At 32.2% G+C, this 243,793-nt stretch overlaps 17 protein-coding genes across 31 annotated transcripts; 7 read left to right on the plus strand and 10 right to left on the minus strand.

The window, feature by feature from the left end:
* Positions 1–77,743: 77,743 nt before the first annotated feature.
* Positions 77,744–122,630, minus strand: LOC130898790 (homeotic protein empty spiracles-like). Its single transcript, XM_057808305.1, has 3 exons — positions 121,739–122,630; positions 94,765–94,937; positions 77,744–80,754 (listed from the first exon to the last, which is right to left on the minus strand). Exons 1-3 carry the CDS (start codon positions 122,328–122,330, stop codon positions 80,536–80,538), a joined length of 984 nt encoding a protein of 327 aa, XP_057664288.1. The 5' UTR covers positions 122,331–122,630; the 3' UTR covers positions 77,744–80,535.
* A 10,239-nt stretch (positions 122,631–132,869) lies between these two features.
* LOC130898587 (coiled-coil domain-containing protein 113) lies at positions 132,870–136,305 on the minus strand. Its single transcript, XM_057807990.1, has 6 exons — positions 135,990–136,305; positions 135,738–135,900; positions 135,363–135,681; positions 135,108–135,309; positions 133,170–133,399; positions 132,870–133,120 (listed from the first exon to the last, which is right to left on the minus strand). Exons 1-6 carry the CDS (start codon positions 136,203–136,205, stop codon positions 132,913–132,915), a joined length of 1,338 nt encoding a protein of 445 aa, XP_057663973.1. The 5' UTR covers positions 136,206–136,305; the 3' UTR covers positions 132,870–132,912.
* A 13,679-nt stretch (positions 136,306–149,984) lies between these two features.
* On the plus strand, positions 149,985–154,538 carry LOC130898934 (fumarylacetoacetate hydrolase domain-containing protein 2). Of its 2 annotated transcripts, XM_057808546.1 has the most exons (5): positions 149,985–150,060; positions 150,508–150,693; positions 152,381–152,597; positions 152,649–152,977; positions 154,246–154,538. In XM_057808546.1, the coding sequence occupies exons 2-5, from the start codon at positions 150,527–150,529 to the stop codon at positions 154,394–154,396; spliced, it is 864 nt and encodes a 287-aa protein (XP_057664529.1). In that variant the 5' UTR covers positions 149,985–150,060; positions 150,508–150,526; the 3' UTR covers positions 154,397–154,538. The 2 variants fall into 2 exon arrangements, with proteins under 2 accessions (XP_057664529.1, XP_057664528.1); XM_057808545.1 differs by lacking the exon at positions 149,985–150,060 and having other exon boundaries at positions 150,179–150,693.
* Positions 154,539–156,084: 1,546 nt separating this feature from the next.
* Positions 156,085–156,844, minus strand: LOC130898935 (39S ribosomal protein L35, mitochondrial). The gene is made up of 2 exons (XM_057808547.1): positions 156,390–156,844; positions 156,085–156,334 (listed from the first exon to the last, which is right to left on the minus strand). The coding sequence occupies exons 1-2, from the start codon at positions 156,719–156,721 to the stop codon at positions 156,115–156,117; spliced, it is 552 nt and encodes a 183-aa protein (XP_057664530.1). The 5' UTR covers positions 156,722–156,844; the 3' UTR covers positions 156,085–156,114.
* Positions 156,644–163,004, plus strand: LOC130898933 (MICOS complex subunit Mic60). 4 transcript variants are annotated; one of them, XM_057808542.1, is made up of 11 exons: positions 156,644–156,835; positions 157,433–157,593; positions 157,846–158,039; positions 158,098–158,294; positions 158,424–158,543; positions 158,611–158,926; positions 158,980–159,421; positions 159,477–159,705; positions 160,459–160,617; positions 160,686–160,977; positions 162,615–163,004. In XM_057808542.1, exons 2-11 carry the CDS (start codon positions 157,552–157,554, stop codon positions 162,790–162,792), a joined length of 2,169 nt encoding a protein of 722 aa, XP_057664525.1. In that variant the 5' UTR covers positions 156,644–156,835; positions 157,433–157,551; the 3' UTR covers positions 162,793–163,004. The 4 variants fall into 4 exon arrangements, with proteins under 4 accessions (XP_057664525.1, XP_057664527.1, XP_057664524.1 ...); XM_057808544.1 differs by lacking the exon at positions 158,424–158,543 and having other exon boundaries at positions 156,794–156,835; XM_057808541.1 differs by lacking the exon at positions 156,644–156,835 and having other exon boundaries at positions 157,266–157,593.
* Positions 163,005–163,695: 691 nt separating this feature from the next.
* Positions 163,696–172,914, minus strand: LOC130898932 (uncharacterized). Of its 3 annotated transcripts, XM_057808538.1 has the most exons (9): positions 171,573–172,914; positions 168,065–170,626; positions 165,991–166,563; positions 164,853–165,034; positions 164,601–164,800; positions 164,328–164,547; positions 164,122–164,272; positions 163,923–164,068; positions 163,696–163,865 (listed from the first exon to the last, which is right to left on the minus strand). In XM_057808538.1, exons 1-9 carry the CDS (start codon positions 172,648–172,650, stop codon positions 163,791–163,793), a joined length of 5,187 nt encoding a protein of 1,728 aa, XP_057664521.1. In that variant the 5' UTR covers positions 172,651–172,914; the 3' UTR covers positions 163,696–163,790. The 3 variants fall into 3 exon arrangements, 2 of the variants coding, with proteins under 2 accessions (XP_057664521.1, XP_057664522.1); XM_057808539.1 differs by lacking the exon at positions 165,991–166,563; XR_009059947.1 differs by lacking the exons at positions 163,696–163,865; positions 163,923–164,068; positions 164,122–164,272; positions 164,328–164,547 and adding an exon at positions 165,089–165,180 and having other exon boundaries at positions 164,700–164,800.
* Positions 172,915–173,144: 230 nt separating this feature from the next.
* Positions 173,145–173,877, plus strand: LOC130898611 (uncharacterized). Its single transcript, XM_057808024.1, has 3 exons — positions 173,145–173,333; positions 173,391–173,472; positions 173,560–173,877. The coding sequence occupies exons 1-3, from the start codon at positions 173,237–173,239 to the stop codon at positions 173,792–173,794; spliced, it is 414 nt and encodes a 137-aa protein (XP_057664007.1). The 5' UTR covers positions 173,145–173,236; the 3' UTR covers positions 173,795–173,877.
* A 399-nt stretch (positions 173,878–174,276) lies between these two features.
* LOC130898584 (uncharacterized) lies at positions 174,277–176,730 on the minus strand. 2 transcript variants are annotated; one of them, XM_057807981.1, is made up of 4 exons: positions 176,480–176,730; positions 175,444–175,713; positions 175,202–175,365; positions 174,277–174,507 (listed from the first exon to the last, which is right to left on the minus strand). In XM_057807981.1, exons 1-4 carry the CDS (start codon positions 176,695–176,697, stop codon positions 174,344–174,346), a joined length of 816 nt encoding a protein of 271 aa, XP_057663964.1. In that variant the 5' UTR covers positions 176,698–176,730; the 3' UTR covers positions 174,277–174,343. The 2 variants fall into 2 exon arrangements, with proteins under 2 accessions (XP_057663964.1, XP_057663965.1); XM_057807982.1 differs by lacking the exon at positions 175,444–175,713 and having other exon boundaries at positions 176,480–176,719.
* A 621-nt stretch (positions 176,731–177,351) lies between these two features.
* LOC130898576 (uncharacterized) lies at positions 177,352–179,899 on the minus strand. Its single transcript, XM_057807970.1, has 3 exons — positions 179,648–179,899; positions 179,347–179,595; positions 177,352–177,441 (listed from the first exon to the last, which is right to left on the minus strand). Exons 1-3 carry the CDS (start codon positions 179,793–179,795, stop codon positions 177,425–177,427), a joined length of 414 nt encoding a protein of 137 aa, XP_057663953.1. The 5' UTR covers positions 179,796–179,899; the 3' UTR covers positions 177,352–177,424.
* A 2,878-nt stretch (positions 179,900–182,777) lies between these two features.
* On the minus strand, positions 182,778–185,676 carry LOC130898544 (uncharacterized). 2 transcript variants are annotated; one of them, XM_057807926.1, is made up of 5 exons: positions 185,381–185,676; positions 185,209–185,322; positions 183,313–183,403; positions 182,979–183,242; positions 182,778–182,907 (listed from the first exon to the last, which is right to left on the minus strand). In XM_057807926.1, exons 1-5 carry the CDS (start codon positions 185,528–185,530, stop codon positions 182,885–182,887), a joined length of 642 nt encoding a protein of 213 aa, XP_057663909.1. In that variant the 5' UTR covers positions 185,531–185,676; the 3' UTR covers positions 182,778–182,884. The 2 variants fall into 2 exon arrangements, with proteins under 2 accessions (XP_057663909.1, XP_057663907.1); XM_057807924.1 differs by having other exon boundaries at positions 183,307–183,403.
* A 61-nt stretch (positions 185,677–185,737) lies between these two features.
* On the plus strand, positions 185,738–186,684 carry LOC130898545 (uncharacterized). Its single transcript, XM_057807927.1, has 3 exons — positions 185,738–186,071; positions 186,135–186,344; positions 186,411–186,684. The coding sequence occupies exons 1-3, from the start codon at positions 185,881–185,883 to the stop codon at positions 186,601–186,603; spliced, it is 594 nt and encodes a 197-aa protein (XP_057663910.1). The 5' UTR covers positions 185,738–185,880; the 3' UTR covers positions 186,604–186,684.
* Positions 186,685–188,086: 1,402 nt separating this feature from the next.
* LOC130898895 (uncharacterized) lies at positions 188,087–207,552 on the minus strand. The gene is made up of 10 exons (XM_057808487.1): positions 205,730–207,552; positions 197,830–197,884; positions 194,363–194,928; positions 193,883–194,083; positions 190,173–190,233; positions 189,989–190,114; positions 189,806–189,939; positions 189,548–189,749; positions 188,380–188,558; positions 188,087–188,323 (listed from the first exon to the last, which is right to left on the minus strand). Exons 1-10 carry the CDS (start codon positions 207,453–207,455, stop codon positions 188,145–188,147), a joined length of 3,429 nt encoding a protein of 1,142 aa, XP_057664470.1. The 5' UTR covers positions 207,456–207,552; the 3' UTR covers positions 188,087–188,144.
* On the plus strand, positions 195,875–205,677 carry LOC130898768 (alpha-L-fucosidase). Of its 2 annotated transcripts, none has more exons than XM_057808273.1 (8): positions 195,875–196,166; positions 200,742–200,880; positions 200,942–201,048; positions 201,104–201,237; positions 203,299–203,524; positions 203,582–203,722; positions 203,785–204,092; positions 205,531–205,677. In XM_057808273.1, the coding sequence occupies exons 1-8, from the start codon at positions 195,974–195,976 to the stop codon at positions 205,642–205,644; spliced, it is 1,362 nt and encodes a 453-aa protein (XP_057664256.1). In that variant the 5' UTR covers positions 195,875–195,973; the 3' UTR covers positions 205,645–205,677. The 2 variants fall into 2 exon arrangements, with proteins under 2 accessions (XP_057664256.1, XP_057664255.1); XM_057808272.1 differs by lacking the exon at positions 195,875–196,166 and adding an exon at positions 198,020–198,319.
* A 722-nt stretch (positions 207,553–208,274) lies between the features above and the next one.
* On the plus strand, positions 208,275–210,191 carry LOC130898769 (macro domain-containing protein CT2219-like). The gene is made up of 4 exons (XM_057808274.1): positions 208,275–208,613; positions 208,662–208,830; positions 208,939–209,234; positions 210,079–210,191. Exons 1-3 carry the CDS (start codon positions 208,284–208,286, stop codon positions 209,232–209,234), a joined length of 795 nt encoding a protein of 264 aa, XP_057664257.1. The 5' UTR covers positions 208,275–208,283; the 3' UTR covers positions 210,079–210,191.
* On the minus strand, positions 210,176–222,535 carry LOC130898766 (chromodomain-helicase-DNA-binding protein Mi-2 homolog). 4 transcript variants are annotated; one of them, XM_057808268.1, is made up of 26 exons: positions 222,337–222,535; positions 221,797–221,876; positions 221,458–221,583; positions 221,255–221,399; positions 221,050–221,195; positions 220,803–220,976; positions 220,583–220,741; positions 220,338–220,524; positions 220,074–220,283; positions 219,719–220,017; positions 218,987–219,135; positions 218,583–218,927; positions 216,715–217,052; positions 215,301–215,524; positions 214,633–215,249; positions 214,379–214,574; positions 214,085–214,313; positions 213,725–214,023; positions 212,752–212,906; positions 212,362–212,694; positions 211,998–212,301; positions 211,620–211,943; positions 211,256–211,567; positions 211,003–211,197; positions 210,777–210,948; positions 210,176–210,517 (listed from the first exon to the last, which is right to left on the minus strand). In XM_057808268.1, the coding sequence occupies exons 1-26, from the start codon at positions 222,371–222,373 to the stop codon at positions 210,381–210,383; spliced, it is 5,892 nt and encodes a 1,963-aa protein (XP_057664251.1). In that variant the 5' UTR covers positions 222,374–222,535; the 3' UTR covers positions 210,176–210,380. The 4 variants fall into 4 exon arrangements, with proteins under 4 accessions (XP_057664251.1, XP_057664254.1, XP_057664252.1 ...); XM_057808271.1 differs by having other exon boundaries at positions 210,783–210,948; positions 211,256–211,564; positions 222,337–222,518; XM_057808269.1 differs by having other exon boundaries at positions 211,256–211,564; positions 222,337–222,518.
* A 146-nt stretch (positions 222,536–222,681) lies between these two features.
* On the plus strand, positions 222,682–229,622 carry LOC130898771 (nardilysin). Of its 3 annotated transcripts, none has more exons than XM_057808278.1 (4): positions 222,682–224,245; positions 224,418–225,188; positions 225,246–226,165; positions 228,447–229,622. In XM_057808278.1, exons 1-4 carry the CDS (start codon positions 223,789–223,791, stop codon positions 229,533–229,535), a joined length of 3,237 nt encoding a protein of 1,078 aa, XP_057664261.1. In that variant the 5' UTR covers positions 222,682–223,788; the 3' UTR covers positions 229,536–229,622. The 3 variants fall into 3 exon arrangements, with proteins under 3 accessions (XP_057664261.1, XP_057664260.1, XP_057664262.1); XM_057808277.1 differs by having other exon boundaries at positions 223,250–224,245; positions 224,436–225,188; XM_057808279.1 differs by having other exon boundaries at positions 223,253–224,245; positions 225,120–225,188.
* Positions 229,623–231,454: 1,832 nt separating this feature from the next.
* On the minus strand, positions 231,455–241,482 carry LOC130898770 (trafficking protein particle complex subunit 11). The gene is given in 14 exon segments (XM_057808275.1): positions 231,455–231,749; positions 232,368–232,562; positions 233,314–233,527; positions 233,645–233,802; positions 234,719–235,086; positions 236,887–237,211; positions 238,675–238,858; positions 238,912–239,114; positions 239,195–239,402; positions 239,467–239,600; positions 239,671–239,841; positions 240,154–240,295; positions 240,347–240,577; positions 240,639–241,482. Coding segments are annotated over 14 exon segments (3,342 nt in total). The 5' UTR covers positions 241,385–241,482; the 3' UTR covers positions 231,455–231,686.
* Positions 241,483–243,793: the final 2,311 nt, after the last annotated feature.

The raw sequence follows: 243,793 nt of genomic DNA on the forward strand, positions 1-243,793 counted from the left end.
AAACTGCGCAAAGTGCGTCCGATTATCTACGATAAAAGAAAAGAAAATCAGGTAATGTGTGGTGGAAGGATTGGCTTCTTAAAAGAAAGTCATATTATATATACCGCGATGAGATAAGTCCTCATGAAAGATTGTCTGTAGGTTTTTAGCTCCAGGTTAAGGTACAGGATGATCTTTATTTTCCTTATTCCGCAAGCAAACTTCATTTTCATACCACTGAATAAATTCTTCCAATAACTCACCCTACAATCTTCTAGCAACATGTTTTAACGTGCACGGACGCAGAAAATCCGGTTTTTGTACATACGCTCGATAAAACTGCGTAAATGAACTGTGTAGTTCGTTTGCGCAGTTTTATCGTTGCCGTGTAGACCGGCCATTAGACTCCTACCAAGATATTTGAATCTTTTACAAAATTCTTCGTTGTTTGAACGGTGCTTCGGTCCTTTAGATCCGTTAGTATGTTTATTTATATATTTAGTATCTGTAACTAACCACAATCTCCCATACTATAAACTCAGACAAATGAAATATAAATACGAGTAAATTGGCCCATTAGCGATGTTATTTATTATAGTGTTTGACTCGTAGAAGGCATTTAATTTTTAGAAGCGAAGAAAAGTTAATATTTAGTACGTCTTGTGCTTAATTCATTGTTGTTGAAACATAAATCATAAAAATTAATTTTCTTAATTAAAAATTCATTACACGCATGAGAAAAAAATACCGGACAGTTTCGGCTGCGTTAAAATTTCAAATAATCTCCTAATAAATGTCAATTTATTCCGAATAATACACATGTTATTAAAATGACAGTTTTTCGAAATTTATTTGTCGTTTATTTCGTTACGAAAAAAAAAATGGTGAGTCACTAGTATATGCGTATGAACAATTTGCATATAAATATTTATCGACAAATCGTAATTTCTGTTTGACGTTCATATTCATATTCAAATCATTCACCGGATATTAATTCCAACATTACAAGGAACTATAAAACGCTTAATCCCAATTGAAATGCACGGTAAGCACTTACGATACCAGCTACTTCGATGTTTAAACATTCAAATATTCTCAGCTTATAAGAAAACAAAGATTTTTTTATTGATATTAATTCCTAACCTAGCAAAAACTTCCAAATTAATGGGAAGTAAATGAAAAAGTTAATTATTTATTACTATATAAAACGTTTTTTTATTCGAAGTGAATGGGAAAGCTTCACCTGCCAACCAGTTCTAGCAGGAGTTAGCGTGTAGGTATGCATGTAGAAAATCATATATTCTGCGACCCAAAAGATCTGTGGTGTCCCTTTTTCTTGCTGCGATACTCTGGAGCTCAGAGTTTACAGCTGATCCGTTAATCCCACTCCTTTAAAAAAGTCCTAAATGAGGAATGGCTCTAACTAACAAAAATCTTCTTCTCCAATTTGGTGTAGCGCCCTGGAGCTCCATAGTGTTGTACACTTCGATAGAATGTGTGGATAGAAGTTTCGTCCTCTGTGCTACAAAATCTGCACGCCGCATTATCTGCTTATTCCAGCGTCTTAAGGTGTCTATTGAGACGATAGTTCCTCTCTAGATTGAGCTGAATAAATTTCTGCTTGGTAATTCTTAATGTGTTGCCCAGGCTTCTAGGCTTGTACGCTTCTACTCCAGTTCTATCTGCTGCTTTAGATCCGCCCGTGTACCATTTAATTGATCCCACTCACTTCTACAGCTTAGTATTGAGGTAAACTCTTTCCCAAAACTAAACTTTCCCGTTACATTATCCTGAATCAAGTCCCAGGTTTGTTTATTATTTAGAAACGGTGTTTCTTTGGTGATTTCGTCTCTGAATATTGATGTGATGTTTTTTTGCCACGCTTTCCAGCACCACTAGTGTGCAACTAGCAGCTGCGGGCCTGCGGAAACCGCCGTCAAGCAGAGAGAGGCATTAGCTAATTTGCTTTTTCTTCTTAATTCCTTCCCCGTGTCCCTCAATCGTGACTGGTTGATTCGAGCTTTAGGATAACAAGTTTTACTTCGTCATCGTCGACGCTTTGTGTGTCAGTTGTGATACATTCTACATCGCAGGTCCCGAAGGACTTTTGTGGTGAAGCTTGTCGTTGTTTTCCATTTATCTTCAGGGCTAAGGATTGTCTTGACCAAGGTCTCAGCTGTGATATTTTGATCCAGCGTGGTCTCCAGCTCATGTCTCAAATCTTGGACAATGAAAAAAAGACATGTTCCATATCTTTGTGTTGGGAAAGATAATTTGAACAGTGTAATAGATCATTCGTTTATCATTCTAAGCTTATATTTTAGTGAGAATAACATAAAATAAATCGATTTTCATAAACTATACTTACTTGAACCTTTTTATCTTTTCAGGCGTAAAGTTTGGTTGCTTGTATTCCAAACACTGATTCCTTAAATCAATAAGGACTGTATTTGACTGATATTTTAGATTATTAGAAGTATAAAGGGTTGTAATATTCGGCTGGTTCGTCTTTACAATTACCCTGATCGTAAGGGAATTTTGTATTTGTTGGAACTGAAGTATTACTTGGAATCGTTTTCTCATAGCTGTTTCTAGTCTTTTGGTTTATCTACAGCCATCTTATTCATTGTTTTCCTCAATAGTTTTTCTTCGCTCCAGCTCCTTAACGGTCTTACTTCCTTCATTTATCTTCTGTATCATGATATGGTCAAATCATTTTATATCCCCTTTCTCAATTATATTTTTCTGTTGTTTCTAAGTTCAAATTTTTTCGTTATACCTTTTTTTGTTGTATCTTGAATCTATTCTCTTCAAAAATCTCATTTATTAACACAGTATTTGGTTTTTTTATATCTTCGTAAGTATCCATGTTCCCATGCCAAGATATATTCCTAGTTTTATTAGTTTTGGTTTGAAACTTTGTTTTAATTGCGTTCCTTCAACCACCTCGTTTATCTCTTATTCCTGTCTTCTATCTTGAGTTAGTGTGAGTAGTATTCTTCAGGATTCATAGGTTTAGAAGAATCAGCAGGAATGAAATAACCAATGACCTGGTTTAGAAGCTACTCGTCCGCTAACAGGACTCGAATCTTACTTGAGGATTTAGAATCATCTTAAGCAGAGGACAAAGGAAGAAAAGAAGCATGGCTTTCGAAACGTTAAAATCTTCATAAATTGGGATCGATCTTTCTGAATAAGCTGTTAAGTAGGAAGAAGGCAACGATTCCAGTTTCCAATTCTGAAAATGGATTATGAAATACGATAAACAAGTACTTCAAATTTTTTAGTAACAACTATAATCTGTTATGTGTTTATATTCATCGTTGTCTGTAGTATTAATAACAATTTAGATGTATGGGAGACATTTTCCGAGAACTGTTCACATCGTACCGAAACTAAATAATAGTCCAAACATAAAACACTCGTTAAAGTTAACTGCCTATTTAAACCTTAACTGAAATTAATATCTATAGAAATATACAGGTAAGATAATTTGTAACGAAACGTCAGGACCCCCACGGACGAAGTTGAAAGCCCGAATTGTCATATGTCAAGTTCCATCTCACCCATTTTCTTAGAATACATTCAATAGGTATCGATATCCAATAGAACTATTCTAGTATAATGAGCTTGTAGTAACATAAATAAAGAAATCAGGCGGCTGAGTTCACACCAAATTCGAAAATAAGTAACTACAGCGCCAGCTGACTTCATCACTTTTGTTGTTGTAGAAATGGGTTTTATGCTTTTTTATATACAATGGTTCATATAAGTGTGGCTATTTTCTAGAGTACCTTCGGCACAATAACACAATGTAGCTACCTATTCAGCCGATACAATTTTATGAATGTTATTGATTAGATTTTAAGGACTTTTTTTTGAAATATAACAATTTGGGAGAAGCTTAATTAATACATCACGATTAAACCTTTTTTTTATTTAGAAAACCTTCCTATCATCGTGATCTAATCATTATCACGATCAATGAACAATTTCTATTCTAAATTACTATAAGTGTCTTTATACTAACTTAGTAGACGCTCCATCAATTATTATAACTAAAATTTTTATTATCTACATCAACACTAATATGTAAAATTCGGTTCTTGCTCTGCTATTCCACTATGCACTTGGATAACTAACTCAAAAGGCTTCGTCCTCTTCAGACTTCTCTCTAGGTTCATGTTGTCGAGGAGTTGGACTGCCTCGATGTTCACATGTTTCAAGAGGCATTGTTTATGTCTATTTGCGAATTTAGTGGATACCTGCCTTGTCGTGTCTATCTCCAGCTCATTTATTTTGATCATTGGATTATTCGAGTGTTGTTTTCTTTGGCACATCCCAATAGTTGAATCCCGTTGGTTCATACCGGTTTCAGAATAGCTGTGAGGTCCAAAAACATGGTGATAGTATGGTTTTCTAATTAAGGGATGTCCCTGGTGTATAAGAGGTAAAGGACCGGTCCAAGAACGCTACCTTGTGGTACACCCGCGTTGATATCCTTCAAGTCTGAGTAAGCATCTTCTTGAAGGCTCGTACTTGACATAGGAGCTACATAACTTTGTCAAATACCTAAGCCAGTCATTTTTTTATCTAGTGATATTTCTATGACATCGGTTATCCTGTGTACTAGGTCTATGGTGGAGTGGTTGGTGGTAGAGGTATTAGTTTTCTTTCTTCGAGTATAGGACTTTTTAGTAGTATTTTCTCGAATAGCTTTGATATCATTACGATTAAAAATAATGAATTATTTTGTAAACTGATATAAATATTGATAAACGTTTCTCAAACCAAAAAATTGGTAATTAAAGGTCAGTTGGTCTTATTGGTCAGCGTTAGAAAGTTTTTGAAGTTTTTTAAGGTCATTGACTGTTATTTTGACCGGAAACTACAACTTCGACTATGGAAAAGCTTGATAAGTTCTCGGTAACGTTTTGAGTGAAGAAAATGGAAAAACATACATAAATGACTATGTATTCAAAAAGTGTACAATGAAAGAATTTACAGAGGGTAATAGAATATTGAAGAATGTACAAGTACGAGTATGGTCCCAGAAATACCCAGCCTGACCTAGAGATGGCGGTAGGTGCTTGAAAAATACCACTGTATTAGAAAGTACACAATCTAAACAGTATATGTTACAAATTTGTAGACGCCATGCTGTTTAGTACGAGTTTGATAAGCCCAGAATACATTTGAATGGTCAAAAAATCACATTCGCTCCAAAATGTTTCCTCAAATTTATATTCCATAGAGGAAATCTATCCAAACTGTACTCCGTAAGAGGTTTTGGGTTTCTTCTCGAAAATCAGCTCGCTGTACATTACCCAGGACGACTTCTCCATGGTAAGTATCTTACTATGGAGAGGTCGTCCATCCTCCAATGTTTTTAATGCTTCCAAAAGTTATAAATAAACATATTAGGTTACGTTTCTTCGAGGAAGAGTAGATTTACCATTCAATTTGTTCAAAAAAACAAATTTTTTGCTTCTGAAGAGGTGTTGGATTTCTTCTCGAAATTCAGCTCGCTATACATTACCCAGGACGACTTCTCCATGGAGAGGTCGTCCATCCTCCAATGTTTTTAATGCTTCCAAAAGTTGTAAATAAACATATTAGGTTACGTTTCTTCGAGGAAGAGTAGATTTACCATTCAATTTGTTCAAAAAACTAATTTCTTGCTCCTAAAGAGGTGTTGGGTTTCTTCTCGAAAATCAGCTCGCTATACATAACCCAGGACGACTTCTCCATGGTAAGTATCTTACTATGGAGAGGTCGTCCATCCTCCAATGTTTTTAATGCTTCTAAAAGTTATAAATAAACATATTAGGTTACGTTTCTTCGAGGAAGAGTAGATTTACCATTCAATTTGTTCAAAAAACTAATTTCTTGCTCCTAAAGAGGTGTTGGGTTTCTTCTCGAAAATCAGCTCGCTATACATTACCCAGGACGACTTCTCCATGGTAAGTATCTTACTATGGAGAGGTCGTCCATCCTCCAATGTTTTTAATGCTTCCAAAAGTTATAAATAAACATATTAGGTTACGTTTCTTCGAGGAAGAGTAGATTTACCATTCAATTTGTTCAAAAAACTAATTTCTTGCTCCTAAAGAGGTGTTGGGTTCCTTCTCGAAAATCAGCTCGCTATACATTACCCAGGACGACTTCTCCATGGTAAGTATCTTACTATGGAGAGGTCGTCCATCCTCCAATGTTTTTAATGCTTCCAAAAGTTGTAAATAAACATATTAGGTTACGTTTCTTCGAGGAAGAGTAGATTTATCATTCAATTTGTTCAAAAAACTAATTTCTTGCTCCTAAAGAGGTGTTGGGTTTCTTCTCGAAAATCAGCTCGCTATACATTACCCAGGACGACTTCTCCATGGTAAGTATCTTACTATGGAGAGGTCGTCCATCCTCCAATGTTTTTAATGCTTCTAAAAGTTATAAATAAACATATTAGGTTACGTTTCTTCGAGGAAGAGTAGATTTACCATTCAATTTGTTCAAAAAACTAATTTCTTGCTCCTAAAGAGGTGTTGGGTTTCTTCTCGAAAATCAGCTCGCTATACATTACCCAGGACGACTTCTCAATGGTAAGTATCTTACTATGGAGAGGTCGTCCATCCTCCAATGTTTTTAATGCTTCTAAAAGTTATAAATAAACATATTAGGTTACGTTTCTTCGAGGAAGACTAGATTTACCATTCAATTTGTTCTAAAAAACAAATTTTTTACTACCATCGACCTATTTTATATTCGATCCCTGTCTCTGCTTTGATTTTATAATATATATTCGTACTACGTTTTTCTCTCATGAGTTATTCATATCCTTAAGGCATCTTCACTGTAATTTGTAACGTTTTGTGGTTAACGATACACTCATTTTTATTATTTTGTTGATAATGACCTTTGAAATGTGTGTTGGAAGGAGAAAGTCTAGACAAACGTGCTATACGACGTCCACACTTCCTACTGTAGGAGATTCTAAGAAATGTCACACCCACTAATAATCATTCCTACATATTTAAAGGACATACTTTCAAATAGTACGTTGAAAAAACGCCTTGTTCATTAAATCATTTGATAAAGAGGAGGTACTACATACAACACCTGCCACATTTATATTTGGAATGCGTTGAAACTAGATTTCTGATCATTCATAAGAATTTTTTCATAAGTCTCAACTGTTTTCTGTATTACTTAAATTATATAGTAAATATTTATGTCGATTTTGAGACACGGGAAATTTGATTGAATGTTATTTATTATATTAATGTTTAACGCACGTACGATTAGTTAGCCACGTATCACCTTAATGGACATAACAATTGATGGATTTTATGTGCAGGATTGTTGTAATATAATTACGGAATAAACATAATGAAAAGTAACTTCATTTAAATGTCTGTCACTAATCGAACTGTCTCGTAATTTCACACACCACACACTTTTGAAAGTTGGTACTTCATAAACGTCAAATGGATTTGACAATGGCAGCGCCATCTGTGTGTATAAGTCACACGACTTATTGAGTGATGTAATATGTAATAAATATTTTAGAATAATACAGAAAAACAACATATTTATAATTTATATTAACTCCGCCACTGATCCCATCCAAATCATCAGTTCTCTCAACAACACGTAAGATTAAAACCAAACTACAAATTACGTGGTATCTCGTTAAAAAGAATAGGCCCAAATTATGGGGCATCTGCTAAAAGAACCATAAGAAGCTTAACTTTAGGTAATAAAATCGTTGCTAGCTGCTTGTTATAACAGGTTTTATGGTAATTAATTTGTGGTTTGGTCTTTTTGTGGACCGATTAGTGAACATACAGAACCTGATAATGATATTAGTTAAGGTGGTTATGATGAATACCAACAGTATCCGAATTTAAACACTGACACTGTGAAAAACGTTATTTTTTTACCACCGATGCCGATATTTATTTATATTATATTAAAACTGAATTATCGTCATCTCGCAGACGAGGTTTTATTAATTGAAAATAAATTGATGTCGGTTAATGTCGGCGGAAATGAATTCTTTTGAATAGTAATTGAAATGTTTGCTTTTTGCTTTTTCACATTGGCAGCATTGCCCTACTAGGGGTTATAAGTAAAGACCAAAACCAAGACCAATTCAGTCTTCCATATGTGGTTCTGGTCTGGCATCCAGTTTTAGCTTTGTTCTTGGTCTTGTACCAAAACTCTTGCACTTTTTTAGTGTATTTCCAGGTTTAAGGAGCAAGGAATCGAGGATTGTTGGTACAAATTCTTCTTCTTCCTCTACAATCCACATATATTTGCGATCATTTCTGATAATATGGAGCATTTTGTGAATCTTATTAACAAAGTTAGAATTCTTAAACAAGTTTTTGATTATCATGAATGAGCTCCTTGTTTTTTCTATCCGTCACTTGATCTCTATGTCTGATGACATACAAAAGTTCCCAGATAGTTAAACTTTGTTAGACACTCAATCTCTTCGTTGGTTCTATATTCTGGAACTCATTCAATTTGCGGGTGAGTGATTACGAGGAATTTTGCCTTTTTATGATGGTATTGATTCCCATTAGCCGGCTGTGAATTCCAGTTATGTCCAAGAGCCTTTGGAGGTCATTATATTATTTGCCATCAGGACTGTGTCATCGGAATTAGTTTAAATATTACGAATTCTAAAAAATAAAACGTTCAAAAATGTTGCAAATGCAAAAAAAATGTTTTATTTGGGATAATTCTAAATTTTGTCCCTAAAATTAAAAGCTCTATTTGAAATCATGCTTTTTCTGCATGACCAAGACCATTACTAAAGTTTTTACTACACTATCCTGTGAATCGTCGTGAAGGAAACTGGAAGATGTTCAAACTGTTTCCAAACAAACATCTCGAAGTTTCTGCCCTTTTTTTGTCAACTCATAGGCTGTGAAGTAACTACGGAATACGGAAAATACTTCTCTACATAATCACCTTGACGATTAAGGCGTTTGTTATATCTGTTAAGAAGCTTCACAATAACCTCCTTGGAGTAAAAAATGTCTCATCACATGTCACAATTGATTTCAGAAAATCTCCTCCATTAGAATTCTAATGATCAAAATACTCCAAAGCTGCACCGTTTCAGCGAGTTCTGTGGTTGTCAGTCAACATCTTTGGGACCCAGCGAATGTTAATTTTTCTGTAGCGAAACTGTTCAGTAACGATATAGTAAATAATATGTAATTACCTAACCATTTGGTCAACTAGCTGAACAATGTCTTCTGCAATCTGATAGAACGTTCGAACTCAGCCATCTACTAAACATACAATTCCCCTGCTCTATATCCTGGCTTTCATACTGTGCGATTGGAAGCTGAGAAAAAAACGAAATTCGTACCAAGAGACTTCAACAAACTGTCAGTTCTATTGAGGGTATTCTCCTTGCAAGCAAATCTGTTTTGCATGATTATTTATGTATTGATAAACTCGAGAAGGTTTCTGTGCGATTGGAGGCTGAGAAAAAAACGAAATTCGTACCAAGAGATTTCAACAAACTGTCAGTTCTATTGAGGGTATTCTCCTTGCAAGCAAATCTGTTTTGCATGATTATTTATGTATTGATAAACTCGAGAAGGTTTCTGTGCGATTGGAGGCTGAGAAAAAAACGAAATTCGTACCAAGAGATTTCAACAAACTGTCAGTTCCATTGGAGGTATCGAATCTGTTTTACATCATTATGTAGGTACTAATAAACTCGAGAAGGTTTCCGATTGTAATAGACAAAAAGCATGTGGAAGAGTTTGAACCAATAGCCAAAGGAACAGAAAGTTGGTAAGCATGAGGTAAGAATTTATCTAAATAATAGTAATATGTGGGTGATTCCGTTCTAACTGTGATTTTTTGTATTCAAAATTTCAAGATTTTAAAATTTAACTTTTCTAACTTTTTTATGCATATTATTCATCTATTTTACTGTAAAAATAAAACTCTAAGAGGAATTTACTACAACTTCAAAGTATCACGAGCAAGACACAAATGTCGGATTTTGAGTTCCACGGTACTGACTCATTTATCCACGGTACTGACATGGTAACTTAAGATATTAAACAACAAGTGCATCAATTTTCCTCAGTTTGATCATTAGAATTTATAAGGTAATTAGTTTAAATCATTTGCTACGACAAAAAAAATTAATAATTTATCGGTAAATTCTAGGAATGGACATGACACGGTACTGACATTCAAGTGATGTAGTATAAGTTTTCTTTAAGTGGCAAGTTATATTGTATAAAAATAATGTTTAAATATCTTAAGAATTATTCAATTAACACAAAATTTTTATTAATTGATTATTAATTAATGACTAGTACAAAAAAACAATACAGGACATTGAATATCACAGTTAGAACGGAATCACCCATGTATTTATATGGGTAATTTGTCTGATGTAAATAATTATTTTAAGCACCATTCATGGTTATAACCTTTCCGAGATGTTAATTAGTAATAATCAGGGTTCCCCATTAAATATGTTTGCGTACGTCTCTGGAACCGCCCATAGACAAAGATGCATCATTTGAGTGGATTAAGTTGTCCTTTTTCGTATTTAATGCCGTATTTAGAAACGTGATTTATTACAAGAGTTTAGTATTTCTTTTGTAATTTTGAATAGTTATAATAAATTGATTATGGGTAGGAGTAATCTCCATAGATTCCCTCACATTTGACTTATTAAAAACATACGTCGAGGTATTTAATTTTAATTATATACTGTCGTTAAATTACTGTAATAAAATATATATATTATCATACCGAAACATAAAATTTATTGTGAGAATAACTATTTTTGATAGTTTGGAGAAGAAAATAAATGTCATAGATATGGGATATGTAAGGGATCTATTAATATTGATTTATAGTAAGCGTTTGACTATGGCAAATAGATATTTATATCATCTCAGCAACGAAAATTCAATGTTCAATTCTATTCTATTTATATATAAAATGTATTGCATTTAAGATGAATATCAACTGTCTCACAACTAGTTATCTGTCTTTTTTGTAATCATTTGCTTTTGTTCAGATCCTTTTATAAAATACTTTAATCTGTATAAAGTTTTTTATTCATATTTCGGAGAAGTTTTGCTCTCCATGAGTGGTGTTTGATATTTTTCTGTTATCAAATCAAAATTCCCGACAACAAATAAACGCTATAACTAATATTCCAAAGTTGAAAAATAATTTAACTTTCTTATTTGTTTTTATTTAATTTATATCGTTAATGTGAATAGTATAAACATATTGTAATGTTTTTCGTATTTATTTACTATTCTTGGTGTGAATTAATAAACACTGTCTCTTAATTTCTCAATTTATACACTATACAATACACTTAACTTATAATAATTTACTTAAAAATATCATTCAAATAATTTCTTCGACCACTTTTATTAATTCGTCTATTTAAAACTAACTAAATGCGTTCACACAAACCATTTATATACTTAAATAAAATTCTATGACGTTGTAGACCAAAAAGAAACAAAACAAATAAATAAATAGAAATTATTTAAAAGAAATACTGTAAATAAACTCCCTTCTATAATAAAAAGTTCTTAAAGGCGCGTTCACCATATAAAAAAACAGAGGAAAAGCGCCGCGCAAATTCATCGAACTTTATGGTATCTGGACAGGGTCGGTTTAAGGACCCATTTAGCGAATTTGTTCATAATAATATTTAATAAAACTCTTTTGATAAAAATATTGATATACTGGATGGAAAAGTTCAAAATTAATATCAGTCTATTACTGGAGAACTGATTTTTTGCGGGGTGAACTAACTAAATTGAAATTACACTTTACGAACTGATTTATATTAAGAGCGTTAGTAAATTAACACTCATGTAATGCAGATAGCAAAAAACTCGACTAAGGCAGTGAAATTGCAGCAGAAACTCTTGCTTTAGACTTCATTTGATTCGTAATCGGAGCTGTCTTCCAAATTCTGTTATCGAGTAAATCGGTCTTCAGTCTCATTTGCACAATTTTCCAGTACACACAGTATCCATCTTTACATTTTCTTTTTGGTTCATTTTAGCAATTTGTAATAGTTCAGATCTTGAGAGGTTTTCATTAAACTTAACATTTCTGGTTTCTAATCAAACGATTCTATATTTTTTTGACGAATGAATTCGCTTTGTAAATATTTTGTGGTGGTAATCTGAAGACGATGGTTTAGAGGAAAACACTAAACTGTCATTTTATTATTCTTTTTTTAACGTAATTCGTTATAATTGTTATAAAGTCACACAAAGATACTTGGACTAGGGATCCACGGGAGATTCGATAAAAAATGGGATTCCACAATCGATGAAAATTTATATGATTTCGATAATGTAGAACTAAAATATTAGCTTGACTTTTCCTATCAATACAGGAAGATAATATTTTGAGAAACTCGGCGACTGTTACTTCTTAAAACTTGCTTATTCCATATTCAGTACAACGGTTATCGAACGGGGCTTGTTTGTCAACATTTTATATACTTTTTCCTTCAGTTTAAGAGTTTCTGGAAAGTGAAGATTCTGATTTAAAAGAAAACCAAAGCAGATGACAGATTTGTTCGGAAAATTTTATGACTTCAACTTACAATTATAGGACAACCTCAGTTTAATAAAAACAAAAGAGTGTAATTTTCTTTCTTTCTCGGTAAATTGAAATTTATGAAGGAACATATTGGTCAGTGCGAATTTACAGTTTCCAAATTTGTCGCAGATAAAATGCCTCGATGAAAATATTCAAACTTACGTTCAACATTTAATTGACCTGCATGATAATTTCAAAATCAGATTTGAAGATATTCTATCGATGGAAATACCATCCTGAATCATAAATCCATTTGATCATACTTAAGTGGAGCTTGGCACTAATGAGTGACTCAATCCGACTATTGATAATTTGCTGTCATCCCTTGATTATATTATTTTTTGTACTTACAATTGTAGAAGTGGTATTACGTTATGTAATAATTAATATATTTGATTAAATAGCTACCACACATATTTCACATTTCGTTCCAATATTCCGACTGGGAATTTTCTAAAGCAAATTTGAGAGAATCGATTGATTTATATACTGTGAGTTATTGTAGATTTCAACAAAGTAAAGTTGAAAGAAATCATTTTGTCGATCAATTCCAACGTTTTTTTTTTTCGAAAACTGTTAATTCGTCGTTGAAACTCAGCCACAACAAGTTTCCGTACTTGGTAACCAATGTTTTACACTGCAGAAGTCTAACAATCTTTTGTATGTAAGCATTTTTATATTTTAATTCGAATTTGGCGCTCTAGAAAGGGAATTTTGAGAGGTTAGGTTAGTAACACTGATCGAGACTTGGATCAGACAGATGTGAACACAATAAAAATGAAGATCATTTTGAAAAAGTTTTTTTTGAGTTTATTCTGGCCATCCAAGAAAGAAGTTTACATGTAGAACCAGGGAGTATCAGAAAGTTACTGACGATTACTAAAAACTTTCCTTTTTCAAGGACCTCGGCAATACAGTACAATAGGATGCTTTAGCAAAAAAAATGTTATTACATACCTGAATAAAAGATTAAAGTTTTGAAAATATGTTGATAGATGTCATAACTTGATTTTCTATGAAAAAAAATTACATAGCTTAAATATTTATAATCCAATGAAAATAAAATTATCATCAAAATGGTGGAGTATTCGATCAGGATGAAGATTATTATCGACATAGAAAACTCGATTCTATTCTATATGATGAATTTATATTCGATTTATTTCAATTAACGAAACTATAGAGACTAAAATGCGACAAACTGTATAGAAATTCCAGCTGAAAAACCAATCTTATAGAATTTATTTCGTATAAATTCAAAAGGTGGATTTTCAAGTGGTAGTTTAACCATTGAAATCGGCTTGAGAAAGTTAAAATGTTCAACAATAGGTCACTTGATGTGGATTAAATAAACATTTAGAGTATTCTGATAAACCCAAAAAGAGTACTTGACTTCAAATACGCTGATCTGTACCGAAACCCTATTTCTATTGTGCTACGGGGTAGAATATAATTGAATCTTTCGCTAGGATGGTCATTTGATGGGATTTTGATAAAAACAGTAGCGGGGTGTTGAAAGCAACTCAAATTTGTTGATTTTATAATAATATAAGTTTGAATTTTATCCATAAATAATAAATGTACATAAAAATCTAACTAATGGTAATGAAAACGATCGAATTTGTTCAATTTTAGACTATTTGATCTAAAAAATAAAATTGACAAATCTGTATAGTCGTACACCACTGGTACCCAGGTGCCAGAAATCGATTTAATTTATTTTTTGACGCTTCCAGACCACCCACGTGAAATGCTTGTTTTGCGGATGATCCTGTAGGAATTTCTAGTACCTCTTCAATGTCATTTCACAGCTGATTAACCTCGTTTCCAAAAGTGCTTATAGATACTCTATTTGCTATATGCTCAAAAGAATGTTACAAGATAAGGCGGAATTTTTTTTCACAATTTTTTCACACAAAATGGTCGGTTTAATGTTTAATAATGAAGTAGATACGAAAAATAAAAATAATGGTATAAGTTTTAGTCTCAAAGATTATTTAGTATCTTTTCAGTTATAAGGTGATTTTTAATTCAAAGTTCATTTAAAAGTATTTGAGACATAATTGCCTTCATCATCATCGGCCACCCTTTTACAATCGAGTGGTATCTGCCATGTGGAAATTAATCTTGAACTTCTGTAGTTTGTAATGCGTTGATAGCTGATTCCACAGATCTACACTTCTCCTAAAGAAATGAGTCCCGATAAATTGAAGTCTGCAGGTGAACTCGATGCTCATGAACCACGTCTGCCTGTTGAGTACGTCTTGCAAAAACTGCTCTAGGCGATATTATGTTCAATAGCTCGGAAGAGCATCTCCCATAGTAGTTTCGATAGAGATCTTTCTCCTATGCTCTAAACTGTTCAAGTTTCTGGTCAACTCTGGATAGCTTATAAGTCGAGCATCTTCTGGGCTCCGAATATTGCAACAATATTCTAAATATGAACGAGTCTGAGCCTTGTAGAGCATTACATGCTGTTGCGGTGTATATAGTTTTGTGGTCTCCAAGTTTATGTAAATCTGCTTTGGCTAAATCGACAACGTGACTATGTCAAGACATATTGCTTCCAACCTCGACACCCAACAGGTGAATTTGCGGTGATGGTGATACTTTATGTCCAAACAGGAGCAAATCCTGAGCTGCAGTGCCAGTTTTTTTGGTAACATACCACCCTAGGTCTTTGCTGCATTAAACGCAATCAAATCGCTTCCAACTCATTCTAGAATGTTTACAAGATCGGTATTGATGATGTCCATCGATAGAGACCTGGATAGATCGGGCTTTGAGAAAGCTACCAAGTCAGTTGATAAGTCAGGAAGACAAACCGTACGATCAAAATTTATATAGAAGGTTAACGTGCCGAAGCCTCTTTCAAGAATAGAAAGTAAGTAGTTCATTTCTCTCCGATCCTTAACGTTGTAAGGACCTCCGAAACTCTAAACGAAATAAAATTTTCACCTTATGCATAATTCCAACAATAATTTATCATAAGGATACTATGCAGTTTGAAATATTTACAAAATACAAGGTGGCGCGAAAAGAACGCTTGAAATTCAAACTAGTATAATTTGTTTAATTTTGATTACATACAAAATGGATTCACATGAATACAATGTTTGGATTATCCAATTTACGACTTTGTTCATTGGAGCCTAGTGGAGCGGCGAAGACTTTGAATAACCGACGCCCTAAATCTCTCAACATTTGGTGGAGTTCGTACCTTGGGGGACGACCAGACGACTTCTGCTTCATAACTGTTACAGATTTCGTGGAATATTGAACTCTGGGTGGAAAAGCCTTTCAACAGTTGTAGCGAACAGTAACGAAAACGCGATGCGCCGCGCTCCCCATTGCTACTAAAATTGGACGCCCTAACCAGAAAAAACAAAGTCCCCGTAGTTACTATCCCAGTAAGATTTATATTCAAATTTCGTGAAATCACAACTTATTCCAGTAAATAGCCGGTGAACGGTTGTAACAGATTAATTACGTTTGAGGTTATGTTCAATAGCGAAAACGCGATGCGCCGCGCTCCCCATTGCTACTTAAATTGGACGCCCTAACCTACAAAACAACCAGAAAAAACAAAGTCCCTGTAGTTACTATTCCAGTAAGATTTATATCCAAATTTTATAAAATAATTCCAGTAAATTATCTGAGAAAATTACTCAAATTTGAATTTACAGATATTTTGTTTAACAAAATGGTGATTTTACTAAAGTTTTTTTCTGTTTAAATATTTCTTGATTTATTTTTTTCTTTTTGGACACATAAACGTTCAAGTTTTCTTTCTTTGTACGTTAAAAATTTTATGCCTTTCTGGCGCTTCACAACAATTTCAAAAAATTTATGAGAAGGCGTTCACGTTAGACATATTTCAACATAATTTTAATAGCCCAAAAGTCAAAGATGCTCGTAGTCCAGACCCATAATATATGGTTTCTTTTTAATGGTCCTATATAATAAACAGCCATTTAGGCCGGTTTTCACTAAAATGGTTATTAAACAGAATATATAGTCTATTAAAGGCATTTATTAACGATTATTTTTACAGCTTTAATTCCGAGTTTTGGGTTTTTTATGGTCTTCAAAACAACGTTTTAACTAGTATCTTTTGTGAAATATCAATTATAGCTAGAGCTCGTTGAAGAGGAAATATTTTGAATTTATAATTTGGAAAACATATCAATTAATTTAAAAAAAAAAGACAACAACACATTTCTACAACGAAGGAATTAATAAACAAAGCATTGACACCGAAAAGAGAGTTGATTTTACATTTATCGATATGGACAAGGCGTCTGATCGGCGAATAAAACAAATAAATGTCCGAGGATGGTCCAACAAAAATTTTGGAAAAAAATATATCTATTTTTCAGTATAATCTCCTAATAATCATTAACGGCCGACAACATCTCTTCATTGTTAATAAATCTTTGACCATCGAGCTATTTTTTCAAGTCTAGGATCAGAAAATAGTCCTAGGGGGCTAAATCTGGCAAATAGGGTACATAAGGTAGCAATTCAAACTTTAATTCATTGATTTTGGTAATTGGAATAACGGATGTTAGAGCAGGTGCATTGTCTTGATGAAACAACTTTCTTCTTAGCTAAATGCGGTCGTTTTTGCTTGATTTCTTCGCTCAAACGTTTTAATAAGTTCACATAATACTCACCGTTGATAGTTTTTCCTTTTTCAGGATAGTCAATTAAAAATATCCCACGCCCATTCCAAAAAAGAGGACATCATGACTTTGCCAGCAGATGGAACGGTCTTTCACTTTTTTGGAACCAGCTCCTTCCTCTTCAGTCCATTGTTTCTTCCAGGAAACATCTTTTATTCATTTGTGAGCAAACGTGGCAACCATCTTGCACACATCTTTCTCATATCCAAATTCTGAGTTAATATTGGATGTATCGCACTTTTTGAATTACCTATTATGTCTGTTAGCTCGCGCAATTTCAGTCGACGATCATCCAGTACCGCTTTGTGGATTTCCTTCAACATTTCTTGATCTCTAGGTCGGACCAAGTACTCCTGGGAACATCCTCGTAGTGCAATAGCTAGGAGTTGAACTAGAACAAAGTATATATAGTCTAGTCAATGGATTGATAAATGAGAAGAGTCAAGGAAAACCAAAATGGGTGCTAAATCAGTAAAAAAGTAAAATATAAGCAACAGAAATGAGATATTTGATAAAATTAGGAACGAGCTACAAGTAATACAGTCAGCGAAATCGTTGAAAGAAGTCAGTTGAACTAGTGGGAATATTAAAGATAATCAGCAATTCTAGATAATTAGAAAAATTTTGGTAAGGCAAAGACCAAAAAGGAACACCAAAAGAAATTTGGGACGAAAAGTTTTGAAGAAGAAAATACTAAGATAGGACGAAAATTATATACAAGTTATCAAATATTGTAAAAGTAAATTATTTTATGGTAGAATATTGTGAATGAAGTTTACACTAGGCAGAGATATAAAATTTTCATTTCCAATCTTTATTTTTTGAGTTTTAGCCCCGCTTGATGAATTACTAATCTCTAACATAATAATATTGATATTTCTTGGAAAAAAGGCACAATTTGATGTTTCTTGAGAAGAAGAATTATAAAGGTACTTCAGTATTTTTTCTGGTTAAACCCACACGCTTCCAACTGATTGTCTGTTCCCTAGCTTTCTGCTTAATATCCCCTGAGTAATAGATCGAGCTTTCAATAACAATATAAGAATTTTCATGCTTTAAAATCTCAAGAGAGGCTTCTCAAGGGTAAAATATGTTTTTAAACATTCCAAAATTTAACAAAAAAGAAAAATAAATACAAATATGTGTTTTTAATGGCATTGATTTACCGACATTACAAGATGGATGTCTGTAGCCTCTCGGAATACACAGGTAGGTATCACAATATATCAACTATTATGGAAAAAAATTCCAATTTACAAGTTATTTATCATAATCAGAGATACTTTCGAGATATATGGCACACTTCTGGATGTTTCGCGATAAATAATTATAGTTCAATTTCAAGAAACGTTATTTAATAAATATTACATTAATCAAAATCATAACTACCAAAATAATTGTAGGATTGAGGTGAAATTTTAGAGATATCTTAAGGAACGTTGAATGTACTTGGGAAAAAATCAGGACTTTTCTGGGTCACACAGTATTGGAAATATAGGGCACCAAACATGTTCGATTATTGATGTAAAACGTATGCATGTTCAAAAAATCATAACTACCAAAATAATTGTGGAATTGAAGTGAAATTTTAGAAATGTGTTAATGAAGGTTAGATGTATGTGGGAAAAAATCTGGAGTTTCATGGGTCATACAGTATTGGAAATACATGGCACCAAACATGTTCGATTATTGATGTAAAACATATGCATGTTCAAAAAATCATAACTACCAAAATAATTGTTGGATTGAGGTGAAATTTTAGAGATATCTTAAGAAACGTTGAATGTACTTGGGAAAAAATCAGGACTTCTTTGGGTCACACGGTATTGGAAATATAGGGCACCAAACATGTTCGATTATTGATGTAAAACGTATGCATGTTCAAAAAATCATAACTACCAAAATAATTGTGGAATTGAAGTGAAATTTTGAAAATGTGTTAATGAAGGTTAGATGTACGTAGGAAAAAATCTGGAGTTTCATGGATCATACAATATTGGGAATACAGGGCACCAAACATGTTCGATCATTGATGTAAAACATATGCATGTTCAAAAAATCATAACTACCAAAATAATTGTGGAATTGAAGTGAAATTTTAGAAATGTGTTAATGAAGGTTAGTTGTACGTGGGACAGAATCTGGACTTTCATGGATCATACAATATTGGGAATACAGGGCACCAAACATGTTCGATTATTGATGTAAAACATATGCATGTTCAAAAAATCATAACTACCAAAATAATTGTTGGATTGAGGTGAAATTTTAGAGATATCTTAAGGAACGTTGAATGTACTTGGGAAAAAATCAGGACTTTTTTGGGTCACACAGTATTGAAAATATAGGGCACCAAACATGTTCGATTATTGATGTAAAACGTATGCATGTTCAAAAAATCATAACTACCAAAATAATTGTGGAATTGAAGTGAAATTTTAGAAATGTGTTAATGAAGGTTAGATGTACGTGGGACAGAATCTGGACTTTCATGGATCATACAATATTGGGAATACAGGGCACCAAACATGTTCGATTATTGATGTAAAACATATGCATGTTCAAAAAATCATAACTACCAAAATAATTGTTGGATTGAGGTGAAATTTTAGAGATATCTTAAGGAACGTTGAATGTACTTGGGAAAAAATCAGGACTTTTTTGGGTCACACAGTATTGAAAATATAGGGCACCAAACATGTTCGATTATTGATGTAAAACGTATGCATGTTCAAAAAATCATAACTACCAAAATAATTGTGGAATTGAAGTGAAATTTTAGAAATGTGTTAATGAAGGTTAGATGTACGTGGGACAGAATCTGGACTTTCATGGATCATACAATATTGGGAATACAGGGCACCAAACATGTTCGATTATTGATGTAAAACATATGCATGTTCAAAAAATCATAACTATCAAAATAATTGTTGGATTGAGGTGAAATTTTAGAGATATCTTAAGGAACATTGAATGTACTTGGGAAAAAATCAGGACTTCTTTGGGTCACACAGAATTGGAAATATAGGGCACCAAACATGTTCGATTATTGATGTAAAACGTATGCATGTTCAAAAAATCATAACTACCAAAATAATTGTGGAATTGAAGTGAAATTTTAGAAATGTGTTAATGAAGGTTAGGTGTACGTGGGAAAAAATCTGGAGTTTCATGGATCATACAATATTGGGAATACAGGGCACCAAACATGTTCGATTATTGATGTAAAACATATGCATGTTCAAAAAATCATAACTACCAAAATAATTGTTGGATTGAGGGAAAATTTTAGAGATATCTTAAGGAACGTTGAATGTACTTGAGAAAAAATCAGGACTTTTTTGGGTCACACGGTATTGGAAATATAGGGCACCAAACATGTTCGATTATTGATGTAAAACGTATGCATGTTCAAAAAATCATAACTACCAAAATAATTGTGGAATTGAAGTGAAATTTGGAAAATGTGTTAATGAAGGTTAGATGTACGTAGGAAAAAATCTGGAGTTTCATGGATCATACAATATTGGGAATACAGGGCACCAAACATGTTCGATCATTGATGTAAAACATATGCATGTTCAAAAAATCATAACTACCAAAATAATTGTGGAATTGAAGTGAAATTTTAGAAATGTGTTAATGAAGGTTAGATGTACGTGGGACAGAATCTGGACTTTCATGGATCATACAATATTGGGAATACAGGGCACCAAACATGTTCGATTATTGATGTAAAACATATGCATGTTCAAAAAATCATAACTACCAAAATAATTGTGGAATTGAAGTGAAATTTTAGAAATGTGTTAATGAAGGTTAGATGTACGTGGGACAGAATCTGGACTTTCATGGATCATACAATATTGGGAATACAGGGCACCAAACATGTTCGATTATTGATGTAAAACATATGCATGTTCAAAAAATCATAACTACCAAAATAATTGTTGGATTGAGGTGAAATTTTAGAGATATCTTAAGGAACGTTGAATGTACTTGGGAAAAAATCAGGACTTCTTTGGGTCACACAGTATTGGAAATATAGGGCACCAAACATGTTCGATTATTGATGTAAAACGTATGCATGTTCAAAAAATCATAACTACCAAAATGATTGTGGAATTGAAGTGAAATTTTAGAAATGTGTTAATGAAGGTTAGATGTACGTGGGAAAAAATCTGGAGTTTCATGGATCATACAATATTGGGAATACAGGGCACCAAACATGTTCGATCATTGATGTAAAACATATGCATGTTCAAAAATTATATTGCAAAGCTGTGTAAGTTCATTTACAGTATTGGGATTAATAGTCCAGGCAATTTAGGAAACATCACTCAGTTTTCCACATATGTTTATGAGTGTATCGAATTTTAAGGCAATATTAATTAGTTCCAGAGATAAACGAAAATAACTATGACTATTGTTGTTTCTAGATAAACAATTATAAAGGAGTTTAGTTATTCTCATTGAGCTTTGTAATTGTGCAAAAGCTGAAGTTTGTGCTGATGTTTTGATGAGTAGATTTTATTATTTTATGTAGAAAGTCGACGCTCATTTATAAAAAAATGGAATTTTGCAATCAAGGGAATTTTGTTTTGAAATCCTCTTAGTTGCAAAATGAAATCTTGCGCGGATACATTTAAAAAAAGAAAATTTGAGTTTCGTTAAAAACCACGGAGATACAGACCAGGAAAGTGAAAAATACAAACGCTGCGTTTTACATACATGTTTGTGATCAATTAGGTTTTCAGCTATGTAAGTCGATTCCTCTCGTGGCGAGGTATTAAATTGAAAAAAAATCATCCTTTTATCACAATTAGTCCACGAAAAATGTACGGCTAAACATGCGCGGTCGAATTGAACGCTCGCCGCCTCGCCCGATCAAGGAAAATCGAGTACTTCGCTGTCTTTCGTTAATTTTTGTTTTCAGGTAGGGATTTTCACGAGATACGTAATTTTGTATTTAATGATAGTACTGTAAATAAAAAAGTCTGCGGTATTTTTTTTCGCCAACTCGCTAAATTTGTTGTATAGTTAATTTCTCACTTTCCCAGTTTGTATCTGCGATTTTTCAGCGAAAGTCAAATTTTCCCTTTTTAAATGAAAGCTATTTTTATGCAATTTCAATGTACGTAACAAAAAGTTATGAAAAAAAGAAAGAGATTTCATTTTGTAACTAAGGGGATTTCGAAAAAAAATTCCCTTGATTGCAAAATTCCATTTTTTTATGAATAAACGTCGAATTTCTACATAAAATAATAAAATCTATTCATCAAAACATCAGCACAAACTCCAACTTTTGAACACGCCATTTTTCGATAATTCAGAATATTTTGGCACAATTACAAAAGTCAATGACAATAATTATTTTCGTTTATCTCTTGAACTAATTAATATTTTTCAACATGCAATGTCTACTTTTGTATGTTTTTTTATGACAAGTAAAAAAGGATTCAACTTTTTTTATGTAAAGTCACCAGCATCGGAGCTGTAAGCAAAAAATGAGAAAAAACTAAGCAAAATGATAATTTTTGGGTTATCTCGCCTGGACTATAAGCAATGCTAACGCGGAAACCAAAAACGGTAACAGATTTCTGCGAATCATTGTAACACGAAATAGTACATCTACAACATTCGATAAACTATCGAAAAGATCTAGCATAGAAGAAATATCAACTTCAACGGGTTCATTTTCACCCATAGTTCAATTTAGAATTTCCAATTCCAAATCTGTTTTATAAGGAAGAAGAAAATCTGCCTTTAACTTAGCAACATAACAATAATTTGATTATTGAGATACCAAAGCATAACCTCGAAATAATTCACAGGATTGTAAAAATAATTCTTCACCAGAAATACTTCTAGAAAGTGTAAGTACTTCAACTTTTTCCAAGAACCTATGAAAAGCCTTTACCAGATAAACAAATATTTGTTTGTTAATCTGCCCCCCTTTTCTTATTGGTGGTTTTAAAGTAGATAAATTATTTGAAAGAATCTATTTTCGACTTGTGTATCAGTTTCATCTTGTCAAAATTTATCTGGTGTATTCGCAATGAGTGTCGTGTCAACTTAACTAACCTCAAAAAGTTCCCAACGATTAATTCTCGATTTTATTAAATCAATTTTCGTCTATACCATTAACAACGACCTTCCACAGAATGCCAATTGAATAATCCGAGTAGGATCATAAAAATAAATAATAAATACCATATTCAAAGCTCATTTTGAGCAAAATCGTGTCTGTCATATTATTAATACAAAAACCATCAACATACTCATCACAATAATTCGATGAGCCACTAAAATCATTAATCAAACATGTCCGCCATATTTGAGTAAACAAAATCCGTGATAATTCGTTTAAGTAAAATTTCTGTATGGACAAAGCCTATTACATATTAACAAGGTATTCTTGTGTCTATTAACATTAAAGCTGTCAAAAAAGACACCATATAATTGGTTAGCTGAAGCTTCAGGTAATAAACAACTTCTCTGTCTGTATCCCTAGGCCTAAGCACCATCCTTTATAGTCCGTGAGCACGGTTCTTATTTTAAAATTGAATCAACAGCAGATATGCTCTCTACAGAAACGTTACACATTTCGAGGTTATGTTTTTGACGTCATCTACTTTCTCAATTGTATTTATTAAATTTATTTAAATTTTAGTTTCTTTTCTTGCTATAACTTTATATTTTTTATTGTTTTCATGATATCATTGATATTTTGTATATTAGTTATTTTTTTTTAATAATTAAGTAAATTTACAATAAAAACGAGGTTATTTTTTTAAAGAAAGAACAATTCATAAACATTTTTTGTATCTTTATACAATCTTATTACAGTTGTGTCAACTTTTTCATAGATAAACAAACGAAATAGTTATTTTTGTAACAAATGTGTGAAATAGCCTGCGGTTCATGCGTCGAAAAAAGTCCTTTACACACGAATTGCATATAATATTTTTTCTATTAGCGAAAATTTTATCAACATACTTGTTTAATGGTAAGTTTCTTTTATAGAATATATTATATATTTTACATACAACAGTGTTTACATGAAGTGTTCGTCAGCTATATTATGAGCGGTTTTTTATTGGGAACGTGTCAAGAAGACACCAAAGTGGACTAACTTTAATATATTTTCCGAGCTTTCGAATAGTTATGTATTCATCGTCTGGGAAATAATTAATTAAGATTTCCCGTGATTTTTGATATTGTTAGTGCTTGTAAACATTTTAAACTCAAAAAATTCAAAATTCAATATACAAATTGACGTTGATAGAAATATTATTATAATTATTACAAGATAAGTAGAAAAATAAATCAGCGCGACTTGAACCTGGGACCTCATACTCTAGCCACTACACTAAAGAGACATTAATAATACGTTTTTAACGAACTACTGCTTTCTTAGTGTGTAAAGTGGAGTTTCCCAGATTTTAAACAAAAAATACTATAATAAACATGTAAAAACATTTATTTCATACTTCTCTATCAAGTATTGTATGCAATTTGAATACTGAATTTTGAATTCTATGAGTTTAAAATTTTTACAAGCACTAACAATATCAAAAATAACCGGAAATCTTAATTATTTCCCAGACGTTGAATACATAACTATCCGAAAACTCGGAAAATATATTAAAGTTAGTCCACTTTGGTGTTTCCTTGCCACGTTCCCAATAAAAAACCGCTTATAATATATATTATAAATAAATAATTATTACTAGATAAGTAGAAAAATAAATCAGCGCGATATGAACTTGGGACCTCATTTGAGCCTCGTACTCTAGCCACTACACTAAAGAGACTTTAATAATACGTTTTTTAACTCACTACTGCTTTTTTACGCACTAGTGCGTAAAGTGAAGTTTCCCACATTTTAAACCCAAAATTCATTACAAAAAATACCAAAATAAACATATAAAAACCTTTGTTTTATACTTATTTATCAAGTAATGTATACAAGTAAAAATTAGCAGCATAACCTACGAAAAAACAAAATTTTTGAACATTAATTATTATTAGACTCTTTTCTTTAGCAAATGATCGGATCGGATGGTCGGAAACTGTAAAATGTGATTATAAGAATGAAATACGAAATATGAAAAATTAATGAATGGTAGCTGGGTAGAAAAAAGTAAAGAAAAGAACATGTTGGTAAAAGCTACAAAGTGAACATGAAAAAAAAGGTGATTCACCTTCACCAAACAACAAAGAGGAATTCCAATCGGTAAATTTCAACTGAAAAGACGTCAATACGTGAATATTATCAAAAATCATGATGGATATACTCGAAAATTGTATTTTTGTACAGTGAACCAAGTAAATCACCTCGCAATTTTAAAGACCTTCATGGATTAGTTTGAAATTTTCACAGAAGCTCAAAAATGTTGCAAGTAACAAACCTGATTTGGTGTTAATGTATGCTTCTACTCCAGGAGTGAATTTCACCCTTACTAGGGGGTGGAAATTCAAAATTTCAAAATAATACCGGGAATCGATAGAAGATCGAATTTTATGAAGAAAATATGAGATAAAGTTTTTTATTTAACTCAATAATTTCAGAGTTATTCGCGTTTAAAAAAAAAAACCACGTTTTTCAACATTTTTTCACGAAAAACTCGAAAATTTCGCATCTTCTGGAAAAATTTTTTAAAAAAACAAAGAAATTAGTCAGTTTAAATAAAATTTTTCAAATAATATTCAGCAACTTATGAGTCACTGGAAGCCAATTTTTTCTTTTTCGTAAATTTATGCAGAGGTTTCAGCTCAAAAAACGGAAAAACGATCAATTTTTCATAAAAAATTGTGATAAACATTTTTAAAGTTCTTTTGTAGACCTTTAAAATGAACTTTTATAAAACTGTCTAGCATGAAAATTAAGCGAGTTATGACGAAAATAAGTTAAGTAACTTGAATTTGAAATCGGTAAATTTGACACCATGTGCAGTAAAATTGAAATTAATCGTAGCCCATGGAAAATTAACATTGTTTAAGCCCTAATAACACGTTCCAAAAGTTTCAATGATTTGGAATACGTATATTTTAAAAAAAGTTGTTTATAGAAAAAACGCTATTTTTTCAAAATACCTCAAAAACTATAAAATTTTTTGTAACTAAAATTTAACTTTTATTTTACTGAACATTTTGCTTTTTAAACTCACGTAGCTTGAGAATTAAACGAGGTATAAGCGTTTAAAGTATTGATTTCAATGCTAAGGAGAGTCTTTTTCACCCTTTAACATCAAAATTCTCTGAAGAAAAGGGCCTAGAAGAGTTGCAACTTTCATGATTTTGTAGCTTATGGAATTACCTACAAAATGATGTATGGATGAATGCAAAAAGCTTAAAGGGAAGCCGAGTTATTATTAAAAAACCGAATACATTTTTTTAGAGATAATGCTGGGAAATCACGAAACATCTTTGAAACAGTTTTGATCTTTTTGAAGTATTTTGTACAATTATCCTTCTGTTGACCAAGAAAAAAGGGAAGTTGATGAAGAAGAAATAAACGAATTAGAAAGTTAAAGTTAAATTATTGATGTATACCTTAAAAATCATGTTAGTTTCATATTTAATTCAATGTTGTAAAATAAATATTTTTTATTATCCTCAAAGTATGAAAGTTTAAAAGGTTTAATATTTATAGGAGGTGAAAAATTGTAGGAATATTTCATTACATCAGAAGTAACAACTCATTTTCTTAACAAAATCCATTACTTTAAGCTTTTTCCCTAATTTTTGTGATGAGGGGTAGTTTTTAGGTATCAGCTTTGTTATATTTAGATTATATATATATTTTTTCTGCTCAAAATCGAAAATAAAATGATTTCATACTTTCAGGGTAGTAGTTACATATAAAAAATAGAAATATTACTTATATTGTAAAAAAAAACAACAATTTGTTCACATTTTTGAACATAATGAGCACTATAACTGCTTCCATTTAATAATTTGCAATTTTTTTCCATTCTAAGGGGTGTTTTTTAGTGTTTGCATTATAAAAAATATTGAGGGTCAGATTTCTTATACTTTAAGAAAAAAAATTCTCCTATTACGACTCCAAATAAAAAAAATTTCATGTTTTTTACCCCATTTTTTAAATAATCTTTGTATGAGGGTTGTTTTTAAGGGTAGGTGAGCTGTAAAATAACAAAATATTGAAGTCATGATACAAAACAATCAACATTCATTATATTTGAACATAACTATAGCCCATTACCGCTTTAATTAATTAGTTTTCAATTTATTGGAGTAAGGGGTGATTTTCACCCCTTAAAAATAAAAAACACACTTTGCGACCAAGTCAGGTTTGAAGAAAAGGGTAAGATGAACTTAATTCCAAATTTTCAAGAAGATCCATGAAGGTCTTAAAAATTGCGAGGTTTCGGTCGATTTTAAGCTCAGACTAAAATATAAAAACTATTGATATTGACGTGTGAAAACTCAAATTCTGTGAACCGTGTGTTTCACTTCAGCAACTACACAAGTTAATTCATGGAAGAAGTATATTTAAAACCAAAAACATCTCAGCAAAGTGATTTTATTTTGAATTGAGCTCAATGTTCACCGATACTGCTGGTTTACTTTGCATATTGGAAAGCAGATTGTCGAATGTGGTAGGCATGTTGTCAAAATATTTCCAATAGTATTGTTTTATTCCAATTTGTGCTTTGTCCAAAGTGTGCTGCTTTGTTTTGACTCAATATAGCCTTAGAGTATTGAAAAAACAGTATTTTAAAAAGAAACGTTTACATTTTAATAACAAAATTAATATTTTAAAGTCAAAATCCCATGGACTATTTTCCTCTTGATGTCAATTTACATTCACAAACAGTATACGCCTTTCACATTACCATAATAATTCAAAAAACTTTCTCAGAATGTACATCATGGTAATTCATCACTTCCCTAAACATTCACAGTCTAACCTCTAAATGAAGTATTAAGTAAATATATATCTGGGCGTTTATAGAACGTCACTTGTTTTTCGATGGTGCCTATTAAAAGCTATGGTGGCGCCATCTTGAAAATTGGTGTAATTTATAATGAGAGGTATGACGTGCTTAGAACACAAATTCGCTTTTTGTGTTGAATATTAAGAGATTCCGAAGGAAAATTCGAGTTTTGTCTAGATTTATGTACCCCTAACTTCTAATAAACTCATTTTGTATTCTAGAAAGTTCACCACGATTCATAATTTTTTGTTATTTGTTGAAATCGTGACGAGCTTCTTCAAGTTTGATGCGTTGCTAAACGTCAAATTTGAAAATGAATCGCTAACTTACATCTGGTGTTCTGGAGTTCTAAACATAAATTAAAGTAAAAAAATAGCAGAAAATTAATCGAAAATAAAAAAATAACTGATAAAGAAGATGCAGTAAAAGGATGATGACATCCCTGCTTGGTTTGTACGATTTTTATATTTATCTATGTTAATTGCTTCTCTGATAACGTGCAGCTGGGCTTTAGCAGCTTTTGTACATCCTTTTTGTATATCCTTTCAATGCTATCCTCATCTATCCACCATCTCCAGCTCTCCTTCCACGTTCAGAGCTTTAATAATATCTATTACCACCTCTTATATCAGTAGAGGTGGTAATATCCTGTCAGAAAGGTATTGAGACTGTGTAGCTTAATTTTATTGAAATCCAAACATATATTAATGTCCTTTAGAAAATTTTCTGATTAACTGAATCCTCAAAAAGTTTGTCCTTCTTCTATTTCTTGTTATTGTACTTTTCTATAACGCAGAAAGCTTCCGAAAGATATTGCGCTGAATTTCTAACAACTGTATAGTCCGATTGGAGCACAAAGTAAAGGTAAACCACGATAGAGATGCAGTAAAAACCTAGGTAAAGACAATAGACTTATAATGGAAGAAATAACAAGAATTGTATTGACCATGGGGATTTCGGAAGACAAAAACCAAGAAGTACCCGAGTCATAGTCAGTTTAGGATCGATGATCCTGCAGCTCAATGTATGATAGTTTCCACACACATCTCACCTGAAAAAAAATACCTAATCATCTTCTATTCTACAACTTGAGTTCGTAAATCTATTTATAATTATAAAAATTCTCTTTTTGATTTGTGAAATGACTTACAAAATGTCAAACATCAAATGAATGACAACAAATCATCGAAATTAACCGCAAACACGAAGGGTGGTCTGTCATTCTAATAAGACCCGATGTTAAATCTCGATGGCCCATGTAATTGCTTTAGAAGATGAAAATGGGATTAGTTAGTCGCGTCAGAAGGATCTGATGTCAAAAGTCTCGATTTCCATTAGCGTACCAATGAAATTAACAGTATATTTTCAAAAAATAACATTCTTATTACCATTTAACTGAGATTTATCTAAAAATGTACTTTATCACATTATAACCTCAATTTCTTTGGCGGGAGACTCTTCCTAAGGAATATTTTTAACGAACGACGTTAATAATTAATAAAAAATATCTGAACAACTTGAAACACCTCATGAATTAAATTAAAAATAAAAATTGAACAATCTAAAACTATCCCCAGACACGATTATCTAAATTAATATTTACTTCTAAGAACAATAAAAAAAAATTCAGCAATATTCTGCTTATTTAAAAGAGCAAAACGCTCAAAAGCAGTTATAAATTACAAAAAACTCAGATTTATTTATATATTAAAGGTTTCATCTATGTAAATCCGGGATGGTTGCAGCCCTCAACTGAATTCCCAGTTGTTGGAGTTGATTTGTTTGTGGTGCATCGGTTGAGTCCTTTCGGTGTGTAAATCACTAAATAAAAAACGAGTAGATAGAATAGATTTGAAAAAAAAGGAGCTTACGCTCTAATATATAGAAAACCGAACTTAATTTTTTAAAATATAACCAAACAGGAATTTGAATGTCGTATGGGATGTTACAACATTTTATGTTGAGCATTTTTGTTCGATTTCTTTTCCTCCCTTCTCAGATCTAATACAAATAGTATTTCTCGAAACAAATAGTTTTATTTGTGTTTAAATAAATTTAAAATTTAAATTTCAAACAATGAATTCCCAGTTATATTGATATCGTGGTTATTTAATTATATTCTTCGTAAATTATGGCTTCTTCCTATGTCTTAACAATCACAAATGTCTTCACACTTCTTAGAATATTGTCGAGATATATTTTAAACGGCCTTAGTGCTTACAAAACTTATCTCGACCATTTATCAATACACCTACGTTTTGGTGCGATGCCACCTGAGTCTTTGAAATTAATTTTCAAATTCCTTCAGTATATTTCATTCTGCTCTTGTAGTTGTTCAATTTTATAGATGTAATGTTCAATTATAAATTTCGAAGACAATATTTTATATATTTGGATCCATAAATTTGATAAATATATTGAACTAATAGTTTGAAGTATGTTCAAAAACAAATATTTTTTGTATTAGAATACGTTTGCAGTGTCGAAATCACTTTCCAGTAAATATACCTTAAAATTTATGCGAAATGCAGGAAAAGATGTTACAGATTTGATTTCAATTCGCACGAGCTAGATCCAACCAAAAAATAAACCGAAACCAGTTGAGTTTTGATATTAAATTCAGATTGAACCAAGTTCTTTGGTTGCTAGTGTTAAGAGTTAAGATAGACAAATAAAAACTAATATGGCTATAATTTTTTTCAAAATATTCCCTACGTAAGCATTTTTATATTTTAATTCGAATTTCGCGCTCTAGAAAGGGAATCTTGAAAGGTTATGTTGGTAACTCTGATCGAGACTTGGGTCAGACAGATGTAAACACAATAAAAATAAAGATCATTTTGAAAAGGTTTTTTTGAATTTTTTCTGGCCATCTAAGAAAGAAGTTTACACCTATTAGAATCAAAACATTTTTGCAAATGTTTGAACCAATTGTTGAAGCATTTTTTTCCATTCTTCCTTTCACTGGGTGCCAACCAACGGCGGATGACCAATCAATTTGATGTTTTGACTGTTCAAAAACGTTTTGGTTTGAGCTGATATGTGAGAGCTCGCATTTTCGTGGTGGAAAATTATTTGTCTTCCTTGGAACATTTCTGGCAAACAAATGCTGGTGTACCATTCCGAATTCCCCGCTCTACGTTGCTCTAATGGAACGGTAAAGACATGTCCGTTTATTTCGAAAAAACAGGCGACTATTTGTTTCGAAGTATTTCATGCTCGTCCTGAAAGACTCATACAGTCGATTGAACTTTAGCTTTGGGTTCATATATAGATCCTGTTCTTTGAAGCACCACGATCAAATTTCTTCAGCATTTCTTCGCAACAATCGACACAAGCTTTTTTTTGAGTGTATCCAGCTTGAACAAATCTTTTAGACAGCTAATTTTGAGTATATGCGAGTGAAACTAAACTCAAACTCACGGTAAGTTACACGTCGATCTTGCATTATCAGTTTACGCACAGTTTTAGGCACAACAGCCAATTTTGGACGACCTTAACCAAATCCATCTTGTAGCGAAGTGCGACCACGATTGAAATTTGGAAAACCAGCGAAACACGGCAGCTTGAGATGGTGCTTCATCACCAAAAGTTGAATTGATCGGCTATTGGTTTAATCGAAAGTAACAGAAAATTATCGCACGAAAATATTTGGGATTTATTTTCATTTTTTGAGTTTCATTTTCGAAAATGAATGTTTCAAGTATCTGTTAACAATTCAATAACATTCGTATGACAACACGTACATCAAATGTCAAACTTTATTACGATAATGTCAGATTTGACATATGGGTGATTCCGTTCTAACTGTGATTTTTTGTATTCAAAATTTCAAGATTTTTAAATTTAACTTTTCTAACTTTTTTATGCATATTATTCATCTATTTTACTGTAAAAATAAAACTCTAAGAGGAATTTACTACAACTTCAAAGTATCACGAGCAAGACACAAATGTCGGATTTTGAGTTCCACGGTACTGACTCATTTATCCACGGTACTGACATGGTAACTTAAGATATTAAACAACAAGTGCATCAATTTTCCTCAGTTTGATCATAAACATTAGAATTTATAAGGTAATTAGTTTAAATCATTTGTTACGACAAAAAAAATTAATAATTTATCGGTAAATTCTAGGAATGGACATGACACGGTACTGACATTCAAGTGATGTAGTATAAGTTTTCTTTAAGTGGCAAGTTATATTGTATAAAAATAATGTTTAAATATCTTAAGAATTATTCAATTAACACAAAATTTTTATTAATTGATTATTAATTAATGACTAGTACAAAAAAACAATACAGGACATTGAATATCACAGTTAGAACGGAATCACCCATATGCACTGTTGCCATATCTCAAAATTCAAATAGCAACTCTCGTAAAAATACATTGATGTTGATAAAGAATTTTATTTTCTAATGCTGTTACAAAAATTGATATTTACAATAAGGGTCTTTTTAAGTTTTGTCCATATTACATAAAATTTCTGCATTCAATCGAACAAAAATTAGTATTTTCCATGTAGGAGCCCCCAGATTTGAACGACGGGGCTTGGTTTGGGCCAACGATGAGCAACCCGGCCTTGGCAAATCAATAATGACTCAGGCCTGGTTGAACTCGACCTCGGCCATCCTATGGTCATCCAGGCTTTGAATAACTATATAAAATTTTTGTTTTAATATCTTATACATATTAGATATCTTAACATTAGAAGTAACCAGCTTGGCCCAAGGTTGCAGACCAGGGTTTATCTAGGCAACCAGGCCTAATCCAGGGTTGCAAACAAAGCGAGGGACATTGTTAGTATCCCAGATTTTCACCAAGTCTGGGCCAATAATGGCTTCCAAGCTAGGGCCAGACTTATACATACTTGACCCAAGTCTGTGCCTACATTGGGCCCATCGTAAAATCCTATATGGGTTACGTGATTCATCGGAATCTATTCACGGATATCAAGAGCTTGGTTCAGAGGAAAAAAACCTCGTAGTTGACATCCCGGAATATCCAGAGGATCCTTATTTATTGAAAAATGCTCAGAGACATTCGGGAACAAATCCTGATTATGATTGCTATTAAAAAACTGATTGAAGTAATCCGACGATACGAATCCTTCCGTATTCAAACACTACTAGCTTCATAAGGAAGCGTTTCACTTTAAGGGTACTTTTCACGTTTTCAGAGTTCTTCTTGATGAAAACTAACTTGCTAGAAGATTTATTTGTTCATAAATAACATATTCAATACACAAATTATTTTTATTGTACATTTTTTGCTTTTTTTCTTGACGTTGTGTGTATTTTCAAAATCGTTATACTTGAAAATAATTTTCTAAGAAAAAAATGAGTTTATTTTATCATAAATAGGAATCTCGTTTATCACGTTTTTTCCTTGTTCAAACCCCGTACCGCGTACAAGAATTATGTGAAACTAACCACCAGATTTAGTCATATTTAAAAACATAATAATATTTCAAGCTCGACTATATTGTATTCGGGCATTATGACGTCTCAATCCATTCTATTCACGCCTGATGGCAATAAACTGCCTTCATTTGTTAAGTTGAATCCTTATAATTTTTAATATAGTCACTGTGAGTCCATGGGTGTTGTAACTGTCACCGAACAACCGACTTTAAATACTGCCTCTTCGATGGTATCGTCCGTCTCGGCGTTGTTTTCCACCAGCTTACAGATTATAACTTGTCCGTACAGCAACTTATTCATATTGCCGTTTTTGTATCTCTACCGAGGTTATACCAAAGTTACTTTAAGAAATTACTATTAATTTGAATATTTAACAGCGACAAAATCAATTTATGTTTATAGGTGTATAAAATTGACTGTTTTTCAATAGTTATACATTCAATGGTACCAAATAGATGATTATGCAGTAATAGGGCGAAAGTTATACAAAATCCATGACAAAGGACAACGTTTCAAGCAAGATATGTGACCGATAAATCTTGTGGGTAGAATTGTACTAATATAACCGGTATACATCGACGTTATTATGAAAACTTTCTTCGAAAAACATTTTGTATATCCCCTGTATGGTAGAGATAAATATTGCGGATACTAACGATTGATAATGTGTGAGATCTTCGTATAAGATAGAGGTTTGTTGATGGTACTAGTAGGTAGGTATATTCGTCTCCAATAAAAAGGAGGTGGGTCTCGAACAGGATCCAGTAAATTTAAATCTATGATCTGTCATACTGGAATATGATAAAAAATATCGTAGTTTGCCATGTAAAGAATGCGCTTCTCAATATTGCACTCGAATACGAGGGGAATTCGATAAGAGAATATAAACTCTTAATTTTAAGTATAATTTTAGTTAATCTAAATCACTTTTTAGCAATACTAAATACTTTTTCATATGTTTAATATATTATTATTAGAATTTTATTACTTAAAAGTAATGGAACACGACCACAAACTAAAACATTCTCAACTAGGTTTATATCAAAGTAAATGAGGATGATTTGGTATGAAAAACTTGATTTTCTATAACAAAGTTACAGAACTGAAATTTTTCACAGTATTTCTAAATAATCTCAGTCATAATCTACACTACTCCTTTGTAATAATCACTTCTTATCACATAACCTTCTGCACACAAGGGATTCTACATTATTATTACTTTAGAATCGCAGTCCGCCAAATGTCACTTTCAATAGACTAATAAAAAATAGTCGCATGGCGACAAATCGGGGCTATAGCATAACCACCGTCTGTGGGGAATGTTCAGTGCAATAAAGTTTCTCCTTTCTCTTTATAGCGCTGCACGAGACGCGCGCAAACTTTCCAACGTGTGAATTTCTGCTCAAAAATTCGAATTTACGCGGTCATGGCTATTCTCTACACTTTAGAAAAAAACAGTTTCACATTCAAGTCACTCACTTACACGACACTACATTTTTCGCGCATTTACTGAAAAATTCCGGCTTATATTTGAACTACTCTCGTATATTGCTTCATTAACTTAGAGAATAATTCGCCATATAGCAACTGGATCTCCCTGATTGGATCTCAGGAATTGTTTCCACTTGATAATTCGATCTTTTTAGGTGCCACAAATTTATTCCGGCAGTTAAGATGTTGAATATTGATTCACTGAATTATTTCTTATTGTTATTTATAATTCTGATATTGATAATGGACTTTCAGGAACAATTTTCATGAATATTCATCCAGTACTCGAATGTATTAATTGGTTTTCACTTGATGCAGTTTTTTCAGAATGGTAAATCCATTGAATTCATATGTATACGCGGATTAAAACATCTTCTCCTTTGTATTTTCCTCAATGACGTTATTCATAACTAAGGGGTTGATTAATGTTACACAGCACGATGAGAACTGATCCTACTTTTAACTCTTTTAACTGCAAATTCCTTTGGATAGTTGTCTTAGTCATCCTGGTCCATGTTGGTAAAGGATACCAACTGTCCCGGAAGAAAATTCTGAATGGTTGCATTGAGATCCTCGACATTTTTCATCGCCAAAATTGCTCATTTACCCAGCCAATTATGGTTATTGAACTATTACGCTATATCTGGGTAAACGCTCTGAGTTAGCTCCTCCTTTGAGGCTGTGATGTGACAGAAATCTGTGGGTAATGCGATGAATCCGGTCGAGGTGTACACTGTGTCCATTATTGCATTCTAAGTCTATCCACTTCATTGTCACTTACCGAAGAACGCAATACGACTATTTTCTTAATCTGTCTTTCTAAGGTAATCAGTGTTGTTAGAACGTGAGGTAGCTCTTTGCAAATGCAATTGACTGCGACGACATCAGTCAGCTCGTCTTCTTCTCGGCACTCTTTGTCTGATGTATCGATCGTTATAGAGGATTGAATGACATTTTAGTTGGTTGTCAAATGTTATAGTTGCGTTCAGGAAATTAATTTGTAATAAAACTTTAGATTTATGAATCTACATATAGTTAGATGTCAAATGTCAAATATTATGGTTGCGTTCAGAAATTAAATTTGTAATGAAACTTGAGATCTATGAATTTACATACAGTTGGTTGTTAAATGTCAAATATTATGGTTGCGTTCAGGAAATTAATTCGCAATAAAACTTTAGATTTAGGAATCTACATATAGTTAGCTGTCAAATGTCAAATATTATGATTGCGTTCAGAAATTAAATTTGTGATGAAACTTGAGATCTATGAATTTACATACAGTTGGTTGTTAAATGTCAAATATTATGGTTGCGTTCAGGAAATTAATTCGTAATAAAACTTTAGATTTAGGAATCTACATATAGTTAGCTGTCAAATGTCAAATATTATGATTGCGTTCAGAAATTAAATTTGTGATGAAACTTGAGATCTATGAATTTACATACAGTTGGTTGTCAAATGTCAAATATTATAGTTGGCGTTCTCGATTTTTAGCGAGACTAACGAACAGCATTTTATTTATTTATTTTAGATCATTTTTTGTAATTTTCAACAATTCTTTGCAGACAAATTGGTTTCAATTTCCCTAAAAAAATTGTTCTTCTATTATTATCAGTATAAAACGTCATTGCAGCTGTCATAGAAAAATTAGAAAATTAATTAGAAAAAATGATAAACTAGTTTTAAATCTATGAACACTGTATCCACTGTATACTTTTCATAATATCCTGTTTTTAAAGATTAACAAGAAAAATAGTACTTGAATCGAACGTATATCTTGATTATATCATTGTCTTTGTTCTTCAATACCAATATTCTCTATAAGGAGAAGTATGATCATATTTCAGTGTTAATCAAGCTCGGATTAATTAACTCTCGATTACGTCATTAAAATTTCGTTTGTTCGCAGAAAAGGTGATACATCAACTTTGATTCATTATCCCTAAATGGTAAAATTAATTGATTATTAATTTATGACTAATTTATAGTCTTTTATGGATAGTTATTTTCGTGAGGTAATTTCATGATGAATGTTGACACTAATTATAGATTGGACAAAAATCCTTCTAACGGTTCCAAATATATTAGAACAAATTGAATAGAAAATTTTTAAACTAAAAGATGTCTTCTGGTTATTCTGTCACGAAATATCCACAGCATATTAATAATAATATAATTAATATTAAAAATAGATTTAACATCATACGCCTCGTATAATATATGCTATTTCTATCTATTACTTCCTGTTTGTTCCACTCCTTTTTCCTGTCACTATCTCTACTTCTTTTTTGTTTATGTTTTGTTCCTCTAACCATTTCATCTCCTCCCATTTTTCAACATGCCCATACTACCTTAGCCGCTGTTTTGTTCTGTATTATTTCTAATTCCATCCAATTTCATTTTACCTACGTAGATATCTCATCTAAGAGCTCTGATATTAGTTCTTTGACTTTATGGTCTATGTTTCTGCCCAGAAAGTGAATACAGAACTAATCTTTGAAAAATTTATGTTTTTATCTTTCTCGGCATCTATTTCTTTGACAGGATGGTATTTTTGATACTTTCTCGCCTTTTTTCTTCATTTTATCCTAGATGTTGTTCCATTTACGTCTATTTATAATCATTGTTTTGTTTTCCATACGTTTTCCTTCATGTTTTCAAAGCTTTCATCATATATTACTAAGTTTTGTTCAGAGCTCCTTCGTATTGAACAAATTATCTACACATCCAATGTACCATCTTGTAGTGAGTTGTTTGTTTTTTGCTTCATAAAAAACAATACTAGGATGTCCCGGAAGTACTTGGCCTGTAGGTACTTGAAAAATACCACAGTACCATTATTAGTGAACGTTTTCAGTTAATTTGTAAACATGGAAAAAATTGGTCGTCGTTATGTGATACAATACTTTTATTCGAGGCGTTTTAGCTCAACCAATATGAGAACTGAACTATATCCTACACTTAGTGAGACTGCTCCTTACTTACCAACAGTAAAATATTGGGTAGCAAAGTTTAGACGAGACCATACGACCTTCGAAGTGCAGCATCGCAGTGGTCGACCAAATGAGGTGACGACTCCAGAAATGGTGGAGAAAATCTACAAAGCGATACTGGATAATTGTAAATTAAAAGTGGGCGAGCTAGCCGACATAGTAGGCATTTCAAAAAGTGCGGTACATCGCATATTAACTGAAAATTTGAATATAAAAAAGCTGTGTACAAGATGGATGCCGCATTAGTTCACAATGGAACAAAACCAGCGTCGTGAGGATGTTTCCATCGAGTGTTTGGCAACGTTTCACAAAAATGAAGCCAAATGTTTGCACCGTTTTATGACATGGGTCCATAACTTCACACCCGAAACAAAAGAATAATCAAAACAATGAACTGAAAAGGGAAAACGGGCTCCAAATAATCAAAGACCGTTTTCCATCTGCAGGCAAAGTCACGACGTCGGTTTTTTTGGATGCGCGTGGAATAATTTTTATTGAAAAAGGAAAAACTATCAACGACGAGTATAACGCAATGTTTCAGCGAAGAAATCAAGCAAAATCGGCCGCATTTGTTTAAGAAGAAAGCCTTGTTTCATCAAGACAATGTACCAGCTCACACATCTGTTAGTACAATGGCCAAAAGTAATGAATTAAAGTTTGAATTGCTACTTTATACACCCATTTCGACAGATTTAGACCCCTTGGATTATTTTCTGTTCCCAGACTTGAAAAAAAGATTTGATGACGGTATTTAATAGCTATTTTGAAGAGCTTGATGATTCTTATTATAAAACATCGCTGGGAAAAGTGTATGGAGCTAAAAGAAGATTGCGTTGGAAAATAAACATTTTTTGGGCCAGATATTTCTGGAACAATCCTCGTAGAGAAGAGTGGTGGTCTTAGTGTACATCCTTGTCTTAATCCTCGCATTATCTAAAATGTTTATGACATTTCATGTCTTCCTCTTACAGCATTCATTCTATTCTTATATTGATTTCGTTTATCGTTGTTTCAGGATCCTTGTTATCAAAATCCTCCTTAAGGTCCATGAAACAAAGATGCGTGCCTCCTTGATTCACTTCTTCTAGCTCATGTCTTCTAAATTTCAATTTTTGTCACCGTAGAAGGTTTATTGTAGTTTAGTCTACTACGGAATTTGTTTGGAGTAACTCGACCAGCAATCCGAGAAATAATTTTGAGCGGCTCTCAATTTTCAAAATTGAATCAACAAAAATAATTGTGTCGTAACTCATTTGTGACGTTTTTATGTATATGAGAGCGAGGTTATCCGATATAAACTAATATTGAAGGCGTTAATTTTCTTTTTTATTTAGAACCATTAGGATAAAAATTTTTTCAATCTCTTCTCAAATTTATTTACCACCTAGTTAATAATATATAAATATCAGGGGCGTATCGGGCCCTATATAGCGCCCTAAAACGGACACCCAGCGGGCGTCCCGCATAACGAACTCCTGCTGTGGTACCAAACAGCTGTCGCTGTGGTAACTCGTTCTCTAGACATCTTCATCAAGACGTGGCAGTAGAATTATAAATAAAATGAGCATATAATACCAAGATATTGCTTGTTAAATTTAAAAGAGCTATGTCTTCTTATTCTTCTTTTCGGTCTTCTTCTTCTTGTTTCTCCAAATATTGAGATGCACTGCGGGCAGTACCGTATTGAATTTTCATTGCCAAATCATTATCACATCATTTTAATGATGTCTAATTTTTAATAGCCTTGTAGATTAATTTAAATCGATTTGTTTTTTATTTATTTATGTGCAAAATAATATAATATTGTTATAAACTCATTCTTTTAGTTCATATTTTAACTAGTGCCCCACAATTTATTTGGCAGCGTTTTCTTTTTTGAAACTCATCTAAACTGTTTTCGATATTTCAACTAATTTAATGCATTTCTTTTTTTATGTAAAAGTGCATTACCGTCTATTTCTTTTGATTTTGCTCTGCTTCATTTATTTTTCAAAATTTTATTTTTTTCTGTGAAGTTTTTGAGGCAAATCTCTACTGATTTTATTGTATCTTCAATTTTGTGACAAATCTCTACCGATTTTCTTGCTGTTCTTATTTTATTCAAATGATTTTACTGCTTTTTCGTTTTTTGAGGCATGCTGTTTTGGTTTTTTGAATTTTTTTTTAGGCAAACCTCACGTAATGTTACTGTGTTTTCATTTTTTTTAAGCTTTTGTGGCAAATCTCCACTGATATTACTGCTTTTTGCGAAATTTTTAGGTATATTTCAACGTTTTATCTTTATTTTAACATTTCTTAAGGCACACATTAATTTATTTTGCATCGTTTTTAACTTTTGGCTACGTTTTCGTTTCTTTTTTTTGTTTCGAGGCATATCTCTATCCATTTTACTTTGAATATGTTTCAATCTACAACTTTTTCAAGCACACTTCAACTGAGTTTGCTGCTTTTTCCTCTTTTTCACATTTTCAGTACATATATTCTGATTTTGCTGGTTTCTTTTAGACATTAATTTATTTTGTCACGTTTTCGTCTATTTCAAAATTTCCAGGCACGTTTCTAATAATATTGATGCTTTTTTGTTTATTCTCTCGTTTTATTTTGTTACCTTTTCATATTTTTTTACTTTTTCAGGCATATCTCTATGGATTTTGCTGCACTTTCGTTTTTTTTTTTTATATTTTGAGGCACACATCAAATCAGGCTGTTGCTTTTTCGTCCTTTCCACATTTTTAAGGCACATTTATTCTGATTTTGCGACGTTTTCATTTTATTTTATAATTTTTTTAGCTACATATCAATTTATTTTGTTATACTATCTTCTATTTCAAGTTTTACAGGGACATTTTTAATAATATTGATGCCTTTTTGTTCCTTTTTTTTGAGTTTTCAGGCACACATCAAATGAGTCTACTGCGATTTTGACTTTACCACGTTTATTCTGATATAGCTGCGTTTTCGTTTTATTTTACAGTTTTTCAGGCAAACATTAATTAGTTTGACTGCGTTTTCATCTTTTTCTACTTTTGAGGCAAATTTATTCTGATTCTGTTGCGTTTCTTAGACCCACTTTAATTTGTTTTGCTGCGTTTTCATCCTTTTTAACTTTTTGAGGCACATCTCTATTGATTTTGATGCGTTATCGTTTTTTATTTCTAGTTTTGAGGCACACCCTTAACCAATTTTATGTTATTCTGCTTTATCCTTGGATTTTGCTGGGTTTTTGTTTTTTCAACACTTTTGAGGCACATTTATTTTGATATTGCCACGTTTTCGTTTTATTTTAGAATTTATTAGGCACATATTAATTTGTTTTGCTGCGTTTTCATCCTTTTTAACTTTTTGAGGCACATCTTCATTGATTTTGCTGCGTTTTCGCTTTTTTTCTATTTTTTAGGCACATCCTCAACCAATTTTATATTATTTATGTCTTTATTCTTGGGTTTTACTGTATTTTTGTTTTTTCCACGCTTTTTTGAGGCACATTTACTCTGATATTGCTACGTTTTCGATTTATCTTAGAATTTTTAAGGCACAATTTAATTTGTTTTGCCGCGTTTTCATCTTTTTTAACATTTTTAAGGCACATCTCTATCGATTTTGCTGCGTTCTCGTTTTTTTTTATATTTTTTAGGCACATCCTTAACCAATTTTATGTTATTTATGTCTTTATTCTTGGGTTTTACTGTATTTTTGTTTTTTCCACGCTTTTTTGAGGCACATTTACTCTGATATTGCCACGTTTTCGTTTTATTTTAGAATTTATTAGGCACATATTAATTTGTTTTGCCGCGTTTTCATCTTTTTTAACTTTTTAAGGCACATCTTCATTGATTTTGATGCGTTTTCATTTACTTTAGAATGTTTAGAGCACATATTAATTTATTTTGTTGCGGTCTCGTCTATTTCAAATTTTTCAAGCTCATTTCCAATAATATTGATGCCTTCTTGCTCTTTTTTTTGGATTTTTAAGGCACGCTTCCGTCTTTTTTAACTTTTTGACGCTTATATAAGTTTTATAGGCATAGCACACATCAATTCATCTTTCTCGTCGAATTCTTTCGAAGTTTTTCAGACAATCTTCAATTTATTCTGCTGCGTTTTCGTTGTATCACTATTGATATTTTATAATACATCAGTTTCTTGTTAGCATTTCATATATTGTGTTGATTTGTTTGTCAAGTCCTATCCTGCTCGTTTATGTGTATTTTACTGAAGAATGGCTCGTGCGTGGGTTAAACAATAAGATCGTAATAGCAGTGGTTTATGTTTCAATTGAAAAATACATTTTATGACGTGTTTCATATTTAATACACTGAAAAAAAAGCAATTGTTCATCTCAGTATACGTGAAATGTATGTAAATAAACAATTATATCTTTTCAATAACTTATTACTAGAAACGATGTATTTAGAACGAATAATTGTACAAATTTCAGATCATATCTTCGAATATCAATAAATATTGTTTATATGATAATAAAAAAGCCATTTTAAATAATTCTAGTAGTTTAAAAAGTGTTTGTATAAGACCTATAAGTCGATAGTGAAGTAGATACTTTTCATAGTGATAGAAAGCGTTGTTTTGATTAATAATTCTTCGCTGCTATACTATAAAAACACATCGTCGATATAATAAAATAGGCGTTAAAAGTTTGGCACTAAATTATTTTGATCAGATGCACAACTCAGAAGATAAAGAAGATATAATTAATAGTGATAAATCTCGAACGCATGAAAAACAAATAAAAATCGTGACTTGCAACCATCCACGGACTACTTTAATTGAGATTATAATTATATTATTGGTCGATCACGTTTATCAAACTTCAATCAACAAAAGGCACACCAACAGATATTCGATTGGGATCAACTGCAATAAAAATTCAATGACTTCAAAATTGATTCATTCATTTCAATGGGGGTTTTTGATAATCTCTGTATAAAAAGTGGAAAGATCTAAATTATACTTAGGCATATCGTACCAGAACGATTCAACATGAAAGGATAAAATGTGGTCATCTTTCTCTCGTTATTATGTCCAATAAATTACTATTAAAGAGTATACTGAATAATTCCTAAGACGTGTTGATTCTCGTGACGAATTAGCGAAGATCGCCGATGCCGCCATCTCGATCAGATAACAACGCAAGTCGTTTGTTTCTGACAATTGACACAAACTACGTGCAAATGTTTGATAACCTGTATTTCAACTTCCATTATTGTCCGCATTCATTTATTTTTTTACAGCACGCTCGTAGGATATAGGCACTTGGAAAGTTCTTGCGAAATTAAATGATATGACTTTTCGGAATTTATGGGGCTAACTCGTGGCTTTATTCACTTCATTCAGCGAATAAGCAGGTTCGGATTCAACCAGAAGATTTCCAATTAATACGATAGCTACTATTACGTTTTGAGATCGGAAAATAAAAAATATAAATATATTTGGATATGGTAGTCGAAGCTTCTTTCCAATCCGTTTGAGATACCACCAAAACATGTGATTGGAATCAATCGATTCTTCAGGTATAGAAAAACGTTGACCTCACAATTTATTTTTGATCTGCGGGAATAACAACAAATACTTTCCCAACATCCCCCAATCGATGCTGATTGATTCGAGGTTCAGGATGATGAATTTGACTTTTCTACTTGATCCTCTCTGCATCAGTGACACATCCAACTTTGTTCCTGAAGGACTTTTGTCATTGTATTCGATTGTCTTCGTCAGCGTTACCTCGACCAAGGTTTCAAGTGTGATGCCTTGATCCAGCGTGGTTTCCAGATCATGTTGGTATATCCCGAATCTTGAGAATTCAAAACAGATATCTCAGTTCCTTTTCAGCTGCAAACTGAGCACTTCAAGGTATGCCCAAAAACAACAATACCCAGACAGCAGCTGCGTAAGATAGTACTTAAAACTACCGTCTTTGCGCTGTGTCCACTTATTCACGTTGGGGGTTACCCTTGGCAGACGTTTGGCTCTTTTTAGCTTTGATACGTTTCTTGTTCGGCGATCCTTAAAAAATCGAATGTGGATTTACTTATACGGTGTCATAAGTTATTAGAGATCTTTCTAGGTGCGTTATTTAGCTTGCTAAAAATATTGCAAAATGGTTCCTCCAAATATCTAGCTTCCACAATCCAGTAAACATATCAGAAAATATAAAAACAGCGCAAGATGTCGGCTAATAAAACGCTTTCACAAGAATAAAAAACTTTTTTCATTGTTTTATAATCATTAGAAAGTAACTTTGTTTCATTCCCACCAGTTGCCGCTAGACCTATTTTGCCACATTCTTTTTGTTCAAAAAAAATAAATAAATAAATATAAATATCTAAATGACGCGCCAAATGTATTTGTAGTTACATGACTGAGTGTGACGTAGAAAGTAAGTAAACAGACTTAAGTGAGGTTAGAAGTAAATACAGTTTAAACAGAGTTGTTGGGATTCTTTTAAAAAAACACTCACACGGCTGTGAGTACCCAATGAATACAAGATGTCGTATCTTTGGTGCATTGTACCAGAATGTACAAACACCAAAAAGCGACTAAAACAATGGTTTCAAGGGATTATACGTCAAACCTGGTATATGTTTGTGTAGACCATTTCAATGTCAGTTTTATCTATTGGAATTTAAAAAATGTTAACTAATTGTTATTTTTCACTGTAGCTTGAAACAGATTTGGACAATTATATGATGTGGAAACTAACACATTGCAAAAAAATTGTTGTTCCTACCAAATTCGATTGCTAGAAAAACCGAAAAAGGGCATTACTTGAAACACCTCGTCCGAAAGCATTAAAACGACAAAAAACCTTCAAATTTATCATCTAGAAAGTCTAATTAGTAGTACTTAAGTATCTGCATCTACCTTAGGTAGATTATCCGATTTTACTTTGATAAATCCTATTTCGGTCATCTTTTCAACCAGAATAATCGTTGAAACCTTAACAAAAATATAAATCAAACTGAACAACTAATTACCTCCACACACAAAAACAGAATGGCGGTTGAAAGGCGATACGTTTCAGTATTTACTTACTTTCTACGTCATAAGCGCAGTAACCAATAGAAACATGTTTTCTGTCACGTGTTATTATCAAAATTATCATCAATTTATGTTTGCGACTAACTGTCTAGAAATTAAATCGAATAAAAACTGCGTTTGATAATAGGAATAAAAACTAATTCATAATTATTGAAATATTTCTAGTACGGATCTGTCTCGGTGAAATTATAGACGGTCGAATATAAGCCTATAGATCCGTGTTAGACTTATATGGCTTGTTCTTTTAGTCACACCCATGTAGTTTGTTTAATTGTAATCAGAGATAAGAACATTGCTATCAATTAGTTTCTTCAAGTAAAGACTTGAGGAGTTGGTTGTTAGTTTCTCGTTTTCTCGTATAATATATCAGTTACGATTTATGTTCTTATGATAATAATTTAGTTAATTCATTTCACAACAACGTCAATTATTATTATTTTATAGTGAGATATTTGAAATTTGATCAGTGACATTTACAATAAGGATAAAATAACAAAATAATTCGCAGTTATGCCATGAAACAATATTACCTTCAATGGTTAACCTGATGGAGAATGATAAATCACAAGGGATTAATAATAAATATTTATTGTTGGAATGTCGTTAGATCTTTCAATGATTCATCTAGCAGCGTATCTGAAGTGGTAGACTTACTTTCATTTGCCTCATCAATTTATCAAATCCTCTCCAATTATTTTTAACTAGCTGCTAGTTTCATAGGCTAGCAGCTGAAAGAAAATAAATAATAGAGAATTATAAACATTTTATTTATTGAACAATATAATGTACTTTATGATATTTGCAATGTCAATATTCATTTTTTTCTTGTTCATCATCATTCAATGTTATTGATTAATTTAGACAAAAATTCGGATAAAACAAATAATTTCAGAAAATTAAAAAGGTTATGCAAAATCATCGAAGTGAAACTGTCAACTGTCAATATTAAAGTGGCTAGAGTCACTCCAGAGCGTCCCGAAAGTGTTTTGCAGTACGGAACTGTCACTTTCACTACATGGAACACTCAAAACGAAACTTTCGGTATGTAAATGAATACAGAACGTACAACTTTCAGATGGCTTCGTCTAAAAAGGTTATTTGAGAAGTGTGACTAAGTGACTTTTGTAATCTCTTGTTATTTAAAATCTAAATTAAATGTTTTAGTCACCTCACCCGGAAAAGTTGATACAAAACTGTGATCGTAGTAAATAGAATTCAATAAAAACTAAAGAAATTGAGGATAATGATGAGCCCACTAAAAATTGGTAAATGGGAACGAGTAGAAGTAGCAAAAATGCTGGAGCATGTACAGAGACAAGGAGCAAAATCTATTGCATACAATGAAAACCCAGTGGTAGACGCGGCAGGCCTAGAACAAAATGGTTAAAAGAAGTGGAAGATCATCTAAGCATAGTAGAAGTTAGAAGCTGGCAGTGAAAGATAAGAAACAGAAGGTTGTGGCGTATAATCAGCGAGAAGTACCTAGTAGATTTAGATTATGGAGACTGATGTACAGATCACTATAATCAATACAAAGATCTTGAAAACATTCAGCGGTAGAAGCAATCTTATTTTAACGCACCAAATACCGAGGTTTCTTTTTATGATAAAGAAACACAAAATTTGGTCCAGTTTGGACTCAAAATATAACTTTCATCGCAAATTCGCGTATTGGCAAGTGATGTTGGGAACAATATGTTCTAGAATAACCAATTTCACAAAATCTTTAAGCTATACACTCCGGAACAGTTTCAAATCTTCTACATGGTCCATCCTTGGAATGTTGCTTGTATTTCTGTAGCTCACAAGCTGCTGTCAACGTGAATACCAATTTTTATTGTGTTGATACGATGGTTGCTACTTACCATGTGGTTTCAACGCAGCAACTGCTTCTTCGGGTGTAAAAAACGTTGTTCCAGCAATTTCTTTTTGTTCTGCGGAAATAAGAACGAATCATTAGGACTGTATGACCCATCCATTCGTTTTTTTGGTTGGTCAAAACCGTTTTTGTTTGAACTGGTATGTGAGAGCTTGCATTGTCGTGGTGGAGAATGATTCGTCTTAAACGATTGGATTCCCCGATTTTTTTAACACTTCTGACAAACAAATGCTGAAATTCCATTCAGAATTAACCATTCTACGAAGATTGAATTCTCAAACACAGTCGCTCGAGATAGTGGTTCATCACCAAAAATTACTGTTGGTCTAATCCACGTCAAAAGTCATTGCGATTCAATTCCGTTTTTAACCAAGATGAATGTTTCAAGTATCTCAAATAGCACTCGTATGACAACACGTTCTGAGTACGTTCCCCATTAAAGATGTCAATGATTGCATTGTCAGATTTGACATATTCATATCGGTGTTGCCATATCTCAAAACTTAAGTAGCAACCGTCGTATTAGGTTATTGTCATAATGAACGCCAATCATAAATATCAAGTGCAAAATCCTATTTTGCGTTTTAATCTGATTACCAGTTTAAAATATCCAATTTGGCAAATGCTAAAGTATACATGAGACTGAAAACGTGCTTATTTGCTTTTGTCTGTTTGTAATAAATCAAAATATCAATTATTCCAGGTAACCAACAAATCTTTTATATAGGCAGTAAATAAATGAATTATACTTAAGCATTTAACACATTAGTTTGTATTATTATTTTCTAACAAATGCATGTAAAATTACTTTTTTATATTTATGAGGTTATGTTACATTATTAAATTATTATGCTCTTTTGTTTTATTGAAAAAACTTTATATTGTTTTCCAATACGTTTCCTATTGGCAAAGAATATAGAAATGGCAATTTGCAGTTTTCTATTTATTGGTACTAAGATATAACAAAATAAAAGCGAAATTAATCAGTTACATTATAAGTTATAAATCGTATATTACATTATTTCTGTTTTTATTTGTATTCTTTTGCAAAATATATTGTTAATTATAAATAAAAACAGAAATTTCTGAAAAAAAAATAACAAAACTACAATAGAGACTTTAAAATATCAAAAAAATTTAAAAAAACCCAGTGAGAATCAGCAAAATAAAAAAGAATTAACTAAAATTGAGGTAAATAATACGATTAATATATAAGGGGATGTCATAAACATAACCTCGAAATGGGAAACATTTTTCTCTATGTTTCAAGCTCTGTCGGATGATTTTTATTTTATAGACGGTTTACGTAAATGAGACCAGATTAAAGCGAACTCTTTCAATTTAAAGCGCTAGATGGGTCTGGTAACATAAATAGATATCAGTTCGGTCAAAATGACGCGATTTTTTTACAAAATGTATTATTAATTATAAATAAAAATAGAAATTTTTGAAAAAAAAATAACAAAACTACAATAGAGACTTTAAAATATCAAAAAAATTTATAAAAACACAGTGAGAAGCAGCAAAATAAAAAAGAATTAACTAAAATTGAGGTAAATAATACGATTAATATATAAGGGGATGTCATAAACATAACCTCGAAATAGGAAACATTTTTCTCTATGTTTCAAGCTCTGTCGGATGATTTCTATTTTATAGACGGTTTACGTAAATGAGACCAGATTGAAGCGAACTATTTCAATTTAAAGCACTAGATGGGTTTGGTAACATAAATAGATATCAGTTCGGTCAAAATGACGCGATTTTTTTACAAAATGTATTATTAATTATAAATAAAAATAGAAATTTCTGAAAAAAAAATAACAAAACTACAATAGAGACTTTAAAATATCAAAAAAATTTATAAAAACACAGTGAGAATCAGCAAAATAAAAAAGAATTAACTAAAATTGAGGTAAACAATACGATTCATATATAAGGGGATGTCATAAACATAACCTCGAAATGGGAAACATTTTTCTCTATGTTTCAAGCTCTGTCGGATGATTTTTATTTTATAGACGGTTTACGTAAATGAGACCAGATTAAAGCGAACTCTTTCAATTTAAAGCGCTAGATGGGTCTGGTAACATAAGTAGATATCAGTTCGGTCAAAATGACGCGATTTTTTTACAAAATGTATTATTAATTATAAATAAAAATAGAAATTTTTGAAAAAAAAAATAACAAAACTACAATAGAGACTTTAAAATATCAAAAAAATTTAAAAAAACACAGTGAGAAGCAGCAAAATAAAAAAGAATTAACTAAAATTGAGGTAAATAATACGATTAATATATAAGGGGATGTCATAAACATAACCTCGAAATGGGAAACATTTTTCTCTATGTTTCAAGCTCTGTCGGATGATTTCTATTTTATAGACGGTTTACGTAAATGAGACCAGATTGAAGCGAACTATTTCAATTTAAAGCACTAGATGGGTTTGGTAACATAAATAGATATCAGTTCGGTCAAAATGACGCGATTTTTTTACAAAATGTATTATTAATTATAAATAAAAATAGAAATTTTTGAAAAAAAAATAACAAAACTACAATAGAGACTTTAAAATATCAAAAAAATTTATAAAAACACAGTGAGAAGCAGCAAAATAAAAAAGAATTAACTAAAATTGAGGTAAACAATACGATTCATATATAAGGGGATGTCATAAACATAACCTCGAAATGGGAAACATTTTTCTCTATGTTTCAAGCTCTGTCGGATGATTTTTATTTTATAGACGGTTTACGTAAATGAGACCAGATTAAAGCGAACTCTTTCAATTTAAAGCACTAGATGGGTTTGGTAACATAAATAGATATCAGTTCGGTCAAAATGACGCGATTTTTTTACAAAATGTATTATTAATTATAAATAAAAATAGAAATTTTTGAAAAAAAAAATAACAAAACTACAATAGAGACTTTAAAATATCAAAAAAATTTAAAAAAACACAGTGAGAAGCAGCAAAATAAAAAAGAATTAACTAAAATTGAGGTAAATAATACGATTAATATATAAGGGGATGTCATAAACATAACCTCGAAATGGGAAACATTTTTCTCTATGTTTCAAGCTCTGTCGGATGATTTCTATTTTATAGACGGTTTACGTAAATGAGACCAGATTGAAGCGAACTATTTCAATTTAAAGCACTAGATGGGTTTGGTAACATAAATAGATATCAGTTCGGTCAAAATGACGCGATTTTTTTACAAAATGTATTATTAATTATAAATAAAAATAGAAATTTTTGAAAAAAAAATAACAAAACTACAATAGAGACTTTAAAATATCAAAAAAATTTATAAAAACACAGTGAGAAGCAGCAAAATAAAAAAGAATTAACTAAAATTGAGGTAAACAATACGATTCATATATAAGGGGATGTCATAAACATAACCTCGAAATGGGAAACATTTTTCTCTATGTTTCAAGCTCTGTCGGATGATTTTTATTTTATAGACGGTTTACGTAAATGAGACCAGATTAAAGCGAACTCTTTCAATTTAAAGCGCTAGATGGGTCTGGTAACATAAATAGATATCAGTTCGGTCAAAATGACGCGATTTTTTTACAAAATGTATTATTAATTATAAATAAAAATAGAAATTTTTGAAAAAAAAATAACAAAACTACAATAGAGACTTTAAAATATCAAAAAAATTTAAAAAAACACAGTGAGAAGCAGCAAAATAAAAAAGAATTAACTAAAATTGAGGTAAACAATACGATTCATATAAATATACAAATAAGAAATAATTAACAACTAAGAGTGAAATATTGTTCAAATTATTTATGTAACTGTTTTAAACTCGTGCAAAACTTTTTATCCATAGATAGATTCTAACAATTTTCTATATTTTCTTGATTTGTTTTGCTTCCTACTGACACATAACTTCATTTTATACGCTCTTTTATATCATTCCTGGTCTTCTGATTATTTTTTTTGTCGTTAAACTAATTCCAACTATTCATTTTAACTATACGAGGGTAATTTGACATTTTAGAATTTCAAAATTTTACAAACAATTAGATTATTTATATTAAAGAAACCGACAAAAAGTTAGTTAACGGTTCGAAACCATTCTGTACGGCAACTACTCTAGAATTAGTAGATTAAAGGATAAACAAGGTGGGTGTCGCAATTGCTCGATGCTGATCAAAAACTAGCTCATATAGTGGGAATTAGAACCAAATGCAATCCAAATGACGGTAGACAAAAATACAATCGAATCCATGGTTATGACTATGGTGCTTTGGTATTCCAAATTCTTTATTTGTTATTTAGATAAAGAAAAAACGATAACTGACCAAATTTATCTGATTTTATGACAAATTAGAATAATTATAAATATTTGTATCATAGAACTATACTAAGTAACTTAAAAGCTAATAACAAATGGAGTTTTTTACCAGTACGTTTATAAGTGACGTTAGAAAAATTTATAATCATTTCCTATTTAAAATAACTGTTAATCCTAGTAATAAAAAAAATTAAACTGGTTATAACGAAATAAAAAAAATAATATATTTATTCACGAACGTATAAACCGTCAAAATTGTACGCACATACTAAATGATATCTTGGGACCATATCTAATCGAGGCAATTTGAGTGTCGCCCCCTACGGTGAACCATTCAACTATTACAAACATACTGCCACGATCATAAGATTCTAACTGCTAGTATATCACTTAATTTCCATCGGATGATTCATATTTTTATCTTTTGTTAATTTGAAAGTGATTTTGGGGGACAATCAGTATAACAAAATGTTAATAGGAATATTGGGAAATGAAATTGTAATTACAAAAAGATTTTGTTACTATAAATTTTCAACATAACCTCGAAATTGTTATGAATCTATATGTCAGAAATTTTGAATTTTTTTATATCGCAATAAAAATTTTTTCTTCGGGATCATAAAAGTTGCAGCGCTTGTTTTTAATTTGGAAACGTATTTGTTATAAACTCAACAGCAAAAAAAACAGGACACTTCATATTTTTCTTATTAAAAGCTAATTTTTAGCAATTTGTTTGCTTTGTGGGTATTACAATTATTACAGATAATGTAGGGTCTAATTCCATTGAACTAATCCCTTCAGGATTAGTTAACAATTAAATAAAACTCAAATTTGATTTATTTGTCTTGAAGTTGATTTACCTGTCGGACCTATTCTAAACCGTAAGTACTTTTTCCACATTTGAACATCTTTAATTTATTAACCAAGCCAGAATATTGGTTCTTTCAAATGATGACGAAGTCTACCATTCGCGATGCACCCCTGCGTTTCCAGAAGACTGGTAGCTACGATATGAGGGCCGGCCGGAGGGCTACCAAGGGCAACAACGGCAGTAGACAATCGATTAACGCTGTCTGTATTGAGAGATCGACAGTTAACGATTCCTGAAGTTAGGGAAAGGCTTGAAGTGGTTCGTGTAACTGCAAACATAGTGCAGCGAAGACTGAGGGAGCGTGAAATCGTATCGACGCGACAGGACCACAACTCCTGGAAAAGTGTCGAAGAGAAAAACGATTATTTACTGATCAGTATTCTCATTGGACTCTGGAGCAATTAGGAACTGTTTTAATTACGGATGAGTCTCGATTTGGTCTATACTACTTAGACGATCGATGCAGAGTGTGGAGACGACCAGGGAATAGATTTGCTCCAAGTACCATTCGTGAATCACGACCTTTTGGAAGGAAGTCAGCTATGATTTAAGCTGGAATTCATTTCCACCCCCCAACTGGACTGATTTTCATGAATATTGGGGCTCTAACTGCTCGAAGATACATCGAGGAAGTCTTCCCATTTGATTCATTTATTGGTGAGCACACTTCTGGACTGGCCTGCACGATCTCCCGATATAGAGCATTTGTGGGACAATTTAGGGAGGCTAGGTGTTAGACTCCTAGAGATTTGAATCAGCTCCAAATTGCTCTTCGGGAATTATGGGATGGTATGCCGGTGGAGTACACAAAATTTGGTTCAGTTTGGATTCAAAATATCACTTTCATCGCAAATTCGCGTACTTGTAATTGATGTTGGAAAAAATATGTTCTAGAATAGCCGGTTTCACAAAATCTTCAAGCTGTATACTCCGAAACAGCTTCTAATTTTCCACAAGGTTCATCCTTGGAATATTCCTCGTATTTCTGGAGTTCACAAGCTGTTGGAAACCTAAATACCAATTTTTATTATGTTGATACGACGGTTGCTATTGAATTGTTGTTATTGAATACTTGGAGCAATTGGGGATCACAGTTCTGGACTGGCCTGCACCATCTCCCGATATGAATCCCATAGAGCATTTGTGGGACAATTTAGGGAGTCGTGTTAGACTCCTAGTGATTTAAATCGGCTCCAAATTGCTCTTCGAGAATAACAGGATGCTATGCCAGTGGATTGCGTCTAGAATTTAATTTCTTCGATGCCTGACAGGGTTAGAGAACTTCGCCGTAGCAGAGGGAGTAATACCCGCTATAAGAATTACATAAATTGTTATAAAACGAAAAATGAAAAATAACGTTTTTTAAAAAATGGATTAATTTATCATTTTGTATTTTATTGTAAATAATCGATAAAAATTATTGACTTGTGACATATTTTGTTAAAATATCCCATAAATTAACTAATTCTAAACAAAAATTAATAATAATAATAATATATTTAACAAAATTATAAGACCAAAAGTGTCTAGAACGCTGGGCTAATCTATGAAATGCAAAAGATACTTCCAAAGCAAATTGTCCACCTAACAGAATATTATTTAGACCTGGAAGTCTGTTCCGTATAAAACAAGAAGAAAAATAATCAAAAATTGAAGATTTGAAAGCTGGTATACTCCCAGGTAGCACTTTGGGGCCTGTACTTCACTCGATCTATCTTAAAATATATATATCCACCTTTGCAGAAATACTTCTTAATGGAAATTCCAAGGTCTAGCTCATGAACATCAAAAATTGCAATGAAGTACTAGTTCTAATGTTTCAACTCAAATCTCTCTTTTTTCTCAAAATGTTTTGGTTAAATGATAACTTTAATCGAATGGTCAATTGTTTTTTTTTACTTCTTGTACTAAAACATTGACAAATAGTTTGTTATTAATTGACAAATGTCTCCAAACCATTTGCATATTTCAAGCAAACCATGATCCATACCAGAAAATGCATCAATATAAAGACATGCTAATAAACACGATATCAACGTGGTCTTCGGGAAAATATTATTATTAGAAGTATCATTTATTTGCTTCTCCATACGTGGGGTAAAGTCTACTTGGTATTCTTCGCTTGCTCCAAATAGTGTCAACGAAGAATTAAAATATTCCTAAGGTCACACATGATGATGACGACGACAGCAGAACAGATTTTATTTGTTCCCCTGGATTGGTAACCTGGGTATTTGCTGCTGAAGTTCCTTACAAAGCTTTCCAAGATCAGAGTTGCAAAACTACTAGAGTTTATATATAAATTGTTGAGGATAATTATTTACACTGGGGAAAAAAACTTAACCGACTTGATTTGACGATGTTTACTTTCCAAATCCATCGTAGTGGAACGTAGTTTTTTCTATAGTTATCTAGTTACAGTAAATATAAAATAATGAGGAACCTAATGATTTGTACTGCCAGTAATTTGTTTTAAGACGTTACTGGTTTTAACAAAAACTATTTTTGTTATAATTATTCCATTTGTTTTAGTTAATTTTCAGTAACCCCGTTGAATACACTTATTTTTATCTAATGTTTTCTATATTACTTTGAATATTTATTTAATCGTATCCAATTTTCAGATGGACGTCATCGAGGAAATTTTAAAAAAATTAATAACAATATGTCTGACTTTAACAAGTATATATATTTTTTTGATAAAGCTACTTAGTTTAAGCCGTATTGGTCATTCATAACAAGCATCAAATTAGGCCCTTGGTATTCTCGTAACGTTCAAAATAAGGGCCATTATTAATATTTTGACTTATGACACTATTCAACTGTGGCATTATCTGTAATCTGATGCCTCTGAATTACAAGAATACCCCAACTATTATTCTTCGGGAAGGCGAGATTATAAACACATACAGGATAAGGTGTAATATTTTGTAAGAACCCCCCGTCGCTGTTTGTGTGAAGCGATTATATACAGTGTGTCTTCAAATCTTAAATTTTGATAAATGTTAAACGAGAAATACAAGACATTAGAAATAATAAATCAATAGAAATACTTGAGTTTACTAATCATATATTAACAGATCATTAAGAAAAGTTTAAACACTCTTAGCAAAGGGAAAGACACACGGTTTTATGAGCGCTCCAAATACGGCATTTGACATAAACTAAAAGAATATTCTAATAAAGACATCAAGGGAAAATTATTGATCGAAGTAAGCAGATAATGATGACGATGATAATAAGAAAGATAAACAAATATTTCTACATTTTTATATACAAAATGTCTTATAAGGAAGCTTCATTTTGTATTGACTATTGCGTAAACGCTGTGGAGCGGACAACCGGTCAGAGGTTTCCATTATCCTGTTTTCGGATGAAGCTTATTCCAAACCACAAACATCAAAAACGTATAGACAGCGCGACATTTTTGAAGGTGAAAGGGAACGCACAGTTACAGTGAACTCAGAGCGTTATGTACAGAAGTTAAACGACTTCTTCGGGCCTGAACTTACCACCAAAGAACATGGTTCCAGCAGAACGGAGCCACCACGCCACGCACGTCCAATAGATCTTTGCTACGAGCAAATTGATCTCCATAAGAGTTGGCCTGCACGCGGTCCCGATTTAAATCCTGTGGGGTTATGTCAAATCTACAGTTTAAACTCATAAACTGACTTCACTGGTATATTTGGAAGAGAATATCCGATACGAAATGGCAGCTATCGCAAATACTTAACAGGCTTAACGGTTTAGATTTGAATCATTTTATTTTTATAAATGAATTATCATAATATGCTATAAACATTTTTTCAATAAACTCCTTATATTTCTTAAAATTGTTTTTTTAAATGTGTTCTTTCTTTTGAGACACCTTGTATTATTATAATACATTCATTTTTAAACCGTTTTACGTTGAGAATATAACCTTTCCCTTTTTCTAAACAAATACTTATCATACCTCAATATACTGTGAGTAAAAAATCTTTAAAAAACTTCTGGAGAAACTTTCAACTTATCTTTTGGCAGAAAATATATTTTTTGTGAATTTACTCTTAGCTGTTGCAATTTATATCTTGTCATACTGTCAAGGCAGACTACCTGCAGGGCTAATGAGCTGATGGAAAAAGTTGTTTTCCTCAATTGGCGCAGTCGGTAGAATTCATAGAAGAATTGATAAAAATTGAGCCAACAAACTACTAGGAGCAGTACTATATGAGAAATATATAAGCTTAAGAAAGATTTTTACTTCGAAATAATATTGATTTGGAAATGGCATATGACTCTATAACAAGAGTAATTAACACGTAACTAAATAAAAATGTAGTAGCTCCGTCTAATGAGAACAGGTTAATTATTAATAATTTCTGACAAGCAGGTGTCTGTTAAAATAAAATTGTATCTTAATTGAATATATATCCATATTTATAAAACAATCTTCTTTTATAATGCCACATAAACGTTTTTTGAAGGAAACAGATTCCTATCAGTCGAAAAAAAAAATAAGTTGTGGATTCAATCTGAAAGACGTACTGTATTTTTGTAAGAACCCCCGCTGATATCTGTGAAGTGATAATATAGTTTTTAAAGTATCTTTTCGGATACATAGGAGTGGCCCACTCCCTCGTGGAACCATTAAAATATTTAATTTGGATTTAATCGAGATTTTACATCAATAAAAAAAACATAAATTGTTTTGATATATTACAGGTACTGAATGTAGTGAAATATTTCGAAACAAAAACATTTTATGGGGTATTTTACAAAAGAAAAACTTCAGATTCGTAACGGGAAACTACAGAATTTTGGAATTAGAGGTAATCAAAGTCGTTAACAATTCAATATAAGATTGAATTTTCTCAGATATATAACGTCCTAACTAAATTTTATAAATATCAATTTGGCGCAGTCAGTAGGATTAGCCTATAATATCCAATTATTTCTCTAAGATTAGAAATTAAAAAAGCAAAAGTCCAGGACTTCTCAAATTCTAAAAAATCCCTAGTTTGGACAGAAACCACCGGAAAAAAAATTTGATCAATCTTCTCCAACAGTCAAATAGTTGTGAAAGCAATCAACTCACATATAATAAGATCAAATTTTATCGTGGATTCCCTAGAAGCACTAAGCTAGCTAAGGAAATGATGTTCTAATCTAACTTCCAGCAGACTTACCAGAACTATTCTGTTTCCCAGGGAGAAACCACTTACAAGTAGAACCAAAGGAAATAGAAAATCAGAGTTGAGTCTATGAAGTTGTTTATGTGAAAGGACTAAAAAATTCACTGGCCTTAGCAGAAACCACCTACAAACTCCTTCAGAGCTTCTGACTGGTTACTAATACTTAGAATAACTTGAGACAATAAAAATTCTAACAAACACCTTTGCCTAGGTTCACTTTAGGTTATAAGTTAAATAGAAAGAATTAAAAAAAAAGAAGTTATGGTTACTGAAGATAAACATACCAAAGATAGAAAAAAGGAGAATATAAAACAAAAAAGAAATACAATAAATGAAGAAGAAGAGCTGAAATATCTAGAGCAAATTGTAAAACCTGTATTTTTTTAATAAAAAACAAATTGAAATGTGAAATATCGAGAGTATACGAATCAGTATTACTACCAATGCTGATCTATGGCTGCGAACCAATAAATTAAAGCAGAAATTAACAATATGTGGAATGAAAATACTGGGAAAAAGAAACGCGACAAATCAAACAGGAGTTGATAGGTTTGAAAACGTAGTGACAATGAAGGAAAACAAAATATTGTGATATGGGAAACTGAAACAAACAAAAAGAAGAAAAGAAACAGAGAAAAAGGAAATTGAATAGCAAACAATTTGGAAAACAAAGGATTGAACTGCAGATGGGCATTCTTCGAAATACATCAATTCTTATATATTGTGGAAAACGTCAATTCTTTTTCCAGATATTGTCGATCAACTTCAATTGAAGCCGATTCTGGTTGATTTCATTTCCTATTGTTTGATATCTGAGGTCGAGTCGCATTAATTCTTGTAGATTCAGGTGAATTGGCGTCTACTTTTGTCAGATATCGTCGATTAATATCCATTGAAACCGATAGAGGTTAGTTATCACTTCCTGTTGTTTGATGTCTTCTGATGTCTGATGCCGAATTCTTCTATATTCAGATGAATTGTCGTCTACTTTTGTCAGATATCGTCGATCAATATCCATTGAAACCGATAGAGGTTAGTTATCACTTCCTGTTGTTTGATGTCTTCTGATGTCTGATGTCTGATGCCGAATTAAATCAATTCTTCTATATTCAGATGAATTGGCGTCTACTTTTGTCAGATATTGTCAATTAACATTCATTGAAGCCATTGTCACTTCATATTTATTGATGTCTTCTGATGTCTATTAATATCTAACATCCAACCTAAAAAAAATCTTTTCCAACTTGTGAACAAAAGGGAAAAGACCAAATAAAATACAAAAAATTTCGTAAAACTCTCAAACAAGGACAGTTCAATTTTCAAATGTTTTGGGTGATATTTCTTCTCATCATTTATTCATAAAATCTCATCATACGAATATAAAATTTTTGGTATTCTTTGGGTGCTAGTCATGTAAGTAATTGAGTACATCTTCATATTTCATTGTGTAATTTTTTTGAGAATATCATAGATGTACTATTGGAGTTAAAAATTTAATATTTTTTCAGTACTTTGTAGGGAAATAAAAATATAAATATATAATAAAAATATAAATAAAAACTGTTCTCGAAAAACGTCAATTGCGATCGAATTACATTATTTTTTATATATTCAGGTAAATTGGCATCTACTTTTGTCAGATATTGTCGATTAACATCAGTTGAAGCCGATTGTGGTCGATTTCATTTCCTGTTGTTTGATGTCTGAGGTCGAGGGAATTGGCGCCTACTTTTGTCAGATTTTTTGAGATATTTTGATCACATTAAAGTAGTTTTTTAAAATTATTGCTATTGTAATATAATTTTAGAAGAATTACTCATAGTTAAAATTTTCCCTTCGGTGTCTTTACATTAATTAAGAAAACATTAAGGGTTTGGTAATAGCTTTCCCGTTGTAACTTCTTAAAGAGACGTCCCTGCAATACTAAAATACCTCGATGGCTTTTTATATAATTTTATTAAGTTATTCAGGAGTTTATTATTATCTTTTATTATGTACCTGGACTTTTAATAATACTGTCTTGACATATTATGGATGTATTATTTATATCTTTTCTAAGAAACATACATAAGCATTAAACAAATGATGAGAATCGACAAGATATTATAGCTTAGTGCATGTAGCCGTAGCAACTGGTATTGTGTATTATCTACGTTGTTACTGAATGTGCCAATTTTCGAATCGAATCAATTTAATTGGATTTTGGTTACAATGTAACAAGATAAGCAACTGGTTGACTGAAGAATCAAAACACGTGGAAGTGTTACTAAATAATTACTCCTTCAGACGCAAATCTGGGATACTGAACTTGTCCATAACGTATCCATAAATATTTAAGCCAATCAAAAGCAACTTCATATGATAAACATTATGTTTCATTTACATTTTTTGTATGTTTCATGTGAAATTTCGTTTCCCTACTGTTAAATATGGATGATACGAATGTGGTTACGGCTATACTGATTTGTTTACAGTAGCTAAAGGTAATAATTGATCCAACGTTGCGTTATTGTTAGTTTCAGTTCTTTGGTAACTTTTAATTGAATCTCTAGGTTTACTTCGAGAATTATTCAATGAAAAACGAAAGATATTCATAAAAAAAATCAACAATCGGAATAAATACATCTCTTATTAGAGATCAAATCTGGTTTTTAATTGTTATGGGTCAGTAATTGAACAAATAAATTACTAAATAGTCTCTTTGATCGTTATTAATGGTCCAACAACAGTTGCTAGCTTCACCAACGTGGTTATTATGTAATTATCAGTTAGTTTTAATCTCGGGTTAAGCAAACCTTTCAGGATTGCCAACAAATTACTGTACAGAAAACACACCTCTTTCAGTCTCGCTTCAGAATGAGGTTTCAACTTAATTTGTAGAGATGGAGAATAAGAGTTTTCGAAATTAACGGTATTTTAGAACGTATCAATGAATAACAATGTGAAAATCTATTTATCAATTTCGTTTAAACCACAAAGAATTATAAATGATTATAAAATAATCATATTTTATTCAATTAACCATTTAATTTCATCTTTAATCCATTTATTTTGCTTATAATGTTATTTTGAATGCTTAATATGCTTTCTACTTGCTTAAAACAGTAAGTTTCTAAATTCAATACTGTCAATAATTGTCCTAGTGTCCATTACGTAAACTACTGTAGGTAAAATTAATTCCAGTGCTACCGTATTATTGACATAAGTCAATTTGGTAATACCAACTTTATCACTTGTTTTTTGGATGATCAATACACCCCAGGTTTTATCTTTGTTTTCAAAAAGGACCTCAACCTTGAAAATCTCTTCTTCCTTGTGAAACTAAATCTCTTTTCTTGTTGATTCGTGAAGAACCAGTAATGACTAGCTTCTTGTTGTTTACTTAAATATTTAGATTGGCATTCATCTTTTGTATTCTTTTGATTTGTATATAAACATAATAAATATGAAATCCCTATATTTTTGACACGTTATGGACTTTCAAATCACGAGAGATGGCATCGATAAAATTTACTGTTCGTGAAGATTTAATCACCATCGTTCTAGATTTTTCTCTCCGATCACATTTTTTATTTTTGCTTGACTCTCCGCTACAAGTTTTCCTAGTATTTTTTTTCCAAAAAACTCTTCATTATGAGTTAACCAAAAAACTTCATGCTCCTTCTTGGAATGTCTTCTCTTGACTCATTGGACAGAAAAAGTTATTTCCTTTTATTTGGTGGTAGTGATTTGCTTTTTTACTCTATACAGAACAAGTAGATGATTGCTTTATATGTTCTGTTCTTTTTCTTGTCCAATGGCTTACAAATTTTGTTTTCGTCAAATATTCCAAGCTGACGAACTCGATACAATTGTTGTTAGCAATTTAGCCATTACGAGATAGCCAAAAAACTATAATCTACTTCTTAGAATGTCTTCTTTTTCCTAAACCATCTGACACTCTGATTTTTCGTAAACTGATATTTTCAAGGTTGTACAAGCCACGCAATTTGATTTTTTACTTAAAAAATAACAAGACACTTTGGTGGATTACTGCTTATATGTTCTGCTCTATTTCCAGGCTGACGTACTTCTTATATTTTTATTCATCAATCTAGTCAAACCGAATTAACTGAATTACTACGAGTGCTGTTTTTTTCAACAACGAACACGAAGAGAGCGAACATGCGCTGTAGGTGACTTCGAAGCTCTCGCACTACACATTCCACTGTCCTTGATATTCAGGCGTCAGTCGGCGTTGTGCTATAGCCAAGTAAGTGGAGTGTGATTAGTTTTCTACAGGCTGAGGGTCGTAGCACTGCAGAAATCCATCGGAGAATGTGTATATAGGGAAAACTTCATGAGTGATACGTGAATAATGTCGAGGGTTTAAAGATGTGATGATAAAGGGAGTCAAGGACGCAAATCTGTCGTTTGAGATGACCTGGTTCAACGAGTGATTCACAGTGAATCATCGGGAAGATAAGACGTTTTTCGTAATCCGTGGTTTTCATAAATGTGCAAGCCTTGGGATTTGTTTTGATGTAAAATCTTCACACATTCTGCCTTTTGCACTATCCAACCTTTCCAGTTTTTTTTCATACATTTGTTGTAACCTTTTTTTCTGTAGACTTCCACCTCTAAATTCTGTTTATTTTGATAAATTACGGAATAATTTCTTACAGAATCGTTTGTAAATGTTTCACTGATGTTCTTTAACCATTTTACATGCTGCCAATTTTTTAGTAACTAAATGGAAAGAATGGATTTTCCTAATGACATCAATGTCAGTGCAAGCTGAATCTGTCATTATTGAAATTCTGATTCTCCATTAGCTAAACCTCGAGATTCAATTATCTACTGTATTTATCCACATTATGGAATAAACTATTTCTTATTCGTCTTTGAGATGATTCTAAACGCCATTATGAATTATGCTACTTGAATAACTTCGAACTCGGTATAATTACAAGGTTTTCATGTATTTTTGTTGTTAAATTCTTATTTTAAATTCAAAAATTTAAATTATACTGTTTATAAGATCAATGACATCGATTCCTCTCATAAATCTGACAAACTTGTTATTGTTGGGGTTTAAATGATACCTTTAACCACTAAACTGGCAATTTTTCAAATTTTGCACGTACATGTAACTTGTTCACGACTTCATCACATGATTTTCATTCCGGGAGCTCTTTTTAATGTTACCAAAACATCTTATTATGTTCCCTAATGTCGGTTTTCGAAATATTTCGCAAAAAGAATTTGCCGATGGCGGTTGAAGTTCACTTAAATGAATTTCATTGTGGACGAGTTTTTCATACAATGCTGTATACTAAAAATCATTTATTTTTTATAATCTTTTTGTTATTTATGAACCAGGAAAAAATCAGCTTAAAGTGATCTTCGGAATTCTTTTTTGTACGTAAATTGATAAATTCCACATTTAGTTTGTCAATTGATATTTTGATTGGGTCAAGAAATAAATTGGGTAACTATAATTTGATAGAAACCTAGTTGAAAATGTCGGTACAAAGAAAAAAATTAACAGTCTCACTTGAAAACAAAGTCCTTAACCACAAATCTGTCATCAAGCCTATATGGACATAATACAAATACAAATATTATTCTCCATGTCCCACTGTACAAGAAGTTATCCAAAAGAGGATCATCAAATACCACAAAACTATAGAAACCCACCCGAATCCACTACTGGAGGAGTTGTTAACGCCAAGAAACGCGAAAAGACTGAAAAAAAGTTGACCAATAGACCTAATATGAGGTATAGGACGTTCCATCACTGGATGTAAGCCTCACCAAGACATTATATATGAATCAACCCATAGAATGTGATAAATATTTTGATTAATAATAAAAATTTGTAATAAAAAAAAATGACTGGAAATTTCATGTAGCTCATTGTTAGTGACTTACTCAGTACTAAAATCATCACGTTTCATCAGTAGTTACAAATACAGTTTCTTTTCCTGATCTACAGAATGAATTCTATCAGTACCATACGAGGATGCTTCCAAAAGAAGCTGGTCCGACACAAAAATGTTGGAAAGTAATATATTTATTGTTCTACGTTCGATACCTTTCATTGTTGGAAAATCTGTTACCACCGAACCATTTTTCAAGTCTGAGAGCAGAAAATAATCCGAGAGGTCTAAATCTGGCTAAAAGAGTGCATTAGGTAACAATTTAAACTTTAATTCATTAATTCTGGCTATTGCAATATTTAATATGTCAGCTGATGGACTAACTTGAAGAAACAACATTTTCTTCTTAGCCAAATGCGGTAGTTTTGCTTGATTTTTTCGCTCAAACGTTATAATAAGTTCGCATAATACTCGTCCTTTATAGTTTTTTCTTTTTGAAGATAGTCAATGAAAATTATCCCACGCACATTCCAAAAAACCGATGCCATGATAGAGCACTTTGTAGCCGGTACTCCCTTCCACAATTCGGTTCGTTTTTTTGCTTATTTTCTCACTAAATTCAGTAAGAACGTGAAGATACTAATGTTGGTTACCTACAAGAACCCAATTGCATTAAATTCTGATTTGCTCTTTTTTGGTTATTGGCGCTTTACTTCAAGATCATAGATAAAAAAAGAAGATTTTACCTTTTCTAATAAGTTTGAGTTATATTCAATTTTTTCGACATTTTCGATAGATTTTAACATCGAAAGACGACCCGAACGTGAATCATTCATGAAACTTCTTCTCTGCCGTCTTGAAAATGTTTAAACCACTAAAAAACACGCGAACGCCACAAAAATTCATTGCCTTACACTTATTTCAATAAATTATAAGTTTTAGTTGCAGATTTTCCAAGTTTTATGTGAAATTTTTACTACAAAACAAAAAAACAGACCCTATACAAACGAAGACAACGGCTACACTGGTTTGTTTACAGATACGGTAGACAACACATTCGAAAGAGTATTTTTTATAAATAGGTTTAGTGGTTAAGGCGTTAAAAAATAACAAATAACTTTCGTATTTGGAATATTTAAAGCATACAAATAATTCGATACTAGCTTTAAGTTTGTCTCTATATAGAGACATATATTTTTGCAGTGTAAAATATGGAAACAAACACGTCCATTATACTACAAATCCGAACATGCGGTATGCAGAAAAAATAATATATAATTTTTGGACAGTCCTTAAACGGAAATGGCTGAAAATGTTTTAGAAATTCTAAAAAGATATAAATTAGTATTTTTTCGCGTATTTTCGAAAATAAGCGTATTTAATCTTTCAGTCGAAGTAAATAAGCCTGGCTATACTATCATTATGAGTTTACTAGAATTGTATTATAAAAAAAATGTACTATAATTTTGTACAAACATATGTTAGTTAATATCTGACTATTATCACTTATTACGGCTGTTTTTCGTGGAATACATATCACAAATATTGAAGTTTTTTGAGTTTTAGAAGGATTACTGTTATCATTATTATAAACACTTTTGGTGTTTTGAATGACGCTGTAGAAAAAGGCTAGCTTTGATTTTTATTCGAAAAAATCTGCTCAGTAGTTACTACTAAGTTTCGAGATATGGCAACACTGATATGAATATGTCAAATCTGACAGTGCAATCGTAAAGTTTGACATTTTTAATAGTGAACGTACACGGAACGTGTTGCCAAACGAGTGTCATTTAAGTTGTTTCCAGATACTTGAAACATAAATTTTGGTCAAAAAATGGATGACTTTCGATTAAACCAACGATCAACTCTCTTCCACTTTTGGTGATGAAGCGCCATCTCGAGCAATCGTGTTTAGTTGGTTTTCCGAATTGAATCGAATTTTGCTACATAATGAATTTCCCGGAGGTGTTCCAAAATCCAAAAACGCAAGATCTTCGTGTGACTTACCGTGAGATTAAGACGTTTATAAGTTCACAACAGGCGACGAATCATGAATCTATGCATATAAACCTGGAAGTAAAAAAACAATCGACTGTATGGGTCCTTCAAGACGAGCCAAATCCGACAAAAACTCTTCGCGCGCGAAGTAAACGGTCGCTTGCTTTTCCGGAATAAGTGGACAGATCGTTGGAGCAACGTAGAACGAATTTTTGCCAAAATTTTTTGAAAATATCAGGCACAGGAGACGAATCATTCTCCACCACGCCAAACAGTCAAAAAATGGATGGTATCTATTGATTTCTTCTGATTCCCGCAGATCAAAAATTAATGGCGAGGTCAACGTTAATTTACACCTGAAGAAGGTGTATGTCTTTAGTACGAAAAACGTTGAAGGAAACATCAATAAAAAATCTATCTAGAAGAGAAATCAAGAATCTCTGGTACTGCCGTTTAGACAAATCGTCATTTAGCATCTTGTTTAGTAGATCAGTACTTCCCCATTCCTTCAGTGATGATTAGGAGCTCGAGACCTGTAAGTGATTGTTCCATACTCGACTAAATTCGTTTTGTCTCCTTCCTGGACATGATGATCGTTATCATAGTTTGGACTACTTCCTAACTTCGTTTGCTTTCAATCATTATTTCTATAAGCTTATCGGGTGTGATCTCGCGATTTCTGTTCCACTCCCTCTTTCTTCAATTGAAAATAGCTATTAGGGGTGGCTCATACTCAATGGTTAGTAGGGATAACCTGTACAATCTACAATCAACAATCTACTTTGTTTAACTCAATAAAATTTATGGTTTAAAATATACGTAGATTTTTAGATCGCTGTACAACACCGTTCGCCATAAAGAAACATTCTGAAGAAAATTATCATAAATTGTAATTATTTATTGACTTATATTGACTGTATTAAAACACTGCTTGATATTTAATTGAAATCTGCAAGCAACCAAACTTGTTAATGTCAATTTCCTGTCTATTTATTCAAAACCTGTCATCATTATCATAATTATCATTTGGTTTGAAAGTTTCTATATGGTAGAATTTACCTTTAGTGAATATGCCATACATTTGAAGTATGATTTGGCTTCTGGTAACTCCTCAGAAACCAGAAGGTTGTAAGCTGAATGCTTTCTACAGGATGTTTCTATATTCGATCGACAACGCTCTACCACAATAAATAATTCATTTTGATATAGGAATACGAATCCTTACGGGATCTAGTTGCTGAGATATAGGGTGTTTTCAATCAAAATAAAAAATATGCCATAAATCAAGAACGCCTTTAAATTATTTGAGATAATACAGTAAAAGCCCGAATAAGGTTTGCAGATACCGTATCACGTTACTCAAATTTGAAACGAAAACATGGTTAAAAGTGCCCAATGTCATTTGCTTCAAGTGCCGAAGTGCCGCATTCTTGGAAGCATCGACGTAGCGGAGAACAAGCTGCAAAGTGCTATTGATCGAAATCAACATTGTCTCTATTAAATTTTTAAAAATCATAGATATTGCGGAGAGTAATCTTGGTGTAAATAGTCTAGTACAAACTCCGGCCATGGATACACGAAGAAAATTGGAACTTCTTGTTATTAGTAAAGTGTAATGTAACAGATTATTCTGTACTATTTCTACAGGATGTTTATATATTCGATCTACAACGCTCTACCAAAGACAGATCTTAATAAATGATTCATTTTGATGTTCAATGTTTGGTCGAAATCGAAATCAAAAATTTGGCATAAATCAAGAACGTTTCTAATTTTTTTTTTCAAATTTGGTGATCAATACGCTCCTTAATGAAGTAATATTTTGACATAAGCAAACTTTGGAAAAATTTAACCATTGGCGCGCTTTTAGAATGAATTGTCACTTTTAGCCCCTCATTTTTTCTAAAATAAACGGTGTTGTAGAAATTTGACTCTAAACAAAAGTCTGCAGGTAATTAAATACTACTCAATATTTCTAAATTATAATCTAGTAAGCACGTGTCATATTTTTTCTTTCTAATGTATGAAAAGTTTTAAAAAAACATACAAATTAGCCAGTGTTCAAGTATTTAAACCTATAGATTTTCAGATGCGTATGGAATTTTCAAACTGGTTTTTATGAAACCTACATCAAATTGAATCATTTATATTTTTTTAATTTCTTATTTTTTATATATAATATCTATATTTTAGGTCTCTCCTATTTTAATTATTAGTTTTTTTAATAATTTTTGGAAGATAAAATTTTGATAAAGTCTTAAAGAAAAGTCGACACGTCAAAAAAAACTAAATTTTAAACAGAAGAGACTTAAAATCAATTAATTGAATCAAAATGAATCATTTATTGAGATCTATCTGTAATAGAGCGTTGTCGGTCGAATATAGAAACACCCTGTATAATTATTCCCGATTATAGAATCTTTGTTAAGATTGATCGCAGCTTACGAGAAACAGGTGTGTCTACATGAAGAAGTTTCCTACCAAAACGATTTCCTTGGCATTTACAACGATCTTAAACCAAAATTATCTAGAGATTGTACAGATTGTCCCTGCAAAAGTTACGGATTGTTAACCATTTGGCATGAGACGCCCCTGGCTTTCAGATAGTAGTGTAGAATAATATTTTTTCCGTCAAATAGACTATATAGACATACATAATCATCGATTAATAATTCATAATGTCGCACTGAGCAATTTAGATAAAATATTTTGAAGTTGCAATTTTAAAGACCTATAACTCAGAAACGAGGGATCGTATGAGAAATTTTTTATCATTTCTCAGCATTATTTTCACGTCATCTACACAAGTACACACTCCCGATTTTTTTGGTATATTATACTAGGATCCAACGCTAATTGATAACCAATAAATTATGAATACTTTGTACCCAATTTAACCGAAAGCGCTGGACGCGTAGACACCACCGGCTCATGTTACCACGATCTCAACCATTGGCGTAGGTTGTTATTGATGGCACCGTTTAACTTCTTTTACATGTCAACAGTTCGTTATATTTGAAAAATTAACCGTATCTTTTTAAATTTCTTTTATTTATTATCGGAATGAAATTATTCATGGAAGAATTAATATTTTGTAAGTTTATAAAGCTACTAGGTTTCAAAGTAATAACAAGCGATCATATTTTTGTCACGTTTATAATGTTTGACATTGTTTTCGTTTTTTTATAGGTAATAATGTTCGCCCCTTACATAAATTCAACACATTTCGTTCGTTCTTCGGTCAAGTAATCTAATACATTCTTGTTAAATGGCTTGTTTTAAAAGGTTGTATCACACATTTTAAACTATACAATAGCTTCATGTCTGATACCTTGACAATTACAAGCCAATAAGGATTTTCTCGTTGGGTGTTTTTTATAGTTAATGAGATTGTGTATGTTGTTTAGTCACTGATATTTCGTTAAATTCTGTTAACTACAAAACGTACATTGATAAGTTTTATAACTACTCATTTTTGTATAAACTGTTATAAAAGAAACATTTTAATAACTGTAAATAGCGTTACAAATGCCCTGTATATAATTAAAGTCTGGTAATTTTGAAAATGTATCGGTGTCTTTCCTATTGCACTCTATTCCTTCAGAATTTTCTCATTAAACACGAAAACTAGCTAAAATTATGGTCTATAACTTCATTCGTGCGGATTGATAAGAGATGGCGCAACTTATATTACATCGTTTCAATATTTCGAACCTGCGTTGGAAAGCTACTGTTATTGTACGTCTTTTCAGTATATGGGTGATTCCGTTCTAACTGTGATATTCAATGTCCTGTATTGTTTTTTTGTACTAGTCATTAATTAATAATCAATTAATAAAAATTTTGTGTTAATTGAATAATTCTTAAGATATTTAAACATTATTTTTATACAATATAACTTGCCAGTTAAAGAAAACTTATACTACATCACTTGAATGTCAGTACCGTGTCATGTCCATTCCTAGAATTTACCGATAAATTATTAATTTTTTTTGTCGTAACAAATGATTTAAACTAATTACCTTATAAATTCTAATGTTTATGATCAAACTGAGGAAAATTGATGCACTTGTTGTTTAATATCTTAAGTTACCATGTCAGTACCGTGGATAAATGAGTCAGTACCGTGGAACTCAAAATCCGACATTTGTGTCTTGCTCGTGATACTTTGAAGTTGTAGTAAATTCCTCTTAGAGTTTTATTTTTACAGTAAAATAGATGAATAATATGCATAAAAAAGTTAGAAAAGTTAAATTTTAAAATCTTGAAATTTTGAATACAAAAAATCACAGTTAGAACGGAATCACCCATATGTCATTCATTTGAAGCGTTAACAAAAATTTTCTTTCACTCAAATATGTCGAACTTTGTTCCTGAAAAAGTGTTTTGCGGGAAATTCTTTTTCATTACTTCAATATGAGAAAAAAATGCTGCCAAAAGTCATCGTATTTTGGTGGAAGTTAATGGTGAACGGGCTAAAAGTGGTTTGCACGTTTTAAAAATGGTAATTTTGGCTTGGAAGACGGTGAACGTCTTGAGTAGCCAGAAAAGTTGGAAGATAAAGAACTGGAAGCATTACTGGATGAAGATTGTTGCCAAACACAAGAAGAACTCGCAGAATCTTTAGGTGTCACTCAAGCAGCTATTTCAAAACGTTTAAAAGTAGCTGGATATATTCAAAAGCAAAGAAATTGGGTTCCACATGAATTCAAGCCGAGAGACGTCGAAAGGCTGTTTTGGATATCCGAAATGCTGCTGGAACGTCACAGAAGAAAGTCATTTTTGCATCGGATTGTTACTGGTGATGAAAAATGGATCCATTACGACAACTCCAAGCGCAAAAAATCATATATGAAATGCGGCCAACCAGCCAATTCTACGGAAAAGCCGAATATCCATGTCGCGGAGGTAATACACTCTATTTGGTGGGATCAGAAGGGTGTGCTGTATTATGAGCTGCTGATTCTGGGTGGAACCATCAATGGAGAACGCTACCGAACACAATTAATCCGTTTGAAGAGAGCAGTAGCCGAAAAACGCCCGGAATATGCGACCAAACACGAGGCAATAATAATTTTTCATCATGACAACGCCCGGTCCCACGTTTCTATTCCGATTAATAACTATTTGGAAAACAGTGGATGGGAAGTTTCACCTCACCCGTCTTATAGCCCAGACCTTGCCCCCCTTCTGACTACCATTTGTTCCAGTCGATGCAGAACGCCCTCACTGGAATACGTTTCACATCAGAGCAAGATATCAAAAATTGGTTTGATTCATTCTTGGCTGCCAAGCCGGCGCAGTTCTTTTGGGATGGGATCTCCAAATTGCCAGAAAGATGGGAAAAGGTCATAGCTTCAGCCGGGCAATACTTTGAATAATACTATTGTACATGTTTTTCTTAAATAAACGTTGAAATAAATTTACACGAAAAAACCGCACGAATTAAATTATAGACCACAATAAAATAACGAAAAATTCACACCGCGAACCACAGTCAGTCATAAAAGCAAAATTTCAATTTTCAGACGAAAAATATCAGTACAAACCGTGAAACTTTATATTAAGGACCATCGATTTACACTGATTTGCGAACGCGGGCGAAGAAGAGAAAGTTTGAGGTTATGTCAAGTGTAAATGAGTAGAAATTGTAAACGTATTTATGAGCTCTCCGCTCTTTAAGCTCTTTAATTAATTCAAAACTGAGGTTATATTGGGTGTATATTACTTTTCACTACTTAGTACTTATGGATTGTTAACTAGATTTTAAATTCACGAAAATAACGAAGTTGGCGACATCTGTTATTATTTTTTCGAACTTCAATTAAGGTTAGAAACTGATTTTGTTGTTTTATAATCAACAGAAAGTGTTATTTGAAATTTTAGGCAAAATAGTAAATAATATACTTGTTTAGAGTGCTTTTGTGAGATAAAAACAACCACATATCGATAAGGTGCACTTCGAAAACAATAAATACGTGCTGAACACACTGTTCAAACTACCACTACACCAACACTCACAATTACACTGTCTGACGAGCGTTTCGATAACCAAATTATCGTCTTCAGAGACTAAAGGTGAACTCAAGTCAGTAAGGTAAACAGTTTATCTTCAGTCTCTGAAGACGATAATTTGGTTATCGAAACGCGCGTCAGACAGTATAATTGTGACTGTTAGTGTAGTGATAGTGTGTTCAGTATCAGTATATGAAGTCTTGTGCATCTTTTTGGTAGTTTCCTGTAGATATTTAAGTCTTTTTCTCCCGTACTTACATGAACAAATGTATTTCAAATATTTAACTACATCATTCAGATTAATTGTTATCTAATGAGGTTTGGAAGTTATACCTGACATCTGTAGACACAAACTTTTGAAGTTGCTCGTTATAGTGTACATAATACTATCTGTCCAGGTTTAAAAACTGCTTCACCATCTTTTAGTGATCTGCTTTTGACTCCAATATATTATATGATTACTTCGTCATTTTTAACACAAGTTCATTAAAAATCAAAACCGTTACAGATTGTATTGAGGGTCACTGCTATAAATGGTAAATTCAGCGCCATCTAATGACACGTAATTTTCGCCAATAAAATATCAAATCATAATAATAAACTAACCTAACTTTCTCTCAACTGCAAGTTGAACAAATGATGCCTGAAAATGACGTAACGTTAATAACTTTGTGTCTAAATTTCCTACCCCTAAATGATTAATGGCAACATTGGACACGGCATACATGACAATACCAAATGGCGTCTTAAACAAGGTACGTTTCGTTATACATAAAACTAGAAAACACACAGTTTCAAAAATTATTTTCTCAAAAATTATTTATCTCCGAAATTTGAAATTTCGTATATAAACTACTTACTTCATGGATTATTTGTCATGAAAATATGAACATCCATACTAGAAATGAATCCGTAGGAAAAATAATGGAATCTTAATGTGAAGATTGAGGTTGCTTCTGATGACACAATTTTGAATAGTCGTGATAAATACTTGATAACTGTTGACATATGTCAAGTTCAGCATCTAGATTGCCTGGTTACTTAGTTTAGGTTCCAGCATAGATCATAATTGCGGATGAGAACATATATGTATGTTTAGAACACATTTTGCTTTTTAACAAGAAGGTAGAATTTCCCAAACGTATCCAATCAGCTACCAAAGAACGTCTTTCCAGTAGTATACAACCTACAGACACTCAAAATCAATATCCTCAAGCATATCCATACGACAGGCACTCCAGAATTACTAAAAACAGAATCCAAGTCTGTCGGAGAAAGTTTGTTCATTTGTTAATGTACTAGACCTTAGTAGGACCGTCTATAACAAAAACAAACGTTCCAAATACGTTTCAAATGCTTAGGATGATCCAATTCCAATCGATAGTCTGAGTTATGTTTCAAGCAAATCCTGAAATCGTAACTAGTAATCATATATTTATATATAAAAGTATCAAAAAATCTAGCAAAAAAAATATCATTACGTAAAAAAATGTGATCCATGATCAATGTAGACACGATTAGGATTAGATTTCCGGCTGTAGTGACTTGTGTACTTAACTGTTGTTTTAATATGAACATGCACTTTTTTTACTGTTTCTTCAGGTAATCGGTTTTTGTGATTATCTTCGTTACTTTTTGGAACCGCATATCCCTTTCTTAGACTTTTGAAGACCATTAAAGACACCAACTCCTCCTTACCTCTTATCTTATCAACTCCGTCTATCTTCACAGAATATTTTGTCTTCTTGGTACAATTTCATTTTTTTAGGGAAAACCTTTATTGCACCAAATAGATACGCATCCGGTTTGTCATACGAATCCAAATTCCAGATAGAATGGTAAAAGGTCTCTTCACCTAAAACCAATTACATGCAATGGCATGGAGATCCCGTGGGTTTTGGGGAAGTTTGTTTACGCTTTGCTTTTTCTCGTTTCCTGGATTCTACATTTTGATGGCGCCATCTAGACTTATGACTACCTTGATATCACTTTCTTCGCTAAAACCACTATCATAATCTTCATCGTTCACACTATCATCTCTGATCCGATACAGAACTAGAAGAGCTTTCGAAGCACTTCACCCTTAACATCTACTGAACTTCATTCGCCTGTGATCTGTCTCAATTTTGACCAATAAAACACATTCAAATGACTAGATGCAAAAACGAATCTTTTACGCAGCGTTGCCAAATGTTGGGTTTGGGGCTTGTTATCTCTATGACTAACCTTATTTCGTGGAATCTCAAGATTTTGTGACTGTTGGCTTGTCACCTGTCAAAATAGTTCTGGAATTGTGGGGATCCATGGACGTTCTGGAACTTAACGTGTTTATATAATTAAGGAATTGAATTTTCGAAACTCTCACTTATTTTTCAAGTTATTTTAGTTGGAATAAGTGACAATTTGAAATTCAAAGCTTGTAAACTTTGGAATAAACCGACATTTGATTTGGACATTGTTGATAATTACCAGTTTCACACAAAACGTCAATTCTGCACAATCTGAAACCACGTTATGATATTAACATCTTCAATGGTTAATTTAGGTATTGTAAATGTTATATTTTTAAATCACACCTGGTATAATTGATTATAAACAGTACTACGTTGGATATATAAGAAATTAAACGTTATAGTAGTTGTTAGAAGTGTTTATAAAGATAAATTGAACTTTCACAATGATCCTCGATAGAAAAAATCGTATAATCACACTTAATGATATAATGTTTACCAACGGTTATTTTTTTCATTTCTCTCTTAGAATACGATAATTTAGTATTGTGTTAACGTTTTATAGGTAAAGCTAGATCGTGAGAACTGAGAACATAAATGTTTATTATTAAATATTTAATAAAACTTGTTAAATATGAAAGTAAATTGATGAAAATAACGGTAAAAGCTTATGAAATTGATGTTCAAATGTAATTTCGACCACGGTTAGCGCTTACAAAGCGACAATAATCACAAAATTTTTATTTGTGACTCAATTCGTTGAGTGAATTAATTGTGTGGCATGTGGCTCTTGTTAGACCATCACTCTGACCATCATTGATGAACCAAAGTACATTAAACATAATTTTCCACGTTTATTATGTTGTTAAGATGAAGTTTAATAAAAAAATAAGATTTGTCATGTTAAAAACATTAGTTTAAATTTCCTTTGTATATAATTAAAAGTATCAAGTACAAACACGTTTCATTATAACGATTTAAAATTCTCGACTGCTTTTACGAACGCTTATTCTAAAGTTTAGTTCTGTGAACTCATTTCGTGGTTATGTCATAACAAAAAACCTATCAACTGTCAATCACAAAAAAATCCGATTGTGATAGGCGTAAAAGCGTTTATTGAAGAAGCGCAAACTCGAAGTAAAATTTTCTTGTAGGCGTTCGCGATGTCTGAACCACTGTCAACCTGTACAATATAAAGTTTTCTTTGTTTAACTTGATAAAATTTATAGTTTAGTTCAATGTCACATATCGCATTATTTTTACGTCATCTACTCCCTCCCGAATTTTTGCATCAAGTCATGGAGTATATTGACAACCAGTTATGTCAACTACAGTTAAAAGTATGAATTAAACAATCACTTTATATATGTAACATTATTATATATATATATATATATATATATATATATATATATATATATATATATATAATACATATATATATATAATATATATATATATATATATATATATATATATATATACGAGGCATGTTCGATAAACAATGAAACAGACAATGCTACAGCTGCTACATATCGGTAAAACAGTAGTCTTCATTCGCATAATGACGTTTTTATTTCAGACAATTGTTTGTGTTAATATATATTTTTAAGTATTTATAAGATGGCGGAAATTGAGTTTACGGACCGCCATATAACAATTTAAACATGGTGCTCATCTATTAAAAGTTTTTTAGTTCAACATCCCAGTGTTAGACAATTCGATTTATTTGCCGCATTTTTCTTATTCATAAGGTGGAACCTATAGTAAAAAACGCAAAAAATAGTAATAGATAGTTAAATTATAAACAATAGCTTCTGTTTTTATATATAGCTTGGATTATTTTATAAAAATACTCAGTTTCCAAAGAACTGAACTTGTGCTCAATATTTTACAATGCAAAAAAATGCACAATCACTTGCTTGATATCATCATTTCCGGCATTCCGCAATAATTTTGTTACTCATTGTGAATTTCGTCTGTATATTGAAATTTTATTGTGTTTGTATCTTCATTTAGTTATTTTTATGTTTAATTTTTAGTTTTTAAAAGCTTTCGTCTACAAATTGTAACAATTCTTTGACAATAAACCATTTTTATCTCTTACAAAGTCTCATTATTTTATAGGCACACTTCGTATAATAAAGTTTAAACAAATTGATAATTATTTCCACATTATTGTGACTGATATCGTTTGCATCCAGTGACAGCTTCTTAATATAATCAAACCAGTATCTAGAGTCTTTCAAGCTTTTATCTAGTCTCTTTTGGTCGACATCTTCCAGTCTCTTTTGGTCGACATCTTCTAGTCTCTTTTGGTCGACATCTTCAAGTCTCTTTTGGTCGCCATCTTCTAGTCTCTTTTGGTCGAATCTTCCAGTCTCTTTTGGTCGCCATCTTCTAGTCTCTTTTGGTCGACATCTTCTGGTCTCTTTTGGTCGATATTTTCCAGTCTCTTTTGGTCGACATCTTCTAGTCTCTTTTGGTCGACATCTTCTAGTCTCTTTTGGTCGATATTTTCCAGTCTCTTTTGGTCGACATCTTCTAGTCTCTTTTGGTCGCCATCTTCTAGTCTCTTACGTCTTCTGATTTCCTGGTTATGAATCTCCGAGCGAGATTCCTTCTTAATTGAATTAACTTTTTCTTGAATTGCTACAAATTGACTTTGGATGGTGTCCAAAATGCCATCTGGGGATATTTTACTTAAGAACCCTTTGGTTTTCATCATTTACAATGATAGTATGATCCGCAATTGATAAAATTTAATCGCTTGAACTCAATTCAACTTTGCATTACCTATTGTACAGTATAGGTTGTATGTTACCTCTTGATTTTTAGCTGAAAAAACCTAATTTTCTCTAGGTACTAAACCTAGTAGTTAGCTAAATTAATCCGATTTTATATTATCTATCAATAATTTGAGTATTTTTAGTTATAAAACATTTCGTCCCCATTTATTCCCCATAATTTTAAGAACGGTTTATTAATTTGATAAAAAAATTAGTGATGATATTATTCTCTGCTGTAGTAGAGTCTGATGTTGACCGGTACGTTTAAATTCTCATAAATAAACCGCTAACAATCTACTTGTGACAGCTTGTTAAGTCCTAACCACAGGTTAGATTATAATTAATGGTTTACGTCAGACTGTAATTGCGACTTGTCGCTATTTCACCCACCTTGATACTTCCACGGCCTTTCAGGTGTTTAGGTTGGTAATTTTGGTTATCTCTGTATAGGTTGACGTTATTTTATGTCTAGGTGAATGATCGTAGAAATAACTAACTCAATTTGTGACCTATAAGTACCAATCAAGGTTTATCTCGTTGTCTTATAACCGATAATTAACATTTTATTGTAAAACTATTAATTATTTATCAGAAATAGGTGCGGAGTAATGTTTTCCTTGAGGATTAACTCTGCATGTCTTATATAAAACTGTAAACTTTGTAGAAACGTTATTTGATATCTGTAAATGAAGTTCATTCAATTTAGTCGTCTAATTAAATATGACGCTGTTAGGGTTGTCGTTGAACATGAAAATAACCTTTTCTATCTTCCTAATTTTTATAATCACGAAATAGAACATACGAATCCTTTTTTCAAGCATACCTTCTAACTTTTTGGGAAGTTTCTTCTCCTTACGTTGGTTTACCTGTTAATCGTCAAATAGTTGTGAGGTTAGATTGCTTATTTTGAATTAAGCAATCTAACGAAATGTCAAAATCTGGTAAAAATGGTCGTTGTGGGGTAAACAAATGCTTTTGCTATAAGTTTCTATGTGGTTTGTGAAGGTATTTGTTGGATTTTAGATCTTATTATTCCCGGTTTTATTGCGAAATTGTTTTGTAGAGTTACTACTCTACGAAGTGCGAAATTTTCGCCAGGGAACGTCGCTTAGTTGTTTTTTCCGACTACGCAGTGTTGTGCTTAATGAAGGTGAATAATAAATAAAGTCTGCAAAGCGAGTATGAAGGAAACTGATGAAAATTGCAGAAAATTCTGAGGAAAGCTCTCCTCATCAAATGAAAAATGGTTAACTTCGCCTAAAAAGTCGATTGTTTACCCCACGGTCGTCATATTTACGTGGATCAGCTGTTTTCTAAGATACTTCCACATCGGAGAAATTCTTTGGAAAGGAAACGTGGAAGAAAACCACTGAAATATTTGATAAAACTCTTTTAATATTTATTCTTCTATAATTATAGAATTTAAGTACATGAAAACTCAACATATCTTGCAAATTTCTACAAATCTTTAGGTACTTCACATTTAGGTATCAGTACAATCTGACGTATAAAATAATACAATTATATTAAAAAAAAATAAATATTGTTGACAGTACTGTAATAGGAAATATAATACGAGGGCTGCCTTTGAAGTTTTTACAAAAATTAAAACAGAAAGCAATTCTGGAAACATTTTTTTCTCGCTGGAATTGATATCGTAAAAACATGATTTGGTATGTTATCACCAGGTTTTTGAGGTGATGAAAATCGATTAATTCGATGTTTTTTTTCTTCATGCAATCAATTTTTCAACCTAAATATGAATCGATTGTATTGAATTCTGCGATATCCTAAGAGAAATCGATTTTCTTCATCGATATTTCTCGTTTTGAAATCCGATGTTGGCCAACCTTGTTTGAAAACCAAATGTAAATGGTGCTGATGGTGCTTCATTACCAAAATTGTGATTCTTTGAATTTTTTTTGACTTAAAAATCATCTTCCAAATTAAGCCTTTAAGGGTGATTCCATTTTTTAACAATTGCCACTGACTTCGCAAAAACAAACCTCACAACCAATTAACCCCACCTAGTGTTTAATTGTAAAAACTTAAAAGGTCACGTATAAGTATATGTAAATTATAGTTTGACATGTCTGGGTGAATGTTTACGTTTCATTGATATTAATTCAGTTATATCAAAGAAAATTCATACCTAGAAAAAAATACAGTTCAAAGACATAATCTCCCATTAATTTCAAACCTTTTTGGCATCTATTTAGATCAGAAGTTTCCAAACTTTTCCCTCGTAAACCATTTGGAAAATACTTTAATTAAAGCTTTGCGGTTTTAGAGCTTCCCTTGGACCCCTGGGGGCACACCTGGACTATTTCGGGAATCACTGTTTTAGATTGAGTCAAAATATTATATCATCGCATCAATGATAATTGATAAAGAACATACGAGGCTTGTCCATAAAATATGTCCCCATCGAATTTTTAGAACAGAGTGTAATTCGCACCTGGCGTGGCAATCAATTGTAAACTCCATCTTATACGGCTTTAAAGATAAAAAATTAACATTTTGGATATCTCGTTGGGGTGGAAACTAAAAGAAACGGGGGCCAAACTACACGCCAGTCTCGCGAAATCTCGCGTTCCTTGCGAATACAGCATTTTATGGACAAACCTCGTAGAAAATTGGGTAAAAATTATGTTTTTTCTTCGGATTTTTAGACGAAATTATAATAATTCAAGATTAAGATTCTTTTTTGACCCAAAGTTAGATTTTTAACGGCTCGAGGCAAAGTGAAGACCATTTTTTTATTATAAAAGAATTGTGTACGAAGAATTAGCTACAAGAAATCAAAAAAGCACTATTTAACCATCGAAAATATTGCTTCTTTGTAACAATATTCAATATAACACACTCTTAAAACACCATATTGTAAACTTCTTTCTTGGATGCTCAGAATAAATTCAAAAGAAACTTTCAAAATGAATCTTTCTTTTTAATGTGTTTACATCTGTCTGACCAAAGTCTCGATTAGTGTTACCAACCAAACCTCTCAAGATTCCTTTTCTAGAGCGCGAAATTCGAATTAAAATATAAAAATGCTTGGTAGATGAAAAACTGATGGACTTTTAAACATAGTAAAGGCCGATAATTGCAGATTCTGCAAGTAAGCTATAGAAATAAAAGATTATCTTCTCTAAGAATGTTCAGAAAGATATAAATGAAATACCACATAATCTAATCAAATCTAAAGCATCTGTAGAGTCCCGACTTGAGTCCGTGGGACTTTTGACTCATTCTTATATTAAGAAAGTTGTTCAGAGGACATCGATTCGGTGACAAAGAGAATTGATGAACTTGGAATTGGAAAATTGGAGAATTTGTTTGATATTAAAAGAAAAGGAAACTAATTTAGATAATGAGGTACAGTTCTGTCAACAGATTTTACTGTTTTTTTTTATCCACAGATATGTTAAAATAGTAAAAAAATCTATGTACAAACATCACAGAAATAAAAGTTTTTAAAATTACTTACGTTACAATTTTTTAAAATTTCTTTGTACCTTCGAATATATTTTTTGGAGTGGAAAAGTCGAAAATCGGTAAGGAAATTTCAAGTACATCAGAAAAAAATTACACGACGCAAAAAATATCTAGACAGTTCCACTAAAGTGTTTCAAATTATAAGAAAATGTTTTTCAAATTTAAAATATCATTTTTGTGAAAACAAAGAGGAACCTGTTCGTATTTGATATCAATTTTGTCAAGAAATAATCAGAATCAATAATTCCGAGCGCAACAATTACCTGTAAATACATGGCTTTTCAAGAATACGTCTTAGATAGATTATCTCGATTAAAAAGCCAGTCGTCGATTGATATCTTTTTGCACCCACCCACATTTTTTAAACATTTTCTTATAGCTTTCGTTTCCAAAATAAAAGAAGGCGCTAATACTTCGACACCTGATTATATACAGGAAAAAATAAATATAAAATTATAAGATTGAAATAAATAATGGCTATATACAATTTGAAAACTAATAACAGCAGGACGTTCCTTCGAAAAATTGGCACTGTAACAAGGAAAGTTTGGCACGCTTCAATTGGCACTAATAAAAAAAAATGTCTGTTCAAATTATTGCAATTACATGAGTTCGCATTTATCTTCACATATATACACGGAAATTTCGATGAAATTCCATCAAACTTCAATCTTATGTCTCACTTTCAACGTCACTGATACACTCGTCTTCCATGTCCATGTCAATATATTCCCCGTACTCGTCTGATGTTTCTTCCTTCCACTTATTAACTTGATGCGAATTATTTTGCGAACTAGGCGAACCGGATTTGTTGCCGGAACTCGTTTTGGCTTCCTCTTCTTGCTGCATCCTTTTGTGTTTGGTCCGTCTGTTTTGGAACCACACTTTTACCTGAAACAAAACAAAATAGATTTAATAAAACAAGATAGAAAGAGCATCTTAAAATAATAAGTAGATACAAAATTTGCGCATGTGAAATTTCGTTAAAATCTATTTTTAAATCGATCATTTTTGGAAAGGTAACGGCTACACTGGTTTGTCTACAGACACGGTAGGCATCGCATTCGAGTATACTTCAAGCTTAGCAAAGTCGTTAACCTTTGGCGCATACGTACTTTTTCTGTAGCAGCGTTAGTTTAGTTACTAGATAGAATTGCAAATCAAGCTCTTTCTCGGAACAGTTATTTGTATGCCAAGGACTAAAAGTGCTACTTTGCTGGACGAGCCTAAAGATAGACACAACATTTTTTAGACGACGCTTTAATTTAAACAAAATAATTACAGAAAATTAAAAATTTGATGTTATGCAAAATCATCGAAGTGAAACTGTCAACTGTCAATATTGAAGTGGCTATTCTAAAGCGTCCCGAAAGTGTTTTGCAGTACGGAACTGTCACTTTCATGACATGGAACACTCAGAACGCAACTTTTGGTATATTAATGAATACAGAACGAACAACTTTCAGATGGCGTCGTCTAAAAAAGTATTTTTCTTTCACAGCTTGTTAAACTAAAATCATGTTGCTTTTAATGTAGATTAAACTTTATGAAAAAAGGAGAATTTGTCTAACTATGTTTTACTTCTAGAACGTGAATCATCTTCAACATCTTCTCGGCCATCTTGAAAACTCTTAAACCAGTAAAAAACACGTGGACAAAATGAAAATTCATTGCCATACACTTGTTTTAATAAATAATAGGTTTCAGTCGTAGTTTTTTGAGATATTCCATCACAATATATTTTTAAGTCGATTTTTTTGAGAATATAACGGCTATAACGCTTCAAGCTAAGCAAGTGACAGTCGTTAACCTTTGACGCATGCGTACTTTTTCTGTAGCAGCGCTGGTCTCGTTACTTAATAACCTTGCAACCAATTTCAATAAAGCTTCTTGTCGCAAAATGCTTGATAAAGACATGCGTGCAATAGACGTTGTGCTGACAATTTTTTCATTATAATCGTCAATATTATCAATATCAATCGTGAATCATTTTCTAGGCCATCTTGAAAACTGTTAAACCATTAAGAAGCACGTGGATGCAACAAAAATTCATTGCCATACACTTGTTCCAATAAATTGGTTTCAGTTGTAGTTTTTCAGATATTTCAACACAATCTATTTTTGAATCGACCATTTTTGGAAAGGTAACGGCTACACTGGTTTGTCTACAGACACGGTAGACATCGCCTCGAGAGAGGAAGCTTGATGCTAAACAACTGACCGTTATGCTTTGGAATTTTTTGAAAAATCGTGAGAGAGATCCTGGATGTTATAAAATCCTTGTAGATAATAGAAAGTTACTGGTATTTACAGTTTACGTAATTATTAATTTGTTTACGTAATTCAAAACCCCTAAAAACAAAGAATTGCTTTCTTTAAAAAGAACTTTAATTGCTTCAATTAGTAGGAAAATATGTCGTTCTATAATTAATTAACAAATCCATATTCACTATTTAACAGTAATTATTCAGGTCATTCACAGTATTTAAAACAACGCGTCAAAATGTAATTACTACATCATTAATTTACATAAGAAACAAGTTTGATCAGTCAGAGCCGGATTTTCCTTCAGCTTCAGACTTTTCTCGATGTTTATACAGCCACTTTCCACCACGCGCGTCAGACAGTGTAATCGTGAGTCTCGGTGTAGTGGTGGTGTAAACAGTGTATTACAACTTAACCTAAAAGTGAAACGAATCGTGTTTACAAGAATTTATACACAAAAAATGACCGTTTACATAAAAATTTATTATTTTAAATAGCAGCGTACGAAAATCTGTTTAAAATGATAACTGTATAACAACTTTTTTATGACAAACGAAAACAAAACATAAAAATAGTACTAGAATAATATTTTTGCTTATTTTTAATAATTTAAGTAGCTCTTATTCATCTGATTAGAACAAGAAGAAGCAAACAACTCGCGGGTGTCATTTTCTAGCTTAAATTTTTAGTTGCCGTACACGGGAGAGCAACGCTCGATTTGCGTGCGCGCGTATTTCGTAAACAATCGATCATTTATTCGAGTTCGACGGTTGTATCGATTAAATTATCGATTTTAGTCACTATTGGCGAAATTCATCACAGCCGTTCAAGGACAGCAAGAACGCCTGGAAACATTCAGTCATTAGCAGATTCTGTAAATCGACAGCATCGATTCAGCGTCCGAAAGCACATTTTCATTTAAATGGACAAGTAAATCACCAAAATTGTCGTTTTTGGGGACACTATGTCGACATGATACACAATTTTTTCGGGACCACGTGAGCATTATAACCGGCTGACATGATTCCAACAGGATGAGGCCACATCGCTCACCACTAACAATTCTTTAGCTGCATTGTACGAGTTGTTCCCAAGAAAGGTGATTTCACGAAGTGGTGATATCGAATGGACACCTTGGAGCCCTGACTTGACCCTACCTGATTTTTTCTTGTGAGGTTATCTTAAGAGTGTGATCTACGAGAATAATCCACGAAATTTGACAGATTTAAGAAACAATATTGAAGAAAAGATCCGAAATATTCCTCGACCAATTCCTCAAAAGGTTTTTGAAATTATACGATTTGAGGAGTACCGTCAAAGTGATTGCATTATTTAAACAGTATCATGTTTAAATAATTTTTTCTTTGAATTCATACCAATAAATACATATAAAAATAAGTATAATGTATTTTTTTACAATTAAAGTAATTGGGTCATTATGAGACACCCTATATCATTGATTATGTAACGTTGAAGACCATTATTTCCTCATACTTTACCAACAAAATCCACTTTACTTTCAAACTAAGATAATTCCATAAAAAGCGACCCCCTATTGGTTGTAAACGAATTCAACGATTCATATCATTCTTCCAAAAAAGAAAATTAGAATTTCAATGTCGTTAATGACTTTTTCAGCATCAATTACAAACTTCTCGAAAATGAACTAGTTCTAAACAAGTAAAAAAATGATTATCATAAAAATAATATGATAATCAATCAAAATCATTACCGTAAAATACCGAAAATTGCCCTCTCTCGAATACAACCCCTTATCTTTTCTCGCTGAAATTCAAATCATTCTATTATCTCGAATATATTCCCTCGTATAATTTTTGTTCTAAATAAAAGTGAAATTTCATATTATTTATTATAATTTTTGAACTGTTTTAATTTAAATCATCAAAGTTTCGCTAAGTATGTATTTATTAATTATTTTAAACATTTTATTTATATTATTCATCACTGATTGTTAGCGCATTTTTTGTGGAAAAAATCCCGATCTGTAATGCGTCTGTTTTGATTTATAAAAAAGGGGGGATTTTACGGTACTTGTAGCATCATTAAAAATTATTCTGCAGTGGAAGACTATGGCTGCGTGTAAGTTTTGTTCTATACCTTTAAATAACCATTAGAAAACTTAATACGAGATGTTTTCTAAGTAATTTTCTCAGTTTACAATTCGATAAGAAAACCCACTACCACTAATTTCGTTTTGAGAACAGTCGGTTTCCGATTAAACAATTTGAGCACCCAATCGAGCAATACTTCAAATTCACGTTCTAAATTGTCGTTTTCGACTCTATGGGCTTAAAAATTGTGATTTGTGACGTATGTGGGTCTTTATTTCACAATTTTCTCATATCATTGGATTCAGAGAGGAATTGGAAATGGCATTATTACTGACTTTAAAAGGGCCTAAGAAGGTTGATATAGTAAAAAGTATCTTATATTCCGCAGACGGCAACAAATAAACAAATAATTTGTGACATATTTTTGAATTTGACATTTGACACAAAACGCTCATTTTTTTGAATCGATCAACTGATTTATAAAGAAAATGGAAAATGTGATCTAAAGTAAATATAATGTAGATGGAGACGTCAAACTAAAGATATAATAAAGCTGAAATTTCTTAAAGATCTCTTAAACAGAATGTAGAATGGATTCAATGACTTTAAAGTTTTTCTTGAAGCTTCTGAATCACCAAGCTCTTCGAACCATTAACTGCTGATATCACCTCTTCATTGCTGGAAAATCTTTGACCACTGTGCCATTTTTCCAAATATAGGATCAGAAAATAATCTGAGCGGGCTCGTTTATTTATTTTAATTCATTAATTTCTTCCATTGCAATAACGTATAGTGGATGAAAATTATTTTTGCCTTATTTTGAGCCGGTTCTCCAATTTTAATCTTGTGTGTTACTTAGGAGGTGATATTTAATATAATTCAAGTGATTTTTCATACACAATGAAGCAAAAATCGTTTTTTTTTTTCGTCAATAGTGCCATAGCCACATTTGACGAACAAAGAATTCAATTTTTTAAATGGAATGTATTAATTTCAAATTATATATGAAAATCTTTCATAAACTATACTAAATTTTTATTTATAAAACTTCTTTTTTGACTAGTTATGCGAAAATTTTGAATTATCTCATCAAAACGCTATATATTAAAATTTCGAAGTACTTCAGCCCTTCCTAAACCTTCCCTAAATCCGACGCTGCAAACGAATATCAGAAGAATTCGGTAGCCCAATTGTTTCAGAAAAAGAAACGCACCAATAGATACAACGTTGCCATATTTAACCCTATATGCGTAAATAAGTTTCAAATTCATCATTTACTTAAATATTAATGATGGAAAGGTCTCGTAAATATAATAAATTCGGGCGTCTTTGCATCTTAATCCTACCCTGTGCTCCATATTTTAATTGCTAATCATTGGTCTGCGGTAATTCAAAAAAAAATGTGCAATGTATATAATATATACGTGTGGAATGCATAGTTTAATGATATAATACTTGATCCCGCACGATAAGGTTTTATTTATTTCAGATGTTGGTTGCAGTTGGTTTTTAGCCGCTGAATTAATTGAAATAGTTTGTAAATCTGAGTTTTCTAATATGGGAAAGAAATAAATCATCGATTAAATTTGAAAAAAATAGTAGACTTAACAGTATCTGAAAGGTATGGGAAAGTAAATCCATAGTTGATGTAATTAGAATAATCACAACTTTCAACATAACCTTGTATTATATAGTTCTTTTACGTTTGAAGGTTTATGGTTGGGTATTTAATGATTTTTTTTAATAGACTCTGCAGAGGAGACAAATTCATCCTATATCAGGGCAACTTCATTTATCAAATTCATTATAAATCAAATATCCTAATTCATTCTTGGTTTTTATGTAGTATTTACATTTCTTTCTTCTTTTTCAATGGTTTCTCTCACCATTATTATTCAACTTCATTTATATCATCAAGTGATCAGTCTACTGTTAGCTTACGTTGAGTTGAATACTTCATGAATCGATTCTAATATCGATATATCGATTCTCAACCTCAAGTTTCAGAATATAACGTATATTGATTTTGTGGACAGTCCTTTTCTAGGTATAGATGTTTCATACGACTCAAATGATAATTAATAAAGACTCTTCCACTTGTGAATCATGATTCCATATTTTTTACTGTCATTGACGAAGACCGTCGAAGGCCTAAGAAACGTTTTTACACCTAATAGAAAGATAACCTAGAAATCCTAATTCGAGTTTCTATATTTTTTTATTGGGGTGGTATTAAAGTTTAAGATATTTTTGTGTTAATGTACAGGATGTTTTTAAATTCACGCACAAAATTTATATGTTCATAAAGACACATAGGATAGACTTCACGGTATTTAAAAGATAGATTGAAAGGTCATCCAAACGATAACTGCATTAACAAATCATGAAATATCTAAAAACATATATTCAACTATTTAAATTCAAAAATTCTTTCGACTAGTAGTGTATACAGGGTGTTGCAAACTGGCGAAACAAAAAAAAACGTCATACGTTAGATGATTTTCTACTTATTATATATTTATGTAATTTTAAAATAAACTGTCCATTTGATTTATTTACCCCTTGAATCGTGACACACATGTTAGTTGCCTCGCGTGCAATGTAGGAAAAAAAATACACAAATTACAGTAACTTTGATGAAAAAAAAATTCACTAACCTCTTGTTAATTTATGGGCGTGATAAAATATACTGCTGATTCTCACGTTCATGTAATATGAATGTTGAAAAAAAAATTGTAGGTATATTTTACAATGGATAATTTCCTTTCTAACAAAAGATATTTTAAAGTATTAAATTTGTAACGACAATAAACGTAATATTAGGTTGAAGACGAAATAACAAAAAAAGAAGAAGCGATTAATACATTTTGTAAAGAAGGGTTAAGGTTTTGAACTAATAATTTACCGTTCATATAAATTAAAGCAGAACAGCTACAGAACTAACACGTGCCACCACGATACACATACATCGGTATGCCGAATTCTCGCCTCAAATTTGATAAGCCACGCGCATGACGTCACGCTGGAATCAGAATGTTTTGTTGGCCATTAAGATTAAGTTGAAGTTGTATGTTTTCGTGTGTTTGTGATTTTTTTGTGTTTAGCTGCTATTATAGAGTTGACCTAACTGTTATTACTTTCTTTTAAAAGATTGTATTTTCTATTATATCAAAATGCCGTCGCTAGATGCAAAACACTAATCGAAAAAACCAAAGAAACAGATTTTACATACTTTAGTTTCCAACCCCCTATGGTCGAGAGAATAACATTGATTTAAGATGTCGAATGAATGTCGTAAATAAGAAAATAACAAACAGAAGTCTGTGCGAAATTGGTGCCAAAAAATCTGACTTCTGACCAAAAGCTCTTGCGTCAACGGGTCTGCTCAGATTTCGTTGAAAGGTTAGAAAAAGATCTGCTTTGAAAGGGATCCGATCTGTATCGATGGAAGCGGTAAAACAAATAACGGCACTAACCAAAGACTCAATGGAAAAAACGTATGAAAAGGTGTGTGGCTACAGAAATGGACTATATGGAAGGGAAGCATTCGAATGTAGAATAATTTCTATAATAAAACCCTTTTTCGTAACCGGTCTCGTTATTTGATAGCCAGACCTCGTAGTATAAAATTTCCTTTTAAACTGCTCACGGCTTTAAGAACTCGGAATTTAACAGGTACTTATTACTTTTGGAATCAAAATAAAGTACATACATTATAGTTCACTTATTGATTCCAGCGTGACGTCATATTGTGCGAGTGAAATCGCCTGCGCAAAAGCATATCGTACTAAAATCGCACAATTATACAAACAGAAACATTAATCTTAACCAACCAACTTTATAGTGTATATTGTGAGATCAAAAATATTTATTCGTTGACTGTTGGTTGGATAACGATTTATTTCACCAACATAATAAGAATCGACGAGGTCCTCAAAATAACCATTAACTGCCGACAAATTTTTGATCAACAAACTATTTATTCAAGTCAGGGAACAGAATATAATGCGAGGGGACTAAATCTGGCGCATGAGGTAGCAATTGAAACAACACTTCTTAGCCAATTGCATCCTAAAACATCGACGTCATGACCTTGTCTGTAGATGGAACGGTCTTTGCCTTCTTTGGAGTCGGGTCTCCCTTTCCAGTGCATTGTTTTGATTGTTCTTTTGTTTCGAGTGTGAAGTAATGGACTCAGGTTTCATCCATGGTTTTGAAACGTCGCTTTATTTCTGTGAAACATTATCAAACGACGCTGTTTTTGTTCCAATGTGAGCAAACGCGGCACCATCTTGCCCACAGCTTTCTCATGTCAAAATTTGAGATGTATCGCACTTTTTGGAATGCCCAATATGTCTGTTAGCTCGCGCATTTCCAGTCGACGATCATCCAGTGGATTTTCTTAAACATTTCAGGAATTGTCACCTCGTTTGGTCCAACCACTGCGATGCTCTAGATCAGGCCAAGTACTTGTGTGATCATCCTCGTATTATATCGAAGGGAACCTAATTTTCTACATCATAAAAATGATTAGGAAACGAAAGGATCTGTTCTATATTCATTTATTATTTCGTTGTTTGTATTCTTAATTGAAAACGTGTGGTTTTCTATGCATATTTTAATGAAAGGTAAACAGTACGTATGCTGGGATTATACGACAAGTTTTAAAACGATTCGGGGATGCTATATTGCTTTTAAAAGACACGCGTACGTTTTGCGCTTTTTTATTTGTTCACGGATTTTTGTATTATTAAAAGATCATGGTCGAGGAACGAGATAACAAATTATCTACCAGAAATTTCGATTTCGTATATAAATACCCGGATCAATCAAAACTAACCAGAAATTGATCATTATCACACAAAATAGTTAATAGATTTAATTTGGTATTTAATTATTTTGGAAAAATGAAAGTATAAAAAAACCCTCCCCAGGTCTTGATCGTGTTTCGCGTCGCGGATTCGCGCTTAGTTTCCCCCTAGTACTATGGTAGAATCCTGGAGGTCTTCTCTTCTTGTGGTTATACACCCCTGTCTTCGCGGTTATTTAATCGTCCTGGGGTATTTATGTTTCACTGCCTCGGGTAAATCCTTTCGATCCTTCTTTGGCAAGAAAGGATCTAATCCTAGTAGCACTTAGTTTTCATTTGTAGCATCTATCGTACTTGGAGAAAAATGTATTCAAGTTCAAAGATCGAGAAACTACTTCAGACAAAATTAAAGATAATGAAATTGAATTGAAAAAGTTCGTAACAATTTTCAAATTTTAAGTTGACTAGACAAACATTTATTAACTTTTTGATTATCGTATATCCAAAGCGATAATTATATTTTCGAGTTTACGAAGGTGGTTCAAATATGATCGTGACAAACGCTGTAGATGGCGCACTTGTATATTTTGAAGATCACGCCTTGATTATAGTTTTTTTAGAGTATTTAAATGAGCCAAAGCTTTGAAATCGAATAAGCCGCATGATCGTCGACTGCGAACCAGCATCACACCATTCGCTACAAAGACCAACTCGTAGGATAAATTTTCGAGAAATTTAGGGGTTATCAACCACGAATATCTTCAAAATAACGGCGCTTCGGGTTCCAAAACTGTCAGGCGGTTTTAGACGCTAATCTTCACTACAGAATGTCGTTTAAAGAATAAGAAGTTGCTAGTCAAAGCGAAAACAACCACGTTCGCTGGTGAGTTTATGTGTATTGCATTCTGGAACCGAATCTTCTAAACACACACGTTAAACTCGAAAAGGAGTAGCGATTCTTCTCCAGGATAACGCGCGCCTTCATACAGCTCGATATAATATCAGAACTGCATTGGAAGATGCTGGAGCATCTCCCCTACAGTCCAATCTCATCCCCTTGCAATTACCACGTGTTAAAAACACTGGAAGAAACCCTTGGGAGACGAAAATTAAACATCGATGACGAGGTAGAGGAGTTTGTGCATACATGGCTATCAGAGCTGCTCAAGCAATTAATCGATATCGAAAAAGCTTCCAGCGAGGTGTAACTACTCGAAGAAGAAAGAGGAATTACCTAGAAAAACTGTAATTTTTCGTAAATATTTTCGATAATATATAATTTTGTTCGATCATATTTGAACCGCCCTCGTACTTGTTTAAATTTTAATTTTTTCATCGTTTGTTAAGTTTTCTAGAGTCGGTGATTAATTAAAATCAAACCTAATGATTATTAAAGTGATGAAACTATCGTATCTCGCTATTCCGTCGATCCGTTTAATCGTTTTTTGCTAATTCAGATGATTAATCAAGAAGCAAACCAGTCAGACTGAATGGCTAATCTTTCTTAGCAATCAAAAGAAGCAACGTTAAGATCTCGACAATCGAAGTACACAAGTTAGCGTCGAACACCATTTATAACTTGGCAACGTACCATTAAATTATTAATTTTCGACCGAGTTATGTTATCAATACTATTAATTAGAAGTAAAATGAATAATTAGTTCACAGAACGTATTTTTGTCGAAGATGGTATCGCGTCTGGCATGCATGCTGCCCAAGGCACGGAACGTTAAAGTACGAACCTGTCAGATCTTAACGGCGTAATAAATAAGTAATAAGAAGAATTAGATACGGATCTTTTAGTGGGGATGGGCGATTCGGTCATCAACAACTAATTTGACAACAATAGAAAACAGCAGTTTTCATATTTCGTTTTCTGATTTATAAATGAAGTTAGTTGAATTTACAGTTGATATGTGAACGCAATTCGGATCAAAAATAGAATTTGTTCGATAAAAAAAACTAACGTAGCATCATTTTATGCGAGCATTTGTCTCAAATGGAGCCTAAACTAGAAACAGATGACTGTCTTTAATCCGGAAGCAGACGATTCACAACCAAGTTAAACCGGAAAACATGAAAAACTCCATTGTCGATTTTATTATTGCCATATTTTCTATAGGCGGAATATAAAATACTTTGTATGGGAGTTTGTAGTCAAACGCGGTCGTTTGTCAAATGCTTAATGACTTGTGAATTTGAGTTTCGTGTTGTTGGCAGCAATGGGTGTGTCTGATGTTAGTTGTCAAACTTTTTTATTGTAAATTGACTGGGGGTCTTTTGTATGCAATATTTGCATTTTACTGCTCCGACAGGATTAAATCATAAATGCAAACTGGACAGTGTTGTTGACATGATTTATACGAGTTTAAAAACCATGAGTAAATATAATAAAAGTAGAAATTATTAACTCAGTGACTCAAGTCGAATAAAACGAATCACATCGATGTGCATCGTACAAAAAAAATGTTTTGAAATCAAATTTGACATTCTAGTCTTAAGAGAACAAGTCAAAGTGTACTTGACATGAAAAATGTGTACACGAGAACGATTTCCGTGCAGCCAGAATTTACCAATGCCATTTTGTTGATCGATCTAAAAGTGAAGAATCGAATGTTTCGATATCTCGCTTAGTTTTCGAAATATCGATATTGTAGTCGAAAGAACCTAACCAAACCAGGTTAGGTTGCTGGATCTATGCGTATGAACCCGAAAACTAAACAACAATCGATTGTATGGATCTTGCAAGATGATTCAAATCCAAGAAAAATTTTTCGCGCACGAAGCACTTCGAAGCAAATGTTCGGCTATACATATCGTAACCGTTCCATTAGAGCAACGTAGAACCTTTAATTCTGGATGGAACATAAGCATTTGTTTGCCAGAAACTATCACAGAAAACGATTCATTCTCCACCAAGACAATGAGAGATTTCACACATCAGTTCAAACGAAAACGTTTTGGAAGAGTCAAAACATCGAATTGAAGGGTCATCCGTCGTACAGTCCTTGTTTGGCACCCATTGATTCCCGCAGATCAAAAATTAATGGCGAGGTCAACTTTAATCTACACCTGAAGAAGCGGTTGATGCGTTTAGTACCTGGATCAGAATGGAAAACATGTTTCCAATTGGTTTAAAAAATATCCAATTATATCTAAATATTTGTTTATCTCTAATTTAAGTAACAATCCTCGTATATTAGCGGGGTGAGCACTAATACTGAAAATACTGTTTGCACTACCACTACATCAACAGCGTTTCGATAACAAAGTTATCGTCTTCAGAAACTGAAGTCTACTGAAATTTGTCTTCAGTAGACTTCAATCAACTTTGGTTATCGAAAAAGTGTAATTGTGAGTGTTGGTGTAGTGGTAGTGCAAATAGTGTGTTCATTATCATCACCATCGGTTCCAGAAATTCCAACTAAGTGAGCAATAATAGGCCAGGAACAATCGGTAAAAAAACGTTAAAACTGTGTTGTTAATCAACGTCGATTTTTATAAAAGTTTGAATTTAAGCTCTACTTATCTTCTTATTCAAAATATACCTGTGCTGAAAGGTGCTTTTTATTTTTTAAGGGTGAAAACTACCCCTTATCGTAAAAAAGTCGAGAATCTTCTATTTTAGCATGTATTTGATTTAAACACGGTTTAAATGAATTCTTCCTAAATCTGTTGATATTTGACAGTGCGATTTTTAAAGGTTTTTCTATGTGGAAAACATCTCTTGAGTTTTTTTCAAAAATTTCATCAAGTTATTTGAGGTTAAAGGTTTTCAATTTCGGGGTTACCCAAAAATAGCCATCCGAGCAATAACTCATAACCTTAAAAAACGAATCTTTTTGTTTTTTCATTAGCTACATTTTTATTTTTAATAATTTGTCTGATAAAATGAAAACTTTTCAAGTTATTCATTAAAAACGGTAAAAAAATACGTTTCTTCAACGAAAAATGAGTATCAACTTTAGAAAAAAACTGTATACAGTAAAAGCTGCTTAGAAATAGTCATTCTATCGAGATTGTTTTCACCCCCAGTGCAAAATCACAGGGTAGATTTTAAAGAAGGTTATAAATACTACCTTTATACGAATTTTTTCAAAAAAATCGACCTTGACTATATACGAACTCGCCCCCCAATATGATTAATAACTTTCATATATGATTGTGGAACACTGTTTTGGAAAAATAATATTTGTTTCCGTTTTTTAGGGGTATTTACTTCTAAATTTATGTTTCTAAACACCCTATATAAATTTTAGTTCTAAATTTATGGAGGTTAATGGGAAAGAGAAAAATGGGGGTTGCTATTTGAAAAGATTAAGTTTTTAGGTCTCGAAGTTCGGCACCATTTTCTAAACACCCTATATAAATTTTTGTCAAGGTTTTCACAGATTTTTAAAACTGTGTTATATGTCCAAATACCAAAAATATTAGACCTGACTCACTTAAACATAGAAATATAATTTTTTCAGTGGAGGATTGCATGTTTCCAAAATTTTCGAAAATGTGAAATAATTAAAAAATGGTGGACTTTAGGCATACGATACCTCATATAAAGTTATATTGAAATTTTGCGTAGATTCCAAAAATTTAATAAAAACTAGAGCATTCCGTTTAAAATAACGAAGTTTGGGTCCCAGTACTTTTCCATATGCATATCGATACAGCTCGTCGTGAAGGACCCTGTATATATGTTTATGCAGCCTAAATAATCCAAGTCGAATTCAAATAAACATAAACACCTATTTATACGTACAAATGAACCGAATAAAAAGCTTGTAAATTATATGGGGGGGCCTCATTCAGCTTTGCCGCCCCGAGCCTTTGACGGGCTTAGTCCGCCACTGTTCGTAATAAGAAAAATGCGCAACCAGGTGAATATCAAAAGGTTATCGCGGTGTATCCTACTTAGGAAAGCTGTTGCGGACATAGTTACTGAAACAGCGAAAGAAGAAGAAAAAGAAAAGATCAACGATGGGATAACTTTAATTAACCTCATCAGTTTTCTAAATGCCAGAGAGCATTTCGTCAATTATTATAACTTGATTGAAGTTCACCTTTCTTGGAGGTGATACAATCTGAAATTTGAAACTGCTGCAACGGAAGAAGAGGCTGGCGCAGTTTTCTTCTATTTTATACACGTTCATTTAATACGGGATTTTAAAGATGTTGCGATTCCGAGATCTATAACGAAATCATAATAAAAATAAATCGTTAAATAACGTGTTGGAAGATTTTAAAATGCGAGATTATTTAGTTTATAAAAAAAATATAACCTCAAAATAGAAAGCAAATGAATACACAACGAAAACACGGTGTTTTTCTATAATTATAGCTTTGTTAGCATTTTATTGTTAGAGAGAATTAGCTTCCATTTCATGGACCCCATTTCCTACCAGTTAAAAAGCAGATGAACTAATTCGTTCACCCTCCTCTATTCGGCGGCTCACCCCAACTCAAGTAATCGCAAACACAAACAATAGAGGGACGGTGTCATCTCCCGGCAAGATGGCGTTAAACGGTTCGAATTCCCCATGCGCCAATAACATTCATCGTCTTTCCATGTAATTGTCCCTTCAATCCCTTCCCGATAGACCCGGCGACGATACCCGTCGGGTTTTTGTAATGATAATCCCCCATCCCGATGAAATTGATAGTTTATATATGTGCGCGCGCAAAATTGCATCGACCCAAACAGATATCTTGGAATAAAACGAAATTTTCAAACTGGGACGATTTGATTTAACAATTTACCTGAGTTTCCGTTAAGGATAAAGATTGTGCCAACTGCTTGCGTTCCGCTCCAACCACATAATGATTCTTTTCGAAAGCGTGCTCTAATTTGAGAAGCTGCGATGGACTAAACGCCGTCCTTATTCTCTTTGGTTTTCTAAAAGGTTGGAGCAGAAATCCTGGAATATCTGGACCTGAAACAGACGAAGAAAATAATGAATGTGATTAAAGTATTATAAAATTCTCATTCACAAATCATCGACGTAATTTTAAATAATTCTGATGAACGAATTTATATTTTTTCCCAAAAAAATTCCATGTGGAGTGTTTTGATTATCATTTATCAGCTTAAGAATGATCAGTTTAAGAAAACCATTCTAGAATTCCGATAAAACATCAACTTATTTACAAGTCTTCAGGATCTTCATACATTTCAGTGGTGCAAGATTTTGAAAAGAAAACAACAAGCTGTAAGTTAAATTATCTTATACTTAATACTAAACAAAATCCATTTTTGACGATTTGAAGCTTTTGTAAACCTGCTTGATTAAAAAAATAAACGTTTTATTAAATTTTCTTGGTGTTTCGAGCTATACCCCCCAGCCTACCACCAATCTTCCTTTAGAATTCATCAGGTATAACCAATTGATTTGATTACTTTTATACTTAAAAAAAAACGATAATAAATTCAAAGCGTTCTTCAAACTGAATCCCAGTGAATTTAACGAAATGACTGCGTCAATATTATGGTAAAAAAATTGCTTTTAGTCTAAAATATATCATAAATCAAACATATGTCTCCGATGTATTAAAATCCATTCAAAAATTTAACTACATCAAAAATATAAATTTTGAAATCGATATAGGTGAGAAAAAATCAAGAAAATCTGACTGGGTGGGACGAAAATCAAAAAATACTTCAATATAGTTGATTTAAACCCCCTTCAGGGTATTCCAAGTGAAACTGCAAGGTTATAATATTTAAAGACCGCGATGTTAAATTTAAAGTTAAAACGAAAGGGAAAGATCCTTGCTGATGAGATGTGAGGTTATGATATTCATAAAAGAACTCATTATAAGGTATTTATTTGCATCTAAATCATAATTTGGTATTTGCAAAATTGCATTACTTCTCAAATTAGTGGGTTCAAGTAAAAATCTCTGTAAAAGTGTCCGAACAAATGCCCAAATAAGTGAATGTATATACTGAAGCCAGTAAATAAAGTTATAAAGATCGGGAGCAATTTGTAACTATTTGTTCGTGATCATTCTGTATTCAAAGCTATTTTGCATATAAAGAATGCGGAGTCAGTTGGGCGAAGCTCGCATGCGAATGCGATTCGGACTTAAATACATTGTTATGTAAACAAATGATCTAGGGTGACTGAAACTGATGTTATGGGAAATATTCCAACCAATTATTTTATAAAAACGTATTTTATATGATTATCAATTAAAAAACAATTCAATTATTCAAAATAATATTGTTTATTAATGATAATCTCGATGTATCTTTATAATTATGTGAAATTAACAAAAATTGTAAACGTCAATTCTTCGTTTTCGTTTTTTTCGACTTCACACTGACAGTTATACAACCATTTTAGTATGAGAATTGATATGACTTTGTTATGTGAACGTTCATCATAAACAAAGTCAAGAAGAGAATTAAATCATAAGAACAGAAAGATTGACAACTGATTGAATCAGCAAACGAACGTCTATGTTATTATTTTATTATATTTGATGTATTCTGTTATACGTCAAAAGTTATTTCTTCTTTTTTAGTTAACCTTTATACTTATAGATAAACAACCATTTTCGTATGAAGATTAATAAACTTTGTTATGTATACATTTTTCATAAACAAATTCAAGAGGTAAATTACATCATTTTGTTTATGGAACAAATTGAATAGTATAGTAAGTGACAGATTAGAAGGATTGACAACTGACTGTATCTGCAAACGAACATCTAAGTTATTATTTTATTATATTTGATTTATTCTATTATACGTCAAAAGGTATTTCTTTTTTTTTAGTTAATTTTCATACTTATAATTAAATAACCATTTTCGTATGAAGATTAATAAACTTTGTTATGTATATATTTTTCGTAAACAAATTTAAGAGGTAAATTACATCATTTTGTTTATGGAACAAATTGAATAGTATAGTAAGTGACAGATTAGAAGGATTGACAACTGATTGTATCTGCAAACGAACATCTAAGTTATTATTTTATTATATTTGATTTATTCTATTATACGTCAAAAGGTATTTCTTCTTTTTTAGTTAATTTTCATACTTATAATTAAATAACCATTTTCGTATGAAGATTAATAAACTTTGTTATGTATATATTTTTCGTAAACAAATTTAAGAGGTAAATTACATCATTTTGTTTATGGAACAAATTGAATAGTATAGTAAGTGACAGATTAGAAGGATTGACAACTGATTGTATCTGCAAACGAACATCTAAGTTATTATTTTATTATATTTGATTTATTCTATTATACGTCAAAAGGTATTTCTTCTTTTTTAGTTAATTTTCATACTTATAATTAAATAACCATTTTCGTATGAAGATTAATAAACTTTGTTATGTATATATTTTTCGTAAACAAATTTAAGAGGTAAATTACATCATTTTGTTTATGGAACAAATTGAATAGTATAGTAAGTGACAGATTAGAAGGATTGACAACTGATTGTATCTGCAAACGAACATCTCAGTTATTATTTTATTATATTTGATTTATTCTATTTTACGTCAAAAGGTATTTCTTCTTTTTTAGTTAATTTTCATACTTATAATTAAATAACCATTTTCGTATGAAGATTAATAAACTTTGTTATGTATACATTTTTCGTAAACAAATTTAAGAGGTAAATTACATCATTTTGTTTATGGAACAAATTGAATAGTATAGTAAGTGACAGATTAGAAGGATTAACAACTGATTGAATCAGCAAACGAACGTCTATATTAATATTTTGTTATATTTGATTTATTCTATTATACGTCAAAAGGTATTTCTTCTTTTTTAGTTAATTTTCATACTTATAATTAAATAACCATTTTCGTATGAAGATTAATAAACTTTGTTATGTATACATTTTTCGTAAACAAATTTAAGAGGTAAATTACATCATTTTGTTTATGGAACAAATTGAATAGTATAGTAAGTGACAGATTAGAAGGATTGACAACTGATTGTATCTGCAAACGAACATCTCAGTTATTATTTTATTATATTTGATTTATTCTATTTTACGTCAAAAGGTATTTCTTCTTTTTTAGTTAATTTTCATACTTATAATTAAATAACCATTTTCGTATGAAGATTAATAAACTTTGTTATGTATACATTTTTCGTAAACAAATTTAAGAGGTAAATTACATCATTTTGTTTATGGAACAAATTGAATAGTATAGTAAGTGACAGATTAGAAGGATTGACAACTGATTGTATCTGCAAACGAACATCTAAGTTATTATTTTGTTATATTTGATTTATTCTATTATACGTCAAAAGGTATTTCTTCTTTTTTAGTTAATTTTCATACTTATAATTAAATAACCATTTTCGTATGAAGATTAATAAACTTTGTTATGTATACATTTTTCGTAAACAAATTTAAGAGGTAAATTACATCATTTTGTTTATGGAACAAATTGAATAGTATAGTAAGTGACAGATTAGAAGGATTAACAACTGATTGAATCAGCAAACGAACGTCTATATTAATATTTTGTTATAAATATTAACAGTAACTTTGATTTTGTATGTTAATAAATTAGATTCATTGGCTTATATTTGATTATTGTTTTATATTAATTGGCATCAACATTTGCTACAGAGAGAGTCAAATCAGGATAATAAGATTTTTGTTTTGACCACAAACCATAATTTAATATGAAGTTCAGCTTCAAATACTTAAAAATAGTTCAAATATAGCTTTCAATGTGATAAAAACAATAACAATGTACAGGAGAAAAGAAGAATCAAGTATTTTTTCATACAAAATCCCACAACACGTATCGTAGTGTAGAATGGCGTGGGAATTTATCGCTTTAGTTTACACATACTGTATATGCCAAAAATATTGTACAAATACCACAAAGTGTGAGAAATAGTCATAAAAAAAAGTTTCATACATTTTATATTATTAACCGAATCATTTTCTAACAAAATCAATTGACTTAAAAAAATGAACCTTTTCTAGGTATATCTAATAAACAAGTTCATTTTTTTGCAAATACGAGGTTAATTTCTTTGTCATCGAACTTTCTATCTTTTGAGCTAAATTTCTAACAAAAGAAAGAGCCAAAAGTCGCTAGGAACTATTTCGGGTCTGTACGGATGCTAGTGAAGCTGTATCACTTATCGCTTTGTTAAATACTACTCTACATGGTTCGATTAATGTGCTGGTGAATTATCGTCTTGATCAATCACTGCTTGTTCAAAATTGTGCCCGTTTTATTCTGAATATATCACATCTCGTTTCTGTAATAATTTCTTAAATGTTTTTCCATTCCAAAATAGTAAAAATCATGTCCCCCTATAACAAGCCTTCTGGTTAGATATTCCGACGTTCGTTTCCATCGTTATTTCGTTTTTTTTTTCTCAACATACAGTATATTATTATAAAATAACTGTTCATTCTAATACAATTATTATCAATATTATACATTCAAGGAAATATTTAATTAAAATATAATTTTAAATTATATAATGAATATCTCGTAGGTGCAAGTTCGTGAAATATTTTAGATAATCGGTCTCACGATCTCGTTCAGTCTCGTAAATTGTTTGTGGAATTGTTAGCTGTCAGAAATTGGTTTAGTAACTTTAAACTTGCATTTAAAAGACTGTTGTACATTGTGAGTTTTGTATAAATCAATTATCTGGAAAAGTTTCGAACATAAACTAAATAAAAAAATCTTCGTACTTAAAAAAACCCAAAAGATCTGACAACAATGTAAATATCGGCTATAAATAGGTATATACAGTGTGAATCAATCACATGGAATAAATTTTTTGACAAATCATTGAGGGTATGTTTGGACACGTCTATTGGCATTTATTTTTCAGTAAAAAATTATTTTACAATGGTGAATACCAACTTTCTTATTTTAAATGCAATGTGCACTGTATATTATTCAATTTTTGGCATTCTTAAGAAAATTCTAGATATAATTCACACTGTACTATAACTATCTCAACTATTTCCCTACAAAAAGAAGTCTAATGGGGTCGGATCAGGCCATTATATCGATTCGCGATTTGGGAAAATTTAGTTGAGGTACTGTTGGACATTAATTTTGTGATGGGTTTTGACGGTTAAATATGTACAGCATCGATGTTTTCTGGCACAACAGCCGTTTTTGAACGATATTCACCAAATTTTGATGAATATTTCAAGCATCTGTAAACACCTTAAATAGCACTCGTTTGACAACATGTCCTGAGTACGTTCACTATTAAAAATGTCAAACTTTTTGACAGCAATGTCAGATTTGACATATTGACATCAGTGTTGCCATATTTCAAAACTTAAGTAGTATATCATCAATTCGTGATAATATAAGATGAATACAGAAAATTTTAGAAAGAATTGTCTTTTGTTTAAAATTATGTTTAGCACTTAAGGTTTTCGTTGTACCGCCCTTTGAAATTTCTACAAAACAAATTTGATCGTATCAATTTCCTCTGTAAAAACCCCTACGCCCCACCGAGAGACGAATACTAAATAAAACAAATTCGCAACAAGACGTTAATTACTTAGTTTATTTGTATGTAATTAGTTATGTAAATTATGCACGGATGCAGTCAATCTTCGTTTTATGCATGTTCGCTGGTATTCAACCGAGGTTATCAAAATAAAAAGTTACTTTTTTAAGTATTTAGTAACATTAAATGAAGTAAAATAACTTATTTGGGACACATAATGGTGTGGTAGCCGGTTTAGTATCCTCTAGTTGATTATAATGGGTAAAGTTGAAGGTCGTGGAAGAATTGGAAGGAAACAAGCCTCTTGGTTTAAGAATATTCTGGGATTAGAGAAGCAGGACAGTTATTTAGACTAGCTCAAGATAGAATAACCAAAACTCTCTCTAAAAACATCCTTTAAATAATGATGAATCATGTTATGGAAAATTTCGTAGAAAATCCTTGTACTTCCTTATAACATTATCAACAAAAATGAATTTCTTCCTTAAAAATTGAGTTTGTCACAAAAATTATTTGACAAACCATATAAAAGGTCCATCATTTTACAAATAAAGGCAAAACTAGGTGAAATAATAAATATAATAATGAAAAAATAAAGTTTCACGAAAGTCAGTCGATCTGTTTGGTCAAACGTAACTATATTACAACTTGCATGCAACAAACAAATGATATTGCAGTACACGTTGTCTTGATTCATGTCAACCTATCTTAAGATCTTCCCTAGGAAGCAACGTTTGTGTTGAATGGCGCAATTACGAGGATTACTATTTAAATTTCAAGATATGGCAACACTGATGTGAATAAGTCAAATCTGACATTGCTATTTCAAAGTTTGACATTTTTAATAGTGAACGTACTCTTACGAGTATTATTTGAGTTGTTTAAAGACACTTGAAACATTTATCTTGGAATTAAGTTGCGATTATTTTTGTACGATGATTTCGACTTGTATTAAACCATCAACAGTGAGTCGATGAACTCACTTCGACTTTTGGTGATGGAGCGACATCTCGAGCCATCGTGAATTTTGTTAAGATCGTCCAAAATCGACCAGAAAACATCGTTGCTGCTCGTAAACTGATGATTATGAAGATAAATCATTCTCCACCACGACAATGCGAACTCTCGCACATCAGTTCAAACAAAAACGTTTTTTAACAGACAAAACATAGAATTGATGGTGCATCCGCCGTACAGTCCTTGTTTGGCACCCAATCATTTCTTTTCATTCCTGCAGATCAAAAATAAATTGCGAGGTCAACGTGTTTATACACCTGAAGAAGCGCTTGATGCTTTCAAATCGCATGCTTGAAGCAAAATTCTGTATACATAGTTATGTTTTGGAGAATTTTCGACTATTCATCCGAAGAGTCCATCATTCATCTGTTGCCTCATTAACTTGTCGTTACTCATTACTGGTTGACACACGTCCTTGCTAAAATTTTCCTATCCGTGATTAGTTGATATGTCATTATTTTTTCTACTTATAGATCGTAGAAATGCCAATTTAAATTTGTCTCCTCTGATGATTTATTTAAAAAACTTCTTCAAATAGAAAAAATTTTCAGAATATTGTCGAAAAAGTTTTTTTGCTTCAATCTTTAAGGCAAACAATCACCTATCACTCGATTTATATTTTCGATGTCCGAAAATTTGTTTTTAAAAATTTATTAAACTCAAAATTACAATATTTTTACAAAGTTCAAGTTTACAATATTCATATTTATACTAATAAAATGCTGACAGTTGTTTCATCTTTATGCATTTTCTACTTCATTTCTACTTCCTTGGTTTGCCAAAAGTCTTCAGTGTTCTGAAGTCCTGTCCCTGGATGAACGTAGATTTCGTGCTGTAGTATTAAAATACTTTCTTTTCGCACTATGCGGAAAAAATCGCGACCGCACGAATCCGAATGACTGCGCCAGTTATATTTTCGATGTCCGAAAATTTGTTTTTAAAAATTTATTAAACTCAAAATTACAATATTTTTACAAAGTTCATGTTTACAATATTCATATTTATACTAATAAAATGCTGACAGTTGTTTCATCTTTATGCATTTTCTACTTCATTTCTACTTCCTTGGTTTGCCAAAAGTCTTCAGTGTTCTGAAGTCCTGTCCCTGGATGAACGTAGATTTCGTGCTGTAGTATTAAAATACTTTCTTTTCGCACTATGCGGAAAGAATCGCGACAGCACGAATCCGAATGACTGCGCCAGTTATATTTTCGATGTCCGAAAATTTGTTTTTAAAAATTTATTAAACTCAAAATTACAATATTTTTACAAAGTTCAAGTTTACAATATTCATATTTATACTAATAAAATGCTGACAGTTGTTTCATCTTTATGCATTTTCTACTTCATTTCTACTTCTTTGGTTTGCCAAAAGTCTTCAGTGTTCTGAAGTCCTGTCCCTGGATGCACGTAGATTTCGTACTGTAGTATTAAAATACTTTCTTTTCGCACTATGCGGAAAAAATCGCGACAGCACGAATCCGAATGACTGCGCCAGTTATATTTTCGATGTCCGAAAATTTATTCTTCAACATTTATTAAACACAAAATTACAAAGTTGAATAAACCCTGGCTAGTTTTTATTTGTTTATCTGTAATTCGTTAAAAAAATTGTTGCTGAGACGAAAAGAGAGTGAGTTTGTTAACTCGAATCTAATTAGAATTCAACAACGGTAATTATAAAAAACATTAAAACAATTTACAACATTATACCCGTAGTTTAATGTTATTAAGAGCTTATTATAGCGATATTCACAGTTGTTAATTATATGTTAATGTATAAAAGGGTCCTTCAGCTTTTTAAGACTTTTATGTGATAATTTACCGAGACAATTTATTGAACTGCTCGAAGATACGTTTCAAAATTATATGTTACATCAAAATAACGTCAGAAATTCTCAACATATTCCGTATTATAATTATAATAGTTTCAGTATTTACCTATTCATAGACAAAAATTGATAATTTGTCCAATGGCCAATCGTATATTGTAGAAAACTTCAAGGTAAAGAGTTTCAAGCAAGATAGTACTCGTTGTCCAGGATGAAAAGGTGCTAAGAAATCCCAATCCTTCACTTAACTACTTTCCACTCTATGTGGACAAAACCGTAAGTAAATATACGAGGTCTGGGTATTAAATAACGAAACTGGTTACACAAAAAGGTTTAATTATAAAAATTGTTCTACATTCGAACGCCCCCTTTCAATATACTCCCCTTCCCTCGCCACACACGTTTCCATACGTTTTTTCCATTTATCGAAGCAGTGCTGGAAGTCTTCTTTGATGGAAACCCGTTGACGCAAGAGCTTTTAGTTAGGAGTCAGATTTTTTGACACCAACTTCGCACAGACTTTTGTCATGTGTAATTCCTGGTCTAAAATTTTTGTAACCGTTTCTTTATCGGCGTTTACAGCCACGGCAATCATCCGGATGTACATTCGACGATCTGCACGCACAATTTGGTTGATTTTGGTTACTGTTTCCGGAGTTGAAACAGTCACAAGGCGACATGAACGCTGGTCATCTTCAGGGCTCTTTCGGCACTCACTAAAACGGTTACACTAATCAAAAACACGAGCACGAGATAGAGAATTGTTCCCATAGGCCTCTTGCAACAATTTATAGCACTCAGTCGGAGTTTTTTTCAATTTAACGAGAATTTTTCGTCGCACATGGTTTTCGGCACGAGAAAAAACACGTTCCTTTCAAATCGCTACTGCACAAATACTATAATAGTGACGGAAACGTGTTTTGGAACTTGCATAGACAAGATATCTAGATACCCGACTAGGGCGCCCTCTAGTCTCGTTATTTTCGTTTTTTCCTATTTGTTGCTAAGCTCTCTGCTTTTGTCTCCGTTTGGTTAGTAGTCCTCTTTCTTCACATTCTTGCCCGATTTCTTAAGGTCTAAGGTACTATTTCTCTTTCAATTTTTCCTACAACGGTAAAAGACAGCACTTTCTCAACGCATATTTGATACTTTGCTATACTGCACTAAGTCTTCTGCATTCCAGCACATGCAATCTTGGATAGAAAGACACCACGGTGAAGCTGGCCTAATTGCCCTACTGTGAACGATAGACGGTGAACAGAGAAGATTTGGAGGTACTCATAGGCGAGATATCAGAGATAATATCGTGGTGGTTCATTTATAAACTCAATGAAAATACTCATGAAAGTTTTCAGTTAATTTGAAAACATGGAAAAATTCGTCATCGCTATGTGATACAATTTTTCATTTAGCCCAACTAATATAGAAGCTGAAAGACATTCCACTCTAGTGGGTAGCAGAGTTTAGCGAAGTCGAAGACCAGCATCCTAGTGGTCGACCAAATGAGGTGATGACTCCAGAAATGTTGAAGAAAATCCACTGGATGATCGTTGACTGAAAGAGCGCGAGCTAGCAGACATAGTAGGCATTCCAAAAAGCAGTTTTTCACAGAAATAAAGCCAGATTTTTGGACCTTTCCATAATCATCGATGAAACGTGGATCGATCACTTCACACAATCAAAACAATGGACTGAAAAGGGAGAATCGGCGCCAAATATGGCAAAGACCGTTCCAGACTGCAGGTCACTGCAGTGGCCAAAAAATGTTTGTATATTCTTTGTTAGGCCCTTTACTTCTGGGAACATTCTTGTATAAAGGATATTTGACAATAATTGCTGTGTCAGATCGTTATTTAGACTCAGGGCCGTGCCTAGCACTTTTAAAATGCAAATTTAAAATAACGCTCCAAATTTGTATATGAATAGCATTATTTTTCTCAAAAAATTCATCACTACTTCCATTACATTTTGAATTTCAATCCTACAATTGAATTTTAGATGAACTCATCTCAATTCACAAATACTGTGAAACTACAGTTTCAAAGTTTAGTACAATCAAAACTCCGACATTTCATCCCGTAAAATTCCGAGCTCAAACATGAATAAAAAGAGATTTTTTTGAGTTTACACATTTAGTTAGTTATCATGTTATGTATTGGAACGAATGAATGCTGGTCACAGGTACAGTAATTAGTTTTGTGATCAACATAAATCTCATTATTAATCAATCATGTGATATATCCATTGATAATATCATTCAGTTATGTAATAATTCTTAGAAAAACTGAAAAAAACTAATAACTGATTAGCATTAAACCATCATCAACTATATAATTAATTCTTGTATATATAAATATAGTTTTAGAATTGTTTAAACAGCGATTTGATCGTTACGAATATCGTGATTTAAATTTTGAAATAATTGCATTCGTATAGGATAATGTTTACCACAAGGATGTTAAGCTTATCGATTTCACTTTTAAATATACAGGATGTTCCGAACTGATGTAAAAAATGAGTAGATGATCTGTGATATGAAAAAAAAAGATCCCATACGACCCCTCGTTTCTGAGTTATAAGACTTTAAACTTGCAAAACCACAATTCGAACATTATAATTTTTAATCGTTGATTACGATGTCCTGTACAATCTGGAGATAGCAAAAATTAATTTTTCAATCGATTTATTAACAAAATGATACTCTTTGTTTAGTTTAGGTTTGATTTTTAGATCGTTGTACTTGTCAAGGAAACCGTTCGCCATAAAGAGACATTCTGAAAAAAATTAACATAAATTGTATTTATTTATTGGAAATACTTACAGAAGGTATCATCAAATGGCATTTAAGTATGTAAATTACTTTTATCATCTTTAAAAAGCACCCGTCATTCAAAAATATTTCGAATGTCTGCCATATCGGGATCAACAATGCCAAAAACCCGCTCCGATTTTTTTTATAAATAAACTTGATCCTATTTACTCCCTACAGGGCAAAACGTCGCACCCTAACAAGATCATGATTGACTCTTGAATTGTTTAATTTAATAATGGCCTTTGACAATGGCCCTAATCTAGTTTCACGCCCCTTAAAAAAGGCCCCGTTGTTGCGTAATCACCAGACCGTAAATTTGACGTATAAAAAGAGGATATAATGTTTTTTTTTTATATAAATCGTTCTAACAGTATAATGGAGTCGTTCACACATTTCTTCTAACTACATATACAGGGTGATTGCATGAAAATATTGTAAATTCATCGAGTTTATTCGGATGGTATAAAAAAATGAAAGTCTATATTGAATTTATGATTTTTTTTGTATACTTCTGGTTTAACAATTATAATAACTTCATTCTTAATCAAAAAAATATCGTGTAACTAAAAATATTAAATATTAATATTCACTATATCGTTACTCATTATAACAGACAATGAGTTTCTGACTTGTTTAACAATTTAAAAAAGGTTTTGATGAATTATTGTTTCCGGTGATACCAAAAAGTATCAATTATAATCATCGTTGTTCGTTTTAAAACATGAAATAAACAACAACAAAATCTAATTATGTATTTAAAAAAGTTTAACCATAATATTTAGATTCAATCCATTCCAAGCTCAAAATATAACAATGTAAAGATGAAGTTAAGAACCCAATCTGGTAATTGCTTTATTCTATCTCTAGATACGATAGACAAGCGAAGAAAACACAAAAATTTTGGAAAAAAATATATTTATTTTTCAATATCCTTTTAGTTTCCTTTTTATAAGTCAAGATTTTCAAAATAGCCATTAACTGGTGACATCATCTCTTCATTGTTGGAAAATCTTTGACCTCACAGCAGAAAATAATCCGAGGAGTTTGAATATGGCAAATAGGGTGCATGAGGCAGCAATTTAAACTTTAATTCATTAATTTTGGCAATCGCAATAACGAATATCTGAGCTGGTGCATCGTCTTGATGAAACAACACTTAGCTAAATTTTGCTGGATTTCTTCACTCAAACATTACAATAAGTTCGCATAATAGTCGCCATTGATAGTTTTTCTTTTTCAAGATGATCAATGAAAATTATCCCACACGGATCTCAAAAAGCCGACGCCATGAACTTTCCTGCAAATGGAACAGCGTTTGCCTTTTGTCCAATTGTTTCTATGTTTACAAATTCACCGAAATCGTTCACCTTTGATGTCTGCCAAACAAAAACTAAACAGCATGGCAGTATATGACTTAAAACATATACTGCATAGATTGCAGTGATATTTTTCAAGCAACTAATCACCATCTCTAAGTTAGGCCACGTACTTCTAGTACCATCCTCGTATCTTCAGGTGGTATAATCTGTGGAAAAAGAAGGATTTGGAAGGAGACAAATTAAAGGACATTTAAGTGGATGTGCTTTAGGAGGAGACTAACATTTTTTCCTTGCAACAAGGCATGCACTCCTCATTTTAAGTACTTTCTCCTATAGCTACTGTTTAATGATTTTTCGGTACCCTCGAAGGGTAAAAACCTGACTAAGAATTACAATGTATAATACAAATTGACTGAGTTGGTGTTTGATGAGTATTCATCGGAAATTCTTTCTTCTTAATGTTGGCTCAATTTCTTCGCTCAAACGTCGCATAATTCTCGCCGTTGATAGTTTTCCCTTTTTTCAAGATAATCAATGAAAATTATCCCACGGATATTCCAAAAATTCGACGCCATGACCTTGTCTGCAGATGGAACGATCTTTGCCTTCTTTGGAACCTGGTCCTCCCTTTTCAGTCCGTTGTTTTGATTATTTTTTGTTTCGGGTGTGAAGTGATGACCCCCGTTCCATTCATGGTTATGGAATTGGGAAAAAATTCGAATTTACTTATGTAAAACACTCGATGGAAACAATTTCACGATGCTGTGAGCAAACGCGGCGGCACCCATCTTACCCACAGCTTTCTTATCTCAAAATTTCCAGTTAATATGCGATGGTCCACACTCTTTGGAATACCTACTATGTCTGCCAGCTCGCGCATTTCCAGTCTACGATCATCCAGTGGATTTTCTTCAACATTTCTGGAGTTGTCACCTCTTCTGGTCGATCACTGCGATGCTTCGCGTGTAAAGACTGCTACCCAATATTTTACTGTTGAGAACTGTTGATACCAGTCTCACCCAGAGTAGAATCTAGTTCAGCTTTTATATTTGTTGGGATAAGGTCAATTTTTTCTATGTTTTGTATAAATACTACAATGATCAAATGGATGATAGAAACACCAGGAAAAAATTCTATAACATATTATTAAATCGAACTAAATATAACATCTTAATGATAATTTAATATGCCTGTACCCATCTTTATGAATAACGAATTTAGAATCATTTTTTCCGCTAAAATCGAAAGAACAGTGACTGTAATTACACCTAATTATTTCTTGACATTAAGGAAGGTGTTTTTAAAATGTACTTAACTCTCTAATTGTTATATAAATGCGTAGTAGTACACTATAATTATTCTGGTACGTAAAGCAGATGTAGCAACAGAATAACAACAACAAAAAAATGATACGTTTGCGGTACGGAATTAACGATAACTCAGTCGTGGTACTAGTTGTAAAATTGAGACAAAGGAACGCTTCAAAACTAACATAATCATAGTTTAAATATAAGTACTCCACTTATTAGAATCATAATTGATCGGTATCAATACAAAAACGTAAGTACGTACGTCTTGGAGGAGGTTAACCTAATTTTTATTTTGACCTATGCAGACGATGTTAAATAAAATATACAAATTACCAGTTATTATTTAAAAAAATAGAAGCGAGGACAACCGTCTTTTAATTTTGGAAAAATCGCTTGAAATTTTGGATGAAAATATACTAGAAGGTTCACAAAAATGATTTCATCATATACAGAGGCAAAGAATTTGCATTAAGAGAAACAAAGCAACGTCAAAATGAATCTATTAAAATAAATAATAAAAGTTATTCTTGATCAATTCATTCCAAGCTCTCCGCGAAAATTTTCGAATTTTTCTTCAATCGCAGTTCTATATTTTCGTTAGTTGTCAACAAGAACGCGTCGGCAACAGAGCCCGTTTTTAACTATCTCTTGTACGTCTCCCATACTGTTGAACGATTTGGTAGCGGCGGAAGTTGTTGTTGAGAGTCGGTAAATATAGTATAGTAATCCGCGTCTATAGACAGGCTCGACGTAATAAATTAACAAAAAAAAACTCTTTCACGAGCACGTGACACAGACACAACTGTCTGAAGCCCGAACGTGCTTCGTTTTAATCTTTTTCGACAGCGTTGCCATGCTTATAAGCGTTGTCGAACTGATGACGATTTTTTAAGAGCGTTGCTTGACTTATACTTTCGAAAACAGTTCAAAGATCCAAAGGTTAATCCTCAGTTCGTTCTGGAAAAAAATTCGGCACAAAAGATCGACAAGAAGTAGCGTCTAGTGGTAAAAAAACGTATTTGTTGATATTTTCCACTTTTCCGTTCGTATTGAGCAGAAAAACAGCCACGGTCGAACCAAAACTCTTTTAAATTATCAGAAAGTGAACTTCCAAATGTTTATTTGACTAGAAATGACCTAAATACCAAAATGTAGATTCAAAATCATATTGTACTTTAAACTTATGTCTTATTAGAGATTATTTCATCACCTACAGCTCGCTTTTCAGTTCTATTTCAAAGATCTAGCAAAATCCGACTATGTGCTAGCTTAAAAGGAGTTAGATATTTTTTTCTACGGTTTCTTATCAAATGACTATCAAACTAGAATAAATTACAATCTATTTCCTGATGCTGTGGAGTCTTAAAGGGAAAAAAACTCTTTGGATATTGCAGTATCCAATCGTTTAAAGCTCTTATAGGAAGAATAAGAATACGTGTCAATGAAAGGATTCGTACTGCTTACAATTGGAGACACTCCTCCCCTCGCCACACACCTTTTCTTCCTTTTTTTCCATTGATCAAAAGCAGTGCTGGAAGTGTTCTTTGGTGAGGGTCTTTGGGATAACGGCCGCTTTTTGTTTTACCCCTTCCATCGACTCAAATCGGGTCCTTTTCAAAGCAGATCTTTTCCTAGCCTTCCAAGGAAGTCTGAGCAGACCCGTTGACGCAAGAGTTTTTGGTCAGGAGTCACATTTTTCTGCACCAGCTTCGCACAGACTTTTTCCAAGTGTAACATTTTTCTAACCATTTCTTTATCGGCGTTTACAGCCTCGGCAATCATCCGGATGCTCTGCACTCACAATTTGGTTGATTTTGGTCACTGTTGGAACAGTCACAGGGAGCTGGTCATCTTCAGTACTCTCTCGGCCCTCAATAAAGCGCTTAAATCACTCAAAAACACGCGCACGATATAGAGAATTGTCCACGTAGGCCTCTTGCAACAATTTATAGCACTCAGTCGGAGTTTTTTTCAATTTGATATTGTTGCGTTGCTCCTGTTTTGAAACGGACAATTTGTTTGTTATCCCATCCGTCTAGGGCTCCCTCTAGGCGCGCAGTCTCGTTATTTAATAGACAGACCTCGTATTGTCCTCGGAACGCTAATCTTTCAGTTTTCAAAATATTCCTTGTAGTATATTTAGTTTATATAGTGCATGAAAATTTACCTCGTACAAACATTCTCTAGATATTTTATTACTTTCATATCAAACGATTCGATTATGCATCACAAGAACTGATCTATTTGTTTTGACGTTAATAATTTGTTTCAACTACATAGTTATTTAACGAATCCCCACTGTCAAAAAAATTCATTATATAACACATCATTCGTCTTATAAACCTCAGAGTTAATTATTAATAACGTAAAAGTGACATTCGATTATTATTAATTGACATATAAATTGGAATTATATTACAAATATAGATCTCTTCTCGAGCGTGAAGAACGAAAAGTCAAATCATTATTTCCTACATCAGAAATTGCAACAAAAATTTGTTTACCTCGGAAAAGGAAATATAGTCCGTTCATACAGAGTTACTAATTATTACTGAGAATAATTTAAGCGTATTATAGTCCATTCGTTTCGGGTGGGAATCAATTTTAAACTGACAATAAATTAAAAAATAGTTATATTTTTGATACCACTCTAGTTCTGCGTACTCCTGTGCTGGTCTAGCTTCCCAGATTTTGACATTATGACAGAGAGACAACCATAACCCTACATTATTCAATAATATCATGACCAAAGAATGAGTATAACCCATAGAGTCTACTAAACAAGATGAAGACATTGTCAAGAAAGCTTAATCATAACCAAAAATTTAATTAGACGTAAACCAGCGGTCGACAAAAACTTAATACAAAGAAATTCAATTATCCTGGAGTATCGATATGACATGAGGAGGATTTAATAGAGATATAAAACAGAAAAACTGATATTTCAATGTAGTGAGGGATCGTGTCGAAATAAATGAACAAAAAAACCAAATCCAAAAATACGGGGAGCACTAGACAGACCACCAAAAACACGTTATAAGTACTAGAGCTCAGTTTCTTAAAAAGAACTTGGGAGGAAGCTTAAAATTAAGAATTGAACACTCAATTATCAAATTTATGAATATATAAGGTGGTTGAGCTAAAATATATTAAAACTATACGCGAAAAACCATTTTGTGGCATATTATGTAAGTGCTTCCTGTCGGATAACGAAAAATTTAATGTTCTCTCTTAATATGAAAACAGAAAAACTCATAAAAGTTTTTATTGACGGTGTCTTTAAACAACAAAATTTCTTATGCAAAACAATAAAAAAAATATCTTTATGGTATAATATTAAAACGAAGCACATATTTCCTCTATTCTCACGAAATCAACAGCTCAGATCTTTCATTTTATTGATTTTCAATTAATCGTTTGTCGTAAATTTTATGGCGTCGGTTTGAATGACTTCCTTTCCGTGTAAATATTGTAAAAAACACAGTTTCGGTAGTGAAGAGTCATAATTTTTATCAAATTCAACACAATTCTATATCGAAAATTTCACGTTAATACAATTTGAATTAGTAAAATATCAAATTTATATTTCGAACTTTAATTCAAACATCTAAATAGGTGCAAATTACAATGTTAACTTAGACCATACGTGTATAACTAGTACTGATAATAGGTACTACAATTTGCAGTAATATGATAATAATAAGTTATGCCGGACTTTGAGGTACGTTTCCTTTATAATGAACACATTGTAGTTTACAAAAAGCAGGACAGTACTTAGGGATAGTTATCAACAACAATTCTAGATATTTGTTACAATCTTCTTCATTTTCTAAGGTTTCCTTTTGACATATCTGGAGCATCGTAAATATACCATCAAATTACCCATTTCCTGTCCTGTGTCAGTAAATAATATCGAAATATTACTTGAATAGACAAGTGAAAACACTACAATAATTATTAGACATTACATATTTTATATAAGACCTTTGGTACATCAGAAAACAGCAGATTTAGCGAGAGTAAGACCAAAATATTAAATACGACATCTTTAGAAGAATAAAAGAACTGTTTACCTATCCCAAAATACAGCAAAGAAAGCTGCACTGAATACAGGAGTAAAGACAGCAAAAAAGAAAAGAAACTACTTCTTCTAAACGCTACGAGAAAGATAAATTCAACAAGACCATAAAAACTATAGAAAAAAAATATGAATCCCAGTAAAAAAATATTAACAACCCCATCAGATGATATAGGGGTGGTAAGAAGCACTTTCCGGAAGTCATCATTTTAAATTTGTACACGGTTCGAATTGTACGTATGTAAAATTGACATTTTCATTGATTAACCGATTTAGTTTTATAGATACGTTCCTGTTTCGTATCAACCAGTCTGAGTTCACACATTCGCTACATCAGCTCAGCACCATGATACTAATGAAACGACTGCGAACCGTAATGGCGCGATATCACGCACGCAGTACCCTAATTGACTTGTGAAATCGCCAACACCACAAACACTACGTTTACACCCTGCTAAAATATGCTTATTGTTTCTTTAAGGCATTACAGGACGGTTAGATCGTGCATTCACTTATTTTTTTTTCGTATTTACGTTGAAAAGAGAAAGTAGATATCTTGTCAGTACAATTATTATGACTATAACTTTCTTATAATTTGTGTTTCTATGCTTAATGTCATAACAAAAGAAAAGAAATTATAGAAATTACGTAACGTGTATTGGGATTTCAAATTTATCTCTCTTAATATCGATTTTGGCGTTGAAAATTTCGTTTGCTAGTTCGAAACGAAATGAAAAACGTTCTGAGATTAAAATTAAGAAGAAAAATTAGTTATTTGATCAATCAGTTAAAAAAACACTGTATGTATAAATGCCTTACTTCCTGCATAACCCTCGTAGTATAACGACCTCGATAATTTTCCAAATCTATACAAAAATTTATATAATTAATGATGTGAGCTAGAAAAATCCCCAATTTCAAGTATAACCTATAATTAATAATGTATTCATATCAAATTTAAACTTTTTTTATTTTGAAATTAGCATCTAAACGTTGATTTGAATTGACAAGTAACAGCACATGTCAATTAAATAAATAAGAGCGGTATTCATCAAATAGATTGCTAGAACCTCTAGAGTAGAAGGAATACTACTGTAAACATATAATTACTTATTTTGTAAGAAAATTATTCATATAAAGACACGTGAGTCATAACTTAATTTTAAATAAAATAAAATAACTGAAATAGGCTGCATAGATATAGTAGCAGAGGCCTTTCTAATCTGTAAAAGAAGAAGATGAAGAAAGTGCGAATGTTGAAATTTCTAGCACCATTTGATTTGAGTGATGGCCATAGAAAAATAAAATATAATATATATTTTCATTACGATTACTTTATTTATGAATCAAAATTCTTAATTTTGGATTCCAAATTTATGTTATTGCTCTAAATATATATCAGCTTCGATTTATTTTCGATTATTAATGTAATAGATATATCGGAAGGTTCATATATTCATAACAAACAATTAATGTCAACTGTCTAACGTCAACAAAATTAGAACAATAAATCAACTTTCAAAAAATGATTAAAAATTAGTCACAACGAAAAATAAATGAACTTAAATCATGAGATACCGAAATGATAAAAAAAATTTCGTAATAAATACTTGAAAATTTATCATAAACCTGTCAACCGACAAATCAAATATTTCGTTTCTTTCACGCCAAGAAATTAATATGATTAATAATGCGGGCGCAATGTTTGACACTCTAAATTTCGTAAAACGTATAAATATATAATTATTACAGTTTTTGAACTATAAACAAATAATCTATTACATATTTTTTCTTAAAACTGCTCACTACGTCTATGTCTGAGGTAATAAAATGTTTTAAAGACGTTTCCTAATCGTTACGAGAGGTAACCTTTCTGAATATTTATCTAGGCAAATGAACAATTTAAATAATAACAGTAAATAACGACTTGGGACAATGCTGGGAATTATTATTCGAATATTTCAATTTATGTCACGGAATATATTCCGTCTTTATACCGAGACATTTTTATTTTTGATGAATTCAATATAGAATTTCGATTATTTTGGTTTTATTTATCACATTTTGAGATATTGAGGCAAGAGCCAAAGATCTTAACGGCTGTAAAGAATACAAATAACAGACATCAAGACGAATATAGCAAAATACTAAGTACCATCAAACAGATGGAAAACGTTTTGGGTTATTATCGTCATTATTAATGATTTCTGCTTCAAATAAACGTATGAAATCCTATCATGACATTACTAGTGCTTTTGTATAGATAAAATCCTCCAGGTCAAAAGAGATTTTGGAAAAATCCTCAATAATGATTAGTGTGTATTTGGAGAAAGGATTAGTACAGCTCGTGAAAGCTGCCGAAACCCAGACTTGGGCCAAGCAATTCTGCCAAGCCTGGCTGACTATAGGATGACCGAAGCCGGGTTACCCAGAGTTCAGCCAGGTTTGGGTGACTATAGAATGGCCGGGACTAACTAAGTTACCCCCAGAGTTCAGCCAGGTTCGGGTGACTATAGAATGGCCGGGGCTAAGTTACCCCCAGAGTTCAGCCGGGTTTGGATGACTATAGAATGGCCGGGACTAACTAAGTTACCCCCAGAGTTCAGCCAGGTTTGGGTGACTATAGAATGGCCGGGACTAACTAAGTTACCCCCAGAGTTCAGCCAGGTTTGGGTGACTATAGAATGGCCGGGACTAACTAAGTTACCCCCAGAGTTCAGCCAGGTTCGGGTGACTATAGAATGGCCGGGGCTAAGTTACCCCCAGAGTTCAGCCGGGTTTGGATGACTATAGAATGGCCGGGACTAACTAAGTTACCCCCAGAGTTCAGCCAGGTTCGGGTGACTATAGAATGGCCGGGACTAACTAAGTTACCCCCAGAGTTCAGCCAGGTTTGGGTGACTATAGAATGGCCGGGACTAACTAAGTTACCCCCAGAGTTCAGCCAGGTTTGGGTGACTATAGAATGGCCGGGACTAACTAAGTTACCCCCAGAGTTCAGCCAGGTTTGGGTGACTATAGAATGGCCGGGACTAACTAAGTTACCCCCAGAGTTCAGCCAGGTTCGGGTGACTATAGAATGGCCGGGGCTAAGTTACCCCCAGAGTTCAGCCGGGTTTGGGTGACTATAGAATGGCCGGGACTAACTAAGTTACCCCCAGAGTTCAGCCAGGTTCGGGTGACTATAGAATGGCCGGGGCTAAGTTACCCCCAGAGTTCAGCCGGGTTTGGATGACTATAGAATGGCCGGGACTAACTAAGTTACCCCCAGAGTTCAGCCAGGTTCGGGTGACTATAGAATGGCCGGGACTAACTAAGTTACCCCCAGAGTTCAGCCAGGTTCGGGTGACTATAGAATGGCCGGGGCTAAGTTACCCCCAGAGTTCAGCCAGGTTTGGGTGACTATAGAATGGCCGGGGCTAAGTTACCCCCAGAGTTCAGCCGGGTTTGGGTGACTATAGAATGACCGGGACTAACTAAGTTACCCCCAGAGTTCAGCCGGGTTTGGGTGACTATAGAATGACCGGGACTAACTAAGTTACCCCCAGAGTTCAGCCAGGTTCGGGTGACTATAGAATGGCCGGGGCTAAGTTACCCCCAGAGTTCAGCCGGGTTTGGGTGACTATAGAATGACCGGGACTAACTAAGTTACCCCCAGAGTTCAGCCAGGTTTGGGTGACTATAGAATGGCCGGGGCTAAGTTACCCCCAGAGTTCAGCCGGGTTTGGGTGACTATAGAATGACCGGGACTAACTAAGTTACCCCCAGAGTTCAGCCAGGTTCGGGTGACTATAGAATGGCCGGTACTAACTAAGTTACCCCCAGAGTTCAGCCAGGTTTGGGTGACTATAGAATGGCCGGGGCTAACTAAGTTACCCCCAGAGTTCAGCCAGGTTTGGGTGACTATAGAATGGCCGGTACTAACTAAGTTACCCCCAGAGTTCAGCCAGGTTCGGGTGACTATAGAATGGCCGGGGCTAAGTTACCCCCAGAGTTCAGCCGGGTTTGGGTGACTATAGAATGGCCGGGGTTAAGTTACCCCCAGAGTTCAACGGTTCGTTATTTAATAGCCAGACCTCATACTTCTTATCTTACACCAGAGGTCAACAAATCTAGTTACTTAAGAGATGCTAGATCTGAATACCTATTAGGGCTGAGGTTTTTTGTAACTATATTGAGCTCTCCCGATAGTTATACATGTTTTATTTGATAAATTTATTGCCAAATATTCAAAGTTAGAAGTTTGTGATGCATCATTTTCTATTCACAAATGTTCATCGCAATATTTATAAATTCACTTGTATAAAACAGTTTCTGAATGGTTTTTCTCTGCACCTTTTATAATTTTTATTTTTTATTTTATTTCCGTCGTAATTTTTACAAAACAAGCTTCAGAATGTTTTCAACATCTGCACGAAAAGCTATGAGTTATGTGATTATTATAAAAATTAATTAATTAATAAGGCATATATATTTGAATTTGCCACGATTATTTCGAATTATAGTTTATCGATGAATAAATTACAAAGTTCAGTTGGAAGAATTAATAACATTACAATTCATTATCAATAAATTATTCTCAACATCTGCGATTTGTCCCATCAATCTGTAGATATAATTTTACGGAACGTACAAATTGAAAATGTTTAAAACGCAACAAACCATTAGTGAAAGTTTTAAGAGGACGAAACGTCTCGAGAGAAAATCAATTGTTTCTTTGTATTTCCGCTTCACTGATTGGAATCAGAACAAGTAGAATCTGATCCCAGTTTCTAGATTCAAATTCCACATTGAATCTACTTAAAACTGCCAACAAGCAGATCCCAAAGGTAAATTCATAAAATCTTATTAATTGTCGGTGTTTGTTCCCTCTTCTTCTCTATTCTTTAGGGGGTGGTCTCCAAGGGTTGGTTTATTTTTGATATTTCTAGCCTTGCTTCGCATTAAAGTGAATAAATTAACTTTTTCGAGCATTTCCAGGCTTTTTTTAAATAATTTGGCTTAATGAGCGTAAAGAATAAGTTTTAAATAAGATTATGATAAAAAAAAATCCTTAGAAAGTAGAAGATTTCTCATTACAAATAGTGAAACAAATAAAACAAAATTTAAATTTTTTCTTTTTCCCTTTAAAAAAAATCGTTGTAACGCCAATGTTTTGAATAACGCTGCAACGTTTAGTTAAATAATTTAGTAGGTGGTCTTCTAAATCCGAGAAATAATGCAAATTGAATCAATTATTACAAATATCCTCAATAATTTATTGTCAAAATGTACAATTTATATTCATGGTGTTCGCCTATTTGGCATTATAACAATCGCTTATATCGCCAAACGAAAAATAAAATTTATTTTTCTATTTGAGGTTATTACCTTACAAGAATTCTAATCGGTTCGATCTAAGAATTTTCCGATAGCCACGACGCGAAAAGAATTTAAAGTAGATTGTAAAATTTATATCGACACTTAACATTCGTCGTTGAATTTTAACTATATTGTTTCTGATCAGATATCGATAATTTTTTCAATAATCGATTTGTTTGGAATCGATTTGTAAGTAATAACGCGTGTAAGTATATTTTAGACATACCCTCACATTAATTTCATTGTTAATTTCGTTATATTTCATAAAAAATATTTTAGGATCAGATCGTACATTTCTACTATAACAATTAATGCCTTTTTTACGAAGCGACTGTGTTATTATGCTATTAAGTATTAATATCATGACCAAAACATAATAACAGTGGTAGAATCTTAGAGGTAATTAGCGGCACTGTTAATGTGTATATAATTACAATTGTTCAAGGTACTTCACGATCACTATCTACCAAAATACTTCGTAATCACCGACTATTAATTTAACTCGCTGAATTATCATAATTTCCACGTATTTCCATGTTTTTTCGTTTCGTATTAACATCTTAGATGGCTCTATTGCATGAGTAGATCGCCGGATATTCATAAGATTCTAATAATAAAAACATTTCTTTAATTGTCCATAATGTATTGATAAAAAAGAAGAGTTTAATCATCTATTAAGGAAACGACAAACACAAAAGAAGAAGAACTGTAAAAAAATGAAGTTTTCTTTCCTACTTTCTACTTCGTCATGTTATTTTCAGTCATGAATAAAAAATGATTTTAGTAACAAGTTTTTTTTTTACATCATTGTGTTAATTCCCAGTAATTTTCATAAAATAGCACGAAGCAATTTGTAAGTAAGTAACGTGCTTCGAACGTTTCTGCCTTTTGGCAACTGTAATTAGCGTCTCACGGTATATGTTAAATTTACAGTAAAAATACCATTGACAGATATACAATAAAGTTCGTAAAATATAAATAATTATCTAGATAAGCCTAAATATATACAATACGTAAATATTATTGCTGTACCTCTATACATAACAAATTTGTCTATGTATAAATTGATTTATATATAAATGCCAACCAATAGAAATAAAGCAGTCTATATCAACAAAACGTATCTGTCAAGTGAAACGAAAGTACTTACTCTTTGGAGCGAAATTTGAATTTTCGAATACTTTTAAGGAATAATTGATATTAAACACGAACTAGGAAACGTGTTTGGATTACCGTAGGCACTAATCACTAAATAGAAAACCTCAGTTTTTTTTTGTTTCCATAATAACGTTGAGATTGAAAATAACCGTTTGATTATTACAATATTTTGTATTCACTCTTGAGGTAAAATATGCAATAACAACTATAATGAGTATCTTGAGAAAATATTTTTGTTTACATGCGATTTTTATCTATCACATATCTATCACTTTTACAAAGAATACCGGGTATGAAAAATGGAATTTTGATGGTAAAATCAATCGTGTAGGGTGACATCTTATAGTTAATTAATAGCTTCTATAATACATCTTTTTTTCCCACAAAAAATAATAAAAAAAACGAAGCAAATTGATTGCTTAGAAAATAGAGGATACTCGATTCGATACAGAAACAAGTTATTCGATTAATATAGATTATTCAAAGTTGACCAGAAGCTTGGAGAACTTAAAGCATAGAAGAAACTTTGCTGATCTGACTCTGTTTCTCATCATCCGAGCTTTCCAATATAATCCCATCTAAAACAGTATTTGCAAAATCGACTCGACAGACAGACATGACTTATGAACATCGAGTTCACGTGCAGACGTTGAGAACGTCAATTTATCCAGACTCCTTCTTTTGGAGAATTGGAAGCCTAAGAAATCAGTTCCCAAGGCAACATTACCGCCCATAGATGAAGCTCAAGAAAAATATTCACATTGCAGGAATCATTCGAGATAATCGAGTGTAATATGGTTGTACCTGCTTTTTACATAAAAAATTCTACTGACATAATTATTTTCCATACATTTTACGTTAATATTTTATGAGAATTTTAGAAATTTGGAAAAAATTAAAGCTTATTCACAACATAACCTTACTAATTTTATATGAATCAAAAGAGCATCTCGATTATTATAAAACAATTTTCATGGTAACCAGTAAAGCAGAAATGATTTTTTAAAATTTTTAATTATACACTTTGCTACGTTATTTTTTTCTGTTCAGTTTATCAAAGATACGCAGGAAATTGATGTCTGGATAAAGTTGTTATTAGCCGTTTGATGGAGCTTATTAAATGACCTAAATTATACACGAAAAGGGTTTTATTCCTTTGAAGTTGAACTTAATTGACCATATATCGAGTAACAGTCGGTGAATTGTGAAAAAAAATCATTTAAATACCGAAATTTAACGCTAAGATGATTATTTGTTGATACAACATTAACGGTATTATTAAAACTTGTAACCTCTATCAATCTTATTTTATCTATGGTAAAAATGTTAAGTCGGCTTTAAAAAAAGAAGAATTTGCGACGATCTTCTTTTATACTATTGCGACGCCCTAATTAACAAGTTAATAAGAAAGGTATATAATTTGTCTATAATTAGATCGATGTACTTGTATTTGCTATTAACTTGAGAAAAAAAGAGAATTAATATGTTTCATTTAGCTAATCTACAAATATATAATGTTATAATTGTATTTTGAATAAGATAATGCTATTCTAAGAACAGGAAATAATATCAACAAAACGTACCTGAGTATTAAATCATAAATTATGTCATTTGTCATTGTTTGGAGGGAAATTTAATTCTAGTAACGAACGATAGTTAACTTGTTGACAAAATTCGTTTGTTTTATGTTGATCCATCTAAATAGAATACATTTCTTCCTCATTTCTTTTATAATCTTTGGGTAATTTCTTCTCTTTACTACAATATCACTTTTATCTATTAAAATAGACTTTCTAGAATGGGGTTTTCCAGCATATTTTATCTAAAAGTTTCCTTATTGTTTGTCTATGAATGATTTACAATTATATATTTTCCAATAATTACAAAAGGACCGATTTACGGCGCTTACTCAAATTTTAATAGGAAATCACGCTAGTTTTCACAATAGACCTTACAAGTTGCGACTAAACTAAAATGTTAAGAATTGCTAAATGGAAAAGATAGTATTATCGCTGAAATTTGTTGGGAAAAGATTCTAAAGATTTCTAACCTCCGTTTGCAAATATCTCAGAGTTTTTGGCCTGTCCAAACCTTTTTTTATTGTTCTACGCAGTTGATGGTTATAAAAGACTAATAAAATAAGAAAAACTTGTATTAGCTCAAGACCTTTTATGAAAAATTAGGTTTTATCACTTTTCCATATATAAAAATACACTATATTAGGGTAATTATAATAAATCACAACAATTTTCATAATTAGTCGCCTCAGAAATACTACTGATGATACCGAATACTAAGAACGTTGTTTTTTATATATTTTCGTCGTGTTATATGCAAAATTTCTAAGCAATTATTGGTAGATGCTTACCTCCAGGAAACCTATGCGGAAAAAGCCTTCCGTGCCTCGACAACAACCAAGGATACAAAGGATAACTATCCCTAGGTTGCGCGTGCTGTGCCAAAGGTGAAGGTTGTCCGGGAAATCCGTGTTGTCCGCTACTGAGAGCTGCAGCTAACGCAGCTCCTTGAAAATGAGCGGCTAACGCGAACGGATGTTGCCCGTGATTGTGCATCATTTCCGGTTGAAGGAAACCATTTTTCGGTACCAAATTTGGATCGTACGTCGGGTTAGGTCGTACTAACGTATGCGCCGGAATACCCGGAACCATGATTGGAGGTTTGGGCGAACTAGCGGGTGATCTTTGAGGAGAACTAGCGTATTGTTTGGGGGAACCGTTTAGTCTATTATCTGTATCACTGTTTGGTGAAAGTGGCGCGGAACTTTCTGAATAATGTAGAGGAGAATGTTGCGGACTTGGTTGATTAGCACCTCCGACGATCGAGTCTATGGAAAAGCCTATTTTAGGCTTCGAAGGCACTGCAACTATAGGAGTAGGTGCCAGAGGCATCATGGTTGAGTTTACGCACTTCAATAAAGATAAACTTTGTAAGGCTAACATTTATTCTTCCGGATCGTTGAATAACGCCAAGAATTTAACACCATTGTCACTGTTTGTAACACATAAACGCGATCCGTCGGCTAACACTCGATTCAAATATAAATATTTAATTTTTTTTAGAATCAAACGTCTACTCGGGACACTAATCACTCATTCACGATAATTTTTTTAAATGTTTGTATGAACTGAGGGCGAAAATGGGGGATTTCGAATCGACGCTGTTGCTGCCACTTACAAATCTCAGAAGTTAATAACTGAAATAAACGTCGAGGAAGAGTTTAACCTGGTGGGGAGTCAAGTAGGGAGTAAACGTTTGAGGATTGGTTTACAGGGTACAGTCCCAGAGATAAAAATTCGTTTCGTTATTGGTCGCAGGGGGTGATACAAATGGTATTAGTTAGTACGTCAACGCCCAGTATTTGCACCGTCGAAAACCTGTTTATAGAACGATAAAAGCCACGATATTACACTTATGGCATAGTTAGCGTTAAAACAAACAGGTTACGGAGTATTCGTTAAGATTTTTTTACTTTTCAAGACGGCCGGTTGACAGTCGCATATTTGTTTTAGAAATTATCGTATAGGTGACGCCTTTAGATGCGCGCGCCTATCGAGAAGGAGGAACCGAATGTCATTTAGCAATGGTAATTGAGGTGTCGGTGGAGGTTTTTCATTATAGCATACCCACTCGGACATTTTATGTAATTATAATTTTTATTCCTAGAATTAATTGGTTCATTTAGCGTCAGGTTTTCAGATGATTGAATAATCGATATAATGATTCAGAGTTATTGAATTAGTTATGTTCAAGTTAAATTGATTATATTTGCGGTATTCTTCTTCTTCTCTTTTTATTGATATCATAATGTCAATAATGGCGATTTTTCCGATGTACTAATACGGTATTAGACATATCTGCTGATTTCTACGACACAATATTGTTTTTATAAATAATTTTTGTATATATCAATAAAAAAGGGCGAAAATATGCTATGACCACTTTTATAATATGGTAAGCAAGTCAGTAGCTTGGCCAAATCAGACTACTATTCATAAGTCTCGAACAGAAACGATTTTTACTGACTTGAGTGACTTAATACAGCGACGATCGCGCCATGTGTCCTCGCATTCCATTTACGACATTTATCCCCGACCTACGACCAACACCTATCAACCGCCATGGCACACGTACACCGTTCGTCTTTCAAGATCTGGCCATAACAAAACACGCGCCACGACGGTGTGAAAAGCTCGTTGCGCATGCCTCACGAAGTGATTGAACAAGAAGAAGTTTCGTCATCAAATGCCGCGGAAAAGGAAAAATTGTACCTTTCAATCAACCGACGACAATGGCGTCACAAGTACCAGCAGCAGCTCAAAATCCGGGATATCAGACCATCGCTAACCAACCACAACCGATAGATTTCCCTGTAGAAGACGACGCACCAGCACCACATCGAGAGTGGCAGCAAAAACATCGGCGGTCAAAACGACGAGTTCAATCATAATCCCGGTACGATATTATTAATCTTTCGACTGTTTCCCCGAACAATTTCATCAATGAAACTATAATACCTCCACCCTGATTGACCGATATTCGACTCTGGTAATTCCAAATTACCTTTCTTTCATAACCTTCTTAATCTCCGATATACTTGGTTCTCGTTTTAAGTAAAACCAACATTCCTACATCTCTTAACTTTCTACATTGTTTCATAGCATCGCCTTCTATTCCTGAGCCCAAGCAAGACGTTGGGTCGAATTTTTAGTTCAGTCTTTCTCGAGACAGCGTAACGAACAAATCTCAAACGCTTAGATCGGCGGAGCTACGCTGCTTCTAGAGATTCACCTTTAATATCGTTTAATTGATTTAAAACTAGCGCCCATGGTACCGTCTTCTATAACTGCCAAATTAATTTGCTCCAGACCAATGCAGGAATGTTAAATCTCTTGTAGAAACTCTCCATCATCCCTCCGTTTGCCGATCTACCCTTGCCAAAAGGTGCGAGCATTAATAGTTTGTATAGCTGCTGTCCGGCAAGAAAATAATCTACGCAAGTCAAGCAGTACCTACTTCTTACCCTCTGATGATGATATTGGAGTCTTGTTGAAGATGGTACAAAACTCCAAGCAAGCACGTGTCTGGTAATATTTGATCCTTAGCAGTCGTTGCAAGTAGCTCGTGCGCACTCGCGACTATCCTTCAAAATGGCTAGACGAATCGCTGAGAGACGATTTTAGCGTTGTATTTGCTCCTGGGTGAGAGGGAGCTTTTATGAAAACCCTCGTGACGTACGGACGAGCTTTCGCTGTTGAATTATCACAGTAAATCATTTCTGGATTGGTTTCAGTAAAGAAGTGCATCGATATTTCGTCTGAAAAGCTTCTAGATCGATTTGTACGATGCCTGAGAGTCTTTTTCGCTAATGTAGAGTACATCCGTTTGAGGTAATCGATGAAAGATTGTTTGTTGAGGTAGTTGTTGAGTGAAACGATGGAAAGGATGAAAAATATCGTGTATCTGATGTATTCTGTAAGTAATTTCAAATGCTTCGGGAGAAATGCACATTAAGTGATCGTTACGTTCCAAAACACTCGCCAAAACGGGATCAGCAAGGCCTGATGATCCAATGATATTGTTTTTTATTAGTTTTTAGTGATCTCTATGTGCGCCAAGATACATAGCAATAAAAAGCGAACAAATTATTTTAAAATCGAATGTTTTACGTATTTATATAATGCCTCGATGCATCTTATGTGAGAATCTTACAACTCTAAGTTGTTTATCAACTAGCATTTTCCATTTCTGCCTTTGGTTCCAAGTTTCAAATCCTCATTCTTTCAAATCAAACTTCATCTTTTTCAATCATCTCGACATTGTTTTTCTTCTTTCTTTCCCATTCTTTGTCCGCTCCGTCCTCTATATACGTCCCAGTTATCTTAACCTTACTTTTTTTATTATCTTATTCTAGTTCTTTTTCTGTTTCTTCATTTGTTCTTCTGTATACGTAAATTTTTACGAATGTACTCAAATTTTTTTAAAACATTAATCATAGAATAAAAATCGTACAAAGGAGGCAACTTGTAAGCGGTTCAAATCAGCATAAGTTTACGAAGATATTAGGTATCAAAAGTGAGGTTAAAAAAGAAAAGTATTGAGGAATATCGTATAAATAAATGTTATTCAGTTAAAATAGATTATATTTCAAGATATAGTCCTGAAGTTTATTCGAAATTTATATAGTTACTAAGCAACTTATAGAAATAAGTTAACGAAGATATTAGGTATCAAAAGTGAGGTTAAAAAAGAAAAGTATTGAGGAATATCGTATAATTAAATGTTATTTAGTTAAAATAGATTATATTTTAAGATATAGTTCTGAAGTTTATTCAAAATTTATATAGTTACTAAGCAACTTATAGAAATAAGTTAACGAAGATATTAGGTATCAAAAGTGAGGTTAAAAAAGAAAAGTATTGAGGAATATGGTATAAATATATGTTATTTAGTTAAAATAGATTATATTTCAAGATATAGTTCTGAAGTTTATTCAAAATTTATATAGTTACTAAGCAACTTATAGAAATAAGTTAACGAAGATATTAGGTATCAAAAGTGAGGTTAAAAAAGAAAAGTATTGAGGAATATGGTATAAATAAATGTTATTCAGTTAAAATAGATTATATTTCAAGATATAGTCCTGAAGTTTATTCAAAACTTATATAGTTAATAAGCACCTTATAGAAACAAGTTGACGAATATATTAGGTATCAAAAGTGAGGTTAAAAAAGAAAAGTATTGAGAAATATCGTATAAATAAATGTTATTTACTTAAAGTAGATTATATTTCAAGATATAGTCCTGAAGTTTATTCAAAACTTATATAGTTACTAAGCACCTTATAGAAATAAGTTGACGAAGATATTAGGTATAAAAAGTGAGGTTAAAAAAGAAAAGTATTGAGGAATATCGTATAAATAAATGTTATTTAGTTAAAATAGATTATATTTTAAGATATAGTTCTGAAGTTTATTCGAAACTTATATAATTAATAAGCACCTTATAGAAATAACCTCTTGATTCTCATGGTGTTTTACAGATATTAAGAAATTACAACTTATGGCAGGGTAAATAACAAATATTTCACTTTATATTACCAGAATGTAAGGGGGCAACTTTATGCTTAAAACTTTGAATAAATTCCAATTATTTATAAAAACAACGAGTCATTGGTTTATGTTTCTTTTGTGAATATTCAAAACTATTGAAACTTTAGAATGAACTTTATACTTTAGGGACACAATTAAAAGATTACATACACAAATTAACCATCTACTTACTGAAAAAAAGCCAATTATTGGAATACTGTTAATCTTTTTTAAGGGTATTTAAACAACAAAGCCACCGAAATATACCCTGGGGCCAGACTAAGTTAAAAGTTAAATGAATTACATCTGGGATAACGGATTTGCTTGTATTGTCGAAGGTATATTAGTTTAAATATCTTTTAAACACTTTAAAGAGAAAGTAAAAACTAACCGCTTTTGAAAAGAGGTATTTAAAAGGTTTCTTTGTAGAAATTAGAAAGGTATACGTTTGAAAGACAGATATTAAAAACGTTTTGTTGATTTACGAATATCTGTGAGATTTAAAAATAAAATTATTACCAAAATAAGTGGAAAAAAGGGTCAAAATTTGTCGAAAAAAGCATATGGCGTAAAAAACTTGAGAAAACCCATAAGAAAACTGTTTTTTTTTCAATTGTAGAACCGAAATTACCACTTTATGTCAATAATTGAGAATTTGTTGTACCTGAGTTTTGAAATTGATTCCTAGGGTTAATTTTTTGGACTTTCAAGCTCTATAATATTCATCAAATGCCTTCAAAACTATGAAACAAGCAATGGCGATTATTTCGACAATTTATTGGGTCGAATTCATAAGTATTTAAGAAAAAAAACGACGAATCTAGCTAATACTAAACAAAAGTGCAGTTTCTATATTAAAAACCAATGAATTATGGTACAATCTGCTTCTATATTCTAGGTTTTAGCTCCTAGGGATTATTTTTTGTCTCATAACCTACAAAAATAGCTCACAGAAACCAAGTTAGTATCGAATGTTGAAATATTACCAAAAACAATTAATCATATTAATGATTTCGTTGAATCAAAATTTTTGGAATTGGATTTGGACGAAGGATGACGATTTTAAAATCATGAAAATTTCTACGTTCAGGTTTTCGGATATGATCTTTTCAACTAAAATATTTTCAGATATGGCCGACTTCCTATAGAACCGGAAGTCAACTGTAACTTTGTTATTTTAAATAGAACACCCTGTATATTAATACATTTTTGAAATCTACGTAAAATTTTAGTATACTTTTGTCTGAAAACTTTTTTCGAAAAATACATACTTTTTGGGTTATTAATTTTTTTGTGAAAAATTTGACTGTTGTAGCCCATTATAAATTATTTTTTTACGAGGATACCCTTAAAGATATGAAAATGGTTTCTATTCGGTTGCTTTTAACAAGGTCACATGTATTTGAATCTATGTTGAAAAATTTCTTATTTTATACAGGGTGTGTATGAAAAGTGTTCAAAGTTTAACTTCATGACTATAAAAATTTACAGAACACATTTAATATCTGGATAATGGTAAGGTTTAGGTATAGGAAAGTATTCATGAATTCGCCTTATTTTTTACCTCTGAATGTATTAAAATAGAAAAAACCGGGTGATTCTATTTAAAAAACTAAAGAAAAATGATATTTATGGCGTTAAACTTTGAACACTTTTTATACACACCCTGTATAAAATGAAAAATTTTTCAACATAGATTCAAATATCTCTGAGCTTGCTAAAAGCAACCGAAAAAAAATCATTTTCATATCTTTAAGGGTATCTTCGTAAAAAAATAATTTATAAGGGTCTGTAATGGTCAAATTTTTTACAAAAAAATTAATAACTCAAAAAATATGCATTTTTCGAAAAAAGTTTTTAGTCATAAGTATACTAAAATTTTACGTATTTTTGAAAAATGTATTAATATACAGGGTGTTCTATTTAAAATAACAAAGTTACAGGTTTGGAAATATTTAATTAAAAAATCCAAACGTAGAAATTTTTTTGTATTTTAATATAAGTACTTTGCGATATACAGATAGTTTTAACTCGTCGTAGGACACCCTGTATAGAATTCGTAAAAGAGGAAACAGAAAAACAAAACACAAATAAGTGTTTTATTGAAGAAATTAAGAACGTATCTAACCCAACCTAACCTCCTTAGTATTTTTCTAAACTGTGGCAACAATTTTAAGCTACATTCGGCAACATGTCCCGCATCTTATTGTCTGGTGTTCATACCATCTAAAACGGCAATAACTTACGTCACTTTCCCCTTGATAAACATCAATTTCACCATGAAACAGTAGTAATTTCTAGATTTATAACGGCGCGCTTTTTCAATTTATTACCGTCAGTTTTTTGTGTCAAATGAACACGTTAATTTACCTGTTTCGAGTGTTTTTACTTTGTTACGTGACATGCTTATTCTAGAATCATATTAATAGGATTCTTAATAGAAAATAAAAGACTGAATTCCTTGAGAAGAAAACGTGTATAGAATTCGTTAAAAATATGTAGAAAAAATTAGGTATGTTACGTTCATTATTAGAGGATAGTCTTCAGGAATCTGCCAAGACTCAGGCAGGCTCTGCAGCTCAGGATTTGGTCCTGTTTGTACATAAAATATCACCATCACCGTAAATTCTCTTATTGGATGTTGAGAGAGGAAGCAGCTTCACAAAAACTTACCGCAGCATCTTTTGGAGCAACATTTGGTGCTCTGCTCCCAAGCATACCCTGAAGATGCTCTACTCAATACAGAAGAGAGTAATTCGACTTATAGGCGATCCAGAGTTGACCAGAAACTTGGACAGCTTAGAGCATAGAAGAACCTGGCTATATTTTACTGATACTACCACGGCAAATGCTCTTCCGATCTGTCTAACATAATCCAGCCTTTTTCCAAGACGTACTCGACATGAAAACGCCCAGAACTTTATCGGGACTCATTTCATTGGAGAAGTGCAAGCCTGCGGAAACCTAACCAAAGCACGTCCAAGATTAATATCCACAGGCATCTCCGCTAGCTTTTCACTGAAGAATCGTAGAAAAAAGTTCTAGGAGAAGACACTCAGTTGGAACTTCGATCTATCGCAACAAAAAAATTCATTTATTCGCTTTAGGTCTAACGAAACAAATCTAGGAGACCACAGAAATGAAAATTCTCAGAAGGATCTTGGGAAAAATAGTAAAGACAGACCATGAACTAGTAAAAATGGCAAGAGATAAATCTCCAATTGGTACACGTTGTGGAGGTCGCCAACGAAAGAGGTGAAGTGGCCATTTAGAGCCAGAATGAGGAATATATCGAAGAAGGAACATGCATTAGACCTATTATGGAGGAAACAAGAAGAAGAAAAAGTCTAACACTAAAAATTTGTACAGCAAAAAGTACAATAGAACGAAACATCGAAAAAAAACAAGACAGTTTATTAAGTCCTTTACTGTCTACAGTAACATTAGGATGAGGACATAAGAGGAAGACAAAACAGTTTGAAAAATTATAAAATAGACATAGGGAAAGTTACAATAACGGAAATATGCTACGCTGGTCATATTTGAAGAGGACGAACAAACCCCAAATCAAAATCTCGAACTGTACAACCACAACGGTTAAAAAGTACTGTATAAACATAGATAAAACCAAAACACACTAGCGCGCGGGACACTACAGCCCTATGTGGGCCTAGATCTCCTCAACTTCCATAGCATTCACTCCTTTAAGTTGGAGTACAATCCCGTAGTTCGGAAATGATCCGTGTCACTGTCCAACCATCTCATATACACAGTCAGGACTTATTTTGACATTCTGCAGTCTGTCATACATTGAATATGTCCTAACAATTGGATCCTTCTAGTTTTCTAGATTTTTTTCACGTCTCCATATTTCTCCTGATGACTTCTCGTTCTAATCTTCTGAATATGTCTTCGTCGCACTCCGCATGAAACTAATGGGTGAATAAATCTGCATTTAGAAGTTTATTTGGATAGTAAGCCCTGAAGCCAGCTCGTATTCGCTCCTTGATGGATGTTGTCTATCAAATTACCAAGGTACTTGAAGGTGGTTACTCTCTCAAAACAGTTCTTTTTTCGATTACAAGAGAAGGTACCTATTTGTGAAGAGCTAGTAGAAGACCTGGAAAGATAAAATCAAAGAAGCTACTGAGAATATAGGGAATAAACGACGATAGAGAGAAATCGAAAAAATTTTGGAAGATCCGATGGAAAAATACTCAACCCCACGTCTTACCAACGTAAAGATAGAAAAACGTAAGGTATGGGTACATTTAAAAACGTACTAACTTAACGTAACCATTGAAAATGTTGCGTTTTTAGTTCAAATGTATTTAGAGTTAATATACCTTGAAGTTTAAATATAACTTTGTTCTAAAAATTTTTTTCCAAACCCGTATTTGGGTACTGGAGAAGATAATTGTCCGCAAATTGCTATAATTTTTATAAGTTTACAACATTATAATGGACATTTAATTCTTTTACGCCTGAAGAGTTGAAATTTTCTACCTGCATGCCAACCTCATCAAATAATAGTCGAGCGTCTGATACCATCAACGTTTTTCGTCTACAGTCCAAATAAATTAGGAAATTTTGATTTTGGTCTAAATTTCTATGTGATTTGAAACGAAATTGAAATTTTATAACAAAAAACTTACTACCTCAAAGAAATCTCAAAATTTCGATACATTTTTCGATTTTTTCCTTATATTCTGAAAACAGAGCTTTGTTTGGAAAAATTTATATCTATATTTCTCAAAAATTAAACAAAATATGTACATGGTGTGATAGGAAAAGGAGCAGTTCAGAAAATGAAGGAAGAAACTGCTGATAAGACTAATATTGTTGAAGATATAGCAAAAATTGTACGAAAAAAAATAGATTCAACTTCAAAAGGCATTTCTTTATCATGTAGACATGGATATTTCACGAAAATGGAACAAAATATGTACAGGGCTTTATACAAAACTAAACACTTTCAAAATGGATACACGAAATTGCCGATGGGATAAATTTTTGAAGATATAACAAAAAATGTGCGAAAAAAATTGGATTCAGCTTCAAAAGGCATTTCTGTATCATGTAGACATGGATATTTCACGAAAATGGAACAAAATATGTACAGGGCTTTATAGAAAACTAAACACTTTCAAAATGGATACACGAAATTGCCGATGGGATAAATTTTTGAAGATATAACAAAAAATGTGCGAAAAAAATTGGATTCAGCTTCAAAAGGCATTTCTGTATCATGTAGACATGGATATTTCACGAAAATGGAACAAAATATGTACAGGGCTTTATAGAAAACTAAACACTTTCAAAATGGATACACGAAATTGCCGATGGGATAAATTTTTGAAGATATAACAAAAAATGTGCGAAAAAAATTGGATTCAGCTTCAAAAGGCATTTCTGTATCATGTAGACATGGATATTTCACGAAAATGGAACAAAATATGTACAGGGCTTTATAGAAAACTAAACACTTTCAAAATGGATACACGAAATTGCCGATGGGATAAATTTTTGAAGATATAACAAAAAATGTGCGAAAAAAATTGGATTCAGCTTCAAAAGGCATTTCTGTATCATGTAGACATGGATATTTCACGAAAATGGAACAAAATATGTACAGGGCTTTATAGAAAACTAAACACTTTCAAAATGGATACACGAAATTGCCGATGGGATAAATTTTTGAAGATATAACAAAAAATGTGCGAAAAAAATTGGATTCAACTTCAAAAGGCATTGCTTTATCATGTAAACATGGATATTTCACGGAAATTATATAAAATATATACAGGGATTAATAGAAAATTGAACAGTTTCAAAACGGAAACAAGAAATTGCCGATGGAAGAAAGTTTTTGTGCATACAGCAAAAAATGTTTTTGTCAGTTTAAATTATTCACGTAACTCAATCAAAATGTCATATAGGGGTATCGATTATACCAAAATATAAAATTTCGCATCAAAAAGTGCCACTCACGTAAGTTAGACATTCTATTCGTGGACCAATTTGCTGTTCTAAGGATTTATCGACGGAAAATTTTCCATATAGAATTTTCCACAAAATATCACATGGAATTCGATAAACTTTTGTGATAAGAACTAATTTGCTGCCAGCTACCGAACTAAGTAGATACAACCAAGTCGCGATCATCACTTGCCTCAAATTACATCACTAATGTTGGCAAATTGGTGGCTTCGTTTCCTTAATGAATAATCGTCAACTTCGGAGTAAAACTTTTTGATAGCTAGATTTTTGATACGTAGTAATTACCCATATATGTGTAATTAATGCCTTAGCACTATTACAATGCGGATGGAATTAATCATTTGATTATTTCACACGGAAAATATTTCTAAAAATGAATACTCAACTATCGGATTGATATTTTTGATTTATTTTATATAAAAAAAAAATATTTTTACAGCCATTCGTCTTCTATTTCTGGTGGGGGATCTTCTAACCAAGAAGGATCAACTACTGCCGATCCAGTTAAATTCTTCATCTGCCTAATAGAAGCATTCAAGCTAATATCTTGAATATTCTTTCTTCTTTGCAAGATTTTTATATTTTTCCTTAATTCGTCGACTTCTTTTTTCAACACAACATATTCCATCACATCTGGAACCCTGGTAAATAATTATAATTCCCAATATCCAAAAACTGAGGAACGTATACCTGTATTTATCTTTAAAATCTTTGAAACGCATAAATTTTTCTTTGGCCACTTCTTTTTCCGCTTCCACTTTGACGTATTCTTCGTCCAGCTCTTCTATTTGTTTCTCTTTTTGCTCTATGTCTCTTTGAAGTTTATTGAAATCCATTTGTTGTCGTAAAAGGTACTTTTTGTGTTTGGTCAAAACCAAATTTGCTCCACCGTTCATTTTTTTCATTTCTAACAGATGGATCTGTCGAACGAATGAGATTTTTAAAAATGAAGCGGAAAACAGTGATGTTAGTGATGGATGATATGTTAAATAACTTTCAGAAATCACCGTTTTAATTAATTGAGCCATAACATAAAATTTGTGTTCAAAATCCAGAATTCTTTTACTTATTAAACGACATTAAGTTCTTTGTGAAGCTTTTATGGCCACAGAAGCTCACAAAATCGCTTAAAATAGACAATATGAATCATTTTACAAGTAATTTTTCACAAATGACATAAACCCACGCGTTCATACAAATCTAGTGATGAGTGATATCTTAAATTACGTTCCTAAATCACCTTTTTAGTTTATTGAGGTATGACATAAAATTTGGGCTGAAAATACAAAGTTCTTTTACATATTATGTGCTTTTATGGCTACAGAATTCCTTTGACTCGCTTAAAATAGATAGTAGGAATCATTTGACATTTGACTCACAATTGACGTAGATCCACGCGTATTTACAAGTTTGTGATGGATGATATGTTAAATAACTTTCAGGAATCACCGTTTTAATTAATTGAGCCATAACAAAATTTGTGTACAAAATCCAGAATTATTTTACTTATTAAACGACATTATGTGCTATGTGAAGCTTTTATGGCCACTGAAGCTAACAAAATCGCTGAAAACAAACAGTATGAATCATTTTACACGTGATATTTCACAAATGACAAAAATCCACGCATTGATACAAACCTAGTGATGGGTGATATGTTAAATTACGTTCCTAAATCACATTTTTAGTTTCTTGAGGTATGACAAAGTTTGTGATCAAAATCTAAAACCCGTTTACTTTTTAAATAACAGTATATGCTTTGTGAAGCTTTTTGATTCGCTTATAATAGGTGGTATCAATCATTTTGTAGTCAATTTTTCTCAATTAACAAAGATCCACTCCCATTATACGCATTAACACAAATTAGTGATGGGTGATATATCAAATAACGCTCCTAAATCACCGGTTCCGTATATTGACTAATGACATCAAAATTGAGTTGAAAATGCAAAATTTGTTTATCTTTTATGCGAAATTATGTATTTTGCTAGCTTTTTTGGCTACAGAAACTCTTTGAATAACAAGAAATTGGTACTATGGATAATTTTGAAGTTACAATCCAAAGTTACTGATGAGGGATATTGTAAATGGCGTTCCTAAATCACTGTTGTTGTGATAGTAATTGTAACATAAATTTTGTGGCATTATTCCATCTAAATTCAAAACCTTTTCAATCTATCAGATTTTACTAGATGCTTTGCAGATTTTAAAGTCAAAAATTGACTTAGATCTATGCCTATTCCAAAATATTGATGCCCTAACCTAGCCAGTAAAGCTCGATAATGCCTATCAAACCAAACCTTGGCTTCAAACGTATTTTTTGCCAAAAACTACACACAAAATTACTTTTCGTTCATTTTTTCAAATTCTTTCAAATCAATGCTTCGTTCAAAATACTATAACTATAACGAATTAATAGTATGACAGCTGTCAAATTTACACTCGTCTTGTATGAAGGTTAGAATTGAGTGAAAATCATGCTGATTCAATACAAATAGAGCCATCTATGTAACAGGTTTTCAAAATAACCGCATTCAGGTAATTTTCAATTGGAATATGGCGAATAGACGAAAAAGGGAAAGACAAAGATGATAAAAGAATTGAGACCAACTTTAAATAAGAAAATACCTGGTTTTGCTCGATTTTTTCTTGTAAATGATTATTATCTATTTCAAGCTGATCGAAATCCACCGCATGAACGTTTTTACCCAATTCTTGTCGTTGTATCAAAACTGCAGAAACTTTTTTGTATTGAATTCTCAAAGACGCCGTTCTTAGTCGCAATTTTTCCATTATCAACGCCGAGCTCTTCAACCATTCTTCCATAAACCTCCACAAAACAATAGGTTGAGTACATGAAAGGAAAAATACAAAAGGTTGTACCTAATCCACTTCTCAGCGGGTATCCTTTGTGTCAAAGGGTCAACACCATGGGTAACGATATTAAATTCAAAGGAATTTCTCGATTCCGTTATATCATTTTCTCTTATACTGTATTCCTGTAGCTCGGATCTCAAATTTCTTTTTGTTCTCAAAGATTTTTTAATATAAGTATCGAGATTTTGTTGCGTTTCTTCTATAGCTTTAACAATCATATCGGTTTTCGTAGAAATATTAATTTTCGGACCTCTACCTTCCACGAGATTGTTAATACTAGGTATAGATTCTATCCTGAAGTTCCTTTTGCTTTTCACACTTTCCACTTTAGGCGAAAAACACTAATTTAATTCAAATTCCATGTGGATAACTACAACTTACCTGTCGATTCGGTATCAGAACCTATGTTTTCCGGTACAACTGCACCTGAAGATGAAATCTGCTTCGTGCTTATTGAGATCGCATAATTGAGCATCTGTTCCAATCCTTCCAGCGCGGAAGGACTGTAGTTTCTGAGGAAATCCATAAAAACTGAATTCTCCAACTGAAAAGGGCGAAGAAATACGAAAAAAAGAAGAATCATATAAATCATCACCCACAAGGATTTAATCACAGAAAAATAAGAATAGTAACCTGTAGATATTTGTTTTCAGTTTCCAGTCCATTTACCAAATTTACTAATTCCGCGTCACTTAACTTATCCAACGGATCAGCGTCTTGTTCATATTCAGAATATTCTTGTTCGTATTCACCTGAATAGGTCTCTTCGGATTGTTCTTCGGAACCATTTTCATCGCTAGAGCTTCCCGCGTTTTTCGTATCATCAATATCTAGACTTTCATCTGACATTTTATTACTTTTTCCGTAAATTTCAAAGATTTAAAATTATTTTTAATACATTTGACAATTCGTCAAATTTGTTTGTTAATATTAACAACGATTAGGTGCGTTTGGATTTAATAAACGCGTCTACGATACTTGACACATTATTGAAATTAGTGATGGGAAGTTACAAAATCACTGTATAATTAATTCACAGCGATTATTATGAAATTTAGATTAAATTAAAGATCCGTTTACTCATCTACCTTTTATAAGGAGCGTTGTAAAACAAATCAAGTTTTTTTTTTAATTATTAATGTTTTTGAAAATAATTATCCATTACTTTAAACACACGTCAACGCTTCCTAAACATATTGATATTAGATTTTAGTGTTGGATGATATTACACACAACGTTCTTAAATCACTGTTTTTGTGAACTTATTCATTTCAAATTGAATTAATATTGTTAATTATATTATTACATATTATATACATGGTACAACTCATTGCAATCTACGAGTTTACTACACTATAATGATGGTAGGTATTAAAAAAAAATACATAAATAACTGTTTGAATTAGAATAATATATAAGTTGGTTTTAAAAATTATCCATATTACATAACCTCTAATCACTGATTAATGATCAATTTTTCGTAAAACGAAGTTTAAATTATATCAGATGATTTTTTAGATAGAATTTCATCGTGATAAAACCTTCACACTAAAAGTTATAATAACCAAATAAATCACCAACAAATAATATTTACGTTCTATATTCAACCAGACACGATAACAAAACACTTTAAGTACAAAATTACAGTATTCCTTCTGAGAAATTACGATATTTATTGATTACGGATTTATTTTATGATAGATACTCGACGCGAAAAAGGGCGATAACGGCAACTTTGCGGCCGTTTGCAATTTACATAATTCAACAGCGAATCAACGATCGAAACAGATAAGAGGAATTAAGATTCAATTGGTAGGTAAGCGACCTCTGTACACGTTTTGATCCTCATTAAAATAAACTCCTGATAAACCTACAGAGGACGCTAACGTAGCTGATACTTTACCTGTTCTATCACGAAAGAATTAGTCAAATTAATTTGGTTGTTAAGTACCAGTTAACTCGATGTCAGATATAATGTCATTATTTAATTTCGAAGATTTAGGTTCGCTACTAAACAGCCAAAGCATTGGTGAAGTAAGTCTTACAACCCCAAGCATTAACGCACAAAAAAAGAACACGACCCCTATTATCTCAAATGATTCTGGGGCGGGTATCTCAAGGGATTCAACAGGAGGGTGGAAAATCCTTGGATTCAACTTATCCAATCCCATATCTATAAGTTGAAGCCCCAATAATAAGACCACACAGTTGAGGAAGTAGAGGAATTTCACCCAAGCATTAATCGGTGACAACAACCATTCCAAGTAACCATTAGGTGACTTCAATGTTAAGATAATCAAGAGGAAACTTGGCGAAAGAAATGAGAGAAGAGAGAGAGATGCCCATAACCAAAATAGACATGGAAATCGCCAAATGAAACTATCTAAAACTACCCGAAGAGTGTAGGATATCCCAAAGAGCACAAACAGAACAAGAAGTTGTATAAAGATCATTTTAATAACCAAATTGATCAGATAATTGTGGTATAATGGCCGAAGCGAAGCACCTTAGTGGTAAAAACAGGAAACTTTGCGAGAAGAACTGTCAATAGATGAACGACATGGAAATAGGCTCCAAGTAGCAAATAATAGACAGGAATGGGCTGAAATTGAAGATAAAGCGGCTTGAGTGCACAGCCCAACTAGTGTGGGAGTGTAAACAAACTCTAGAAGCACTAGCTAACAAAAACAAAGCAACCCTAATATGGCTTCCAGGCCACCAGGGTATACCAGGAAATGAGGATACCAAAAAAGGGGCAACGACTCCATACTTTGGACCTGAAGGCATTACGAGATGCCACGTCAATAACGAACTGAACGAATGGCTAAACAATTAGATGGAGTCTTACTGGAGAAACACTCCAGGCCTAATATAATTGAAAATATCCATAACCATATCAGCTGAGAAGTCGGAAAAACTTCTCGTGATGATCAGAAACTACATGAAACTGGTGGTCGGTCTTCTGACAAGTCAAATACTACCTTGAGACGATGGGCATGGCAGAGGACGACAACTGCATGCCTTGGAAACAGCAGAGCACCTGGCTTAAGTACCTTTATGGAGTAGTAATTACAAGTAGAAACGTGAGACACAAGAACCCAAAAAAATGGCCTCCTTTGCGAGAAGTTTATGTATTTTGGAAGCGAAACAATAAGAGGTAGAGTCTTGTACAAAATATTTTCTAGATTTAGCTGAAGAGTGGCTGAAAAGCCAAAACGATTTCTCAAAACAATCTACAAGAAAGCCAACACTTAGGGTTGCAGATGGTAATGAAAGAGGTTTAACCTTACCTAATCTATGGTGACTGATACTGTTGGTGATATTGTTTTTGAAATAAGTACAGACTTTTTTTTATTTCAAACTTCGGATGCACATCTTTTTTGTGTTATCCTTTTCTTTTGTTTCGACTATGTATAGAAAGTTTCATTTCGGTTCTGAATTATTAAAAAATAGTTCAATCTTTTTAGTTTTCATCAAGTTTTTTACAGTTTACACTCGTATTTTTCCGCCATTCTATTCGCGACATGTACCTTGATTTGACTCACTTGTGCGGTTAAAAAATTAACCTATATAGCTAACTTCATATATTTTATTTTTAAATTACTAATAAAACTTTTATATTTCATTAAGGAAGTCGTCGTATTTCCATAGAAAATTAACAAAAACTCAATTTCCAATTAGAATTATAAGCGCAGTTTTTTTCTTCTCCTTTATTTTCTTCTTCTGATTCTTCTTTGGGATTTAACCGCGTCAGCATATTCAAACATCACGAATCGAACGTTAAAGCTAATGATAGGCATTAGCCGGTCGGTCGATCCACCACTAATACCTAGTTTAGTTACAAATTCAACCTCCAGGGGCATAATTTACCAAATTACCCACCATAACACTTCAAAATAAACAAGAAAATATCTAACAACAGGATCGTGTACAGTTTATTTAAATAAGTGCAAGACGAGTGTTGCCTACTTCTTTTATTCATATAGTCATTTATACGTATCCTATTCTTGTAATTAACGGTAAAGAAACATTTTTGTAATAATTGCAAATGATTTTTTTGTAGTATTTGACGTGTAATGATATAGTCGTGCGCTCAATAATACTGTTATATGTTATTATAAAATCGTTCGTTTGCTAATTCAATCTACTGTCAATCATCTCATTCTGTCCATTGTGGAACGTACCTGGGTGTGTCTCAAATTCCATAGAACGTCTAAATAAGAAGAACTATTTTAATGGTTTGCAATATTGGCTTCAACTATGAAAAAATGAATTAAATAATTCTTTTTCGAGATTAAATGAAGCAAAAACAATTTATAAATTGTATCTACTTTAGCTAACGGCTGCGGTGGAAGCAATCGCAGCCCATAAATAAAGCTAGCAGTCAATTTGTTGTACTACGTTTTAAAACAAATCGTTTAAAGATTTTAAAACCAACACACTCGAGAAGACAATTACTGCACATCCTAACCTATAAACGTTCTCGTATAAAAAAACTATAAATCTTCCCAATTTAAAGATGTGTCCACTTAGGCCAGTTGCGTGAAGAAATATATTTTTAAAATGTTGTAATTGTGCGTCCCGATTATAAGTTTATTGTATAATAAACGTTGTCACATCATCAAATAAATCGTAATAATTATATTTGTGTTGACTCAAATATTAAAATTAGTAAAACTTCGATTTCGTTCTCCTATTGACGTACTTTTTTTCGGCATTTTTTGTGTTTGTAAACCGTGCTAATGCCGGTCAATTTCCTCACAACTTCTTATAAATCTTCCCAAATTGAAGTTATAATATACCTATCGGTAATTTATGTTTATAAGATCTCAAAATGTGGTTATTAAAATATAAATTGCTTCTAAGAGGTCCGAACCGAGTTCGCCTCATCAAAATTACCTCCTTTTATGTTAAATGGATTATTTAGAAAGTCGATAAACACCAGCTATTAAGTTAATAAGGGTTAATCTGTGATTATATTGGGACGTAGACGATCTAAAAAAAACAACAGCAACTGCTGTTGAAACAGAAACTTGATTCACTGAAACCGTTTTTAAAGTGTTATATTTAATTATAATTCCAGTGTACATGCACACCAATTGAGCTACACAGCAAAACGCACTTCTTGTGGTAAATAATAATCAATACAAATCACAAAAAAAATGAAAATCGAATTACGTTAAGGGAATAGTAGAGTGTTATAATTAATTCTAATATATATTCATACGACTTAACGTGAACAAAAAAACGCACTTCTAATGTCAAATGTTCAATTACAACCACAGAAGTTGAAATAAGAATATATCAAATTAATAGTCGTATGTTATAGTTCATTATAATTCCAGTGTAGATGCATACGAATTGAGGTACACTACAAAGCGCACTTCTTGTGTCAAATTATCAATTAAAATCACGTTAAATGGATAGTAAAGTGTCAAAATTAATTATACTTAATTCTAGAGAATATTCATACGAATTGACGTACACTAAATAACATCTTATGTCCAATACTTAATTAAAACCACAGAAGTGGAAATTAGAATATATTAAATGAATAGTAGAGTGCTGAAAGTTAATCATATTTTCAGTACACACGCATACGAATTGATATACACTAAAAAACGCACTTCTTATGTCAAAATGTCTATTCAAATCACGGAACGGAAAATCCCACTACGTAAAATGAATAGTCCAGTGATTTCTGACTGTTCATGTTGTTTGTCTAAGAGCTTTTAAGAATTATAATAACCAAATCTTGAATTTAATATTCAAAACATAAAAATATCATTATATATTTCTTGATGATTTATACTAAAGGGCACACTAATTGCATTAGTTGAACAGTTCTAATTACATAGGATATAAATGTTATAAAATGGAGGTATACGTAATTTTTGAAATTATTTTAGAAACAACGATAAATTATTATCGATAGTTTTTTATATTTTCTCTGATTTCACATAAAAACAAAGGTTATCTTTATCGCCCACGAAAAATTTATTAATTTTGATAGGTTTTTATAAAGAATTAATTGTTTAATGGTTTCTCCTCATTTTTTAAAAAATTATATTCACAATTACTCTCAAAATATAAACTCAATCAACAATATTATTGTTAAAATTAATTACTTATTGTTATTAATTGAACAAAATTTAATACTTCGGTTTTAATGCATATTATTATAGGTTATTGTTTAAGTTAGTATTTGTTTAGAATTATTTCAATTAGTTTCAGACAAATTTTAATTTGCAACTCCATAAATTGCATTTTTCATTGTCGTTAAAGGTTATCCGCAAATGTCACGGTATAATAAATCATCTACAAACAATTTAATTAGAAATATAGTGAGACGTAAATATTTTGTAACGAATGCGCGCGCAGTTTTATAGCTGTTCACTTATATAATGTTGTCTTCGAAGATGACAGCGAATTTAATTGACAACCAAATAATTGTAAATACATTTTGTTCTTATATACGATTATGAAAATAACTTCTCGTAATAATTCTTAGGTATACAACACCATCTGTTGTTATTTCATTACGTTATGAAAGCGCATAATTAAGTTTTCGAAATATCTGATGCCAGTCTCAGATTTATTATCCAATAGAAGAGACTGTGATTTGTTTTGGTTTACCAAGTAAATAAAATCACAGTCTTATCTAACCCCCATATTAAGGTATATTAGCTAGGTAGGTTTCTCGATTTTGCTAATTTATGTAATTATAATGTTGTTTGCAGTGGCGTAGGTTCAATAATATTTATAAAAATTATATTAGTGCGGGAGAATAAGGTCGAAAAATGAATCTTACATCAATTTTTTTCGAATGAAAAATCTCTTGGAAATATAGTATGCTATCTCTTTTATTTTTGATCGTAGAAAATAATTTTCGTATCAAAATTGTAGGAAACTTTATGCCCTTTAACATTATAAGCTAGATTTGTGCTACAAAAAATTTTAAACCTTAATTTTTGGAAAATTTTGAAAATTTGTTTATTTATGCAGCAAATATAGTAAAAATAATGTAATCATTTTGATATTCTGTAGAAATGTAGAGGAAATGTCTCTAGAAAAGTTAATGTTTTCCAATTTTGAAAATTCAAAATGGCGGCCGCGTAATTTGAATTTATATGTATTTTTCAAATTATTATTCCCAGTTATTTAAAGATATAAAGATCAAAAATTAACTTCAACTAACTTTTCGTATTATAAGAAAATAGATCATCAAAAAATGAACATTTTGAAAAAAAAATTCTTTCAATACGATCTTTAGAAACCGAGAAAACGAAAATCAAAATCCGCTAGGATTTTTTTTTGTGTAAACGTAAAAAAAGCTTATAAATAAATTTTTGAAAATTTTCTTAATATTGTCCATCAAAGTACATTTTTTCCCTATCGTTTGCAATAAATTTTATTTTGAAATTGTAAGTATTTATGAAATAAACTGTGTTTGAGAAAAACTTATTTAAATTAAAATTACGCGGCCGCCATTTTGATTTTTAAAAATTTGAAAATAACAACTTTTCTAGGAACATTTCCTCTATATTTCTCCATAATATCAAAACGATTCTTTTATTTTTACTATATTTTCGGCATAAATAAACAAATTTTAAAATTTTTTTCTAATTTTTCTCAAAATTAAGTCTTGAAAAAAAATTTTTTTGGTAATATATTTCAAACATATTATAGAGCATAAGATTTTCCACAACTTTAATGCATACAATTTTTTCGTACGATCAAAAATAAAAGAAATATCAGCGTAAAAGCGTAAAATTTTGAATACCATTACTGACGCTAAACCAACTTTTCCATACTATATATTAGTGAATAATTTGTTAAAAGATTATTATCAAATTTAATTATTTAATTGTAACAAGGAAATATCAGTGAAGTAGTCATAGTTGTTTACGAATGTGAGGTTATGTTCTGCTGTTATTCGCATTCGTAGACATCGTAATCGATTATTCTACGCTACTGATTTTCTCGATTTCTTCATATATTCTATATTCTTCATTAATAAGATCCGCACTGCCACATGAGGCAAATTTAGATTCCGACATCAGATTATGCCTCTAAAGATTAACGTCCTCTCGCTTCTCGTCTTGTCTGCATGCAGATTTTTATAATGGCACAAAATTGGGTGGTTTTAAAATATGAGCATCATTAACATAGTTTTTAATATACACCAATAAAAATAGTTTCGTTTAATGCCCTTGGGGTATAGCGATAAAACGCTAATGATGATATAATAGAAAAAAAAAATATAGGATTTCGTAAAATTACAGTTGTTAGTAAAAAAGTTTCATATTTGTACTCAAAACATTTTTAATATAATGAAGGATGAAAGGATTGTTTATTATATGTTATAATTTATAAAAATGATGTTATAATGATAAAAAAAATAAACTTCGGACAATAAGGACGTTTGGCAAGCTCATTTCCATCTTCTAATATAAAAAAATTATGAAAAAAATAACAGAATGTTCTGCAAATACGTCATAGAGTATAAGCTTGAAATACAGACTATATAGTTATATGGAGTACTACTTTGGTCGAGGAAATAGCTAAACTTGTAAAAAAACTAACCTCAAAACGATTTTACACAATCGTATACTGCTTTAAATGACTCCAAAAAAATCTAAGAGCGGTTACAAATCTCTCAATAAATTAAGTATCTTTAGAAACGATCCAGAACACATAAAATTTCAAACCTCGAGCCGCCACTGGTTGAAACTCAGATAAATGATTATACAATAAACAAAGAAAAGTATAGAAAGACATAGATAGATGATTTTGTTTATAATAACCAGAAAATAATTAATAAAAACAATTTAATTTTACAAAATGGTGTTTATTTCGAGTGGATACGATTAGTATTAATAAACTTATAAAATTTAGTCTGGATGTATTATTTTATACCGCCCGAGATACTTTCCAAATAGGTATTACGTCATTAGCGCCGATTGTGTAGGAAAGCGGCCGGACGTTTGACAAAAAGCTACAGGCTAGAGTGATTTTATGTACAAGGAACCTCTCAATTTTGAGATACCAGCTGTTAAAGTTTAAACGAATGTATTACATTTGATATGGAACAAATTTGTTGAAATAGGGAGACACTATTTTATTAATTTAATAAAATTAGAGCAAAAATGGTCAACCAACTTAGATAAAAAATGTAGTTTTATAAAAAAAGATCATGTCCGTACCACATTTGGACGATTTCGTCATGAAAATCAGACTTATTTTACCAAAAAAATCTCCAGGGGTCAAATCTGCTCCATGTTTAACGTGAAATTTTATTATTAATTCTTAAAAATCAGTAATGTCCCTTTTTTCTTCAAGAATATTAAACCTCAGGGCCGGATTCAGATTTATAAGGCGCTAAAATAATGACGGGCCCCCCTAAAGGAATTCGGAAACCCGGAAAAATTAAAAAAATAATATCAATACGTTAGATTTGTGGTATCAACACAAAAAATGTTTTCCAAATGATGGGGCCCTCTTGGACCTGGACTATAGCTCCCCTAAGCCACTAGCTTAATCCGGCTCTGTTCAGCTTAGACTTACAACTTAAAATCACAACATTATTGTACCCTGTACCTTAAATTTGAAGTTTTGAATATGCTATTTGACAATTAAAAGTACCTACTTATCCTCGAAATGATCCTCACAACAAAACCGATTACTTGTACTTGATAAAACAGTACCCTTTCTACTTTCCTTGTTTATTCCATCACACCATTTTTTTTCTAACAAAAAATACAACTAATACGACGCTATAAGATTGTAAACCAAAAAAAAGGTGGTATGGATGCTGCTCGATCGGCGCTGGTGACGTAAGCAGCCTAAGGACGCGTTGCAAATAGAAATGGGGGCGGAATCAAAAACTTTTAAAGAGTTGTATCAGCGCTATCATGAGTGCTAGAGACGAGCGGTAAATTGCAACATCGTTTTCAGATCCATTTTGAATGAAAGTAAGCTAAAGAAGAAGAAAACATTTTTATCATAATTGGATTACGAATAGCTAAACTGCAAAATGCAGTCGACACATTTTTCTTCAGATGCGTGGAAACGTGAATAATTTTCGTAAATGTTTTGTTATATTTTTTTTTCTATAGATATTTTTTTATATTTAACGTATAATCTTGATGAATAAATCCAAGAAATTTTAATTCCCAGGAGAGACACAAAATAAAAGTCAAATAACATCAAGTTGAAATAATAATGACGTTTCGTAAGCACCCCCTGGGTTCAAAAAAGTCACATTAACACAGAAATCACCCCTTAAATTCTGACAAAAACGACGGGGGACGACATTATAAAAAATCTATCTGTGGATAATTTCTCAGAACGTCCGCCTACCGGACCTAATCTAACTAATCTCGCCACAACATCGAAAATTTGTTTTGTTGTTTAGAAAGGAATAATAGATCGTAAATTATTCCTGACCATTGTGTGATGATTTCTTTGAATTATTGCGTTATTCGAGTAGTTTCTTATTTTTTTTGTGTTGAGGTGACAGAAAAAACGACTTGGAGAAGTCGTTTCGTTAGGTAGATGATGTATCATTTAACTAGTCCGGTTCCTTTAGTGTTTAAAAGCGACTTTTGGTAATTATACACTTTCGCGGTCACCTGGTTTTTTGGCTCTAGAAAATCGAAAAATGGATGGATTTTAATGATCTTGGTCTCAAAATGTTCCATTTTACGGAGGATTTATAAAAAAAATACGAAAATTAAAAAAAAATAAATATTTTTTACAGTTTCATGACTTTAAATGCAAAAAAAATGACTTTCTACATATAATCCTTCGTAACTGTTTCGGAAGTAGTGGAATCAAGTTCGTATATTTTTTTTCGCAATTACATCAAAAAATGAATATTTTGAAAAAAAAAATTTCATGAAACTAAAAAATATTTATTTTTTTTAATTTTCGTATTTTTTTTTATAAATCCGCCGTAAAATGGAACATTTTGAGACCAAGATCATTAAAATCCATCCATTTTTCGATTTTCTAGAGCCAACCTAACCTAACCTAACCTAACCTAACCTAACCAAAAAAACCAGGTGACCGCGAAAGTGTATAATTACCATAATTTTTTGTAAAGGATTATTTTGCAAAACCGTTTTTTCTACGATTTAAAACAGTAAAACGATGAGAAATTTTCATTCCAGCTATTTCTACTAATTTTTTTTATAAATCCGCCGTAAAATGGAACATTTTGAGACCAAGATCATTAAAATCCATCCATTTTTCGATTTTCTAGAGCTAAAAAACCAGGTGACCGTGAAAGTGTATAATCATCCGACTTTTATTTATCATTGTAAATCATATTTATCCAAAAACAAAATATATACGAGGATAGTCCCAGAAGTACATGGCACAACAAAGAGAAAATACATTTATTTTTGAACAGATCCATACACTTTTTCCAGCGATATTCAATAAGGTTGATACCTTTTATAATAAGAATCGTCAAGTCCCTCCGAATGGCCATCAACTGGAAACATCAACTCTTGAAGTGATGGACCCACGTTTTATCTATGGTTATAGAAAGGCGCTAAAATTGAGCCAAACACTCGATAGAAACATCTTCACGACTCTGTTTTTGTTCCATTGGGAGTAAACGCGGCACCATTCTGGTGCACTGCTTTATATGCGATGCACCGCAATTTTTGAAGTGCCTACTATGTCTGCTAGCTCGTGTTTCAGTCGACGATCATCCAGTACCGCTTAGTGGATTTTCTCCAACATTTCTAGAGTCGTAACTTCATTTGGTCAACCACCAAGATAAAATCATTTAAGACATCATTCAAAAAAGTAATATCTAATCATACCGAAGATAATCCCCGTATGAATCTGCGACAACAATAAAAATATGTTGGGGTACATTGAATGTGTTTTTCTAGAAAACTGGGTCCCTTTATTTGTCGATTTGGAAGCCTTCACGTTAATATGCATAATACATAAATATGAAAAGGCCAAATAGACAGGACTTTCGTCTTCTTGCAGAATTTTATCATCTTCTTGCAGCATCTTATCGTCCTACCGTTTTAAGGTGGTATTTGAAGGGGCAGTGACCGGTCAGAAGAAGACCACCAGTTTAATGTCGTGACAGGGTTATGAATATTTTGGATTGTCTTAGTCCTGGAGTATTTTCCATCTGATTCTTTAACCATCGGTTCAGTTCGTTGCTAAATTGACATCTAATAAGGCCACAGTAGAGCTCTAGTCCAAAATAGGAAGTGGTTGTCCCTTTCTTAGCAAAACTGTCTACCTCTACTTTGCCTAAGTGATCTGGTATCCACATTAGCACGAAACCTTAAGGCGATAAGGAAATCATCAAGGCAAAGGAGTTTTTGGTTAGCTGTTAATAGTAGCCGAAAGAGGAAGGTACAACAGATCCCTGTCTGCTGAACTGAGGAATATTTTTGGCTAAGGATTATGTATCGGACTTGTAGGTCTTTTAGACAGGGTGAATTAGAACTAATGTCGATATTTTAAAAAGTAACGTAAAAAGTTGTTGCTGAAGAATTTGATACATATAGCGAAAAAATCAATTTCAAAAAACGAGGAAAAGTTGCGGAAATATCCTGAAAGTATTCCTCCTATGTTTCAAAAGTTTCTAACTGTGTAGGTCTGCTTCAAATGCCTAAAAAACTCTTGTATATCATAAAATTAGGTTAGGAACAGGAAATAAAATAACCAATGATAAGAGAGCTTACAAAATGTAAACTAGCTGTGAACGACAACTCCATTCACCAATGTAAAAAACGTACAGACGTAGGAGTCGAGATCACATGTGCCAAAAATTTACAAAAAGAGGTGCAAAGGCATCAAGAATCTTTGGCTATCTGCGAGACTTCATATGGACAAACAAATATATGTCCATTGATAGTAAAGTATGTAAAAAACAAGCTTAAGACTTACATATCCAGGGGAAACTCGAACAATCCGATTCACGAGATCTAGATGACGATATTGGGAAAACAAAATCGACAAAATTATGGAAAATCGATGGGTTGAATGGGCAAAGGATGAAAAACAAGTTCTAAGCACGCAGTTTGGCAGTTTGACACAATTTTCTGTTGTATGTTGATTGATATTAACTGTTTAGTAAAAACTTACGACGATTTCATATTTCTAAATTCAAAGACAACCTGTATAACGAAAAGTACAGATAAATATCGTGGTTAACGATACTAAATCAACATAAACACCATAAATTATAAAATGATAGGAAACAAATCGCTCGTTTACTAAGAAACCGGGTAGGTACCTATCAACATTTCTTTTTCTCTTATTTTTTTTTTTTTTTAAATTCGTGGTTCCCAATAGTATTTTAGGCCCACTGTCGTACACAAATGATCGAGTTAACATCTGATAAGCGAGTTGTATGACAACATTTCATAAGAGGGTCTCTCCCAACAATTGACGTGCTCTTCACTTTTAGTCCTTTCGAGATTTTTAAACGATAAATTACAGTGACGTACTTGCTTCATTAAATCATATCAATTTTCCTCCATCTACTCCATTTTTTCGTCAATAATAAATACATTCCAACATTTTACGTAAATCAGACTTTAATTAATATAGCCTTGTAGATCAGAATTTTGAAACTCAATTATTGCATCGTAATATGTATATAATATTAAAATATTAACACAGTACTAAGAATTTTTTATGATGAATATCACTGAGAGTCCGTTCCTGTGTTATTGTCATTTTCCTTTATTGATGGACCCAAACAGATGACTTTCGATGCTATCGGAAGCCTTTTGTTTCGACAATCAATTATTTCAAAAGAGTTTTGCTGCGGTATTTTAATTTAATTAGGGTTGAGATATCGAGCCGCGCCGCATACATTTACAACCACTTGTTCGTTCATTTTAGTACCAACGATCGTTCAACCCATCTGATTGTATCATTGGAATATCATCATTTTTCGAACGCTTGTCACTTGTCATCCGGTACATAATAATTCTTTGTCATAATTTGGTTGATAATCGATGTCGGTGATCATTCGAATTAACTTGCATGATTTTAAAATTGAAATTTATAAATGTAATTCGAATACTTTTATTTATTAAAAAGTATAAAGATTCATTCACATTCTTAGTATAAATTTCATCATAATTATTACATCTATTTGGGCCATCTATTTATGAGGATGGATATTATATTATATATATTATATTCAGCTGCGACATCTATTAGTTAAAAGCTCAACTTACTAAAATTCACCGTTTTATATTTAATAAGGAAGCAATCATATAAGTATATAATAATTTATTCAATTTAATATTTCTAATTGGATAATATTATAATACTAGTGGCTCTATCTATCAATCGAAGTTATGATTACGTGTCAGTCAATTCACATATTTTTTAATTGATTAATTCTCTTTTTCTGTAAATTTTAGCTAAGAATAAATAAATAATAACCGTGTGATGAATATAATAATAATAAAAATATAAAAAAGATAAGAAACTTCTGATTCAATCAAATACTTTAGTTATATGAGTGGCTCTACCTATTGATAGAAAGCTATATTTGAATACGTCATGAATCACAGAGACACCTTTTAACGATTAACCCTATTTATTAATTGAAGGTACCTACGTTTGTCTATATTTATGTGCGACATTTTTTTGTGAATATTAATGAAATCAATTTCTGTTTTATAGATTTCAACTGTTACTGGTAAGAAACATATAATACTATAACCTTGCAACTTTCACCGTGCATTTCCTACCATTTTTATTTAATAACTATTTTAATAATGAATTTTTAATTATCTTAACCTCAAATCATATGTCTTCTCTGTTCCCTCTCTCAACCTAAGGTACAGAACCGCCAAAATACATTAAAAAAATCGCTATTCCAGTTCTAACCGAAAATGTATTGTGGAGTGTAGAGCCTTCTACTTCGGTATTTAGTAGGTAACTGCAGAGATACAACATCTCGGGTTTTAATTGAACTGAAGTACTTTATTTACTCAAAACGCTACAATCTTATCACAATATTAATTTTCATCAACTTAAGTCGTTGTTTTTTTTCAATAATGAACTCGGCAGTAAGCAATAAATCGCGAACGTTGTTGATCAACGTTATAAAACATTTGAAGAATCAGAGTATAAAAAATTTCAGTGTGGGATCTGCTTCAAATATGAGATTTGTGCAATACCGACTAAAAAAAGGTGGACAACAACATCTTGGGGCTCAATTAACATCTTCTGGTGACATAATTGATATCAGTGCCGTAGATCATTCAATACCTAATAGTTTAGTGGAGTTTTTAGGACAAGGGTGTGGAATATATGAAAAAGCCAAAAGGTAAAATCTGTTTATTTAGAATTTAATATTTTCATAAGGTTGTCCTTGAGAAATGTATGTAATTTTGAACCTACAATTTTTTAATCAACATTCCTGTTAATTAGATAATTTTTATTCGTTTTTTTTTATAGAAAGATTAATCCAGCAAGGTATTTATGTAATTTCATCTTATTGAATAATGTTTAGATACTATACAAATATTTAGATTGGATGGCTAAGCGTCCGACCATGCGGTTGTAGTTTATTATTAATTTTAGAATTACAAGATTTTGTTATAATTAATGGAAGCATTTTTTATCTAAACATAATTGATAATCATACATATCATGTAAGAAAATTATCTATATATCGCAATTTTGATGATTCTTCTAGTAAACATTTTTATTTTACTCAAATTATTAATAAGATACCTAAATTTTAACAAGTCGCTTGTTGCTACGGGAACTAAAAACATATGACTGTATTATAAAAAGATTAAAAATATTTTGTTTCTACGTAAAAAAATGATATAATGATTTCAGCATTATCTTCAATTAATAGCAAATCATTATCTTCAATTTATTATCAGGTTTTGACATAATCCAGCAGAAAATTGAGGTTACTTCATATTTTTTGACTAAATTCCTAAAATTACTTTTCTACCTTCTATTAAAAAATCAAGGTCGAAACTATGAAAATATATTAGGAATATATTTGATTTCATATAATGAACATGCAACGGTTTTAGAACAAAATTAAACTTTTCATGCGACATTTTAACAACTACATAAAAGAATTGAAGAATATTGCCCATTCCAGCAAATTTGTATACCGGGGTTGTCGAAAGAGTTTTTGTTGCTAAGTTCTTGTCACGTTCAAGTTGATTACAACTTTAAAAAAATTAGTATACCATTGCCTGATGATAGATCATAACTATATAATTACAAGTTCCATTATAATTACAAGGTCACTGATATCAAGTTATCTGATAATAGTTATTATTTTGCATTCAAAAAATTCGTAATTGTTCATATTATGTAACATCATTGTTTTTCAGCAATTACTTTTCAATTGTTTAACATGTATTGAAAGGAATATATTACGATATCTTCATAAATTATTACAATTTTTATTCATTTAAAAATGACTATAGACAATATTTAAAATATTTTTTTACGTGGTTCATACTACATGTTTAAGGTGACCATAAAGTATTAAAATAAAAATTTTGATGTGCCCCTGTCAATATCATTCATATACTACATATAATTATGGTATTTTTATCGGAAATCTCTTAGCATTCATTAATATTTTCAATTATTTCCATTTAAAACTAATTATTCGATTTAACAAGGTTATGAAGACGTAAATGATCTTTTATCTGCAAGTTATTTTTATTAAAAATATTTTAAATACATTTTTCGCATTATTCTCACATAAATGTGATAATTATTATCAAAATATTGATTTAAACTACATAAAATATATTGCATAAACACTACTGCTTCTAACCTTGACATTCATATAATACAGAAGTTGGAACAAAAATGGCAGACTTATTTTAATTGTATCAAACTTCAGGGTAATTCACACACAAAAATTGTGTGGTTAGGATTTGAATTTTTAATTTTATTGTTTTGAAAAATAATTTCAATTCGATTCATATTTTGTTAAAAAAATAATTGTTTCGATGTTATTTGTTTCTCAGAATCGTTGGAGAAAGTAAATCAGTAACTCCTCTCGAAAATGTAGATCTTCTATCTCCAATAACAAAACCAGATAAAGTAGCGTGTGTTGGATTGAATTACAGTGGTCATTGCGAGGAACAAAATATACCTCACCCCAAGGAACCTATGATTTTCAGTAAATTTTCATCAGTTATTGTGGGACCTAATGATAACGTACAAATTCCACCTATAACAGATGTATGTATAATTTCACTATTTTTAACAGTTTTTAATCATTTAGTTTTACAGTGTGTTGATTGGGAAGTAGAATTGGCAGTAGTAATTGGTAAAAAAGCGAAAGCTATCAGACAAGATCAAGCTAACGATTATATTTTCGGTTATACTGTAGCACAAGATATCAGCGCGAGAGACTGGCAGAAAAAGAGAAACAACGGTCAGTTCTTACTAGGAAAATCCATGGATACTTTCTGTCCATTAGGACCTGTTGTGGTTACAAAAAATAAAGTTAATCCTAATAATTTGTCTATAAAATCTTGGGTGAATGGAGTACTTAAACAAAATGGAAATACGTCAGAATTGATCTTTAAAATCGATTTCTTAGTATCGTATCTATCTCAGTAAGTAGTATTTATTCTAATTTGGTAATTTATATAAAACTGTTTGTATTTTGATAGCAATTTAGGATATGGTGAACCAAATAGTGAAAAATATTATTAGTAAATGTTTTTATTTCGTTTTAATTTAGAAACTTGTCAAAACCTAGTTAGTTTCAAATATATAAAAGTATAAGCGATTCAAACATGTTTTAAACCCAATTATTTCATTTGAACGAATATTTTGACTACTTTTATATCATAAAGAATGTAAAATGATTAAGATTTTGAGGTTTGAAAGATTTTTTTACTAAAATATAATGATGTAGTGTTTTCCTTCTAACAATTATGATTCGAACATTGTTAAGACCCAATAATCTTGAACATTTATTTTGACTATTATTGTTCTAGAAAGTGTGCAGATTAATTAGATTTTGAGGTTTAAATGATTTTTGAGACTAAAATAAGATGATTTAGTGTGTTCCATCAAATAATTATGATTCAAACATAATTTAGACCCAATAATCTTATTTTGAATATTTATTTTGACTATTTTTGTGCTAGAAAGTGTTCAAAATGATTGGAATTTGAGGATTGAATGATATTTGTTTTAACTAATGACTAAAACATCATTCAGTGTTTTCATATAAATAATTGTGATCTGAACACGTTTTAAACCCAATAATTTCATTTATACAAATGTTTTGACTACTTTTATCTCATAAAGTATGTAAAATGATTATAATTTGAGGTTTAAATGCTTTTTTTGACCAAAACAATGATGATTTAGTGTTTTCTATTGAACAATTATGGTTCAAACACGATTTAGACCCAATACTCTTATTTTTAACATTTATTGGACTATTTTTGTCCTTGAAAGTGTGTAAAATGATTGGAATTTGAGGATTGATTGATATTATCTAATGTCCAAAACATTATCATTTAGAGTTTTAGACAATTATCTCATTTGAAAATTTATTTCGACTACTTTTATCTTGCAAACTTTGTAAATTAATTAAGATTTGAATGATTTTTTTACCAAAACATGATTATTTAATGTTTTCCTTCGAACATTTATGAAAAATCTGGTTTAAAATCGCTTATTTTCAAACAAATGAAGTGTGATTCCCATCTCAATTTTTATCTGTAAATGAATTTTAAAACGTTTTTAAACCCAACTATCATATTTTAACAAAAATTGTGCCGGTTTTTATCCCGTAAAGTTGATAAAATCTGAGTTTTTGAATATTCTTCAACCAAAATTCTACCTAGTGTATTTTTATTCATTCAAGGATAGTAACTTTATACCCTGGAGACGTTATTCTAACAGGCACACCTGCGGGAGTTGGTACGCATAGAAATCCTCCGGAATATTTGAAGAAAGGAGATGTACTGGAAAGTGAAATCGAGGGTATTGGCAAAATGAGAAACGTCATTGTTTAACCTTCACCTTGATGCATTTATGAATATTTACACTACGCTTTTCTTAATTATTATATATAAAGTGATATATTTTGGCATTTTAACCCTAAAATTTTTTTATATAAAACATACTGTACTAATAAAAACAGACTCGAGGCCTTGAGCAGTTTTTTTCTTTCATAACCTCACAACTTTTAATTACATCATTACTAAGGGTTCTTAACACCCCAATGGAAGACTACTAAGAGTTCTCAACATATTGGAAGTTACGGGAGGCATACGATAAATACTCAATTATAATACTGTTGTTATTAGAATTATATCTTTTCTTCTCGCAATATAATCTACATTACTACAGGTAAAATCTATTTTTGTACTTTTAACCAATTTTTTAATCTCTTTTATCGATTTTTATTTATACATTCATTTATATACATCCACAATATTTTTTCCGGAATATCTGCATTGTTTGTTGAAAACTAGAACTGTATTATTCAATTTGATATTTGTATTGATTACTCGATTTTTTTAAATATTTTGTATTATTTTTATCTGTTAGCTTTGTACCATTCTCATAAATGATTTTGTTGATTTCTTTCTGTTTCTTATCAATTTCTTGCCTTTTCACAAGATTTGTATTATAGAATTTTATCCAAAGCTGATTGCTAATTTTCTTATTTGGTGAATAAATTGAGTACTGGTACTATCGGTGGCAGATTGTGGCAGATTTACGATACCTTAGTTCCTCAATTATTTAAATTACATTTTTTATCAACAGAATTTCAATTTCATGATTTAATAACTGAAGTTTCATGTAAGATCCTTAATTATTTTCATGGCAAGTCATCATTTTGAGCAAAAAGATTTCAATCATGTACTATTTGTAATATGAAGCTTACAAAATGAGTTTAATCATTACATCTTTTTCATTCCATTCACGGTTAAACAACAATGAAATATTTTTTCTTACTTATCTATTGGTTTTACAATTCATAATAAATTATAAAAATATTACATTTTTGTGAGACTTTGAATTCCCAAAATCATTAATTATATATATGAAATCTTGTTCATTATGTTTAACTCTATGCATCAAAAAGCTAAAGCCTCTAGCTTGATTTAAAGTCGATCATGAATTACACTCTTTTTGAGCATAAAAGCTTCTCTCACATGAACAATTTATCGCTGATGTACAAAATCTTAAAATCTGTTATCGAAGGAACAAAAACAGACTTTTTAATACTGCTACAAGAACAGTCCCTGAAAAATGTACAAGAAATGATCCTTCTGACCACAGTTTACCCTTCAACCAACATAAACTGTTATTGCAGGAACAAAAACAGACTTTAATACTACTACAAGTTGCAACTCACGACATTCCAAAGAAAGAATTTTTAATAATTTAGCACTTGGTTTTGTTAAATCTCTTCCAGATGAAAGGTAGCTTTGAAAATGTAAGCATTTCTGACCCAATTCTTTTTTAAATCATTAAGGTAAAATTTTTCAACGAAATTATCTGATGAAATATTGAAGTTATTGAAATGATATTTCTACTAATGAATTGATCTGCCAGTTAAGTATCTACACAAAAACAACCTTATCTGAGTACAAATTCCTTCTTTTACAATCTACAACTAAAGTTGTACAAATTAAATATAATTTAATAATCAAAAACATCGATTTACTAAGGAAAATAAGACAACAATAAGAAAATGAGAAACAACTTTATATTTACTCAATTACTGAATTCTTTCCTCTGGAGGGATGTATGGTCTGGGTTTAGTCCGGGTAAACGCCCATTCTTCTCTTGAATGATAAGGATCGTACGGATCATCGATGTAATACCGTCGTTTCCTCCAGAAAGGTCCCACCATTTTATCTAATTTATAACTTTGGGAGGCATTACAGAAAACGTGTTGTCTCAATCTACGTTTTCTTGGAGGACTCTTTTTCCACAGCCTACAACAACGTTAAGCATATATCTAATCAATTTTTTATAATATAAATACAATACTTTTTATTTCTACCACATTTGGTTCTTATCCATGCACCCCAATGTAAACGATAGAATCTTCTTAATACGGTCTTGACGGATTTTCTTTTTCCTTTTCTATACGAGAATTTTGTCACTGTTCTTATAGGTGTGTTTATAGTTTGTAATTTCGATTTTTCGAAAAGAATATTAGGAGCAATAATTGGACTTTGGTTAGTTAATAAAGATGTGAAATTTCTGATTAATAATGGTTGAGTGACATTTTGTTTGATCACATTTTGAATTGAACAAACTGAGGTTGCTCTAGCGGCTAGAGTAACTCTTGAAGCAGAAAACAATATTTGTTTAAACATAATTCGTAGACTAAATGTTCATGATTAATGAAAATGTATCAAATTTTAAGGTTATAGTTGAGATAATAGGGTATAAAATTGGTGTTAAGTTGGTGAGACTGTTTGTGGTGTTAGGTAAGTGGGTACAAATAAACAAACACCGTGTATTAAAAGAAATATATTTTAATGACTTAATGAATTTATATAAATACATTAGCGCTCAAATGTACAAAGGATATAGATAATTCCAATATAAAATTTTAATTGTTGTTGCTAGTCATACGATAATACGTATACTTAACACTAAATGGATTAATAATAATCATATGTGTTAAATTATGAATGTAAAATTTAGAAAACGAAAATAATATAATAAATAAATGACTTTTTAATAATGAGATATGAATGAAAAGTTGATAAATTATTAATGAGATAATAAATAATTAATCGTCCGACTTTTGTGTGAATAGACACTACCAATTTTCATTTATATCTTTAGATTTCCCTCTTCTATTTACATATGCTCAATCTAGTAACTTTCCCGGCATAGCCAACCTAAAAGGAGAAATATGACAACTTAACCTCAAAGCATTTTTCAAAAAATACTAATTTTTTCTATTGATATTCAAATTTAATCTATAATTACGAGAATAAATCGTTTTCAAATTCCGACTTTCATTTAGGTGCGTTTTTTCAACGTCATTACTTCATTAAATCCATTCTTGTTGCTAGTTTTCGTCCTTGGTGCATCGATGACACAGATGACGGCCCGACACATCTGAAATTTCGGGTTTTTCTCGGAATCCTAATTTTCCTGTTTTTATTTATTCTCAAAGTGGCTTTTCCCCAAAATGCTGAGATTCATTAAAAGGATTCCTCATAAAAAAATATGGGTAAGTTATTTATTCACGTATCAATATCATTAATATCAGCATGTTATGTCATCTTTATTTGATCATTTTTTAAATATATTCAAATGAGTTATTTTTAAGTTTTTTTTTTGAAATTATATAAATTTTAAGGAGTTTCAAGGAGTTATCAATTCGTACTTTGGAATAATTTATTACTGAGTTCCATACTTTGAATTGATAATTTGTAAAAAAATTGCACTAAAAGTTTATTTGAATATGTTTAAAATATTTTAGCAAAAACGCAATGTTCCTGTAGCGTATCGATCTCCAAATTTTCATATAATCTCCACCCCCAAACGAAATTATAGTCAAAGCACAAAAGAAGATGCAAAAAGTGGCCGAGGTGGAAAATTTTTATTAGCTGTTGGGGCAATTATTACAGCTGGAGGAGCCACATTAGCATATGCTAAATACGACCCAGACTTCCGGTAATGGAAAAATATTTAAATGAATGCTGTTGTTACAAAAAAATATTTATGTTTTTAGAAAAACATTGACAGGGATTGTACCATTTACAGACGATGTTATACGAGTTATTTGGCAAGAAGATAACTTATATTCATCTAATTTAATTGCTGCTTACTATGATAGCATTAAAAAATCTGTTCTTGGTTTGTTTTCTGGTAGTAAATCATCGGGAGATAGAATGACTAAATCCCTACCTGAACCTACAGAATATAAAGGTATGGTGTTGATTTAATTATGATTTAGATTTAGTTTATTGCTGAACAGAATTTTTGGATGTGAATTTAACATTTTTGGTCTAAAATTGCTGATTAATTTGTTTTCTACTAACCTCTCACTTTTAATAGCTCCTCCACCCATTATCCCAGTTTTGGAGAAGGAAGTTAAAAAGCCTCCTCCTCAAAATTACACAGAGATTAGACTTGAAAAACTAGAAAGCGGAAAACAAGAACCAGTAATTGAACTAGGTATTTGTACAATTCTATTACTTACAAACATGTTTTATAAAATATATGGATACAATTTTTTCATTAGCTGGAGATCCTAAGCCTAAAGCTGTCCCGACGTCATCAGATAAACCCACAACGGAAAATATAGCCAAACTTGAAGAGGAAATTTGTGAATCTGCCGAAGAAGCTGTGAATGCTTTCAACAAAGCAGTGTTTATAACAAAATCTTACAATGCTGATATCGAATACATAATAGATGAAGCTGTAAATGAAATCAATCCTGAAACTTGGGAAATTATCAAGGGCAAAACGAGATCCAAGCAGGAATGTGTTAGAAGAGCAAAAGAAAAGGCTGATATTGCTGTTAAGAAAATAAATAAATTAAAGGAATTAGTTTCTAGGTAAATAAAATAATTTATATTCTATTCTTAATTAATACTTAATCAAATTTTAGTCCTTCCTTTGAAGCAGATCAATCCACTAAACAAATAATCCAAACAAACATTGCAAAAGTACAAGAAGATATCGAAAATGCTAAAAAAGAATTGAGTAGAGAACAAAAAATAGGCAGTGTTGCAGAAAAATATTGGGACAAAGTAGAAAAATCCCGTATACACTTTTCTGAAGAATTGGAAAGTCTATTTCCCACCATAGATCTTTCCAAAAAGCAATTGTGTCTGACTCAAGAAGATTTAGACCTTTTTGTTCTCCATACTTATGCTCATGTGCTATTCTATCAAAAAGAGTTGGCTAAAATGGAAACACTCATCCAAGAAAGACTTAGAGCTGCTACTGAAGCCGCCAAAAAAGGTGGAGGGGAAGTATTAACAAACGCTCAGATTTGTGAAGCTTTGGAACAAGAAAAAAGGAGGCTGAATTTGTGTTTCCAACAACAGGTTGTTAATAATTTAAAAATTACTTTAAGTGCAACTAAATGTTGATTTTTTATAGGTCTTGAAATTGAGGAAGCAACATGAATTGGAACTACGAGAACAATTGAAGAGACAGTCTCAAACATTTACTGATCATTTAGAGGAAGCCGTTAAGCGTAGGGCTGAAGAAATTGAACTAGAACTGACTAGAAAGTATGACGAATTGTTGGAAAACGAAAAATGTAAAGCTAAGATACAGTTAGCAGCAGTTGTTGGACGATTAAAGGGATTAGATCAAGCTATAACTGGTAAGAAACCAATGTTAGTACTTATAAATGTCTGAAGTTTGTCATTTATCTGGTTTAGTAGCAAAAAAATGTTGATTTCAAAATATTATCAATGTACTACTAAAAATATTGTAGATACCGCAATTTTGTTAATCATAGGTTGTTAAATCAACATAATTTTCTGTTTTTAGTCATTTGATTTGTTAAATTTAGTAAGATAATTAAAGAAGTTTTGTATTGAAATTAATTTTAAAATACAGGGTATTGAAATATTAATGTTATTAGGTAAATAAAAGTGTTATACTTCGAGATTTCTGTTTCGGTCATTTGAACTACTTAACCTCAAAACTTGTTAAATTAGTTATAAAATGAGTTTTTTAAAGAAAAAAGTGCGGAATAATAAAATTGAGTTAGCTAATTAAAAATTTACGTATTGGAATCAATTTTAACATACAGGGTATTGAAGTAATAATGTTATCAGTTAAATAAAATTTTTATACTTGGAGATTTCTGTTTTGGGTCATTTGAACTACTTAACCTCAAAATTTGTGAAGTTACAAAATAAGGACATTTCTTGTCACATTTTTTATGATTTAATTAATTTAATGCCAAAATTATGTACATTTTAAAGGTCATGATCGTTTTAGTTTTTGTTTAACAAGTTATGCTTGGTATTTTTTATGCAGGAAATAAATTTTTGTCACATTTTTACCAATCACAAGGTAAAGTGATATGTATACTAGAGTTATGTAGTGATTTAATATTTTCTTGTAGAAAAAAATAATGCAGACGCAGCTAGCAGACAAGCTCAAGTACTATGGAGTGCCTGTCAAGCTTTATTGAGAGCTATAAAAGCCGGTTGTCCGGGGTTGTCCTGGAAAGATCAAATCAGACCTTTGGAACCGGAAATTTCAGCCGTGGAAAAAGCAGCTGGTAACTATTTATCTCGATTATTAATTTTATCATTTCTAAGTAAGTTAATTAATGATTGTCGATTTTAGCTGAAAACGATGACTTGGTGTGTGCGGTGATAAATGGCATTCCAAAAGAAGCTAGAGAAAGAGGAGTTTATCCAGAAGACGCTTTAAGAGAGCGCTTCTTAAAAGTCGAAAAAGTAGCTCGAACTGTCGCTTTAGTTCCAGACGAAGGTGCTGCGTTGCCTGTCCATATACTATCTTACATTCAATCATTATTACTTATCAAAGCTGCTAGTCCCATTCCTCAGAGTGAACTTAACGACGAAAAAATTGATATCTCAAAGTTGAACACTAATGATATTTTACAAAGGGCGAGGTAAGTAGAGAGATCACTAAATCGTCTATATGCCAGTATTTAACGATACATTTAATGCTATCTTGCATATAAATGACTAGGAAAGCTCCTGTAATCGTCAACACACTTTTTACCACACATCAACAATCATAAGTACACATTATGGTCCTTCGAGCCTTCCATAGGGTTATATCCAGCTCAAAGGATCAAAAAATGTTATTACACTCTTAGTGTAGTGGTAATAAACAGTATAACTTTAATAATATTGTGAATGTATTTCTTATTAGATGAAAAAAATTGACAGGAATTGAAATGTTATCCTAACAATCATCCTAATAATTAAATTATTTTAATTATAAATGGAAACGAATCTTTTGAATCTTGAAAAAGCTTCTGATCAACGAAATAAGTAGAAAAATTAAGAAAAAGCAACATTTGAGGCCTATATATTTAATGTTATTTCCCATTTAAATAACTAGAAGAGCTCCTGTAATGATGATATTCATCCTAAACATACTGTTTAGTATAATGAACGCTCATAATTACACATTATAATCCTTCGAGCCTTCCATAGGTTCAAATACGGCTCGAAGGACCAGATATTGTAATTGGGCTCTTGACGTGTTGTCCTATCATACTTCTTTAAAATTGAACTATTGTAACTGTAAATAGAAAGCCATCGCTTGAATTCTAAGAAAGCTTTTGACCAACAAAATAAGTAGAAATCTGAAGAAGAAGCAGTATGTAGTGTAATGGTGATATTCATCCTAAACATACTGTTTAGTACACATGAACGATCATAATTACACATTATAGTCCTTCGAGCCTTCAATAGGTTTAAATCCGGCTCGAAGGATCAGATATTGTAATTGGACTCTTGGTGTAGTGGTAGTGAACGTTATAATTTCAAAAATGTTGACATATTAGAATGAAAAAATAAGAAAAAACTAGTTGGTTAACTGTAAATTTGACGTATTATCCTAATAAACGTCTTGTCGATTGAATTATTGGAACTGGAAATGGAAAACCAACGCTTAAAGCTTTTGATCAACAAAATAAGTAGAAAAAAAAAGCTCTAATGGCCTATATGTTATATATCCTATATATATGCTATATGTTATATATGCTATATCCCATCTAAATGACTAGAGGGACTCCCGTAATGGGGATATTCATACTCATAATTAAATTTCATGGTGTTTCAAGTATTCCATAGTTTACTGGTATATATCCGGCTCGAAGAACCAGACAATTATGTTGTCAGTGTTGGTTATAACTTCTCAAACGTTAAAAATGGCGACATTATAAACCTAATTAAACAAATATTGATTATTTTGAATCTAAATTAACCAAAATTATAAAAATAATAGCTATAAAATGTAACGAGGTTAAATAGGTTAGTTTATTCTTCTTTCCCTTCAGTAATTCAACCCTTGTTTATATTATTATGCAGATATAAAATATTCTGGAGTGTTCTAACTATAATTGAAAAACCTTCGAGGATATTCGAGAGAAAATCAGAATTGGGGCACTAAAGTTTATATTCGAAATTTTGAAAATATGGGATTTACGGGATAAGTAATTGTATTTTTAGATCAAAATGTTGATAAGTATCAATTTTCTTAATTATGTGGTGTTTATTTATATTTTTTTTTTAGGTATTGGTTGGACCGAGGCGATTTCGCCCAAACTTTAAAATACATGAATTTATTGAAAGGAGCGCCTAGGTGTGTAGCAAGAGAATGGATGGAAGAAACTAGAATATATTTAGAAACCCAACAGGCCGCAAATACTCTTATGGCATATGCAGCGTCTAGTGGTTTAACTTATTTGTGATCGATGAAAATATGGTAATTATCAAGTATTTACAAACGATTGTCCGTCGCCCGATTTTAGATTCTTTTTTTTTTTTAATTTAATTTAATTTAATTTAAATACATTTTGGCCACTTTTTCTTCTTATCAGTCTACCTGGAAAATTGCGTTGTTCGTGTTGTATTCTTTAGCTATTATAAAAGAATATTTGAATATATTGTAAAATAATTGTTATTCGTGTTTTACTCTTTTTTTATTTAAGACTATTGTTAAAAGTTTCAGTTCAAAGATGTTTTGATGTGCCACTATGTTGTAAAATTAACTTTTGATTACAAAATTTGAAGGTATTTATTTTTTAAACGAAATGTTTCAAATATGTAGCAAGTATGCAAATGGTTTAACTTATTTTAATCAAAATACAATTTTGATTCAAACCTACAGGAATATTTCTGTCTCTTATACCTACATGAACCATGGTTTCGTTCTATTTACCTCGTTTCTTTCTATATTTGGCTTTGCTACTTCGGTTTCCTATTTTGAGTTCATTTGTACCTTCTATCTATATAAACCATGGTTTTAATCTTCTTACCAAGTTTTAATTCATTTGTACCCCTTCTAATTATCTTACTTTGGATCTATCTCTTTTATTATGTTTACCTTCTTCTAGTTACACCAACAATGGTTTCTTTCTTTTCTCTACCTTCAGTCATTTGTATATCTGGGTTTTAGTTCATTTGTACCTTTCTTTTTGCTTTAATTGCATATTGCACACATTCTTCTTCCTTCATTAATTCCAAATTTGCCTGTACTTTTCTAGTTTTCGATTTTTAGTTAATTTGTACCTTTTTACAATTTGTGCCCAATCTATCCAAATCACTCAACATTTTGGAAAATATTTCATTAGAAATTGAAATAAAATCATTAATTATATTTAGAAAGTTTTAATTATAAAAAATACACAATTATATAACTTATATTTCAATACAAAAGGTACTTAAAAGTTAAATTCCTTCACTTATTTCAATTGTAAACGTTTATAATATTTGTATCGATAGGAAAACTGCTTTTGCCTTTCAGAACACAATTTTGAATTTTCTGAAAAAAAAAATGAATTTACATGAGACCTTAAGAGTTGATTAAATAAATATCCACCTTTTTTAGCATATCTGCCATAAACTTATCGGCATTCCTCAATTTTTGAACTCTCTTATCGATTAATTTCTGTTGCACTTCAGGCAACTTTTTGTAATTCCTTCTTGTGATATCCCTCATTTCCTTTTCGCTAAATAACTTTTCACCTAAAAAAAATCCAGTAAATTATAAATCATGTAAAATATATCAAAATACGTACGTTTCAATTTGTTGTTTTGCGCATTTTTTTCCAAAAATTTCAATTTCAAATCATCCTTATTCAATTCCCTTTCGATCCTATTATTCATCATCGCCAATCTTCTATATTCCGCAGCGTTTACGAACCCAGGACGATTTCTTTTCAAATATTCCTGAAAATTATGAAAATTACTAATAAAAAATTAGATATTAAATGTATAATAATACCTGTAAGGTACAATTATTTTCATTATCCGTAGCGTCACTGCTCTTCAAAGATGTTTCTTCGTTTAATCTTTCGTCTTCACTATTTTCCCCGCTTTCTATTTTTTTCATTCTATCTTCGTCTTTCTTATGATTGTTTTCCATGTTTTTGTGTTGTTTTCTACTATACGGATTCGGTATTTTAATTTTTATCTCTTCCAGTTTCTTCAATTTCTTTTTTGTCCTATAAAAAAATCAAAATAATCTTTAATTACTATATAATTAATTAATAATCACCTGGTTTTGAAATTTTCTAGAGGTTCGTCCTCTAAAGTCAAAGTATAAGCGATGCCATTACGGCTTTGTTGAGTTTTTCTCAATCGATTCTTACAGTGAGAACAATATTCGAAATCCTTAGAATCCTTTTTACATGTACAGAAGTTTAAGTGTCTCCTTATAAAATCCTTTGAATATTTCTGATTATTCGAAGATGATTCCTATAATGAAATAAAAATAATAAAGAAATTTAAGGATAAAAAGTATATTTACATCATCAGTGAAATAAACTGTTGTCAAAACGGGACGTCTATCGAAGCATTCTCTACATATTGGAAATTCTTGATCGCCGCTTCTTAGCATTGATATCCTCTCCAAGGGCACGCTGGTCTCGCAACAGCAGCATGTGCAATTGGAGGATGAGTTTGTTGTAGCGGAAACATCGGTTTCTGACACTGTAATAAAATAAAATTAATATAAACTAAAATCTTTCATCAAATTCCGATCACCTGAGCTACTTCTGTACAAGGGAATCTTACATCGGGATTATTAAATGATACTATGTGCTTAAAAGTCCAATCGCATTTGTCTTTTTCGGATTCTGCAAAAATTATTAATGAGATTCGCTTATTAAATTCAATTGTATTACTAAATCAGCAACATATCTCACAGAATAATAATAGAAGACAGGATACAATTCTCAGGTCATATTTTGTGAGGATCCTGGCAGAAATCTAATAACTGATCCTCAAAAGATAACTGAAACATGGACCAAGACACCTCCATTTTAACTGAAGCAACTGACTGCAAAAATCTGAATGTGATGGAGTACAAGAAAGTTCTATCTGGTGAGTGATGGCTGCAAGATCCAGCTCGTTTGGGTGTATGGTTTAAGCCGGGATTCGACGAATTCTCCGATGGACTCTGTACCCATCCTTGGTGTAGATAAAAGTGTTGCTATAATGTCTCTCAATGGTCCTGCAAGGCAGATAGAGACAACTGGCACAACGACTAAATAGAAGCGAAATTCGACTAGCGACCGGACTTTTAACAAGCAGGGCACGACGGACCTATCTGGAGACAGAGCTTGACAGAAGATAATAAGATGAAAAGGGAAAATCGAGTAATAAAACTGTAAGAAATAAAACCAAAAACACTTTGTAGGGAAGAATGGAAATTGCTGTGGAAGGAAGACTCCACCTAATGACTCAACTTCAGCATGTTTATACCTGAAAAGGTACAAAAGCTTCAGGATTAAGATATTCAATTTTTACAGACTTAATAAAATTTACTTCGATGTAGTTCATTATTTAAATTATGTCCTATAACCCGAGGAGAAATATTCAGTGTTTACCTTGATTACCTGTTATTAAATACAAAATAATTGTTAAAAATTCAATGGAGACCTTACCATCCACACTATTAGGCTTAATTTTATGTTTCGCTCCACATTTCATCGAATTACAATGGCAACAAAATTTTCGTCTGTCCCTTGAATCCGAAGGAGACGAAGATCTACTACGTACTGTACGTTTCCTACAACTCGAACTACAAATGCAACATTTACGTGAATTATCATCCAAACAAATGATCTTGTAGATTTTTTTAGTTTCTGTTTTTGGTTTACAAAGACAGAAGATTTCGTTTTTGGATTTTTTCTTTCGCAATCTACAATCGTTTGATTTTTTCAATTTTTCTTTACTACCAGACGAACACGTACAAATATTTTTAGATAATAAATCTGTTTGTACATCCACAGATGTATATTCAACTTCATGTGACATTTTCACATCAAATTTTCTCATTTGAATATTTTTGTTTAGGTTAGAACTGTCATTTTCTCTTCTTCTTTTAGAATCTTCAATATATTTGTAATCGGGGCCTACGCACACTTCATTTGAGGTTATGGTTGATTTATTGACGTTGGTACATTTATTTAGGGATTTGGGTCTAATTCTTTCGATTCGTACACCAATTCTAGGTTCTGTTAATTGAATAATCATAAAATTATTACAAAAATAAACGTATTAATACTTTGTAAAAGAAGCTTGAAAAGAAAATTTAAACAAATAACACTAGATAGTAAACTAGCCACAAAATCCCCGATGGTGTGCAGAAATTAGGGTTGTAACCTATTGTGAATGTACAATATAAGAACAAAGATCACATATGGGGCAGTAGTTGGGATTATGGCATTATGGGACTACAACTAGTCTGAACACCACGAGGAACAATCTCTCAAAGATACAAATACTGGCTTGCGTATGTGCAACTAGGACCAACAGCTGCACTAGAAATGATTCTCAATCTCCCACGTCTCTACAAAGTACTGGCAAAACGTCACTCAGAATGTTCAGAGACGGAATGACCAAGAGAAAACCGCCATTAAAAAATTGGGACATATCTCATAATGAAATACCGAAAAATTTCAACTTCACTTCAATAATAAGCTGTAAAAGTGAAATGGATCAAAATAGTACATGGACGGATCCAAAATAGCAAACAGAACTAGAAGTGTACAGGCTCAGAACCAAATAATCCGAAAGCCTGAGCGAAGAAAACCAAGCAGATATTTATGCAATTGAAAATGTATCCAGTTCATTCTATATAGAAACAGGAAATCATTATCCTATCTGATAACCAATCAGCCTTTAGTGCTTTGAGTTCCAATTTCCTAAAATCCAAACAAAGGAAGCGAAATAGCTAAAGTATGGGCAGACAAACCCTTTCTGTGATATCAACTACAGAACATTGGAAACGAAGGTAGATAGGGGAGCAACCAATTACCGAGACAACTTACAGGGGCTGGAACAGTCAAAAACTCTCCTAGGAAACTAACTATAGGAGATCTACGGAATCGACCTAAGTAAGAACAATCTACAAATAATAACAGGAGACATATCGGGGCACTGTCGCTTCAAAGGGCATCTGAAGATGCTAGAACTATACATCCTCTCGAAGTGTGAGACACGACGGGCCTCCAGAGCACTACACCCTCGGAACGTATGATATAGAAGACTAGAATCTCTGGCAACTTTAGTCATGTCATACTGAACTGTCTAAGAGAAATGGGATTAACAAGATCAGCTGTAGACACTGGATCCCCCAAGTATCGCAGCAAGAAAGGGAGATACAATAGACCTTTTGGTCGTGGTGTACTTGATAAAAGAGGATCTCTGGTAGCTACAGTCATCTCATATTCTAAACAGTTTAAAGAGGAATGGGATCAACACACCAGCTGTAGACACTGGATCCTCCAGGATCGCAGCAAGAAAGGGGGATACGATAGACCTTTTGGTCGTGGTGTACTTGATAAAAGAGGATCTCTGGTAGCTACAGTCATCTCATATTATAAACAGTCTAAAGAGGAATGGGATTAACAGATCAGCTGTAGACACTGGACCCCCCAGGTGTCGCAGCAAGAAAGGGGGATACAATTCTCAACCATTTCAATTTGTTTTAAAACAAAAAAATGAAATAATTACCTTTATATGCATCCTTTGTCATCTCGTCTCTATTTTCTCCAGAAGCAAACATCGTAGCAGCGCATTGATTTAACAAACTTTTCGTATAATTTTCAGTTCCTCTATCCATTTGAGAACAACCAGTGGTAGTACCTTGATCTCTTGATATTCTCCCCGAAATCCATTCAGTTTCTTTATCGACATTAAAACGAGTTGGAGACACACATTTATCAACAAAGGTTCTAGTTTCTGATACTACTCCCCTATCAATTTGAGGAGCACAAGAAGTATATTTATCCAATAATATTCTCGGTGAATATCCCGATCCTCTATCGATTAGAATAGGAGTACAAGAAGTACATTGATCCACTGAAACCCCTCTGATATTACTTGTGGTTCCTTTATCAATTAGGGAACATTTGGGGGAAGTACACTGATCTACTTTTAACCCTTTGGGATCACTTGTGGTTCCTTTATCAATTTGGGAACATTTGGGAGAAGTACACTGATCTACTTTCAACCCTTTGGGATCACTTGTGGTTCCTTTTTCCATTTGGGAACATTTGGGAGCAGTACATTGATCTGCTTGTGATCCTTTCGGATAACTTGTGGTTCCTTTATCCATTTGGGTACATTTGGGAGAAGTACATTGATCTACTTGTGATCCTTTGGGATCACAAGCGGTTCCTTTATCTACTAAACAAGTTCTTGGCGAAGTTGAACGGTCCACGCAAGGTTTTTTATTATTAGTACCAATACCTTTATCACAAACCGTTGTTTCACAATTACATTCGACACCTTTTTCACTTGTGGTCTTTCTAGATGAAACTGCTTTATCTGCTGTTTTAAATTTTACACCATTTTGGGTTACACTTTCTTTAACAGTTTTTCCTATACTTTTATCTTCTGTTGAATATATATTTGTGGGATCTACGGCCTTTTCTTCTTTTGTACAAACGCATTGGTCTTCTTTTAGTAAGTTCTTAAAATTCCTTGGTGTATATGTAGAAGTAGATTGTTTGTTATATGTACCAGTTGTTGATTTTTTTCTCAGTGTACAAGTTCCTATATTGGATTTTTCACTTTTGAAGTTTTCGTTATTGAAATGCTGCAAGAGTTTATCCACAAACGGACATTGACATTCGCTCGAAGGGCCACATTTACAGTCGATAAAAACTTTGGTTAACGAATTCGTAGTAGAAGTAGTGGATGATCCACAATTACATGGTGAAATTTCACAATTACAACACAATATTTCCTCTGGTTTATCTGTATTTTGTTCCATTCGAGTTGTAGGAATGAAGGTCCCTACGTACGGTTCCAAAGTTGCAGATTCCTTGGGGCTAATAACACACATACACGAATATAACTGACAAACGGAACAAGTCTTAACACTGTGAGTTTGTTTACAAGAACAACACGTACAAGGGTATCTATGACAAACTATACAAATAGTTTTCGATGATTCTTTACCACTGGGGGTAGTATTTGAACTGCTGGTACTATTAGATAAGCAAGTACAAGATTTAGAATTAATATCCAGATGTTCTTTAACAACTTTATGGTTGATTTCGAAAGGGTTGCTTATCCCTTGTAGAAAATTCGTTACACATACACATGGAGCTCGTTTACAAATCTTACAAAACGTAGTAACTTTGATGTTTGTTGTTTTATCTGTAGAAAGTACTTGTATGTCGGTTACAACATTTTGATCAGTTTCTTTATCGCTTTCGCGAGGATTTTTTACGGTATAACTTTCACCGTTTAATATGAAATTTCTTCTTACAGAACTTGGCATGCCCAATTTTGTTTCTATGATATAGTTCCGTTCGATTTCGTTGTTACCAGCAGCTACCATGTAAACAGACGTTTTTTTCATACATTCTGGAGGGTGGCAAGGTTTTTTTCTCTTTTCTAACATATGTTTCAATTTTCCTAAATGATCTATTTCTTTGTTGATCCAATTCAACTGGTAGTCTCTCTCTTTATTGACAAACTGTGAAATTTGATCTCCACCACCAATAGTTTGTCCGTTACTTTCAAATACTTTTTCAGATAAGGTTTTTAATTTCTTCCAATTTTGGTAAGATTGCGGAGAACATGAGGATTGATCAGAGCTGATTTCTTGACAATTTGTAACAGTAAACAGAGTTTTTTTCGTTTCTTTGGCTGCTTGTTCTTTTTTACTTGGCTCTTTAACTGATGAGGAAGCAATTTTCTTTGAAGGACTTGCCTTGTTTTCCATTCTATATGGTAAGTCCGAATCTGTACTAACAGATTTAATTTTCTTTGGAGATTTTCTTTCTTCTTGAGATTGATGTGAAGTTGATGATTTCTTTCTATGATCCTGTGGAACCTTCGGATAGAAGAGATCTGAACTTGTGCTTGAATCACCTAAATATTTGGATTCTGTTATTTTTTGTAGAACTTTTTTGATATACCTTTTCTTCGTGGTTGAATCATATCTTTTAGATTTTATTAATCTTTGTAATACATATACACCCCTTTCTATATCATTAGTTTTTAGATCATTTTCAGACTGTGGAGAACTTTCTGATTTTACTGGATCATTAATTTTATTACCTAAAAACATACAATGTACATTAAATTATGTAACATCAATACATCATTAAAAACCACAAGGTGACAAACTTGGATAACACAAGAGAAGAAATAATAAAGAAAAAAACCGAATACGAGAGCAAGACAAGATAAAAGTGGAATGGAACATCTAAAGATACAGAAATACATATTTGAAACTGTATCTTCTGTCAATTATTTAGAAGTAGCACATCTAAAGAAAGAATAAGAAAGAAAATACAAAAAAATTGTATCAAACATTTAGAAAAAAATAAAAAGTTACTCAAAAGTAAGAATATTAGTAATGAAAAGAAAATAAATACATATAAAACATTAAAAAGACCAGTAATTGCGTTCGCCATGGAAACAACTAACATAAATCAAAAGTGAGAAGAAAATCTGAAGATAATCGAGAGAAAAAGATTCAGAACTATACTCGCACCAAATATTACAAGAGATGGAGAAAGAAGATTGAAGAAATATAAAGAAATAGAATACTACAAAGACAAAATTGGGTAGGACACATCATAAGAAGGAATCCTACATAAATGGTAAAGAGGAAGACCAAGAAATACCTAAAGAAACCTAATTGAAGAAGATATCAGATTCCTAGAAATAATAGACTGGAAAGCAAAATGCAGAAAGCTGACAAATGAAGACAAGATCAACAAAAAACTGTCATAAAAAGAACAAGGGGATAATCCACCCCAAATAAGGGATTTGTAGGCCCACAAAGTGCTAGTCGTAATCCAAGAGATCGAATAACATAATGATAATGAACTGAAAGAAAATAGATGGTTCATGTATCTACTACCAGATACAGCATATAAAGATTGGTACCAAATGGAGTCACAAATAAGCATTGAAAAACTAATGAAAACAACAAATCATCAGAAATATAAAATAAGATCAACAAATTGGTAACAATATTCATAATTGTGATACTTACTCTTTGTCAATTCAAGATTTTCCACAGGAGCATCATTATTACCCAATTTAACATCATTGCTATCATTTTTGATATATTCAAAGCTATCACATTTTGAAGCAACAGCGTTGGAACTAGTGGATTTTGCAGAATCGCTTGAAACTTTCAAAGTATCATAGTGTTTGTAATACGTAACGAGTTGATGAGGTTGTTTTGGTACTTGAAGTGAATCATCCGTTTGGATGCCAATCGTTAGCTTTTTTGTGTTTATATGTGATAAACAATCCAACAGTAGAGGTTTCGTAAGGCATAAATTTACAACTTTTTTTGATGGTTTATCAATTTCTCTACTTCCATCTGCATCTACTTTCTCTTTATTTATAGATGCTTTATCTGAATCACTTTGTTTAAATTGTTCAATAGAATTTTCAAAATCCTTTGGTTTTTTAGTAATTTTTTTATTACTCCAGCTTTGGGAATCATAAGGAGTAGAATGTGCCCCGGGAAGTCCAATTTTTTTTTTAATTGAATCTAGACTTTGTTGGAATTCTGTAATTTTCTTATCAGATTGAGGAGATTCTAAGTCAGTTGATGATCTTTGTTGTTCTTTACTGATTGAAGAGGAAGTTGTTGGTATACATTTTTCTTCTAGATGACTAGATAAAGATGATTGTAAAGTATTTCTTTCACTACTAACTTCTGAACTACTAGTATAAGGCAGTATTACAATTTTTATATTATTACCTTTTTGTTCTTTGGTTTCCAAACCAGTTAAAATAGGCAGTGAAGCGGATCTTTGAATATAACCAATATCTCCTAAGCTATCCCACTCCAATTTACGGTTTGATGTTGTAGATCCTGTAGGAGATAATTCAATATTTGGTCCACAATTTTCTATTTCAGATTCAGTAACTTTTATATTGTTTATAGTTCGTGTTTCTAACGATTCTTCATCGTCGTCATCTACTATTTTGGGTAAATATTGTACTGAACCAGAAAAATATTTTGGTAAATCTCGGCTTTGGGAGTACTTTCTATAATATTCTAATATTTGTTTTGTCGACGAATCTTCATCTTCTTTGTCTTTAGTAGTACTCATTGTATGTTTAGTATTTGTTTAAAGAATCATCTTTATGAATGAATGACACAAAAATTTTGGCAAGTGATATATTGTCAAATGGTATTAACCTTAAATAGGTTATATATAAAAAATACAAATTTTTTGTTCACATAATAAATCACTAAAATCTCGTAACGTATTTTGAAAGGTTCAACCGACTTTAAATAAAAACAAATTTAAATTAAGGGTATTTAAAGATCTGTCAAATGTTAACAATGTCAACTGCCAATTTCTTCTATCTCGATATCACAATACAATTTACGTATATCATATTCAGCAAAAGCATATTTTATATTTATATTCAAAGTTAGCACCATTATTCTTGGCATCGAGAACCATAAAAGATATAGAAAAATTATGTAGTTACTATCTTCTGAATTCGGGTTTTATTAATATTCCTTGATCGATTAATATTTTCATATTCAGATTTTTGTACCCTTTCCATAGATAAATTTGGATAATATCGAAATGTAGTGATTTCAAGAAATGTCAGTGAAGTTTATGTCAACTTAACGGAGAATTTTTATTTTAATAACATTTTGGAATTTTCTTTGAAATTTTAGTTATGTCGATGATATATCCCAGACATCGTCCTTATGATGATGAAATATCCCTTTCTTTCAAAAGGCCTTGTGTTTGTACCGAGGAAAATCTTGATTATGGTAAAGATTCTTACAAATTTCGAACAACAAATATTTTTTAACCAAATTTTATTCCAGAAAGGAATTATGTTTATGTAGAAGGAACTCAAACGGATAAAAATGTGTCAACAAATATAAGTGAACTTTCTGAAAACGTATGGTAGGTGCTTCCGTTTTCTTTATACTCCCAATAAGAAGGGCAACTCTCATTCTTATTTTTATTATGAAAATTATTTTTGGAAATTAGGTACGAAATTAGACCGCCGAAGTTATTCGCAAAACAAATAGTTCCAGTAGTAACCTCTAGACAAACTTATATTGCTCGAATATTATTGGATGGTAAGTTGACTAATTTAGAAGAAGCGGAAGACGACGAAGTGACAGCTGTCAAAAAAGAGAATACTATCAAAAACGTCAGTATGAACATAAAAAAATCTGCTGTCAGATTCCTTGGGAAAGCAGGAGTGGATTTCGATTTTTAATTATAATATACACGGAATAAAATTATTTCTACAACTATAACATGCATATTTGATGAAAGAAATAAATCCCAAAAATTTAAAAATTTGTTTTTTTATCTTAAACGCATAATAATTTTTTTCGCCTAAATAATAGTTTGATTAGTGGCGGTTAGCATTATAATATCAGAAGTAGTGAAGTTTAAACTTATGACCTGTCTCTGAATACGATAACAGGCGCGTTATACAGTGTAATTGTTAGTACTGGTGTAGAAGTAGTGAAAAGTAATGGGTGTTAACCCATGAGTGACATGACGGAAACGGATAGTTTTCAAAGACAAATTTTAAATCGTATTTTATCTGTGGAACTTCTGACATTAAATTTGTTTATGAGGAATTTTTTGATTAATGTTGTTATCGTAATAAAGTTTTGATAAATTTTATTTGTTTTTTTTTATTTTCTACCCTCTATACCCAACGGTCCGACGGTCATTAAATTTTTCCAATTCATTGAACTCATTTTTTATTTCAAAATATTAACGATTTAACAAACACCAAATGTTTCATGAAATTTTATTTCGATTCAGAATTCCCGTCATCCGAATTAGTAGGACTCACAACATTTTCAACACTTTCATGGCTAATACATTCTTCATCCATATTAGTTTCGTTCATACAAGTATAAGTTAAACTATTTCCTTCCTTTTTATTCAGTTTCCCATAATATTCTTCCAAGACTACAAATAATATAAGTCATTTCGAATGACATGATTCGAAACGTCAGCCATATTGTCGTGGTAGACAAACAAACATTTTATTTCATTTTTCTATGAATAGTTCGTTGATGCGACTTTCATGTTCTAATCTAAATAAACTCGGATACGATTTATGGTTTCATCGAGTTTTAATTACTCGAAGAAATGAATTTAAAATATAAACGAATCGGAACATGTGAAGTAGAAAACTTTAAGATGACATCACTAAATGTCAGAGGCAAGGCCACCAACCACTCAGAACGAAAAGCTTCAGACAGCCGCTACAAAAATAATCGTATAGTTGGGACAACACTGGTTGTTTTGATCGCATTTTCCACTGCAATGAACATTTTTGGCCAAGAAAATTAACTAAAACAACATTACTAATAATAATTTTGATATAAATAATGCAATATATTTCCCTCAAAACAATATGGCGGTTGAATGTGACGTCATTCCGAAATGACCAATTCCTTTAAAATAACAATTTAATTCTCTATGAATCTTATAACAACCTGACTGTTTGTGTGTGATGTTAATACTCGGTATCACGAAGCAAAAAAAGAAGAACGTCAATGACAAGTTATGTATACTGAAAAGTTAATGATTTGAAGTGATCTAAATCAACAAACAAACGTCAAATATTGTAATTTATGTTTATTTGTTATGTTTTTACCTTTAGAATAAAGTGTATCGATTGAACCTGTTAAACTCTGCGAATAAACTGTCCACGCAAACTCTTCGTTTTCTGTAAAATATGTAAAATCCCATTCCCAATCGTAGTTATCACTTCCATAGTCGTTTAAAATAAATGCGTGAGATGAAGGAAATATGAGCGATCTGAAATTCGTAAATTAACAATATAGAAAACGTTCAGATTAAAATCGACCGATTCGATATTATTTAATGATTAAATACCCTGTTAATGGAATTCTGTAATTTTGTACGTTCCTAGAAGTTATTGATTGCCCATAGATTACTTGCCAAAGGTATAATTCCGTGGAATTCTCCTCTCTCCATTCCTTCCAATGATCATGAAAATTTGATATGAAAATCATTAAAAGAAATATCAATACCATATTCAAGGTAACGAGTGAAATAAGCCAATAATTTTTTCCTGTTATGGAGTTCACCATCAAAATAAGTTCCCATAATATGAGATTAAACAACCAAATTCCAGTATTTCGACTGAAAAATCAAAACCAAAACCTATCTATAATATATCTATCAAAACAACTCTCCATCTCTGTTTAACAATTGTAAATTCGATTAAACAAATAATGTGAATTACAAATTGGAAGTTACGTTACAAACAGTAAATAATATCAACAAAACGTATCTAGCTAGTAAATTATAAATTATGTCATTTGTCGCTAGAAAGAAATTTAAATTGTCAAAATCAGCTGATGCTCATTCAAGAATGGCCGCCGTTGGGTCAACAAATGCTTTCACCATATTCTTCGGTGTGGTTTGTAAAGTTTGTTGGATTTTAGACGTTATTATTGCTAGTTTCATCACGAAATGGTTTCCTAAGGAGTTGCTACTTAGAAATGTGCACAATTTCCTCCTAGAAACGTGGTTTTGTCGTTTTTTTTTTCGACTATGCAGTGTAAATACAGTCTGACAAGCGAGTATAATAGAAACTTGAGGAAAATTAGTTTTGTAAACCTGAATGCAAGTTACCTGCAAACTGACTAAAAAACTACAAAAACTACAAACTAATTTGACAACTAACAGATTTAAATATTTCACATTAGGTTAGTTCTAATTCTATTATTAAAACTGTAATATCTATTAAACTATAAAGAACAGAGTGTTTTTTGTTAAAAAATTAAATTAATATGAATATAAATATTTTATTTGACATTTGACGTCAGTAAAAATTCAATAATGTCGGCTAAGTTTTTGAGGTAAAATTTTCCTACAAGAATTTTATATACTTAGATATACTTACTGGAAATAGATGGCAACAAAAATATTCCATGTCAAATGGAGTGTTGAAATCCCGATGAAAATACACGATATCAGACTAATATACATCTGTACATTCAAATGAACCATGTCTTTGTCTGAAAATTTTTCTATTAAAATGCCAATTATTGTTGTTATTGCAATAATAAATATGCCCGTACAAAACCCGTACAATTTATATCTGGATTTTAATATTGGCATGGTGTTTATTTGATGCTTTTAATTGTTGACGGGTTTCTGTCAAAAATAATCAAAGCACACCGCGTTTTTGAAAAAAATTCAATATTGTATACTGACATTGCTAAATATGAGACACAAGGGGATATAAAAAAGAAGAATTCGATTTAGTGACAAATTAAATACACAGAACTTACATTTTTACAAAATAAATACTCGATGACAGGATATAGCTCTACGTTACACTGAGAAAAGTTGATAGTGCATCTTTTATATTCTATGTTTATGCAAATAAATGATTACTTCAATCTTAGGATTATAATTTACCCTTTTCGAAAAGGATTTTCAAGACTGGAAAGGATTCATATATTGATGACAATTTTTCCATGTCATTCTATCCTTTTAATATATTTTTAGGACCTCACTACAAATACTAGTCATTTTACTATTTTATTTGTATTATATTTCATACGAAATTTCTGATTTTGTTAATACGTAAATTGTTACTTGTCTCATATTGTGAAAAACAATAAATTTTCGTATTCTGTATAACATAACCTCAAATTATACGTCAAACTGGAGCTGTTCAAACAAACAACACGCAAGCTTAAGAGCATGGATGAAGATTGTACCAACAACATGGATTATAAAAAAATGAAAACGGGAAATAAAAAACAATTGAGACGATTAGGATTTATTTTTTATTTTGTTACGCAATTTTTCGTGAAATAGACATCCAGTTTCCGATTAGTTATCTTCTGCTTATAACTAAAATCATTATTATAGCGATTAAAAAAATAATTTGCTTGTTTTGGAGCAAGACAACGTGCAACGTCTTGCACTTGATGAATTTCTTACGTTGTTTGACATTATGCAAGAATTTATGGCTGTAACCAACCAAAACGAAAAAACCCGCTCCACTTTTGTGACTGTCGAAGTTTTAGCCGTAAAACATAAAGTGACAGCCACGAGAATTTATCACAAAAATTAGTTTTACTAAAGTGCTTCAATCAATTACCTGATTTAATTGACATTTGGTTGGTTGTTAACTTAAAATAGGCATTCTACGCGGTCCCACCATCCAACCGAGGTTACCTTGGTCGAGTTGATGTAATAATGGACAGTGTAGAAACTGGTTGGCCCACCAATATTTGGTTGAGTAGTACACGACTTCGAACAACCTTGGTGGTGAGCCCGACAAGCTTCGTCCGCGGTCGGAAATGACGAAAGTCGACTCGAACAAGGTCACCTCAGTTGGGTGGTCAATCTCGACCATGTAGAACGCCTTCAATTTCCTCCAGAGTTAGTAACATGTACAACAAACATCACCAAATCGATATAAATGCAAGCTTTTGATTACGTACGTTTTACATTGCTCGTAGTCTTACCCCATGTAAAGCGGCAATAAAAAAGCGCCTTTTGATTATTAAATGAATTTACTAAGGCAGCTAAGCGCTTGATTGGAATTTAAATCGAGAAATCCTCACTTAGAAACGGGGTCAAAATTTGCGCTACTTCAAAATATGCCAAAATTTCTCACGAAAAGTTCAATAATCCCAACTATCTTCTACAAAACCCAATCTTTTCGTATCTATAAAAGCTTAATCTGATGATCTTTGCTTTTGTTTTCTCAAAAATGTTAATAATTCCACTAAGCTTCTCGTCGAAACAGTCTTGAAACGTCTTCTGTTATCACCAAAAGGCTCACGAGATTAAACGCTTATCATTGATATATACCGTAGACCCGAAATCGTTTTCTTCCTTTTATCGATGCTCGAAACCTAAACCAACCTAACTTAACCTAACTTATCAGAGTTGATTTATTAACTAATATAATTATGCAAATTATCACAAGTCATATTTTCATAAAGATCGAAATAGGTCGTAATGTCACTATTTTTACCTGTTTAACAAACTATTTTTCAATCATATGAAACCTAAAATCAAAACTATTATGAACGAAAAATTATCCTAACCCAACTTAACCTAACAAATTAAGTTGTTTCTAGACGTTAATTGATGACATTTATCATGGAACTAATCCAAAACTGCACTGACTGCGATTATTTATAGCTCGTCACCAGTAAGAAATACATTTTTCCTACAATAGTTGTACAATAAACTATTAAATTAGATTAGTTGTTTAGACATATTCTTCAAATTAGAATAAGATTGTTAAAAAAGACAAAATATTCGAAATCATAAATAATCTTGGCAACGTTGTTTACTAGAGAAACGTCAAATTAGAAATTTTTAGGTTGAATCTAATTAAAAAGTATTTCTTTCTATTTCAGGAAGTATGTAATAAAAATGTATAATAAAAATCTAGTTTTTTTGATATTCATGCATTAATTATGTGTTAAAAATGATAATTTATATTTTCTAGCCAAAAATAAAACGAACTGAATAAATTTATTCTATTGAACACCCTCGTTCTAATCGTTCCGACAGGTTTACACTGATGTCATTGAATTCTGTTCATGAAGTTCTGTGGATTGACCCACTTATAACTTTCGTAATAGACATCGATGTGAATTGAATGTAATGATCGCTTAAGACACTAATAGTGAGAGATCCATAATCAAAAAACGCTTTAAATAGAAAAATTAACGATTATCATAAATTGTTCCTAGGAGAAATTCAATATTACAGCGATCATAAGAAACAGTGTACCTTTGTTTATGTCAGGCAGTGTAGAAATAATACTATGGACATCGAAAACTAATTTTCTTCTAGCTTCTTGAAAATCAGTTATATCTTTACGCAATACACCGGTTTCTACGTATTCCATCTGATCAACTAATCTATATTTCTGACGAACAGGCGCTATCACTAATCGTTTTCTTTCGTCTTCGTAATTCTGAATCGATTCTATCATTTCTTTTTCTTTGTCCGATATCACTTCTAATTCGACTTCATCACCTATACGTCAGAGTTGAGTGGGAAATTGATTTTTTTATTTTATTTTACTAACCTTGAGACTCGCCGTCATCTGAAACTCTATTTTTAGCTATAACGATATGTGAACCTTTCAAATTAACCGGTATTTCGATTATTGCGTTTTGTGAGGAATCTACTGTACCGCTTGGAATTACGATTTTTGTCCAATTTTGTTCACCCATGGTCAGTTTATTAATTCAAACTAGATGAATATATTATTTTAGTACTAAAATTTTGTAAATCGATTTTTAATAACGTTAGTTAATTTGACATATGTCAATTAAAGTGATTTTTACATACTAGAAATATAAATAACGCGGAATATACAGTGTGTCCCCTCAATAGAACAGTGGTACAATATTGTAATTAATAAACTTATTTTTGCACATAAATACTACTTTTTTCATAAGAATTTCACCTCAAGAAACGAGGTCACTTACAAAGAAACGTTAATAACCATAAAAATAAATTTCTTTAGTTACTTATTTCTTAGACCTTTTAATATGTTTATGTTTCTAAATGTTCTTGATTTTAGGTCACTTCTGTTTCAAAATTATTTTTTTTTAATAATTTTGAAAAGATCAAATTTTAATCTTTACAAATTATTAAAAAAACTAATTTTGAAACAAACCTACAATCAAGAACATTTAGAAACATAACCATAAAAATATAGAGGGTGTCTCAAACATAACGTTGATTTTAAATGTTTACTTTGTTTATTTAATAATCATAATTGGGCCATGATAATGTATAATAGTAAAATAAACACCTTATGTAAATAAAAATGGGTGAGGAAATATTTGTAATTCAGAATCATCTCGTTGGTACCTATTCTGCATTTCTGCATAATTTACGAATGCATTCTTGCAGATATTTCAAAGTTTTTAAGAAATCCCCACAAAATATATTCCAGCGATGCTCTGACGAGTAGGAGTGTCTATCAATCCACCCATTGAAATAATCTTCAAAGTTACCAGGGCATTTTATTTTGTCGTTACTAAACACGTGTGCAATTAGGGCTCAATTGAATGATTTTTGATTAACCTGCACCACAAATTTGTACCCCAAACTGTTTGGAAACGACTTAAACGAACAAAGATTACTGAAGAAGGTAAATGAAAAGGTGTTCAAAAAAGTTTCTGGGGGAAGTGGAAACATCAATGATTCATTTTTTTCATTTTCTAATATTGATGAAACATTGGAAGAGAAATCAGAACCCTTAGTGACAAAAAAGCTTGGATGATCATAGAACATCTTAACAATTGATTTTTAACAATTAACGTAAAGATGGAACAACGAAAGCGGAAAAATTTTCTCGTTTTGAACATTCACATTCACGGTTGATTCAATTTTAATATTCTCGGATAAACTGTACGGTTAGGGGATGACTTATTGCATCTTCTTTCAACCATAGATCACCACATCCTTTAGCCAAATCGAGTACCCGTTTCAACGCCATCTCTCAGTTCATTAGCAGAACTAAACTTGGAAACAATAGTTTCCTCTCTGCTTTTGGCGACATATTTCAAATTCAAATTCTAAATTAAAATTTTTGGCGATGTATTAACCAAAACGATCGTGACCAACTACGCATCCATAACATTATGTCAAATGTCAATGCTGTTCGACCTACCGTTAAATCTGTAAACGTATTAGTTTTGCTAATGAACCAAAAGAGTACACTACGGTTCATTTTCTTTTGTGGTCGTGAATCGACTTATCTACTACTAGAACACTACTTGAACTTGTATATTAGCCATTTGTATCAGCAAATTACTTGCGTTTTTTATACAAATAGCAAAAGTTGTTTTGCAACAGTCATTTTAAAGACATGAGTCAATTTTGCGTTAGCTAGACATTCTCTCCGGAAACTTTTGAATGCCAGTTTCCTTGGGTAACCCAGTGTTGAACTTGTGACCTCCGAAGTCTTTTTTCAGTAGTCCAGTCATGTGGTAGTCTCAGGGCGATAAGTCCTGACTGTAGGAAGGATGTTCAAGCATCTCTCCTACGAATTCTGACATTGTATCGAGCGTGCGACGCGCGGTGTGAGGACTCGAGTTATCCTGGAAAAAATCACTCTTTGTGCTGAAATGCTAAGCAGGTTTCACGTGTGTTTTGAGAAGGCTAGAGTAGTATGCAGAATTTATGGAACGTTATGTGCGAAAGAAGTTAATGTACAATATACAATACACATAATTTGTGTGCCCATGTTTTATTTGTAGTGGAGATCGCGTTAAAAACCATTTTCGTTTACCTCGTATTACGTCAGTGAGAAAAAACTTCCATCTCATGAATTTTTTCTCGAAGCTCAACAGTATTGTACGGTATATGGAAGGCTGGAGACTGAAAGTTAACACCATGGAGGCCCCATGAGATGTAGATCTACGGAGGAATTTTTATAGCAAGAAATTTTGAGGGGAATAGGAAGAGAACGTGAATTTCTGAGCACGATAAAACGAAGACCTGTATTAGGGAGCAAAAGGTACCATTTGCTTCAACTCTCGATAGAAGGAAAAAGATATTGGAAAGATGAGGGTTGGATAGCACGAGTCGTGGCTTCACAATATCAGAAATTGGATAATAATAAGAGCCACAGGAAAATTAACTGATACCACCAGAGACAGGATAAAATGGTCAGAAGTGATCGCAAACATCCATTAATGGATAGCAGAAGAAGAAGAACAGTTTGGGAATCCATCGCGCCGATATTTTGCAATATTGAACTTGACAGACTCTACACTACCCAATACTAATGTAGAGTTAAGTCGAAATTTATTCTAGGAGTTGGTCTTTGCAGCGAATGTTGTCTGGTGTTATGGTGGATCATTCTCGACGGTTTCGCGGCCATTTTTGAAAATCTTGGTCCATTTAAACACAACAGTTTCGTAAACGCCGAAGATTTTCCGTGTTTCGTATTACTAAAACTATTCGACAATGTTAGTAAGGAACCCGGGTGACACATAAACAAGACGCGCCCTTCAAAACATACAGGCGCGCCATCTACACCGTTTGTCTTGATTATATTTGTACCGCCCTCGTATTTTTATTTAATCCGTATAATTGTTTGATTAATTTGAAGAATTATCTATTAGAAATGAATATTATTTATCCTAAATCTATTTTTTTATTACTATTTAAAACGTAACTTGAAAAAAACGTATAAAAACTATTCAAAAAATCATTTATTTTCAGTTATTTCGTGATAATGATAAAGTGTTAACAAAAGAAACAATTTAAAAGAAGAAAACATTATTTTTTTTCTAATAGGTGATCAGGGCTTTCCTAAAGCTACACCTGTAAATAAAAATACATTATATATATATATATACACACTCAACGACCTGAAAAAGCAAAAATTATAATACCTTTGACGGTTTGTTTGACATTTGGTAAAGCTGCGAACAGACTTTGCAGATCAAAAACCAATTTCCTTCTAGTTTCTTGGAATTCTTTCAAATCCCTACGAACCACACCGGTTTCTATGTACTCCATTTGTTCCATCAATCGCATTTTTTTATTTATAGGCATCACTAACAATCTAGCTCGTTGATGATCACATTCTCTTACGAATTTAATGATATCAGCCTCATTGGGGGTCGTCAATTCCAGCATGTTAGTATCTTCATCGTCTGTAGAAAAAAATAAGGAAAAGAAATGACAAGAAAATTGTATTACGAACGAATTTTGTTCTACCTTCACCTCCAGGACCTGGAGTAGGTACATTTTGACTTCTCGATGAAGGTGGAGGACTTGAAAATGTTTGTCCTGGCGATGGGGGTGCATAACTACCCTAAAATTAAAATTCTTATAATCTCCTATGTCTGAATAAACTTTTTGCGATAATTATCGTACTGGAACGGCGTGTCATTGGCAAGTAATCTAAATATATGATATCGAAAAGCCACGAAGAATTGTTTTATTCCCTTGGAGACTATGTACACTGGGCACACTGCCACCAGAAGCACCCAATCGGAGATGGTAACCAAAAACTAATCGAGAAATGGTGCAAAGCAAACAGAAAGATATCGGAAGACATTGAATGAAGGAGGAATCTTCTAGATCATTAAAGCAAAGTATATGGAAAGAGAATTGACGTTTAGGGACCTTATCGACTACTTATTGGACAAGAAGGTAAGAGGACAACTAAAGCGTAGTTGTCGTTAAGTGCGACAAGTTAAAACTTGCAAATACCGGCTACTTTGTTCATTATTCTTTACATGCGAATCATTTCCTTCGATGTTTATGATTGTAGTTTAGTCTCAGTTAGTTCTATGAGACGCAAAACATCTTTTGATTAAAAATATCCATCCACCATGAGATGTGGCTATAGAAAACGTTCAAGGCGTCCTCGAAAAACCACAACCGCTGAAGATAAACGTATTAAATTGATCAGTAAACGTGATCCTCCACCCACGGACCCAGAGATATCTGTTGAGATCAATGAATCTAGGAAACTGCCTTCGAGTACTCCTTCAGTTGAAAGAAGCTACTTTTTTGGAGGTGAGGCGGTAAAGAAACCTCTTTTAAGACGTTAAAATAAAATAAAGAGGTAGCAGTGAGCTGGATAATATGAAAATTGGACCGGAAGGGAGTTTTAGGGTGGGATGTTCTAAGAGATTAGTATTTGTGCGCAGGTCAAAGGAAGTACTGGCAAAGTACTTTAAAACACGGCGGTGGCTCGGCCTATTTAAAAAAAAAGAGGTAGACTCTGGCCAGCGCCTGAACGGCAGAAAATTCATCTTCCATCATGACAACGATCTCAATTAATGTTTGAAACTATGCAAAGTGTATTTAAAAGGATTGGAAAGTCGTCACAGTCGCCTGACCTCAACCCGATTGACTTCTTATCTTCGAAATATCCTGAAAAACGAATGGAACCAAATAGACGACGATTATTTGTCGAAATTGGTATAGAGAATCCAAAGTTATGTAACGAAATAACAAGATTACATCGATAAATCAAAAATTAAAATATTTAATAAGTAATAAAAGTAATAAAAATGGTAATAATTCCAGTCAGAACTCTGAGACGTGCAATGTTTTGTTGGGAGATCAGTAGATCCAGTAAGAGTTGGACCGAAAGAAGATTCAAAAAATTATGGCCAGGAGATGATTTCAAGACCTCATAATTCACTGTAACATTCAGTTGAGGGAATTGATCCCACCAAGGAAGATTAAAGTAAAAAATACAGTCGACGATTAACTTTGAAGGCACCTATAACAAAGAGAATGAAAGAAGATGAATCACGTTTTACAGAGCGTGCCAAGTTGTGAAGATTAACAAGATCTTAAGTTGGGGCGGTTCTAGCAAATGATTCTTGAGGTCGTTTTTAGATGGAATGAGTGGATGTGGACAAGGATTTGCATGGTACAACATCAAGTTTATGAATCGACATTTGTAGTTGAAAATAAAACGTCACGTATTTTCTAATGTGTGATGCTTCATTGTATACCAAAAATTGACGCGAAAAAATAATAATTTGTTACTTTTTTTTTTAAAAATAACCCATCCTACTCGTGGATCATCTATCTATGATCATCATTGAAAAAAAAAAGCAATTAAAAATGTTTGTTTGTGAATCCAAATATTATTACCTGCTGAGACGCACCCCCTGCCTGTCCACGAGATGTAGACGGGCAAGGTTTACCGCCGCCGCCGCCGCCTCCTACACCTCCGCCGCCATTAGTCCTATCTTGACCATTAGCACCCTACAAAGAATCAATTATTCTCATTGAATATTTTTTAATGATTGTATGGCGTATTTACTGGACTTCTGGCAATAATAACTTCGGTGTGTTGAAGATCTTCGGGAATCTGTATGACAGTCGATTGATTTGGATCGACAGTACCGCTGGGTATAATTATTTTCGTCCATTTCGATTCGCCGTAGTCCCATTGAAAGTTCCTTTGAGCCATTCCGAAAATATTACTTGAAATTTAGCTTTACGAAATTTTTTAAACTACATCTAAACGAAAAATAAATGAGACAGTGTCAACGTGAAGTTGACAGTATCGTTCTAGATTTATTATTATAACTAAAACTTTTATTTTTATCGTTTACTATTCCTTGATACCATTTTAACACCTCAGTAGAATTTAATCACGAGACTATAATTGTTTAAAATATGAATTTGAGCCAACAAATATCGAAATAAATAACGCATGGAACACTGCCTTTAATAATATCGTCAATCACGTCATTTAATGACGTTTAACGTCGATTTGTAACTTTTAAATTATCCAGTGAATATTCAAACATATAAAAAATGGCGTATTTAAATGAAAGTCATCCGGAAGTATTTTTTACTATACCGCGACCTGGAGGAATCGCAAAAATCGAATTACCACCGGAAGCGCAAATCGATAGCAGAGGAAAATCCTCCAGAACTACTATAGCATCAAGAAGGTCTATTAGATCCAGATCTTCCAGATCAAAAAGTGCTGCTTTCGAAAGCTTGTGAGTTGAAACTGTATTAATTCCAGAAGAATTTTTATTTAAATTGTATTTTTAACTTTCAAGTTTCCAAACGCCTGTTGGGGGTACGACTCGAGAATTCCGCGTAACAACTGCTATGATATCGTCTCCGTGGGCGTTGTTTGATGATACATTCGAAGAATTTCCGAAACCACCAAATCCCGCCCAAGACGTCATAGATCTTTTAGCGATTACTATAAGTACCATAATGCTTTTGGCCGCTGGTCATGATAGCATCCCAATAGAACATCAAAGGTAAATACAAGAATGAAATATCCAATAAAATCAAATTAATTAATAAAATTCAAAAATAACTTTTAGATGGACTTTGAGCTATTTGGAGAACATCAGGGACGAATTTGGAAACAATCCTCCAAATGTAACTGGAATTATAAATCATTTAAAAATGACAAATTCGGAACTGGAATCATTTAATGATAAAGACAACGTTAGTATAGTAGAAGATGAAAAAGAAGAAGAAGAAGAAGTTGTAGCAGAAGAAGAAGCAGCATAATAACATATCTCCACATTTTCTTATAATGATAAATATATTGAGCATTTTCATTCATTAAAAATAAATAAATTAAAAACAAAATGAATTTAAAAAATTAAAGTCAAATAATAAATTATTATGTAAGTATAAATTCCCTGAAGCTACCAAACATTAATTGGAGTATATCGATGATAAAGACCGATGCAGTTTAACAAATAAAAAAGAAGACGAAATTGTAGTAGGTCAAGGTTAGTAGAGGATAGGTTGCCCGATAACATGGATGCGACAAACGAAAGAAAGAAGCCATTACGTAATTTGTGGGAAACTAGTGTAGAAAGTAGTGTTTTTATGAGATTTTCTTAAACCTTTTATTAAGACAGTAGTTTAGTGGACTAAGTTTGAGTTAAGAAAACATTTTAGTATGCATTAAGTATATAGATGAGTGTAGAAACTTTGTTTAGTAAAAGTATACAATATTTGATACATAAATGGATTATTTAAGGTAAGCTAAAACAAAATTATTATGTCATTATGTAAATTAGATACTGTGACATTAATAATAAGCTGCAATTTGAAACAATAAACGGTATCGCAATAAAATCACATAAAAATATCTAATTTCTATATTTATCCTCAAAAAATGGCCAAACAAATCAACTAAAACCGTGCTATTCCTGTCTGCTTTCAACAGATGACGTCACGCGTAGATCAGACAAGTTATCGGGTAACCTAACTTGTACTAACCTTGGTCGTAGCTGTCACCTTGTTGTCGTGTACGAAGAATGGCGATAATTTTTGAAGGGAATATGTTTTTAACAATTAAAAGTTGTTCTTTTGCAAATATGTGAAAGTAATCGAAAAAAAAATCGATTAAAAAAATTATATAGTTATTTTAATGTTAAAATGTAGCCAATGGAAATGCAAGTATAAAAGTAACGAATCTTTAACGCCTCTGATCATGCTAAAAACGCGGAAATGCATTTGGGAGCAGTTTGTTGAGAGCTAACATTCATTATATAATTGAAACGAATACCAATCGAAAATAATCGATTATCATTTTTCACTTGTAAATTGACGTAATCCTTTTCGTTCATTACGTCTCGTTACTCGTAGAGTAATCGATTAATTTCGAGGTTCCTGTGAATATTTCTCGAATTAATTGATAACTCTTATAAAGCAAATTTAAATATTTTATTAAAAAAGTAATAACAGGTTTTAGGCAAAGTGGTCGGTCGAGAATAAAAGAATCAATATTGTCACGTGTTTAACTATTCTCGATTATTATTATTTGATTATATAAATTAAAAAAAAGCATTTCACGTTTGTTGACATAAAATTTTTTGACGTTTATGAAAAATAGAAATCCGCTTTGACGTTTCGTCTTTTTTTCTCATTTCATTATCGTGAAGTTATCTACGTGTCGATGAATATACAGATGTCAATGTCTACGTATTGTGAGGTTAGTATTGGAAATATATGTCAAATTAGGAAATTAAATACACAATGATTGGAAGAAAAAAGTTTAATGGAGTATTTTGTAGATAACAAAATGAAATAATCGCCTAGTCTCTACCAATCAACATTTCAGGTTTCTCTTCCATGTACCCCGGAAAGTTTGAATCTATATCTTTCATTTTGTCTTCTATTGAACGGAGTCTTCTCAATTCCCCGCGAATCTTTTCAACTTGATCCGATTTCCACATGCGTAATACGTTTATAGCCTTTTCTCTTGAAACGGAATCTGAACATATTACAAATAAAAAAAATGTTTTTAAATTTATTTCAATTATAAATTACCAAGATTTTCAATGGAATCTACTCCTGCAGCCTTCTTGAGATTCTCTAAGGCTTCTTCGCATTCTATAGAAGTCATGGACATGGGTTGAGTGGATCCAGATACGTATACATTTGGAGGACTCTTCGTTATCAACTGGGAGTAATTTAATGAAAATGGTATTTCTTGTGTTACCATTGTACTAAAAGAAATTAATAATAACGAGGTATTTCGCAAAAACCTCTTATATTTCTTCAATAGAATTGGAAATGACAATTCTATAAACATGATTACTACGAATTTGTTACAACGTTGCCAAATTTAGAAAAATTTCGAGAGTCTTGGAAAAACTGCTGTTACTGCTACTAAAGTCGCGGAACGACTCCGCTACCTGGGCCCTGGGAAACGGCTCTTCTACCTAGGCTGCTGGAGACGACTGCTTTGTCTATGTTCAGAGCTCACCTTTTCAGAACCACTCATTATTTAGCGACCCAAAACCACCCACTTCCATCCACCGCGACCAAACTCCTTTAGTATGACCTGGAGACCAAGAGGTATTTACCACCTCAAATGTAATTTAATTGGGGTTTGTGGTGCTAGAGAAAACCTTGTATTTATGTATATATCTATCCCCAGACTCACAGTAATTCGATAAAATGTGAAAAATTCCGTATCTGAGGCTCAAAGATCAATTTTTTTATAATATACTGGAAAATCTTCTAATAGAAAATAGGATAAATCTACCAAATAGATATATGAGAATCCATACAGACTACAACGATCTGAAATGAAGATTTAATTTGAACCATACATGGTGAAGAAATTGGAAATACATCTCAAAGAACTAAGGCTATAAAGGTCAAGAAAAAGTGAAAGGTTGAACAAGGATTTTGGAAAACCAACTATATATGTGATTGCTATATCAGCACTCACAATTACACTGCCCGGCGCGCGTTTCGATATCAAAGTTTTCATCTTCAGAGCCAGATCTATAATAATAGTAATCATAATGCAGTCAAAATATACTGTACAATTGAATAAAAACCTCTAAACACTAATTTAAACGAAAAAAATTTACGCACGAAACTAAAATAATAAAAATAAAATGTTACAGTTGTAAATTTGAAAAGCAACGTTCAGTAAATCCCTTTTTGGTTAGGATTTACAACCCTATCTGATACTTAATAATACCTTGAACCTAATGCGCCTCCCCCATAATGTATAGTTTCGTCTAAACGTGTAGCAGGTCCAATTTCAGTGATCAAATCTGAATATTGCGTGACTAGGATGTTTTCCAAAGCGTTTATACACAATTCTATGTCTTTGGAATAGTCTCCAGTTCGACATTGAATGGTTTTTAGAAATGCTAACGCCCATTGCAATTGATTTATACCTGTAAGTAATTTTATCCTGATATATAATGAATAAACAACAACATCATAGTTTTACCTAAGGGGCAATCGTATTCTCCTGCAGCGAATAGCAACCAGACCACAGCTATTGTGTGATCTAATAAAACGTGAAAAGGGGGACTTCTAGCTGAAAGATTTACTACTTTCGTAGGGGTGGAAGTTGTGGGGACTCTAAAATAATTGTTTAATACAATTATATTGATTTTTAACAGTGTATTACCTGAAAATATAGGGCATTGGGGTGTACGCTTTCGGATTTTTGGGTAATATTGGTAATCTATTCGGTATATTAGCATCTGTACTAACAGTCAATGATTTTCCTGGTTTAATTAAAACTCTAGTTATACTGAAATTTTCCAATAAGTTGTATAAATAATCGAATCATTTATAAAAATAATTGTCACCTAAATCTTTGATACGTTTCTTCGTTTCCTTCTGTTTCGTCAACTTCAGCAGGAGTTTCTTCTAAAAATTTTGAATCAATACGAAGTTTAAATCAACAAGAGTATTTACCTTCGGCGGCTTCTCCTTCTTCGGCCATTTTTTATTTAATTAAACTAAAATTTTGTCAGATTTTGATTTATTTGAAGTCAGTTTGACATATTTTTAGAATCTCATTTGTTATTGACAGTTAAACGTTTTAGGGTCGATTTGGAATTTAACACAAAAGTGTAATGATTCAGTCTAGAATCTGGAAGTTTTGTACTAAAACTGTGGAAATTTTCTGTCAATGGAAGCTGCTGTAAACTTTTCCGAAGAAGATTTCTGTAGTTTTTGTCAACTGAAAACTATACAGAAAACGACAACGGAAACTACATGATGCCATGCGGCCTTTAGTACTTATTCCAATTCCATATTTGTAGAACTTATGGGGTGGAATGGTCGATTTGGAATTTAACACAAAAGTGTAAAGATTCAGTCTAGAATCTGGAAGTTTTGTACTAAAACTGTGGAAATTTTCTGTCAATGGAAGCTGCTGTAAACTTTTCCGAAGAAGATTTCTGTAGTTTTTGTCAACTGAAAACTATACAGAAAACGACAACGGAAACTACATGATGCCATGCGGCCTTTAGTACTTATTCCAATTCCATATTTGTAGAACTTATGGGGTGGAATGGTCGATTTGGAATTTAACACAAAAGTGTAATGATTCAGTCTAGAATCTGGAAGTTTTGTACTAAAACTGTGGAAATTTCTGTCAATGGAAGCTGCTGTAAACTTTTCCGAAGAAGATTTCTGTAGTTTTGTCAACTGGAAACTATACAGAAGACAACAACGGAAACTACGTGATGCCATGCGGACTTTAGTATTTATTCAAATTCCATATTTGTAGAACTTATGGGGTGGAATTGTCGATTTGGAATTTAACACAAAAGTGTAATGATTCAGTCTAGAATCTGGAAGTTTTGTACTAAAACTGTGGAAATTTTCTGTCAATGGAAGCTGCTGTAAACTTTTCCGAAGAAGATTTCTGTAGTTTTTGTCAACTGAAAACTATACAGAAAACGACAACGGAAACTACATGATGCCATGCGGCCTTTAGTACTTATTCCAATTCCATATTTGTAGAACTTATGGGGTGGAATGGTCGATTTGGAATTTAACACAAAAGTGTAATGATTCAGTCTAGAATCTGGAAGTTTTGTACTAAAACTGTGGAAATTTTCTGTCAATGGAAGCTGCTGTAAACTTTTCCGAAGAAGATTTCTGTAGTTTTTGTCAACTGAAAACTATACAGAAAACGACAACGGAAACTACATGATGCCATGCGGCCTTTAGTACTTATTCCAATTCCATATTTGTAGAACTTATGGGGTGGAATGGTCGATTTGGAATTTAACACAAAAGTGTAATGATTCAGTCTAGAATCTGGAAGTTTTGTACTAAAACTGTGGAAATTTTCTGTCAATGGAAGCTGCTGTAAACTTTTCCGAAGAAGATTTCTGTAGTTTTTGTCAACTGAAAACTATACAGAAAACGACAACGGAAACTACATGATGCCATGCGGCCTTTAGTACTTATTCCAATTCCATATTTGTAGAACTTATGGGGTGGAATGGTCGATTTGGAATTTAACACAAAAGTGTAATGATTCAGTCTAGAATCTGGAAGTTTTGTACTAAAACTGTGGAAATTTTCTGTCAATGGAAGCTGCTGTAAACTTTTCCGAAGAAGATTTCTGTAGTTTTTGTCAACTGAAAACTATACAGAAAACGACAACGGAAACTACATGATGCCATGCGGCCTTTAGTACTTATTCCAATTCCATATTTGTAGAACTTATGGGGTGGAATTGTCGATTTGGAATTTAACACAAAAGTGTAATGATTCAGTCTAGAATCTGGAAGTTTTGTACTAAAACTGTGGAAATTTTCTGTCAATGGAAGCTGCTGTAAACTTTTCCGAAGAAGATTTCTGTAGTTTTTGTCAACTGAAAACTATACAGAAAACGACAACGGAAACTACATGATGCCATGCGGCCTTTAGTACTTATTCCAATTCCATATTTGTAGAACTTATGGGGTGGAATGGTCGATTTGGAATTTAACACAAAAGTGTAATGATTCAGTCTAGAATCTGGAAGTTTTGTACTAAAACTGTTGAAATTTCTGTCAATGGAAGCTGCTGTAAACTTTTCCGAAGAAGATTTCTGTAGTTTTTGTCAACTGAAAACTATACAGAAAACGACAACGGAAACTACATGATGCCATGCGGCCTTTAGTACTTATTCCAATTCCATATTTGTAGAACTTATGGGGTGGAATGGTCGATTTGGAATTTAACACAAAAGTGTAATGATTCAGTCTAGAATCTGGAAGTTTTGTACTAAAACTGTGGAAATTTCTGTCAATGGAAGCTGCTGTAAACTTTTCCGAAGAAGATTTCTGTAGTTTTTGTCAACTGAAAACTATACAGAAGACAACAACGGAAACTACGTGATGCCATGCGGACTTTAGTATTTATTCCAATTCCATATTTGTAGAACTTATGGGGTGGAATTGTCGATTTGGAATTTAACACAAAAGTGTAATGATTCAGTCTAGAATCTGGAAGTTTTTTACTAAAACTGTGGAAATTTTCTGTCAATGGAAGCTGCTGTAAACTTTTCCGAAGAAGATTTCTGTAGTTTTTGTCAACTGAAAACTATACAGAAGACAACAACGGAAACTACGTGATGCCATGCGGACTTTAGTATTTATTCCAATTCCATATTTGTAGAACTTATGGGGTGGAATTGTCGATTTGGAATTTAACACAAAAGTGTAATGATTCAGTCTAGAATCTGGAAGTTTTTTACTAAAACTGTGGAAATTTTCTGTCAATGGAAGCTGCTGTAAACTTTTCCGAAGAAGATTTCTGTAGTTTTTGTCAACTGAAAACTATACAGAAGACAACAACGGAAACTACGTGATGCCATGCGGACTTTAGTATTTATTCCAATTCCATATTTGTAGAACTTATGGGGTGGAATTGTCGATTTGGAATTTAACACAAAAGTGTAATGATTCAGTCTAGAATCTGGAAGTTTTGTACTAAAACTGTGGAAATTTCTGTCAATGGAAGCTGCTGTAAACTTTTCCGAAGAAGATTTCTGTAGTTTTGTCAACTGGAAACTATACAGAAGACAACAACGGAAACTACGTGATGCCATGCGGACTTTAGTATTTATTCCAATTCCATATTTGTAGAACTTATGGGGTGGAATTGTCGATTTGGAATTTAACACAAAAGTGTAATGATTCAGTCTAGAATCTGGAAGTTTTTTACTAAAACTGTGGAAATTTTCTGTCAATGGAAGTTGCTGTAAACTTTTACGAAGAAGATTTCTGTAGTTTTTGTCAACTGAAAACTATACAGAAGACAACAACGGAAACTACGTGATGCCATGCGGACTTTAGTATTTATTCCAATTCCATATTTGTAGAACTTATGGGGTGGAATTGTCGATTTGGAATTTAACACAAAAGTGTAATGATTCAGTCTAGAATCTGGAAGTTTTGTACTAAAACTGTGGAAATTTTCTGTCAATGGAAGTTGCTGTAAACTTTTACGAAGAAGATTTCTGTAGTTTTTGTCAACTGAAAACTATACAGAAGACAACAACGGAAACTACGTGATGCCATGCGGACTTTAGTATTTATTCCAATTCCATATTTGTAGAACTTATGGGGTGGAATTGTCGATTTGGAATTTAACACAAAAGTGTAATGATTCAGTCTAGAATCTGGAAGTTTTGTACTAAAACTGTGGAAATTTTCTGTCAATGGAAGTTGCTGTAAACTTTTACGAAGAAGATTTCTGTAGTTTTTGTCAACTGAAAACTATACAGAAAACAACAACGGAAACTACATAATGTCATACGACCTTTAGTTTTCTTTGCAACTCCATATTTTTAGAAATTATGTGGTGGAATTTTTTACAACGTGTGTATAAAAATGAAAATATACTTCACGAAAAAATTGATAAACCCTCATACATTCCAAATCATTGAGTTGCATTTTTTTATTTCAAAGGTTTGAATACATAATTGTAATAAATCGTATACGATGATGATTATTTATTTAGGATTGTTGTCGAGGATCATTAAAATCACATTCCAAAACGGGTCTGAAATCGTAAGTTATATTAGGATTGGTAGTATCAAAACAACATGGAGGTCCATCTGTTCGTGTGCTCGATTGAGTAGTGTCTTGCTGAGAAGTTCGCCCAGTTTGATTCATATCATCAAAGCCGTTAGCTCCTTGTCTAAAAGTACTACAAGTAGGTGGGCAGAATTTAGAAATATCCGCTTCCTCTTCGGGAACATCAGGAGTGACTAATAAATTATGATCATAATTCAAATATTCGGAAGTTTCTGTACAATCTTGACCTGGCTCTTTTAGTGGTACTAGAGTTGTGAATATTGTTTCTTTATCAGTACAACCGGCTCCTTCCACATTCCAATATTCGCTTGGGAAGCAAATATCTTCCGCGTCGAGTTCGTCGTTCCAAATAGGAAGACTTTGTACTTTCAAATAAGTATCATCTACGTAATTAGTTACTAACAGAGGGGCTGATGTGTTCAGTTTTCGTGGTACGTGTATTATGGTGGTTTCGTCTTCGTTTAAAGTACCGCTGGGTATAATTATCGTTCTTTTTTTCGATTTTGATCTTTGTTGACTCGAATTCGCCATGATTATACATTAATTAGAATTGCCGGTGATACTGGAATTTTGATGAATATCGTGAATTATATTTGACACATAGTTGTCATACGAATATTTTTGTAGCGGCTGTCTGTGGAAACGGCGATTTTTCGTTATGAATGGTTGGCGGCACTGCTTGTGACATACCCAATAGAAAAGTCAACTTGCATATAAATTTCGGAAACACACATTTAGTTCTGCCACATTGACACTAATGACACAATGTGTCACTACTGTCAATGTCAATTGTCAAGATAAATACAACATTTCTTCAATTTTCCAAACGCTTTTCTGATGTGCGTTCTAAATGGGAAGAATTTTGTGAAAACATTTGAAGTATGAAGCTATCCCATCCATTCCTATCTTTCATTGTCTACTTTCTTCTGAAGATCATAGTCGATGAAAATTATCCCAAAAAACTGACGCCATGACCTTGCCTGCAGATGAAAGGATCTTCGCCTTCTTTGGAACCAGGTTCTCTCTTTTCAGTGCGTTGTTTTTATTGTTATTTTGTTTCGGTTCTGAAGTGATAGTCCCACGTTTCATCTATGGTTATGAAACGGCTTTATTTATGTGAAACATTCAAAACACTCAATGGAAACATCTTCACGAATCCTTTTTTGTTCCATTGAGAGCAAACGCGGCATCCATTTTGCGTACAGCTTTCTCATGTCCAAATTTTCAGTTTGAAATGCCTACTATGTTAAATAGCTCGCCCAATTTTAATTTTAAAAATTATATTGTAATCATGTCTACTAAATTCCCTTGGTTTAGTTGAAAAGTACAGTAGATATTCCAAGTAGTAAATTAAAATGAACCGCGAAAATCGATTAGTTCTGTGCCGTGCACTGACATCGAAAGTCCGCCCTGTTGTTTCCACTGAATTTGAATATATTTTATCAAAGTTTGCTTCACTAAACAATCATAATTTGAATAGATACTCGAATATATACTATTTATCATTTGAAGATTAAAAATGATTATAAATATCAGGCATTTTTTATTTCGCAGTTGAATAAATGATGATTTCAATAGTGGTTTTGTTGTTTTCGCTATCTGCTTCCCAGGCGCAGTACCAAGCGACATGGGATAGTTTGGATGCTAGACCTTTACCCAATTGGTATGATGAAGCTAAAATTGGTATATTCTTACACTGGGGGGTATTTTCAGTACCTGGTTTCAGATCAGAATGGATTTGGGAACAGTGGGCAAGTAAGTTTCGATCTAACATAAATTTCTATAAATCAAACAATAAAAAGTCGAAAAATAATCGTCATAAATATGTTTTCTAAAACAAAATTGCCGAGATATCAGCATTATGTTAAACAAAATTCATCTTTTAAGAAGTAGTTTTATAAATATATTAAAGAATATATTTATGGTTGCAAAACTGTCCAAATAAACTGATACCCATTTTAAAATGACCGCCGTGGGGTAAACAAATGATTTTGTCATAAACCAGGGTTGCCAGACGTCACGAATTCCAAGAAACAGTTCCGCATTTCCATAACTTGTCACGCGCCAGGGAACAAAGTGAAAATGAAAAGTTTTGGCTTACATTGTATTATCTCGAAGCAAAATACATTAATATTGGCGCCACCACCCCACCACGGGGTGATGTCATCAACAAACGTGACTTAGTTCAGTTCACAGTTCATAGCAGTCAAAAAAATATTAAACAACAATACTAAGATCCAGATAATACATTTTAGAAATAATCCGATTTAAAGGTTATTTTTTTAACCTTATATTTCTTAATTTCTATGAAGATTTTCCCGCTTTTGCTTCTCGGAAGGGCGGGGGTGTTGATTGTCCCGTATTCTGCAACCAAAGATCTGACAACCCTGCGATAAGCTTCTGCGTGTAGATTTATTTGCTTTTTGAAGTTATTTGTTGGTTATTAGACCTGATAACTTTACTTTGTACCCAAGGGGGTGAATATTGTTCTGGTTTCTACTGCCCTAATCAATCTCTACCCCCAATTGTTGCAGATTAATCGGATTCTTCATGTTTGGTATCACTATTTCTGATTTAGTGATTAAGGATCCACATTTTGTCATACCTGTTCAAATGACATCCCAGTTTTTTTCGAAATATAATAATTTTGTAATGTTTCTCTTATTTTCTAATTTATTTAAACTGTTTTCTAAAGATGGGGTAAAATTATACACGCTTATACTATTTATATAACTAAATATTCATTACTTTATAATTAATCATCGGTTACTGTTCATTATTTCGTTCCGTTAATTATAAACTGCTGCTAAACAAACTAATATTTATATCCAAAGAGAATTTCTCGATAATTCTAGAAAATAAACAAACAAACAAATAAAACTGCTTTCCCAGAAACTGGCTGGAAAAAAAAACAATATGAAGAAATCACTGCTATGATAAGAACATGTGTAAAAACATCGAACGAATTCTGTGAACCGGCGTATTCGACTACCATTATAACCGAATAGAACCTGCTTCACGGTCCATGTCGTGGACGAGTTCTAACAATGTTAATTCATTTGAATAGGATATGCATAAATATAGAACTATTAATTTGTCTTTTATATACGTTTATACTAAAAAACATCATCATCATCACATATTATTATTGTAGGCCAACTCCCTCCCTTTCTTTATACCTCTTAGTTGCCACTGGGTTATCGCTTTGCGAAAATTACTCACTCACGTTTTAAAAAATTATCAGCCTCGCCTGGGTTCGTATAATTATGAAACAATGAGCAGGTAGAAGGTATTGGTTTTTCCCAAATCAGGTATAATCGTATGTTACTAGGACGTTAAGAACGTTACTTGGAAATTCCTGGGAAAGGTATCGGTCAATCAGATGTGCACGGATTATCGTTTTGTGATAACTGTATACCTGTATTTAGTAGTTTTAAATGCAAGAACACCTGGCGGGGTTGCCACAGTTTCATCTGAAATAGATTTAAAAAGTATTTATGGAATCCTCGAAACACCATAGAACGATACAAAACAACCCTCGTCACCGTAAAAAAATTAAGAAGGGTACATACGAGAAAATCGATTGTTGAACCTACGGCCGCTATTCTGACGTAGATCAGCTGTTCTAATACGATTCCAAACAAGATTTACGTCAAAAAACATCGCGCAGATAAATACACCGAAGAAAATTCAGTTATTATTCCTCTGTTAAACGATGATTTTATTATTAGTGGTTTTAACGATATTAGTGCGTTGTAATGCCGTTGAATATAAACCCATATGGAAAAGCTTAGATTCTAGACCGTTACCGTCATGGTATGATGAATCTAAAGTTGGAATTTTCATACATTGGGGTGTTTTTTCTGTCCCTAGTTTTAGATCAGAATGGTTTTGGGCTGATTGGAAGCGTATGTATAATATTTATAATTTTAATAGTCGTAAATTGAAATTTCTGGTCTAATTCTGTTCGATTTTATAATAATTACTAAAAAATTATAATTTTTTTATTATTACAAGTTGCATTTTATTCTAAATTCTAAAAATCTCGTTCATTTTATCTCAAATAATCAATAAATACTTCTTGGGGTCAAAATTCAATATGTTTGTTTAGTATTTGATTATTTACAAGTTGATAACATCCATTAAATCAAGTGCCAAGAAAGTATTTCTATTTTATGTTTGTACAGAGACGGATTAAGCTTCATAGTAGAGTTTTTAAAAAATTATAAATCTGAAATTGTTAAATGTTGAAAATAATACAAGGGGACTACCGAAAGTTGTTAAATGCACTATTAGTTAAATAAAATGTTTATGAAATATACGACTGATTATATATATACACTACGGGTCAAAAGTTTCCATTCATAAAAGTTCAAAAGAGAAGGTCCAAAAATAATAGTGTGCCTTATTCGTTGTTCTTATGTATCTGTGGATTTGTTTATTAGCAATTAACTGTGAATTATTTCTTTGGTATTTATGTCCCAGTTAGCTCTGCGAGACGCTAAGATTCATAATTTTGGAACCAAGACATCTTTTTATGAAGTTTGTATACGAATTGTTTTCGTTCTCGTAAATTCAGACTTGAAAGTTTTAAAATGGGTAAAACTGGTTGAAATTCCTGCTTTAACCACAAATCTTCATAATCTAGGTAAAAGTAACCGTACCATTGCCGCTGAATTAAAAGTATCCCGACGTACCGTGGACTACAACGTGAAAAAATATGCATCCACCAGGAGTTTTGATAATAGAAAACCTTTAGGACATCCTCGAACAACCTCTGCGCTGAAGATAAATGTATTGTATTAATCAGTAAACGAGTCCAGAGATAGCAGCTCATATCAATGAACTCTGAGCACTTCTACAGTGAAAAGGAGTTTGAGAAAAGCCTCAAAATAAAATTAAGAGATTGCAGTAAGCTAATAACATAAAAATTGAACGCATGAAGACTGGAAGATAGTTTTAAGGATTGATGATTTAATAGTGGTTGTGCGCAGACCAAAGTAAGAACGGATGTTAGATCCATGTCAATGTTGACTGTAAAACACGGCGGATTCTCGGTGATGGTTTGGGGATGCTTTGGAGGAATAGTAGCTGAAAGAATTGGAAAGGAAAAATGTACTGAAAGGAATGATTTAGTCGCCTGTCCTCAACCCGATGGGACAAATTGAACAGGAAAGTCAGAAAGCAGTGTCCTACTTTCACTTCTCATCTTTGGAATATCCTGAAAACCGAATGGAACCAAATAGCCAAAATAGTGCACCGGGATAATAAAATAGAGTCCAGCGCCTTGCGTACGACCCTAACTAGGCCTCTTGAAGTCCACCCTTGGGTCTAGCGATACAATTCGAAGCCATGAGGACAGCCTACAGACTGAACATCCACAAAGAACTGAAGGGTAGATCAACTCGCCATACAAGAATCTGGACGCAGGGAAATGTCCAATCATTTCGATGGACAGCGATCAAATGACGCCTACGACGGTGGATAATAAGGGTTTGGAGGCACACATCACTTAGCGGGAGCAGTGGAATGGTGACTTTATGATCGCTATTTTGAATAATGAAGTCGACCCGGTACACAGATGGCTCCAGGAGAGATTTTTTGGCCGAACAAGACCTCTACGCACGCGCTAAACACAATCGACGCCACAGAAACACTGTAATCTCAATCTGATTTAACAGTAGAGCTGCCATACTAGCTATAACGGCTTATAAGGTGTGCTCTAGGATAGTGCTGGAATGTGAGAGAGTTCTACAGAATCTGGTGAGTGATGGCTGCAAAATCCAGCTAGTTTGGGTGCCCGGTCATTTGGGCAACAAAGGCACTGACGAAGTGGACTTACTCGCTAGACTGGGATCATCGAACCCATTCTTGGTGTGGCCAAAAGCGTTCCCAACGCGTCTCTGAACGGTCTACTCGCAAGACGGGCTCGACAGAGATGGATAGAGACATTAGGGTATGAGACAAGCAAAGGGATGGACCCCGTGCGTCTTACACCAAACAACAACCGGATTTCTAACCGATCCGGAGTGCCGTTGGTGCATGGAGGAGGACGAAACTGCAGATCACGATATCTGTGAGTGCCCTGCACACACGAGCGCGGTCTAAACACCTGGGCAGACCTCGAAACTTGTCTAATGTCATGAAACGGTTCAAAACAATACGCCTGATTGGATTCTCAAAGGATATCGGCCTCTGGTAACGTCAAGTGTACACGACGGGCCTATCTGAAGGCCTATGTGCTCAACGGCTCACAACTACGATTTATGAAGAGAATTGAAATTCATTCTAATGCTCAAGTCTTATTTATATATTATTTTTTTGTATCAGGAAAAGATGACGATGTTGTTGAGTATATGAAAAAGAATTATGCACCAAATTGGAACTATCAAAATTTTGCAAAAGACTTTACTGCTGAATTCTACAACCCAGACGAATGGGCCGAAATTTTCGCCAATTCTGGTGCCAAGTAAGCCCACAACATGAAAAATCTTCATTGCTAACATTTTATTGATATATTTGGATTACAGGTACGTCGTTTTAACTAGCAAACATCATGAAGGATATACATTATGGCCTTCTAAATACTCATTTAGTTGGAATGCCAAAGACGTCGGACCAGGAAGAGATGTTCTTGGTAAATTTAACACAATATTTCTAGCAATAACTTCATTACATATAAATATGTTTAGGCGAACTGGCGACTGCAGTAAGAGACAAAAACCTCAAATTCGGTGTCTATCATTCATATTACGAATGGTTCAATGAACTCTATCTCGCAGATAAGGCTACCAATTACACCCAAACGGATTTTGTGGATAAAAAAGTGAGAATTTCGATTTTTCATTTCTCAAAATTTATGATTGTAAATGTAAACCCTGTATTTATCCCATACAGCACCGATTTTAGGGGTAAAAACTACCCTGGAGGGACAACTGCTAGAGATAGAATCAGGTAACAAGTGCTGCAGCCTAGCGGGCGATGCGCAGACTATTGACTCTGGCGCCATTAGTCGTAGCTGGAGTCGTTGTGGAATAGTGTCGTTTAATGTATTTTTTTTTCAACTTTTGATCTAATTTTTGATTTCCAGACCACCAGGGGGCGGTATTACACCGAATTATTATGCCATAGCCCTTTTGTGATTTTTATGTTGGTGCAGGTGAAAAAAAAGGACCACGGAGAAGGGTAGCTGGACCCAGGAAGCACTTCAGGGGGCTTTACAACGAATAGTCGAAGGGAAGTCGGTCAAAAACGTCTCCATATTGTATAAGATACCACGAACAATACTTCGTGATAGACTAAAAAGTCAACACATCAAATCCTCGGTGTTCAGCGAGGAAGAGGAAGCAGTACTTACAAAACACATTTTTGAACTTCTTCTTATGAAATGTCTATTACAGACTTGAGAAAAAGTTCATACAATGTGGCTGAGGAATTAAAAATAAACCAAAACTTTAAACGAGAGACTAAAATGGCAAGAGAAGCCATCAGCAACAAGTCTTAGGCAGGATTTAATGAAAATGAGGTCGATCTTTCTTCAAAAACCTTGTCTCAGTTATGAAAAAACATTTCATCGGTCCAGAAACTTGGTCCTGGAATAGAGGACGCAACATCACAGCTATTTGCGCCTTCAGTGCCATTGGGCAGTAGATATTCAGTTTTCCCAGACAAAGATTGACCCCCTCCTTGAAAGAGTAGGACATGCAACTTTTGAAAAAGTTTCCAGAGTTTCCCACGAAAAATGCATTGGTTTTTGGTTATTGTACGTAGGAACTTTCCATTTTGGAACTTGAAAATACCAATCAACTTTTCACAAGCAATAATACCGTTTGTATTGGGTCCAACAATATAATAAACACACGATTTTCCTATTTTTTTCATAAGCTATCATATTGCTCTCTACAGATTTTTCGATTAGATGCATATTTTTGCAGTTATTCGCGAAAAACCGTCCGAAAACGTGTTTTTTGCATGGAAATCTACAATTTCAATCACGAATAATTCGAAAAATATTGACTTTCAGAAAAAACTTTATGAAACAAAAGTTGCTTAGAATGAGTCAAATAATCGATTTACGTACTTATTTTTAACGAAAAATGTTTCACCGTTACAGCATGCCTCATGGCACAGTGTAGATTTTGGAATAGAGGGTAAGGTAGATATTAATAGTCAGGTCAAATTTCACCAAAAAATAAGAATAACGCTACATCAATTCCCATCGAGCTGAAAATCAGTAAAATTGTTTAAAATACAATTGAATATAGAATTTGAATGTTCCCCATGATTTCCGTGTATGGAAAAAATTTCATTGGAGGTTAAAAAATGAGTTTCTCGCAATTTTTAGCAAAATGGTGAGTTTTAACATGAAAATATTTGAAACAAAAATTGTATATCATAAAATTATCTACAAAATACGTTTCAATACTTTTTTCACTATGAGCCACCGTTTCTGAGATATAACGATTCAAAAAGCTGTAAAAGTTATAAAATAAAACTTTCACAACGTTTTGAATCATTATATCTCAGAAACGGTGGCTCGTAGGAAAAAAAGTATTGAAACGTATTTTGTAGATAATTTTATAATCTATAATTTTTGTCCGAGGTAGTTTTATGATAAAACTCGCCATTTTGCTAAAAATTGCGAGAAACTCATTTTTTAACCTCCAATGAAATTTTTTCCATACACGGAAATCATGGGGAACATTCAAATTCTATGTTCAATTGTATTTTAAATAATTTGACTGATTTTCAGCTAGATGGGAATTTATGTAACTTCGAATGTCTAAATTGACCGGATTAAAATCTAATTTTTTATGATAATCGGTGCTGTATGGGGTAAATACACGAGAAAAGGTTCATTGATAGGACAATGACTATTTATTTGAAGGTTAACCCGGAATTGATTGAGCTTGTTAACGCTTACAACCCCTCAATAGTTTGGTCTGATGGAGATTGGGAAGCTCCTGATACATATTGGAAGTCGAAAGAATTTTTAGCTTGGTTATATAACGAGAGTCCCGTTAAAGACGAAGTCGTTGTTAATGACAGATGGGGAACAGATATACCTTGTAATCACGGAGGTTTCTTTTCCTGTCAAGATAGATATAACCCAGGTATTTTTTTATTATTTATTTATATACCTACGTATTTTTTTAAAATTTTCCATTTAGGTACACTGCAACAACATAAATGGGAAAACGCGATGACTTTAGACAAAACATCATGGGGATTCAGAAGAAACGCCAAATTGGACGATTACATGACTACATTAGAGCTTTTGACACAACTAACCAGCACTGTTAGTTGTGGCGGTACGTCTTTTATTCAATATCAATTTTCCTAATATACAATCACGAGTATTTTTTATATATAGGAAATATTCTTATTAACATTGGTCCAACTAAAGACGGTATTATCGCCCCGATTTTCCAACAGCGTCTCCGAGACTTAGGTACCTGGTTATCCATCAACGGCGAAGCTATTTATAGTACCAAACCATGGACGACACAGAATGATACGTTAAACGGTAACGTTTGGTACACAAGCAAGGGTTCTGCTGTATATGCTATCAGTTTGGGATGGCCCGAACACAATATTTTAAACCTCGGAGCTGCTATTGATATTTTCAAGGATCCTGCAACTTCTGTATATTTACTTGGTAATGGAAACGAGGCATTAAAGGTAATTATTGATGATAATTATTGAGCAAACGTTACTGTTTACATTAGAGAACATATTCATGTACTGAAGTGGCATAATTGTACATAAAATGATCCATACAAGTTATAGATTTTTCCTCGTACTTACAAGCCAAAATATATCATCAAAAAAAGCGTTCGATCGTTTTAAAACATGTACCAATGACGTTACAAACGAAATTATCATTCAAATACTGTTTTCTCAACAGAACAAAACTAAAACAGTCTATAACATTGAAAATATTTGCATGTAATTAAAAACGAAAACATTTTTATCAACTTGAACTAAAATATTACAGTGAAACTTCACATCATCCATAAGTTTCTATGTATTAAAACTGATTTCAAATTATAACTTGAAGTAGACTTTTGTAAACATGTGTAGAGAGTTAACTACATGACTTACCCTGTATATAAGTATTCACAGATACATATAAATAATAAAGTCCGACTTGCTATTTTGATAAATACCTGATTGATAAAACAAATTTTAATCATCTTAACCGAATGAGAACATTTCAAAACGCTATAGTATAATATAAAATTCTCTAGACGTAAATTTGTACTCTGTATGAGTCAAAGAGGCGAACTAATCAGTTGCGGTAACTTAACAAAATCAAAATTTCTAAAATGAATTTATGGTTACAAAGTATTATTTGTATGGTGTAAAAGATAGTGAGGTTACCGCGCACGACCAATGAGAAAAACTTTCAACACACCGCCATATTGAAATATTAGCCAATCATGGAAACTCGCGCGAACTTAAATGTTGAACGTATAACGAAAGCAAGTTGAAAATAAGTTTGGATATTTTATATAATATTGAAAATTCCGTTTTCACTTCTTATTATTTCAATGAAATGTCAACTTGACAATCAGTACGTTCCATTTAATGCACAAACCAATTATGATAACTTTTGTATAATTCAATTTAAAACTCCTAGTGTTCGTCAGCGATCGCTCGACGTCAGCGATGATGTCGCTGTAAAACCCATGAATTATTGGTAGTCGAAGTGGACTTTTATGGAAACGTATCTGTAATACAACAGAAATCCATTCAGTTGTGTCAAAAATAAATTTAAGAGAAGCAATATCAACTGTGCGCTGTCACCAAGTCGCCATATTGTGATCCAACAAGATGTGCGTTCCACTTACAATTCCCGTAGATTTTTCAATATGTCACATTAGTGAAATAGGAACGTTCTTTTGGTTGTATTGATAATAACCTTAGTCAACTCATAATTTTATACCGAAAGTTTGAAAAACGTAGCAACAATGTAAAATATTTCTCATATTACAAACTTTTGATAACAAAAAAGACCAATTTGATTAGAACTATGCGAATTTTCTCGCTTGAACGTTTATGTTATAAATATCTTAGTTACCTCGTATTGTAAGTTACTTTTTTTTATATTTTGCAGTGGACTTTAAACAACGATTCAGTAAATATCAACTTTCCCGATAAATCAACAGTGAAAAGCGAATGGGCTTACGTATTAAAAATTATACCATCAAGTAAAGTCAACTTTATCTGAAATAAAATTAAAAAATACAAATTTTAGAGCATATGAATCGTTTTTTATTTATCTCCAATTAAAACATGTCTTTAAATCCTTCAACATTTACATCTTTTATTCCTTTCATCGCCCTCATTGTCATTCGGATTTAATAGATCATCCCTATCAGTACAAATTGTCCTAAATGTATCTTGTCCGTTGGCTTCGGGCGGTTCTTCCAAAATACTTTTAGCCAATTGGTCGAATACATTCGACGACACACCCTTCCTTTCCGGATCCTCAAAGTTAAATGTCCTTCCTTGTACAGGACCGTCATCGATTCGGGTATACGTTCGAGAATTTACGTTTATTATTTTCATGTTCGGGTTAAGTTGATTGTCACTTGGATGTTCTTCTTCTTCGTTAATAGAATCCAGATAAACCGGACAGATAATTTCTTCTTTACCTGTAGCTGGGTTAAAAGTTCTTCCTTCCTGCATGCTTGTAGCTCCCGCAGGAGATCGATTATTGGCACTTGAACTAGAAGCTCGTCTTTGTGGCGGCGCAAGCGTGGAATTGAAACCGCCTCCTTGTGGCGGTGCAAACGTTGAATTGAAACCGCCTCCTTGAGGCGGTGCAAACGTTGAATTGAAGCCACCTCCTTGTGGCGGTGCAAACGTTGAATTAGCACCCCGTGTTTGTGGCGGTGCAAACGTTGAATTGAAGCCCCCTCCTTGTGGCGGTGCAAACGTTGAATTAGCACCTCGTGTTTGTGGAGGTGCAAACGATGAGTTTAGTCCTTTCACGAAATCATTGTAATCATTTTGATATTGCGAATCTTGTATTCGACTGAAACTTGGTGCTCTGTTGCTAGTTGTCGGTTGAAAACTATCATATTGTCCTTGGGTATCCTTACAAGGTGATTGAGGACTACATTGACAATCGAGCTCTTCAGTTTCGGCGTATTCAATATCGGGAACCTTACAAGGCGATTGAGGACTGCACAGGCAATTTAATTCGTCGTCTTCAGGGTAAGTCTCTTCTGGTTCACTATTACATGTACATAACTTCCCATTTTGAGGTTGTTGATTCATTGTTGTCGGATATCCGCTTTCCAATCCTCTCATGAACGATGAATAGTTATCAAAATCATTCGAAGGACCAACTGGGTATTGATACGTATCCTGCGGGTTTGAATAAGTCTGACAAGGTGCGGAATCGCTACATTGACAATTAGTAGCATCATCGTCGACGTCATTAAGTTGAGCGGGTGTCCCATTATAAAAATCATTTACATTCGACGATGCGGGATTATACTGACTTTGTGAGGTTTCATATTTACAATTGGAGTAATCGTCACAGAAACACGACGAATCATCATTCTCGGTGTAGGGTACGTCGTCGTTAACTTCGGGTACATCGTTGTCAACGTTGCATTCACACTCCAAAGCATCATCCTCAGCTTCGGGAATTTTATCGGTACAATAAGCAACTATGTTAGATGTGTTCGGTGGTGGGGATTGTACTGCGGGACTTTTATTGGCATTACAATCACAAGGCGAATTGTTTGTTTGATTCATATTTGGTCTTGGAGCAGTCTGATTACGATATGTCTCATCTTGTTGATACCTTCTTTGAGATTGATACATTTGAGTTTGATTGGAGTATTGTTGGGGTATTGGAGTTTGTTGTGGATTAAATTCTTGCGTATCTGATGGTTTATATCTAGGAGATTGCTTATTAACAACTATAAGTGGAGTAGTGTTTTCGGGTGCTGTCACTGGAACTTTGATGACTGTAGTTTTATCAGGGCTAATGGTCCCTTTGGGAATAACGATACTTCTATGCATTTTTTAATTTGGTTTTCAATATGAAAATTTACGATTGATTTGGACGAAATGAATTAATGACTGTTGTGATTTATAGTGACAGTTTTTCTATAACCTGAGTAAGTCATTTAACTATATTTTATACATGATATCGTAGCCAATGAGAAAAATCTGGCAACGACGTTGTGAGATATCCATAAGTACCTAACTTCATGATGTAAATAAAAGTCGATTTATTTTATTAATTTTACTTCATTGTTTGTTTTATACTCACTTACAGTACTATAAAATAATATCAATCTACTCACAATATTGTAAATATCATTATTCATATTATAATGAGAAAGTATTATTAGTCGTTCTCTTCAATAACTGACGACGTTGCCTTATACTTTGTAAGAAAATTATGGCGGACATCAACTTAACCGTGAATATATCACGGCTGACTTTTCAAAAATGGATCGCAAATATTCCTTTGAAAAAAGACAAATTTTAATTACGTTAAGAAATTTGCAAATATATGGTTTTAAATGAATGATTTTTGATTATAAAAGTTGAGCTCAACATATTTTCCAGTAACACCATTTATCATAGAAATAATCCTCATTACAATGACATTTCTAAGTTAAATTGATACTTTTAATTTTATAGTTCTATTTTTTTTTCTTGTGATCAAATAAAACTTAAATAAGAATAAGAATACCTCAATACAGATTATATATTTTTAGAAAATAATATGATTTATATCTAAAAGAGAACATGTTCTAATATATAATTCTATGATACTCTCTTGGTTTTTATAAATTGTGTGATGTTTTTATGTTGGCAATACTTCTCGCATAAAACAAAATGATGCATATTTCAAAAACAGCTGTTTTTCTGAGACCTCAACATTTTGTGTTAATTTTGAAATACAATAGATGCACTCGAAGTTCTAGAAAAATGACTAACTGGGAATCAGAGAAACGTAAATATTTAACTATGAATTTAGAAGATAGAAGAAAGTTATATAAAACATACGTAAAAATAGAAGATATTCCAACTTGGAAGCAATACGCCGGCGGAAAAAAACTTTTACCAAAAATAGATGTACTACAAGGTTGTGAGATTGACAAATCGAAAAATGATCTATTAATTAATAAAATTTCGTATTACTGCGGTGATATCACACATCTGGAGGTAAGTAATAATAATTGAATAATGTATTGATAACATAAATAATTTCAGATTGACGCTATTGTAAATGCAGCGAATTCCACACTTTTGGGTGGTGGAGGAGTAGATGGAGCTATCCATGCAGCTGCTGGACCGTCTTTAAAACAAGAGTGTATGACTCTTGGAGGTTGTCCTACAGGAGAAGCAAAAATTACAGGGGGTTATAAGTTACCAGCAAAATGTAAGTATTTGAGATTCCAATTGTTTATCCTAGAAAATTAGTATAGAACAAAAATATTTAGTTGTTAATTGAGCTTTTTTCTGTTAAAAATTGCGGTTTATGTTCAAGATGTGATACATACAGTAGGACCTCGGGGAGAAAAAACTGGAGATCTGAGAAATTGTTATAATAACAGCTTAAAGCTAATGACAGAATACAAATTAAAAACCTTAGCTTTTCCTTGTATATCGACAGGAATATATGGTTATCCGAATTTACCTGCTGCTCATGTAGCTGCCTACACAATTCGGAAATATTTAGAAGCAAACGAAAACGATGTTGAACGCATTATATTTTGCTTGTTCATGGATGAAGATAAGAAAATATACGAGGGTTTATTACAATCATATTTTCCATTGAACTAGGTATGTTTGTTAATAGTTTTTCCTTAAATTTAATATATTTTACAATAATTATGTCTTTTTAATTACAAAATTTTCAGGATTTTTACATTTTTTATTACTTAGATATGAAATGAATTTTTATTATCAAATTTTTATTAGCTATAAAATTTTTTTGGATATTTTGCTACGATAAATAGTAACCATGTATATGATAAGTGCAGAATTGTAAATCTGATAAAAAATTATTTTTTTTAGGAATTATGTCAAATATATTGTCGACAAAAGTTTTTCAATTTTACCATAAAATACATCTTCTAAATGTAATTTGGCCAAAATATGACATTTTTGTTGCTTTGCTTGTTTTTAAAAATGGTTAATTTTGTAAAATAATCAATTTCCTTTGTTAAATTTGTCAAAAATTATTTTCCTAAGTAGTTATGCCAAAGAAATTACTTTTCAGACAAAAATTTCTCAAAAAAAATGGGTAATTTTGCAAATTTCGTTGTTTAATTTAAAGTAATTATGTGAAAAATGACTTTTTTAAATGTATTGTAGACGAAAATGTCTCAGTTTCGTCATAAACTAGCTCTTCCAAATGTAGTTTGGTCAAAATATGACATTTTCTAGTCAGATTTGCCAAAAAATAATTTTTGTTGATTTAATTAATTTGAAAAATGGTTAATTTTATGAAATAATCAACCTTCTTGGTTAAATTTGCTCAAAAAATAATTTCTCCTAGTAAAGTCAAAAAATTACTTTTGTAAATATATTGTAGACAAACATTTTTTTGTGTGATTCTGATTGATTTTTCAAAAAAATATTACTACCAATGTTATTAGTTTAAGATTAATATTTTTTGTTTCAGAATTATGAGATACAATTTTAAACTTACCTAAAAAAATCAAGAGCCATAACTTCAATCCTGGATGTAAATTAAAAATAAAGAATAATAAAAACAACTGTTTCAAATACTTAAAATCGTTTATTTGACATGATGTACATAATACCCCGAATCTCTTCTATGACCTATATTAAAGCCCTAAAAAGACAAAATTTCAAAACACAGATCCGCAGACTCGAAAATAAATATTCTTGATAAAGGAATAATAAATTAGTTTATGGATTTGAGCTATCTTCGTGTTTTCTTAAATTACATAATTATTTTTATTATGAGGGAAAACCCGCTGGAGGTTGGCCGGGAACTGAGTATTGAGGCCTGTAGTTTGAGAAATTTCCACTTGAGGCTGTGAAACCTGGTAAGGAACCAGCGGAGAAACCCGGCGGGAACTGACTCATCACTTGAGCTAAAAAAAAAACAAAAATTCGGGTTCATTCGCCAAAAGTTATCAAGGAAATTACAAAAGCAATTGATGATTAAGGAAATGATATGGGAACAACACTAATCACAAAAAGCTAACTTTCATTTTCTTTTCTATTCTTGGAAAACAAATTGAAGAAAAATCTTCACCATCCCCAACATTCTTTTTAGATATAAAAGGCTTTTTACATAAAGATTTATCAAATAAGATGAATTAGCCAAAAAGTAAATAAAAAATAACGTACACTTACTTGTCGATTGACTACTCGTGGAGGAAGTGGCAGCCAATCGAGATAAAATACTCCTTTCTGACATCTGCAACCGTTGCGCGACCGGTGGTATCCTGGCTAACGTTGCGGGCAATCTAGACACGTCCGATTTCATATCGGACAACAACTCCTCGAGCTGATTCAGCACCTAGAACCACAACGAATTAGTACATAAAGAAAATATGTTACTTACTTTACTTACCTTGTGTAGTACTGCATTAGCAGGTTTGTTACCGGCCAAAGATTCCTTGCTAAGATGTTGGTGGGATTCGGCAAGACATTCTACTTCAGCAAAACGAGCGTTTAGAGACATCGCTGGATGGTTGGGATCTTGTGTGAGATTAAGATAAGCGGCGCGACGAAGTTGTTCTTCGATTACCAACGCTTGTTCCAGTAACTAAAATAATAGATTAAAATAAATAAACCGCATAAAAGGTTCCCAAATTATTCAATACCTTAAATCTCCTGGCTAAGAACTTATTTTTGATTTCCAAAAAGTTACCCTTTCCCACGTCCATTTTAAAAGGTTCGTTTATAATTGCGAATCTAGCATCGGCTTGTATATCCTGCCATCTACCGTAACCGTGCGATACAATGCCGGCTAATAACCAAAAATCATGACGACGATGCCATATTTCGTATTCTCTACCTGGAGAGGCGGCTTTTTCCTCGTTGAGCCATAGGGTGTGAAGTTCTGTGAAACCACCGTCGGCGATATTGAACATGAAACGTTTTTTAGCCTCCAAATCGATTTCTTTCTTATCCTTCTGTAAAAAAATTTAATCAATATCTTTATTTTTAGTTTATATAGAAAATTACTTTATCTTTTTCGTCCGGTTCAATCACCATAATATCATCATCTTCTTTTTTCTCAATTTTAATTTTGTCATCTTTCTTATCATTTTCATCATCTTTTTTAATTTCCTCTTTAGGTTCATCTTTAACTTCCTCTATTTCTTCTTTCTTTATTTCAGATTCTTTATCCTCTTTCTTTTCTTCACTAGTCACAGACGATGTGTCAACTTCGGACTTTATTTCAGATTTATCTGCCTCGGAAGTTACTTCTGTCGTTTCAGTCTTTGGCGAAACTTCTTTTACTTCTTCGTTTTCTTGTTTTACTTTTTCGGAAGCGGGTGGATCAGTCTAAAATCAATAATTTAGTAAATAAAATGTTGAAATACATAAAATTATACATACCTGTTTTTCTTCAACTTCTGTATCTACTTTAACGTCTTTATCTTTAACTTCATCACTTTGTACCGAATCTTTATCTTTTTCTTTATCTTCAACTTGCGTTGGAGCTGGACTAGGTGCTGCGCTAGTAGCTGGAGTTGCGCTAGTGCTAGTTGTCGTGCTTTTGGGCGTTTCCGTTTCAGTTGAAGAAGTACTAGTTTTGTTTTGATCCATTATGGTTTTTTTAATGACTTCTGGCATGCTGTACTCGCCGTTGATGTGTTCGAACTCTTGAACTTTTTTCCTGATCAGAGACATAACTCCTATCCTTTAAAAGAAGTAATTACATTTTATTTTCACCTTGAGAAAAGTTATCGTAAATATTTACCTTGTAAGAACATGTTGTCTACTAAGTCCTTCTCTAGGTACACCATCGGCAAAATTATCGGCATTATCAGCACCGGGTTCGCATAAATGCCTCATAAATAGAGAAACGTAAGCTTTGAAAATCTTTTCGGATTTTCCTCTGAGATCACGTACTAACCATTGGGAATTAAAAGCGTCTTGCGGTGGCATTCCGTATCGCATGATTGCGTTTAGGAAAGCTTTACGTTGTCTAGCGTTAAAACCGAGTACTTCAATATTACCACCGACTCTAGCAAGAAGTGGTGGTAGCGGTCGATCTTTTTCGTCCTTCCTTTCAATTTTCCTGCGGCTTCTCCTAAAGATTGATCATTGAAAATAACAATACATTTATTAAGGAGACTTTTACACATACCTGCTCAGATCAGCATCATTCTTCTCATCAAAATCGTCGTCCTCTTTGTCCTCGTCAGATCCGGCGGAAAAATCGGAATGATAATCAGACAGATTCTCTTGCCATGTCGTATCTTCCCTTGTATCAGTTGTCATTCCTCCATCGTTATAATTAACCTAAGAAAAAATAAAAAAGAGGATTTTATATCTATTTATTTAAAAAAGAAGAGAGTGCACTGAAATATAGAAAAATGTACTGGCTATTTGGAAGAAACTCCCTCTCTACATAATAAGCTTGACTTATGGTATTAAACTATGGGAATTCACCAAAGCAAGCAACTTAACAATTATCCAAAGATTCCAAAATAAAGCACTAAGGAACATAGTAGATGCCAATTGGTACATTCGTAATAGCGACCAGGAAATGGTCACAGTTGACCAGATCATCAAGAAATGATCAAGAGTCTTGAAGACTCCATCATATCAATGTCCAGATTATCCAGTTTTTTGATAATACTGAGTTAAAAAGAAAATTTGAAAAGACCAAGCCTTTTGAGTTAGTTTAGTGTTTGATTTACTTATTGTAATATACTAAATACTTTCAACCAGAGGTTGTACTGCAGAAAGGTTGGTAGGATGTTAGATGATAGAACGACCATACAGCTGGTTATAAATGTCGTGTTTGATATTCCATCTTGGTAGCCTAGAAAAAATGGAGGAAAGACTTATTAATTCAGTTTTTAAAAGGAACTAACAGATTAATTAAGGACGTATACTCTCACGAATTCTCTACCCTGTTGACCATTGTTTTTTTTATTACACTATTTGCCCCTATAAATCTCAAAGATGATCTCAGCAATATTCCTGAAGATATTAGTTACTGCGTCCAGGATGCATTTACTCTCCACCATTCGACCTCCAAGCAACCTTTTAGCATCCTGTGGTACTGTCTTACCTTTATGAATGTTTAACAACAAAACATTTTTTCTTTTTACCTGTTTCCTAACTCTCTTTCCTTTGCCCAAAGTTCTGGCAATATCTTCTTGTTGTTGTTCATAATGATGTCTTAATAATTTGATCCAGTATGCAGGATCGGTGTTTTCAGCTTCTTGTTTGATAATTTCTGTATCAACTTCTTCTTCCGTTTCACCTTCTTTCGTTACATAACTGGCGACTTTGAAAGAACTCAAATATTCGTTGGCCCAACTTTCTTTTTGTTCAATACCTTCTTTGGAACGATCTAGAAGCTCCCCTACAGCTTTATCATCGTAATGTATAGCTTCGTCTTCTTTACCTAAAAGAAATTAATCATAAAATTTTTATATTATGAAAATTTGTAGAAATTATTCACTTACCTTCACTTTCCTTGAACAATTCTTCAGTACCGAACCTTAAAATATCATCCAATTCCTGTTTGGTGAAGTTGGCGCCTTTTCCACCCATACCGGGTCTAACTACTAAATGTGTCAACATCATTTTCCTTTTTGCGACTTGCGTAACTCGTTCTTCGACACTGTTTCTAGTTACAAATCGATATATCATGACTTTATTAGCCTGACCAATACGGTGAGCTCGAGAAAAGGCCTTAGAAAAAAAAAAAAGGAAAAGTTAATAATGTATTTATAAGAGTAGATTTTTTTCTTTTTTACCTGTATATCATTGTGAGGATTCCAATCGGAATCGTATATGATGACGGTATCAGCTGTTGCTAGATTGATACCTAAACCACCTGCTTTGGTGGATAACAAGAAAACGAATTGGGGAGCACCAGGTGCGTTGAACCTATCAATGGCTTCCTGTCGAAGATTTCCAGTGATAGCTCCATCGATACGTTCATATTTATACCTTAAGAATAATAAAAAATTGAAAGAACAAATAAGTGAATTGATTTAGTAAAACTTACCCTTCCCCTTCCAAAAAATCTTCCAATATATCCAACATTTTCGTCATCTGCGAGAATATAAGCACTCTGTGACCTTGTTCTCGAAGTTTTTTCAACATTTTTGATAAAAGTACTAATTTTCCTGAAGCTTTCGTTAAATGTCCAACATCCCAATTACCGTGAGGACCTAGAGGAGCTTCTTCGGCGGCGGCTGGGAACAGATACGGATGATTACAACATTTCTTCAAATCCATCATTATATTTAACAGAGACACCTGCTGACCACCACCTTTTGGATTTAAAGCTTCGAAATTCCTCGTTAGAATATATTTATAGTATTTCTTCTGCATTGGAGACAATTCCACTCTGACTATGAATTCCGATTTAGAAGGCATGCTCTTCATTACATCAGCCTTGAGACGTCGCAACATATGAGGTCCTAACATTTCGTGTAATTTCTTCACCTGATCTTCTTTGGATATATCTGCGAATTCCGCTTGGAAAGTTAGAAGATCGTTGAATTTTTGACCATTGAGGAAGTTAAGCAAGTGGAACAGTTCCTCGAGGTTGTTTTGAAGAGGTGTACCAGTAAGAAGAAGTTTATAGGCGATGTTATAGCTATTTAATATTTTGAAAAACTAAAAAAAAATAAATTAATGTACTAGTTAATTTTAAAATTAAAATCTTACTTTGGATTGATTGCTCTTAAGTCTATGAGCTTCATCAACTACTAAAACAGCCCATTCGATGGAACCTAAACATGCAGAGTCGATACAAATTAATTCATAGCTCGTAAGTAAAACATTAAATTTAATAGAACTGGCTCTAATTCTGGAAGCTCTTCCACCTCTCACTGCCCCTTCCTCAAAACTGATTTCGTTTTCTCGAATTACAGCTCTACAGTCCTTGTCACCTTAAAAAAAATGATACAGTTAAAATCTTGTGGTCACTAGTTAATAAACCGAATCAGAATTTTAGTGACACTTGGTTAAGTGAGAAATCAAGGACATGCAAAATGGTTTTGGCGACAGATAAACCATGAACAAAATAACTGCGCTCTTTGACGTTGTCTTCAGTTTGAAAGAGATGTTGTTATAAGACTCTGATGAGACGTAATAACGTCTAAACTAGTCAGTGGTTACAACCTTGCAATTGCGAACCATTGGGGATGTTGATATCCACAAAAATGTCGATGAATATCACGCTCTTCGGAAGAGATTTATTTCAATATTTGTAGATATTAGTCAGACAAGATGCTGTTTTTTCCTTTGAAGAACTGCATTTATATGACTGATAACTATCTGATTATCTGAGATTAATAGTAAACAATTCACACTTTATTCAATTATACAGATTATTTGATTACATAAATTCCTAAACTAACTTTCAATAATATTATGAAGGTAATTTTGATTTCTATAAACCTTGTCCTCGCGTCGGTTCAACTAGGTTCATATTGGCTTTTTATGACTTTCGGTGTTAATAACCACTACAACCTTTATTGTTGGTCTTCTAAAAATATCATTTAACTAGTTTGGGTCACGTTCTTCTTCATTATCTTCATCTTTAGCATTAGATTGATTTCATCTTCATAATATGGCGAGGTTAGGTATCTTCCAACACTTTCTGAAGTATTCTAGGATAAGTGATTTGTAAGATTGAAAAACACTCTGCAATTTGTTCTTTTCTTTCTTGCCATGTTTTCTGGCTTCTTCAGATTCTTTGTCGTACCAGTCTTTGTATTCTTGCACGTTTCCTTTGTTAATACTTGTTCTGCAGTTTTCAGTGCCTTTTCTTTAATCATTGGTCCGCTTACCAGAATGTTTTTGATACCAAGTTGCTTGACCTTGATCTTCAGAATATTGTCTTTATTCTGAATTATTTTACATGGCACATTCGTATGATAGTAAAGCAAAACCAAAATTAAAGGTCATTAAGGCTCAAAATTGTGTACAAAAACGAGTAAACAAACAAATCGATGATGATGAAATTCCAGATATCTTCGTCCCAGCAATCATATCGTTTTTATGGAAACAGATGGAATTCAGCCCCAAGAAGTTTCTCACTAATCCAGGTCTCACAAATTTCACTGAATCTACCTACCGACATATGTGATACAATAAAAATCCGGTGCCCAAGTTTCAAATTCTCTTTCCCAATTGATGATCGTGGATAGAGGTACACTAATTAAAAACGGACCTCTGCAATGACCTTCTTTATAAAGCGAATATAAAAACACTATTGTTTGGATTGTTTTTCCTAAACCCATCTCATCCGCTAGGATTGTATCAATGCCGTTCGCCCAGGAATACCGAAGCCAATTCAATCCTTCTAATTGGTATTCGTGGAGTACACCACTTTCGTCCAAATAAGAGGGTTGCTTATCCATTTTTTTCTTCAGATCGCTGCAAGGTTTTTCTGGCGGCGGAGTATACCTACGTCTGTAAAGAGAAAATAAAAGTTTAGTTAAAAAAAATAAAAGAATCTCAAGTAATGTTCACTGGTATGATAATAAAATTGCACCTAACCTAGCATTCATAAATTTCTAGTGATATTGTTTGGTAGGTGAATGTGGAAAAAATCTTGTGTTAGAATCGATTATAAATAGCACTTTGTTGATAAATCAATTTATAAGTAACACATTGGTGCATATAAACTTAAAAAACCCCATAGCAAACTAAAGGTTTGTTCCAGCAGTATGTTCTGATCATATTTTGAACCTTGGTGTACTAAGCATGACTATACTGTAATCTATTAAGAATATGTACCCTAAAAATTTTTCGGACATCACCTTTTGCACAAGTAGAAACAAGAGTTAATCTTTTCTAATTATTTCATAATATGGATCAACTATGTAGATATTGGGGTATCATATACACCCCGACCCAAAAGATCTATTATGTCTCCCTTTCTTGCTGCGATACTAGGGATCAAGTTCTTTTTGGTTTATTAATTCTGATGCGAGTTTCATCAAGAACAACAATAGCTCCAAGAAATAGCTCAAATTCTTGAGATATAACTTTTCCAACTATGAGAAATAAACTGCTGATTGTTACATTGAATATCATACCTCATGATGGGCAAACAAAAAAAATAATTCTTGCCCCGACAATTTGTTCAAACTGATTATTTTATGTCCAGGCAGGACCAAACCCTGAGCTTTCTTTATAAAAACAGTATCCTGGGTCGTTGCTGCCTTAAACTCAATCAGATTGCTTCCATCCCACTCCAGAATGTTTCCAAGATTGGTATTGACGGGAGTAATCTGTTGCTGCATACGAATTCGTCCTCGAAAGTTTGCAGTTTTGTTGAGTACATCGTTGATGTACAAGAGAAAAAGAGTAGGTGACAAGATGCATCCCAGAGGAATACCAGCATTGACCTTAAACCTTTAGTAGATGTATCCATCGATAGCGACCTGGATGGATCGGTCTTTGAGAAAACTACTAAGCTAACCTATAAGTAAGGACGACAAACTGTACGATCTTAATTTATTTAGAATGTTGTCAAATGTCAAATCATGTCAAATCCTATCAAAAGCCTTCAATATGCCCAATGCGATTGCTCATGTTGGTGACAAAGGCCAGAAGGTTCTTGGTTGAAGATTTGCTGGTTAACGACTTTCTGCCATTGGCTGGGACTAAAGCAATCAAATAGTAATTGTTGGGGGTCGTCTTCTTTCTTTTTTTTTTTTTGATAGCAAGATTTCAATCTGCGAGGAATAGAGAACTTTGAGTTTATGTTTTCTGTACTGTTTACCATTATATTTTGAGTGCATCCCTTTTGTTTTTAATCAGTTCTATAATAAATGGAATAAATCAGTCCACAATATTCATGGATATTCTTTCATATAACATTTCTTTAGATTCATCATTTATTTTCTTACGTCTAAGGAAAACTCAAATTATGATGATTGGAGCACTCATAAAAGTGATCAAGAAGTAATAAAGAGAATTAAAAATAATACTAACGGTCCGTTCCGATCTTCATCGTCCATTATTTCTTTAGTTTTCGATTTCTTTGATTTTCCTTTTTTACCAATTTTACTTCCGGCAGATCCAGTTAAACAGGCAGCTCTCAAATCGTGATAATATTCAATAGCGGGTTTGAGTCCAGGTATATCATCAGATTCCTCTTCCCAAGTCGCTTGATCGTAGGTTAATTCACGCCATTTTACTAAATACAAGGTCCTACCATCTCGCATCGTCCTATGATTAATTACACGATGAACTACAAGCCATTCAGGTTTAACTCCGTATTTGTAATATTTTTCTTCCAGTTCTTCGTCGTTATTTTTACCGCCCATTTTTAATAATCTGTAAAAAAATTAATATAAAATAATAAAATCTATATGCATATTATTAATTATACATACCTGGTACAACGACTGTCTGATTCATCTATTGGTTCTTCGATCTTCGGAGGTTCCTCCATATCCCATTTTCGGGAATAACTACGGAACATTAGAGGATGATACACGTCCAATTGGAGCTCGGTTATCCAACTACAATGCCAATAAGATTGCTGAAATTGAAAATTTGATTATATATTCATTATTAAAGTTGATTGGCTTAAAAATAATTGTAGAATATTCCTTTTTTTATACTATTTTGGGTGTGGAATAAATATTCTGGTTCGTTCTATATTAATTTCTTTCACCGTCTTTTGTCTTATTCTCTTCCTCCATAAAATTCACCTTTCTCTTTTATGTGATTCATACCGCTGTTTACTGCCTATTTCTTCAATTGTTGATTTTATCCATTTATTCTACTGTCTTTTGTCTCTTGTTCTCTTCTTTCCATCCAATTTTCTGTTGTTGGTACTGTGTATATACTTTCTTTTCCATATTTACATTTGGTTTATTCCTATATCATTTATTCATTCCTTAGTTAACATTTGTTAATTTATTGCTCTTCAATTTCCTGTCTTCTGTCAACATACCTCCAAGGTACTCATGCGTGGAAATATCTATGGTGTTCTATAGGCAATAATAAATTTTTACATTATATATTGAATTAACTGTATAATATCCCTGGATACCTATTGGTGATGATTGTTTTTACACATGGTTCATTCCTAAAATTCAATTTAATGCCGGAATACTCACCTCCTGCCATTTTACAAAGAATTCCCTGTGTCTTGTAGGTGAATCGTCATCTGAATTCTCCTTCTTCTTTGGAGGTTCGTCAACCCATTTCCAAGTTAATATTTTAGCCACTTTACCCACCAGAGGGGGACAACCACATCTAGGACATTTCCAATCCCCATCAGGAATGTCCGTAAGGGGTGGATTGAGACAATGTGTATGGTAAGCAGATGTACAAGAATCACAACATAATAGTTCTCCACCGTCTTTACAAACTCTGCAGAATTCTTGATGTTCGTCATCATCTTGTTCGGCAGGACCTATTTAAAAATAAATTAATCATATTGATATAATAAGATAAAATATGGATAAATACCTTCATTTTCACAATGAGGACAACTCCATTTTCCTTCGGGCGCTTCTTCTAATTCCGGTTCTAAGCATACCAGATGGTAGGCTCTAGGACAAGTATCACAAAGGATAATTTCTCCTCCTTGCTGACAAACCTCACAATAATCTTGGTGTTCATAGTTTTCATCTTCTGGTTTACCGCCCTTAACTTTCTTCTTCCTTTTTGTCTTGCAACCTAGTTCATATTAAATTACATTTCAAGATTAATTTTCATTAAAAACGTATTTACCAATTTTTGTTTTGGCTTTGCGTTTTGGTTGTGGCGCTTCTTCTACATTTGCTTCAGGTGGTTGGGCACTCTCATCACCATTGGTCGATTTATTTGATTTAGGTTCTTCGGCTTCTTGTAACATTTGTTCAAATTCTGCATCCGAATCACGGTCCGAACCCCCAGCACTGTTATCACCTTCCTCATCCTAAAATAGTTATGGAAAGAAAATTTCAAGTTTAGGAACTACACATATATATAATTACCGAACTGCCTCTTTTTCTCTTCCCTAGCTTGATCTTGAGAGTCGGGACTTTAGTAGCAGCTTTCTTTTTACTTGGTCTACCTCTAGAACTCCGTTTTTTCTTAGATTTCTCCTCATCTTCTTCGTCATCAAAGTCATCGTCATATGGTTCAGAATCAGCCTAAAATAAATCAGAAATTAATGTCAAGAATTGTGTTAAAACTATATGTAGTATATTCCACCTCTACTATCTTTTGTGCCGCCTCTTTAGATGCTCTAGATCGATTTACTTTGGGGTAAGTTTCTTCAGATGGTGTTGCAGCTGATGATTCGCTTTCGCTCTGTAAACTAGGGTTGGCATTTGAAAATTCACGCCATTTCGCCGCTACAAGCATCATAAGTTTAGACATTGGTACCTTAAATAAAACAAATAGTAGTTGATTGTTCCGATGTGTAGAATTTTTCACTACCAAGGAGTATTGAACATACCTTAGGGTTTTCCTTGGTAAGTAGAGGCCTAACATGTTGTTGGAATAGTTTGTACGTTGTTAAATTTTGCATATCAGCATCAGAATAGTCTAGTTCGACATCAGTTAGACCAAATGTGGAGCAAACTTGTTCTATTGTTGGCATTCCTGAAAGTATGGCAATTTAATAATATTTAGACAAAGTACTTCATCAAATGATACATTACCTCCTCCAGTACTGTGATCACCAGCTGGCGTTGGAGTAGAAGAAGTAGATGAATGTTTAGTAGAACCTTTTTTCCTTCCTCTTTTACTGGTACTTCCATAATCTGAGTCCCCGCCCGCAATTTCCTCTTCTGGAAAATCACTTTCCTAAAAAAACATTAAAATTGTGTCATATAGTAAATTTGCATTTTCAATACAATCTTACATCTCCACTATCATTTTTGCGTTTTTTCTTCTTTTTCTTGCCTTTCTTTTCTTCTCCTTTCGCTTTTCTTTTCTTCCCTTTCTTTTTCTTCCTACCGTCTTCAGGTTCATAATCATCATCTTCATCCTATTTTTATTAAATGGAATATTTTTTAAATTTTCACGCAATATAGAGAATTTCATTAAACAAATATTATTTACAAGTCTACCAATTTAAAAGTACGTTTCATGCAAAACTATTGCTAAAACATCAAAATCTCGTTCACATATACATTCAAGAGTTTATCAAAACTATGTTTACATATTAAAGAAATAATTATGATAAAAATTCAAGTTTTACCCCTCCTTTGGGCATAACATCTTCGGAATCAGGATCATTTTCTAATTGTTCGCCAGTGTCTTCGGGGGCATCTTCTTCCCCTAAATAATAAAAGAAATATTTCAAACGCAAATTCCGACCATGTGGACGTTGGTCAATGTCATAATGACTTCATTTTGGAGGGAAATTATGAAATCTCTAACCCCAAATAATAATAAAAATTTTGACTAAAATGATATAATTTGCAATCTGCCAATCTCTTTGTTTGATATCCTCCATTTTGTTAAGGGTCAGGATATGCCCGCGCGCTGTCACAAAAATAATGAAAACCTACCTCCCCCTGCCCCCGCGGGTATAATGGAAATGATTATAAGCAGTAATTATGATTTTTGTTACTGTATTTCAAGCAATGACTGAAAGACCAATAAATATCCAATGAATAATAATTTGAAAGGGTTATGTGAAATTCAGATTTGTTTACAAAACATTTTATTTTAAAGTTGAAGAAGATTTAAAGTCGGCTTACGTTTGCATCTAGCTTACTAGACAAAACAAACTTACCGGCGAAAGAATCATCGACTTCATCGTCCGATGCCATTCCTTATTGAATATTTGAACACAAGTTGTTGATGTTTAACAAATTTTATCAAATTTTTAACTAATCCACAGCACTAACCAAATATAATAATGCACGATGACCGACGATACCCACTCGACCGTGTTCTTTAGATCTTTTTCCTATCCCCACTTTGGCTAGACTAACACTAGAGTAAAAATGGATTGACATGCGCAAGCATTACTATCTTTGTTTTGTTCATTTATGTTCAGCTACTGCATCTTTGTTTACTTTTAAAACTCTAATATTTATGTTGGCATGTTGGATCGACTAGAACGCACCAACTTTTTAAGACGGTCCTTAATAGCTTGGCAATTACTAATTCTTTAAGAGAAAATGTTAAATAACAATAATTTGAAGAGTTTTTTTGTAAATACATGAATATTCTAAAAATGTGTAATATTTAGATGAGTTTCCAGTTAATTTTTTTTTTGGAAATAAGTGTAATGAAAGTGGAAACGGAAAAATAACATCTTGTATCAGAAAATGTATAATAATACGAAATATTGACGAGATAAATTGGTTAGGAAATATTGTATGGAAAAATATGTTATTTTAGATTTCGATAAAAAAATGGATTAACATATTAAAGTTTACACGTAAACAAAAATATAACTAAAATTTTTAGCAAATCGTGTTAACTAATATGATCAATATTGTGATTAGTTTTATCGGTATTGTATAATATGCATAAGTGAATAAAATTTGCGTTAGTGTCAATATAAAAGTTATGAAAAATATTTAATCTAGATCTATTTAATACTAAATTTTTGTTTACGGGATTTTTATTCTTAGTGTAAACCAAGTAAAAAGTTTTTGTTTTGTAAAGCCGGCTCTACCTATTTCTAATGATTATATTCCTATTTTTAACAAAAGTTCAAGGATAAGTTGCTCTCACATTTTATAGGATGGAATATTAAAACTTAATTCACAAAATTTAAATTTTATTAATGATTACTATAATCATTTTTACATATAAGTATTTAAGGTAACGTGAATTTGAAAAAAAAGCCTGTGATACGTAGAAAAAAACCTGTTCGTACGCGAAAAATCGTTAAGTTATAAAATGGTTATAATTAAATGTAATAAAATTGTAAAAACTTTTAATGGCGAGACTTTAAAAACACGAAGAGATAATAATATAAATGTAAAAAAATAATTATTTTATCCATGAGATGTGCAATTTAAAAGATTTTATTTCTATTCTAAAAAAATCAAAAATAATTTAAATTACAATACAAGGATCATGGCTCATGTGATCGTTTTGTGAAATCGATAAAATCTTCTTAATTATTTTAAACATTTACCAATTTTAGGTTATATTTTGATAGAGCAGTGAAATGTCAACTAATGTTGACTTATCACTCGAGTGTTCAACATAAAAATGTAAATTTTTTATGCATTCATTTATTATATTTAGAAAAATTGTTCCAAATTTAAAAAGAAAAATCATCCCCCAAATAAAATTCAAATCATATCCTCGCCGCACGTACTTAATTAATTCTACTCGATACAAAAGCATGGATAGTTCACAATTTGAGGTACTTCCACCGCCTATTAAAAGCGAGAGCGATAAAAAAGAGTATAGAGTAATAAAATTAAAAAATGAATTAGTAGCTTGTCTTATATCCGATAAAGCTGCAATTCCTAAAGAAGAAATAGAAGCAGGTGAGACCGACGAAGAATCGGAAACAAGTTTGTCGTACAGCTCAGATTCAGAATCAAGCGATTCTGATGCAAGTCGAGTTTCTTCAAATTTAGAAGAAAAGAAATCTAATATAATAGATCAGAAAATGGCAGCAGCAGCTTTGTGCATAGGAGTTGGTAGTTTCAGCGATCCAAAAGAAATCCCGGGTACGTAATTCATATTTTAATAAGATTTTCATTAATTATTTGCTAGTGAGGTTGAATTTTTAAATTTCATTCTTTGCTAATTTAAAATCTATGTATATGAAGTGAATAATATAAGTGGATGGTTAAGGGAAAATGTTTTAGCTCTTTTTTTGCTTCATTTAAATATTTCCAGGTATGGCTCATTTTTTAGAACATATGGTATTTATGGGTAGCGAAAAATTTCCCGCTGAAAATGATTTTGATTCATTTATTAAAAAAAGTGGTGGTAATGATAACGCTTCAACTGATACAGAAACAACTTGCTTCTATTTCGAGTGCCTTGAAAAACATTTACAAGTAGCTTTGGATAAGTTTTCTCAATTCTTTATTTCTCCTTTAATGAAAAAAAACGCAATGACTCGAGAAAGAGAATCGATAGAATCTGAATTTCAAATGGCACTACCCTCTGATTCTTCTAGAAAAGAACAACTTCTATGCCAATTAGCGAAGCCCGAAACTCCTGTAAATTCTTTTGGATGGGGAAATTTGAAAACTTTACGTGATGATATATCTGATGAAAAGTTGTACGAAGGGGTACATGCGTTTAGGAAAAGACATTATTCGGCTCACAGGATGACTTTGGCTATACAAGCTAGATTACCATTGGATACTCTTCAAAAATTTGTTGTGGAATCTTTTTCTCAAGTACCAAACAACAAACTAAGCAAAGATGATTTTAGTGCCTTTTCAGATGTATTTAACACGCCGGATTTTACTAGACTTTATTATATTAAACCAATCAAACAACTGATTAAATTAGATTTAAACTGGAGCTTACCATCCTTACAACATAAATATAAGAGTAAACCTTTGCATTATGTGTCGTTTTTAATAGGAGACGAAGGTAGAGGAAGTTTATTATCTTATTTAAAGAAACGGATGTGGGCTATTTCAATTCAAGCCGGTAAAAAAGTCCCTATGTCATTTTATTTATTTTTCAATTAGAAATTTTCAATTTTAGGTAACGAAGAAACTGGTAGTGATCATAATTCTATGTTTGCCTTATTCAATATTTCAGTAGGTCTTACTGAGGAAGGTCAGAAACACGTATTTGAAATAATTGAAGCTGTTTTCTCTTACATCAATTTACTTAAAAAAGTTGGACCACAAAGGAGAATATACGACGAAATTAAATTGATAATCGATACAAGCTTCAGATTCGCTACTGAATCATCACCTGTAGATAACGTGGAAAGTTTGTGCGAATCCATGCAGATCTACCCATCCGCAGATTACATAACAGGATCTGAGATATTTTACGAATTCGATCCTAAGGCTATAACGACTGTGATGGATAGTTTAGTCCCGAAGAAAGTTAATGTTATGGTTACAACTAAAGATTTACCTGATGGTCTAAAATTTGATAAAACAGAAAAATGGTTCAGTACTGAATATACTGATCTACCCATACCGGAAGATGTAATAACCAAATGGGAAACCGTAGAACCTTATCCGGAATTAAACGTCCCACCTATTAATCCTTATTTAACTAATAACTTTGCCATCCTTCCAGAAACGAACAAACATCCAGAATATCCTCAAAAATTGATAGATACCGCAAAATGCGAGCTGTGGTTTAGAAAAGATCAAACCTACAAGCTTCCCATGGCTTATTATTATTTCTGTTTAGTAAGTCCTACAGCTGTAGAGTCTGCTAGAAGTTTGACGTTATCAGAGATGTTTTTGAATCTTTTGTCGTTTGCTATAGCCGAAGAAGCTTATCCTGCAAATACTGCCAACATTGGGCATCAATTTAGTATGGGCGAAAAGGGGATTGAATTCAAAGTATCTGGGTTTAACGAAAAAATACCAACGCTTATAGAAGTTATAACAAAATATATAAAGAACCTACAGGATTTTATTGACGAAAGGATGTTTGAGGTAAGTTTTTTTAGATTGTTTTTTGTTTCTGTGTTTCAATTCAATGTTTTATTATTGTATTAACAAATGGTTTCTCCTTTACTTGTTTATATAAAATATTTAAACATACAAAATTGTTATTTCTATTGAAAATATCTAATGATTACCATTTATTATCGAAATAATTCTCGACACCTGCTACTTATCTTAAATAATTAGTTTCTCAATGGGATCAAAAAATCAGGATGTTTAATTCATAAGGAAAAATTTCGCGTTTAGAGATTAGGTTGTTAAATTTATTTTGAAAAACCAGTGGCCTTCTGTTTAATGTGCCTGGAATTGAAGATTTCTAGTGGCTCACTGGTAGAAAATTAACACTCCAAAACCAGCTAGTACTCTACAACTACAATCAACCCTATCTGGATGTATGGTATCGACCACTGAAGTTGTGCTAATAAATTAAATATAACCATCATACAGAGAAGCCAGTCCAAAATACTTCACATGATAGCTGATGCACCATGTGTCGTAACTAATATAAAGTTAATTTTGTCTTAAAAGAAGTAAACATCATGAACCACAAAAACACTCCATCCACTTATAGAACCACAAGACGGTAGAAGAATTGGCCAGTAGGCCTACAAAAGTGGTAATGAGGACTTGGAGAAGACCTTATCACGCCATCCCTTTACCCCAACGAACTGCATGTTTTTGATTGATAATTAAATAGGGAAAACTTTATTTCTAGTCCCAATTGTTTGTTCTTTCCTATTTTGATAATTTATCTTGTGCTACGTTACATTTTTCGTATTCACAGCGCCAGTATTGTAGATTTGATTTTTTTAAAACTTTCCAGATAGGGTATCATAAAGAAAGTTATCAATTTCTGATAGTTTGTTACAAAATTACAAAAAATTAAATAGAATATTTAAATTTCTTCAACTTTTTCAGTTCTTAAACCTTTTTATATGTATTATTTTGAGAAATCGTATTGATTTCAGTTCTCTTTTCATATAAAATTAGTTTTGAAAAGTTGTGTTTTGATAAAAATCGAAATAGGTAGAAATGTCAATGTTTTTAAACAAATTTTCTATCAAGAGAAATAAAATCAAGAATAAAATAGTTAATTCATATGTTGTCCTTATTTTTTTGTTTTCTCTTATATATTTTTGTTAAATTTCTTATTAAACAAATCAAGATTCGTGTAATAATTCATTTGAATAAAAAACAAAACTACTTTAGTGGTTATAAGCAATTAAATTTTACCATTCCCATGTTTAAAAATTAAAATTTTTGCCAAAAAATGATAAATAAACGTACCAAATTACATACTTTTCTATCGATAACTATTCAAAAACAAAGTGTAAACAAAGCAATTAGAACATAGAAAAATTTATAGAACTTTCTAGAACACGTGACTTTGACAAGTCGGCCATTTTGCCTGAGTGGCACACACAATATTTATGAATATAGGATCGAATTGAATATAAAGGGTGTCTCATAAACAATGTCGTTTTACAACGTTCACTATGTTTATTAAATAATGATACAAAACGAAAGCCTTAATATTGACAATCACCCTCTGTATTATTTTATCTTAAGTAATGCGCCGATATAATAAAAAAAATGGAAATTATAGACAATTTTAACCCCTATGCAATGTCTGTTAAGGTCCCTGTTTCAAAGCTCTTGAACAAGCATTTAAACAATACATCACTAATGATATTATCGAAAAAAATTGCTTGAGATTAAGTTTTGTCCATTGATTTTTAAAGAAATTTATTGTTTGTACTCGTTTTAAATTTTGATTTTGGTATTAGAAACCAATGTTTTTGCGTCTAACAAAAATCTAACAAAAACTTTGTTGGTTTTCGACTAAACAGTGCTTCAAAAGGACATTCCTTATGCTTCGTGCACTTTTTAATTTAACTGCAGTGATTTTAGAGATGATAATGTTTGTTGCTCAGCCATGCTGTTTATCAAAATTAATTTATAAATGCTCCAAACATATAATAATAATTGTTAATTTGTCTATGGTTCGTTATAATGAAAAAAAGAAGAGTTGATTGTTAATTTCTCGTACAACTGTCAATGCTTTTCTAATATGTTGATAATAATTTGGGTTATATTATTAAAAAACTTCTTATTCCTGTAGTTTATGAAGGTTTTTTGAATTATTGTTGATTAAAGGTAAAGCTAAACAGTCTGGCAACATTGTTGGTGAATGATTTCGATAATAAATTGGGTTATGTCAATACAAAGCTTCATATTATTCTATATTATACTTATTAAAATTTTCAAGGTAATAAAAGAAACTTTGTTGAAAAGCTATTGCAACAAGATACTCAAACCTTCTACTTTAGCAAAAGACACTCGATTAAAAGTGTTATTAGTTAATTATTGGACCCCCGTTGATAGATACAACGAACTATCGAAATTAACTTTCGAAGATGTCGTTATTTTTATAAACGAATATAGAAAAAAATTGTATATTAAATCGTTGGTACAAGGAAACGTTTCGGAAGATGTAGCTCTTAATACTGTTAAAAATTTCGTCGAAACTTTAGAAATCGAAGAACTTCCGAAAGAGCATTATCCCTCGTTCGTAATAGCCCAAATTCCGTTAGGTCAAAAATGTTTACTGGTGGAATCGTTTAATAAAAACGACACCAATTCTATAACGTCTAATTACTACCAAGTGGGACCTTATAACATAAGAGATAGCGTCATCATAGACATAATGATGATGATTATAGAAGAACCTTTATTTGACGTATTACGAACCAAAGAACAATTGGGGTATCACGTGTATTGCACCTCGAGGGACACTTACGGAATTTTAGGATTCTCTTTAACGGTTAATTCCCAAGCCGTTAAGTTCACAACTCATCACCTCGATCAAAGGATAGAAGCATTTTTGAAACATTCCCAGAAAATATTAGAAGAAACGTCCCCCAAAGATTTCGAAGAGATCAAAGAAGATTTGATAAAAACCAAAGAATTGGCAGATACTCATCTAAAAGAAGAAGTAGATAGAAATTGGTCAGAGATAACGAACGATTATTTCATGTTCGATAGAATTAAAAGAGAAATCGAAGAAATTAAAGTAACTAAATACGAGGAGATAATAAATTGGTGGAATAGTTATAATTTGTTCGGGAAACAAGAAAGTTGTAGGAAACTTAGTATACAAGTGATTGGACACGTTCCAGATGCAGACGTGGTGTCTAAAGGGGAAACATTAGAGGCTTTCACTGATAAACAAATCATGGTTAAATTGCTTGACAGTAACGATGTAAAACGCGAAGTGGCAGCTTCGGATTATATTGTTGATAATATCGATGCATTCAAAGCTAAATTGCAATTGTTTCCTCCAAGATCTATTAAATAGATATTGGTGCAATAAATACTAAAAAAATTGTATGTTACGAAAATTTTGGTTTTTTTATATTGTTTATTAAAAATCTGATCACATTTATTTACATTTGTTTTTATATCCCCGAAAGTCTTTAATTGCGTGTTCTGGAAACAAAACTACACATATCGCAGACACATTTCTGGATGACACTGTATTATATCGACTCAAAAAAACTCATCTCGAAACTACATGAACAATTATATCGATTTTACACTTTTGGCATCGTAGATTTCAGAATTCGATATAATAAGACACATTTCTGGATGACACTGTATTATATCGGCTCAAAAAAAACTCATCTCGAAACTACAATAACAATTATATCGACTTGACACTTTTGGTATCCTAGATATCAGAATTCGATATAATAAGACACATTTCTGGATGACACTGTATTATATCGACTCAAAAAAAACTCATCTCGAAACTACAAGAACAATTATATCGATTTTACACTTTTGGTATCCTAGATATCAGAATTCGGCATAATAAGACACATTTCTGGATGACTCCGTATTATATCTATTGAAAAATCGAAGGGAAACCACTAGAAATTTATTTGAAAATAACCACAAATGCAGTTATATCGAATTTACACTTTCGATATTTTAGATTTCAGAATTCGATATAATAAGACACATTTCTGGATGACACTGTATTATATCGACTCAAAAAAAATCATCTCGGAACTTCAAGAACAATTATATCGATTTTATATTTTTATGAAGTAAGGTAATATCGTATAATTTGTGACGTCTGACATATTTATTTAGGTAGACCGTTCTATTATTTGTGGAATAGACTTTTGAGATAACATAGATTTTTCTACGCCCATCTCTATACGTGAAGTTAGTTAAAAGTATTGACGTAACATGTAAGGGCTCAATCAGACATTGCGGAATGAATGTGCGTCATGACTATTGCGGAACTGAGAGAGCCAATCAGCACTTCGACATTTTTCTTCTTACGCAATTGTCATCAACTTTTAAGTGAGAAAGTTATTAAAGTAATATATGGATAATCAATCACATTTATAATAAAATAAAATTTATATAAATATATAAATTAAAGTGTTTCAAATTATTTGACGCCATTATAATCCGAACAAAACGAGAATCTTTGGTGAAAGAAGTAGTTGTCACATTTATATATAAACTCTTTGATTTCTTACAGCTTTTCGGTAACTACGGTTCTGTCAGATAGATCAGCTGATTGCGGTTCCTAATCCTAACCTAGGATGAGATTTATCAGGTTTTTGTGTTTACAGACGTTAATTGAGTAGTGCAATAGATTTAAGGTGCTTTTATAATTATCGTTAATCAGTTATCAGTCATTTACTGACACACACAACAAATTTTTTTTACGGTAAATAAAAAAATTAAGTTTCAGTAACCTGTTAATTACGATGCTCATTAATATTAATCATTGATAACCATATAAATATAATGAATATTTGTTAACGTTCTAAACAACTTTTGGTTTAAAAAAAAACGTTGTATGAATTGAAGTCACTTGTACTTGACATAGGGTGTAATTTTTTTTTGAGAATGAACTTTTCCTGAGGAAAATCAAATGGAACTACTTTATCAAGGTATTTTTATTTTATATTGAATAGTAGATTTCATTCTATTTTGAACTGTAGGCTACACACACGGACTTTACAGCAGTGTACATATAGAAAACTTTTGTCAGTATATTTTATTGTTCTTAAAAATTTTGCATATTTGCGATTGTCGCATTTTCCTGGTTAGAATTTCTATAGTTAAACCGGTAGGATCCAAAGTAAGGTGTAATTAAATAATGTTTGGTGAAGATTATGTCCTTTGAAAATGTGTCAGTTTTCTTTGGTTAATTTTCACACATAATTGAAGTGAGGGTGAAAAATAAAAAAATATATTCATAAATACTTTTAATAAAACTGAATATATAAAATTTTCATAACAATATCAATTAAAATTCATCCAGAAAATATTTAAAAGTCAAATTTATAACGATTATGGATTAGAAGACTCGTTCATAAGAACAATGTTTGATTGACGAAAATAGATGAAGATACATTAGTTTCTTCGACTTTGAACTATTTTCTATTTTGATTAAATTAAAAAAAACATTTTATTTTATATCTTATCCTATAACAGCGACCGGAAGCATTTCAGAGGATTGTTTTGAGTCCCCTTTTGCTTGTGGCTGTAAAAAATAGAGGAAACCTATATATTCGAAGACTGTCATATACATTAGAATTAACAAAACATCTCAGTGCTGAACTGATCTGGTTATAACGTTATAAAACTTGGTTAAATTCCCCGAAAATTAAAAAGTGAACAGAGAATTAGTAAAGCCGAAGAAATATACAAGTATAGAAAATATAAAGGAAATGAAACAATTTTGATTAAAACACAATAATAATGGTCTACACTGAAAAAAATATCATTACATCAATAAAACTGAACAATATGAAAATACCCAGAGCACAAAGTACAAAATACATCGACATAGTTACCAGACTTATATAGAAGGTGCGTTTTGTTAAAAAACGAAAACAAATTGATCTCAAAGTTAGGAAATGAATTGGCAGATAGGAAAAACGGCTAATTTAACTCTTAAAAACAAAATGTTTCTCTATAAAACTATCATCAAACCAATATGGTTATGGGAAATAGATATACTCTCCATCAAAATCCGAAGTACGCCCTATATCTCAAAAACAGTATAAGCCCGATAAAAGTTGAAACTAACTAACAGTAGACAAAAAAATGAAATTTTTAAACGCTGAATAATAAAGAAGTGAGTAATAATTAAACTTACCATTACATAAATATGTGTTTGTAGCATTCTAGCTGTCAAAGAATTCAATTGTTCTGGTTTTATAACCGATTTTTCGTTATCCCCAATTTCTGGAACTTTCAAACTCAATTTCGGCAAAACTACATTCCCAGCTATCAAAGGGTTCAAATTGTACTTCAATATTTTCGTCGACATCGGAGAAATGGACATCGAAACCTAAAATTATCCTCAAACTACTAAAAAAACCATTTTTATTGATTGGTCGATAAATAATCGGTTTTCAACCTGGGGAGAATGGAAGGATTCCAGGAGAACCGTCAACAAATGAAAAAAATTTAATAACTGCGCAGCGACTTTTAGAGGTTTCACCTTGACAAGTTTGTCCGAGATATGGCAACATCCCGAAATACATCCGATTGGGGATTCCCCAAAACTAGATCGCAACTGATGGGAAATAAAAATAAAAGTTAAGAAACTAGGACGACTCAAAATCACCCCGACCTTTCAAACCACGTTCCAAGTCACAGACATCGCTTCCATATGTGCCACTAAAACAAATATCTTGAGGTCTTGATAAGTGAAGATAATGACGTGACAACAAGAGTTGTTGCGGGGAACAGATGCTTCTGGGCAGTCCAGAGAGCGCTCAAGACCCTCGCGAAGGTCCTGATTAAATTCAAGAACAAGTAATTGACTTGCAACGTGATGCGAAAGCTAAAGTGAATTTTCCAAACATGGATTTTTGAAGATTTCTGGCTCTTACATCTTCCTGTTTACCCAGAAGTATCAATGGAGGTAGTCAAGTTGCTTGTACAACCAACTTATGACTAGAATAAAGTAAATTCGTCGTATATAAGTCTAAATGAACTTGGAGGCGTGACCTCACACCAAAGTATGAAAAGGGGCTTCTCAGATCCAGGAAGGTTGAAAACCCTGCTATAAATGAAAATACTGTTTGATATTCTACCTGTTTATACCCGGAAAACATGAAAGGATCACTGGCTTCCATAGATGAATCCAATTGGATAAGTTCCTGGGATCTATTTTCTATGTGGTATTCCAAGACCATTGGGGTTCTAACAAATCCGTAAGAGGGAGCATACATTCTTAAACCAATCGGTAACCAATCACAAGATAACCCGATGACAGCTAATGAAGTACAAGTACTATAACCGTTTTCTCTGAAATATATATATATATATATATATATATATATATATATATATATATATATATATATATATATATATGCATATATGAATACAACGAAGCTGTTAGTTTGAAAAAATAAAATTCACCTTTTCCAATTTATTATATATTGTCCAATGTTGACGAATTGATCTGTATTTTTGTTGCACGTCGCTAAATGCAATTCGGCACCTATTTCGTCCCTATTGAAAATTTTATCGGCTATTTGACTGGTGTAATTTTCTTCGGCTGAACTCACCGGGTATGCCTGAATATAACAAAAATGCAAAGATCACCTTTTAAATTATTGATTGGAATGTATAGAAACTCTAGTAGTCGTTGAAAAAACTATTTATTCAACTTTATACAAAAAAAAAACCCAACTCAGTAGGTCTCACTTTTAGGTTATATTAGTAGATCCTTCTCATACGCCATTTTACACTATGTAAAAGTCAAAATCATTTTGATCGTTCCCTTGCCACCTCTATTAACTTTTCTACTGTCATTTTTTCATAAAAAAATCACCCACACGTGTGGCACAGCAAACTGTGTCTGACTATAGCGGGACACGTCTGTGAGCTGACGCGTATCGTGTCAGGTCGCGTGAGTTCATAAACATGAGTGACTATTTCCAAAATTTGTAAGTGGAAAATCTAAACGTTGCGAGGCATACTTGAGTTGTAAAGTAATTATTTTAATAAAATTAATTTCATTCAATTAAATAAAATTATTCCAAAAACTGAAACAAGTAACTGACAAAATGATACTTTGTTAACTTCCTAGTAGACATATTGTTTGCATTTTGACAATTCCCTTATAAACAATCGCTTTAAAAATTGACAGAAAGATGAGTCTTCGTTTTTATCAGCACCCCTGTAAATTTTAGGAGAGTACTAATAAGCTAATTACCAATATTAATCAAGTCATCAAAATAAGGACAAGAAGAAGTTTTTGAAGTTTGACATTATAATTGAAGGTTAAATATGCTTATAAACATTCAGAATCATTGAAATGGGTAAACAATTTTTCTATATTGTTTCGGCAAAGCTAAGATTTTTTGTTTTTAAATTACAATGACAACAATACAATAAGAAAATTAGAATATTATATCGATGCTACAGTTTTTACTTAATCACGATATCTGAAATTATCCTAAATAAGTTTTATATATTTATCATACTTACGTATTCAAATTTTGTATTTTCAATGATAATTGGCCACGGCGAAACGAATTTTATATAATTCATAACGGCAAATTCTTCACCAATATAAAACTTATCAATTTCCGCCATAAGAAGTGATAAATATTTTGTAGACACTTCGAACGGTTTGATAACATTCAAAGTTATTTTTTCCGATTTTATACTCATTATCCTCTTTTCGTCTTTAAGCGTATAAGTTAATTTCACTTGTATGTTACACTTGCACACAATACTAGATTTTACAAAAAAATTTATAGAACTAATTGTATCTTTCGCTTCTAAATTCGTGGGAATTTGCAACTCCAAGTTCACTTTACTTTTGTTATCTGTAGGTTCTAAAGACAATTTCACTGAAATAATAAAAAAATCCAGTACAATATAATTATAACATGTAACACAAAAAAAATTATATACCATATAATAGTTTGCTTTTGTATTTAGAAGACTGATTAACCTGTATTTTTCAAAATTTGTGGTTTTAATGTTTAATTGAAGATAAAACGATACAATAAATATGTTTATAATTTTTATCGAGCTTTACTATCAAAATAGCTTACAAAAAGTAAGAAATACTTTAAAAATGCACATTTTTACTTTTTCCCGTCATGTTTTTATTATATTAGCCTTGATGAAGTTGTTTGAAGTTCATAATGTCCTGAACTGAAACTGGAAACGTTCTTCTTGCTCTCCTGAATACGTTCCCATATTGTTTTTAAATTTACCTAAATGGGTATGGAACATAAGAGCTTCCAATGACATCTTGCAGCCCATGGCATTAAAATTTTTTATCGTATCTTCAACTAACTAGTTTTTAGCTTTAATTTTTGCCAAAAATCCAGTAACTACTGCTTTAAAACTGTTCCAACTCGCTTTTTGAGTACGATTCAGTAACTTTGGAAATTCTTCATCAGAAAAAGTTTGTCTAATTTACGGACCAATAAAAACCCCTGCTTTAACCTTTGCTTCTGATAAAAAACTTTTTCAAGTATCCAAAAGCTTCTTGAGGATTTTAACAAATTGTTTCATTAACCTTAGCTTAATGTGCAGAGGCGGCATTAACACTTTTTCCTCTTCAACAATCAAATCATATTTTACATTTTGTTATACGACACAAAATTGTTCTTTTAGGTCATGACCGTTGATTATAGTGCGTAGCATCAGTTCCTCTATTCCATACTTTACTGATTTAAGCGGAATTCCAACACTTTCATAATTTTCTTTCAAATGTACTGAATGGGCAATTGGAATTTATTTCCATTTTGTAATAAAACAGCTTTTAAGCTTTTTGTTCGCTGATCTCTGTGATAATAACATCAGCAAGTAAATTCCGCTGTTTGAAACGAAAGCATAAAAGTTCAGCTTCATTTTTCGGCAAATTAATATCTCTTATCAAATCGTTAAAATCTTCTGTAGTTATAAGACGGTGTTCTCGTGGTTCTAGTGTAGGTAAAAATACCTTATCAGAATTACTTCTGTTAGAACTACTAGAGATGAACTACTTTTTTGAGATAACTTTTTCTGTGGCTCAGGTACTGGTCATGTGCAATTAGAGCAGAAGAAGTTAAAGATATGGCCCTTCAGTTTTCGCCAGATTCTTGGTATTGCAAATTTCAAATACCTTTTTTTCACCTCGATACCAACCTGAAGTAAAGAAATAAAAATTAATATGTCTATAAGATTCGATTTAACGATAAATTAAAAATTGCTCACCTTCCAAACTTCTTTTACAATAACTACAAGCAACATGTGGAGCAAATGGCTTGTCAAAATATAGTTCAAAGGCTTCACTGAGAACGTGAGATGTCTCTAGTTCATATTTTATATCTCGACTTCAATAAATGGACTACATATGAAACGAAATGCATCAGCAAGATATTTACACCTTCGCGATGACATTTTAACATTTTCTAGACATTTACAAAATATCTGATCGTTCTTTATCACTCAAGTACCATCTAGAGGCACCCTACTCTAATTTTGCAGTATTTTTAAATATGTATATCATAACTAATTGAAATTTATAAGAACAAATTGAAAATTAGTATTATTTCTATAACTATGACAAAAGCAAACTTTATATCAAAAAAAGGTATTATTATAATATAAAGTTTAGGACAAAAATTTTTTTTGTTGTCATATAAAAAAATTACCATCATTTATTTCTTCTTCAATCCATACTTCCACTTTCAAATCCTCAATACCATACAATTCCTCATTTTTAACATTGATTTTAATTTCGTACCATTCTCCAGATAAAGCAGGTTCATTATGAATAAAATCTACTCTGAGTTTAGATTCTCTAGGTACTATAGTTGCTTGATGTAACATTCGGATGTTATCAAAATCGATTTTGTTTGAATTATATTTGAAATGGATCAATTCGAAATGGTTTGAATCTGTATTAGTCAATGTAGAAAACTTTAGATCCACGGAACTATTGGGGGGGTTTCCGAGGAATATATCCACTGATGAAATCTAGAAAAATTTAATTTAAATGTATTTTCGCACATAATATCCATTACTAGAGATAAAGTGTGAGATAGGAAACAGAATACACTAAGAACAAAACTTTATAGTAACTTTTTTTGTAATTAAACACTTTTTTATTGACCAAATACTTATTACACACTTGTTTTGAACTACTAAACATCCTAGATACTTTTTTTTAACTGCATACAAGATACAATTTAATTATTGACATTTTTCGCTCTTATACTCTCTTTAAATGCGTTAATCCAATACTATAATAAAATTTTGATCATTGATCTCTTAACATCTAGACCTCATATGACAGGAGTTATTCTTTTAACATTTTTTCTAATTTTCAACAATTATTGTTTAAGAATATGTATTCTAAAAATGTGAGTCTGAATCGTTATACCATTAAGAATTTCCTATTTATGTTGTAATATAATTTTTAATAATCCATAATTTTTCATTAATAAAAATCTTTCAAGATATTTTATCCCAACTATTATTTTTATAATTGTAATCTAGAAATATTTTAATAATATATTTTTTTACCACATTCCATACACTTTTTTCAACATTTTGCATCAACTGAAACGCAGTATTTTATACACATTTTGATAATTATAACTTTCCAGTCATTATTTTTCAAAATACTAGTTACATTTTTAACAATGCTCACTTTTTTCATTGGTTGAATTTTTTTAAAAATCCTCAACTATATCCCAGCAATTGTTCCGGACCTTTTTTGGTAACTGACACTTTTAGAATTTGATGAAAATCTTCCTAAGCACTTTTTCAACTGTATTCCAATCATTTCCAGGCATTTTTCTTAGAATTGATTACAAGACATTTGGATGATACAGTTTTTCAAAGTTACACTCCATACACTTTTCTAAGTCTTTCGAAACAAAATTTTAACGGTTTTTTACACATTTTTGATAACTGACACTTTTAGGATTTGATGAAAATCTTCCTGGGCTTTTTTTCAACCAATCATTTTTCCAGGCGCTTTTCCTATAACTGAATTTTAGACACATCTTTAATAACGGACATTTAGAATTTGGTGAAAATCCTTTGAGGCACTTTGTCAACTGTATTCTATTAATTTTTGCAGGCGTTTTTCCTATAACTGCATTTTGCACACATCTTGAATAAGTGACACTTAGAACTTTGTGAAAATTCTTCCTAGGTACTTTGTTAACTGTATTCCAATGATTTTTCAAGGCACTTTTCTCATAACTGCATTCAAGACACATTTGGATGATACAGTTTTCCAAATTTACACTCCATACACTTTTCTAAGCCTTTCTAAACAAAATTTCAACTTCATCCAGGATGTTTTACACAATTTTTGGTAACTGACACTTTTAAATTTGATGAAAATTCTTTTTTTTTGGAAAGTAGATCATTTGATTTATACAATAGAAGAAAATTTACTATGTAGAAGGAAATATAGACATAATTACCTGAATATCTGAATTAACATCATACGTATCCGCTACTAAATCTATGGGAAACCTTTTAATTTCATCTTTGTGGAAAACATATGGTGTATCCACCAGTTCTTGTACACAGTACTGCATCATTTGTTTCTGATTACCAATAGATATCGCTAGTTTCCATATGGGTAGAGGAAACGGGCATGTGGATCTAAAAAATTGAACAAAAAATATAATTTCCACATAATTAATTCCAGTTTTTACCTTATGAATATTTCCGCCTTCACAATCTGATCGATTTCGTAGGATTTTTTTAAAAACCTTGCTTTAACTGATAAACAGCTTGTCATTTTACTAACATCTAAAGATATATCGAGAGATTTTTCTGTAAAAACCGGTTGCCATAAGATTATTGCATTTTGTAATATGTCTTGTGATAATTTAGGATCACCAAATGGTATTTGTTTCTGTAAAAATAAAAAAATATGTAACTTATTTAATATATAAATAAATTCCAATACAATTAGTTTGTTCTATTCGAATTTACCTTGAATATTCTGATTAGATTCTCATAAATTCTTCATTTTTCATTCAAAGGTGTTGTAATGTTACTTCCAAGTAATTCTATGGCTAATATGGCATAATCTTGTACGTTTGCTGTTAAGAACGAACATAATATAGCTTTTTCTAATATTACAGACAATATACTCCACCATTTCTCATTCCGAAAATCCCATAACATGTGCGTGTACAATCTGAAAAAATTTTAATTATTTACAAATAGAAAAATTGAAAATTTGAACAAAAATAAAATCTCACGTTAATGCCTTTCCATAATCTTTAGAATCGTAATATTCATCTGCCATTTGTAAAACTAAATGTCTTCTTGTCCTCGGGCATCTATATGTTTTATACTGTGATATTGCCAAACCATACAAGGCTATTATCAGGTTCTAAAAAGACAAAATCAATTGTTGGTGATATTAAAACTGTCTGGTCCTTCAAGCTCTTCACTCAACTTACAGAATGATTTATCTGCTTTTCTAAAAACTGCAAAGCTTGTATCCCACTCGACTCTAGTTGTGGATCCGGCGGTTCAGAAGTTAATTTTCCTGGCCTCCAAGGTCTCTGTCCATAAAATTCCATATGTTCAGCTCCTTGTAGAGGATCGGGCTCAGGATAAGCAATTACATTCTAAATATAACCACATTTTTATTAAAGTATTTTCCACAATCTAAGAAAGTGCTTTTACTACTGAAACCTTTTTTAAAATTTGATAAGACCCAAAAGACCTATAGGATTTGGGAAGGCATATAATTCTTGGCATTTTTCTTATATTTTAAAGATAAATTTGAATTTTATGACTTGAAATAAACTAACAAAGACATAATCCAACTCTATTAGGGCCAGGTATAAAGTTGGATTCTATATATTAACTGGATTCTAGTCACGTTCTTAGATTGTGAAAAATTCTATATCTTGATTTAAATTTTATTAGAATCTTACTGAACAAAGTTCCTGACACAATTTTTTTCTCTGTATACAAAATTGTGCGGCTTGTTGATAATAGATTCCTGGGTGCTGAGTCTGTACAGCTGGTAAACCTAGTTTGACAGCCTCATCGAAAGTATCACCAAAAACAGAATACCTGCGGATATTTTATTGGATTTTGATAGAAATGAATGAAAAAAATACTCACTGTTTGGATAACCAGGCATAATGTTCAAAAGTCAAGTCATGGAATCCCATTCTAGCTTTAAATCTATCGATGTGTGCCTTGAATTGAGAAATAGCATCACGAGGTAGATTTAAAGCAAATAATAAGCGACAAAGTTTGTAATTTACGAAACCTGCTATGGTTCGAATTTCCAGAGCATTTGTATCTACTATCCGTATCTCTAATAAACTATTATAAGCATGGGTATAATGTCTTGAAGAAATAATAATAACTTCAATAAAATTTACATATAAAACACAATTAAATGACTTACTTGTGAGCAGTATGCAAATCCTGTTTTAATTCATTCAAAAATCCCATCTTAAAATGATGCCTAATAAAAAGATATTGATGAGAGTTTTTATTTAAATGCTCTTTATGCGATTTAACTTTTTTAGCCTCGTTGTGGTAATAAGTTTGTGCAAATTCAAAAAATGCGTTTTCAAGTCTAATAGCATAACCTTGTAAATGGTCTCCGTGGGGTAATACAAATAGTGATTGTGAATTTAATTCACAGCTAGAGCACAAAGCAGCTGCACGTTCAGCTGCTAAAGCATCTTCTCCCGGGGGTAATGGCGTACAATTTTGTATAAGTACAATTGTTAATCTAGTATTACGACCTTCTAAGGCTGCTCTCATAGACTGAACTCTAGAAGCGCATTCGATCATTTTTTCATTCCATTGAGGATCATGCCAATCTAAATCATAAAATATCACAATAACTGCTGGCACTTCATAGAGGTGCTTCTTCATCCAATTCTTTTTTAATATACCTTTTGGTATATACCAATCATAAGAAGTCCTTCTTGGCTTCATTACAGGAAATTCGTGAGCATTATCTACTAATTTAAATAAAACTGGGGCTCTTTCTATTCTCCGGCTACCGCTGAAAGTTTCCCAAATGGATTTGTGTACAGCATTATTTACTATATCTAAACCAGATATTCCGACTAACACTAATGGCTTAACAGAAAGTTCTGGTGGAAGATCTGTCTCATTATGCAGTATATTAGGTTGCATTTTCCTTTTATCTACTTGTTATTTAGTACGTACGTTTGTTTTATTAGTTGTTTTGATACGGATTCACATAATTGTCTATGAAAAATTAACCTAAAACTATCAACGGACACTCTTCTTTATATGCCAACTTTCAAAGTAAAACCATAGAATTAATACTGATAGTTTGGTAAAACCTTACCTGAACTCAGTTTAGGTTTAAATTTGATTAGCGTAGAAACATGTTACAAACGTGTATTAAGTGTTGCATATGTTTTGAAAAGTTTATGTTCAAATGTTTATTATTACTTGGTTTTATATAAGCAAACAGCTATATTTGGTGTAATATCACAATCTCAATAGTGTAGGACTATTTAAAATTACCTGTATTGGTTCTTTAGCGCATTGAAAATATATGCAACGATGTATTGTATTTTGCATACAGTGTGGTAATGCATGAATCTTTTCTTTCTTTAACTTGAAAATCATCAAATGATTTTTAATTTTTGATAATCGAATAAAATAATTAGGTACGCTGTCATCAAAAATCTAATCTAACCTAACCTTTTTATATTTTTTAAATAGTCCTGATATTTTCTTCTTTTTTGTCGAATAACAAGAATTTACTACTACTATTACTGATTTTTAACTAGACACAGGCCAACGAACGTTATAGGCCAGTTCATGGAGATGAAGATTATTTGTCCTGTTTCTGAAACTTATAAGGAAAAGTTGATCTGGTCCATATGAATTCATATGGTGGCAATTACTGTACATCCAGACCATCCCTTTTTGTTATTTCCGAATACACTTTAATCATATCATGTATTAAAGTTGATCGTTATCGGAATATTTTGTGGTAATTTTCATAAATTTTATCGATAGTTTTTAAACCAAAAAATTTGGCCTATTGTATAAAATGGAATGGAATGGATATGCGGTACATTGCATAAGCGCTTGAACGAGATCATTTTCTAATAAAAAAACACGAGAAACGTTGCGTCGTTTCTGAAGATTTTAGTAAATGTAAATATTATGGTAAGTCATTACTCAACATATTTTATATCTCCATTTTCTTATTTTCACCCTTAGGAACCTCTCAAATACAATTGAAAAAAAACAATGATATATATTTTTGCATCAACTAAAATTTGTAGGGGTGAACGTCACGTAAAGTTCAATCTATATGTTCACCACTTGTTATAAACATCACAGTGGATGTTAGCGACTTTCAAAAGGAATTCAACTGATATGTATATCATAAAAGCCAATGAGTATTTATTTTCTCGAGACTGTCTCCAGAGCATATTATCTTTTACGAAAGTACTTTTATCATGTTACAGTTGCTGTGAAGAGGACAGGAATGGCTTTATTGACCTTGTATAAAATTGAATATTGTATTATCCCAATAAAATAAACTTTTCAGTGAAAAGTATAAACAGTTTTATTGAAAATTGTATATTTGATCAACAAGAAACATTGTTGAGTATGTTAATATTATAACAAGTTAATAAACAATTTTAAATACGAAAAAATATATAAAAACATCACAGTACGGTCCTGTTTTTATTGTTGAGAGATTTATTTCGTTTCAGAGGAAATTAATAACGAACATTTGCGACTATACCAAGTTTCATAGAGTAAAAATATTCGCTGAAGCATAAACGGAGTATTTCCCACTACTTCTTCGAGTCTTATTTATTTTCTCTTAAAAGAATATTTCCTGAGGTTTCGAATCACTTGATAAAAAATTTTAGTAGCTGCAGTACAAAATTTGACAGAGAGAAAAATCACAGCTGATGTAATCCATTTTAAAAAAGTTCTGCAATATAAATTATTTGAACCGCTATATGATGCTCCTCTAGGTCAAAATAAATCTCTGAAAGAAGCGTGATTGGGAAGAATCCCTTATAAATCTTATGCAACCGCTAAATATCAGTTTTAAAGTGAATATTTTCTTTTATTTTTTTATTTATGTTATTTTGCTTCGAATTCAAATTCTCTAACAGCAAAAAATGTAGGGCTCCAATGTACTCACTTGATGTAATCATATTTACAATCCAATAAAATTCATTGCGCATTTTATTAGCCTATTCGAAATGGTTTATGTGCTATAAACGTAACTAATTAATTAAAACCGTCAATTATGATGAGTATAACATAGTAAATAATGTATAAAACCTGATATTAATTTCAAATCATCTAATATCTGTTGAAATACAATATTTTAAAAGCTATAGTATAAAGCTATGGTATAAAATGACATTTCCTTTTTTATTGTTGATGTTGCTATATAACCTCAAACTTTTGATGTAAATGAACAAATTAATCTAGATGTCAACGACGTTAAAGTGGTTTTATTTTACGTATAGATTAAAAGTAATTTAATTTATTGTATCTCAACCGCTATTATTTTATTAAATTGAAAATTGA

This window comes from Diorhabda carinulata, chromosome 10, assembly GCF_026250575.1.
Source record: "Diorhabda carinulata isolate Delta chromosome 10, icDioCari1.1, whole genome shotgun sequence".
Taxonomy (NCBI): domain Eukaryota; kingdom Metazoa; phylum Arthropoda; class Insecta; order Coleoptera; family Chrysomelidae; genus Diorhabda; species Diorhabda carinulata.

Excerpts from the sequence above, each read along its gene's own strand:
- LOC130898576 (XM_057807970.1), bottom strand. The coding sequence starts at position 179,795 with ATGGGTGAACAAAATTGGACAAAAATCGTAATTCCAAGCGGTACAGTA. Across the intron at positions 179,596-179,647 it reads AGATGACGGCGAGTCTCAAG|GTGATGAAGTCGAATTAGAA; the intron begins GTTAGTAAAATA and ends TCTGACGTATAG.
- LOC130898768 (XM_057808273.1), top strand. The coding sequence starts at position 195,974 with ATGATGATTTCAATAGTGGTTTTGTTGTTTTCGCTATCTGCTTCCCAG. Across the intron at positions 201,238-203,298 it reads CGGATTTTGTGGATAAAAAA|GTTAACCCGGAATTGATTGA; the intron begins GTGAGAATTTCG and ends ATTTATTTGAAG. Across the intron at positions 204,093-205,530 it reads ATGGAAACGAGGCATTAAAG|TGGACTTTAAACAACGATTC; the intron begins GTAATTATTGAT and ends TATATTTTGCAG.
- LOC130898611 (XM_057808024.1), top strand. The coding sequence starts at position 173,237 with ATGTCGATGATATATCCCAGACATCGTCCTTATGATGATGAAATATCC. Across the intron at positions 173,334-173,390 it reads CGAGGAAAATCTTGATTATG|AAAGGAATTATGTTTATGTA; the intron begins GTAAAGATTCTT and ends ATTTTATTCCAG. Across the intron at positions 173,473-173,559 it reads GAACTTTCTGAAAACGTATG|GTACGAAATTAGACCGCCGA; the intron begins GTAGGTGCTTCC and ends TTTGGAAATTAG.
- LOC130898935 (XM_057808547.1), bottom strand. The coding sequence starts at position 156,721 with ATGTTTAAACAAATATTGTTTTCTGCTTCAAGAGTTACTCTAGCCGCT. Across the intron at positions 156,335-156,389 it reads AAATGTGGTAGAAATAAAAA|GCTGTGGAAAAAGAGTCCTC; the intron begins GTATTGTATTTA and ends ACGTTGTTGTAG.
- LOC130898790 (XM_057808305.1), bottom strand. The coding sequence starts at position 122,330 with ATGTTAGCCTTACAAAGTTTATCTTTATTGAAGTGCGTAAACTCAACC. Across the intron at positions 94,938-121,738 it reads TCCGCATAGGTTTCCTGGAG|GTCCAGATATTCCAGGATTT; the intron begins GTAAGCATCTAC and ends CGTCTGTTTCAG. Across the intron at positions 80,755-94,764 it reads TATCCTTAACGGAAACTCAG|GTAAAAGTGTGGTTCCAAAA; the intron begins GTAAATTGTTAA and ends GTTTTGTTTCAG.
- LOC130898766 (XM_057808268.1), bottom strand. The coding sequence starts at position 222,373 with ATGGCATCGGACGATGAAGTCGATGATTCTTTCGCCG. Across the intron at positions 220,977-221,049 it reads TTACCAAGGAAAACCCTAAG|GTACCAATGTCTAAACTTAT; the intron begins GTATGTTCAATA and ends GTTTTATTTAAG. Across the intron at positions 220,742-220,802 it reads CGGCACAAAAGATAGTAGAG|GCTGATTCTGAACCATATGA; the intron begins GTGGAATATACT and ends GATTTATTTTAG.
- LOC130898769 (XM_057808274.1), top strand. The coding sequence starts at position 208,284 with ATGATGCATATTTCAAAAACAGCTGTTTTTCTGAGACCTCAACATTTT. Across the intron at positions 208,614-208,661 it reads GTGATATCACACATCTGGAG|ATTGACGCTATTGTAAATGC; the intron begins GTAAGTAATAAT and ends AAATAATTTCAG. Across the intron at positions 208,831-208,938 it reads TTATAAGTTACCAGCAAAAT|ATGTGATACATACAGTAGGA; the intron begins GTAAGTATTTGA and ends TTTATGTTCAAG.
- LOC130898587 (XM_057807990.1), bottom strand. The coding sequence starts at position 136,205 with ATGTCAGATGAAAGTCTAGATATTGATGATACGAAAAACGCGGGAAGC. Across the intron at positions 135,682-135,737 it reads TTCTGATACCGAATCGACAG|TGGAAAGTGTGAAAAGCAAA; the intron begins GTAAGTTGTAGT and ends TTTCGCCTAAAG. Across the intron at positions 133,121-133,169 it reads GATTTTAAAGATAAATACAG|GGTTCCAGATGTGATGGAAT; the intron begins GTATACGTTCCT and ends ATTATTTACCAG.
- LOC130898544 (XM_057807924.1), bottom strand. The coding sequence starts at position 185,530 with ATGGCTCAAAGGAACTTTCAATGGGACTACGGCGAATCGAAATGGACG. Across the intron at positions 185,323-185,380 it reads TTATTATTGCCAGAAGTCCA|GGTGCTAATGGTCAAGATAG; the intron begins GTAAATACGCCA and ends GATTCTTTGTAG. Across the intron at positions 182,908-182,978 it reads TGTCAAACAAACCGTCAAAG|GTGTAGCTTTAGGAAAGCCC; the intron begins GTATTATAATTT and ends TTTTATTTACAG.
- LOC130898895 (XM_057808487.1), bottom strand. The coding sequence starts at position 207,455 with ATGCATAGAAGTATCGTTATTCCCAAAGGGACCATTAGCCCTGATAAA. Across the intron at positions 188,559-189,547 it reads GGAGGCGCATTAGGTTCAAG|TACAATGGTAACACAAGAAA; the intron begins GTATTATTAAGT and ends AATTTCTTTTAG. Across the intron at positions 188,324-188,379 it reads AGATTCCATTGAAAATCTTG|ATTCCGTTTCAAGAGAAAAG; the intron begins GTAATTTATAAT and ends TAATATGTTCAG.
- LOC130898771 (XM_057808278.1), top strand. The coding sequence starts at position 223,789 with ATGCATTCATTTATTATATTTAGAAAAATTGTTCCAAATTTAAAAAGA. Across the intron at positions 224,246-224,417 it reads CGATCCAAAAGAAATCCCGG|GTATGGCTCATTTTTTAGAA; the intron begins GTACGTAATTCA and ends AAATATTTCCAG. Across the intron at positions 226,166-228,446 it reads TTGACGAAAGGATGTTTGAG|GTAATAAAAGAAACTTTGTT; the intron begins GTAAGTTTTTTT and ends AAAATTTTCAAG.
- LOC130898932 (XM_057808538.1), bottom strand. The coding sequence starts at position 172,650 with ATGAGTACTACTAAAGACAAAGAAGATGAAGATTCGTCGACAAAACAA. Across the intron at positions 165,035-165,990 it reads TAAGCCTAATAGTGTGGATG|TGTCAGAAACCGATGTTTCC; the intron begins GTAAGGTCTCCA and ends ATTTTATTACAG. Across the intron at positions 164,548-164,600 it reads CTAGAAAATTTCAAAACCAG|GACAAAAAAGAAATTGAAGA; the intron begins GTGATTATTAAT and ends ATTTTTTTATAG.
- LOC130898584 (XM_057807981.1), bottom strand. The coding sequence starts at position 176,697 with ATGCCAATATTAAAATCCAGATATAAATTGTACGGGTTTTGTACGGGC. Across the intron at positions 175,714-176,479 it reads TTTGTTGCCATCTATTTCCA|TCGAAATACTGGAATTTGGT; the intron begins GTAAGTATATCT and ends TTGATTTTTCAG. Across the intron at positions 174,508-175,201 it reads CGATACACTTTATTCTAAAG|TCTTGGAAGAATATTATGGG; the intron begins GTAAAAACATAA and ends TATTATTTGTAG.
- LOC130898934 (XM_057808545.1), top strand. The coding sequence starts at position 150,422 with ATGAACTCGGCAGTAAGCAATAAATCGCGAACGTTGTTGATCAACGTT. Across the intron at positions 150,694-152,380 it reads ATATATGAAAAAGCCAAAAG|AATCGTTGGAGAAAGTAAAT; the intron begins GTAAAATCTGTT and ends TTTGTTTCTCAG. Across the intron at positions 152,978-154,245 it reads TTAGTATCGTATCTATCTCA|GATAGTAACTTTATACCCTG; the intron begins GTAAGTAGTATT and ends TATTCATTCAAG.
- LOC130898545 (XM_057807927.1), top strand. The coding sequence starts at position 185,881 with ATGGCGTATTTAAATGAAAGTCATCCGGAAGTATTTTTTACTATACCG. Across the intron at positions 186,072-186,134 it reads AGTGCTGCTTTCGAAAGCTT|TTTCCAAACGCCTGTTGGGG; the intron begins GTGAGTTGAAAC and ends TTAACTTTCAAG. Across the intron at positions 186,345-186,410 it reads ATCCCAATAGAACATCAAAG|ATGGACTTTGAGCTATTTGG; the intron begins GTAAATACAAGA and ends AATAACTTTTAG.
- LOC130898933 (XM_057808542.1), top strand. The coding sequence starts at position 157,552 with ATGCTGAGATTCATTAAAAGGATTCCTCATAAAAAAATATGG. Across the intron at positions 158,544-158,610 it reads AGAACCAGTAATTGAACTAG|CTGGAGATCCTAAGCCTAAA; the intron begins GTATTTGTACAA and ends TTTTTTCATTAG. Across the intron at positions 160,618-160,685 it reads AGCCGTGGAAAAAGCAGCTG|CTGAAAACGATGACTTGGTG; the intron begins GTAACTATTTAT and ends TGTCGATTTTAG.